General features: G+C 43.1%; 1 protein-coding gene and 1 pseudogene across 1 annotated transcript; one reads left to right on the top strand and one right to left on the bottom strand.

Moving 5' to 3' along the window:
- The first annotated feature begins 120,043 nt into the window (after positions 1–120,043).
- On the top strand, positions 120,044–245,745 carry LOC126336872 (enhancer of split mgamma protein-like). Its single transcript, XM_050000980.1, has 4 exons — positions 120,044–120,178; positions 172,981–173,070; positions 208,835–208,957; positions 241,478–245,745. Exons 1-4 carry the CDS (start codon positions 120,092–120,094, stop codon positions 241,922–241,924), a joined length of 747 nt encoding a protein of 248 aa, XP_049856937.1. The 5' UTR covers positions 120,044–120,091; the 3' UTR covers positions 241,925–245,745.
- Positions 200,254–200,371, bottom strand: LOC126337163 (5S ribosomal RNA; annotated as a pseudogene).
- Positions 245,746–288,358: the final 42,613 nt, after the last annotated feature.

The raw sequence follows: 288,358 nt of genomic DNA, 5'->3' as shown, positions 1-288,358 counted from the left end.
CTCCGTAGCTGAGTGGTGGCGGGACAGTACCTCAGCGTGATCAGTCAGGGGGCGCCGCGCGGGATAGCCGCTCTGTCCAAGAGACCTCTACACGGTTCGCGCGGCTCCTCCCGTCAGTTCTCCATCACATGGGCGTGTGTGTTGTCCTTAGTGTAAGTTAGTTTTATATTAAGTAATGTGTAAGCCTAGTGACCGATGATCTCAGCAGTTTGGTCCCATAGGAACTTACCACAAATTTCAAAATTTCGGTGAGGGGGATAATTTTTGATGATTGTATCGTCTTTGGCCTTTCTGCTAAGAAGAATGGCCAATTCATTCATAATTTGAGGCGATTTTTCGAAATATATATCATCATTGGCGTCTCCGTTGAGAAGAAGCATGAGTGTGATGCCTACACTACATCCATAGCTTTGTTGTTGTTGTTGTCCAATGTGCAGGCTATTTTCACTGCTGTCTATTATAACGGATCTTTTATGTTGGGATAAATTTACTTCATTTTTTTGTTAGATGCTTTCGTTAAATAACTGAATAAATTGTAATTAGGAATAATTTAACTAAGCAGAGTACAGAAGACAAAGTCAAAGAGATGTTCATTGGGCGGACATTGTCGTAATGTAACGTCATTGCGTTGTTCGGTTGTTAAAAACAAGTCGTTTGTGTTCCGTTCTGCTGTTCGGTCGTGCGCGTATCTGAAAGGCATTAATTCGGGGACTAGAATAAACTTCCACATAATAGTTACGATTCGATGTTCTGACAAAAGGGGTTAACGTCAGTGTTAATTTGAAGTGTGAGCAACAGGATTAGTTTTGACTGATACGTGAAAACGAACGTAACGAAAGTTGTTCGCATACCATCCTTGAACGTGACTTTTTGTTTAATTAACGATTGCGGGCTCATTAAAAGCTATTATCTCATGATTAGGACCAATCCCTCCTTCCTCCTAGATAGGGATCATTCATTAACATTTACGTCATAAGAAAAAGGATTATTAACAAAAGTGATGTTAAATGACTATTACGTGCTGTTCCGTTAGTGTGAAACAGACATAATGTCTCTGAAATGACATTGATATAAAATTTGTGTTAAATACTGAACTGAGATAGGAAGTAAATTGAAATTAGTGAACATTTGATACTGAGACTATAGAAACAGAAGCGCCTAAGGTTTCTCCTCTCTAAAATGACAAAATAGGTACGAACTTTAGCTCAATAGTCGACATTATGTATTTCAAAGACATTAGTATTTCATACTTACTTTGACGACGCGCTGTTAAACAAAGGAACGTTGAGTCTCTGTACGAGTAATAAAATTGAACCTAAAAACAATTAATAACGGCGAACTCCGCTTAAACAAACTGCGTGGCTACAGTGGAGTCCGCACAACACGACGTGGGCAGTTATACTAAGTGTGTCCACAATGAATGTCTCCCTTCCTGCACCCCTTCCTTCCCGCACCGTCCTCCAGATAAAATGCAGCTTGGCATTACCCCAGCTTTAACATGCCGCACATTGTCCAGAACAAATTATTATATTCTACAGGTTAGTGCTTGGTACATCGCTATAGATATCTTTCAAGAAAGTGCATTTCAGAGGAATTCATGATTTGAAATTTAATTTTATAATTTAAGAAATTCATTAGTCATTTAGATGGTGTATGAACCCTAATAGTTGACGTGCCAACCCTAAGAACAACAATCCTATGCAGTTCCGACGACCTGATAACTTTCACCCACATTGAATTAATGCGGTCCACCACAAGTTCCTCTTCCGTGCTAATTCAAATAAGTGCTTACACTCACCGTTCTCAATATTTGTTGCATATGTTCCAGTTTCTGTCTTCCTCAACAATTTTTACTTTCTGCAGATTCATGTTGCTACTCGTCCTCAGACACATATGAGTGAGGAGCTTGAGATCTGGAGAACAGATTTTTCAGGCCCGGCCAATTACACCTGAGCCCACGTCACATATCACTTTTGCAAGCGGCACCGATTTCTAAGAGATGTGTGTAATTTAGCTATGCAGTAATTTTGTCCAGAGTTTAAGAGTACAGAGGGTGAGTCATCTAACACTTCAACACTTTTGATTTTGTGAAGCGTTCGAGGTGTTAAAACAAAGGTAACGGCGTAAAGTAGTTCGCAGAGAGCAAAGTAATTTTGTTGCAAGTTCAATCCACTTGTTCAACCAACCGAAATACTGATATATTTTTGATGAAACGACAGATTTTTAACGGCATTCGGAAGCTCTTGACGAGACGACTACAATGATATATTGGTTCTTAATAATAAATCTAGAACTTAACAAAAAAATATCCGAGGAAAAGCCAAGGCGGCGGCAGTAGTTTATTCAGTTCTAAACACTGCTCTCGTGCCAATCTTCGTTGCTGTATCGAGTCTTTAGACTATTCAGTTACTTCACACAAAATCAGTTCACTTAGATGTGAGTACCTTCGTATAAATGATAGATCGCGGCGATCAGTCAACCATCGTCCATTTTTTTTTTTTTTTTGTTGGTTTTATTACGCAAATCCAGATTTCGGCTAGTGTCCAGACATTATCAATGCACTATTTTTTAATCTCGATGCATGTTAGTTCCCTGTTTTTCGGGCGTCTGTCACAGTTCTTTGAATACTTGTTCTTTGAATACTACTAGTAGAAAGGACGACTGATTGCTGCGCTCTATCATTTATAAATTACATAACAGTCGCTGAGTGCACCTGCTTTTCTAATGGAAGGTAACCAGAGCTATGTAACTGGTAGATCTGCTAGCGAAAGCAGTAACTTAAGTCAGATAGCGAGGTTGTTTCCTTCGAACAGGACACGGCTGATTTCCTTCCCCATCCTTCCACAAGCCCAGGTAACGACCTCATTATCGACGGAACGTTAAGCCCTAAACCTAATTTCTTCCTCCCCCAACGATAGTGATCCTCTTACCAGGGAAAAAAACCTTCTGTTTTTGGAACTGTAAAGAACGGACATAGAAGTCGAACAGTGAGATGTGTGAGGAAGTCACACAAAAGGATTAGGAAGCCGCATTATACACATCCTAATAGTCAAAACGTCTGGAACTAGATTAATAAAACACAGAGAAACAAATTGTTGATGGTTTATGGGAACCAGCCACAAACTATGTTTAGGTTACTTCATTTAAAAAGTACTGTTACAGGTTTCGAATTTTTCACAATTTATCATCAGAGGTTTCTTTCATGCTTTCGTCAAACAAATTATACATTGGTTTGCTGTGAGTTGCCCCAGGATAAACAATAAATCACAGTTATAAACGTGTAACCAAATAGAATGCAACTTACATGAAATGTCCATGAAATATATTAAATATATTTCGTATGATATAAGATTCTTTGTTTGGCCGCTTCCTGCATGAGCAGTTTTAAGCTCAATATTTTTTCAATAATGAATATGTCAATGTTTTTTCTAAGTACCAAAACTAGAAAACGTATAATAAGACTCTTAATTTGGCTTTTTTAGGTACTTGATGCTGTGATATGACGAGGTACCAATCATGCTCGATTAGGGGGTCCTCGAGAAAATTTTGTTGGGAATCCCTGCGCTAGACTCTTGCTAAGCCAGCCATTACTCGCGCATATTGGTGCCGGATTAGCGGCAGTGCCGAACTGTTGAGAGTGCCTAAAATTTAGAATAAACACATCGGGATTGTACTACACCAAATCAAAATATACATTCATTTTTACAGAAAACAAGCCATTGAGTGTGTACTTGCATATAAGTATCACTCACATTCACTATGACACATGTCCCAAAGCTTTAGTTGTCACCATGATGATACGCGACAGTAGTATGCTTTATCACACAATGGCTTTACAAGCATTTCATGGGCCCTGCCATGTTTCTGATTGTTGCATAATGTACTCCAGGATGACGTCTCCAGCTTCAGTAGTAGCAGTTTGAGTTATCCTGATCTTCTCTGCTCCTACGTTCTGTTCTTCATCAGTTCCATCTTAACTATCCTGTGAGCTTATGATTACCTCTTTTATGCTGAAGTTTGGTCATAACTTGCTGTTCGTCCAACACTGTTGCCAGCAACGATGATTTCCTGCGAAGGACCTCAGTTCAGTTTATATCTAATTGCGAGTGTCTGCTTGAGGTCTAGCATGACGTGTTTCCCTTTAGAAGCCATGATAATGATCCGTAAGGAAAGGGACAATTTCAAAGTGTATAGGAAAGCTGAACATTATAATTAACTAACAACATTGGTGCAGACAAAATTTCATTACTGTGAGTTTCATTTCAGGTTCAAGGACTAGAGGCGGGATGCGTGCCGGATTACTGAGAGGCCGGACTACTAGGGCCGTATTAGCGAGAGTTTAGTGCATCTATTCAAATTTCGCACCAGTCGCGTAAGAGTGAAGCTAATGGGGCCACTATGAGGATACAAACCACGTTTTGTTCAAATAAACGCTGTAACAGTCGTGGACGTTAGTTACCTTTGAGACTGGACGAGGTGAGTTTATAATGGTAAAGTAGGCCGTTTAGACTACAAAGAAGCCATTAACTCACTGAGTCTGAACGACGTCGTGTAATAGGTCTACGAGAAGCTGGATGTTCCTTCTGCGATTCTGCAGAAAGACTTGGCAGAACGTAGCTATGTGAATGCTGGCAGCAGTGGTCACAGAAATGTACAGTCACAAGAAGACCGGGCTCTGGACGATCCCATGGCACTACCGAGAGGGAAGGCCATCCTGTTCGCGTACGACTCTGGCGCACCGTACTGTATCTGCAACAGCAATTTGAGCAGCACTAGGCACAACCATGTAACAATGGCATGTTACAAATACACTCCCGCTCATGAATTAAGGATAATGCTAATTCATGGTGGAACAACGCTCTGGTGTGCTGTTTGCGGGTTTAAATCAGCTCGTGGTATGACCATGCAGTGCATTTGACCTGCGGTCGTCGAACGGTGGCGCTGGCAGCAGTCCAAATACGAAGAGGTGTGTTGGTGCATGTCAGAGTACGGTGCAGCGAGTAAGTGTGCAGACGTTTTCAGACGTGCTAATGGTGACTGTATGTTGAAAATGGCTCAATGTAGACATATTGATGACGTTTTGAGGGGTAGAATACTAGGGCGACTGTGGGCTGGTCAAACACAGCAGCTTGTAGCACGGGCCCTCCATGTGAGCCGGTACAGTACGGGACGTCCACAGTGTACAACACCACAAGAAGACCGATATGTCACCATCAGTGCTAGCAGACGGCCACGGAGTACTGCAAGTAGCCTTGCTCGGGACCTTACTGCAGTCTCTGAAACAGTTGTCTCCAAAAACACAGTCTACAGACGACTGAACAGACATGGTTTATTCGCCTCGAGATCTGCAAGGTGGATTCCACTACCCCTTGTCAAAGGAGAGCCCACAAAGCTTGGCGTCAAGAACACAGTACATGGTCGTTCGAACAATGGCCCTAGGTTATGTTCACGGACGAGTCTAGATATAATCTCGCCGGGTTTTCATCTGGCGTGAACATGGAATCAGATACCAACCCCTTAATTTCTTGATAGGGCCCTGTGTTAAGGTCGTGGTTTGGTGGTGTGGGGTGGAATTATGATTGGTGCACGTACACCCCTGCATGTCTTTGACAGAGTAACTGTCAGAGGTCAGGTGTATCTGGACGTCAATTTGGACCAGTATGTCCGCCTTTTCAATGATCTTCTTCCTGATGGGAGGCCCCACCGACCTGCCATCTTGTAGGGGTACTTTGAATCAGAAGATATCAGGCAAATGGAGTGGCTTGGCGGTTCTCCAGACCTAAATCCCATCGAGCACGTCTGGGATGCTCTCGGTCGACGTATCGCTGTGCTTCAAACCCCTACGGCACTTCAGGAGCTCCGACAGGCACTGGTGGAAGAATGAGAGGCTATACCCAGCAGCTGCTCTACCACCTGATCCAGAGTATGCCAAGCGTTGTGTACGTTTGAATGGTGATCATATCCCATACTGGTGTCAGGGTAGATGTGCAGGAAACTGTGGCGTTTTGTAGCACATGAGTTTCGGGACGGTTTTCTCAATGTATCACCAACACCGTGGACTTACAGAAATGTATCGTGTGTTTTCCGTATGTGCCTATGCTATTAGCGCCAGATTTGTGTAGTTCCACGTTGTGTGGTACCACATTCTGCAATTAACCGTAATTTAGGAGCATGAGTGTAGGTTACTTCAAGTACAGCTCCGAGTCAGATGGCCTGTAGCGTGCATTCTACTGACCCCGAACCACCGCCATTTCATAATTCAGTGGTGTCAAGCGAGAGCTCATTTGAGGGCAAGGTCGAGGCCTATTGTGGTTTCTGGTGAAAGCTGGTCAGTGATGGCAGTGTGATGGTTAGAAGGAGGCAGCCTGAGGACCTGCAACCAACTTGTCAGCGTTCTAGACTCACCTGGAGTTATGGTGTGGGGTGCGATTTCGTGTGACAGCAGGAGTGCTTTCGTGGTTATCCAACGAACCCTAACTGCAGAGCCGTACGTCAGTCCGATGATTCGACCTGTTGTGCTACCATTCATGAACAGAATTACAGGATGCATTTTCCAACGTGATAACACTCGCCCACATACCGCTGTTGTAATCCAACATGCTCTACAGACTGTCGAAATGTTTCCTTCAGAAACGAATATTAGATTAAATTGTTTAATACGAAATGATCCAAGAGCTAAAAAGCGGCAGTAGTCTTTCGTAGAAATGAAAAAATATACAAAGAGTAGATGTTCGAAATAGAGTAATGCAAAGTAGTGCAAAGGGAATCTAAAGAAGAAAAAAATGGTTCAAATGGCCCTGAGCACTATGGGACTTAATATCTGAGGTCAGCAGTCCCCTATAACTTAGAACTACTTAAACCTAACTAACCTAAGGACATCACACAAACCCATGCCCGAGGCCGTATGTGTGTGATGTCCTTAGGTTAGTTAGGTTTGAGTAGTTTTAGGTTCTAGGGGACTGATGACCTCAGATGTTCAGTCACATAGTGCTCAGAGCCATTTGAACAATTTTCATTAATTTAAGAACTGAAGTACGTCAATAAAACAGGATATATACCAGGCTTTTTCCGTGTTTTCTAAATCTCAAAAATCAGCTAGTGCTGAACATTCAAGGGTTATTGTGAAAAGCTTGTCAACCTGTTACAAACAGGTAGTAGGATTTCACGAAGGCATTTTGACTACGAAGGTAACTAAATAAAATTATTTGGGAAACAAAAATTAGAAAAAATAGACTTAACCCGGTTGCTATGTTACTCCCGATTAATAAATAAAATTACGGTCTTTTCATCCGTCGTGGTTGAAAGTGTATGAAATATCTCTGGAAATAAAAAAAAGACGAGTTCAGTTTTCAACTGCTAGTTCACGCAATTAGATTCACAACGTGATTCAAAGATGTTTCATTCCCGACCCACACGGCAGGGTATTGTTCTCAACTAGCCGGGACTATATATATACGAACTTGTGAGATCAGCTCCGCTGACGAAGGGGGAAACGTCGAAGCGATATTATTGCAGTTGCGACGGCGGTGGGTGAGCTGGAATATTGTGTTGCCTAGACAAACTATTTGCGAAATTTCGTTGCTCTAAATTAATTATTTTTTGCAGTTGTTATTTTTTCCGCCACTGTAAATACGTAATAATCTGAAGACCATACTCAGGAAGTCTATCAGGCCACTGAAATGATCAGGGAGCTGTCAGGGAAATGTTTTGTTATCTCCATAATCGTCATTCAGTATAAACTGCAGAGAATTAGGCAGAAGGTTTTTTTCGACAACTGGTTTTAATCTAAGCCCGTCCGAGAGGCAGAGCTCGTTCGTGGGCGTCTGCGAACGCGGATGTGACATCATGGCTGCATCCGGCTACTGTTTTATGGAAACAAGCTGGAGAACGCGATAGCAGGAAGTCCTCGTTTCGGCAGCGCCAGTTCCAGTTCTTTGTATACAGCTGCGTCGGGGATGCGGAAAATTGGGCTCCGGGAAGCGAATGACCAATGAACCTGCTGCGCACAGGGAGCATTGTAATGGATTAGCCTAAATGTAGTAAACGCAGATTTTGCCCGCTCCATTCAAATATGTTTTCTTGCCATTAATTTCTGCAAAACGATCAAAATGACGTCGCACTTATAAGCGGGCCTCCTACCAGTCTGCCGTTTCTCATGCACTATTAAAGTTTAGGCGTAATGTTAGCTCAACAAATAGTAAAGTCGCGCTTCACGGCTAAGTACCATGTCGAAGATGATACGACACGTGCACTGGCCTGCGAAATGTGACGTCAGTTCGCCTACAAATATCGTTCATGTTGAAACTTTCTGGCAGATTAAAACTGTGTGCCCGACCGAGACTCGAACTCGGGACCTTTGCCTTTCGCGGGCAAGTGATCTACCAACTGAGGTACCGAAGCACGAGTCACGCCCGGTACTCACAGCTTTACTTCTGCCAGTACCTCGTCTCCTACCTTCCAAACTTTACAGAAGCTCTCCTGCGAACCTTGCAGAACTAGCACTCCTGAAAGAAAGGCTAAGCCATGTCTCCGCAATATCCGTTCTACATCACTTCAGGCAAATTCCGGCATGGTTCCTTTCAAACGGCACGGCCGACTTCTTTCACCATACGATGGGATCAATGAGATCGCTGTTTCGTCTCCCCCCCCCCCCCCCCCCCCACAAACGAACAAACATATCTGTATGGCATGGCCATCAGAGACGTATGTGATTTCCCCCCCCCCCCCCCCCACAAACGAACCAGCCATCTCTGTATGGCATGGTCATCAGAGACGTACGTCATCTGCGAAAAGGTGCACTACTGGCCATTAAAATTGCTACACCAAGTAGAAATGAAGATGATAAATGGGTATTTATTGGACAAATATATTATACTAGAACAGACATGTGATTACATTTTCACGCAGTTTGGGTGCATAGATCGTGAGAAATCAGTACCCAGAACAACCACCTCTGGCCGTAATAACGGCCTTGATGCGCCTGGGCATTGAGTCAAGCAGAGCTTGGATGGCGTCTACAGGTACAGCTGTGCATGCAGCTTCAACACGATACCACAGTTCATCAAGAGTAGTGACTGGCCTATTGTGACGAGTCAGTTCCTTGGGCACCATTGACCAGACGTTTTCAGTTGGTGAGAGATATGGAGATTGTACTGGCCAGGGCAGCAGTCGTACATTTTCTGTATCCAGAAAGGCCCGTACAGTACCTGCAACATGCGATCGTGCATTATTCTTCCGAAATGTAGGGTTTCGCGGCGATCGAATGAAGGGTAGAGCCACGGGTCGTAACACATCTGAAATATAACACGTTCACTGTTCAAAGTTCCGTCAATACGAACAAGAGGTGACCGAGACGTGTAACCAATGGCACCCCATATCATCACGCTGGGTGATAGGCCTGTATGGCGATGACGAATACACGCTTCCAATGTGCGTTCACCGCTATGTCGCTTATTTTCCCTGTAAATTGTAGTTTATAAAACTACTTCACTTGTACGCCTAGTCCTAGTACTGGGTGAGTCAGAGAGGATCCCCCTTTTCAGTTCACTACAGTGACTGCAGTTGCCGCACAGGTAGTCGGTGACATGCTAGCAGCTTTGCAAGGGAGGGGGAAATTCAGTTACGATGGAGAAGTGGAATATGCGAGGACGTGTCCATGTGGCAGAGCTTTACATTGAAACGAAGTTAATAGTGGCGACCCAACTACACTACCGGCCATTAAAATTGCTACACCACGAAGATGACGTGCTACAGACGCGAAATTTAACCGACAAGAAGAAGATGCTGTGATATGCAAATGATTAGGTTTCCAGAGCATTCACACAAAGCTGGCGCTGGTGGCGACACCTTCAACGGGCTGACATGAGGAAAGTTTCCGACCGATTTCTCATACACAAACAGCAGTTGACCGGCGTTGCCTGGTGAAACTTTGTTGTGATGCCTCGTGTAATTAGGAGAAAGGCGTGCCATCACGTTTCCGACTTTGATAAAGATCGGATTGTAGCCTATCGCGATTGCGGTTTATCGTATCGCGACACTGGTGCTCGCGTTGGTTGAGATCCAATGACTGTTAGCAGAATATGGAATCGGTCGGTTCAGGAGGGCAATACGGAACATCGTGCTGGATCCCAACGGGTTCTATCACTAGGAGTCGAGATGACAGGCATCTTATCCGCATGGCTGTAACCGATCGTGCAGCCACGTCTCGATCTCTGAGTCAACTGATGGAGACGTTTGCAGCAGCATGGACTATCAGCTCTGAGACAATGGCTGCGGTTACCCTTGACGCTGCATCACAGACAGGAGCGCCTGCGATGGTGTGCTCAACGACGAAACTGGGTACACTAATGGCAAAACACCATTTTTGTGGGTGAATCCTGGTACCGTTTACAGCATCTTGATGGTCACATCCGTGTTTTGCGACATCAAGGTGAACGCACATTGGCAGCGTGTATTCGTCATCGCCATAGAGGCGTATCACCCGGCATGATGATATGGGGTGCCATTGGTTACACGTTCTGTCACCTCGGTCACCTCTTGTTCGCACTGACGGAACTTTGAACAGTGGACGTTACATTTCAGATTTGTTACGACCCATGGTTCTACCCTTCATTCGATCCCTGCGAAACCCTACAGTTCAGCAGGATAGTCCCCGACCGCATGTTCCAGGTCCTGTACGGGTCTTTCTGGATACAGGAAATGTTCGACTGCTGCCCTGGCCAGCACATTCTCCAGATCTCTCACCAATTGAAAACGTCTGGTCAAAGTTGGCCGAACAACTGGCTCGTCACAATACGCCAGTCTTTACTCTTGATGAACTGCGTTATCGTGTTGAAGCTGCATGGGCAACTGTACCTGTACACGCCATCCAAGCTCTGTTCGACTCAATGCCCAGGCGTATCAAGGCCGTTATTACGGCCAGAGGTGGTTGTTGTGGGTACTGATTTCTCAGGATCTTTGTAACCAAATTGCGTGAAAATGTAATCACATGTCAGTTCTAGTATAATACAATTGTCCAATGAATACCCATATATCACCTGCATTTCTTCTTGGTGTAGCAATTTTAATGGCCAGTAGTGTAGAAGTGTATACAAGTGTTAAGGGTAAAGTTCCGCAGTCACTGGTTCAGGGCATCAACACTTCCATGAAAACACTGCACCTTAAAGAACGCAAATGTACTGAGATATATTTCAATTTCAGAGATACCGATTCACCTTACATCGTTATCGTTCGAATTGCCCACAGTAAAACAGTTTTTTCCACTTGAGACCGGTGTGGATGTTAACTCTTTATACAGCAACACGCTATCTCTAAGCTGCAAACTCCTGCAGTTGTTGCGAGGTGGCAGCCAGGGCGCGGAAAGTTGGCAGCGTGCCTCGAGATGTCCCACCTGCAGCGTTCGTCGAGAAGACGAACGACCTTCACGGGCTACGACCCGCGTCCTCGCACCTGAACACCTGCCACCGGCCTGCAACAGGTTACCCCTGTTGCAGTCTCTAATTACAAACCGAAGCCAATCTGATTACAGTGCATTCGCTATCCTTTACGGCACAATTTTCTTCTTCTTATCACTGTTGTGAATTCTATTACACGTATTACAAGCTTTAATGGTGCCACTACATTTCTTACTGAGCAGTGTTCACCTTAATTGCTTCCCGTAGCATCTGCGGAGAAGATCAGGTGCATCTGCCACCGTGTATGACCAGTTTGTACCGCTGTTACGTATATGGATTTCCGATAACATCTGCGCAACTGAAAAATGTGTGTTCATACAGGGTGTTACAAAAAGGTACGGCCAAACCTTCAGGAAACATTCCTCACACACAAATAAAGAAAATATATTATGTGGACATGTGTCCGGAAACGCTTAATTTTCATGTTAGAGCTCATTTTAGTTTCGTCAGTATGTACTGTACTTCATCGATTAACCGCCATGATTTCATACGGGATACTCTACCTGTGCTGCTGGAACATGTGCCTTTACAAATACGACACATGTGGTTCATGCACGATGGAACTCCTGCACATTTCAGTCAAAGAGTTCGTACGCTTCTCAACAACAGATTCGATGACCGATGGATTAATAGAGGCGGACCAATTCCATGCCCTCCACGCTCTCCTGATCTCAACCCTCTCGACTTTCATTTATGGAGGCATTTGAAAGCTCTTGTCTACGCAACACCGGTACCAAATGTAGAGACTCTTCGTGCTCGTATTGTGGACGGCTGTGATACAATACGCCATTCTCCAGGGCTGCATCAGCGCATCAGGGATTCCGTGCGACGGAGGGTGGATGTATGTATCCTCGCTAACGGAGGACTTTTGAACATTTCCTGTAACAAAGTGTTTGAAGTCACGCTGGTACGTTCTGTTGCTGTGCGTTTCCATTCCATTATTAATATGACTTGAAGAGAAGTAATAAAATGAGCTCTAACATGGAAAGTAAGCGATTCCGAACACATGTCCACATAACATATTTTCTTTCTTTGTGTGTAAGGAATGTTTCCTGGAAGTTTGGCCGTACCTTTTTGTAACACCGTGTATATTTGTGCAGTATGCCCTTTACTTTCTTTATGCTTCCAGAAAATTCTATTACCTTTCGAGGTATCTTTCTTCGAAGCATCTTCCGTTACGCTTGTAATGTGGCTACATTTTTGTGTAAGTGAAGTAGTAGTGTAATTAGAAGCATCAAACTCTATTTTAATTGCTCTGTGCCGTCTTCTAAACAAATTCATAACACAAGTAATCAATTTAGTAATGAAGAGTAGATAAAGAAGGAGCCTACACTTAGATAAATCGTGCGAATAAATGTCAGGCGTAATCTGAATAGCTGAACAATAATGAATATGGAAGAATTATATCAAAACCACTAACGTACGATAGTGAACAGCTTACAGTCGATCACTGTGTGGCGAACACCACGTTAGTGAAAGAAATTTCGCGGGCCACGAACACCACACGAATGGCTTTATAGAACCTCGCTTATGAAACACCATTTACAATAACCACAATGAATCTAACTTTCTCACTAACACTGCAAACTGCCGCCGCCGTATCTAGCTTCAGTCGAGCAATGTAGCCATACCAGGTACCCACGAACAGCTGTGTGTTTCATAGCTATTCGCGAGCATGGTCTCCCAACCGTCTGCACGCTGGTTGATCAATCGCCAGGGAACTCGTGACTGAATGCTTCCGTCCACCATCTCAGAGGGACAAGTCGAATGTCTACACTCTATACAGGGTGATTCCACTATGGCTCTACAAAATTTGAGGTATAATGGAGAAAGCTAAATGCATCAATTTGAGGTAACGGATCTGGTCCGGAAAAGACTGAGTCGAAAGCTATATACGAAAATTGTTCTGATATCTCTGACGGCAGGAAGTAAGGAAGACTGAGTCTAACGTCCCTTCGATCGAAGTCTGTAGAGACGGAGCACAAGCTCGGATCGTGTCAGGGAACAATTCCGGTATTGGCCTGGAGTGATTTAGATCTCTGACAGTGAAATATATGTTACCAATACTGTTGTTGCTAGCATGGGGTAGAAAACATTCAGAAATGGTATATGGACCAAAACAAGAAATAATGTACACCAAATATGGGCTCTAAAATGCATTTCTTAAGAGGTATGATCACTTGTTTATCTTCGCTACGTGACACACGTCTCTTCTGATGAACAAGTTCTCATAGTTCTTATAATATGCATTTCAGAGCCCATATTTGATGGACATTCATTTCTTGGTTTGGTCCATGCTACATCCTACAAAAATATGGAAAACAAAGATATGCAACAGTGTAATGTTGTTGCCTTAATTTGCTATGAAAGCGGTGCTGATATTCATAACCACAAAGCTGTGAGCTGTTGGGGAATTTAACCTTGCATTACTGCGCAACTGTTTCACCAGGTATCCAGTCTAGCTTACCAAATTCTCAACTAGACTAACATTAATTATAATATTTTAATAGTCATAAGATAACCGGTGACATATATATATATATATATATATATATATATATATATATATATATATATATATATATATTTGGAAATTTATTTTAACATTGATCATTGAAATTTCAGCACATTAAACTTGATTCATAACTAAACTGGTGGCTTATTTACGATTGTGAAAATGTGAGATTGTAATCTTACGGAACACATCAAATATGGAGCCACAATTGGGAGACTGCATACAACACTGGATTTATAAAATAACACACGAAGAACGTTGAAACATATGCAAGAGGAAATTAACCACAACCAACCGATTCAATTTTCACCAAAAGAAGTTACGTTCGTAGCGCAATCCTGTCCGTCATGTAATTACCACACACTGGTATACTAAATTCATACTAACTCTCTGTGAAATCTTCCCGACAAGAATGGCTGACGGCTACTTTGATGATTACACCACATGATTCACGTGGTCAACTTGGCTTACACAAAGAGTGTAACTCCACAGTAATTCTTATAATTAAAATAAATTACACTAATGGAAATGGAAAAAAGAACACATTGACACCAGTGTGTCAGACCCACCATACTTGCTCAGGACACTGCGAGAGGGCTGTACAAGCAACAATCACACGCACGGCACAGCGGACACACCAGGAACCGCGGTGTTGGCCGTCGAATGGCGTTAGCTGCGCAGCATTTGTGCACCGCCGCCGTCAGTGTCAGCCAGTTTGCCGTGGCATACGGAGCTCCATCGCAGTCTTTAATACTGGTAGCACACCGCGACAGCGTGGACGTGAACCGTATGTGCAGTTGACGGACTTTGAGCGAGGGCGTATAGTGGGCATGCGGGAGGCCGGGTGGACGTACCGCCGAATTGCTCAACACGTGGGGCGTGAGGTCTCCATAGTACATCGATGCTGTCGCCAGTGGTCGGCGGAAGGTGCACGTGCCCGTCGACCTGGGACCGGACCGCAGCGACGCACGGATGCACGCCAAGACCGTAGGATCCTACGCAGTGCCGTAGGGGACCGCACCGCCACTTCCCAGCAAATTAGGGACACTGTTGCTCCTGGGGTATCGGCGAGGACCATTCGCAACCGTCTCCATGAAGCTGGGCTACGGTCGCCACACCGTTAGGCCGTCTTCCGCTCACGCCCAAACATCGTGCAGCCCGCCTCCAGTGGTGTCGCGACAGGCGTGAATGGAGGGACGAATGGAGACGTGTCGTCTTCAGCGATGAGAGTCGCTTCTGCCTTGGTGCCAATGATGGTCGTATGCGTGTTTGGTGCCGTGCAGATGAGCGCCACAATCAGGACTGCATACGACCAAGGCACACAGGGCCAACACCCGGCATCATGGTGTGGGGAGCGATCTCCTACACTGGCCGTACACCTCTGGTGATCGTCGAGGGGACACTGAATAGTGCACGGTACATCCAAACCGTCATCGAACCCATCGTTATACCATTCCTAGACCGGCAAGGGAACTTGCTGTTCCAATAGGACAATGCACGTCCGCATGTATCCCGTGCCACCCAACGTGCTCTAGAAGGTGTAAGTCAACTACTCTGGCCAGCAAGATCTCTGGATCTGTCCCCCATTGAGCATGTTTGGGACTGGATGAAACGTCGTCTCACGCGGTCTGCACGTCCAGCACGAACGCTGGTCCAACTGAGGCGCCAGGTGGAAATGGCATGGCAAGCCGTTCCACAGGACTACATCCAGCATCTGTACGATCGTCTCCATGGGAGAATAGCAGCCTGCATTGTTGCGAAAGGTGGATATACACTGTACTAGTGCCGACATTGTGCATGCTCTGTTGCCTGTGTCTATGTGCCTGTGGTTCTGTCAGTGTGATCATGTGATGTATCTGACCCCAGGAATGTGTCAATAAAGTTTCCCCTTCCTGGGAGTGTAGATCGAAAAGCAATTTACAAAAGAAAAACCTTGAACTGGTTACTATCGTCTTGCTATTAACCTGCTGGGTCAAACAATTGTATAAGCATGTGGTACTGCTATCACAAAGTACACCCCACGTGGGTTGAACATAAAGAAAAGTTGCTATATTGGAAAATATTGTCAAGACGAGACGTTATAATCTCACACACATTCGCATTTAAGATTGATGATCTTAGTTAGAGTTACTGATCAACACGTGGTTCCACTTTGCTCACAAAGTAGTGACAAATAAGCTACTGGAAAATATTCTGAAGTTCCCACTCGAAATACACTGCATTGCAGTTTAATATAACATTAGATATTTTAGAGCTAAACCTGCAAAAATGGAGATTAAATTTTTAGTTAGGCTGAACTTAAGAAATCCATTCTCCTGCGGACTTAGCAGACACGCGCTTAGCCGGAGATCTTACCACTTCAGACGCTCGCCGCGGACAGACTGACCTGCGCTCCTACCAAGACTGCTTCCGTATACAAAACGGAAGTGACCAGAGTAGCCTCTTCCTATACCAACATGACAAGGGTCGGACAGAACCATACTAAGGATAGAAACCTCTTTGCTTTTAGAAAGCGTAGCTACCTGTTCCGATGTTGGTCCTACTGTTCTCTAGTAGACAGGCTTGTCTGCTACCCTCAAGCATGCAATTAGAAATATATTTGCTCTTTTATTCTTTCATACACAAGGGGAGGGGGATGGCAGTATCTTAACATATACAGTATATAAAAGAAAGCGGATGTTGGTTCCGTATGAGAGTGTGTGACATGAATTACATATCAACTGTGTTTTAGAGTGTAGTAGTGTGACAGATCGTTCTTGTTTACGTGTAAAAGTAACACGTTCCACTGCTCAGTCTCCTCCCAGATAGAAACACCACAGTGAATTTAGAAGAGGAATTTACGCCGTAAATGGCAACAGATTTAGGAAATTAACATGAAAGGAATCCAACAGAGACCTTTCAACAGAAGAGATGTTTTTTACAGTACCGAACATAACAAGTGCTCATGTTCACTACAAGACATTTTTTTATTGTTATAGTCCATACTAGCACCTCTGAAAGTTGCCTCCCTTGCAATCTTAGCAACAAGAATACCGGTACATTTATTTCACAGTCAGAGGTATCAGAACTATTTTCACTTATAGCTTTCAACTCGTTTCCAGACCATGGAATCTTACCTCAAATTGGTACATTTTCTCCATCATCCCTTAATGTTTGTAACATCATCATGGAATCACACTGTCTATCGATGCAGTTTACGCAAACATCTTTGCAGAGTATCAGCAAAGACAATTTAGTGAGCTGAAAGTAAACTGTAAAATTGAAAGTGTCTGGCATATCTTTTGTGTTTCCAAAAGCGTTGTTAAACATCCATGAGCCTTAGACTGAGTATTGCTTTTCCTTTGTCCAGTGAAATAATTGCCTGTGGGATGCTATATCATTGCATACTCTAGGTTCCACCTGTGACGTATCTAGTGCCAAAGGTATCTCCATATAAGCCTATGGGCATATTTCAACTCCAAGTACGATGTACTCACTTCAACCCCACAAAGCTGGATCCCACACCATGCTGAGCTGTAGGCCGCCGTCTCTATCAACAGTTCCACTTGAAATGCTTTTTTATTCCAATCTCTGATCACAAATGAAGTCTATAGACGATGACCGGTTTCAGTCTGTAATGATCATCCTCAGATCTTTTTTACACCATGTCCTAAAGTGATACGGCCATAATGGCATCGTCAAAACATATAATATTTATATGTTTTGACGATGCCATTATGGCCGTATAATATTTATATGTTTTGACGATGCCATTATGGCCGTATCGCTTTAGGACACGGTGTAAAGAAGATCTGAGGATGGTCATTACAGACTGAAACTGGATATCGTCTAAAGAATTCATTTGTGATCAGAGACTGGATTAAAAAAGCATTTTACATTATTTGATCACTGTTTGTATACGCGATTATGTGCAGATGGTTAACCGCTAGACGTGTCTGAAAGTCGGAGAACATTTTATTTAATGTTAGCGCCACATTTCAGTGAAATCCTAGAGGGGTAGTTGCCGAAATGATCATTTGTAATGCAGTCTCTAAAATACAGACCGACGAGTTCGTTGGCTATTTCTCTGACACCAGAACTATAATAACAGTATAACAGGAATGTGCTTCCAGTCTACCATTTCCTATCTCTCAGTTTTCGCGGGAAACTCGTACAACATAACAACAGAGAACTATCGCCTACACGCATGTATTCGACAAGCACAATTAAGAAACTTTGATTGCTTACTGAACGACAGCACCTGCTCCAAATTGTGTACACAAACAACTAATAGTGAATGCTTTTATGGGATGTTCCCACACAGGAACACAGTTTAGCCCTTCCTTTGCCAGTAGATCGACTAGGATAGTGAGAGGTTGTTGGAGGGCGCTTATAAGGTTGTCAGTTGCTACGAAAAGCTGAGATCCCCGAGCATCATTATTTCATCATATTTTACATATAAATTTGTGAGATATTTGTGGATGAAGGAATCAGCATTTCTCAGCTAAATAACCCGCTTCACATATTCGGGAATGCCAGAGAAGGGCGCACCACTTCCTACTGTCGTATGTCTGACCTTCGTATCTGCAGTGAGTGAATGCAAACATAGCTTACTACTGAGTGCGCAAATGGAGAAAATCTCTGAACTGTCTTCTCAAGCCCAGGATGTCTAACAGACATTCTAAAAATGTATGACCCTGGCCCTGCAAGGCAGCAAATATCAGGTGCAGATCATAACAAAATCATTAGAAATGCTGCTGTCAAGTTCCTAGAATGCATGAATTAATAAAAGTGAAAGTTTGGGGTCTATTCTAGGAAGACAAAACAGCTTTTCCCGTTTTTATGCTGCATATAATTTATCAGCTGTTGCTTCCAGGGGTCAAGTGATAAACAACAATCATGTTCATTTACTTTTGGTAATCAATAAAAAATATCTAATTCTTGGACATATTGAAATGACGATTATTAAAATCGTTATCCCTACACATGAAAATATTTAACACAGGAAATAATGCATGCTAAAAATTCTCATCAGCTCATTCATTGTGGCCTATAGTTCGATGGTACTTAACCAAGCACCGAGCGAGGTGGCCCAGTGGCTAGCACACTGGGCTCACATTACGGAGGACAACGGTTCAATCCCGTGTCCGGCCATCCTGATTTAGGTTTTCCGTGATTTCCCTAAATCGCTCCAGGCGAATGCCAGGATGGTTCCTTTGAAAGGGCACAGCCGAACTCCTTCCCCATCCTTGCCTAATCCGATGAGACCGATGACCACGCTGTCTGATCTCCTCCCCCAAACAACCCAAACCAACTTAACCAAGCATAATCTGCAATGACGTTGTCTCCATCCCCACTCTGTCCTTGACTGAATTCACTCAGCTGTAGCTGGCCAATGCAGCGGGTTGGAGGAGAATAAATTATTTTTTTGAACCAATGAAAAAAACTCTCACGTACTCAATGTGAGGGTAGGTTAGTATCCTAGCTTCTGATGTTTAATGGCCAATGCATACGCAAGTTTGAGGGAGCAAAATCTAGACTCAACATTTACTGTGGGCTATTGCATGATGGTACTTTAGCAAGCGGCATCTGCAACGCCGTGGTCTCCGTGCTGGATCAGAAACGCTTCCCTACTCTGGCCTTGACTGAAGTCACTCAGTTGCAACTTACACGCATTCCACAGAATGTTAATCTTTCCCTATTCGAAACAATGGCTATTGCAAACTCGCTATTGGTAGAGCGACGTCCACAATTCCTTTGGCTGTAAAAAAATCCCGCAGGAATATTTAACTACTGCTTTGCTATCTGTCACCATGATACATTAAGCCTATCGTCCTCACGTCACAGACAACAAATTCTCAACGCCTTCGCTTATTTCCACACACTTGTGTGGTCCGCTGCGAGACGAGAGGGAGAGAGAGAGAGAGAGAGCCTTGATATTTGGACTCAAAATGCTTTTATATATTGGGGATCTCCCCACCGTGTCGCATCCCCATCGCCAAGTATGGCTTCAGCCAACCACCATCTCGCTAGAGGTGAATAAAGAATTTTATTTTTCTTTCTGGGTCGTGGTCTTATTAACACTGAAATGAATATAGTATTGTTCTGGCCTGATCCCTGCTGCGCTGAAAGGAAGTCATTAACGACTGGAGACAGTTTTCATAAAATTCTTCTGAGTTGTTTCCTTTCCAACATTTATTTTATTTTATTGGCGTCAGAGCGGAAGCTTTGGCGGTTTAAAAACACAATGTATGTATTGAAGTACATATCATTAGTTTACTGTTATCAAACTAAACATTAAAATTTGATGTACACACACACATACACATGGGTTACCTGAGTTATAATTACATTAAAAAGGAATATTCTGAAAAATTTTATTGGATTTGATCACGAAGCTGCTTTCGGCGGCTCAGGAGATCTTCTAGTGACAAGTGAATGCTGCAAACAGAGAGATAAGCATGTTGTGCCACACACACAGCTATTACTTATACAGAAGAAACAAAAATGACACAGTGTTTGCATAGGAAAACATTTAGGAAAATGTTATACTTTTGTCACATAGAAATAAATACCTAAAAAATAATACATAAAAAAGAGCGAAACTATATTTTTAGACTGTTTATAATGTTTATACATTTAACAACTGATGAGAAATTAGAGGAATTTGCAGCTTAAATCTGGTGTTTGTAAGTAAAACTTAATTTAACAAAGGGCAAATAGGAACTTGAGCCTGATCATTTAATACTAAGCTGACTCTGTGAGATGTGCTTGTTGATTTCCAGTATTTCCAGTAGGATTATCTTTCGGCTTTTCTTGACAGAATGTAAAACTTCTCATTCTACATTATACGAATGATTTTATGTTAAAAGATGATCGGTAAAGATTGAATCTTTCTTCCTTAATTTCCAGTTCGTTTCTTGTTCAGACAACCTAACTACCACATCTCTGCCTACTTAACCAATATATACTTTTTCACTTTGCTTGCATGTGATTTTGTACACATTATTCTGTGCCAAAGATTGCAATTTGTCTTCACCATTAAATAAAACTTTTCATATGCTATTGCTATTATTAACTGCACATTTTTAGCTAGTAGATTTTAACTTTTTTACGAGGTTGTCTGAAATGTTTCTAGTATATGGGATTGCGCCAGGCTTTGTCACTACCGGTTGATTGTTGTAGGCCAGCATACAGAAGAGGCGTAAATGTATGCATTTTCTCTTTTCGTACTTTTTGTCAAATGATGTTTTTGTTACAAATACTTGATTCAAATTGTAAATTCAGCTTACTTCTCGTCAGCTGCTAAATGTATCTCCATATAAAAACCTTTGCTCACCCATTTTTAATTTATGAAATTATTTTGGAAGACATCTATTACTAACATGGGGAAACCACGTGGGGAGGAAGCTATGTGGATTCCTGGCAGGAGAAGTTACATGAAAAAAATCTCTACAATGTGGGGAACTAAAAATGCTGGCAGGTTGAGTTAAATGAAAGGCTACTACGATTCTTGCAGGGTGAACTACATGAAGCCTAATCGTTACTAGTTTGAGAGAGAGGTACCATTTAATCGTCACACGAAAGCATTGTCATTCAAAGGGCTGATAGCCTAGGTTAATCTGTATTGAAATGACATTGTATGAACTAGTTACTGAAACGCTATACAGAGGTATTCGATTAATACGCGTTTATTACATTAATAGGGACAAACTGAACATGGTCAACGGTTCGTCCAAAAGTAACCTAACATATTATGATGTTTCAGAACGTTATTACAAGTACTGCAGATTATGTTGGCACTGGAGCACGCTGTGAATAAGAGACGTTACTTCCAAACATAGCAGCTGAATATATTTTACGTGATTTGGCAGAAATAATTTCTTTACTCAATGCATTAAGGTGAGGTTACATCCTCCACAACTAATACATGTACCGGACAAGTTAAAGAGCAAGTCAGTGATGACTTAAAATTTACTGTAACAAAAACTAAAGTCCCGAATCACGAAATAATTTAAATGAAATGTTAAAAATCATGACTTCATCTGTGAGACAACTCTAACTTGATCGCAGGTTTTCTGAAGTTCACATGATGTTGAACGCGACTAAATTCCCAGCACAACAGCGAGAACACTCACCATTTTTATCTGCCATTTCGCATCTTGAACTACCATCAATTGTCCTCCGTCTCTCTCTCTCTCTCTCTCTCTCTCTCTCTCTCTGTTTCCGGAGCAGCATCAACCTTTTTCAACCTCTCTCCAAAGTAGAAAAACCTCCTTACTGTTCCTCTTATTTTTAAAACAGAATGTCCTCCTTCCCGTCGCTTCTCCGGAACAAAATGTCCTCCTTAATGTACCACTCTCACTACCTCTTCTGCAAACCGAATGTTCTCTCGGCTCCCTCGTTTTCTTTAACTCTGGCGTCTGAGCAAGATAATTCTGCCAAAAATATTGGTAGTCAGCCAGGGCTCATAGAAAGAGAAAATCTCCCACAAGAGTTCCTCCCTCTCATGGGGATGAACACACATCACATTGGCGCCCAATAAGCCCTCTAATCTTGGCGTTAGCCTGTGAGCCAAGAGCAAATTCTTGTTTACGCGCGACCATCCTGAATAATGTTTCCCAAGGTTTTGCTTTATCTGTAGCGACAATACGTCTGCTGGGGGTGTGAATTCCTACTTAATTAGCAAGACGTTGATTTTCCCCTGGTAATAGCATGTCACGTGGGAGGCGTGAAACGGCCATCAGTTTCAGAGCTTCCTTTCAGGGCTCGAGTTAGAAAGTCTGCACTGGGCGTCTCTGCTATTAATCATGATGCACACCGCCTCGAACACGCCGTGACGATCTCCTGGTGAATATGAAAAGCGATGCGCGAATCAGCATTTCTGTGCAATGATTTGCTTGAAGCTCTGTTATCCACGATGGACCCACATAGCTACCTTGCCGTAAAGGCCGCAAGCCACACTTGCGAAATTTCGGACATCCGAACATTACCTCTTACGAACTAAAACTATTACTTCGGTCAGATCTGACTTGCTTGTCCCTTAACTTGTTGACAGAATTATTGAACTGTCTTACTAGATTTTATTAAAAGAATCAAATAATGGGGTTGGTTGCAATTCTTTCTGCGCTTTTCACTTTGGAAATCAATCTGAACAGACTTTTTGTCACGGAAAAGCAATCTTAACTAAATTGTAATCCCAGCAGTTGAGTGTCTCAGTAAAAGTACATTTACTGAGAAACACGCCAGGATCTTCCCACGTTCTTCATATAAAGTTACGTCGATGTCGCCTGCTGCCAGGGTGGACTTACATATTCGTCGCTTAAGGAGGAGTATAGACCCAGGTCATTACTTATTAAGCGTTACTAAACTTAAATAAAACATTGGCACACGTTTCTCACTGAGAGGTTGGTAAATGCAAATGCTCTGTGGCTAGGGCATCCCGTCGGGTAGACCGTTTGCCTGGTGCATGTCTTTCGAGTTGACGCCACTTCGGTGACTTGCGCGTCGATGGGGATGGAATGATGATGATAAGGAGAACACCGGAGAAAATCTCCGACCTAGCCGGGATCGAACCCGGGCCGTTAGGTATGACATTCTGTCTCGCTGATCACTCAGCGACCAGGGGCGGACGAGATGTTGATAATATCTGCAGACAATTAGCAAATGGCGAACGCTAATAAACTATTAGGAAAAAGCGAAGTATATGAGAGGTACCCTTCAGATCTCCCTCAGTTTCTATAGGCAAACAAATAATGTTGACCTATATTTTTGTATCTTCCTTGCCAATAATATCTGTATATATCGCACATCACATTTATCTGCGTTTGCGACATTCAGTTGTCACATTAAGATGGTGTGGGACACCGAAAGCCGGTTTTGCAGAACGTTAGTAAATATTCAGTTAATCAGTTATAATTTCTGGAAAATGCAAACCTGTATTCCGTTAACAATGTTTGCATGGAACCATAGTCGAAATAATCGTCTTGAGACATTCACCAATTATTTAGATAAGATAATTTTCATTTATTGTTCCGTCTCAGTTGCACATTTTTAATTAGATTAATTTTTCAACTACTCTGAATCATTTTCAGACCTAAAAAAAAGTAAAGCTAAATTTGTACCATCTGTTCTCTGTGGATATTATCAACTGCGACTGCGGAGAACCACAGACGATGGAGCATCTCATCTACTGGACTGTCAAATGGTTCAAATGCTTCTGAGCACTATGGGTCTCAACTGCTGTGGACATCAGTCCCCTAAAACTTAGAACTACTTAAACCTAACTAACCCAAGGACATCACACACATCCATTCCCGAGGCAGGATTCGAACCTGCGACCGTAGCAGTCGCGCAGAGACTTTAGTCATCAATAATATATTATCCCTTACAGTGCCAACTTTTCGCTTCCGCGACTGTAGAAATTACGTGATTTTGAAACGAAGAACTCGTCGAGCTATGTTCGCACCGTATTTTTATCCGGAAAGGAAGTTCTTTGAAGGTTGTTCGATGAAGAGAGGAAAGGCGAAAATCTGAGGGCGGAAGATCAGGTGAATACGGTCGGTGCGAAATGGCTTCCCAACCAAAAGCCTGTATAGGGATTTGTGTCAGTCTAGCAGAATGCAGGCGGACATTATCGTAGAGTAGCATCACTGCACGCGGCCTTCCTGGTAACTGTTCTTGTAATACATCTGTAAGACGTCTCAGTTGTTGACAAGCCGGCCGGGGTGGCCGAGGGGTTCTAGACGCTACAGTCTGGAACCGCGCGACCTCTACGGTCGCAGGTTCGAATCCTGCCTCGGGCATGGGCGTGTGTGGTGTCCTTAGGTTAGTTATGTTTAAGTAGTTTTAAGTTCTACGGGACCGATGACCTCAGAAGTTAAGTCCCGCAGTGCTCAGAGTTATTTTTCAGTTGTTGACAGTAAATGTCAACAGTGTTGGTTACACCTGCGGAAAGCATTTCGTTGTACGCCACACCGTCACCGTTCCCCCACATGCGTAACATCATTCTTTGTGGATCCGCGGAGATCTTTGTACAGGGAATTACTACTTTGTTTGGGTTCAAAGTTTCCTTTCTTTTCATTTCTCCTCACCAGTAACAATACAGAGCAGGAATGGTCGGTGTTGTTCAGAAGCCAACTCAAAAAATGTTTCAATGAGTGTGAAATCTTATGGGACTTAACTGCTAAGGTCATCAGTGCCTAAGATTACACACTACTTAACCTAAATTATCCTAAGGACAAACACACACACAACCATGCCCGAGGGAGGACTCGATCCTCCGCCGGGACCAGCCGAAGCCAACTGAGGACGACCAAGCAGAAGTGCACACATGGCCACCCGCAAATTTTTGTGATTTTGGGTTAGAGAACGCGGTGCACGTTCACCCGATTTTTGAACATTCTTGCATGCAAATGTTGCAGGGTGGTGCAATGATTACAGTTCACCACATTATCCAGTTGTGGAGTACACTGACGTGAATCATTGTGGATTAATTCGTTTAAGCGATCTTCACCAAGCCCTGAAGATCGCAGTAAACATGGAGACGCACTAATGTCAAAACAGTTCTCCTTAAAAGGAGACGAGCGGTTCTAAGCGCTGCAGTCTGGAACGCGAGACCGCTACGGTCGCAGGTTCGATTCCTGCCTCGGACATGGATGTGTGTGATGTCCTTATGTTAGTTAGGTTTAAATAGTTCTACGTTCTAGGGGAGTGATGACCTCAGAAGTTAAGTCCCATAGTACTCAGAGCCATTTGAACCATTTTTTAAAACGAGAAATCCATTTTCTACCGTTCCCTTGTAACTAACCTGTTTCTACGGGTTATTACGTTAAGAGTGGGAATGGAAATGCTTATTGATTGTGAAATTAACGTGAGAAGAATACGGTCGCCACTGACTCTAACCATACAATTAATCAAAGGTTTGGCCGAGTCGGAAAAGAAATTAATTTGATCACAGACCAAAAACTCATAAAAACACGTACGTCGTGATATCGCTCATAGGGGATGCGATGTAATTAATAGTATTTCCCGTGCACTGTCCACGAGAATCAACCATTTAAAATAAAATAGTACATGCATGAACACTGTGCAGAAGATCAGCTCCCAGCAACACATCTGAAAATAAGACTTAATCTAAAGCATTTGTTTTAAAATAAAATTGGAAACTAATCACTGGACCTGTGTGTAAGAAAATGCCTTGGATGTGCTAACAGGAAAGCTACGAGGTGAGTGGCGTAGGTGCAAAAACGTAACCTCGGAATGCAAGAGAAAATTGTGTATAAAATCGTTTATTCCTAAGATATGGATGTGAGGCATGTACACAATTCCTGATGACATTAATTCCTAAAACATTAAAGAAAAGCATCGAAACATACACCGTTATAATCTACACCTAAAATCATTGGTGTGAATCATTCATACAACTGCTGTTGCCTGATAACTGATCGCAATAACTCGTGAAACGGTGCACGTTTCGCAGTACACCTGCGTGCCCACGTGGTTCGTGGAGACGCAATTTCCAGGTATCGTGGCCAAGTTGCAACAACATCTCATCACACAATCATGAACAGTTAACGTTCTTTAAAACAAACATGTGACCGGACAGTTAGTGATGACGATTGCACACCAAACTTTAATGTTCAACCACGTGGTCGGCACCCCACGGACGAAAGATACATAAAGTAAGGCAAATTTACGAGAACTCAAAGCTATTAATATTTAGAAAAATGAAAGCTTATACAGGCACAGCTGAAGGCAAACAGACATTCATACAGAAGCGAGTGCTCACTTCTTATCGACACCTTTGTGTGGCGCTCTCCCGGTGGATCCAAGTCTGCTATAGAAATTTACTAAAAGAAGAAAAAAACCAAAGTTTTGCATTCCTTGCTGTGACAAGACAAAGCAATCTTTCAGAGTTGAAAAGCGAGATCAAAACCTAACAGCCCTCTTCTTGCCAAGCAACAACGCGCCACGTGGTCAGTCTAACTCACCCTCCTTCGACTGGAGCACAGCTGTGGAGGCTTCCCGTACCGGCGACAGACTGCCACCCTTTTTCATCTCCAACCTCAACCTTTTTCATCTCCATGCCCGGAAAACCCAAGGATGCCATTTCCGCCATCAACCTAACGCAGGTGGATTTCTCACCAGTAACGCAAACCTCTTTGCCTACTTGACCACTACGAGAGTTGGCTTTTCTGCACAATTGCTGCTGAATCTGTATCACTATCGCAGGCTTTCTGCAGCAGACTACGCCACCGTCTAGCAGCGCGACACACAACCACATTCATTCATTCACACCAGTATGGGAGTTATGAGGAAAGATAAACAAGGAAAAGAAAGAGAAATGCTAGTGAAAATGGGCTACCGGACTAATGAAAGGTGGCTACAGGACCCTATCACCCTGTCCAATATTGCCCCCATACACGGCGCAAATGTTTCTGGCTGTCTCCGCTGCTGTCATCCTTCAAAAAAAAAAAAAAAAAAAAAAAAAAAAAAAAAAAAAAAAAAAAAAAAAAAAAAAAAAACCAGTCACTAATTCCAAATGACTAAATGCCAATATGTCCAATATGTAGACTCAAATACCAAAAGTGAGCTACAAATAAAAATGACACTCGATAAATAAATCAATAGCAACCGTAATACGAACATGTAGCATAAATATAGCTACGAACTTATGCACCAGCCTATTAGAAATTAATAATACAATTCGTGAGAGGTTTGCGTGAGTACAGCACGAAATCAGAAAGAAATGGTGTTACGCAAGTGAGCGAAGTTCGACGAACTTCCGTTGATGCGCCGCGTGGCGCCGCCAGTCTGGAAACACGTGGCCACGCGTGTGGGCGTGCGCCGTGAGTCACGCGTGCAGCTCCAGCGTCCCCCGAGGGCAAGGTCGAGGCTGGGCTGTGTTTGGACGCGCGGGAGCACTGGCGCACTTGTTAGTGCTGAGCTGCGGCAAAAAACAGAGCGGGGCCAAGGTCGCAGCTCCACTGCGCTCCTTCTTATTACTCCAGCTGCCCGCCATTCTTCTCAACCTGCACTCCCTGAGCCATGCCACGGTCCAGCAGGTTCCTGCTCTCTGTACGTACATTGTATTCCACGTTGGTGTCCCAAAACAAGGTCCCGAGACGTAATATTAATGATGCACCCTTACACCCTCCCTTTGGTCGCCCTGGAGCACTGAACAGCAGAACTCGTACGGAGAGCACATGAGGCCTCGACCGCTGTCCTTAATCATGGTAGTGAAGTGCCATATAGACTGAAAAACCAAAACATTATGACAATTTCCCATCGCGAAATTAGATTCCACATGGTGGCTTTCCGGACACGTGACGCTGTTTGAAAAACACACTACTGGCTATTAAAATTGCTACACTAAGAAGAAATGCAGATGACAGACAGGTATTCATTGGACAAATATATTATTCTGGAACTGACATGTGATTACATTTTCACCCAATGTGGGTGCATAGATCCTGAGAAATCTGTACCCAGAACAACCACCTCTGGCCACAATAACGTCCTTCATACCCCTGGGCATTGAGTCAAACAGAGCTTGGATGTACACAAGTACAACTGCCCGTGCAGCTTCAACACGATACCACAGTTCATCAAGAGTAGTGACTGCCGTATTGTGACGAGGCATTTGCTCGGCCACTATTGACCAGACGTTTTCAATTGGTGAGAGATCTGGAGAATGTGCTGGCCAGGGCAGTAGTTGAACATTTTCTGTATACAGAAAGGCCCATACAGGACCTGCAACATTTGGTCGTGCATTATCCTGCTGAAATGTAGGGTTTCGCAGGGATCGAATGGGGGGGGGGGGGGGGAGCCACGGTTCGTAACACATCTGAAATGTAGCGTCCACTGTTCAAAGTGCCGTCAATGTGAACAATACGTGACCGAGACGTGTAACCAATGGCACCCCATACCACCACGCCAGGTGATACGCCAGTATGAAGATGACAAATAGACGCTTCCAATGAACGTTCACCGCGATGTCGCCAAACACGGAAGCGACCATCATGATGCTGTAAACAGAACCTGGATTCATCCGAAAAAATGACTTTATGTCATTCGTGCACCGAGGTTCGTCGTTGAGTACACCATCGCAGGCGCTCGTGTCTGTGATGCAGCGTCAAGGGTAACCGCAGCCACGGTCTGCGAGCTGATAGTCTGTGCTGCTGCAAACGTCGTCGAACTGTTCATGCAGATGGCTGTTGTCTTGCAAACGTCCCGATCTGTTGACTCAGGGATCGAGACGTGGCTGCACGATCCGTTACAGCCATGCGGTTCCGTATTACCCTCCTGAACCCACCGATTCCATATTCTGCTAACAGTCATTGGATGTGGACCAACGCAAGCAGCAATGTCGCGATACCATAAACCGCAATCGCGATAGGATTCTATCCGACCTTTATCAAAGTCTGAAACGTGATGGTAGGCATTTCTCCCCATTACACGAGGCATCACAACAACGTTTCACTAGGCAACGCCTGTGAACTACTGTTTGTGTATGAGAAATCGGTTGTAAACTTTCCTCATGTCAGCAAAATGTTCAAATGTGTTTGAAATCTTATGGGACTTAACGGCTGAGGTCATCAGTCCCTAAGCGAAGACACTACTTTGCCTAAATTATCCTAAGGACAAACACACACACACATGCCCGAGGGAGGACTGGAACCTCCGCCGGGACCAGCCGCACAGTCCATGACCGCTCGTCTAATCCCACGCGGCCTTGCCAGCACGTTGTAGGTGTCGCAACCGGCGCCAACCTTGTGTGAATGCTCTGAAAAGCTAATCATTTGCCCATCACAGCATCATCTTCCTGTCGGTTAAATTTCGCGTCTGTAGCAGGTCATCTTCGTGGTGTAGCAATTTTAATGGCCAGTAGTGTATGTAAGCGGAGCAGACACGGGCGGGGGATCATCCTAGAGAAGATATGGGCCCTAAATGGGGATAAGCGACTTTGACAAATATCATATTATTGTTACGCAGAGCCTATGAGCGAATATCTGGAAAACGGCGATGCTGGTAGGATGTTGAAGTGCTACTGTCGTGAGCAGCTACGCCGAAAGAGTTTGAAGGACAGTGAAACTGCCACTAGTCGCTAAATGGTTGGACGTTATCGACTCTTCACAGAACATGGGGCTCGCATGCTTGTCGACTCTGCAAAGTAAGATAGATTGCGATCTGTTGCATCTCTGCGGAAAGAGCACAATACTGGTGCACCCACAACTGTCTCGGAGCACGCTGTTCGCCGTACATTGTTGAACAAGGAGCACCGCAGCAGACCACATGATGACCCAACGACATCGTCAGTTACTACTGCACAGGTAAGGAACCATTGGGATTCGGCAGTCGATCGATGGAAACTTGTCGGCTGCTTGGATGAATCACATTTTTGCTGCTCTATATCAGTGGTTCTCTCCACAAACACCTTCATCGAGGTGAAGGGCGGCTCGAAACATTCACCGCGTCACGGACGCAGAATGGTGGGAGCAGTATTATGCCATGGAAGACATTGTCCCACGCTTGCATGGGATCTGTGGTAGTAACCGAAGGCAGGCTTGTAGCTGCGAACCACCTGCATCCCTTCACGATTAATGTCTCCTCCGACTGCGATGTCATCTTTCAGGAGTACAACTGTCCGTGTCTCGAAGCCAGAACAATGCCACTGTGGTTTGAGGAGCAGTGTAGTGAACTCGCGTTGATGTCTCGGCGACCAAATTCGCCTGTTGTGGATCCTATCGACTCCATCTGGGTCGACATCGGGTACTGTCCCTGCCTACACAAATAAGCGGCCCGTTATTTACACGGCCTGCGGGTAGATACCTAAAGCCACATACCTCCACAAACTTACCAAGAAACTATCTGCTTACTGTATTCATCTCTTGGTCTCCCCCTATAGTTTTACCCCCACATTTACCTCCCAAACGAAACTGGTGATTACTTGAGGTTTCAGAATGTGTCCTATTAACCGATATCTTCTTTTGGTTAAGTTGCTCCACAAATTTCTTGTCTGCTCATTTCTATTCAGTACCTCCTCATTAGTTACGTGGTCGACGCATCCAGTCTTTAGCATTCTCCTGCAGCACCACACTTCGAGAAGTTCTCGTCCATGTTTCACTTCCACACATCACTACATTCTAGACACTTAAATCTACACTCAACGTTAACAAATTTCTCCTCTTCAGGAATATTTTCCTTGCCACTGTCAGTTTACATTTTATATCCTCTCTACTTCGGCCATCATCAGTTATTTTGCTGCCCAAATTGCAAAACTCTTCTACTACTTAAAGTGCGTTGTTTCCTAATCTGATTCCCTTAGCATCACCTGATTTAATTTGTCTACATTCCATTATCCTTGCTTTACTTTTGTTGATGTTCATCGTATATTCTCCTTTCAAGACGCTGTCCATTCCATTCAACTGCACTCGGAAGCCATTTGCTAAGTCTGACAGAATTACAGCGTCATCGGCAAACCACAATGTTGTTGTTTCTTCCCCTTGAACTTTAATTCCTATTCCAAATCTTTCTTTGGTTTCCTTAACAGCTTGTTCAACGTTCATTGCCTTCGACTCTTATAAATGCCGTCTGGTTTCTGTTCAACTTGTAAATAGACTTCCGTTCCCTGTATTTTACCCCTGCCAACTTTAGAATTTCAAAGATGGTAATGCAGTTAATATTGTCAAACACTTTCTCTAAGACAACAAATGCGGCAAATGTAGGTTTATCTTTAATTAACCTATCTTCTAAAATAAGTCGTAAGGTCAGTTTTGCCTAGCGAGTTCCTATATGTCTCCGGAATCCAAACTGATCTTACCCAAGGTCTACTTCCACCAGTTTTTCCAACTGCATGTAAAGGATTTGTGTTAGTATTTTGCAGCAGTGATCTATTAAACTAATATTTTGGTAGTTTTCAACCTGCCAGTAACTGCTGTCTATCCAATTGGATACTACCTTCTTGTTGAAATCTGAAGGTATTTCGCCTGTCTCATACAAACCAGATGGAAGACTTTTGTCATGTCTGGCTCTCCTAAGGCTATCAGCAGTTCTGATGGAATATCGTCTACTCCCTGGGCCTTGTCCCCTCTCAGATCTTTCGGAACTTTGTCAAATTCTTCTCGCAGTATCATATCTCCCATTCCATCTTCATCTACGTGCAGTTCGCTTTCTACAGTGTTGCTTTCTAGTTCATATTCCTTGCGCAGATACTCCTTCCAACTTTCAGCGTTATCTTCTTTGTTTAGGACTGGTTTCCCATCGGAGCTCTTGATATTCGTACAAGTGCTTGTCTTTTCCCCAAAAGGCTTTTAATTTTCCTGTATGTAGTATCTATCTTTCCCCTTGTGAAATATGCTTGTAAATCCTTACATTTGCCTTTGGCCATTCGTGCTTAGGAATTTTGCGCTTCCTGTCAATCTCATTCTTTATACATTGTGTTCCCTTTCATTTGCTTCTTTTGCTGCATTTTTGACGGCCGGGGTGGCGGAGGAGTTCTAGGCGCTACAGTCTGGCATCGCGTAACCGCTACGGTCGCAGTTTCGAATCCTGCCTCGGGCATGGATGTGTGTGATGTCCTTAGGTTAGTTACGTTTAAGTAGTTCTAAGTTCTACGGTACTGATGACCTTGGAAGTTGAGTCCCATAGTACTCAGAGCCATCTGAACCATTTTTGCTGCATTTTTAAATTTTCTCGTTTCTGTATTAGACAAGGATTTGTTCTTATTCGGTAAAAAAAAAAAAAAAAAAAAAAAAAAAAAAAAAAAAAACTGGAAGAGTTGTCAAGATAGTTTCCCGTGCACAGACTGAACGGCCGAGCGATTCTCTGGTTTTTGTTGGTAAACGAGCGAGCATTTTCAGAGTGGGTACACATGTCAAGCATCCGGTCGGCCGCACTTTCAAATACGCACCCCGCCAGCCACGATTCCGCGTTTCCTACAGCCGCAGCGGCGGTATGAGGGCGCTGTTGCGGACGATTACGCTGCTGCCTGTGATACGCAAGCATCCCCTCTCCGAAGCGCCTGCGACGGGTCTACATAGATTCGAACATCGACGCACAGAGCCCTTTTTGTGTGTTTGCCATTTACAGACTTTCATGGCGGTATGGGCTCTTCTGCTACGGAACGGTCATCGTATTGAAGACTGATTGAATTGTAAGTCTTAGTATCTGTATACAGAGTGTTACAAAAAGGTACGGCCAAACTTTCAGGAAACATTCCTCACACACAAATAAAGAAAAGATGTTATGTGGACATGTGTCCGGAAACGCTTAGTTTCCATGTTCGAGCTCATTTTAGTTTCGTCCACCTACACTTAATGGAGCACGTTGTCATGATTTCATACGGGATACTGTGCTGCTAGAACATGTGCCTTTACAAGTACGACACAACACGTGGTTCATGCACGATAGAGCTCCTGCACATTTCAGTCGAAGTGTTCGTACGCTTCTCAACAACAGATTCGGTGACCGATGAATTGGTAGAGGCAGACCAATACCGTGGCCTCCACGCTCTCCTGACCTCAACCCTCTTGACTTTAATTTATGGGGGCATTTGAAAGCTCCTGTCTACGCAACCCCCGTACCAAATGTAGAGACTCTTCGTGCTCGTATTGTGGACGGCTGTGATACAATACGCCATTCTCAAGGGCTGCATCAGCGCATCAGGGATTCCATGCGACGGAGGGTGGATGCATGTATCCTCGCCAACGGAGGACATTTTGAACATTTCCTGTAACAAAGTGTTTGAAGTCACGCTGGTACGTTCTGTTGCTGTGTGTTTCCATTCCATGATTAATGTGATTTGAAGAGAAGTAATAAAATGAGCTCTAACATGGAAAGTAAGCGTTTCCGGACACATGTCCACATAAGATATTTTCTTTCTTTGTGTGTGAGGAATGTTTCCTGAAAGTTTGTCCGTACCTTTTTGTAACACCCTGTATACTAGTATTTCGACATTCAGATCTACTGTTAGCAGTTGACGTTACAACTACAACAAATGAAGTTATGTATTATTCGTAGTGTTTGATATTAGACACAGAATAAATTAATATCTGGATTCTCTGTATACGAACCGCATCCTTTTCTCGCTCCCGTGATCAAGTATTAAACCACAAAGTGTGCAAAGGAAGTTACAACAGAGGTACTTCTAGTGGAAAGTTAAAATATGGTAGTTTTATACGAATCATTATTATTTTTAACTTCACAGCGTGATCCTCTGTTGTTTATAGAGCACACGGAGCAATTGGTGGCAGTTTGTTTGTGCTGCTTATTTCCAGTTTAATGGTCGGGGTTGAAATTCTTTTGATAGTATTACGTCACAGGACATTGCTAACTGCTATATTATTGAAAATGTTAACCATGTCTGGCGAGTTAAAGTGAGGTTGGCTATTCCTATTTAGACACAATATGTAGTCGAAGTACAGAAAATGAATCCTGGTCCACAAGTGTACGGTTCCGAGAAAGTCTGCGGGGCAGTAAACCGCTTAATCTGTCTGGCGCTCCTGAAAACACAAAGAATACATGAATTCTTAGCGTGCCTATGATCCGCTAGGCTAGTTCCGAGGACGGACGAGAATAAACATTTCATTTTTTTTTTCATCTGAACTTTTGAAAACTTTTTCTGCTTTGATTCAAGGGGACTGCGGATAATAAAGGAATAAAAATTATGAAACAAGAAAAACTATAACGGACACAGCAGTTGTTGATGTGGAACTACCCAGAAAACACATCTTCGTTTGATAGGTGCTCCGAAGTCATCATTCGCGTGGTTTTCCGTTGACCGAAATGCCATCTTCTGTGCAAAACACCATCGTACGGACATCTGCTGGCAGTTTGTATGATTATATTAGACACAGGACGGGGAAATGGTGGTTTGTTGCTTTAATTTTGGACACCAGTGTATATACAGTTGTCAGCACTGCTGAACTGCAGTTCTAAGCTACAGAAAACATCACCACTATGCAATAATTCTAAAGAGAAACAAATAACATGATGTTTGTAAATGGTTTGAGTCACCTGTACGTAACTAACCGTGGTGTTGTTGTTTTGATCTGCCATCATATCAGACAAACTGATTTCCAACGAAGGCAAATTGTCGGTATAACAGAAAACAGAGGGCACAGCACCAATGAAACTTGTCTGATTGGAACAATGATTGGAATAAACCACTCCTGGTCCAGCTGATACTTGCAAGAATCTCTCGTAAACTGCACTGACTTTAAGTTGCGTCTTCAGTGGCACACTGAGCACAACATTCGCGCTACTGAACAACGGAAAGTGAAGTGTTGTCCAGCTCTTGCACACTATTGTCTAAACCGGAAGTATGTTACAGGTGGACCGTACTAGTGTAATTCCACAATCGATAATACCTATTCCCACCGGTAACGGAGGGTTTACTTTTAGTGTGGTTTATCACTGGCGCACAATCTAATGATGATAAATTGTGCCTAACTATTCTTTACTTGTTGCTTTCATTTTTTGACAAACATTTATACCATGTCAACAGTTCAAGCCGATTAACTCTGAATTTAGCTCTCTTCGAGCGTTTGAGCAACCTCTACCTTCCTGTATCTAACATAATTACATAAATTAATGATTTAAAGTAAACAAATAAGCTCTCAGAGAAACTGTATACTTTAAGAGAAAAATTCTCTCAACATTTGGCTCTGCGCACTATGAGACTTAACATCTGAGGTCATCAGTCGCCTAGAACGTAACTACTTAAACCTAACTAACATAAGGACATCACACACATCCATGCCCGAGGCAGGAATCGAACGTGCGACAGCAGCGTCTCTCAGCATTTGCAACACTATACGTCGTGTGTACACCCTCCAAACACTTGGAAAAAGAAAGAAACTGAAAACAAGACTCAACACCTATTATCTCATAATCTTACATTTTTCTACATACTTGGATCTAGTAACGTTTACTTCACGTTTGAACAGTGATTTTGGTGAGCAAAATGTTTAAAGTTCAGTTTTATTGTAATACTTCCAGTAATTAAACACATACGGAAAGACGTTCTCAAGAAACTTTTTAAGCAATTAGGTAATTTAACAAGAGTCTGAATATGCATAGGATTATACTGTACCACAATCAGTTGCTTTGGAAAACCTTCATTTTTGTTATCAGATTCGATTATCACAAGTTACTATTTAGGCACAAGACGTTTCTAAGCGTAGTATTTATGTGGATACATAAATGATGTTGTGCCATACCGTCTAAGAAGCAAACTGAACACCAGAATCTGATAAAGAAATTTTAGGTTGGTGCATAAGTTCTCAGCGGTTTTGTTTTGAATGGTATGTTCCGGTTCTTATGGCTCTATTTAATGATTTTCATTTTTATTTGTAATTCACTCTTTCTATTTGAGTTTATATATTCTCATTTTATCATTTTTAGATAGTCCGTTCCTGGTAGATAAGTGGTAAGCGCGACGGACTGTTATACCTAACGGCCCGGGTTCGATTCCCGGCTGTGTCGGTGATTTTTTCCGCTCAGGGACTGGGTGTTGTGTTGTCCTTATCATCATCATCTCATCCCCATCGGCACCCAAGTCGCTGAAGTGGCGTCAACTCTAAAGACTTGCACCAGGCGAACGGTTTACCCGACGGGAAGCCCTCGCCACACGGCATTTCCATTTCCATTTGAAGATATAGAGTGCAGCTGCCAACGCTAAGGATTGGAGTGTCAAGTGGAGAAATCGAAACATTTCCGACACAGTGTTCTACTTGAGTTCAGTGGAGGGGTAGCAGTCAGAAACATTTGTGCCCTGTATAGGTATAAAGTCATGGGCCAGAGCACGGAAAAAAATTATTGTCTCGTTTTAAGGAAGATCATTTAGGCATCAGCGACTCTCCACGTTCGGGAATACCTTCAGGTTTTGATGGGATGGAAGGTTCAAATACCGAGCATGCTCTAAGCGAAAATACCAAATATCAGCGGGTGGCCATATGTGCGTTTCTGCTTACTCGTCATCAATTGGCTCGAGGAAAACACCGACCATTGCTATAGTGTATCGTTACTGCTGACGAGGAATGGTGGCAAGGTAAAGAAAGGAATGACTGAGGCGAAACGAAGCATCGACTCTCCGTAGAAAGACCTGTGCGCGTCCACAAAAGATAATGTTATGCATCTGGTGGAACAGTGACAGAGTGGTGTACTGCGAATTGATTCCCCAAGGTACAACCAACACTGCCGACATTTGTTGTAACCAACTGAGAGATCTGCAAGACACCATTCATGATGAACGGCAGGAAGATTGCGTGAAGTGATTTTACTCTAGGATAATGCCTCGTGCATTCTGTTAGACTGATATAAAGCATATACAGGAGCTGGGTTGGGCAGTCATTCCGCGCCCGTCTTATTCAACAGATCTTGCGCCCTCAAAATTTCACTTTTTCCGCTCTCAAAAGAGGAAATTTTTTCCGGATGATACATGGCTCGATGAGTTCTTCGCCTGAAAACTATTTGATTTCTACAGGCACTCGGTCGAAGGGTTACTCCAGAGTTGGCAGAATGCTGTAAATAGTGAAGGAGAATACATTTCTGACGACTAAAAAATGGTTCAAATGGCTCTGAGCACTGTGGGACTCAACTGCTGTGGTCATTAGTCCCCTAGAACTTAGAACTACTTAAACCTAAATAAACCTAAGGACATCACACGCATCCATGCCCGAGGCAGGATTCGAACCTGCGACCGTAGCAGTCGCACGGTTCCGGACTGCGTGCCTAGAACCGCTAGACCACCGCGGCCGGCTCTGACGACTAAAGTCTCTGTTATATGTACCCTGTTATATGTACATATGTAATTGTTATATGTAACTTATGCGTCAGTATAATATAAAGACTTTCGAATGGTAGAGCAAAGCAATCAGTCGTCCTTTTCTTTCAGGTTTTATTAGGCAGATCTAGATTTCAGCTAGTGCCTAGCCATTATCAATCCTCTGCCCCATACTATCAATGTATGTCCTAGTACGTCAGTCCCCTGTTTTTCGTGATTCTGTCACAGTTCGTTCAAGACTACTGTATCACATATAGTAGTGTTGTAGACTACTGTATCATATATAGTAGTGTTGATCGAACTGTGGCAGAAGCGCGAAGAACAAGGGATTGACGTACTAGGACATGCATTGATACCATGAAACAGTGCATTGATAATGACTAGGCACTAGTCGAAACCTAGATTTGGCTAATAAAACCTGAAAGAAAAGGACGACTGATTGCTTTGCTCTATCATTTGAAAGCCATATCACAGTCGTTGAATGCACCCACGTTCCTAATGGAAGGTAACTTATAATATGAAGACCGTTCACAAGATTCAAAGCCATCAGTAATAAATCCAGTTACTGAACGTCACTATACATTCACTTCAGTCTGAAATCAGCAGATATAAAACAGCAGAAGCACTTATAAATACAACACTATGACAAAAAAACATTTAATTTTCACGATTTAATGTGATCCTAGTACAAAAGTAGGAGGTAGTGGTACACAATGTCTCTAACGAATTGAATGTTCTGATATATGACAGACACACGAACCGAATTAAATGTTTTGATCTATGATAGACACATGTTTAAATCATTTGTAATTTAAAACTACTTTCCTTCACAGAAAAATACTTGGTTAGACTTTGTCCCCAGTCAACAAGTTTGTGAAACCTTTCGTATGCATTTTCTATACAAATTAAATAAGTCATACTTGTCGCATATTCTTCCACAGCACAAAGACTACCTTAAAACTCCACATTTAGACGAACTCCACGTTTAAACAAACACTGTACCACTCGATCCCGTGACACAGACTGAATACTTTTAGAATTTTTAACTAACTGATTTTAAAATAAAATGTAAAAGTAACGTTCCATAGTGAAACAGAAAAACATGTGGAAGTGTGAAATTTTAAGTAAATATTTCCATACAATATACCGATCCCATAGACTTACCTCTTCTACTACAGACTTGCAAATTTGAGGTAGAACATCACTGAAAAACTAATGGGATGCAAATTTCGTCATACTGGTTTAGTATCGTAATCCACTATTGATCAAAGATCCTCGTAATCATAATTCCTTATAGTGCGTTACAACTGCAACATAAGGCAACTTTGATGAAACTATTAATTAAAACCATTTATGTGAAATAGTAAGCACATTTGCTTCACCTGAGCAAATTTTCGCCTGTATAAACGAATTGAACATTCCACACCTTAACAAGAATCACTTACGTGAATTTATTTATTCATTTTTTACGTTTTATTTCTTTTTTTTAGTGGTCATCAGTGACTGACTTGCTGCAGCTTCCCACGACATCGTCTCCTGTGCCACAGCTTTCATCTCAGAGTACCACATCCAGTTCCCTCGATAATTTGTTGGACATATTCCAGTTTGCGTTTTCCTCCACAGTTTCTTCCCTCTACGACTTCCTCTGATTCCATTGACGTTATTTCCAGATGTCTTAACACATGTTCTGTAATACAGTCCTTTCTTATAGATTCCTACTTATTCCTTGACTGCCTCTTCTGCAGAGAATATTTATTATCTTGCCAATCTGCTTAATTTCAGTATCTCACTGTATCACTGCAACCCAAACGCTTCGATTCTCTCTTCTTCCAGCTTCCTCATACTCCGTGATTCAGGTCCATACGAAACTGTGCTGCAGACAGTTCTTCCTTGAGTTACGACTTATGTGTGATAATAACACACTTCCTACAACCCTGTTTGTTTATTATATTGTACTTTTTATATCCTCCTTGCTTCGTTCGCCGTGCATTATTTTCCTTTCAGTCACCATGCATTTGTAAATGCAAAAGAGATTAATGCAGGTGGTAGGTCGTAACTGGAAGTAAGCACAACTGCAGAAGCTCGCACTATGTCGTTTAAGATGAGCGACGTTGTAACTGTTCTGTTTGGAGAGATGCGTGGCTGCACCCTGGTTATCATGTGATCGTGCGGATAAACAACTCTGGTCCTGGCAATAACGTGTCCCTACTAAATCTTGCAGATCTGTCTGTTTTTTTCTTTTAAGTCGTGTTTCATTCGTAGTGGGGAAGCAGAGTGCCTGTGGTTCAGGTGGGATAATAAATGGCAGATGGCAAATCTGAAATTGCACAGAGACAAATTGATTTAACTTGCTAACGTACCAAGTAATAAAGCAGCTTGTCCTTTTAAGCAAAATCCGCTGCGTGTTCGAGTTTTCACGCTTGCGTCGCCGGAATTTTAATATCTGTTCACCACGTCCGCGTCGTACCTCGTAGTAACGGTGGTGAACGTGCTTCATGCAGCCGTTGTGACGCACGAATATTTATGTTTGCCTTAGCGATCAAGAAGCGATAAAATTTGAATACTTCAGTATCGGTACCCTCGCCTCGTGACTCTTTAAGTCCACGTGTGTATGTGGAGCAGAGCCTCCAGCTGGGTTGTGGACCGTTAGGGACGAGAGTGTTGTACACCTCCCGTAATCGCTTATGTGAGTGTCGGCACGTCGTAAGCTCCCAGGCGATATCGGCCGTAATTTCTGTGCAGTGTAGTGGACACAGCCATTTAACGGTACATTATACCGTGTGCTCCAGTTTAGGTAAGTAGTGGACACAGAGCCACAGTCGAGTTCGATAATACTATATTCATCCATCCGTTCTGCGTTTATGTACATACGTTCAGCATTACTATTGTCTACTCCAGCTCAACACCGTACTTTATTGTCGTGTTTGAAATTATGAAAAGTAAGCTGTCACAGTCATTAGTTTTACAAGTACTGATGTTTTCCGTAATATTACTTTCATGTCGGGAGTATTTTTTGATAAACCCAACGTTTCCCCATGTTGGAGTTAGAAGTCCATTTTGCCTGCCGTTATTCCAGAGTTGTTAAAAACGTTTTATTTTAGATACAGAGAATAATATTGTAAGGAAATGTAAGGAGTCTCGACGAGAAACTTCTGCATGGAACTCACACTTTGTTCTGTTACGTGGCGCATTATCTTTGTATTCTGGAGGTGCAGCTGAAAGAAACTAAGTTATTTTCCTAAACACCTATATCAAGTTAAGCCGAAGATTCGATTCAACATAAAGCACACTACTCCGTGGAAAAAACTGCAATCAAAAAATCTATAATACAATCATTGTTCTTCACTCCTTTGTAGAGCAGCCTGCTCCACGCCAACGTCTCCTGTAGACATTAGTGGTCCAATGGATGATCCTACAAGAGATCGAAACCAGTCACCGAATGAAAAATAACTTACAAGACTGCTGTTATTGAGATAATTTTAAAAACAAGATTATTGACATTTTAAAGTACGGAACGACGAACATCTGTAAACGGCAACTGCTTCGAGAAGAACCTGATTATCTCGTTAGAGAGTTTTTCGAGTACGGGGGGGGGGGGGGAGGGGTGGTCTTCGTCGGACATAAGGATGTTACTATCGGCGCGGAGACGTCACAGCAGCCCAGAGCAGTCTGTGAAATCAAACTCTTCCTTTATCTTTTATTATAGATGCTATTGATCTACTGGATCTATCTTTGGAAAATCTCTTGTTATTTTAGCACACGACCCCACGAACAATGTAAAGTGATGTTTAAAAGTGGTCAAGGATGATCATCAGTTGAAAAAATTGTATACAGAATACCACATAGCTGTGGGCAAAAAATAGTGAAAAAAGGAAAAGATCTTAATTTTTTAATGGGAGAATGTAAGATCGTTCAAATGGCTCTAAGCACTATGGGACTTAACATCTGAGGTCATCAGTCCCCTAGACTTAGAACTATTTAAACCTAACTAACCTAAGGACATCACACACATCCATGCCCGAGGCAGGATTCGAACCTGTGACCGTAGCAGCAGCGCGGTTCCGGACTGAAGTGCCTAGAACCGCGACCGGTGGAGAATGTAAGATCGGCTTTATCGGAACAGTGTGTGCAATAAGGAAGCCATAAGCTTCGATTTGATAAGACTCATATCGTCGTAGACACAGAGACGTAATATACAGATGACCAAACACGACAGTTATTTCAACAGAAAAGCAGAAATAATCAACTGCGTTCGGATTTGAAAACATTTGACCTCAAGGTCAGTTGGAGATGTACCTCGCCATCAGGTTTCATTTCAATTAGCAACCAGCCAATATGTGCTGAGAATCTACGAATCCAAGCCACAGCACTTCGTTTCCTGATTTAGTACACGGAGCAGCAAATTCAGGCACCAATAATAATTCTAACCCAGACGAGCATCGAGTCGAACTTACACCTGGATGACAGATTCGGGTACGTCATTCCACACTGCTCCAGAATCTATGCCAGAATTTATCAGTGATAGTGGTTGGCAAGCGGTGCCATGAAACTCTCTCAGCAACGCACGATTAAATGCTTTGAATGGGTGAGAATTCTGGAGAACGCCCTGGTTAAGCTAAGAGGTTAGGTCAGAACCTCACGCGCAACATTACGGTCTTGCGTTATCATATTGAAAGATAAGATCACAGAGACCTTGAAGATAGGGCACAGCAATCGGACGTAATGCCTAAGAATGTACGTTGCTTGACAATTGCTAAGGAACAGATTGTTGTACAGGAATAATCACATGCATGATGGACGACATGAAATAGAGGTGTAGTGATACATTCGTAACAAAAATGGTACAGATTTAATCACACGGGAAAGTATGAAAACACATCAATTACACCGGCCGTGGTGGCCGAGCGGTTCTGGGCGCATCAGTCAAGAACCGCGCGGCCGCTACGGTCGCAGGTTCGAATCCTGCCTTGGGCATGGATGTGACTGATGTCCTTAAGTTAGTTAGGTTTAAGTAGTTCTAAGTTCTAGGGGACTGATGACCTCAGATGTTACGTCCCATAGTGCTCAGAGCCATTTGAACCACGTCAATTACGTTCATGTTTGACACAGGTCTGACACCAAACATGAAGGTCGACATCGGATTCTCAGTAAGGATTATGCTCTCCGCACACACTGAGGCACATTTTGCACTTATTACTCAAGCTGGCTGTCAGACTGGTGATGAGTCTTTGGGGGACATTGTCCCACTCCACACACAAGGAAGTTTTCAGTTCTAGCACTGTCCGGCGACAGGGCTTTCGTTGAGAAACATGCTCGCCAAGAGCATTCTACGTACGCTGTATGCAGGCCCGGGTAGTACCCCGCTGTTCCATACGTTCAGTATCTTCACATTCTATTGTGCCTGGCACCTCATCTATCCTGTGTGGGTGGGCATTCTCGTCTATAAACAGAGAATCAGGCTCTACCACACCGCTAAATAAATGAACATGAACGAGAATAATCTCCCTGCGATATCTCTGTGCTGTAGTAGCACCTCACGTAAAGATATGCAGCAATGTTCGACCGTTGTTCATAATGCCTGTACGCGACATAAAGCCTAAGCCGTAACGATAACATTCATGAACCTTCTGTGGTGTGTAACGTATCCACCTCTCTCTCACGGCACGGTAACTGGTGGCTAATTACTTGACACAGGGAAACATGATTTATAAGAGATCATCACTCTGGACCACTGTTGCTGATCCCAACCAACTTGCTCCTTACGCCAAAGAAGACTTTCTCAACAATGGCGTTGTTGAAGTGGGATGCATTTAATAGGCTTCCAAGCATAGAAACGAGAGCCTCATTTAGTCGTCGTGAAATAGTCCTGGCAGAGAACCTTGCCGGTAACGCTTGCTACGTGTGCAGCGATCTGCCTAGGATTGAGTTGTCTGTTCCTTTTCGCCGCTAGGGCTACTTGTCGATCCTTTTGCGGTGCTGTGGTCTATCTATGACCAGCGGCATGCTTTCGCATAGCATTTCCACCTTCAGTCGCCATTTTTAATCTCGATACACTACTGGCCATTAAAATTGTTACACCACGAAGATGACGTGCTACAGACGTGAAATTTAACCTACAGGAAGAAAATGCTGTGATATGCAAATGATTAGATTTTCAGAGCATTCACACAAGGGTTGGCGCCAGTGGCGACACCTACAACATCCTGACATGAGGATTCATACGATTTCTCATACACAAACAGCAGTTGATCGACGTTGCCTGGTGAAAAGTTGTTGTGATGCCTCGTGTAAGGAGGAGAAATGCGTAGCATCACGTTTCCGACTTTGATAAAGGTCGGATTACAGCCTATCGCGATTGCGGTTTATTGTATCACGACGTTGCTGCTCGCGTTGGTCGAGATCCAATGACTGTTCGCAGAATATGAAATCGGTGGATTCAGGAGGGTAATACGGAACGCCGTGCTGGATCCCAAGGGCCTCGTATCACTAGCAGTCGAGACGACAGGCATCTTATCCGCATGGATGTAACTGATCGTTCATCCACGTCTCGATCCCTGAGCCAACAGATGGGGACGTTTGCAAGACAACAACCATCTGTAAGAACGGTTCGACGACGTTTGCAGCAGCATGGACTACCAGCTCGGAGGCCATGGCTGCGGTTACCCTTGACGCTGCATCACAGACAGGAGCCCCTGCGATGGTGTACTCAACGACGAACATGGATGCACAAATGGCAAAACGTCATTCTTTCGGATGAATCCACGTTCTGTTTACAGCATCATGATGGTCACATCCGTGTTTGGCGACATCGCGGTGAACGCACATTGCGAGCGTGTATTCGTCATCGCCATACTGGCGCATCACCCGTCGTGGTGGTATGGGTGCCATTGGTTACACGTCTCGGTCACCTCTTGTTCGCATTGACGGCACTTTGAACAGTGGACGTTACATTTCAGATGTGTTACGACCCATGGCTATACCCCACATTCGATCCCTGCGAAACCCTACATTTCTGCAGGATAATGCACGACAGCATGTTGCAGAGCCTGTACGGGCCTTTCTGGATACGGAAAATGTTCGACTGCTGCCCTGGCCAGCACATTCTCCAGATCTCTCACCAATTGAAAACGTCTGCTCAATGGTGGCTGAGCAACTGGCTCGTCACAATGCGCCAGTCACTACTCTTGATAAACTGTGGCATCGTGTTGAAGCAGCATGTACATCTGTACCTGTACACGCCATCCAAGCTCTGTTTGACTCAATGCCCAGGCGTATCAAGGCAGTTATTGCGGACAGAGGTGATTGTTCTGGGTACTGATTTCTCAGGGTCTATGCACCCAAATTGCGTGAAAATGGAATCACATGTCAGCTCTAGTATAATATATTTTTCCAGTGGATACCCGTTTATCATCTGTATTTCTTCTTGGTGTAGCAATTTTAATGGCCAGTAGTGTATAATCCTTTTGGACACACCCATTACTGCGAGAACAGTAGTGGCAGTTTGAACGGCTTTCAGCCTTCCAACTGTTCGACCACAATCGTTAGAAATCAAATTACGTCTTGCAGACGTGTTACTGCACCACACGGAGTGCCGCACTAACATTGTATTGCAAGAACTGTCTATTGTGTGCGTCTGATCGCACAGGCTCCACTGCAGTCAACACGTTCCGCTGTCAACATTGCCTCTCTCCTTTTACCGTCGTTGTCTGGGTGTTCCGTAACAGTTTTCGGTTGTTCAGTAGCAATTCACAGTTGTTCCTTAGCAAGTATCAGTTGTTCCTTAGCATTGGCCAAATAGTGTAACAGCTGGTTTCAGAATTAAAGACTCTGTCTCGCCCTACCCGTAGACGACGTGGTGGCACTCCTGTGTTCAGTGTAGTCGCTTAGCGCACCACTGAGGGGCGACTGTCTGCTACACCGTCAAAGGAAGCCGCAGCTGCGGTCTGTGGTGCTCCAGACATCGTCGCACTGTCCTAGGGAACACATTTTCCTGCAAGGAAGTCCTTTTCCTGACTCAAGGTACGCGACGCAAGGTCGTCCAAAGCCGAGCGACCATTCCTTTTTCCTCTCGCGCGCTAGTCACGTGAGACCGTTGAGATCCTGTATAGCTTGAAGTAGCCCCCTCCTAAGTCTGTCGATTCCATATTCGCATGAGAGTCGTGGGAACACTACCAATGTGTCCAGAAACACGACCTTCGATAGGCCCTTATCCGGCCACTGTCGAATTACGAAACTTATGGTCAGATGTTGATCCTTCCGTCAAGAGATACAACCCGTTCTTCTTACAAACAACCAGCATTTCTGAATGAGACACCTGCAGTGTCACTGCCTCTTATGTTCGAAGACAACGTGCAATAACCACGCACAGACGATAGATGACAGCGCAGACAGTCTATGTACATAAAACGTGTCGGGGGGACTCGAAAATAGTGTCGTCGGGGGTTGTCGTAATGCAGAGATACTTATCTCACTTCGGAAAGGGGTTGATCGTTGGCTTTCGGGCGGAGGGTGGAAGCATTTCCGAAACGGCTACGTTTGTGAACTGTTCGCGTGCTTCCGTGCTTAGGTATACCACGGCAAAATGACCTGTATAAATGAAGCGCAGAGGCAACTGTGGTGATATGCGGGCCATATATTACAGAGGTGAACAACGGCTACAGAGACGTGTACGTGCGAATAAACGTGCAACTGTTGAGGAGATGATCGCCAGGACCAGCCAAGGGGTTCCAACAGCGTCTCCTGAACGACCATTCAGTGAACGCTAGTGTCCACGGGCCTCTGAAGCACGCACCTGGTTCATGCACCCATGCTGACTGCTATTCATCGACGACGAAGACTGAAATTTGCATACCAGTACCGTAATTGGTCGTCCACTGTGTGGTGATAAATGGCCTTTTCAGATGAAAGACATTTTATGATCCATTGCATACATGGCTATAGCCCTACAACAGTTGGCAGAAGGGTCTACGCAGAAGGAGGCAGCATCATGGTCTGGGGAATGTCTTCGTAGCATTCCGTGGGAGAGCTCCTCATTGTGGAAGGCACAATCAACACAAGTGTATTTACTCATGGGGACCATGTCCACCCCCCATGCAGTTTGTTTTTCGTCAGCGCGGTACCACCTACCAGCAGATAGTGCAATGTGTCACACAGCTCACAGTGTGCCTGTGTGGTCCAAAGAGCATCAGGATGAGTTTAGCGTTCTCTCTTGACCCTCTAACGTCCCGTATTTAAACACAAACGACAGTCCGTGGAACCACGTATGTCGGGCTGTTCGTGCCGTGGGTCCTCCGCCGAGAAACTTGAGAAGCTGGCTGTGGCGTACGAGTCGCCGTGGCTCCACATCCCTGTGCTACCTTCCAGAATCTCATTGCAGATGCTGCAAAACGCGAGTTGTTCAGGCTTCTGACAGGTAGTCACATTAATATAACTGGACAGTGTATATGCAGAACATAGGTGTCGTTATTTCTATTTAATTTGTGTGGGTTCGCTGATATGCTAATCATTTGCGTATCCAGGCATGTTAATTTGGCTTTCATGATGTTTCAGGACGCACTGTGGGCGGACGCAACGAACTAAATGACACTCAACAGTCTGAAAATAAACCGCATTGTAAGCAGGGAGAAATGGAGTGATTTTGGTGTGATATACTGATACATCCTTGAAATGTCATCTCAAGATGTTTCATTTGTTGACACTGCCGAAGATTCTGCAAGGAGCCAGAGGATACAGCACTGAATATTTACAGTCCAGTGGATGGATATCAGAGTCCTCAATACATTTTTGTACAATACGTTCTGCTGTTCAGTATTAAATGTAAAATTAAAAACACCTTCAGCCGTTATATTTTGGCGTTTCATTACGCCACCTTCAGGCCCTCTGTCCAACGTGTAGGAGGAACCAAACCTCACGTGCAGTAGAAATAGGGGCCAGAGATAAATATTGTCCACAGACTACTGATTTTAACAACGCGATTCCTTCGTTCATCTTCTGAAGACTAATTTGATGAATTAAGGGATCGCGTTTTTTAAAGCAGAAGTCTAAGCGTACCAGCTAAAAGCGGCTGCTGTTTCATCTGTGGTGAGGTTGGATAACTCAAATACGTTGGCAAGGGTGGGTCTGAAGAGAGTGTAGTAAGCGCCGAAACAGGTAGCATAAGTAAACTACATCCAAAATATGAGACCTGGAGGCGTTTTTAATTTTAAATTTTATTGTCTCGGAATTTGAAACGAAGCATTGAAACGATTAAAATTCACCATCTAGGCAGCAGAAATAATTTCTTAAGAATGGAAGGGAGCAGCTTCAAGAAGGGTGATGCTACCCAAGTATCCAACTACCCAGGAATTTCACTTCTTGAAATAGGATACAAAGTGTTTATAACTCTGCTGCTAAGCCTAGTGAAACCACTGACTGAAGGAATTGTAGGTTCATATCAATATTAGTTCGTCCACGGACGATCTACAATTGACCATATATAACTTTGAGGCAGCTGACAGAAAAATTCTATGAGTGCAGTCGGGAACTATACCTAATCTTGATCGATTTTCGGAAAGCTTATGACAGCGTTGACCACGTTACATAATGGGAAACGTTAAAGGAACTCTGCAACCCTTCGAAATACATCCGCCTAAGTGCAGCTTGCTACTCTCAGCCAACTTCTAAAGTACTGTTTGGCAACCAACTATCATCACCTTTCACTATCCATAATGCATTGAGACAAGGAGATCCACTGGCACCAGTATTATTCAACTTGGCCCTGGAAAAAGTAAGCCGTGACACCTGCCGGACCAGAGAAATGGAGATGGTGGGATCAGACTCAATTCTGTCATTTGATCACGATGTTGTGATCCTTGGCGACACTGCAGAGCAAATGTTTGCTGATACTTTCCGATTCCGCCAAAGGAGGTGAACTAGGACAAAACTAAGTATCTTGGAGTATCACGTCACCGAGTTCTCTTTCGTTCCAATGTTGCAGGCGGGCATACCTTCGAACGAGTCTAAGAGCTCAAGAACATGGGCTCAATATTAACCAACAAAAGTGAAGTGAAAAGAAGTACATCAATGCATAACAAGTTCTAAACATGTGTTCTGTAGTCTGAACAATCTTTTTAAATCTCGTCTGATATCTCAGAAGAACGAAGTCCGTCAGCAGACGACACTTTTATACAGATGTGAAACTTGGGCGACATCAGCAACAACAGAAGGTACAATATGTGCGTTTGAAAGGAAGGTACTTCAAAAGACCTATGGACCAGTCTACAATAACATGGAAGGTAAATGGGAAAGAAGAAAGAAAGAAGACCTGTACCAGAGGTTTGGAAAGCCACACATTGGACGAATATTGGGACAGAGGCGACTACAGTGGTTTGGCCACATCTTAGGAGCGGACGGATCCCTTCCTGAGAGAGTCCTCCACTCTCAACCCACGGAAAAAGACCTGAGAGGACGCCCAAGAACGCGCTGGAAGGATCGCGTGACGACGATCCTTCAAGAAGTGGAACCGGCGGCCTGGAGGATGATGCTAGAGACCGGAAAAGATGGAGTGTCATCTGCAGTAAATACCTCCTCTCTTGTGATTGACAGACATTCCTTTATTGGGGTTTCCGGGTTTGTAAGGTTTTTTTTTCCTATTCTTCTTCTGCTGTAGGCCTCAAAGGCCCGTTAATGCAATAAATGATGATGGTTTCGGAATTTGCTTAAGTGCAATCAGATTCTACAGGGCGTGATAAGTTGCGTCAGCGCTGTGAATTTTTAATCTTATCATTCTAGTAAAAGTGAGTCTGCGATAGTTATCGCGTACACAGTTTATGCGCATACGACGATTAACGTGTCTTTCGCCCACAGTGTGCAGTTATGTTCTGCAGCTGTGTCACTCCCAGACCAGGACAGCGTCGGCTGCAGTACAAACTTCCTTTCGTGACATAGCATCATTAATGAGGGGAAAAGTAGATTTGTCTATATAGCCTGCAAACAAATGGACTAAATTTCTCATCATTGTTTCGCATTTATAGGTCAAAGTCGCTGTTTAAATCACGAAGATAGCAAGCTTTCTGAGTTCAACAGATTTTAAGTATCTTGAATCTAATGCTCTCATACTTTTACGAATCTTGTGACTTGTCTTCTTGATGAAACTTTTACTCACCCATCAAGTTAAGCTTACTTCCACAGATAGCCGTAGTGGCCATAAACAACGCAAGAAAACTTGTCGAAATAGGCATTTATTATGTAAATAGTCTGATCAGGCTTGGCTACCTTCGATGAAGTAGCTAACGAGATTTCTAACAAGGGCTGAGAGTTAAGCCCATAGAATCTTGTCGTCATTTCCGACAAAACAAAGGTGCGCGAAATACATGCCTTCTTGCAGCTGTGGAAAGCGTCAAGCATGTGCGTCAAGTTGAATGGAAAATAGCTGCGTAATAGCGCAGCCTCTGTAAGCACTGCTTGCTTGTCACCTCTGCGCGCAGGTCATCCATGTTGAGAGGTGGCATGAGCCCCCTCTCATATTTCTTACTCTAATTCGATTTGGGGAAGTACAGCCGAGTATGACCATTACAAGGCCAGCATTCGGAACTCAGAAGATATGAATAGTTTCCTCTCTAATTGAATGTGGTGATAAGGTGCTATTCCTTTACACGCAGACTTCCCACGAGGCGGCTCTCGTCACCCACGTGGTCCGGTGACAGGCAGGTTTTGCTGATCTTGAAAGGGTTATCCTGATGGGTGTGAGGGAGTCGAGTGGATGCTGTCCACAGGGGCCTGAAGGAGTAGCTGGGGTTAGAGATTCCGTTACTTCGCAGAAACTTAATGAAAACACTTTCTGACGGGCTACCAGCGAGGCGTGGGAATGACTTGTGTTCCCAGGCAGTCTTGGCGGGCAACATCCCGCGTTCTCTGCAAAATCATAACTGTGATAGGCTTGCTTAGGGGATAGCTCCGTGACGAAGCAAAATCGGCGCGGAAATTGGCGCCAAGTATCTCCATTGGTCTTGTAACCTACACTGACAGCTTGGTAATGTATGTCCACAGCAATGGCAAATTAGGGAATTTAGCTATGTGGCACTCAGATCTCAGCAGCGCCCGTCTGTTCCCATCTTTTCTAACGTGGTTCTGTCTTGGTTGTTCATTGTCTGAGTTCTCACTACAGTAGCAACAATTAATGTTGGGTTGGCTGAGTGTTTCTCTTAAGATTTGACCTGTAAGAATTGGCGCCACGTACCACTTGGTCATAAATGTCACAATCTAGTTTATGGGCAACTTCACCTTCACAGCATTTATTTGAGTATTCAATTTGACGTATTGTAAATGTTTCATGTGTTTTGTCTATTATTTTGAGTTTAGTCATAATAAATGAAATTGTTGTTTTGGACAGAATCAATCTGTTGATCAGTAGAGCAACCTTTTCATTTCTTACTACGTTAATGAAACTTTCTTTTATCAAATTAATTTCTATCAAATTAAATTATTGCAGGTGCCAAACTCTTTTCTACTCCACTTGCAGGGTCGATTAGTCAGTTCGCATTTCTTCTTAATCCATTTTCAACACCAAAGTCGTAGTTAGAAAAGGGGGGGGGGGTTTAAAGCATCATTTCCATATGAAGATTCTAGAAGAATTTAGTGTTAAATACACTGCTAGCCCCGGCACCTCGCAATGTTTCAGAGTAGCGGCACCGCTACCACGGTAGTTACAGTCCCATTTCAGCTAGTTGGCATCTTATGTTTACCGTCCGACGTCCGTGGGTAGCAGCCACAGCACCTCCGCCGTCAGCAGTAAATCGCTTTCCAGTAGCATTAACGTGGCCACCTGTCAAAAACTTGAAAACCACCTTTTGCACCGCGGACCGCTGCGAGACTTGCAGGAAGCGAGTCGATGAGGTTCTGGAAGGTAGTGGAGTCATGCTGATTCCAGTGCCGTTGTCAGCTGTACTGGATTTTTAGGTTGAGATGATCCATGGCGCGAACAGTCTGATCGAGGTGGTCCCTCAAATTCTCGACAGGCTTTAAATTCAGGGAGTCTGGTGACATGCTGCTGCTCTTCGAACCATGTACGTACACCGCGAGCAGCGTGACACTTGGTATTGTCCTGCTGGTAGATGCCATTGTGCCGAGAAACAATAAATGGCGCGTAGGCGTGGACATGGTCCCCAAGGATAAATGCAAACTTGTATTGGAGCAATGTGCCTTCCAGAATGACGAGATCACACAGGGACTGCCACGAAGACATTTCCCAGATCATAACGCCGTACACGCCATATATATGAGAGAATGATCTTAGTCAGAAAAGGACGACAAAGTTTTTTTTAACAGTAATATCGTTGTGCAGTTAAAGTTCATGTATTGTCTGTGGTCATTTGTACTCTTGACGTGCCTATACGTATATCGCATTTGCACAGAGTCTGCTGTATCACAAATTTTGTGCTCCAGATTGTAATTTTTTATGCCTCTGTTTCACTTCTAAACCGTGGCTTGAATTTTTAAACGACAACATTACATCTGCTCGGCTTTACTAACATAACAGGCAGCTAACTGTACGTGTATGTACGCATAATACGTACATGTCAGAACATAGTTTCAGGTAACTCCACAACAACTATGACTGATGGCGGTACTTATCGATCCCCATGTGATTTCCTTCGTTACCGGTTGTCGTCCTTTCTTCCAGCTGTGTTCTGCAACATCTTTGACTGTCGCTCAAATATGTAGAGTCATTTCGTTTCCTTGGTTACCAGTTGGCCTCCTACCAACCACATTTACTACGCTTAGTTTTACCATAATCATTGGGGAGCGCAGCTTACGTTTATATGAGCCAATGCCACTGGATAATGATTTATTTTCTGCTTTTAAAGTTTTCATAATATGGTTCTTTTAAATAATATTTAAAACTTCCTTAGCTATTGATTCTATGACCAGACATCTAAAAATTATACATTTTTGTAAATGGATTCCGTATAATGTAGTCATATCTCATAACCTTAGTCTGTATTGACGTCATGTCGAAGGCGATGGGTACATATTGCGCTATTAAACTAATAGCGGCTGAGCCTCATTGAGTTGTGTTCTCCTCGCCTGTCCAGAGCCGCATCGTGCAGTCCACGGTCTCACCAAGTCTACATCAACCACAGTTTTATATTATTTCATTCTTGTTATTGTATTTAGGTCTGTTTACCTCTAAGAAAGCGCGTTACTCTTTTTCAAAGAGTAAAATAATCAGATGATAATTCTCTAAGAGATCGAAACAGGTCACGGAAGGAAATAAATATGTTATATGCAATCAAGAATATTTTTACTGAAATAATTTTGAAACGTTAAAAGTCTGGAATTATCCCGCAATGACAATTCACTTAACAAACTTGAAAATCTGACCAGTGTTGATGTCGGCCGGAGTGGCCGTGCTGTTCTAGGCGCTACAGTCTGGAGCCGAGCGACCGCTACGGTCGCAGGTTCGAATCCAGCATCGGCCATGGATGTGTGTGTTGTCCTTAGGTTAGTTAGGTTTAAGTAGTTCTAAGTTCTAGGCGACTGATGACCTCAGAAGTTAAGTCGCATAGTGCTCAGAGTCATTTTGAACCAGTGTTGATGTCTGGTTTGAGGGGCGCTCAACTGCGTGGTCATCAGCGCCGTACGAAGTCCCAATTTTTACACAGTCCAATTTTTTTACAATGCAATCTAACCACTGTCACGAATGGTGATGATGATGAAATGATGAGGACAACGCAAACACCCGGTCCCTACCCATTGGGAATGACACTTGTACTTTCATTTCATGTCGTTGCCTGTAGAAGCGCTCCCTTCCCTCCGAGGAATGCGAGGCAATACAAGTCTCCCTGAATGGTTGCCACCCCACGCATAAACCATAAACCGCATTCACGGCGGGTGAGCACCAGTAGTTCATGTTACATGTAAATAATCTTTCCGCTGCAACGAATATGATCCCGTGGAAACCCTCCAAGTGATGCAGGAAGCCTCGAAAAAGAGATTCGTGTAATCTCCGAGGTATGACCTTTGCTTCTTTCACATCTAGCGATACGGACGGCGCAAGCAAAACGACGTCGGCCACGTGGGACGAAAACAGGTCCCGCCCTGGAGAAAAAGTGCTGCTCGAAGCTTTTGGAATATAATCAGCAACAGAAAAAGCCTTTAAGGATGTTTCCTGTCCTTCGCTAATGGCCACACCATTGGATTACATTGCCGCTGTTTATGGTTGTAATAAAGTAAACATACGTCTTTCTTAAGGACAGGTACAAATTTAGCCGCGGACAAAAGAAGCGTGAACTTCTTTTCTCAGAAAGGCAGGAGAATCTGCCTTTAGCAGTTGAGTTTTTTCTGACATCGTTTTATCTGTTATTAAGTCCGAAAAAGTTGTGTTTCATTTGAGCTCTTTTAATACGAACCTGCTTTCTGATGTAACGTATAGAACGTAAATATGGCTCCGAACGACGCGTCGTCCTTAAGGAAACGAACATTCATTTTTATGTCATATGTTTTTGTCCGTTGTTGGATGGTTAATATGTTCTTCTGTTGAAGCAGCCTGTATTTTGTTCGGTCTACTTACACATGGACGCACGTCTCTACACTCTGGAATGTTACGTTACGACACCGGCTTTGCTATCCGGCCTACGCTGATGAGAACTTATGATAGCAGCTCGCACTGAAGAATGCTGCTTCCAGATTGCCCTTAACACTATTTATGGTATGCTTTGAAGCCGGAACTCTGGATACCAGTTACGTTGGTGCAGACAAGTATCCTAAATTGGGACTATAAGGTTACTTTTAGAAACAAGGGTAGACTTTGTTGCTTTTAACGTGAAGGAAAGTGTCACAATAGTCCTCTGCATTCAATTTCAAAGCATACTTCCGTGAACAGATTTTTCTGTGCGTGTGACTGTTGGGGGTCCTTTTAGGCACTCTTCCACACGTCTCGCATACTTACCAGGCACTAACGCGCTGTTTAAAATTTATAGTGTAACTGAAGCACTGGCCCATTATCGTGAAGCGCTTGGTAACTGGTATAACGTTTAGTTCGTAATCTAAGATCAATCTGCCTTTACATGGTTTCTATAAGTTACATCGTTTGGTGTCACAATATGTTACGTGTTATCCGACAAGGCAAACTGCTGTCCTCGCCAAAGTGTTTATTTGTGACGAAAGAATATGCTATGAATGCCAGGGTAACGTTTAAAAAATACAAGAATGGTGACGGGGGATTACTATTATAATGTTTGCCTACCTATCCGTTACACGGTGGGTTCCATAAAGGTCCCTACCAAACTTGCAAATATTCCATGTTTTATTGGTACTACAATTTATGAAGATGTAATTTTCTCACCTCGAGTCTTCCACAGTTGTTTCATTGATATTGTCCTGAATAGCTTCGACGCGCAAACTACAACTGTGCCGTATTGAAGTGGCAGAGTGGGAGAAAAATCCAGTGATACGAAAGAAAATTACCAAAACATAGGACGCTATTTTTTCGTTTTCATTAACGTTTAGTGGTAATCGAGAAATGCAAGTAAGATCCTGGTTATGTCCACTCATTAAACCAAATATCGTGGAAGCTGACTGTGTTCAGAGCACCGCAACCATACGCAAGCTAATGATTCATGTTATTACAAGATGTTCACAGCTTCACAGAACCTTACACCAAGGCACTGTTCAACACAAGAAATGATTTTCGTTAACTCGTTACACTAAATCGTTCGAAGCACGTGTCACATTTGTTAACGCCTGATGTAAAACTTCTAGTGAGTTGTTACAAACTTTGTCCGAGGCACTGCTAATTGCGACAAATAATTATCAGCATTGTATTCACATGCTGCGACATGGTCGCAAATTGAACAGTGATCCGAAAATAGAATAAATTTCTTTTACTTCATGTCTATGGTCACAAATTTTTATGTCATCAGACTACCGATTTCGGTCCGTAATGACCAACTTCAAAGCTCGCTCATAAAAACTTGTCATAACATACTGGAGCCATCTGACGATGCCACTATGGCTCCTGTACATTAGGACATACTTATATAAAACAGATCCGAAGATCATCATTACGGACCGAAATCGGTAGTCTGCTGACATAAATATTTGTGACATGAAGTAAAGGATATTTAGCATTGTATTTCATTTAAAGGACCCGACATCTTGCGTCGCTCGTACCCATTACAAGATTTGTAGTGAGTTACAGTAACAATTCGGAGTTTCCAGAATGAGATTTTTACTCTTCAGCGGAGTGTGCGCTGATATGAAACTTCCTGTCAGATTAAAACTGTGGGCCGGACCGAGACACGATCTCGGGACGTTTGCCTTTCGCGGGCAATTGCTCTACCATTTCTTTTAATTAATTAATTTTAGTTCGTTGTATCTGCTCGGGGCTGACATTGCAGGATGCACGTTTCAGTTCGTCGTCAGTTTTTTTTTATTACAGAGGGCAGCTAACCCTCCAACCGAACGCGCTGAGCTACCGAGCCGGCACTTTTTTTTTATGGAAATGAGCGTATGACATCGTTGGCTGGGAGGCCCCTTATCCGAGGAAGATCGGCCGCCAAGTGCAAGTCTTACGTCATTCGGCGCCACATTGGGCGACTTGCGCGCCGGTGATCACACCTTTACTTCCACCAGTACCTCGTCTCCTACTTTCCAAACATCACAGAAGCTCTCCTGCGAACCTTGCAAAACTAGCACTCCTGGAAGAAAGGATATTGCGGAGAGATGGCTTAGCCACAGCCTGGTGGATGTTTCCAGCGCTCCCACGCTCTGAAACCCTCTACCGCACAACTCAATACACAGTACTCTCTCCCCATCTTGCTCCTACCGAATGTTCTTGTCCGAGTGATAGCAAACAGAAGTAAAATAAAAGTGTAATATGGACGGAAAATATGGCAGAAACGCCACAACAGGTACGCTGTGGTGTTATTACCAGTGGGTGCTGAATGGAGATTTGCAAGATAGATGTGACTGCCATGTTGTTATAAGAAAATGAACACAAGTTCTTTCATTCTTAAATTGTCTAACGTAGAACAGAATATCAAACAAGATTTGGTGACTTATTGCCGGCCGTGGCGTTGTATCCCAGCGGATAGAGCACAGGACTCCGACTCTGGAGGCCCTGAGTTCAATCCTGGGTCGGCGCACGGATTTTTCCTTGCGGCCGGGGCGATGAATGTGCCACACGAACCCCTCCTAGCACTGCGGCGAAACGGAAGACTGCATTCTACAGTCAGTCAGGCTTATGGTCTGGTCACGCATATTTGCGTCACAGACCCTGACTTTTGTGAGCACTTCTTAATAGCAAAAATTCAGCATGTTGACCTTACGACCTTAACGGAGAGAGATTTTCTGGGCGTTAAACGAAGTTTGTAGTTTGAATGAAGACATGTTAGCCTGCCGCGGTGGTCTCGCGGTTCTAGGCGCGCAGTCCGGAACCGTGCGACTGCTACGGTCGCAGGTTCGAATCCTGCCTCGGGCATGAATGTGTGTGATGTCCTTAGGTTAGTTAGGTTTAAGTAGTTCTAAGTTCTAGGGGACTAATGACCACAGCAGTTGAGTCCCATAGTGCTCAGAGCCATTTGAACCATTTTTGAAGACATGTTAGCGGTTAGAATTCACCATTTATAAGGAGAAGTGTCAAAGTAACTTCTACCATAAAAAGGTATATTAGAGGGCAGTATTCTCTTTTTTTAAAAAAAAAAAGAAAAGAAAATGTTATCCGTCATGACCTGTAAAATTTTCATTTTATTTGCAATTGGCCAATTTGACTTTTTGTCATTACCATTCTACATTAGTTATCCTCATTACAATAGAACACAAGGGATGTAACATACAAATCAATCCATCAGTGTACATCCGTTGGGAATTGAGATACAGAGTGCTGTGTCGTTCTAAGAAGAGACAGCCAGGGCAAAAGCAACACAGGCGCAGACATGCGAACTGATACCAGTGCCAAAGGGACTCGAAACTTGGACGCTGTCCACCAGCACCACAGGCGGCTCTGAGAATGAAGATACCGACTTCGTTTCGGCCAGTTGCCGGCCAAGAACAATCCTCCAATGACCGGACGACAACGGACAGAAGCCTCTCGGAAGATAGAAGAGCAGCTATCGCCCACTTGGTTATAGATCATCGTCCAGGACTGACTTACACAGGAACGTCGTTTAGTGAACTCTTACAATTGGACAGATGTTGTAATTGCATTTGGTATGTTCAGAGCACTTAGCCATTGAGGGCCTTTTTTGTGTTATATTGCAATCGATGTTACAGACTTCAGTATTCAGCTAGTCACAAAAACCTGTAAACCTTTTAAATCATTTGTGTGACTTCGTTACCAATTTGTTGGAGTGTTGTAGAACCTTCGTTCTCCTATCCTGCTACCTGGCCCTGGGGCACAGCTGTGTAATGATAGCAAGGAGAAATTGTCTTAGCGCTGCACTTCACCAGAAGCCATTTCACGAATTCACTCATTCGGCCTCCCACAGCAGCAGCGGCGAGGTCTTTACAAAACTAGCGACGAGGTTCTGCAAAACAGAGAATAGTTGATTGTTGTACTATAACGATTAAGAAGTCGAAATAAATCGAGTATTGTACATCTCATAAAGGACAACGTTTTTTTTTTTCAAAAGTATATCAAGAATCTCTACCCACATGCAGACAAAATTACCGTAATGTTTATGCTACACACGGTGTGACGGGTGTAATTGCAGATATTTCTATTCGTGGCTGAAGGCGGTGAACTGAGCAGTATTACATCGGTTATTACTTCATTTCAGGGCTAATAATTGTGGCTGCTATGAGTCGTACGTTTTTAGGTTGTTTCGTACCTCCCGGTGCCAACGGTGTTGCCGCAGTGGTAACAATGCACTGTCGGGCTTGCCTAGTCGTTCAATGGATGACCGTCCTGGTCTGCCGAGTGCTGTTGGTATGTGCAGTGCACTCAGCCCTTAGGAGGCATACCGAGGAGCTACTTCACTGAGGTGTAGTAGCTCTGGTCTCGTAAACTGACAATGGCCGGGAATACAGTGTGCAGACCGCACGCCCCTCCACATCTATTTCCAGTGACGCCTATGACACGAGGATGACATGGCGGTCGGTCCGTGCCTTTTGGCCTTTCGAGGCGTGGTCTGACGGAGTTTAGCTTAGAAGGTCCAAGTGCATGTGGCAAGAGCAATGACACGATTAAGTGTTGTGTGGATACAACAATGCAAATGGTTCGTCTAAACTTACAGCAGTAGCCCAGTTTGTGGTGCAGTTACAACCATGAAGGAAACATCAGGTCGTAGAGTTTATTATGTGTTTGTGGGATGACAATTCAACGCAGAGAAAAGGCTACCAACACACAGATGGGTGCATATTAAAGTACCACATATAAAAAAGAGAACTTATACCCATTGCACCCTGTATATACGATCCTGGAAATTGAAATAAGAACACCGTGAATTCATTGTCCCAGGAAGGGGAAACTTTATTGACACATTCCTCGGATCAGATACATCACATGATCACACTGACAGAACCACAGGCACATAGACACAGGCAACAGAGCATGCACAATGTCGGCACTAGTACAGTGTATATCCACCTTTCGCAGCAATGCAGGCTGCTATTCTCCCATGGAGACGATCGTAGAGATGCTGGATGTAGTCCTGTGGAACGGCTTGCCATGCCATTTCAACCTGGCGCCTCATTTGGACCAGCGTTCGTGCTCGACGTGCAGACCGCGTGAGACGACGCTTCATCCAGTCCCAAACATGCTCAATGGGGGACAGATCCGGAGATCTTGCCGGCCAGGTTAGTTGACTTACACCTTCTAGAGCACGTTGGGTGGCACGGGATACATGCGGACGTGCATTGTCCTGTTGGAACAGCAAGTTCCCTTGCCGGTCTAGGAATGGTAGAACGATGGGTTCGATGACGGTTTGGATGTACCGTGCACTATTCAGTGTCCCCTCGACGATCACCAGAGGTGTACGGCCAGTGTAGGAGATCGCTCCCCACACCATGATGCCGGGTGTTGGCCCTGTGTGCCTCGGTCGTATGCAGTCCTGATTGTGGCGCTCACCTGCACGGCGCCAAACACGCATACGACCATCATTGGCACCAAGGCAGAAGCGACTCTCATCGCTGAAGACGACACGTCTCCATTCGTCCCTCCATTCACGCCTGTCGCGACACCACTGGAGGCGGGCTGCACGATGTTGGGGCGTGAGCGGAAGACGGCCTAACGGTGTGCGGGACCGTAGCCCAGCTTCATGGAGACGGTTGCGAATGGTCCTCGCCGGTACCCCAGGAGCAACAGTGTCCCTAATTTGGTGGGAAGTGGCGGTGCGGTCCCCTACGGCACTGCGTAGGATCCTACGGTCTTGGCGTGCATCTGTGCGTCGCTGCGGTCCGGTCCCAGGTCGACGGGCACGTGCACCTTCCGCCGACCACTGGCGACAACATCGATGTACTGTGGAGACCTCACGCCCCACGTGTTGAGCAATTCGGCGGTACGTCCACCCGGCCTCCCGCATGCCCACTATACGCCCTCGCTCAAAGTCCGTCAACTGCACATACGGTTCACGTCCACGCTGTCGCGGCGTGCTACCAGTGTTAAAGACTGCGATGGAGCTCCGTATGCCACGGCAAACTGGCTGACACTGACGGCGGCGGTGCCCAAATGCTGCGCAGCTAGCGCCATTCGACGGCCAACACCGCGGTTCCTGGTGTGTCCGCTGTGCCGTGCTTGTGATCATTGCTTGTACAGCCCTCTCGCAGTCTCCGGAGCAAGTATGGTGGGTCTGACACACCGGTGTCAATGTGTTCTTTTTTACATTTCCAGGAGTGTACAACGTTATGACCTCTGCTCAACGTGAGATTGAGTGCAATCTCGAGACCTAGTAAGAATGTGTCGTGGAAAGGGAAGTATATACACTATGTGATCAAAAGTATCCGGACACCTGGCTGAAAACGACTTACAAGTTCTGGCACCCTCCATCGGTAATGCTTGAAATCAGTATGGTGTTGGCCCACCCTTAGCCTTGATGACAGCTTTCACTGTCGCAGGCATATGTTCAGTCAGGTGCTGGAAGCTTTCGTGGGGAATGACAGCCCATTCTTCACGGAATGCTGCACTGAGGAAAAGTATCGATCTCTGTCGGTGAGGGCTGGCACGGAGTCGGCGTTTCAGAACATCCCAGACGTGTTCTGTAGGATTCAGGTCAGGACTCAGTGGAGGCCAGTCCATTCAAAGGATGTTATCGTCTGTAGCCACTGCGCCACAGGCCGTGCATTACGAACAGGCGTTCGATCGGGTTGAAAGATGCAATCGCCATCAACGAATTTCTCTCCAACAGTGGGAAGCAAGAAGGTTCTTAAAACATCAATGTAGGCCTGTGCTGTGACAGTGCTACGTAAAACAACAAGGAGTGCAAGCCCTATCCATGAAAAACACTACCACACCAAAACATCACCGCCTCCAAATTTTACTGTTGGCGTACACACGCTGGCAGATGACGTTCACCGGGCATTCGCCATACCCACACCCTGTCATCGGATCGCCACATTGTGTACCGTGATTCTTCACTCCACCCAACGTTTTCCCACTGTTCAATCGTCCAATGTTTACGCTCCTTACACCAAGCGAGGCGTCGTTTGGCGTTTACTGGCGTGATGTGTAGCTTACGAGCAGCCGCTCGACCACAAAATTCTAGTTTTCTCACCTACCGCCTAACTGTCATGGTACTTGCAGTGGATCCTGATGCAGTTTGGAATTCCTGTGTGAAATTCTGGATAGATGTCTGCCTATTACACATTACGACTCTTTTCAACAGTCGGCGGTCTCTGTCAGTTAACTGACGAGGTCGGCCTGTATGCTTTTGTGCTGTACGTGTCCCTTCACGTTTTCACTTCACTATCACATCCGAAACAGTGTAGCTAGGGATTTTTAGCAGTGTGGAAATCCTGCGTACATATGTATGACACAAGTAACTTCCAATCACCTGACCACGTTCGAAGTCCGTGAATTCTAGGGAGTGTCACATTCTACTCTCTCGCAATCCAAACAATTGCTGAGTCTCACAAAACGAGTATATAAAACATAGTGAGACTAATAACTTTGCAAAATGCAGGCTGTAGTGGACTGTCTCTTGGTAACTAGCATCTCGAAAACTGCGAAGCTGGTTTCCTCTTCGCAAGCTACTCTCGTGTGCTTCTGTGAAAAGTGGTTGAAAGCGGTGAAACAATGCGTTGGCGATAAAGTGTTGGACGTGAAGGCATCAACAAAGGACGTGGTTGGAGGCTTGCTAAGTAGGATAGGCGGCGATGTGTTCAGTGTTGGTGCAGGCGCTGAGTGTTTTGGAGCACACACTTCTGATGTCATTGATAGGGCTCTGCACCAGACGATGCCTTTGTGTTCCTATGTTGACACAACATCACCGTCAATTACGATTGTAGTTTTCATGGAATGATCGAAACTGGAGCGCGATCAACGGAAACGTGTTTTCTGGTAGAATGAATAACGTTTCTTGTTATACCTTTCGAACGCACCGATGGTTTGTTGGGGATAGACCTTATTGTCAGGTTCGCTCATTATTATCAGAGGGATGCGTCGTGCACCATAGCTTTAAAATCGATACATTAATTAATACAGAATCAATCCTTAACCGTTTTAAGTAAATGGACAAGCCGGCAAACAATGTATATAAATAAATGACTGGGTATGTCCCCTATGATCAATGATGTTGATAAAGCCAGGGAGATATAGTTTACACTAAACAAGCGTTTACAATAATTTTCACACGTTAGGAGCCGGCCTGGTGGCCGAGCGGATCTAGGCGCTACAGTCTGGAGCCGCTACGGTCGCAGGTTCGAATCCTGCCTCGGGCATGGATGTGTGTGGTGTCCTTAGGTTAGTTAGGTTTAAGTACTTCTAAGTTCTAGGGGACTGATGACCTCAGATGTTAAGTCCAATAGTGCTCAAAGCCATTTTTTCACACCTTAGTGAATGGAGTACTCACAAATATTGCATATTCGAAACGAATAAAAAACAATTAAATGATAATGTACGTAGTGTGAACAGAGCATCGCATACAGAAATACGTGCAAGCAAGTTACTTTTAACCTCGGATTAATTCACGAAAATCAAGAGCTGACTTTGAAAGTACAGAAGTGCAGTTTCTCATCTTGAATACACAAATGCATCAATTATTTATAGATCACCGCTGGCTCAAATTAAGTAAACAAAGTTAAAGTTCGTAAAATCGTGGAAAATCATCACCGAAACACAATCAAGTAATCTAAGAACAATAATAACGTAAAGTTTACAGCCGTTGTTGTTGTAGTTGTGGTCTTCAGTCCTAAGTCTATTTTGATGCAGCTCTCCACGCTACTCTTTCCTGTGGAAGCCTCTTCATCTCTGAATAACTAATGCTACTTACATCCTTCCGAATCTGTTTACTGTATTTGAAATGTGTATTCTTATAGGACGACTATCCAATGCGTTCCACACAATAATATCCAAACAGCAGACTCTGTACACAATTTATTAAATTGCCCATACTAAACACTTTTAAATAACAACAAATTCATATAGCTTACAAAACTTAACAAATGGTTAAAGAGTAAGCTTAAAAAACAATTACGGCGGCTTGCCACCATAAAATGAAGAACCTTTTACAATAGTGCTTTTGGAGTTTATCAAAAAGACAAAATTCAATAATAAGTTAACTTGGCATTACAATTTAAAATGATTTATATAAAAGAACTTTGAGAAAGATAATGGCGCTTGGCACCATAAAATGAAAGAAACGCAACACACAACCCATAAATATAATAACAAATTTGATACAACCAAAGGGCGAGGGCAACTCCCATCGCAATCACAGACGAGCGAGCTTTCAACACTTCGGAGACTTCCCACTAGAAACGGTCCCCGAAATAAACCGCTGAGAGCTCCCTGACATGCCTCCCACAACTGCCCATCACTTACGCACCTTGGTTATGTTCTGTAACACATGACAGATAATATCAACACAAGATAAAATTCAAAAATACAGTATAACATCCCGACAGCACATGATAACCACAGCGCCGTTAACTCGGGCGCTCTTAATAAGTGCCGGAAGCCAACACACACAAATCTCAAACAATTCTCTCTTCCTAAAACGAAACAATAATAGCCAAGCGCACATGAATAGTCAAACCACACTCTTAGAAGTGCCTTAACGATATCAAACGCGACTATTCCACCAAGTTAATAATAACACAGTAAAAAAAAAATACAGAAAATTCCACTAAATGCTGTTACACAACCAAATTGACTAGATCTTGTTGTTCAGGTCGCAGAAGACAGCATATACCAAGCAGCAGTAATTCACTATGTATATACTGTACAAAACCGCCCTTCTTAGGCAGACTTTACTTAACACATCGATTGCCAAATGTACCAAATATGAACACAACTCCGGGCATGACTCCAGTTGAGCAAATAAATTAGTACCAACAAATATCGTAACGGACCACACACACAGCAAAAGGTTCCAACAACACAGTCCCACATCAGAAAAGTTCAGAAACCGCTGCTGGAGCTTCCAGGGGAACATCTCAAGAGGCAACTGAGCCCACACCCTAACCTGGCAGACGACTCCAAAATTGAGCAACTCGTTGTCTCCGGGCCAGAGTGTGACAGGACCCCGCCGGACCTCCACATCAGACAGGCAGGAAGAACAAGTACGCCGACTCCAATTAATCACCACCGCATGGCCAGCACAGCGGCGAGTCGCCTCCGCCCCAGACCACTCAGCTCGTGTTGCGAGGCACAACAACCTTAGCGCTAGTCACTACCCGGTCAGGCAGAGCGAACTTCACGTTCCGTGCAATACCCGGAAACCGACTACCCTCTCGCTTTCCGCCGGCCACCGCAAACACACGCCAGCGACGTCATAGCAAACCGCCACCGTAGCGCCACCCGCACCAGGACAGCGAACTATAATCGATTACAGTGCGCCCTCTGAACAAGATCACAGGTTAGCGGCGCGCCTCATATCAGTATTCATCTGCTGGTCTCTCTCCACAATTTTTACCTCCTCCCCTCCCCTCCACACTTTCCTCCAATACTAAATTAATGATCCCTTGATGTCTGAGAAAACTATCGCTCACAAAATTACTTCACTTCCACTGAAAAGTTAAAGTATTTACCTCGATCTCCCAGAAATTATTACAAAAAAAGTTAGTTATGTAACTTATGCAGCTGCTCGGTCACTCAGCCACATCACAGTTTCACAATAAATGACCAATCAGTGCAAGTAGACCATGCATGTCCTAACACTTGTCCTTAAATACTTTCTGTGAGGTCGCACACACTACTGAATGCAGACTGGACCCATAAATTATGACAACCATTCAAATTAAAAGCTATTTGTATATACATATACGATATGAGCAAACAGAAAAAACTGTTGCGGTCAGTTTGCAATCTTTTGTTAAAATAAAAACACAGTAATTAACAAGTTATGAACAAAGTTCACAAAGACTGCTTGTGTCCGCTTTAACATATAACAGTGGATGTATAGTATTTATACTTTTGGATATCAACTTTTAATAAACTCATCTGTAATTCGTTATATACGTGTGTGGTCTGGGAACTAGCTGATTGTGGTGTTACTGACGTCAATAGCTTTCATTACATACTTCGTGCGATCACAGTGCTCCAGTTGCTTACTTGTTAAGTTTATAATCTATCATATTTAAAACAACTGTAGCTTTTCTTAATATTTATCCTAGAATCATCTTTGAAATTGCAATGAGCTTGTCCCTGGTGTACTTAGTCTCTCCGTATCATGTTTGTAGGGACTGCAATGTATTTTCGTTATTTCAGCCACCTTAGCTGCCCCTGTGCTGTCTCCCCCCTTCAGCCAAGTAGGCACGCTCCGGCCTTGTGAAAAAGCCTCCTGCATCCAGGTCTCAGCCACAACCCGCCAGCATTCCTCGCGCTGCCGCAAGCTACAAAAACACTCACCACCACACATCGCTCCGTGAGCCGATGTCTCATAATGTCACAACTTGATCGATGGCGTCTTTCATTAGAACTGCAGTAAGGCACCATGGCAGCTGTGGATTACGTGAACATTGTTGCAGAGCAACTGCTTCGCTTCACACTTGACGTCTTCCTCTACAGTGATGGCGCCTGCCAGTACGATAACTGTCCACCACAAGCCCAGAATCGTGCTGCAGTGGTTTGAGGAGCATGATACTGAACTCATGTTGATGGCCTGGCCACCAGATTCGCCTGATCTGAATCCAATGAAACATATTTGGGGTGCTATCGGTAGCCAGTTCCGCACCTACAAACTAACGGCCAGTAATTTATGGTAATGTTGTGGCTTTTGCGTAGACATCTGACACCACACACCAACAGAAATATGCCAAGCACTAGTCGAATCCACGTCACGCAGAATAGATACTGCACTGGGCTCGGTATGAGAACCGACACGTTATTATGCAGGAGCATAATGCTTTGGCTTATCACTTTCACGACGAAGTTCGCAGATGCTGTTAGACAAATCCAGCTGCTGTGGCCGTGCGGTTCTAGGCGCTTCAGTCTGGGACCGCGTGACAGTTACGGTCGCAGGTTCGAATCCTGCCTCGGGCATGGATGTGTGTGATGTCCTTAGGTTAGTTAGGTTTAAGTAGTTCTAAGTTCTAGGGGACTGATGAGCACAGATGTTAAGCCCCATAGTGCTCCCAGCCATTTGAACCATTTTTGTTAGACAAAAGGTAATCAAATGCTGGAAGAGAATAAGGTATTTGGTGCCAAGACTGGTAATCGACCCACAGCATAAACGAATGTGTTGCCTATAACAGTCGGAAAGACATTTTCGCTCGATTGTTCGATTGACCTTTCATCAGCAAGAACAGGCTTAACCCTCAAATACCAGAAAGTGAGCATCCAGAGAAAAAGACAGTGGAACGCCACATAAGGAAAGGCAGATGTCAGACTGACGTCACTTCAAAGAATTCTTATGATATCGCCCACGAAAGAGGAAACTAACAAAACCATCGGCTGCCCATTCAGTTGTTCTACTCACCAGTATGAACTATTAGCAGAGTTAAATATTTAAAGAAGAGTATAATCACGTTCCCACGCTGGTTCTTTCTCTATGGGCCACAGAGTCAAGTAGGTAATCAGTCTCAGTGGCAGACTATTCAAGAGAGGCCCTATGTATCACACACAGAATAGCAAGAACACAGGGTCCAAAAAGGGTCAGGAAAAATAAAGCTTTTCTGTAGTGGTTCGCCCGCATACCATTCGCGACTGAAGCAAAAGAGGAGGGAAAATAAGGTGCCTTTCAGACTATAGAAAGTACAAGCAGTTTTTTTCGGTTCTGGAAGAAAAAAAATGGATTGTCTTTAGCATATCAACTATTCTACTGGATCTCGGCCTGGCTGATATAGGAAAGATTTGAAACATTTTTCTTGTAAATTTTTTGTGTATTGTTTAAATAGAAGGTTCTTGGTGACTATGAATTAATTTGAAGAGCTAGTTCTTTGTGACAATCTCATATTAAATATAGGATTTGAGTCCACAGTTATAATATTCCCAACTGTGGGTCTTCCCATATAAAACAGGCAAGAACAACTCGAACTCAAAGACATGGGAGTCACATTGGTGTCATTCTTTATAATGCAGTGCCAACTTGCATATAGAGGTTGGACAAGAAAATTGCTTTTAGAGGAGTGTTAAAATCATTTCTTGTTGGGAAGTATTTCTACAATGTAAATGAATATGTTAGCTTACAGGAATACTAGGGCATCATTTATTGATGAGTTCTTTTATTCTCTTAACTGGCATGCCATCCTTGCAGTATTTGCCTTTGCAAAGGAATGTTTCTGTTGTTGATTTCCCGGTTCCTCTGTTTCAGACGTAATGCAATAAATCTCCTAAAAGCAGGGATCTACATTACTTCTGATAGGCACAGTGTCGGCAGGTTTTCCTGTGTTTCTGTGTTATACTTTTCAGCAGTGTTGTACAATGTTTTCATGTATCTTTTTTTACAGGAGTGTTTTATATCAAAATTTCGTGGTCTAATTATGTTACTGATTTAGTTCTTTTGTATGATGTACTGTTCAGCAGTGTTATGTAAGGCGTTCATGTTTACCATTGTTAGCCGGCCGTTGTGGCCGAGCGGTTATAGGCGCTTCAGTCCGGAACCGCGCTGCTGCTACGGTCGCAGGTTCGAATCCTGCCTCGGGCATGGATGTGTGTCCTTAAGTTAGTTAGGTTTAAGTAGTTCTAAGTCTAGGGGACTGATGACCTCCGATATTGAGTCCCATAGTGCTCAGAGCCATTGTTTCTGCATTATTTTCCATAAAAATTTTACGTTCTAGTTGATACACTGATTTACGTCTTGAGCATGTTGTAGTCTCAGTGTAGACTATGTATTTGGGATAACCCTCCAATTCTGTATCAAGCTACGTGGCTTCTAAATGTATCCACCATAAAATTAGATGTAAGTAGCGTATTACTTTACAGTGTCTTACTGGGGTCAGTCATTAGTCAACTCTGTTTAAAATCCAAGGTCTTGAATTCACTCTAGAGCTTCTAATTTTCATTCCTGCTTCATTTTCTCTTCACAAATTCAATAATATAGGGTCTTAAATCGAAAACTCATTTCAGGCATGTACTTTGATGTAAACAACGTAGTTATACATAGTGTTTCCATACTCTTCGTTCATTTTCATCAAAAGCTGTTGGAATAGATAAGATGACATCAGGAAATTTACTATTCGAGGTACCAATTCCATCAGGTATTCATACCTTCCTTTTTAGCACAAAGTGTTTCTTGATGCACGGAACAATGAACGCAGTACAAATCGTCTCCCGATCGTTATAATTTTCAGATCTTTCATCGTCAACTAAATCTTTAAATTCTTTCTGTTTGGTGCTCTAATGCCCCTTCATATTAAATCTGCGAGAACCATCCACTGTGCGACTACGTAACAGATACTGAGTGTTCTCATCATTCTCCTCTTTGGTACTCACTCGTTTATAAAGGATTGCGATGACAGAGTGCCAGACTGCGTCTGTGTACGAAAATAGCCACTGAACTGTGAGTTTCCTTTACTCCACGAACTAATAAAGTAAGTCAAACGCAAGTGCGCTCCTACGAAAGTTTGTAGGGGTAGGGGGGCAAGACTTGTGGTATGGAGTATTACAAACTTTTAAATCATTTTCTTAAAAGAAAAACACTTGAATACATTTAATTTTTCCCTTCCTTATCAGCTAGGGAGGGGAGGAGACGGGGATGGGCGTGCTCCCCCCTGCCCCTCCACCTTGTCCTCGGGTATGGGCACCCTTCAAAAACAGCACTTACACCATTGACCAATATAAGCTGCTTCAAATTCTGAAAGAAATTATCACATCGCACTGTTAAATAAAATGTCGCACTATACCGAGAAGGACCGACAAACCCGAGACATGCCGAGTAGTGCAGAGATGGCCTTGACCCTCAGCCTGCACGCATGCACCAGGTTGTGTACGCGTAAAGTTTTGCATGCCATGGCCGACCCTAGTGTAGATTATGGGGAAACACTGAACCTACCGATACCACGTGTCTGTCACTATGCCAGTAAAATGGCAAAAAAACCAACAATCCGAAAAGTGCGTGTAAAGTATGGGACCTAATACGAATCATAGTTATTATTGTGATAAAACAGTCGTTGGCTTTGACATCTCACAACCATACTAACACATTCCAGCGTAGTTTGCACCTCGGAGTGCGCTACTGACAACACATAGCCACAATCTACATTCCAAAAAATGGTACAGAAGCAAAATGAATAGAAGTTGATTTTACTACTTCCTATTACCGAAGACGACAATACATCCCAGGAGACAGTCTTAGAATCCTTCTTTTCATCTGCACGGGACAGTCCGATACTTGACTTTAAGAATTGTATATATCTGTAATGGAATGTGAGTGGCTTAAGTGTCACGAATTCCATCCACAATAGTGACACTGTAATAGGTACTGCAGCAGATGTTCGAAATACATCCACTATCGCATTCAGTCATGCTTCCGAAATTGTATAAATAATTCTTCATTATGTTTCCCCATGTTTCATATGATCACTCACTTTTCTGCTGGCCGTCACAAAGCATACGCACCACCATTTTAACAGATTTTCGTTAAACGTCTTCGTTGTTTATACGTCTAAGTGAAACCACTTGTCACTTTGAACATCACAGTGGCTTACCGTGTCAAGTTACCACATTTGGTTCCTGCTGCAGCAGCTGCGATCACGGTTGGCTGAATCTAGAAATACCTTTATTCAGTTACGTAAATGTATGTTGTAAGCAAGATCTTGCGACTTCCGTCCATCTCCTTTAGGTCTGAGAAGCTGTTTTCCTCCAAACGTATTATCAGATATTACGCTAAAGAAGATATGTAATTTAGGTGGGGGTAAAGCCCCGCAACTTTCAGTTTTTTTGGTGTTTTTGTCAATGAGGGGTAGAGTTACCCCAGACTTCAAATTGAAATCATAGGCTGGGCTGTTACGTATAACCAACGCAAATTCCAGCTCTGTCCGATTAATTATCTACTACGGAGAAATTTACAATTTAGGTAAAAGATTGAATGGTTTTAACCCGCTAACTGGGCTAAACCATGGGGTAAAGCACCACATTTCAGGTTTTTATTTTATTTATTTACAGGTCTGGTTCCGTAGGACCAAATTGAGGAGCAAATGTAGAAGGTCATGGAACATGTCAGTACATTAAATTACAACACAAAAGTAATAATAGGTGAAATAAAATGTTTATGAACCCAAAATAAGTCAACCATAAGCTTAAGTTAACGAAATCAACAATATAACTTACGTATCCACTTAATTTTTCAAGTAACTCCTCGACAGAATAGAAGGAGTGACCCGTGAGGAAACTCTTCAGTTTGGATTTGAAAGCGCGTGGATTACTGCTAAGATTTTTGAATTCTTGTGGTAGCTTATTGAAAATGTATGCAGCAGTATACGGCAGACCTTTCTGCATAAGAGTTAAGGAACTGCTATCCAAATGCAGATTGGAGCCTAGTATTAACCGAGTGAAAACTGCTAACTGTTGAGGATAAGCTGATATTGGTAACAAGAAACGACAGTAAAGAATACGTATATATATTGAGAGGCCAATATCAGGAAATGCAGGCTAGTGAACAGGGATCAACAAGAGGTTCGTGAACTTCCACCAATTATTGCCCGAACTGCCTGTTTCTGAGCCAAAAATATCCTCTGAGAATGGGAAGAGTTACCCCAAAATAAGACACCATATGACATAAAAGAGAGATAATAAGCAAAGTATACTAATTTTCGTGTCGAACGATCACGTCCTTCAGGTACCGTTCGAATAGTAAAAGTGGCGTATTTAAGTCTTTGAACAAGATCCTGAACGTGGGCCTTCCACGACAGTTTACTGTCTATCTGAGCACCTAGAAATTTTAACCATCCATTTTCACTGATCATTATACCCATTCTGTGAAATTAAAACGTCTGTTTTTGTTGAATTGTGTGTTAAATGGTTCAAATGGCTCTGAGCACTATGGGACTTAACATCTGAGGTCATCAGTCCCCTAGAACTTAGAACTACTTTAAACCTAACTAACCTGAGGACATCACACACATCCATGCCCGAGGCTGGATTCGAACCTGCGACCGTAGCGGACGCGGGGTTCCAGACTGTAGCGCCTAGAACCGCTCGGCAATATGAAGAATAGGGTTATTGTTCAGTCCATAATATCGTGATTTAGAGAAAGATGAGCTCATTATTAGCGAGAGAAGATGTCGACCACGAGGCTAACGCAAAGAGAACGAAATACACACATCAATAAATGTTTTGCATCACCCTGGTTCCCAGAACTCCTGAAGACAGACGTTGACTGTGGATATTGTATCACAGATGCAGTCCCTTTGACTGTTCAGAGATGTCACTAACCCCGCCGAAAGATGTAAAAAACCATGCATGAGCAGCGCCCATTACACGGAGGCGATCCGACAGCCGATCAGTTCCAGTCATTCCACTAGGAAGGAAGTACACGGCTCGTATTGTCTGCAGTTCAACCATGCCTAGACGGTCAATACCGCGATTCGAAGGGGCTCTCAACAAGGGAAGTGTCTAGGCGTCTCGGAGTGATTCAAAGCGATGTTGTTCGGACATGAAGGAGATACAGAGGGGCAGGAAATATCGATGACATGCCTCGCTCAGGCCGCCCAAGGGCTACTTCTACATTGGATGACCGCTACCTATGGATTATGGCTCGGAGGAACCCTGACAGCAAAGCCGCCATGTTGAATAATGCTTTTCGTGCAGCTACAGGACGGCGTGTTACACCTCAAACTGTGCGCAATAGGATGCATGATGCGCAACTTCACTCTCGACGTCCATGGCGAGGTCGATCTTTGCAACCACGACAGCATGTAGCGCGGTACAGATGGGCCCAACAACATTCCGAATGGACCGCTCAGGATTGGCATCACATTCTCTTCAACGATGAGTTTCGCATATGCCTTCAGCCACAAAATCGCCGGAGACGTGTTTGGAGGCAACCCGGTCAAGCTGAACACAGTAGACACACTGCCCAGAGAGTGCACCAAGGTGGAGGTTCCGGGCTGTTTTGGGGTGGAATATGTGGGGCCGAGGTACGCTGGTGGTCATTAGAGGAGCCCCTAACGGCTGACAATGCGTGAATGCCATCCTCCGACCAATAGTTCAACCATATCGGTAGCATATTGAGGAGGAATTCGACTTCATGGACGACAATTCCGGCCCCTATAATGAACATCTTGTGAGTGACTTCCTTCAGGATAACGAGATCACTCGATTAGAGTGGACAGCATGTTCTCCAGACGTGAACCCTATGGAACATGCCTGGAATAGATTGAAAGGGGCTGTTTATGGACGACGTGACCCAGCAACCACCCTGAGGGATCTACAACGAATCGCCGTTCAGAAGTGGGACAATCTGAATCAACAATGCCTTGATGAACTTGTGGATAGTATACTACGACGAACACAGGCATGCATCAGTGCAAGAGGACGTGCTACTGGGTATTAGAGACACCGGTGTATACAGCAGTCTGGACCACCACCTCTGAAGATCACGCTGTATGGTGGTACATGAGCAATAAAAAGTGCGGCAATGATGTTTATCTTGACCTTTATTCCAATTTTCTGTGCAGGTTCCGGACCTTTCGAAACCGAGGTAATGCAAAACTCCTTTTGTTGTGTGTATGTTATTGAGGATGGTCAGAAAAGATTCTAAATTGACAGCATCTACTTCGTCTGCGCAGTTAATGATGGATTCTGGAAGGAAATCACGCCAATGGAAGTCGCTGTATTTTAATTAGTACAGGCTATTGAACTAGGGTACTTAGATGAAAATTATACACAAGCAAGAAGAACGAGGAATTCAGACATAGATTTTCTCGAAAGCGTATAAGCAAGAACTCGAGTTTCTGGGACAAGGTACTGATTTGAGATCTAAATAATTTTAACATATTTGTAAATGTTGGCAGAATTTTGGTGCGCAGACGACCAGGTATGCAGCTGGATCCCAAACACTTTCAAGCACCAGTAAAGCACAGTGGTGTCGGAATTACGGTATAGGAACGTTTGGATGAGTCCGATGCTGGGCAACCATGACCCTAAGCATACAGTGGAAATTATTCGAACTGGTTGTTGTACCATACTCCTCATGCTCTCAGATTCCCAGCACAGAGTACAGAGGGCAAACCTTAATCCAATTGAACATCGTTGCAGTACGCTAGAAAGAATAGTGAGAAAACATGAAATACGAAGTAAGGCTGCTCTGAAACAGTGTCTTCAACAATAATGGTAAAATATTATCTCTATTCCAAAGAAGTTAACAGAAGTGATACGTAGAACAGGAATGCCTACCAAGTACTAACGTTTTTATTATACTACATTTATGTACGTTGTATGTTGTGCCTTGTATGTATGAATACATTTTTTATTTATTTAGTGTGTAAGCTTAGGGACTGATGACCTTAGCAGTTAAGTCCCGTAAGATTTCAGACACATTTGAACATTTGAACAACGCTGTATGAATACTTTTTTTCATGACTGTAGCTCCTTGTAAAGCGTATGGAACAAAATTTTTAAAAAGCTAATTGTTGGATTGTTAATTCTGAAATAGTACGTCGTTTACCAACAGTGGGGGACTTAACAACCTCTTTGTAGGGACAGACAATTACGCCGTAGTTGTGTTTTTTTTCGTATTTGTACCTCGTAGCTGGAAAATTCCTAACCTGCGTCGGAGGAAACGACCGCTGTGACCTTGTCGGGGTGCACCTGTTGGGCCTGACTGGGACCAGGGGGAGGCGCTGCAGTCGGCGCAGCCACTCACGTGCACGCCACGTGACCAGCCGGCTGGCACCACCTCCCTGTACCTGCCGCCACCATTAATCTCTCCACACGTCCTCCCGGCTGCGTTTTCAATAGCCGGACCCGGCGCTGAATACTGATACCTCGGTTCCCACGGCATCTGCTGGAGACGCATGGATCGCCACCCTCACACAAGAAGAACGTTCATGCCATCAGCGGTTCTCCAGCACTGTTTTGCACACTGATTTCGTAGAGAAAAGATGAATTTAAAGTTCTTCCGGAGGTTTTGCGATAATAAACTTGCAAAACAGAACATGACAATCGCCTGGGTCGACGTCTTTTTTAAGAGTAACGAAATGTTTTGAGTGGATACACACTTATCCTAATGCGAAAAATGCTTTAAGCGTGTTTCTGCTTGTTGCAGCCAGTCGTATACTTAACATCTGACTTCGACGTAAAGAACACAGCCTGATAAAAAAAGTGAAGATGCCAGAAGACTTGGTCGTATGTGACTGTAACTTCGTATAGAAAATATGATCGGATGTCCGTGTAACTTCGTACAGGTACACTCCATGGGCGGGAATGTAGATGATTAATATTCTGATATGCCGTTTCTTTATGACTGGACGGATTCCTTAGGCAAATGCATAAACCTGAAGGTGATCGCATGTCATAGAAACTACTCATCTTTGTATACTACTATATAAAGGCAAGTCGTTGCTTAACGTTGTTAGAAAAATCTCGCAAAGTTCTTGACCGATTTATTTAAGATTTTTACACGACACTCTAATGAACATTCGGATAGAGGTAGGCATATGTACAATCATGTTCTGAAAAAGCAGAACACCTTGAACGATTAGAGATAGGACGTTAATATTCACAGGACATGCACATTAGTATACAGGATGTTATAAAAAGGTACGGCCAAACTTTCAGGAAACATTGCTCACACGCAAATAAAGAAAAGATGTTATGTGGACATGTGTCCGGAAACGCTTAATTGCCATGTTAGAGCTCATTTTAGTTTCGTCAGTATGTACTGTACTTCCTCGATTCACCGCCAGTTGGCCCAATTGAAGGAAGGTAATGTTGACTTCGGTGCTTGTGTTGACATGCGACTCATTGCTCTACAGTACTAGCATCAAGCACATCAGTACCTAGCATCAACAGGTTAGTGTTCATAACGAACGTGTTTTGCAGTCAGTGAAACGTTCACAATGCGGAGTTGGCAGATGCCCATTTGATGTATGGATTAGCACGGGCAATAGCCGTGGCGCGGTACGTTTGTATCGAGACAGATTTCCAGAACGAAGGTGTCCCCACAGGAAGACGTTCGAACCAATTGGTGGGCGTCTTAGGGAGCACGGAACATTCCAGCCTATGACTCGCGACTGGGGAAGACCTAGAACGTCGAGGACATCTGCAATGGACGAGGCAATTCTTCGTGCAGTTGACGATATCCCTTATGTCAGCGTCAGAGAAGTTGCTGCTGTACAAGGTAACGTTGACCACGTCACTGTATGGCGAGTGCTACGGGGGAACCAGTTGTTTCCGTACCATGTAAAGCGTGTGCATGCACTATCAGCGACTGATTGGCCTCCACGGGTACACTTCCGCGAATGGTTCATCCAACAATGTGTCAATCCTCATTTCAGTACAAATGTTCTCTTTACGGATGAGGCTTCATTCCAACGTGATGAAATTGTAAATTTTCACAATCATCATGTGTGGGATGACGAGAATTTGCGCGCAATTGTGCAATCACGTCATAAACACAGATTTTCTGTGAACGTTTGGTCAGGCATTGTTGGTGATGTCTTGTTTGGGCCCCATGTTCTTCCACCTACGCTCAATGGGGCACGTTATCATGATTTCATACGGGATACTCTACCTGTGCTGCTAGAACATGTGCCTTTACAAGTACGACACAACATGTGGTTCATGCACGTTGGATCTCCTGCACATTTCAGTCGAAGTGTTCGTACGCTTCTCAACAACAGATTCGGTGACCGATGGAATGGTAGAGGCGGACCAATTCCATGGCCTCCACGCTCTCCTGACCTCAACCCCCTTTACTTTCATTTATGGAGGCATTTGAAAGCTCTTGTCTACGCAACCCGGGTACCATATATAGAGACTCTTCGTGCTCGTATTATGGACGGCTGTGATACAATACGCCATTCTCCAGGGCTACATCAGTGCATCAGGGATTCCATGCGACGGAGGGTGGATGCATGTATCCTCGCTAACGGAGGACGGTTGCAGCGCTGTGCCAACCACCGCATATGAACTTTGGAACCGGGTGAATGCAGCATGCATGGCTATGCAACAGGACGCCATTCGCGCCTTATAAGCGTTCATGCCATCACGCATGGAACAAGTTATCAGTGCCCATGGCGGACCCTGTGCCCGCTAGGAAACAAGATACACACTAAACCAAGGTGACTGAAATGTTTGTCAAATGGTTCAAATGGCTCTGAGCACTATCGGACTTAACATCTGAGGTCATCAGTCCCCTAAAACTTAGAACTACTTAAACCTAACTAACCTAAGGACATCACACACATCCATGCCCGAGGCAGGATTCGAACTTGCGACCGTAGCAGCAGCTCGGTCCCGTACTGAAGTGCCGGCACTTGACTGTTCAGAGATGTCACTAAACCCGTCCAAAGACGTAAACAACCATGCATGAGCACCGCCCATTAGAAGGAGGGGATCCGACAGCCGATCAGTTCCAGTCTTTTCGCCAGGTAGGAGGTACACGCCTCGTGTTGTCTGTAGTTCAACCATGCCTAGACGGTCAATACCGCGATTCGATAGACACCGCATTGTCAGACTCAGCGGCCGGCTACAAGGAGAAAGGTCAGGATTACAGGACTTCTGTTAAAACATCATGGAATGACTTCCATGGTACTAGAGGGAACTGTAGAGCACAAAAGCTGTAGAGGAAGAAAGAGAATGCAATACATCCAGAAAATAATTGAGGATGTTGGTTCCAAGTTATAATCTGAGATGAAGAGATTGACGCAGGACAGCAGTTTGTGACGGGCTGCACCAAACCACTCAGAGGACTGATCACTCAAAAAACAAAGTCTGGGAATCAGTTAGTCCTAGCATTTTTCTTCTTTTTTCGCGCCATTCCCGTCAATAATTTGTTAATATGAAAATCGTCAAGGTGGACTGTGATTTGGAACCCACATTAAAATGAATCACCGTGTTGATACCAGGCTAAGATTCGAGGACGACACCACATAGTGCTTCACTAAGACCATACCTAGTCAAGCATTTTGGTGTTCAAAACCACCTTCGGGGATGGTCGGCCTTCCACAAATGAGGTCAATTAATAGTCGAACATTATCTTCACTCTTGGTGATGTAATCTTGGAATGTTGAACTTAAACTCAGCTTTGAGGGGATGAATATACCAAGAGTTTTTTTTATGTTTTCATTGTTTCCTTGCTGTATTGTCATTAACTTTATCTAGAGACATTTAGACGTACCTCTTACAAAAAGTAGCTAAGTTTCATTCATTTCCAGAGTAATTTTACGGACGATAATATCTGCACCCATTTTGTCAGCATGAAACGTTTCTGTTCTCTTGTGGTTCAGTTGTCTGGAAACACAGTTTTTCGTAGAAATTAAACAGATAACGCGCTACTTAGAGGATCATTTACGGGAAGTACATGATACAAATATTTATAAAAGCGAAACGGACACCTGTGACTGCACGTACTGACTTCTGACATTAGATCGTCACTACACTTAACGTGGCAAGTGTCGTCTTTTTGTTTTACTTTTGAGAGTGTGTGAGAGCAGGGCAGAACGTTGGATCCGGGACAGGCACAGCAGCGTCTGACGTATCGAAAAACGGAGCCTCTGGCATCCACCCAGGGAGGCACCCTCAGGTGTTCCCTCCATGAAAGTCACATCTCTGGCTGGGCTCCAGGGGTCGCAGCTATTGTGCATTTATGAGCCGCCTCCACCCCTGCGGCTGGGCAAAGGCCAGGGAAGGAACTTTATCAGTGGACCTTTCCCGTGTTCTGAAGAGTACCTTCAGCGTATAACAATCTTAAGATTTCCTAAAGAAACATGGTTTGCAGAAAAATAAGGGGCTAGCCCTGGGTACACTTCTTTTACTGTCAAAGGACCTTAGACGTGAGGCTTGTCACTGGGTGTGAAAAAGCATTACTGGTAAAAATGTTTGTGATCTCACTAGGATGGAACAGAAGGAAGAGCGAATTGGAAAGTCATTGGCGTTTTAATGCAGCATGCTTGCTTGGAGCGATTTTTGTGCCGGAAAAATCACGCCGTTTGTTGGCTAAGTGTTGTTGTTCAGCAACAGGCGGGGATTCCGGTTTGGTCGGAAAAAAAGAGCAGGCTGCACAGTTGAGAACTGTTGTGGGATGGAGACACGGGCACGCGGAAGAGTTCGCCCGGAGATCTAATGATGTCTTAGCAGCGATCGGGGTTCATAATTCACGTTGGCAGAAACGCGACCCTCATCCACTAGCACAGGGACACACCCTCAATGGCATCTTCCTTGGCGTCTCATGCTGAATATTCAGTCAGAATTATTAGCGGCATTGGCATTGTGGGAGAACACTTGATCCGCGTTTGCTCAGATCATTGTGGTTATCTGCCTCAAGTCCTGTAGTAGATGCGTGCGTCCCTAAGACTGTCAGGAAGCCAATTACTGTATCCATTGGGATAAAAGCTTCTGAGTTTAGAATGTCGGTTGCATATACACTCCTGGAAATTGAAATAAGAACACCGTGAATTCATTGTCCCAGGAAGGGGAAACTTTATTGACACATTCCTGGGGTCAGATACATCACATGATCACACTGACAGAACCACAGGCACATAGACACAGGCAACAGAGCATGCACAATGTCGGCACTAGTACAGTGTATATCCACCTTTCGCAGCAATGCAGGCTGCTATTCTCCCATGGAGACGATCGTAGAGATGCTGGATGTAGTCCTGTGGAACGGCTTGCCATGCCATTTCCACCTGGCGCCTCAGTTGGACCAGCGTTCGTGCTGGATGTGCAGACCGCGTGAGACGACGCTTCATCCAGTCCCAAACATGCTCAAGGGGGGACAGATCCGGAGATCTTGTTGGCCAGGGTAGTTGACTTACACCTTCTAAAGCACATTGGGTGGCACGGGATACATGCGGACGTGCATTGTCCTGTTGGAACAGCAAGTTCCCTTGCCGGTCTAGGAATGGTAGAACGATGGGTTCGATGACGGTTTGGATGTACCGTGCACTATTCAGTGTCCCCTCGACGATCACCAGAGGTGTACGGCCAGTGTAGGAGATCGCTCCCCACACCATGATGCCGGGTGTTGGCCCTGTGTGCCTCGGTCGTATGCAGTGCTGATTGTGGCGCTCACCTGCACGGAGCCAAACACGCATACGACCATCATTGGCACCAAGGCAGAAGCGACTCTCATCGCTGAAGACGACACGTCTCCATTTGTCCCTCCATTCACACCTGTCGCGACACCACTGGAGGCGGGCTGCACGATGTTGGGGCGTGAGCGGAAGACGGCCTAACGGTGTGCGGGACCGTAGCACAGCTTCATGGAGACGGTTGCGAATGGTCCTCGCCGATACCCCAGGAGCAACAGTGTCCCTAATTTGCTGGGAAGTGGCGGTGCGGTCCCCTACGGCACTGCGTAGGATCCTACGGTCTTGGCGTGCATCCGTGCGTCGCTGCGGTCCGGTCCCAGGTCGACGGGCATGTGCACCTTCCGCCGACCACTGGCAACAACATCGATGTACTGTGGAGACATCACGCCCCACGTGTTGAGCAATTCGGCGGTACGTCCACCCGGCCTCCCGCATGCCCACTATACGCCCTCGCTCAAAGTCCGTCAACTGCACATACGGTTCACGTCCACGCTGTCGCGGCATGCTACCAGTGTTAAAGACTGCGATGGAGCTCCGTATGCCACGGCAAACTGGCTGACACTGACGGCGGCGGTGCACAAATGCTGTGCAGCTAGCGCCATTCGACGGCCAACACCGCGGTTCCTGGTGTGTCCGCTGTGCCGTGCGTGTGATCATTGCTTGTACAGCCCTCTCGCAGTGTCCGGAGCAAGTATGGTGGGTCTGACACACCGGTGTCAATGTGTTCTTTTTTCCATTTCCAGGAGTGTACATGTCATGTTCTCTTTTACCTTCAATACTGAAAGCCAGGAAGCTTACTTAGTACAATTAACCTAGGGCAATTTTTTATAGTAACTGAACTTCTTTTATAGTATTTAATTTAATAAATTAATACCTTCTTTTAAAATTTGTTTTTGTTAACACCTTCCACAGCTGCGGCCATAAAATCTTCCGTTGTATAGAATAATTTCATCTTGCGTCTTAAAGGCTTGTCCAGCTCTTGATTAATTTCTTTGGTTAGGTTAAACATTCTAAACACACACGGGATTTTGCATAGTAAACAGAGATAAAATCAAACAGTAAGCAAATACTAATGGAAATAGTTAAAAGTTATCTTAGCTATATTACCCAACGTAAAACGAAAAATACTTCGGCTTTTTAAAAAATTAACTGTTATGAATACGCTAAAAGGATACACAAGTTAGCTGTATTAATATTTTCGGCGATAATATATTGATTATTGTCAAACAAAAACCACTGAAAAGTAAGAACATTTATCGTTAGAGCACCTCCTCCGTCAGGAAATAATATCGCTAGAGCACCTCCTCCGTCAGGAAATAATGACACACTGCTCTATCTCTTAAGTTCTTAACTGTACCTATTCGTTAAGAACGAAGTGTTTTTGTAGAATACGAGGAACCCGTACTTATGCTAAGATTTCTTGAACAACACCAACGTTTTCTCTGTTACATTATGTTTCACTGAATTCTTCAATACGACTTGCGTCAAGTATGAAATGCTCATTTGAATGTGGCTTCAGTTTATAAGATGCTATCTGTATCCAACTAAATATACGTAAGCACGACAGAGATACGAAAGCGGTCATATAATTTCAACTGTCACCATGTAAAAACGAAGTTAGGTAATTAATTTTTTGTTTGCTTTCAGGTACGTGTCTGGTACAGCCCACTGATAAAGTCGTGCGTTAAATCGTTTTCTGCAGCAGTGGAAATGTTGCAGCTGCGTCACCCCAGATGAGATTATTTATCTAGTGGTGACACTTAAAACTTTATGACTACCCATCTGTAAACGTCACATATTTATTTCCCTGAAAATATTTCGCGAAGATTATCAAACCATTCATTGATAAAATGCGAATAGATTAATTTAACGATATGTTGCTGGTTGGCGTTTCCCTTACAGGTAATCCTAAGACAGTAGAAGGATATGGCAGCTGAAGATACTTTATAGCAATTTTCCAAGAATCGCGCCTCAGCGACTAAATTTTCCCGTTGTAAAAAGCTGAACATTGTGCTTTGTTCTAAAAATAATAATAATAATAATAATAATAGTTATTATTATTATAATTTTTCCTATCTGGACTACATTTTATGAAAATATTAAGTACGGACGCTGTTTTTCCATAATGATCTCAAAAATTATTAGATCTAAAAGCAGAATAAATCAAAAAGTAAGTGACTTCTTGACAAAAACATGATCATTACCTTATTTGCCTTTGTTAAGTGTCGCAAGTGATCAACAGTTCCTCCCGTTTCAGTTTGAAGATGGTGTGTCGGAAAACAAGTGTAGTAGCAGGAACAACTACTGTGTGTATTTGACACCTCTTTTGACTGAAACTGAACTATTATTCTACTGGACTCGCGAGTAACGTCAGACGTACCTGCCTTCGACGTTATTCTCTGACGTACTGTATTCAGGTATTCGGACTGCGCTGGAGCATGTAAAATAAATTTTAAGGCTGCCGTTCTAAATGCCAGACGTCTTGTCTCGCTGTAACGAAGTTGTCCTTGAATAAGTAGTGTCCTCAAATTCTGAATTCAGGTGTGCCCATTTCGTACTCAGTATCCTGAATGCAAGATAAGGGACATTTGGCTCTCGGTCGCAGATTCGTTCGGCGTGAATCATTAACTGGTGTCTGGCAGAGAGCAAGCGAACTCAATTACCTGTTTTTCTTCGACGTTGCACGCGGCAAACTTCTACAACTCAGAGTCTCCTTTCCTTTTTACTTCTCTCGATGGCCTCCCTTTCCTTTTCAGGGGAAGTGCCTTCTGTACTTATACGGTATTTCAACGCACAGGGACACACTAGGTACTGGGAGCGATTTTCTATATTACACAGTCTAAAAATTCATACGTTTGACTCTGTAAGTAATCGGCTGTTGTCATCTCTGAAATTTAACAAGAGTACTTTGTGACTAGAATTTTGGACTGCACGTACGTAATCTATAGGATGCAGGTCAGGACTCTGTCCAGGCCAGTTCATAACAGGGATGTTATTGTCGTGTAACCACTCCACCAAAATCCCTGAGTTATGTTCGATCGTGTTGAAAGATGCAATTGCCGTCCACGAATTTCTCTTCAACAGTGGGAAGGAAGAAGGTGCTTAAAACATCAAGGTAGGCGTGCCCTGTGATAGTGCCATGCAGAACAACAATGGGTGCAAGCCCCCTCCATGTAAGACACTACCACACCATAACACCACCGCTCCGAATTTTACTGGTGGCACTACACACGCTGGTAGATGACGTTCATTGGGCATTTGCCATACCCGCACCTTGCCATCAGATCATCACATTGTGTACCGAGATTTGTCACTCCACACAACATTTTTCCACAGTTCAGTCGTCCAATGCTTACGCTCCTTATACCAAGTTTGGCATCGTTCGGTATTTACCGGCGTGATGTCTGGCTTATGAGCAGCCGCTCGACCATGAAATCCAAGTTTTCTCACCTCCCGTCTAATTGTCGTAGTACTTGCAGTGGATCCTGATGCAGTTTGGAATTCCTGTGTGATGGTCTGGATGGATGTCTGTCTATTGCACATTACGACCCTCTTCAACTGTCGGCGATCTCTGTCAGTCAACAGACGAGGTCGGCCTGTACGCATTTGTTCTGTACGTATCCCTTCACGTTCCCATTTCAATCTCACATAGGAAACAGTGGACTTTGGGATGTTTAGATGTCTAATGACTACTGAGGTCGCTGCAATGGAGCACCTGGCAGTAGGTGCCAACCCAAAGCAACAAACAACAATTACATTCTTATCACCCACAACGAGTCCATACAAAGCTTGCGACTGACATTGCACCGTCGTCGCGTTGTGGCAAAGGCTGTTCCGACAATGGATTGATAGACCAGATTTCCTCCAAATCGAGCTGTTTATTGACGAGGGCTCGTTTGATCCTCACTGTGTTTCGAACAGCAGCAACAGCCATGTTAGGATGAGAAAAAACATCACGCATTAGTGGAGTAATACCAAGTACTTTCTGATTGAATATCTGGGCTGGTATTGTAGGCGACAATCTCATTGGGTCATATCATCTATCTGGCCTTCCTGATGGCCATCTGCACTTGGGGTTCTCGAGAACGTACCCTTGGCTGTTCGCGAGAGGATGTGGATACAACAAAACTGCTCACCGGCTCACTTAAGTGTGGATATCCGCTACCAGCCGGCCGCCGTGACCGAGCGGTTCTAGGCGCTTCAGTCCGGAACCGCGCTGCTGCTACGGTCGCAGGTTCGAATCCTGCCTCGGGCATGGATGTGTGTTATGTCCTTAGATTAGTTAGGTTTAAGTAGTTTCAAGCCTAGAGGACTGATGACCTGGAATGTTAAGTCCCATAGTGCTTAGAGCCAATTGAACCATTTTTACGCTACCATATCAGTGCTGTATTTCCTCGTCGCTGCATTGAAAGGGGAGGTCTCATTCCAGGGCCTGCAAGGAAACCTGACCTGCATCCCCTTGATTATTTTTTATGGGAATATCTAAAAGTATTTGTGTATGAAAGCCCAAAGAAGATAGAGATGGAATTAGTTGCCAGAATTGTAGCTGCATGTGGTGTGATTCGAAACACATCATGGATGTCTGTCAGGGTGAGTCAGAATATTGTTCGCCGATGTCATGCTTGCATTTAGGTTGATGGCCGTCAGTTTCAGCACTTTTTTTTTTTTAAATACAGCAAAACTGGTACGTTTATTATGTCAATGACTGTGTTTGACATAGTACAACTGGTACGTTGGCTGCGTTAATGATGATGCTTGCACTTAATTGTAACTAATATATATAGAAAGGTACTCAGAAATGTGATTTTCTTCATCTCCTTAAGCTGGCTTCTCCGGCCCCAGTTCCTTACTGTCCAGTGCAGCATCCTCTATGGCATGTTAAATTTTTGCACGTTCTTACGAAAACACCTCGTATACTTTCCGCTGCTAGGGCTGCCGCCTGCCTTCCGTCAGTGGTTCTTGCTCTTTGACGTCGAACCTTGGCGATGGTCACATTAATTTGACTGAACGGTGTACATCTGTACAGATCGCTACATGGTCGTGTATCAGTTCAGTTACGTTTATTTCGCAAATAAATATAGGCTCAGTAACCAGTTGGGTGGGGGCCACAAGGTTTCCTCATAACCGTAGCCTACTGAAGAGTTCAGCAGGAGAGCTTTTCTCGAGATGGGTGACAGTATGGGAAAGTTCCCAGAACCTGCTCGCCGTATTTTTAAGTTGCATCTCCTAGACATTAATCCATTACGCAGTGCTTCAAGGACGTCTTTGCCCTTAGGTGTCCACTTGAGATGTAGCTAGTATCTATCAACCACGAATTTCAGCAAGAATCCTGCCTTTTCGTGCCCTTGGAACGTGAGAAATTACGTTCCATCTCAATAGTATTTCCGTTCGTCCGATCGTGACTTTTTGCTTCTCTGCTAGACAATATATGTGCTGCAACTTGACGGTGTAGCAATGCGTAACCCATTACGTCCTGCGGCCCGGGACAAACCAAATAAAAACCATCTCTCTGGTATCGGTTTGTAGATGACACATTTGTGGTTTGGCCCCATGGTACAAAGGCTTTGGACGAATTCTTTGATCATCTAATTAAAATTAATCCACAAATCCAGATCACCATGGAAATGGAAAATGATAACAAAATATATTTCTTGGATGTTTTAGTTATGAGACGATCTGATGGAAGTTTGGAACATAAAGTTTTTTGGACAGTAATACATGCCGACTGATATTTGCATAAAAATTCCAATCACCATCCACAACAAAAGAGAGGTGTCATTAAAAGTCTTGACGATAGGGCCGAACGGATATTCACACCGGAACACCCCCCCGGGCGCTGAAATAAAACATTTGAAGCAAGCCTTCGAGAAAAATGGCTACTCAAGGAAAGAGGTAAAGAGAATTTTACGACCAAGGAACAGAAGACCGAAGGACAAGCATTTACCACAAAGACGAAAAAAAAAAAACAGTTTCTCTCCCCTTTATTAAAAAAGTAACGTATCAGGTCGGTAAGATTTTACAGAAACATGACATCAGACCAGTCTTTACACCAACTAAGAAAATAAGTCAAGTACTTCGATCTGTGAAACATAAACGCCCTCCTCTGTCGACATATGGTGTATAAAAAATTCCGTGCACATGCGCTACAGTTTGTATTGGAACTACCAAAAGGAGCGTAAATACACTGCTAAAAGAGCACAAAAGTCTTTGCCGACTAGGAAAAATAGAGAAAAATCAGCTGCACCAGAGTGTGCTCTTCATTCAGGAAACAACGAAGTGAAGTTTTCTGAAACAGAAATTTTATCTACAACTTCAAATTAATATCCACGACTATACAGAGAAGCCATTGAAATTTATAAGCATCAGGATAATTTTAACAGAAAAGAGGAGGCAATGGAAGTTAGCGAAATATGGACAGTAGCACTGCTGAATCGCTAGACAATTTTATCTTTGACAAGGCGACAATCTATAGTTAAGCTTTATCTTTGACAAGGGTTATTTCTGCTTATCATGTGTTAATTCGACCACGCCCCCTTTCCTACAGTATATACACTCCTGGAAATTGAAATAAGAACACAGTGAATTCATTGTCCCAGGAAGGGGAAACTTTATTGACACATTCCTGGGGTCAGATACATCACATGATCACACTGACAGAACCACAGGCACATAGACACAGGCAACAGAGTATGCACAATGTCGGCACTAGTACAGTGTATATCCACCTTTCGCAGCAATGCAGGCTGCTATTCTCCCATGGAGACGATCGTAGAGATGCTGGATGTAGTCCTGTGGAACGGCTTGCCATGCCATTTCCACCTGCCGCCTCAGTTGGACCAGCGTTCGTGCTGGACGTGCAGACCGCGTGAGACGACGCTTCATCCAGTCCCAAACATGCTCAATGGGGGACAGATCCGGAGATCTTGCTGGCCAGGGTAGTTGACTTACACCTTCTAGAGCACGTTGATTGGCACGGGATACATGCGGACGTGCATTGTCCTGTTGGAACAGCAAGTTCCCTTGCCGGTCTAGGAATGGTAGAACGATGGGTTCGATGACGTTTTGGATGTACCGCGCACTATTCAGTGTCCCCTCGACGATCACCAGAGGTGTACGGCCAGTGTAGGAGATCGCTCCCCACACCATGATGCCGGGTGTTGGCCCTGTGTGCCTCGGTCGTATGCAGTCCTGATTGTGGTGCTGACCTGCACGGCGCCAAACACGCATACGACCATCATTGGCACCAAGGCAGAAGCGACTCTCATCGCTGAAGACGACACGTCTCCATTCGTCCCTCCATTCACGCCTGCCGCGACACCACTGGTGGCGGGCTGCACGATGTTGGGGCGTGAGCGGAAGACGGCCTAACGGTGTGCGGGACCGTAGCCCAGCTTCATGGAGACGGTTGCGAATGGTCCTCGCCGATACCCCAGGAGCAACAGTGTCCCTAATTTGCTGGGAAGTGGCGGTGCGGTCCCCTACGGCACTGCGTAGGATCCTACGGTCTTGGCGTGCATCCGTGCGTCGCTGCGGTCCGGTCCCAGGTCGACGGGCACGTGCACCTTCCGCCGACCACTGGCGACAACATCGATGTACTGTGGAGACCTCACGCCCCACGTGTTGAGCAATTCGGCGGTACGTCCACCCGGCCTCCCGCGTGCCCACGATACGCCCTCGCTCAAAGTCCGTCAACTGCACATACGGTTCACGTCCACGCTGTCGCTTCTTGCTACCAGTGTTAAAGACTGCGATGGAGCTCCGTATGCCACGGCAAACTGGCTGACACTGACGGCGGCGGTGCACAAATGCTGCGCAGCTAGCGCCATTCGACGGCCAACACCGCGGTTCCTGGTGTGTCCGCTGTGCCGTGCGTGTGATCATTGCTTGTACAGCCCTCTCGCAGTGTCCGGAGCAAGTATGGTGTGTCTGACACACCGGTGTCAATGTGTTCTTTTTTCCATTTCCAGGAGTGTATGTCGCTCTCGAATGTCCGGCCAGTTAGTCGGCAAGACTCAGTGGAGGAACGCCTCTGATGATGTCCAGCGCAGTCCTGGACGAAACGTCAGGAACGGAAGAGTTTCTAGGACCACTGCCTCACATCCCGGCACGTTTACCAACAGCTGTGTCATCCGGTCGTGAAAGCCTTCATGCTAGTACCAGGCTCTTTCGTGAGCATTTCAGTGAAATATCCCAAAAGCAGAATAACTCAGTAGAACGTTTTCTACACAGAATTGGAAAATTAAATGTTCAGACTGATCAGTTAACGTTAAGTGCGAGGCCAGGCCGAGTTATTTTGCAGGACGCTGGGCATAAAAAATTGGATGTCTTATTTAGGAGCTGCCACACGACATGTCTAGGAGATGTTGAATAGGAAACCCAAAGGATTTGTCAGTCACCATCAGGGTAGAGATAGGTGTAGTCACACGAATGCAGGATAAACGCGGTGCTTTCTTTACAAATATGAAGTGTTATAGATGTGGGCTTGGGCCACATTCGGAAGCAATATCGCCAACCGCTATGCCATGAGTTCAGAGTCAGGGAACACCGCAGGTGGGATTGTAGGAGAAGAAAACAAAATGGACAAGGAAGTAGTAAATAGTTGTTAAACACCAACAGGAGTACCAAAACTGCCAGACGGCACTCCCAATAAAATTCAGTGCTACAAAGATGTATGCAGAAGCAGAGGTTTCCTTAGTCACCATGATATATGGCACAGATCATAAGTGTCTGCGGCGAGCGTGGTTTTTGCAAAAGGGATATTAGTGCCAAATTGGACGTCTGGATGAGAACTATATTGGCAGTTAAGTGTGGGCGTCTGCCATAAGCAAAGCATCAATACAGCTACAACGTAAAAGAAAGCTTAGCATTTGAAGGTGGAGAAAGTACTGATAAAGTTTGCGGTTTTGTGAAATCCTAGTGTATCATTGCCAGCAACACCCGTAACAGACGACAGACTCCCAGAAGTGTCCCACGTGTATAAAACTGTGTAGAATACGTCAGCATTTGCAACCAGTTATGGAGGATTTCATTAATCGTCGATTTCATGGTGGCGTTATTGAAGAGAATAATAGTTCCTGGGATAGCTGGTACTCTTGTACCCAAAAACTTTTCAGACAGCTTCTATTGCAGTCAAGTGCTAGAATGGTTATGGATGCATGTCCAACAACAAAAATATTTTTCTACAATAGATCAAAAAAGCGGTTATCAGCAGTTGGAAACTGGAAATTTGTGGTAAGTTCCTGTGGGGCCAAACAGCTGAGGTCATCGGTCTCTCGGCTTACACACTACTAATCAAACTATCTTACGCTCTGAGGACAACACACCAACGCACACCCAGCCAAGCCGGAGGGCCACGCTAACCGTGGCAAGGCGCCCAAGACCTCGCGGCTACTCCGCAAGGCTACCACGCGCGGCTGTCAGCAGTTGGAAAAAGTGCCAGAGGACCAGTTAAAGACCACATTTATCTTCCCCTTAGGGCATTACCAGTAACAAAGGATGCTGTTTCGTCTAAACGACTTAACAAAATAGCTTTAAAATGGTTATTAGAGCTGAGAGATACTTTGAGCAGATTGCCTCAGCGGGGAGATAATCCACAAGCTGGACGCAGAAAGAATGGTAATGCAGATGCACTAGGCAGAAAGACTGGTGTCATATGAGCACTTGATTGAAGGCTTGTAGAATGGGAGAAGCTGCAAAACGCTGATGCGGAATGTCGGATATTGAAACCCAACCACAGCTGATTGCATGGTTTCACAACGATATGTACTGATAAAATTTTCTTGGGCTTCGAGCGGAGTCAGATGGTTTAAAATCCATAAGCTTTCGCCCGAGGACTTCTTGGTCATTGTCGTGCGATGACTGCATTTTGGTTGCTGCCTCAACCATCTACACTGTATCGCTTTCCAAAGGTTCACAAGAAGAACACACCTCTACGTTCCACAGTGAGCATCATTCGATCACCAACTTACAGAATTGTGAAACATCCGTCCAGCTCCTTAGTCTGAACGTTGGTCACTGCATGCATCACGCCGAGAATGCAACTGCCTTCATGATTCGAATTAAATGCCTGCGTCTTGGAGAAGGAGATGTTATAGTCGCTCCCATTCAAGATTCTAGAGATCTGTTCTCCCACTTATTCGACATCAGTGTTGTAGATTTATTATTTAAGCACACTCTGACGTCATGATTCTTTTGTTTGATAGAGAATACTATAATCAGGCATACGGCGTTGCAATGTGCAGCCCATTAGCTTCAGCAATAGCCATCCTGTGTATGGAGATCTTTGAGGACATCACCCTGGACACGGCTCGTGCAGAGCCAATTTGCTTTCATCCTTACGTTGACGACATGGTGGAATCCGGTCTCATGGACGTGGAAAGCTGCGAGAATTCTTGTACTGCATCAACAGTATCTATGACAACATCAAGTTCACGATGGAGGTAGAAACCGATGATACCATGCCATTCCTTGACGTTCTCGTCCTCTGTAAAGTAAGTGGAGGTCTCAGCTGCAGACCGATGTCTGCACGCTAATAGCTACCACAACCCATCGCAGAAATGTTTAGTTCTCAGGACCTTGATGCATCGAGCAGAAGCCACCTTAGAAACTGAAAACTTACTAAACGAACTGAGACACTTACGGAACTTATTCAAGGAAAATGGCTACAACATACTCCAGGGTTTGCAAGCAATCTTTCTGAAAACACAGAAGAAGAAGGATTCTGAAGGGGACTCAAAGAAGCTCGTGTCTTTGCTGCTCTGTGGCTCAGCAACAGGAAAGATTAGCCAACTTCTAAAGAGGCATAAAATTGATTGGTTTTTAGGGCTCAAACAAAAATTCGTTAACTCATGAGGCCTATGAAAGACGATGTAGGTCTCAGAACACCAACAGTACATAAAATACCACATGGCTGTGAACAGTTTTAAGTCGGACAGACTGTGCATTCTACTGCTGTGCAGGACGCGAGAAATTAAGAAGTGATCAAGATAAAAAAAATTGTGACAACAGCCCCAATAAAGAAAGAGACCTGCAACTGAACACAGCCTGGGACCCGTTAACAGGAAGTTTGTAACTGGTGCGGCCTTCGTGCAACAAAAAAATTACTTTACATGGTGATGAAGCGAGCCCCAGTGTTGTCACAAGTCACGTTGGCTTTGTAGGGATGATAGCAGCAACCAAAAGACAGTCACCATTTGATAATGGCTGAAGGGTACTCAGCTGAAAGCCTATGGTTTTTAAATCGCTTGACAAGGTGGAAGCTTGAGAGAATTTTACACAGTTCAACACACATAATGGGTGCCATGTAGGACAAAAAAGCTTCATCCATGCTACTTTGTGCTTGATGTGCCACGGGAGAAAGTATCAAAATTAGTTCACACCCTCACATTATCAGGTATTGGAGGATGCAAAAAAGGGGTTCGTGGGGTAGTGGAAATATATTGGTGGTGAGTGTGGAGGCAGGACTTTGACAACTACGCTATAAATTCTGCACCATGTTCACAATTTGCAAATTTAAACCTTAGTGAAATGCCAGTGGGTAACTACTATGTAATCACTATTCGAAGGGTACAAGATATTCCATGATTTTACAAGTAATAATCCTTATGTATGTAATGAACTGGTGGGAAAATCACATATTGCAGACGCATGGAAATGAACAAGCGTGATGAATTTCGCGTTTGTGGGAGGGGGACAAAAACATTTTCTCTAGAATTACAGTTGTCCCTAGTTGGGATCATAGTTCTTTTAGACTGCTTTTGTTGTTGTCGTGAGTTATTCATATGGGGTATTTCTTCGGCCTTTGTGCGATGTTGAGTATGGTTGAGCCACACCTGACATCGGCCACAAGTGCAGCAAAGAGACGTCTGTGCCGAAGTGCTCCAAGGAATACCGATGACCCCAACGTCCGACGGACAAGAATGTAATGGCATTAAGGCTTCTTTGTATGTTCATGTTAAGACCTTGTCTGTAAAATATAATGAGAGTCAATGATTGTATGAAGAGCGAAGATTAAACAATGTTTGATCCATAAGCTACCGAGTTGCTCCTTCAATAGATTTACTAGTAATTACTGTAAAGAGTAATTAAGGAGAATCTGCTGGGAGTCTGTCAAATTTTAGTTCATCAGAAGAGTTTGACGGATGTTGAATCTCAAAGAGTATTTTTCGTATTATATCACGGTTACTGCAATTCCACAGAGTAGTGCAGGACAAGAAATGCTGAATAACTGGTTGTTGTTGTTGTGGTCTTCAGTCTTGAGACTGGTTTGATGCAGCTCTCCATGCTACTCTATCCTGTGCAAGCTTCTTCATCTCCTAGAACCCACTGCAACCTACATCCTTCTGAATCTGCTTAGTGTAGTCATCTCTTGGTCTCCCTCTACGATTTTTACCCTTTACGCTGCCCTCCAATACTAAATTGGTGATCCCTTGATGCCTCAGAACATGTCCTACCAACCGATCCCTTCTTCTGGTCAAGTTGTGCCACAAACTTCTCTTCTCCCCAATCCTATTCAATACTTCCTCATTAGTTATGTGATCTACCCATCTAATCTTCAGCATTCTTCTGTAGCACCACATTTTGAAAGCTTCTATTCTGTTCTTGTCCAAACTATTTATCTCCCATGTTTCACTTCCATACATGGCTACACTCCATACAAATACTTTCAGGAAAGACTTCCTGACACTTAAATCTAGACTCGATGTTAACAAATTTCTCTTCTTCAGAAACGCTTTCCTTGCCATTGCCAGTCTACATTTTATATCCTCTCTACTTCGACCATCATCAGTTATTTTGCTCCCCAAATAGCAAAACTCCTTTACCACTTTAAGTGTCTCATTTCCTAATCTAATTCCCTCAGCATCACCCGACTTCATTCGACTACATTCCATTAACCTCGTTTTGCTCTTGTTGATGTTCATCCTATATCCTACTTTCAAGACACTATCCATTCCGTTCAACTGCTCTTCCAAGTCCTTTGCTGTCTCTGACAGAATTACAATGTCATCGGCGAACCTCAAAGTTTTTATTTCTTCTCCATGGATTTTAATACCTACTCCAAACTTTTCTTTTGTTTCCTTTACTGCTTGCTCAATATACAGATTGAATAACATCGGGGAGAGACTACAACCCTGTCTCACTCCCTTCCCAACCACTGCTTCCCTTTCATGTCCCTCGACTCTTATAACTGCCATCTGGTTTCTGTACAAATTGCAAATAGCCTGTCGCTCGCTATATTTTACCCCTGCCACCTTCAGAATTTGAAAGAGAGTATTCCAGTCAACATTGTCAAAAGCTTTCTCTAAGTCTGCAAATGCTAGAAACGTAGGTTTGTCCTTCCTTAATCTAGCTTCTAAGATAAGTCGTAGGGTCAGTATTGCCTCACATGTTCCAACATTTCTACGAAATCCAAACTGATCTTCCCCGAGGTCGGCTTCTACTAGTTTTTCCATTCGTCTGTAAAGAATTCGCGTTAGTATTTTGCAGCTGTGACTTATTAAACTGATTGTTCAGTAATTTTCACATCTGTCAACACCTGCTTTCTTTGGGATTGGAATTATTATATTCTTCTTGAAGTCTGAGGGTATTTCGCCTGTCTCATACATCTTGCTCACCAGATGGTAGAGTTTTGTTAGGCATGGCTCTCCATGGCTGTCAGTAGTTCCAATGGAATGTTGACTACTCCGGGGGCCTTGTTTCGACTCAGGTCTTTCAGTGCTCTGTCAAACTCTTCACGCAGTATTGTATCTCCCATTTCATCTTCTTCTACATCCTCTTCCATTTCCATAATATTGTCCTCAAGTACATCGCCCTTGTATAGACCCTCTATATACTCCTTCCATCTTTTTGCTTTCCCTTCTTTGCTTAGAATTGGGTTTCCATCTGAGCTCTTGATATTCATACAAGTGGCTCTCTTTTCTCCAAAGGTCTCTTTTTAATTTTCCTGTAGGCAGTATCGATCTTACCCCTCGTGAGATAAGCCTCTACATCCTTACATTTGTCCTCTAGCCATCCCTGCTTAGCCATCTTGCACTTCCTGTCGATCTCATTTTTGAGACGTCTGTATTCCTTTTTGCCTGCTTCATTTAATGCATTTTTATATTTTCTTCTTTCATCAATTAAATTCAATATTTCTTCCGTTACCCAAGGATTTCTAGTAGCCCTCGTCTTTTTACCTACTTGATCCTCTGCTGCCTTCACTACTACATCCCTCAAAGCTACCCATTCTTCTTCTACTGTATTTCTTTTCCCCATTCCTGTCAATTGCTCCCATATGCTCTCCCTCAAACTCTGTACAATAACTGGTTATGGGGATATTATTACTGATCAGGGCACAACTTTTATGTAAGAAATAATGAAACACCAATGTCACCTGTTACAAAAGTGAAGTGGAAACGAAGAACTAGTTCATTCCAGTCAAAAGTTAATGGGAGAAGTGAATACATTCACCGAACCAGTGGTAGAATACTGATCTATTACATAAATAGTCATCACAACGACAGGGACATTTACCTACTCTTTGTTGTCACTACATACAATTCAAAGGTGCATGATGGCATTGAGCTCTGGCTGTATGAGGTGGTGTAAAGAAGTAAGATCCCATCACCTTATCCAGTTAGTGAACCTAAGGTGGAAAAAAATTCGGTTCTGAAACGAAATTTTGCAAAAAACAGAAGTGAGTGCAAAAGGCGAATGCTAAGGCACTCGAATAGCAAGAGGAAATAGATCAGCATGCTGTAAAGTTGCCAAACTATAGACTTGGCCAGTCGATAATGTTAACTAGCTTCTATACAATGAATAGTAAAATGAAGAAATTTATTACACTATATCAAGGCCAAACCAAATCACAGAAATGACAATGTCAATAAACACTAATCAGTACAATGGGAAACCAGCCAAAGTTGCAAATTTCACTTTTCTTATTCGCTCAGTGACTAGTTTCGGGCCGGGACACATTTGCAAATCATCGTAACAAATAATCAAAATAGGATTTCCGGAAATGCAAAAACCATGTCAGAAATGTGCAAACGAACAGTTACAGCACATGCAGAGCAATATGAAGTAATCTCTTGATTACAGGCCTTACAGTATATGTGAAAGCACAGCGACGCCAAACCAGTATTTGAACATGACACAGAACCAGATGAATCTATGCGATACCAGAGTCGCAGTAGCAAGACTCTTACAGTCCCTCTTGGAGAGCATAGGAGATGCTATAGTGGACGTAATAGCATTGCAGAAGCAGTGCACCGTGTGCTACATAGGCAATTGAGTCCTACGCTGCTGCTTCTGAGACAGCCTACGGAAGGCTCATTTACTAGTCAAATTTGCAGTAGTAAGCTTTGCTGCACATTACAGATATTTTACAGTCCACCTTCACTCACTAGAATGGATGTCTCTGGGAAAGTGTATCCAGGTAGGGACACAAGAAGTAATCCTGATCTACAAGGAGGGGTGAAGTTAGGCATTTGCGATGTGGAAGAGTTCCGTCAATGTCAGAGAGAAACAATTACTGTACGCCCTACGTGGGTGGTTCAGTCCGACACAAAGGGATGTAAGGTGCAGTTATTCCTAGTATAAGCAGATGCTATTGGATGCCAAATGGATATCCTAGCGTCGCATCTTTGCTTTCAAAGTGATGGCATGTATTGGACTATTTACAGCATGAAACAATACAAATAGTTATGAGCAGGTTCGACTCGAGGGAATGATGAGGCTGGAATTATGGTTGTGATTTATTAATTAATGGTAGAATCCGTGACATAGCACAAATCACTTCTCGCCTCCCACCTACTGTTACTTAAACCATTACAATGAATCTGAGACAGCCCTTATTGTGCTGAATAGAAAAAGCATTGGAGACAATACCAACCCAGAATCTCATTTACTTAAAAAAAAACACCTTGAAACACAACGTTCTTCACTGATGGGTGAAAATATAGGTGCATAGGAAGGACGCATCTCTGCTGAGCAGATGCTCCAGCATGTAATGGCAATACCGTGATGAGCAGCGCAATAAAATCGTCACAATAAATATCTCGGATTCTGGTACCATTGTGGTTCTGACTACACTTCGTGTAATCTGTATCTACTGTGACACCACAAACACATATTGCTGAGCGATATTTGTTTATTTTTCCGCTCATCTCTTGGATGTGCAAAGGTTGTTAACTCAGGAAGAAGGCTTCAAATTATCTCTTTAACGAAGTAATGCTCCCAGTTGTTCATCCCATGGTCTGCATTGGCCATAGGCTCTAGTGGAGTGAAGTGGATCCCCAGAGCACTACCGTTCATGGAAGCGGTTTCGGTAGCCCTCTGTTCGAAACTCCGACGGCAAAGCTGCCAACAAGCCATTGCAATTCCTTAGAGTATAACTGAGTGTGACAAATTCACTACATTGTACGCAGACATAAGAATGGGCCGCCAATGGCTCCGCTCATCCAAATCCGTTTCCATTCCCTCAAAATCTTGTTATCCAATCCGTGTTGTTTTAACATTCTGGGTGGTGTCTGTTCTATATCGTGTCTCCCTACCACTTTCGCGCAACGACGCTCTGAGCGTGTTTTTTAGGGAATTGACTAGTTTGAACCTGGGACCTGTTGCTGGTAAGGAGACGCCAGACCACACATGACATGTAGAATTCAGAAGAGTTCAGTGAGACTAGCGATGATATAACCAAATACTTAATGATTTCAGCGTCAGCTCCACTGCACGCCCTGTAAAAGAATCTTAATACTAACTTAATTTAGTGGAAGGGGTTCAAAGCTTTCCTATTTTTAGTTAGCTGGTAAAATAACGTCAAAAAAGCAGTTAAGTTTACCACTGGAAATTTTATTCTACTCACAAAACATCGTTTGTAATTGCACTACCGATAAAAAGAAATGTTTTAATACAGGATGGTAAAAACCAACTGCCTTCAACAAAAATGTGAACGAATATTCCCTGAATGGGTTTCCAAGTTCTACAATGGATCGAAGGATGACCTATGCCATCTATAATCTAGGTTTAAATTAAGTTTCAAAAAAGAGAGAACTATCAAAATGTTCTACAGTGACCCTCAATTATCTTTAATTACTTATCTAACTTGTCGTAAATTACAGTGGCTGATGTGGCTTCTCAATAACTATATAACAGAAAAATCATCGCGTTTCAGATTTTTACTTCAAGTGACAAATGTGAACACCATGAGCTTTAATTGACGATCGACACTAGTATTACGCAAAAAGGGGGTGTAACAGATGAGACTTCTGCAGTTCTGGGTGAAGCTTTATGCACTGTTATGCGGCATCGCGTGCGTTCATTACCTTGTCGGTGTTCGTCAGGGGGCGGCGGGCAGCACAGCTCCGCTCACCTCGCCATCTCGGAAGCAACTCTCTCCTAACTTCTCCTTACTACAATTTACCGAAGTTGGTTTAAAAAAACTATCTGGCTGTGTTTTTATCTGACCAATCAGGGTCTCAATATTACCCTTAAGCTCCGCCTACAAAAATTCTGTCTATCCAATGAGAAACGTTATACTTTTCGTGGTGGGGCAATGTTTTTAAAGTTTGCAACGTAACAGAGACGCGAAAAAGTCTCACGCTAAAACTTACAGCTGGTGTGATCCTTTTAGTGTTGTTGTAAGATCTATACTGTTCTTCTGGAGGGCTCTAGCTTTTAACATCGGATGGGGGGTGGTCCTAGCGGTTAGGTGGAGACGTGGGTGTCTGTCCCTTATCGTAGGGCCTTCCAGCTTAACACGGTTCTGCTCTCGGCTTCTGTTCTCGTTTCTCCCCTCGGAAGTGCGTCTGTCTCACGGTGGGAAGGTATGTCATGCATTTAGGCATTCTTGTGTTAGTCGGTGGTATTCCATTTGCTCACTCATTACTCTTATTACTTTGGTTAATTTAATGTCACAATTTATTCGGAGCTATGTGACATACTACTGGATTTGCTTGTCATGTCAGGGTTTTCATGGAAGGTGTTGAATTTGCCTGACACTTTACATTGTTAGCAAGTGCTCACCACCATGCTTGCGCGTGAAGCTTTTGACCAATAAATGGAATATGGCTAGCAGCCGATACTAACCTCTTGCCTGTTAAGATGCATCTTGTAAGCCAGAAACGGGAAATCTTTGTACATCCGTAGTTGAAATGGAGGACAGTGGGACGTCAGCTTGTATAAATTTATATTAAAAATGGTGAAATCCCTCCAGCTGTATTTGAGGTGTCGATTTTATTTTGGCAACCAGTTTCAACGTGCCAACAATTTCATCTTCAGGCCCATACAGTTGTTGACGTTAACTGCGTGCGACTTACACCAGAAGTCAGTGGTGAGATACGGTCATGCTCCGTGTGGAAGGTGGGCAGTAGCTACGTCGAAGGGCGTCCTGCACGAGGGTCATTTCAAATTCAATCCGGCCATGCCATGCATAGTCGTAGTACATCTCATTATAGCACATTTTTTTTCAAAATTGAAAAATTTATTTTAACAATTAAGGTGGTGAGCCTCAGATTTTTAAAATTCATGTATCAGACGCTTGTGTACTGATACACTTTCTTCAATTTACGATATCTATCCAACTGATACGCGGACAAGTAAACGATGTAGCTAACCACGATGACAAAAAGAAAAAGACAATAACCAAGCAGTCATCACTACGAAACATTTTACGGTGCCATCATCATCATTATCATCATCATCATTTAAGCCTGTTTATGCCTTTCAGCGTTCAGTCTGAAACATAATCCCCATTATAAAATTCCTCCATGATCCCCTGTTCAGTGCTAACATTGGTGCCTCTTCTGATGTTAAACCTATTACTTCAAAATCATTCTTAACCGAATCCAGGTACCTTCTCCTTGGTCTGCCCCGACTCCTCGTACCCTCTACTGCTGAACCCATGAGTCTCTTGGATAACCTTGCTTCTCCCATGAGTGTAACATTAGCCCACCATCTAAGCCTGTTCATCCTGACTGCTGCATCTATAGAGTTCATTCCCAGTTTTTCTTTGATTTCCTCATTGTGGACACCCTCCTGCCATTGTTCCCATCTACTAGTACCTGCAATCATCCTAGCTACTTTCGTATCCGTAACCTCAACCTTATTGATAAGGTAACCTGAATCCACCCAGCTTTCGCTCCCATACAACAAACTTGGTCGAAAGATTGAACGGTGCACAGATAACTTAGCCTAGGTACTGACTTCCTTCTTGCAGAAGACAGTAGATCGTAGCTGAGCACTCACTGCATTAGCTTTGCTACACCTCGCTTCCAATTCTTTCACTATTTTGCCATCCTGTGAGAATATGCATCCTAAGTACTTGAAACCGTCCACCTGTTCTAACTTTGTTCCTCCTATTTGGCACTCAATCAGTTTATATTTCTTTCCCACTGACATTACTTTCGTTTTGGAGATGCTTATCTTCATACCATAGTCCTTACATTTCTGATCTATCTCTGAAATATTACTTTGCAAACTTGCAATCTAGTCTGCCATCACAACTAATGTTTCTTAATTAAATGTTTTGCATTTTTTTACGTAATTTTTATTTCTTTGAAATAGTATTACGCATTATATTTCACAAAGAAGAAATTGTTTATTTATTTGCGAATTGTATTACAATGTAGCGTGTCACACTGAAAAAACTCGGTATATGGTACAATGGTTTCATTTTTGGACTGACATGTATTCTTTGCACCAATATCGAATTTCAACATGTTATATGTAGCGTGTCACACTGAAAAAACTCGGAATATGGTACAGTGGTTTACATTTTTGGACTGACATGTATTCTTTGCCACAATATCGAATTTCAACATGTGAAATGTGTAGGGTAATTCATTATGGAACTAAAGTCCAAATCAGTTTAGCTTTCTACGAAAAATCCAAACTTTATATGGATAGTTACATTCTAATGTTTAGTCGCCTTACTACCTCGAACCGCTGCTCCCGCTTTCGAGTCCAGTGATCAAATTGTTGAGCACATTACTCGACCGAGTGCTGGAGAACATGGTGAATGAATGTGTGCCTATTCAGTTTCGGAGAAAGGAGTTGGAGAAGTTAACAATAACATACTGCATGGGACACTGTCTGAATGTGCATAAAATACTTATAGAGGAAAACCTGAACGAACGATATGAAGTTCCAGTGAAGATATTCAGAACCTGCCAGAAACTTTCCATCATGTTTCGTCTCATTAAAGCAGCCTCTCTAACTGGACAGAGGAGGCAGTGAACTGTTATTGCATCCCCCTTTTATTTCTTCCAAAGAGGAACTTGTGCAGCGAGCAAGCCGCTAGGGGTTCTATCAGAGTATAACGCGCAAGCGGAAATCCCCGACAAGAAAATTGAATGGGCCGGTCGCAATCTGGTCTCCATGCCTGATTCTGGCTGGCGGCCAACCAGCCATTGTCATCAACCGAGGAGAATCGAGCGTCGACCTTGCGCACATTCCTCGCTTTACATACAATCCCAGCGACTGGAAGTCATCCGGAGTCGTTGACTCCTGTAGGAGCGTCCAGGAACTAATTCGTCAGAGCGGCAGGATCTAGAAGGGTCGTGGAGAACTGATACCCGACGGTATAAGTTGTTCACAAACGTTACCGTGAGAACCGACAAAGGGACAGCCTATAGTTTTAAAGTAACGATCGTTGTTCTGTCTCTGCGGTCTGGGCTATGTGAATCGTAAGGAAAATGAACAGTAGTACAGCCTAAAGGCTGGCCTGGCCGCTAATCAAAAAGAAAGACCTAATCAAAAATAAAAGACGCGAGGCCAGGCAACATTGGCAGCACTAGTTCAGTGGCATTCGCAGGAAGTAGAAATCAGCCGTGCTATTGCCGAAGATAGCATACCGACAAGAATCGCATGGGAAATGTGACAAAGGATGTCCCACCTGAGTAGTTGACTTTCGAGACAGATGTCTATGTCTCTATGAAATACAGACCACAAAGGGGTGTTAGAAACTCACAGCCGGCCGGTGTGGCCGTGCGGCTCTAGGCGCTTCAGTCTGGAACCGCGTGACCGCTAAGGTCGCAGTTTCGAATCCTGCCTCGCGCATGGATGTGTGTGATGTCCTTAGGTTAGTTAGGTTTAAGTAGATCTAAGTTCTAGGGGACTGATGACCACAGATGTTAAGTCCCACAGTGCTCAGAGCCATTTGAACCATTTGAAGAAACTCACAAGAGAAAGCTTACACAACACACTGAGCTACGAAGGCTACCGGTAAGCTTTGTAATGATAGGCTCCATTAGAACAACGATTGTTCATACACGCTTAGAGCGATCCACACATTCGCTGTAGTCAGGAGCAGAGGTTATCCTGTAACGTTTGTCATAGTTGTTCAAATGGCTCTAAGCACTATGGGACTTAATATCTGAGGTGATTAGTCTCCTAGACTTAGAACTACTTAAACCTAACTAACCTAAGGACATCACACACATCCATTCCCGAGGAAGGATACGAACCTGCGACCGTAGCCGCAGCTCGGTACCAGACTGAGGCACCTAGAACCGCACGGCCACAGCGGCCGACTCTCATAGTTGTTGTTCAATTACTAAAACAGTTGTTGATCACTTCAAAGCCGAAGATGGCTTTTGCTATCTTCTTTTATGTTTGCCTGGTAAGTTTTTTCTCGAAACTGGATATTTTTATGTTGAGGAATGGGAAGGAACGATCTGTTTTACTTGGTAAAAAGCTTTCAGTAGCCAAGTTCGCATAAATTCCACTTAATTTTTAAACGGTTTCTTAAGATGTAACTGTCATCTTTTGGTTTTAAAAAAATGTTTGTTACAGAACGTGTTCATTGTAAGAAACTCATCCTATGTTGTCATTATTGTGGATAAAACATCTGTAATTGAAAAACACCTTTTGCACTTGGCCATGTCCGCATACGTAGCGCTCATAGATGGTAGATTTTTAAGAATTAACAATCAGTCGTCACGAATACGTACATGGCCATGTGCGCGAGGTGCTTTATATAAGTAAATGTTCCGTTTGTGACGAAACCTTGGTATAATGTGCTTTATCTTATACACCATAATGAGAACCTGGCATGAGTTCCATACAATGAAAACGTTCGAAAGAAAAGTCTCGAAATATCTGCGATTTTTTCGCACCATTCGGACTAGAGTTATTCAAGATGATTTGTTTAATTTAATTAGATGGTCGTTCCTTCCTATGTAGGTGAGAGTCAGGAAAATGTGTTGGCTTTCAGAGGAGAAAACTACTTATTGAAATTTCGTGAAATGCTTCGTCGCACTGAAAAATGCCTTTGTTTTAATGATTGTTATCCTAACTAGCTTATCATATTCGTGATACTCTCAATTATATTTTGCAATAATATAAAGCGAGCTTTCCGTCTTTGTGTTTTTTCGATGTCCTCCGTCAATCCTATTTCGAAAGGAACTTCCTCCTATTTTCTCTCATCATCATCAATATTATTATCATCATCGTCATCATCATTCATCGTTATACTCGGCTACGTAAACACGACACTATATGTTATACGCACTCGTCACAGTGAACGTCACAACAATGTTACGCATCTAAGATCTCGGATATCCAAGTTGACGAACTAAATATTTGGATTATTCAATGAATCACACGAAACATACGTGCTCAATATTCCATTTAAGTCCAATAAGATATAAGATATATCACATAATGTATAACATAATTAGTCCAGGGAGAAACGGTTACTGGAACTGAACATAATAAGTAGTTAATGTCTGTTGTGCAGTCGAAGACGCGCTTACAATTAGAAGACAGTATCTTAACAAATCTTGGGAGAATCGCGAAACTGAAGTGAAACACAACAAAGAATTAAATACACTCCTGGAAATTGAAATAAGAACACCGTGAATTCATTGTCCCAGGAAGGGGAAACTTTATTGACACATTCCTGGGGTCAGATACATCACATGATCACACTGACAGAACCACAGGCACATAGACACAGGCAACAGAGCATGTACAATGTCGGCACTAGTACAGTGTATATCCACCTTTCGCAGCAATGCAGGCTGCTATTCTCACATGGAGACGATCGTAGAGATGCTGGATGTAGTCCTGTGGAACGGCTTGCCATGCCATTTCCACCTGGCGCTTCAGTTGGACCAGCGTTCGTGCTGGACGTGCAGACCGCGTGAGACGACGCTTCATCCAGTCCCAAACATGCTCAAGGGGGGACAGATCCGGAGATCTTGCTGGCCAGGGTAGTTGACTTACACCTTCTAGAGCACGTCGATTGGAACGGGATACATGCGGACGTGCATTGTCCTGTTGGAACAGCAAGTTCCCTTGCCGGTCTAGGAATGGTAGAACGATGGGTTCGATGACGGTTTGGATGTACCGTGCACTATTCAGTGTCCCCTCGACGATCACCAGGGGTGTACGGCCAGTGTAGGAGATCGCTCCCCACACCATGATGCCGGGTGTTGGCCCTGTGTGCCTCGGTCGTATGCAGTCCTGATTGTGGCGCTCACCTGCACGGCGCCAAACACGCATACGACCATCATTGGCACCAAGGCAGAAGCGACTCTCATCGCTGAAGACGACACGTCTCCATTCGTCCCTCCATTCACGCCTGTCGCGACACCACTGGAGGCGGGCTGCACGACGTTGGGGCGTGAGCGGAAGACGGCCTAACGGTGTGCGGGACCGTAGCCCAGCTTCATGGAGACGGTTGCGAATGGTCCTCGCCGATACCCCAGGAGCAACAGTGTCCCTAATTTGCTGGGAAGTGGCGGTGCGGTCTCCTACGGCAGTGCGTAGGATCCTACGGTCTTGGCGTGCATCCGTGCGTCGCTGCGGTCCGGTTCCAGCTCGACGGGCACGTGCACCTTCCGCCGACCACTGACGACAACATCGATGTACTGTGGAGACCTCACGCCCCACGTGTTGAGCAATTCGGCGGTACGTCCACCCGGCCTCCCGCATGCCCACTATACGCCCTCGCTCAAAGTCCGTCAACTGCACATACGGTTCACGTCCACGCTGTCGCGGCATGCTACCAGTGTTAAAGACTGCGATGGAGCTCCGTATGCCACGGCAAACTGGCTGACACTGACGGCGGCGGTGCACAAATGCTGCGCACCTAGCGCCATTCGACGGCCAACACCGCGGTTCCTGGTGTCTCCGCTGTGCCGTGCGTGTGATCATTGCTTGTACAGCCCTCTCGCAGTGTCCGGAGCAAGTATGGTGGGTCTGACACACCGGTGTCAATGTGTTGTTTTTTCCATTTCCAGGAGTGTAGGTTTTGAGTCTGATTAAATATGAACAGAAAGGTAGAAGCTTGGAAATGGTTTCCGCTAAGCAGGTATGGACACTAGATTAGTGGGAGCAAGCGACTGGGTTTTACTGACAGAGCGGTTACTGGCAACCGGAGAGCCCCGATGGACTACGGGTAGTTTGATCCTTAAGCATACGGCTGACTAACGACAGACCTGCTTTAACAACATGCAGGAGCATCAGATCAATCAACAGAGTGCAAGACATAAAAAAATGGTAGCATCAGATCAATCAACAGAGTGCAAGACATAAAAAATTGCTAAACGTATTTACAACTAAACCATTCACTCCATCACAAATGTTTATACTTACGGGGTGATAAATAATGTTATGATACAAAATAAAATTATAGCCGGTAAAGGCGTTGCACTGTAGCCATCATCGAGCCAAAGAACGGGTATAGCACTGTTGTTGACAATTATTTCATAATATTAAGTTTATATGTCTACGGGTGTCGAACCAGACCGTTCTCCACAAAATACAATGGTAAAATAAAGCAGTATGTAGTTATTAGTGAAATGATTTATTAGTTTATGGTCAGTGTTGATTACAAAATGAAAGAGGGTGCACCAGAAGCCCTATAGGTAAACGTTAATGAGACATGTAATTTAAAATGATAAGAATTGGTGTCAGCAGACACGTAATGACACAACCTGTCCAGTAGAATATGCATTTTAGCTACAGAATCGTTAGTGTGGGAATGGTGGTCCATTTGCATATATGTCAAAGTGTCGCACGAAGTGTGTAGTTCTGTGTGGAGCTGCTCGAGTTCTCATTGGTTGAAGTGTCATGACGTTGGTGGTTGTTGGTGATGGAAGAGATGCTCTTGGAAGTAGGAGAGACGAAGAGACGAGAGAACAGTTCGATCGAGAAAGAGAAACTAGTTTTCTGTCATCGGAGAGTGCGATGAGTTGTGAGACTAAATCTTAGAGACAGTTCGGATCACTTATCGGATCAAAGATACGGACGTCTAAGAATGCAGATGAAGAGACTTATGTATTGAGTATACGTCTTGAGTTGGTCTGGTCTTTCGTGTCGCACTAATTCAAGGGCTGTGATATATTTCAGTAATTAATTGTGTCTACGTCTAAAACTGCTTCTATGACCACCGTTCCGTAGGAGTTACGACCTTTCAGAATCAAACACATGTTCTTAAAAGGTAGAGTATTGTCTATGTTTATTACAAATGTTTATCTGTTCACTAATTTATGTTTGACATAACTTGTCTATGCTCAAATTACTCTACCGCAGGATCACATTTGAACAAAATATTTTGCTACTACAAGCAACAGGGCGTAAAGCAGACAGTGTACGGCTCTTTCCTAGGTCCATATACGAACCAAACTTTATCCAGAGCCGTACATTACCCCCCCCCCCCCCCCCCTCTGTCTCATTAAAAGCAGGGCAGTATCGTAAGCTCACTGGGCGAAATGTTAGTCACCCTGCTTAAAAGAACACGATGGTGTACATCTACATCTACATCTACATGGTTACTCTGCAATTCACACTTAAGTGTCTGGCAGAGGCTTCATCGAACCATTTTCATGCTACTTCTCTACGACTCCACTCTAGAATGGCGCGTGGGAAAAAGGAACACCTAGAACTATCCGTTCGAGCTCTGATTTCTCGTATTTTATTATGATGATCATTTCTCTCTACATAGGTGGGTGTCAACAAAATATTTTCGCATTCGGAAGATAAAGTTGGTGATTGAAATTTCGTAAATAGATCTCGCCGCAAAGAAAACCGCCTTTGTTTCAGCGACTGCCACCCCAACTCGCGTATCATATCAGTGACACTCTCATCCCTATTGCGCGATAACACGAAATAAGCTGCCCTTCTTCGCACTTTTTCGATGTTCTCCGTCAATCCTGCCTGGTAAGGATCCCATACCGCGCAGCAATATTCCAGCAGAGGACAGACAAGTGTAATGTAGGCTGTCTCTTTAGTGGGTTTGTCGCATCTTCTAAGTTTTGTGCCAACAAAGCGCAGTCTTTGTTTCGCCTTCCCCACAATATTATCTATGTCGTCTTTCCAATTTAAGTTGCTAGTAATTGTAATTCCCAGGTATTTAGTCGAATTGACAGCCCTTATATTTGTGCAATGTATCGTATACCCAAAATTTATCGGATTTCTTTTAGTACCCATGTGGATGATCTCGCACTTTTCTTTGTTTAGTGCCAATTGCCACTTTTCGCACCGTACAGAAATTCTCTCTAGATCATTTTGTAACTGGAATTGATCGTCTGATGAATTTACTAGACCGTAAATTACAGCGTCATCTGCAAACAATCTAAGGGGGCTGCTCAGATTATCACCTAGATCATTTATGTAAACCAGGAACAGCAGAGGGCCTATGAAACTACCTTGCGGAACGCCAGATATCACTTCTGTTCTACTCGATTATTTGCCGTCTATCACTCTTTGGAGTGGTGCAGAGGACGCAGAACTAGTACAAGACGGTCATGTCACTCTCCACGGCTGCTCTCCGGGCCCAGATTCTCCACTGCCACAACGAAATAAACCTTCCATTCCGTGCTTTCAATATCTACACCAACCGGTTGCTGACAATGGTACGCATCTCAGGAAAAGTAAAAACATAAAATTCAATAAGAATGTGATCACAGTACATTCAAGCAAGGATAAAGGTATCCTGCTGCTTACTAAGAGAGTAAGAGCTATCGCGAGCTGTCACGAGCCGGCGCGGGCTGAAGAGAGACATCTCTGCCCTTTTTTGCCAGTGAACAGCGCCCCGCCCACTGCTACTGGTATTTTATGCGCATCGCGGCCGGCAGCTCTACTGCTGTATAAAGTCTCGTCCGTCACAGCATCCTTTCCTGCTGAAACGAAATACTTTACCAGTTTTTGCTCTTGTCAAAGAAACTGGATAGCAAGAATGCTGAAGATGCAACGGTTCAGCGTTCCACCACTGGACAAATAAAATGCTACTAGTAATGGACCGCACGGGATATTTCTCTCTCTTCGTTGTCTCGAACATTTAAATATAGAATTAACTCAGCTCCTCTGGGTTTGCGGCGAAACCTGCACCGTACGTCCTCCAAAATTGCTAAAAGCGTTTATATTTTTACTTACGAGGTGTGTCCAAACAGTTTCGGGGATTTTCATTTTTTTAAATAATTTTTATTTATTAATTAAGTCGGGTGATGCTGAGGGAATTAGATTAGGAAATGAGACACTTAAAGTAGTAAAGGAATTTTGCTATTTGGGGAGCAAAATAACTGATGATGGTTGAAGTAGAGAAGATATAAAATGTCGATTGGCAATGGCAAAGAAAGCGTTTCTGAAGAAGAGAAATTTGTTAACAGCGAGTATAGATTGAAGTGTCAGGAATCCGTTTCTGAAAGTATTTGTATGGAGTGTAGCCATGTATGGAAGTGAAACATGGACGATAAATAGTTTGGACAAGAAGAGAATAGAAGCTTTCGAAATGTGGTGCTACAGAAGAATGCTGAAGATTAGATGGGTAGATCACATAACAAATGAGGAGGTATTGAATAGAATTGGGGAGAAGAGGAGCTTGTGGCACAACTTGACAAGAAGAAAGGACCGGTTGGTAGGACATGTACTCAGCCATCAAGGGATCACAAATTTAGCATTGGAGGGCAGCATGGAGGGTAAAAATTTTAAGGGGAGACCAAGAGATGAATACATTAAGCAGATTCAGAGGGATATAGGTTGCAGTAAGTACTGGGAGATGAAGAAGCTTGCACAGGGTAGAGTAGCATGCAGAGCTGCATCAAACCAGTCTCAGGACTGAAGTCCAAAAAAAAAAAAAAAACATATATATATCCTCTTTCAATGTAGTTCCCATTAAACTACCCTTTAAGGCTCTCATATCTGGCCACATCTGGCAAATATGGATGCTGGGGCTTCGCCGAAAATTCACGAACAAAGAGTGGAGTATGAACAGGTGCATTATCGTGTTGCAGAAGCCATGAAGTGTTTCACCACAAATCCGGTTTTTTTTTCGGATTACTTCGCGCATAAAGAGATGAACTCCTGGGTAGTACACCATATTGATCCTTTGACTATTTGGCTAGAATTCATTATCTATGCCGTTAAAATCGAAGAAACCAGTGAGCAGAACCTTCACATTCGATCGCACTTGCCGAGCTTTTTTCGGTCTTGTCTGTACAGAATCCCTCCACTGGGACGATTGAGCCTTAGTTTCATATCCATACACCCATATCTCGTCACCTCTTCAGCAGTTGTGAATCATTTTGACTTCGTTTAGCGACTCCTAGAGCAACTTGCATTAGCCATAGTTTCTGCTCTAAATTCAACACCAATGGCACAAATTTTTCTGTCACGTGTTTCATACCTAAAACATCCGAAAATATTTTGTGGCATGAGCCAATTGATATGCCAACACCATCAGCAACTTCTCTGACTGTGATTCGTTCAAAGTCATTCCTTTCATTTTTTTCCATATGATGTATGGAAGTGAAACATGGACGATAAATAGTTTGGACAAGAAGAGAATAGAAGCTTTCGAAATGTGGTGCTACAGAAGAATGCTGAAGATTAGATGGGTAGATCACATAACAAATGAGGAGGTATTGAATAGAATTGGGGAGAAGCTTGCACAGGGTAGAGTAGCATGCAGAGCTGCATCAAACCAGTCTCAGGACTGAAGTCCAAAAAAAAAAAAAAACGGCACGTACGGTGCAGAGGAGCTGAGTTAATTCTATATTTAAATGTTCGAGACAACGAAGAGAGAGAAATATCCCGTGCGGTCCATTTTCCAGAGTCCAGAACGTTCGCCATCTTTAACTTCTTACGGCCATCTTAGAAACGCTAATACAGCTCGTAAACACCTGTTCTACTCGTAGCAGCCTCACCAAAAGCAATGCTTAACATTTCTAAAATTTTGTTATATTTTATTCCTTATTTACAGGAAAATTTTATGCAAATTCCCTCATCCATTCTGAAAGCAAATTAAAAATGGCCTCTCGTAAGCGAGCAAACGAAACTTTCTTGGCAACTGACGACAGACTAAACGTCCAATATGGCTACCTGTGAACAAATATATTTCAGACATGGTTACCAACGCAGCAACGGAAAAGAGCGCGAATCAGACAAATACAACCTGCGAAATTGAAAAAGTTCCGATGCTTTTTGGACACACTTCGGATATTAATTCCAAAATTTTGCAGATAACTTTCTGAAAAAGAAAAATAACGTGAAAGATAAGAACCTCGGAAATGGTGAGACATTCCAAAAACCTGGGAGCTCCGTTTAACACGAGATTTCAGTTGCTTTAACCCATGTGATTTGTTGTCCGTCTGGCTGCACAAAACTTTCAGCTACAAAAAGGCGGTAATTCACATTTTTTTCTTACCTGCTATCAATTGTGAGATTGACATAGTTTATGACACAGAAATTGTACTGGTAAATGTCGGATGTTGGGTGAGACACAAGGGTGAAAACGCTCCACAAAGAAAAAAGATATTCCATGAAGTGTAGGGTTTGCAGCCGGATGATGTCGATGTCTTGCCACGATATTTCGGATGACAATCATTCAGCCATGTTCAGGTGAATGTTTCACACATCCCTAAACATCGCTGAATGAATGTCAGCCGAAATATCGTGACGAGATGTCGACGTCAGCCAGATGCAACCCCGACGTGTCATAGAATACGAGCGCCGGCTAAACTTCAAGAATCATAACGGGAAAGAAAACCAGAATGACTTGCTTTCTCGAACATCGGCGGAAACGACTGAAAGACGCGGCATTGCCATCATTTACATGGTCGCATAGCCATAGTGTGCAAACTTGTGGTCACATTCTTAGTGCTAAGTGAAATACTACTAATGCTGAATGCACAGTTTGAATTTATATCATATTACGAAGATTATTGACACTGCGTTATACGTAGTTTTTAGATCAAATGACCGGCACAGTTATTCCTCAATCTTTCGATAAATGCTGTTTTATTTCTTTGAACTACATTTTCTTGCATCTTATGCTGAAGCTATGTTCTAAGCATTGAAGTAAACAAATTAAAAGGATCCTTTCCGCTCAAATAGAGCTATCCATACTCCTGATTCCTCATCATATATTAGAGCAAATGAAACTATACGCTTCCAGAGACCACGTCTCAGACATCTATGATGCGTAAATGCAGACTGAAGCAATGAATGAAAATTTATACTGAGGCTGGGATTCGAAACCAGGTCTCTTGCTCACTATACAGATGCACTAGGCCACCATGGCACAGGGGCATTTGTACAAAGCCACCGAGACAGGATGGCAGTGTTTAGCATAGCTGCCTAGTGAGCAGGGAACCTGAATTTGAATCGCGGCCTTGGTACAAGTTTTCATTCATCACTTCACTCTGCGTATATGCATGATATATGTTCGAGATTTGAGGAGATCTCTGGAACCATACAGTTTCATTTGCTAAAGCTTGTGTTTCCCCGCTTTGTTCGATGCCGAGATGCTATTCCAACATAGTAGGAGAACCTTTGCAATGTTGTTCGAGTTCAAAAAATGGTTTAAATGGCTCTGAGCACTATGGGACTTAACATCTGTGGTCATCAGTCCCCTAGAACTTCGAACAACTTAAACCTAAATAATCTAAGGACATCACACACATCCATGCCCGAGGTAGGATTCGAACCTGCGACTGTAGCGGTCACGCGGTTCCAGACTGAAGCGCCTAGAACCGCACGGCCACACCGGCCGGCTGTTTGAATTCAGGGGGAACACTAAATGTGCTCAGGTGTCAATAGGAATTTGGATAGATGCGGGAGGCATGCTGAGGTAGTCCGTGCAGTTGTGCAAAGCCATTGTGTCAGGGCGGCGCAGTGGTTGATACATGTGCCTAGATAGAACGCGTGCAAAAAATCTGTCATCGGTCCGTAATTTCTCTTGTGCCCAGTGGTAGAACTATACACGACGTTCAAAGTCGTCGCCATTCAATTCCTGGTGCATAGTAATATGATACGGGTGCAATCGATGTTGATGTAGCATTCTCATCACTGACGTTTTTGAGATTCCCGATTCTCGCGCAATTTGTCTGCTACTGATGTGCGGATTAGCCGCGACAGCAGCTAAAACACCTCCTTGGACATCATCATATGTTGCAGGTCGTGGTTAACGTTTCACATGTCGCTGAACACTTCCTGTTCCCTTAAATAACGTAACTATCTGGCGAACGGTCAGGACACTTGGATGATGTCGTCCAGGATACCGAGCAGCATACAAAGCACATGCCCGTTGGGCGTTTTGATCACAATAGCCATACATCAACAGGATATCGACATTTTCCGCAATTGATAAACGGTCCATTTTAACACGGGTAACGTATCACGAAGCAAATACAGTCCGCACTGGCGGAATGTTACGTGATACCACGTGCTTATACGTTTGTGACTTTTACAGAGCCATCTATCACAAAGCGAAAAAAGTGGTCCAACTAGAACTTTCATATTTCTTTACCTACTACATGAATATGTAATAAATATTGGGGGTTACTATTTAAAAAAACTGCATTTGATATCCGTTTGACCTATGGCAGCGTTATCTAGCGGGCCAAACATAGCGCCATCTGGTTTCCCCCTCCAAGTTAGACAAGTTTCGTTCTTTGTAGTTTTTTCGTTTGATGCTTATTTCGTGAGATATTTGGCCCGGTCACTATCAATGGACCACCATGTATATTTACCACAGACGTAGTAAGCAGAATTCTCTTTCTATCAGTGATTTCATAGGTGGGGTTGGAATTAGCGGAATACGAATGGATGCAAACAAATGAATCGTATTCAGAGATACAGACGGTTATCAACAGCAAAGTTCTTCCGTCTCAGAGTACACGTTGTATCAAGAGACAGATGTCACCATAATGATTGCTTAAAAAATGGAGTTTTAAGTAAGGAATCATTACATTTAACAACAGCACGAGGTCACTGAAAGACATGAGTACTTAAGAAAGCGTTATGAGCTCCGAGTCTGACAACACTCTACGGGAAGAAATTACACAGTGTTCACATACCAACATGTACTGCTATTACAGGAGGGTTTCAAAGGGAGAAAAATCTAAATACAATATATTTGCTAAAGACTCGATAATTTATTATATACAGTATACAGAGGAAGTAATATACACAGCAACCATTATTTCTGATGTCCAAAATACTTTTAGGATTTCATGATCGCTTGGTTATGGCTGCTGCTCGGTAGGTGGCATTCAGACAGTTTGTAAGAAAAGTTTATAAATTATGTACAACCACTTCGTCGTCAGCCAGTCCACCTATTAGTGAATACCATATCAAAATGCCTACAACAGTTTCTGAGATTAGCCTGCACATACAAACGGACGCTAGGAGGCGACTTCAGTTAGCATATGGAGAGAATGGATGAATAGACCACGGGTATGGAAAGATAACCCAGCACGTTTGATTGAGAAAAAGCGTTGGAATGCTGGTTGTTTGTGAGAGGTTCCACGTAAGAATGAATAACGTCTACGAGCAGGAATAGGAATTTGACAGCGTCCTATCACACACACTTTCGCATGTGTGGAGGCTGTCCGGAGAACGAAATGTGCAAGATGGCGTTCGTCTTCATCATTCGTGGCCGCCACCTAGCGAGATAGTATTGGGTGTCATTGGATAAACTAAACGATCAACTCTGACAATCTGGACAGCAAGTTTTTTTTGTTTCTGACGTTTTGAAGCCGGTACTCGCTACTTATCTTTGAGGTCTCCGTGCCTTTATCATACAACAAGATGACGCAAGACTGCTTATTGATAGTGATGTACTTCCTGCCTCGGGGGGTTTTCGACTGCGGTCTTGACTACCAATTCACCAGATTCTCATCCACTGGTAACATCTGATCATGGATTCATCAGTGAGTAGTGTGAGTTGAGGTGCCTGCATCCGAGTTCGATTCCATTTCCTGTGAGGTTAGAGCCGTCGCTACCGCTTATGTGGCAGCTCTGTGTATTAAATTTTGCACTCTGGATACTCTAAAATAACCTACGAATTTAAACACGTGTTCTTCGTACTATGCGTTACACACAGAATAATTAAAATGTATTATTTATATGCTATCCTTCCCTTGTGCTGCAGTTTCAATAACCGGCATTGTAGATACAAAGCAGCGTGGAGAGATGCATCATACTAAAGACCGGACACAAGTTAGGTTGAATAAAAGGTAAACAGATGGAATTAAGTTAAACTGTCTTGCTTTTACAGGCAGTTTTGTAATACTTTTATTAAATTTGACAGACACAGCTATTCAGATAAATCTTCTGGAGGAAATAGCAAATAGAATGGCTCAAATGGCTCTGAGCACTATGGGATTTAACATCTGAGGTCATCAGTCCCCTGTAAACTACTTAAACCTAACTAACCTAAGGACATCACACACATCCGTGCCCGAGGCAGGATTCGAACCTGCGACCGTAGCGGTCACGCGGTTCCAGACTGAAGCGCCTAGAAGCGCTCTGCCACTCCGGCCGGCAAGCAAATTAAACTCGTCCCTAAATTTCAAGTGAACAAACAAAACTCATTCAAATATAAAAGATCCACAAAAATTCATAGAAACACAACAGAATGGAGTAGCAACATTTGGAGTAGAGGGTAGAGTTGAGAAAATGGAGAGATCATGTGCTTTGGCAAATTATATTTATAGGAAGACACACGTATCTAGAAAAACAAAATTAAAACACCGTACCACTGTGGGACGACCAGAATCTTTATATGCATGTGAATGCCTCACAGTGAACTAAAAGCTGGACAAATGGAGGTACCTAAAAGACAGATAGAAAAACAATGGATGCAATGGCTGGAAAATGAGAAGTAATGAAGAGATCTGCAAAAATATAGAGAAAATATCAGAAATAATGGTTAAAAGGAGATTAATCTTTTTTGTACACCTCTACCGAATGTATGAGAACAGGCTCGCGAAACAAATATTCCGATATTTCCGTAAGAAGAAATCGACACCAGTATTGATTACAGAAATAAGAATAAAAATGTCGTGTGACGAGGGCCTCCCGTCGGGTAGACCGTTCGCCTGGTGCAAGTCTTTCGATTTGACGCCACTTAGGTGACTTGACTGGGAAAACACAACACCCAGTCCCTGAGCGGAGAAAATCTCCGACCCAGCCGGAAATCGAACCCGGGCCCTTTCGATTGACAGTCTGTCGCGCTGACCACTTTTTTTCAAATAATATTGTAAATTTAATAAAAGTTCGTCCGATTACACGATTTCTTCCCATTATATCAATTGTAATATAAATAGTAAAGAAAATGACTGTGTTGAAAAAAAATCTGACGAACGGGACTCGATTCAGCAACCCAACGATTACGGGTCCTGAACGCTAACCACTTTTATTTATTTATTTATTTAGTGTTTCTACCCGGAATCGAACCGGGGACCTGCGTGTTCTTTTTTTCCACTGTCAGCCTTACAACCTTTGCTGATACACATTTTCTTGTACTACCCCATAAATAGTGTCTAGAATGTCCAAATGTTGAGAAATAGTGGCTAATTAGAAAATTAATTAAGTAAGCAAATGAATAAAACTGCAAATGTCCAAATGAAAGACATGAAGACATCGCGGATAGTACAAATACAAAAGAAACATGCCCCTGTAGCAATGAAATGAATTTCGTGTCGGGGGCGACACCTGCTCACGACCCGAAGGTCGTTAGAGCAAGAGAGCCATCTATCGACTCGTTCTCCAGACGTTGGTGTAAGACTGGGTCGTCTTCTCGAAATTAACTAAGGGTCGGTAAGTGTGATCGATGTCTATCTCGGCTTCTTCGTCTATCTCATCTCTCACCCGTCACACCCCATCTCGACGGCGGGTCGGTAAATGTAAGTCGCAAGTAATTAGCGAAGTCTTGCCTATATTTCTTATGCTGTTGCAGCTTCCTGTGTCCATCCAGGAGAAAATGCCAAAAATCAATTTCGTCCTTTTCCGTACTCCACCACCATTCCCCGTACCCATATCACAGCATTGATTTTTTGGACCGGAAAATAAGATTCTTGGGGGAAAAAAGTGTGTCTGATGAAATTGTGTGAGAGGCGGAGCGTAACAGGAACGCCAATATCTGTTGTGCCAAGTGCCGCACTGGAGCCGTCCCACTACATGCTAAACGATGTTCATCAGTGTCCACTGTTGCGCAGCCTAAACATAGTGGAGTGTCTGCCAAATGAATCGCTTGCCGCCGTTGATTCGTTGCGAACTTCCTATTTACCACCACATACCATGTTCAGCGTACCGACGTTGGGAGGTAAACGTTCCGTATAACAAGTCATATCTGTCGCCAGTTCTTGTCTGGGTACTTCATTTCCAGGGTATTCCTGGGGCACCGGCGCAGTAAGAGTTGGTATACATCTCGCGTCGTCGGCAGTCGTGTTGTTGGGAAGGAATCTCTCACATAGCTAAGCTAAAAATAAATAAATAAATAAATAAAAACTTGAAATGTGACAGCTTCGGTGAAATATGGCCCATACTGACTGGGGGCAGCATGGAAGTGGGCGCTAGTACATCGGCCAACGCACCCGAGATATTGCGAAATTGACCGCGCCACTGTCGGAAAATCGTACTGACGAATAACGCCCGTGCCTTTGCATATACATACACTAGACCAAGTCCACCCTCTCCAGGTGGTAGCGTACTCACAAGGGAACCTCCCCATCGCACCCCCGTCAGATTTAGTTATAAGTTGTCACAGTTGATAGTGTCGCGTCCCAAGCGTGGGTTTTGCGAGGGATTGAGCGACACGGTTCGTAAACGGGAATTAGCCGGTTGACCTAATTGAGAGGGAGACTTTTGATCTGGCTAAGTTGTTAAATTCCCTGGTGCGAAGGTACAAGGCTAGGATGTTGGTAGAAGTAAACTCGTATGGACGTTATAAAAGTTCTAATTTATTCATAAAGAATACAGATCACCCTAACTGCGTAGTGATTGTACCTACAGAATAGCCAAGCCCATTACAGAGACGGTGACTGACTTCCACCGTTCTGGCTGCCTGATAGAACTTTCCAGCACTTTGCTGCCCACACTAGCACCTTACGTCAGAGTCCCGCGGTCGCTGCCTAAACGCTCATCGGCGACTATCTCCAACTGTCTGCCTGCAGCCCGCCCTCAGCCCAAGTCGGCTGCTACTCACGCTGACTACCGTCGCTGCCTAAACCCGAGAGAGAGAGATCCCCGGAGCGGCGTGCCTCCGAGTTTTGTTATCTCTTCCCCTTCGACCCCGCCAGCGCTTGGCATGACGTAGCGTCGAGTGCAACTTTTCCTTATTAGGGATTGTTTTAGTATTAACTTCAGTATTTTTCTTCAGAAGCTGGGTGGAGGGGTAGAGGGGCCTCTCCCTATATGGTCACGCACTGCGTCCTGAGCCCTTCATTGGCTCCTCATGACGTAGTGCGGTCCCCACCTAGGGCCCTCTTTCTTTCTCTCTCCGCTCCCAGACTTCTCCCTCAAGCCAAGAGTGTTGATACTGTAAGTTATTGCTTATTAAGGGACCTGCCCAGAGCGCCCTGTTTATCTTAATAGCTGAGTCTGCTTCCTTGCTTATCACGCGCAGCTGCCTGGCCGCTTGGACCGCCGCCTCGGCTATCTGGCTGCGTCGTTATCTTTTGTGACCCCTCTGACACGCCTGGCGTCCCCTGTTAACTCTATCTCCCCGTATGATTTCTGGTGTATCGTCTGAGAACAACTGCATTTAGACTTGGCTTTTCTGCGGTTACAACAATAGGCCTTGAAAAACTGAACACAGATCAATTGAGAAAATAGGAAGTAGTTGTGTGGAACTGTGAAAAAATAAGCAAAAGATACAAACTGAGTAGTCCATGGGTCAGGTAAGCAACATCAAGTGCGCTGTTAGCTTAGGAGCGCCGTGGTCCCGTGGTGCCCTCGGTGGCTCAGATGGCTAGAGCGTCTGCCATGTAAGCAGGACATCCCGGGTTCGAGTCCCGATAGGGGCGCAAAATTTATAGTCTGGGTTTAGCTGTCGCAGCGGTCGCACGCTCATCAAGTCTGCTCCGTGAACGTTTAGTGTTTACACCAGTGTTTTCGTGTTTCGTGATCGTTTATTGACGTTTTTGCACGTGAATTAAGCGTCATCAATTGAGCATTTGGTCTTCGTTCGTGTCGTCTTTGGGATTTCGGCGTTGTCCTAAATTCTTCGCTGCAGAAAACCATGGCAAACTCTGTGAGAAAAAACACCGTGATTTTCACCTTCGACAAGTACACCCGTCGAGAACAGCACTCTGCACTTGAAATACACGACTGGATTACCGAGGTAACTGGCCTTCATTCTGAATCTGTTGATACCATGCAGCTAGACTCTGATGAATACTGCATTTTTGTAAAGTTTAACGTTTCCGTGAGTGTAGACTGCTTTCTGGCAAAATTTGGTTATGAAACGGAATTTATACACCGTGATGGTACTAAAAGTACTGTCAAACTCCGGGATTCCGAGTTTATATTTAGTAATGTTAGGGTTTTGAATATTCCCATGGAAGTAGACAACTCGAAAATTAAAGATGTCCTTTCAAAGTTTGGAGTTGTCAGGCAAATAGTCAACGAAAGGTGGGCTTCGCATTTCAAGCTGCAGTGCTTTAACGGCATTCGCTCCGTGGAGTTGGAAGTGAAGGCAAACATTCCCCCCCACATCTTTGTTGACGGGCACAAGGCGCATGTTATGTACTCAGGGCAAACCCCTGCATGTCATTTATGTAACGAGTCTGGTCACCTCCGTCAGGACTGCCCTCGCCGTGTTTTTGTGCTAACAAATAACCTTACGCAACGCCGGAAATTAACACTCAACGATTTGTTGCCAGCCAATAATACAACAGAGCCAGCGGCTGTCGTTGACCCTGTTACTACCTCTGAAAATGTTGCACTTAATGTTAATGACTTTCCGCCTCTAAGACCTGCATTAACTGCTGAAATTCCGTCCCGTGACAGCGAGATGCCCACTAAAAAGCGTCCTCTAGAGGACACTGAAAAAATTTTGATGAGGACTCTTCCTGTGAAACACCCGTTGCCAAGAGGCCGAAGACCAGTCCTGAAGATCTGTTGGAAGTGGAAAAAGGAGATGGAATGCAGGTCGATGTGGCTCCCACTTCCGCACAAGGACTTATATCGCCAGGAACAGATAGTGACTTAGCTGGTAGTGACCTTTGACGGAAATGTGGCCCTGAGCCTGAGGTCACGGCTGAAATAACCGCATCAAGTGCACAGCCCGTACAGTGCGAACAGCACGAGGAAGTACCAAGTAAACAACCTGCTGACTCCGAAGCGCAACGCCGCGCCGAAGGAGGAAATAAACAAGCTTCACCGCCTCGCCAGCAAGAAAACACAACAGACACCACGCCGGAACCAAATACTGACGACTCGTAAGCCACGGCCGTTGCCCAGACAGCCACCGCCGGCGGCTACGACCGAAACCGGGTCTTGCTGTCACGCGTCCTCAAGCGAAAGCCACTCCAGAGAAGAAAGACATCACGGAGGAAAAAAAAATGATGAGTGGTAACGTCAGCAGCTGCGGAACGAGAGGTCCTTGGTTCATATCTCCCATCAAGTGAAAAATTTAATTTTTTATTTTCAGTTTATGTGACAAACTCTTATGTTTTCGTCACTTTTTTGGGAGTGGTTATCACATCCACAAGAAAACCGAAATCGGGCAAGTTAGAAGAATCCTTTTACCCATTCGCCAAGTCTACCAGTTAGGTGGGTCGCCAACATATTTCTGTCATGTGACGCACCAGTGTCGTATAGAATATATCAGATGTGTTTTCCTGTGGAGGAATTGGTTGACCTATGACCTTGCGATGAAATGTTTTCGGTTCCCATTGAAGAGGCACGTCCTTTCGTCTACTAATCGCACGGTTTTACGATGCGGTCGCAAAACACAGACACTAAACTTATTACAGTGAACAGAGACGTCAATGAACGGACGGACAGATCATAACTATGCATAAATAAAAAAAGTAAACTCTTCACTCGAGGGAAGAATTGAACCAAGTACCTCTCGTTCCGCAGCTGCTCACGTTACCACGCGACCACGGCGCTCCTGAGCTAAACCGCGTCCTCGATTTTGCCTATCTTGCCCATGGATTACTGAGTTTGTATATTTTGCTTATTTTTTCACAATTCCACACAACTTCTTCCTGTTTTCTCAATTGATCTGTGTTCAGTTTTTCAAGGCCTATCCACTGTGAAGTGCAAGAAAGATAAACAGAGGCGGAGTTCGCTAAAAATGAATGTTAAATTTGTGCAGATATTTGTTTCCTTTTCAGAACTTATTCAGGAAGACTGAAGGCTCTTCCTTCTGTGAGAAATTATTGATTTTTCCATCTTAAATATGCGACCATCATAGAAATAGCCCAGTTTCGTGATTCTTGGATACGGATTTATTTTGTGAGCCAGCCTCTCCCAATATTTCGACTTATATACAAATTTTAAAAAATAGTTGCAAACTAGAGACCTTTTTGCTATTTAGTCTTACAAAACATTAATGAACAAAATATCTGGTTATTAAATAAGGAGCATGGAACATGTATTGAGAACCACTTAGCTCCACTTAAATACGTATGTGGTATGAAAACAAAAATAAGTTCGTCTTCCAAAGCTGGACCTTCATTAATAATTTTCCTCCTACATAAAATACACAAACACTTAAAATAGGTACATAAAATAAGATTAAATAAAAGTTGTAAAAAACTACCAGCACATTACCACATATTTGAGGGGGGGTGCGATGGGGAGGTTCCCTTGTCAGCTACCGGGGGCGGACTTTACAGAACTAAAGAAGGATCTAGAAAGAAAAGATCGGAAATACCGGACAGAAATCATTTTTAGGATAAAATATTAAATTTAGAAGGCGTTCAACGCAGAAGAAATAAGAAATCTGGAACCGTGTGGAGAGAAGGAAGGTAAAGACAACACGGGGAGAAGAGGAAGGAGTGCTGTAGAAATGGGAGACTGCAAGGAAGGAAGAGGAATTGCGGTTGTTATGTGATCCTAAAAATTAAAAATAAAGAAAATCGGTTCCAACGTAATGAGCGAGAGCGGAGGAGCTGCGTGCGAACCGTTGCCTTCAACGCAAAGCGGGACCATTGAGGCAGTCCGCCGAGTGCAGTAATTGATTACCTGCGGTGGCGCAGGCGGGCTAATTGCAGGTGGGGAGCGCGGCGCCCCTCCCTGCCCACGCGACCACCCCCACCCCCCACCCCCCTCTCCCCCACCCCTTCCGGCAGCGGCGTGCGCGCGCAGCAGCCCCGTGCGCGAGCGGCGCCTCAGAAGGCCAGCGGCCGCGCAGGTAGCGTGATGCTGGCGCCGCGCCACCACCAGACGCACGTCGCCGCCGCCGCCGCTGCGGCCGCCGCCGTCTCCAGGACGACGCAGTACAAGAAGGTACCGCTCGCCCGCCCTCACCTTCCGAGCTGTCGACGCGTGCCTCACCTCTCATGCCACACACATCACTATCAACACTGCGTCACAGTCACACTTTGCTAGCCTAATGTTGCCACCTACTATTTTTTTCAGTTGACAATATTTATTCACCACGATCACGAATCCTTGCTCTTATGACATTCTCAGGTGATAGCTCCATAAGAAGTGCGTCAATGCATATCATTCATGCCCTTGTGTCAACCGTGTTTACATATTCCACGTCCATAACAAGACAGGAGCCTTCGTCATTTATATAAAAAAATGTACCACTTCTTGTAATAATTACTATGTAACATATAGTGGACGCACAGTGTAAATTATGTACTCGTGGATTCGACGCTAATTATTATATGAACTGCTTCGCAGTTTTATGTAAGGCACGAAGTCCTCTGCCATATTCTGCATCCATGTGAATGTAAACATCGTTGACATTAGGACAGTGTCGTCTCGAAAGGAACAATACGCTTCGATGCACTTGATAGTTAGCGGAAACACTATTAGTCGACCACAACACTGTCGCATCGGTAGGTTAAAGTCATTTTTTATCGTGATAATCCACGAGGACACGCTAAACCACTTGTTACTGTATGCACAACTGTCCTGAAATCACCCACAGTGCGATACGTTTTCCTTACTCACCACCGTAATTGTTTACTGTGACGTCATTACGTGTTTCCGATGACGACCACGCCAGGCCAAGTGCAGTAATATCGTGGTTGAGTAGTACGTTTTTGGTATACGTGATGAAGACTCCTGTCTTTTTTGTATATGGAATATTCAAACATGGGTGTTGATAAACATGATTGTTGATAAACCTGGTTGTTGACACCAGGACACAGAGTCCTCTGAAAAGAAACAATATACATTGACGCACTTTACAGCGAGCTGTCACTTGACAATGGCATAATAGTCCGAAACCAAGACCCTGAATACGTGTCATAACAGTTCATACGGAATATGTTGTTGTCCCATCCAGGACTATGATCACAAGTCAACAGAAAATACTTTTATTTATGGACGGCACTAGGCATGAAGTGTTTACCTCTCATCGCAACAAAAATTTTACAGTTTTAACTTGGTTAAAGAAAATTAATCACCGATGAGTGACTGCAGTTAAAAACGTTTAACTTGAAACTTTAGGAGATGAAATATTTTTTCATGTTAAACGTTACATGTGACAAAAAAACTTTATTTTTGATCTTGTCAAAGTTTATTTCAAAGAGACAAATTTAATTTTCTCCTAAAATTTTCACTTTTACGTACGTACTGAAGATTCAGAGTGTAGTACTGTACATTATCGTTTTTTTTTTTTTTTTTGTGGGAAGAGATTGTGCTTCTGCAATGTCTTTTTCAGCATAAAGTCTTCAAGAAATAGTTCATAGTTTTCTACATTTCGTCAATCAAATGCGCATATTAACAGCTCCAGTAACTTTCATGGCGCTGTGCCTTACTGATGTAGTACCGACAGGCAGTACAATGTCGGAACTATTTTAGTCGTCGTCGCCTACGTCGAGCTACAAAATGTATATGTCTATCACAATCGCCACTGTATACACATTATCATCATCATCATCATCATCGCCTACAACAAATTCATCCTCTGATATGTAGGACAAATCAATAACGTAGAAGTTTTCACGATTTCCTTAGCATAGAATGTCAATAAATAAATAAATAAATTTACAGTATATGTATTTAAAAACAAAGTACGTGAAACGGTTTTAATGTACCCGAAAACTGACTGAAGATATTTGACACTTGGAATACCGAAAGACAAGCTGTAAAATAGCAGTCAACCTCTCCTTTGTCCGGTCTAACGAAAAAAAGATAGCCAAACTTATGTTTACCTTGACTTTTACTGATATGGAATGAAACAACAAGTGTACTGTTACCAGTCACTGTTTGTTTATTTCTGCAAAGCGTTTCGAATGTTCAAATCTCCACAATCAGGTGAATTTTCTCGGATTAATGTAGCATGTTACTGATGTCTCACGACTTTAGGGTGACCTGTGGCACTGTCTCCAGTGGTTACAGGATCTACTCTCTGTCGTGATACACCGCATTTATACCATCACACTTTGCGTTTATTTAGTGTGATGATTTATACATTTACATATGTACCATCAACTTCATGTTTACGAAGTGTGATGGTATACGTATCGTATATCACGACAGAGAAAGGAGCGTGTGACAACTGAAGACAGTCCCACAGATTACCCTGAAGTTCCAACACAACACGTACACGCCATAATAACCCATAAAAATTCGCCTGACGATAGAGCTTTAAACTTTCGGAACAAGTTATCAAAATAAACAGTGACAAATAACTCTAAACTTGTTGTTACATTCGAAAGATAAACCAATAAATCTTGACGACGTCGGGAGTCATTACAACTGAGAACTAATAAATTTATTCGACCGAAAGGTGAAGTTGTTATTTCAGGTAGAAGAAAAACACGAAATTACGTGGTGATCTGACGGGACTGCAGTATTACTTTGCGTTAAGGGTTTTAGTGTTAAAGGTTTTCCACTGTATGTTACTGTTTCGTTTATAATTGACCAATTTCCGAGGGCTGTCACCGATTACTACAGCATACATAACAGCAATGTTTTCCGCTCGTCGTACATTATTTACATCAACTACTTATTTCGAAGATGATGCCACCACTGACATGTGGACCTTCTTGTATTTTATATGTGGAGCGACGATTGTAGCCAGGAGAATTGTTTTCGTCGACAACCATCTGACGAGGAAATGTACATGCTCGAAGTTTACGCCCACTACGACTTTCGGTGGCTAACATCAGCATGGGGATTGCGTTATTTTTGCATTCATGGATCACATACGAAATGTGTTATTGGCAGTACTGTCGCAATGCGTAGTGTCAAAAATGTTTTTGATTGCCTTCTCACAGTAAAATCAGTATCTGTTCAATTTCAACATTCAGATTTAGTCCACGAATGAAGTTCCATAAGTAAAAAGCGATGCCCACACGATGATGACAGCATGATCGTCGAAACATCTACTCAATGAAAGTGAAGCGTGATGCAGAACAACGTGAAACTTGGGAACCCATGATAGTAACAATCAACAAACATGATCTACAGAATCATAAAATTATTTCTGCAAAGTAGCATAACTTTCTCATCTTATGATGATCAAATCTGGTCACATATAATATGTGGTAATGTGCTGGTAGTTTTTTACAACTTTTATTTAATCTTATTTTATGTACCTATTTTAAGTGTTTGTGTATTTTATGTAGGAGGAAAATTATTAATGAAGGTCCAGCTTTGGAAGACGAACTTATTTTTGTTTTCATACCACATACGTATTTAAGTGGAGCTAAGTGGTTCTCAATACATGTTCCATGCTCCTTATTTAATAACCAGATATTTTGTTCATTAATGTTTTGTAAGACTAAATAGCAAAAAGGTCTCTAGTTTGCAACTATTTTTTAAAATTTGTATATAAGTCGAAATATTGGGAGAGGCTGGCTCACAAAATAAATCCGTATCCAAGAATCACGAAACTGGGCTATTTCTATGATGGTCGCATATTTAAGATGGAAAAATCAATAATTTCTCACAGAAGGAGGAGCCTTCAGTCTTCCTGAATAAGTTCTGAAAAGGAAACAAATATCTGCACAAATTTAACATTCACTTTTAGCGAACTCCGCCTCTGTTTATCTTTCTTGCACTTCACTTTATTTAATAACCAGGTCTCATCCGCACAGTGATCCATGGAGACTCAAACAAGTCCAGCAGAATACTTATTCTATGATAAAAAACGAGACTGTCGAAGGTGATTTTCCTTTCCTGCTACTTATATTTATATAAGTGCTCTGTGGAGCTTCTGAAGATACTTTCTTAATATTCCTCGCAACTAACAGTACTTATCACCTACTATAGTTTTCTTTGTAAAACGAATAAGAAATTCATATGAAAGGAACCTGTACATTTTATTAATACTTGTTGAACGAAAGTAAATAATTTAAAATTTCCTTTTTCTGACCAACGTACAAGTTTCTGTCACTTTTAATTGTAAATTAGGGAGAGCACTAAGTAATTTCAGAAGCGTTTTATGGAGGTGGTGTTGTATAGCTTTAATTAATGTTAAGAACTGCATTATACAATACACAGCTGTAACGGTATATTATACTACAGACCATCGATTTCGGTATAGGGAAAGAACATCACTACCACAGAACAACGAAAACACTCTTGTCACAGCGTGAGAGGTAAAAGTATACAGCTGTTACTTGAAGCCACAGTAAATATATCACAACTTATATCACTGTAACAAAATACTTACAAGAGCATTTCAGCTAAGCATCTACGTAATTATAGTACCAGTTTTCAGATTACACTGTTCCATCATTATTGTTAGTTATATATGTACAGCAGTGTGTCCATTTGCCCTCATAGTCGATAATTGCTATTGATTGTTATTAATAATCGACCTTTCAAGTCGGTTCATCGTTCCTTTGCATTAAATGTTTCTTTGACCTACTCTGGTCAGAGTTTACCACACAGTTAACGCTGTTAGTGCAAATGGACACAATGTTATACTTATACAGCTAATAGTGATGATGGAACTGTGTACATCTGATTATTAGTAATTTAATTACACAGATATATAGCTGAGAAGCTTTTTTAAGTACTTTGCTAGAGTGATATAAGTTTTGATGTAGTTATTGTTGTTTCAAGTAACAGCTGTATACTTCTATTCACACACTTTGTCATACGTGTTTCTGTTCTTCTTTTTTAGAGTGGACCCGACAACGGTCTTATCCAAAACCGAAATCGATAACCTGTAATAAAAGATACCGTTATAGCTGCATATTAGGTAATGCAATTCTTAATATTAATTTCCAAAACTCAGTAGGAGTGCAAATTGTGAACTTTGGATGTTCGTCATAGGTTTCATCTGCAAGGTGAGTGCAGGAGGGTTCAAAATTTTTCAATTGGCTCTGAACACTATGGGACTTACCATCTGAGGTCATCAGTCCCCTAGAACTTAGAATTACTTAAACATAACTAACCTAAGGACATCACACACATCAGTGCCTGAGGCAGGATTCGAACCCGCGACCGTAGTGGTCGCGCGGTTCCAGACTGAAGCGCCGAGAACCGCTTTTTTCCTACCACTTTCTTTTTACAACTTTTTTTAGCATTTATTTATTGGTATTCTATTTGGATACAAAATTAGGCAGTTCACAAACACTAAATGAAATGCATCCTCTGGGAAAAAAAATCCTTGTAAAACAACCGCTCGGGCACTGTGGCCGGTTGTAAGAGGGAGTATTGATCGAGAAATTCTATTGTCCCACTGTAGATGCTATTATATAGTTCTCATTACGAAAAGCAGACGTTGTTTCCGCATCATTCTAAAAAGTAATGTGACTAAAGTAAATAGTCCTCTAGGAGGCACTGCTGAACACAGTTGACTGGAAGGTGAGCCTAGAAAAGTTGGTCTAGGTGCCACGCGGTGGGTTCGTATTTCCGTCCATTCCTTTAACGACCGGCTTGCTTATTTCTGGCTCTTCAGCAGCCTTAAGTTAAAGTTATGGTGTCGACAGTTTCAGCAAACGTACATTCATTGTTATTTAACATCAAACACCATAGTATGGGTTAAATGCCGTACAGAAGAGATAATACTGCTTAACAGTATTTCCGTCAAGATTCCGTGTACTGAATTTAAGTCAGATATTTTAGTCACTTTTTGTTTTGCTACTCTTATGATCATTTACTTTTCTCTTTATACCAAATAATTACTTTTCTCTTTATACCAAATAAATTAACAAACGTTGGAGCTGATCCTCCTTGGTACACAAAACGAGTTAGAACACTGTTGCAGAAACAACGAAACAAACAGGCCAAATTTAAACAGACGCAAAATCCCCAAGATTGGCTATCTTTTACACAAGCTCGAAATTTAGCGTCGACTTCATTGCGAGATGCTTATAACAGTTTCCACAATGAAACTTTTTCTCGAAACCTAGCAGAAAATCCAAAGAGATTCTTGTCGTATGTGGAGTACGTTAGCGGCAAGAAACAATGCCTTCTTTGCGCGATGGCAATGGAGGTACTGTCGAAGACAATGCTGTCAAAGCAGAGTTACTAAACACAGCCTTCCGAAATGCATTCACAAAAGAAGACGAAGTAAATATTCCAGAATTCGAATCGAGAACAGCTGCCAACATGAGTAACGTAGAAGTAAATATACTAGGAATAATAAATCAACTTAAATCAATGAAAGCAAGTCTTCTGGTCCAGACTGTATGCCAGTTAGGTTCCTTATGCTGATGCATTAGCTCCATACTTCACAATCATATACAACCGTTCGCTCGACGAAAGATGCGTACCCAAATACTGGAAAGTTGCACAGATCACACCAATATTCAAGAAAGGTAGTAGGAGTAATCTACTAAATTACAGGCCCATATCGTTACCATCGATAAGCAGCAGGATTTTGGAACATATATTGTGTTCAAACATAATGAATTACTTCGAAGAAAACTGTCTATTGACACACAGTCAACATGGGTTTAGAAAACATGGTTCCTGTGAGACACAACTAGCTCTTTATTCAGATTCAGTGTTGAGTGCTGTTGACAAGGGATTACAGATCGATTCCGTATTTCTTGATTTCCGGAAGGCTTATGACACCGTACCACGCAAGCGGCTTGTACTGAAATTGCGTGATTATGGAATATCGTCTCAGTTATGTGACCTCTATTTGTGATTTCATGTCAGGGAGGTCACAGTTCGTAGTAACTGACGGAAAGTCATCGAGTAAAACAGAAGTGATTTGTGGCGTTCCCCAAGGTAGTGTTATAGGCCCTTTGCTGTTCCTTATCTATGTAAAAGATTAGGGAGACAATCTGAGCAGCCCTCTTAGGTTGTTTGCAGATGACGCTGTCGTTTATCGACTAATAAACTCATCAGAAGATGAAAACAAATTGCAAAACGATTTTAAAAAAATATCTGAAAGGAGCGAAAAGTGGCAGTTGACCCTAAATAACGAAAAGTGAGAAGTCATCCAAATGAGTGCTAAAAGGAATTCGTTTAACTTCGGTTACACGATAAATCAGTCTAAACTAAAAGCCGTAAATTCAACAAAATACCTAGGTATTACAATAACGAACAACTTAAATTGGAAAGAACACACAGAAAATGTGGGGAAGTCTAATCAAAGACCGCGTTTATTCGCAAGACACTTAGAAAATGTAACAGATCTACTAAGGAGACTGCTTACACTACTCTTGTCCGTCCTGTTTTAGAATACTGCTGCGCGGTGTGGGATCCTTGCCAGGTAGGACTGACGGAGTCCATCGAAAAAGTTCAAACAAGGGCACCAAGTTTTGTATTATCGCGAAATATGGGACAGAGTGTCACGGAAATGATACAGGATTTGGTCTGGACATCATTAACAGAAAGGCGTTTTTCGTTGCGACGGAAACTTCTCACGAAATTTCAATCACCAACTTTCTCCTCGGAATGCGAAAATATTTTGTTGACACTGACTTACGTGGGAAAAACGATCACCTTGATAAAATAAGGGAAATCAGAGCTTGTACGGAAAGATATAAGTGTTCGTTCTTTCCGAGCGCTATATGAGATTGGGATAATAGAGAATTGTGAAGGTGGTTCGATGAACCCTCTGACAGACACTTAAATGTGATTTGCAGAGTATCCATATAGATGTAGATGTCCTTACACACCTTAAGGGTCTGACAAAATTCTCTGTCTGAGATTACATGACACAACTTTCATCACTGTTGTAGCTGAAAAATGAGTGTGAATTTTACGTCACGGGATGAAACAATGAATGCCTACTTTTTCAAAATGTTCTTATGAAATTTTGGATTTCTCGTTTTACTGTTATAGACCCATGTAAACGTATTTGAGCATTGAAAGTGCCCATTAAACAGCAGAACGTATACAATCGTTTGTTGCCTTGTTTTCCCTTAAGAGTCAGCATTGCTAGTTTCAAGTTTCACGTTAAGGTTCAGATTTCTTACGTACCAATCAACGAGTCGCTGGACATTACCCTTGCTCCACATATACGTCTCACTAAGTGCCCGAAGATCCGAAAGACGAAAACGTTTTTGTGCTCGTTGTCGTAACAAGGAAAAGGACCTATCATGATTTCGTTAATCACTGAACCTCGGCGATGTTCAGATGTTCTAGACTGTCGCTTGCTTAACTCTTGTTTCTGCGATTTTGCAAGAACGAGTAGGTGGCACTGTTGAAGATTCAGTCCCATCCACAACCTCCTCTCTGGATCCACTGCCAATAATTATTGTGGAATATTAGTTTCAATCATGCACAGTTTCAAAACGCCACGAACATAACTAACGGTCGGCCAAAGATCGAGTAGAAACATCCCCCCCCCCAAAAAAAAAACAAAAAAAAAAAACAAAGGCACTTCATATGTTTTGTTTTTAACGTTTTATTATCAGTTTATTGGTTTGATGCGCCCTCTACAGTGTCATGGTAGCACTTCTCCGTTGTTTGTTGGATGTATTACAGTCTCTGCCTCCCCTGCTGTTTTTATCCTCTACGGCTCCCTCTAGTACCAAGGAAGTTATTCCATGACAGCTTAACAGATGTCCTGTCATACTATTACTTCCTCTTACCAATGCTTTCCACGTGTTCCTCCCCTCGCCTATTTTGCGCAGAAACGTATTAGTCCATCTAATTTTCAACATTCTTCTATATTACCAAATCTTAAATGCTTGGATTATTTTCTTTTCAGATTTTTCCACTGCCCAGTGGTCCAACCGCTCATTCTCAGAAATTTCTGCCTCAAGTCAACGCCAATGTTTGATACTAGTAGACTTTTTTTGGCCGGGAATGCCTTCTTGCCTGTGCTGGTCTGCTTTTTATATCCTCCTTGTTTCATCGCGCCAGCGGCCTTGCCGCAGTGGTAACACCAGTTCCCGTCAGATCACCGAAGTTAAACGGTGTTGGGGTGGGCTAGCACTTGGATGGGTGACCATCCGGTCAGCCGAGTGCAGCCGGCACGGTAGCTCAGCGTGTTCGGTCAGAGGGCCAGCTGCCCTCTGTAATAATAATAAAAAAAACTGAGTTAATGGATCAACAACGAACTGAAACGGGTGTCTTTCGACGTCCGCCTAGAGTATATACAACGAACAAAATGAGATAAAAAAAAAAGCGCTGTTGGCAAGCAGTGTGCACTCAGCCCTTGTGAGGCAAACTGAGGAGCTACTTAATTATTGAGAAGTGGCGGCTCCGTTCACGTAAACTGACATACGGCCGGAATGGCGGTGTGCTGACCTCATGCCCCCCCCCCTCCCCCCAACACATATCCTCATCCAGTGATGCCTGTGGCTGAGGATGACACGGCGGCCGGTCGGTAATTTTGGACCTTCATGACCTGTTCGGGAGGAGTTTTGTTTCATCGCTCTTTGCTCTCAATGTAGCAGAATTTCTTCACTTCGTCTATTTTGTGGTCTCCAGTTTTGATGTTAGGTCCCTAGCTATTCTCATTTCTGCTGTTTCTCACTACTTTCGTCTTTTCTCGGTTGCCTCTCAATCCATATTGTTTGGATACTAGACTGTTCATTGCATTCAGCAAATCTTGCAGTTCTTCGTCACTTTCACTGAGGATAGCAACGTAATTAGAAAATCTTATCTTTGGTATTCTTTTATCATGAATTTTAACCCCACCTGTGAACATTTCTTTTGTTACGGTCATTGTTTCTTCGGTGTGTAGACTCAACAGCAGGAGCGAACATTCCCGTCTTACATTCCTTTTAATCCAGGCTTTTCGCTCTTGTTCTTCCATTCTTATTTTGTGTGATTCGTTTCTGGGTGTGATTCTCTAATTTCTCCGGGCATATTTTTTGACGAAATAACTCTCGGGTGCATCAGCGCACCTGATGATGGCAACGTGGTCGATTGCCGAAATACTGTGTCCTATGCACACTCATACCAGGCTGTTCACCCGAGATTTATTTCGTGTGGTTTTGGGTGTCATACACATTGTGTATTGCACCTTTTACCTATATCTTACACTGTTTTCGAATCTCATTTTTCTGAGAATTTTACATTTATATCTTGTAAAGTTGTGTCTCTAATGTATCCAGTTGTGGTTTAAAAATGCAGCCGGCAGCGGTGGTCTAGCGGTTCTAGGCGCTCCGCCCGGAGCCGCGCGACTGCTGTGGTCGCAAGTTCGAATCCTGCCTCGGTCATGGATGTCTGTGTTGTCCTTAGTTATGTTTAAGTAGTTCTAAGTTCTAGGGGACTGATGACCAGAGATGTTAAGTCCCATAGTCCTTAGGGAGACATTTACACTCACTCGTTGGCAGCAGGACGATTTGCACCGAATAAGGTCACCCACGACAGCCTGTGACTTCTATTAAGAGTCTCATGATTGCGTCACAGAATTCCGGGCCATAAGCCAAAACTATTATGAAAATTTGGAAAGAGACATGCGGGAAAACACAAAGCAACCAACGAGAATGAAAAGGAAACTCTCTTGAAAGCTAGTTGGATACCGTTCCAAATTCCCGCATTCTGCATAGGTGGCCGATTCTGCAAGCCTGTAAGTAGTCTTAAAATCATCACATAAAAACTTCAAAAAGTGAGGAAAACATTCACTTTTTCGGTTTATGCTGTTTGTGACATAAAATGTGGGAGGTGCTATGATACAGTCTCTGATGCGAAACTCTGCTGATTCATTCCCTATTGGAAAAAAAAAACAGTATGACAGATTTATTAGACATCACATCCAGTAATACTCTTCAGTCGACTGATATTCCTTATGAGAAAAAAAAGACATGTTTCATGAACAGGTTTTACTGTAGTTGCCGAGCTACCGTTCTTATATCATACGTTAATCAAGCGATAGCGCGTTTCACGCCTGAACGTGTACAAAAAGCATAGTCACTCGTATAGAAGTTTGTTACAGCGGTCAGGTTTGCCAATCCATTATGTGGGCTTTACAGTTGGCGTTAATATCTCGTACCAATTCGTTTCAGATTTTAAGCTGTGTGTGCGCACGATCGCCCACGAGCGCTTGCGTGTGTCCGTGTGTGAGTGTGTGTGTGTGTGTGTGTGTGAGAGAGAGAGAGAGAGAGAGAGAGAGAGGGAAAGAGAGGAAGATAAAGGATGGATGTCACAGAGAAAAAGAGAGAGAGAGAAAGAGTGGGGGGAGGGGGCAATTAGGGGGGGGGGGGGGGGCTCGAATCAGGCAGATGACTAAACGAGAGTTCCCTAATCTGCAGTAAATTTCTATCTGGAGTGAGAAACGCCCACAGCCTTCTTCCCAAAATATTTATTGCTTGTTCAGGATAAGAATATATAGTGTGCTCTAAAATACACTTCCCGAAGGCCGGTGCGGCATCCTGTTGCCTAGGCGAACAAAAAACTATCGCCGGAGAGGCACAGTTAACGAGTTGTGGGTCGCCGAAGTTCGGTGGCGAAGAAAAGCTTTCTCTGTCATGCGCTCACGGACCTGCAAGTGTGCTAGTAACTAGATATTTTAGACCACTGATATTATCAGAACCCACAGTTATTACGTGATTCTACATACAGGGTGGCAATTATTGAACTATAGGAAATAAAATCGCCATAACTTCAGAACGGTTGGCGTTAGGACGTTCAGACAGCACGAGTGGCATGAAGGGAATTAGTATGCGGGCGCGCACGCGCCTTGACGTTGGCCATTTGCACCTGAAATGTCACGCTACAGAGTGCCTGAGCGTGTAGAGTTGTAAAGTCTTACTATGCGACCAACAACAGCCCAACTCCGGCTCAAAGGAAGTTTGTGACCAAATTCAAGCCGAAGACAACGGGTCCAAGTGTGCTACAATGAAGAATTTTATACCGACCGGAGTGGCCGAGCGGTTCTAGGCGCTACAGTCTGGAACCGCGTGACCGCTACGGTCACAGGTTCGAATCCTGCTTCGGTCGTTGATGTGTGTGATGTCCTTAGGTTAGTTAGGTTTAATTAGTTCTTAGTTCTAGGCGACTGATGACCTGAGAAGTTAAGTCGCATAGTGCTCAGAGTCATTTGAACCATTTTTTAACGCACACACGCACGCACGCACACACACACACACACACACCCACACACACACACACACACACACACACACACACACACACACACACACACACACACACCAGCCCGAGGGAGGACTCGAACCTCCGGCGTCTCCAGCAGCCCGGCCACTCCGTACAGACGGAAAAATACAGCATGTGTTAATCAGAGAGAAGTTACAACGCACTCCGGTGCTATTATTCATTACAACGTTATTCTTCATTACAACGTGACCCGGAGACAACATTTGGACGTCTTCGCACGGGGAAGAATTGTCGAGACACTGGAAGAAGGTCAATGTGCGACGAATGTAGCCCAGGTACTTGGGTAACCTCGCAGCGTTGTTTCACGTGCATGGGGAGCATTCAGAAGCACCAGGAACTGCTGCCCAAAGGACGTGGGTAACCATGGTCGACTAAAGCTCACTTGACCACTACATTGTGTAACAGGCTAGAAGGGATGTACATCTAACAGAAGGTGCAATTGCAACCAGATTTAACAGGATTGCAAGACACCTAATCTCACCCTCCACAGTTGCACAATGACTACTTTGGGGTGATCTCTCTCCCCGACTACTAGTGCGTTGTGTTCCCTTGATACCCGCACATCGGCGGCACCGTTTTCGATGGTGCCAAGAACACAGGGACTGGACCAACAGGAATGGCAAGCCCTTCACGGATGAGGGCAGATTTATTCTGAGTATTGATTCTGGACGCAATGCATCCCCGAACAATGTGGAACTTGATTGTTTTGGTGGTCCAGGTTTTATGGTGTGGGGAATTACGATGTTGTATGGACGTAGAAATCTCCAAATCTCAAAGATCAACGTTATTTTACTCCTTCCCCATGTGTGTCTTTTCAGGGTTTCATTTGACCCTGTCTTCTTCATCAGGAATTACAATGCGCGACCGTCTCTAACTGTCCAGTTGGAGGAGCTCGTGGAACGAGAAGATATTCGGCGAACGGATTGGTCTGACAACTTAAATACCATCGGACACGGGTGCGATCCATTTGGGAAGCGTTTTGCGGCGCGTCCACCCGCCCCAACGACCATCCAGTAGGTGTGAACCCCGCTGATCGAGGCATGGAACACCCTACCACAACAACTCCGTACCAATCTTGTGGCCAGCGCGGGAGCACATTGCAGAGAGGGCACTGCTGTTTGTGGAGATCACACACTCTATTCCCTCCTTTTTTGTAATCTCCAGAGGACCGGCATAAATCACTGTCAGTTCAATGTAATTATTCGCTGAATAAAAGTGTCGTTTCCGTTCGCTCTCATTGCATATCTCTTTCAGTTGCCTTCTGGACTAGACTGTACTGTACTTACTGCAGAAGTACTTTCAATATATGGATCAAATTTTGTCCAGCTATGTTACTCGGTAGTGGCACATCACGCGAAAGCTACTTTCGTCCCTAAGTTATGCTCACCAGTGTATTAACCAACAATGTACGAGCAAGAACCTCTATCCCTTTCTCTTTTTTTTGCCAACGAGAGAACAGAACCGAATCAGAATTTAAGCAAAGATATCTGTCCCTATTTATAAGACGATCTGCGTTTTTAATCCCATCAGCGTACTAAATAACACTATACCAGTAAATGGACGTGCACGCCAGAATATCTGTGCTATTATAGCTGTAATCGTGCGTTCTTTACATCAGACCTAGATGGTACTGACAGTATGACCAATGTATGACAGGCCATAATTGTAGGGCATGTGGTAGACAACCACCCTACGCAAAAAAATCACCTTTTTCCCTACAAGGGTAACGCTAACTTCTGGTATCGTTGATGGTGAAGTCCCGTAGCCCTGACCACATAGGATTTACTTTACCATGCGCAATGATCCCTTATTTCATCAGTTCTTTGAAGCTGCGAGATGTTCATCTGTCAATGTCGACAGTTTCCGCCTCCTCTGACATTTCTTACTGTAGTTATTAGCTAGCTATGTTTTGATTCGTCTCTTAAACTACACAGAAACATACAGAACTATTTTAAGGCTATTTCAGGAGGCAGCGTAGTAATTACATAAGTACGGAACTAAATTCAAGTTTAATCCACCATTATTATGAGCTCTAGGGTTTATTTTCCTATTTGCAATTGGTGGATTAACTTCACACTACAGTGACGTATAGAACTTGGTGTCTACCGGTGTTTAATCCGACGTCAATTTACAAGATATTGTTTTTGACGAGAGTAACTGTTTCACACGAATGATCACTGTTGAACCCAAAGTGATTTCATTTTAGAAGAGAAATATTCTTGCTTTCACAACACTTTGCTTATCTCCATGTCGTATTATTTTATAGTATTTTTAGGGTTCAAAATGCTGAAAAACCTCAGCCATTACTTCGACACATTCGTGATGTTTAAGGAAAAAATTAATGTTCCTTCTTCACGGAGTGAGGCAATAGTCATTAAACTCCGTGCCACAAAAAAGACTTCGCACAGAAGTAGCGGCGTCACTGAAATCGAGGAAGAGTTAACTGTGACCAACCGGCAAGTAATTAACAAGAGACTGGTTTCAAACTGAGTAAGCAACGGACCTAATTGGCCTGCCAAGCTGCTTTATCTTGCCTCCGAATAGCTACGAATCAGGTAATAGTTATGCAATTTAATGGACTCTGATGTTAGATTAGGAGTTAACAGAGTGGCTGTGGGACGAACGGGAAGCCGCTACAAGATTTACGGTGCATGATCAACATGTAACACGAGATTTCTGAGGATGTTTATTAGAAACTTAAGCACAAATCAGGGCTATGATTATGTATCTCTTTTGTTTTATGCGCCACCAATTTCTCCTAAGCTTTCGTCTCATGATCCAGCCTTGGATCGCTCAATTTTGGTGATATTCATTCTCAAGACTAATCACGCTATCCTTTCTGTTCACATAATCTTGTAATCTGCGCTGTTTTCTTCGTCAGTTTTGAAATTTTTTTCTTATTTATGAAAAAGCTGTTGAGATACTTGCAGTCTCAGGTCCAGTCATTAATTTTATGTATTTCTGAGAAGACAATTATTCTGCTCTTAGCACAGTATTCAGAATTTTAATTAGACAGGTCGTTTCAAGGGAATATACGGGCTTTATAACTTTGTAGTATTCATTACTTTCAACTTACAATTATATATCATACATCAAATGAATGAGCACCTGAATAGATTTTCTTACAAGTGTTCAATGTGAGCACCATTCGTAACACATTGAATCACTAGGCGACTTCTATTCAAACCTGGATCAGTATGTTTGGAGTAATTGTTGCAACAGCGTTGTTGGTAAAGTCGGATGGATCAGATGCTAGCGGAGGCACATACACATGATTATTTATGAATCCACAAAGTTAAAAGTTGTATGGCGTCAGTATGACAACGTGGATGTCATGCAAAACAAGCTTGTCATCCAGCTCCTTGCGGCCAACCCAGCAGTCGCGTACAACACTATTTAACCAATCCCGTACTGAATTATGCCAGTGATCAGCGCACCATCTTGCTGTCACATAAAGACCTGTGGTCAACTTCCTCCAGTTGAGGAGAGCGCCGCAGTCCTAGCGCATCAACACTGGAAACATCAGTTATAGTTGTTTCGCCGAAGAAAGAAAAACTATAAACTTTCCGCCTGGCTATGGCACAAAAATATTCAATTTAGGGGAGTCCTGTTGCAACTGTACCATTTCGGTGGGGCGGGGGGTTATTTGCTGACCCCCCCCCCCACATGCATATATTATATTACTCTCACATTTCCACTTGAGTGAAATGTCGATTTATTACTGAAGATGACACGATCACTGAAAACGATAGGGTTGTAGCTGTCTTAAAAGTCTCCACACAGACATCATTGGAATTGCTAATTCACAGCATTTCTTGGAGCTACTCGTGCGACACGTTTTTAAATCATTCTTTGGGAGTAGCGTATTTTTCCGTTTGCACACAGTTATACAAACATAACAATTTTAGTTGCTCTTTCATTTAATGTATAATTTATGACTATAAGTTGAATGTAATAAATGTGACAAAGACATAAAAACCCGTTTATTCATTTCGAAACATCCTGTATATCTATTCTAACAACTGTAATTCCTGATAAAAATCAATAAATAGAATTTTGAATTGCACTTATCCTTCACACCACAGCATACATAATAACTTCAATTAAATAAGTTTGAAAAAGTTTTGCTTAACAATGAAGCGCCAAGGAACGTGGTACAGGCATGCGTAGTCAAATACAGAAATATACTGAAGTGCCAAAGGAACTGGTATAGGCATGCGTATTCAAATACAGAGATATGTAAGCAGGCAGAATAGGGCGCTCCTGCCGGCAACGCCTATATAAGACAACAAGTGTCTGGCGCAGTTGTTAGGTCGGTTACTGTTGCTACAATTGAAGATTATCAAGATTTTCAGTGAATCTGAAAGTGGTATTACAGTCGGCGCACGAGCGATGGGACATGGCATGTCAGAGATAGCGATGAAGTCGGGTTTTTTTTCCGTACGACCATTTCACAAGGGTACCGTGAATATCAGGAATCCGGTAAAAAATCAAATCTCCGACATCGCTGCGACCGTAAAAGGATCCTGCAAGAACGGGACCAATGGCGACTCAAGAGAATCGTTCAACGTGACAGAAGTGCAGCCCTTCCATAAACTGCTGCAGACTTCAATGCTGGGCCATCAACAAAAGTCAGCGTACGAACCATTCAACGAAGCATCATCGATATGGGCTTTCGGAGCCGAAGGCCTACTCGTGTACCATTGATGACTGCACGACACAAAGCTTTACACCTGGGCCTATCAAAATCTACATTGGATTGTTGATGACTGGAAACATGTTGCCTCGTTTCAAATTGTATCGAGCGGATGGACGTGGACAACCTCATGAATCCATGGGCCCCGCATGTCAGCAGCGGACTGTTCAAGATGATGGAGGCTGTAATGGTGTGGGGCGTGCGTCGTTGGAGTGATATGGGACCCCTGATACGTCCAGATAAGACTGTCAGGTGACACGTACAGGTGATCCTGTCTGATCACCCGTATCTATTCGTTTCCATTGTGCATTCCGACAGAGTTGGACAATTGCAGCAGGACAATGAGACACCCAAAACGTCGAGAATTGCTACAGAGTAGCTCCAGGAACTCTCTTCTGAGCTTAAAAAGTTCCGCTGGCGACCAAACTCCCCAGACATGAACATTATTGAGCATGTCTTGGATGCCTTGTAACGTGCTGTTCAGACGAGATCTCCATCCCTTCGTACTCTTACGGATCTGTGGACTGCTACGGTCGCAGGTTCGAATCCTGCCTCGGGCATGGATGTGTGTGATGTCCTTAGGTTAGTTAGGTTTAATTAGTTCTAAGTTCTAGGGGACTAATGACCACAGCAGTTGAGTCCCATAGTGCTCAGAACCATTTGAACCATTTTTGATCTGTGGACAGCCCTGCCGTATTCATTGTGTCGATTCCCTCCAGCACTAGCTCAGAACATTAGCCGAGTCCATGCCACGTTCTGTTGCGACACTTCTGCGTGCTCGCGGGGCCATACACGATATTATGCAGTTGTAGCAGTCTCTTTGGCTCTTCAGTGTATAACAGCACGAAACACGTAACACGGAGAAATGTAATGAATTGCAATTATTTTGCAGCCTTTTTCAGACCATTTTTCAGCTGTATAAACATCACCTTGGTGTATATATGTTCACATTAAGATTTAAATACTCGTCCATCTGTGTCGTTAGTTGACTACAATCGAATTTAAGGGTTTGTTCAAAAGAGGATTTGAGGAACTTTTGACATAGGCTGACCTTATGAACATGTTCAGAAATTTCAGTACAAACACCTGTATACAGTGGTGAAGTTTTTGTACCTGAGGATTGTTAGAGAGACCAAAAGTAAGTGAAAAATGGAAGCAGTTTATGTATCACCTGCTGCGTGTCTTCATAGAATGATGTACTCTTAATTATTTTTCATTGCTTGCGGTCGTGACATCTTTCTCTGCTTTCATTCTCGAATGTAACTGTAAGGCGCATGCGAAAGAAAATGAGCTGGAGACTATAAAATCAAAATCAATAAAAGGATCGTAAAGTCATTACGTGTGAGAGAATGTGCGATCTCTGTGAGGTTCCAAACTCATCACCAGAGAGAGACGTGCACGTCCAAATCAGGGCAAGCCAAGCACTGGCACTCGTCCACCGTTGACTGCACACTCGGTCATGCTGAAAACGGTGAATTGGGGTCTTCAGAAGAAGAGCAAAGGCTACTGTGCAGGAAAGGAAATTCGTCGAAGAACGGACAACTGCATGGAGACTACTCAATCCGACTTATCCAGCCAGTCTCCATCCTTCTGGCTGAAAGTTTTTGGGACTACAGCCAGTTGCTTATGTAACAGAATGAAACAATTGCGCCTTCCTTTCGATGTTGTTTATTATATAGCAAACAGTTTCTTTGACTCAGTACACTATCTTCAGATCTTAACTGGCGCTGCTACCACAACATCGCTGTTACAGTATTCTACGGAAATCAGTTCATAGATGTTGGCCACTGATACGGTTCGAGATCACCCAATCAGCATCAATTAAGGCGTGAAGAGGGTGTACTGTGCCACTTAAACTGGTTGCTGTGTAATACATAACGTCGAAAGCACGGGAGCAGGTGTTTCACTTCCTTACATTTCCGGCCAAAGGCTGCCACAATAAGTTACTAGTCTTCTACTTCTGCATCTATGTGATTACCCTGCTATTCACAGTTAAATGTCCAGCAGAGTTTTCAGTGAGCCACCTTAAAGCTGTCTCTCTACCATTCCACACTCGAGCTGCGCACGGGAAAAACGAGCACTTAGTTTTCTGTGAGAGCCCTAATTTCTCTTATTTTATCGTGATGATCATTTCTCCCTACATAGGTGGGTGCCAGCAGAATGTTTTCGCAATCCAAGTTTTCGCAATCGGAGCAGAAAACTGGTTATTTAAATTTCATGAGAAGATCACATCGCAACGAAAATCGCCTTTGCTTTAATGATTGTCACTCCAATTCATGCATCATGCCTGTGGCACTATCTACCTTATTTTGCGATAATACAAAACAAGCTGCCCTTCTTTGAGCCTTTTCTATGTCATCCGTCTGTCCTACCTGATGCGGATCTGACACAGCATAGCAGTACTCCGGAATAGGGAGGACAAGCGTGGTGTAAGACCTGTTGCACCTTCTAAATGTTTTGCCAATGAATCTCAGTCTTTGGTTTGCTCTACCCACAACATTATCTATGTACTCGTTCCAATTTAGGTTATTTTTAATTGTAATCAGAGTACACTCCTGGAAATGGAAAAAAGAACACATTGACACCGGTGTGTCAGACCCACCATACGTGCTCCGGACACTGCGAGAGGGCTGTACAAGCAATGATCACACGCACGGCACAGCGGACACACCAGGAACCGCGGTGTTGGCCGTCGAATGGCGCTAGCTGCGCAGCATTTGTGCACCGCCGCCGTCAGTGTCAGCCAGTTTGCCGTGGCATACGGAGCTCCATCGCAGTCTTTAACACTGGTAGCATGCCGCGACAGCGTGGACGTGAACCGTATGTGCAGTTGACGGATTTTGAGCGAGGGCGTATAGTGGGCATGCGGGAGGCCGGGTGGACGTACCTCCGAATTGCTCAACACGTGGGGCGTGAGGTCTCCACAGTACATCGATGTTGTCGCCAGTGGTCGGCGGAAGGTGCACCTGGGACCGGACCGCAGCGACGCACGGATGCACGCCAAGACCGTAGGATCCTACGCAGTGCCGTAGGGGACCGCACCGCCACTTCCCAGCAAATTAGGGACACTGTTGCTCCTGGGGTATCGGCGAGGACCATTCGCAACCGTCTCCATGAAGCTGGGCTACGGTCCCGCACACCGTTAGGCCGTCTTCCGCTCACGTCCCAACATCGTGCAGCCCGCCTCCAGTGGTGTCGCGACAGGCGTGAATGGAGGGACGAATGAAGACGTGTCGTCTTCAGCGATGAGAGTCGCTTCTGCCTTTGTGCCAATGATGGTCGTATGCGTGTTTGGCGCCGTGCAGGTGAGCGCCACAATCAGGACTGCATACGAGCGAGGCACACAGGGCTAACACCCGGCATCATGGTGTGGGGAGCGATCTCCTACACTGGCCGTACACCTCTGGTGATCGTCGAGGGGGCACTGAATAGTGCACGGTACATCCAAACCGTCATCGAACCCATCGTTCTACCATTCCTAGACAGGCAAGGGAACTTGCTGTTCCAACAGGACAATGCACGTCCGCATGTATCCCGTGCCACCCAACGTGCTCTAGAAGGTGTAAGTCAACTACCCTGGCCAGCAAGATCTCCGGATCTGTCCCCCATTGAGCATGTTTGGGACTGGATGAAGCGTCGTCTCACGCGGTCTGCACGTCCAGCACGAACGCTGGTCCAACTGAGGCGCCAGGTGGAAATGGCATGGCAAACCGTTCCACAGGACTACATCCAGCATCTCTACGATCGACTCCATGGGAGAATAGCAGCCTGCATTGCTGCGAAAGGTGGATATACACTGTACTAGTGCCGACATTGTACATGCTCTGTTGCCTGTGTCTATGTGCCTGTGGTTCTGTCAGTGTGATCATGTGATGTATCTGACCCCAGGAATGTGTCAATAAAGTTTCCCCTTCCTGGGACAATGAATTCACGGTGTTCTTATTTCAATTTCCAGGAGTGTATTTAGTCGAATTTACGGCCTTCCGATTTGTGTGACGTATCGCTTAATCGAAATTTAGCGGCTTTCTTTTAGTATTCATGTACACACTTTCCTTTATTTAGGGCTAACTGACACTTTTCGCACCATACAGATATCGTATTTAAATAATTTTGCAATTCGTTTTGGTTATATGATGTCTTTACTAGACGGTAAATAACAGCATCATGTGCAAACAGTCTAAGACGACTATTCAGATTGTCTCCTATGTCGTTAATATAGATCAGGAACAATAGAGGGCCTATAACACTTCCTTGGTGAACGCTGGATGTTACTTCTGTTTTACTCGATGGCTTCGCATCTATTTCTACGAACTAACGGTGTCGAAAGCCTTATGGAAATCCAAAAATATGGAATCAGTTTGACATTCCCTGTGAATGGCACTCGTTACTTCGCCCCGCGGGGTAGCCGTGCGGTCTAAGGGCGTCTTGTCATAGTTATCGCGGCTGCCCCATCGAAGGTTCGAGTCCTCCCTCGGGCATGGGTGTTTATGCTGTCCTTAGCGTAAGTTAATTTAAGTTAGATTAAGTAGAGCGTTAGCATAGGGACCGATGACCTCAGCAGTTTGGTCCCATAGTCCTTACCACAATTTTCCAAAAATTTCATTTCTTCATGAGTATAAAGAGCTAGTTGTTTTTCACATGAACAATATTTTCTGAATCCGTGCTTGAGTAATGAAAGCATCCACCCGCTGGACAATGTTATCGGTAACACGGTGTGGCGTTTCAGATCGTACGTCATCGTCCGACGTCAAAATCTGAAGCTTATTGGAGGGTCATCCCAAACGCTCCAAACGTTCTCAATTCTGAAAGATCCTGCGACGCTGCTGGCCAAGTTATGGTTTGGCACGCACGAAAACAAGCGGTAGAAACTCTCGCCATGTGGGGGCGATTATTATCTTGCTGAAATTTAGTCTCAGGATGGCTTGCCATTCAGGACAAATATTTGTACAGTGCAAGGAGAGGTTGCCATGAACGACATACTAGAAATCCTGGCTGGTGAGTGTTGAATCTGGGGGTGAGGGTGCGTTTGAAGGTCACTTTCGTACGATGTTCTTGAATAAGTCGAAAACTACGACCTGCATCGCAAACGTATCCCAGCACAAATTTTACCTACACTAAATTTTCTACTAAAAGATGTACGACTGATAGCTTGCCTGTAGCGAGTAAGAGAATATGAAAATCACTCATATGTTTTTTGAAGGCGTTGTGGGTTGTGTAAAACCCATCGGTAGGAGCAGCTGAATCACCCTGTATGTCTTACCAGGGCTGGTAACACCGATAAGCACGAATAACATTAACACTATCTAGTATTCGTTGTTCCTATACTACTGGCTATTAAAATTGCTACACCAAGAAGATGACGTGCTAAAGACGCGAAATGATTAGCTTTCCAGAACATTCACACATGGTTGGCGCCGGTGGCGACACCTACAACGTACTGACATGACGAAAGTTTCCAACCGATTTCTCATACACAAACAGCAGTTGACCGGCGTTGCCTGGTGAAACGTTGTTGTGATGCCTCGTGTAAGTAGGAGAAATGCGTATCATCACGTTTGCGACTTTGAAAAAGGTCGGATTGTAGCCTATGGCGATTGCGGTTTATCGTATCGCGACATTGTTGCTCGCGTTGATCGAGACCCAATGACTGTTATCAGAATATGGAATCGGTGTGTTCAGAAGGGTAATACGGAACGCCGTGCTGGATCCCAACGGCCTCGTATCCCTAGCAGTGGAGGTGACAGGTATCTTATCCGCATGGCTGTAACGGATCGTGCAGCCACGTCTCGATCCCTGAGTCAAGAAATGGGGACGTTTGCAAGACAACAACCATATGCACGAACAGTTCGACTACGTTTGCAGTAGCATGGACTATCAGCTCGGAGACCATGGCTGCGCTTACCCTTGACGCTGCATCATAGACAGGAGCGCCTGCGATGGTGCACTCAACGACGAACCTGGGTGCACGAATAGCAAAACGTCGTTTTTTCGGATGAATCCAGGTTTTGTATACAGCATCGTGATGGTCGCATCCGTGTTTGGCGACATCGCCTTGAACTCACATTGGAAGCGTGTATTCGTCATAGCCATACTGGCGTATCACAGGGCATGATGGTATGAGGTGCTATTGGTTACACGTCTCGGTCACCTCTTGTTCGCATTGACGGCACTTTGAACAGTGGTCGTTACATTTCAGACGTGTTACGACCCGTGGCTCTACCCTTCATTCGATTCCTGCGAAACCCTACATTTCAGCAGGATAATGCACGAAAGCATGTTGCAGGTCCAGTACGTGCCTTTCTGGATACAGAAAATGTTCGGCTGCTGCCCTGGCCAGCACATTCTCCAGATCGCTCACCAACTGAAAACGTGTGGTCAATGGTGACCGAGCAACTGGCTCGTCACAATACGCCAGTCACTACTCTTGATGAACTGTGGTATCGTGTTGAAGCAGCATGGGCAGCTGTACCTTTACACGTCATCCAAGCTCTGTTTGGCCCAATGCCCAGGCGTATCAAGGCCGTTATCACGGCCAGAGGTGGTTGTTCTGGGTACTGATTTCTCAGGATCTATACACCGAAACTGCGTGAAAATGTAATCACATGTCAGTTCTAGTATAATATATTTGTCCAATGAATACCCATTTATCATCTGGATTTCTTCTTGGCGTAGAATTTTAATGGCCAGTAGTGTGTTTTAGAGAATTGCGACTCCAATCCTCGACGTACCTGCCGAAGCTACATTTTGTGTTTTCTGGTTGCTGATTGTGAGGATTATTCACTCTGGGACTGATGCGTGCAACACTTTTAAAACCTGAAATCCGCCTCTTCAGGTCCCACGACTCCTATCGTCGAGTGCCTGTAGACTGACTCCCATTTTCGCGGGCCACCATACTGCTCAAATGGCTCTGAGCAACATCTTAGGCCATCAGTCCCCTAGAACTTAGAACTACTTAAACCTAACTAACCCAAGGACATCACACACATCCATGCCCGAGGCAGGATTCGAACCTGCGTCAGTAGCAGTCCCGCGGTTCCGAACTGAAGAGCTTAGAACCGCACGGCCACCGCGGCCGGCCCGTACCGCTCAAAGAAATTGCTTTAATGTAGACTTTTCCGCCAATCTGCATCCATAGCAAACGTTTCTTGCTTTTATTGCTTGGTGTAAGGTGTTGCTTCCAACCAAGCCTCGAAGAAGTTTTTATTCCAAAAGATGTTACGAAACCCCGGACATTCGATGGAAGTCACTCAGCTTTGAAAACAGACCACGCCACTTTACCCGTATGAAATAAAGTTCGACCTATTATCTCCAGGCTGGAGAACGGTCTCCGTCTCGTGGAAAATCGATGTTAGTGTTCGCTGTAGAGACCAGCACTAGAAGACGGGCTCGGCCAGGAAGCGATACGTTGCAATGGATGACACAGACGACGTCCACTAATGAGATATAAAGTACACTTTGTCGCTACTAGCTGCCGAGTAGAGTGTTATAGTGGCATCAAGAAGGACGCACGCGTACAGCATTTCCGAGTCTTCAAGAGCCGCACTAGACTGAAGCAAAAGCCGCTTGTGGCTCGCAGCCGGCGTTGTTGCCATCCCTGAAATACTGGCAGAGAAGAGTCGGCAGTAGGTACGTGACCCAACTATTCGATGCGCGCCGTTTCCCTCATAAACCATTACCAGTCTTGAGAAAATCCGGTTGTTAAACTCTAAGGCACGCGTGTGAGCGGAGTTCAGAGCAGGAACCGAGTCAAGGTACAACGACATTATAAATCGTAATAACCGACTATGATGAGAACTTGTTCGCCAAGGACACAGTGCGCTCTCATTAAGAGAGAGGAAGAACTCAAATACATGCGTGGTTCGCTGCAGGTGTAACACTGCGCTACATTCACAAGCCTCACTATTAAATTTAGTGCTGCCAGCATTTCAAAAATGCCCGCGTGATGTGGAGCGACACGACAGAGATGATGTCGGGCTGGGCGGCTTTTTGAGACGAAGCTCAACCTGTCTTGTGGAGGTTCCACTTTTTCAGTCGGTCGGCAGATAACTCAGTAATAACAGGCCTGATCTTTCCACTGGGGCTAATCGCGCATGCTAATGCAGCCAGCCGACTGTGAAAAATATTTTTCTTGCGAACGTGCGACAGTTGCATCACCCAGGCACACAGCTCTTTTTTTCTTTACTTCTTACATGTTGCTTTGACTATAATAAGAAACATTTTAGACTTTTCGAGTCAAATGAAAGCACTCTTCATAAGCAACATACCTGCATTTCACTACCGATGTAGCTGACTTTACCGGTAGCGAACCACAGTGCACCTGCATCACGCAATTGGCTTCCTCCGACCTGTAAACCCACTCCCTCAATCAGTTGTGGCTCTGAGAACTATGGGACTTAACATCTTAGGTCATCAGTCCCCTAGAACCCAACCAACCTAAGGACATCACACACATCCATGCTCGAAGCAGGATTCGAACCTGCGACCGTAGCAGTCCCGCGGTTCCGGACTGCAGCGCCTAGAACCGCACGACCACCGCGGCCTGCTCAACCAGTTGTGGTGAGATCTGCTATTTAAGCCGATATCCAGACGACGCCTCAAAGCTGTTTTTTCGGACGTAAGAATTGTCCGCAAAATAAAATGTGTGACTCATAAACTGGTGCAAGCTCTTTGATTTAAAACTACTTCGGAACGATGCATATCAGAGTCGTTAATTATGAATTCACACAGTCTGATCTGATTAGGCTGAGTGGACACGGTGTCAAGCCTCAGAAAAATCTTTGGTGGTCATGAAGAAATCTAACATGAGGATCACGCGATTGTAAGCCTCAGACAATAAGGACAGTGTCACGCGAAATACGCAGTACGTAGGATCAGCGAAGGTCTCAGCTCCGAAGATTTCAAACCCCCGGATAAACAGGTTTGTCGATTAATGTCAGAGTTTCATACAGTAACAGACGCGCAACGTATTCACTGGAAATTTACATCCTCAAACACGCATCGGTATCTGAACATGTTAACCCCCACAGTACCAACCCATTTTCAATAACGCTTATTACGAAAGGAGAGCTACTTTATGCCGAATCTAAAAATTTTTTACAAAAATGCTCAATACGTTAACTGTTATTGACTTATATTAACAACATAATACTTAAAAAGGGTTCGCAGTTCCTGGTCTTGCGGTAGCGTTCTCGCATCCCTTGCACAGAGTCTCGGGTTCGATTCCCGGCGGGTCAGGGATTTTTTCTGCCTCCAGATGACTGGATGTTGCTGTGTTGTCTTCATCATCGTAATTCATCCCCACCTCCACTGGGACCTTGCCTAGCACGGCGGTGCGGGTGTCCCCTATGCTCCACTAGATTAGATTAGATTAGCTTTTCGTTCCATAGATCTGTGCTGAGGATATACTTGTGGATGTGGAACTTGTAATTTTTTTAAAGCTGAAATAACAATACTAGTGATAAGAATGTGTACAATACATCGTTTGTTTCTATTAAAAAATTCATCAGTGGAGTAGAAGGAGTTGGCCACTAGTAAGTCTTTAGGGCTCCTTTTAAACTGGTCTTTATTTGTAACTAAATTTTTTATGTTTGCTGGCAAATTATTGAAGATGAGTGTTCCTGAGAAGTGGACCCCTTTTTGAACTAATGTTAGTGCTTTTAAGTCCTTGTGCAGATCATTTTTGTTCCTGGTATTGTATGTATGAACTGAGATGTTTGTTGGAAAATAGGTATATTATTTAGGACAAATTTCATTAAGGAGTAAATAAACTGAGAGGCATTAGTTAGTATACCCAGTTCTTTGAAGAGGTTTCTACAGGACGTCCGTGAATTTACTTCACAAATAATACGCATTACATGCTTTTGGACTCTGAAAACTCGCAGTATGGGACCTCATCATTATCTTGAAGAGGTGCTGATCTGAAAGTAGGGAGCAGAACCTGAAAATATACTTTAGCACCCTCTTAGCAATACCAACGTACTTTCAATGACTTGTACCACCAAGATAGTACTTTATAACCACCACAAAAAAATTAATAAATACTAACTTCGCTATTTCTTGTTGACTTTTACTCCCAACATACTTTTTAAAGAGGTTTGGGTATGTAAGAAGGGCCATGACATTCATTGTGAAAAGTTGAATCTACTTAAATCTTTGGGAATCTACTAGAAGACTTCATAAATAAATAAATATTACTTTCAAAATTTTAAGATATGAAGTACCTGACTACATTACAATACTTTTAAAAGGTCATCAATCTTGTCACTGGTTTGATGCGGCCCACCATGAATTCTTCTCCATTGCCGAACTCTTCATCTCAGATTAATCCTTGAGCACAACATCCTCAGTTGTTTGATAGATATATTCGAGATTTTATTTCCCCCTACAGTTTTTTACCCTCCCCAGCTTGCTCAAGTGTCATGGAAGTGATTACTTGATGTGTCCCACTTCTTGTAAAAGTTTGCCAAATGTTCCTCTCATAACTGATTCTGTGGAGAACCTTCACTTTTCTCGTCATTATACCAAATTTTCAACGCCACTTCGCAAACGCTTCGATTCTCATCTTTTACGTTTTTCCCACAGTCCATGATTTACCAACATACAATTCTGTGCTCCAAACCTACATCTACGGAAGTTCCTTCCCTATATTAAGACCGATTCTTGATACTAGTACGCTTCTTTGGGACACAAATGCTCTATTCGCTTGTATTAACCTGCTTTTCATTTCCACCTTGCTTCGCCCGTAATACGTTATTTTGCTTCCAAGGTAATATAATTTCTAGCTTAGCTTAGTTTGTGGTACCCACTTAAGTTGATCACTATGCTCACTTCTGTTACTCTTCATTACTTTTGTCTTTCTTTCGTTTATTCTCAATTTATTGGGTGTGGTCATTAAACTGTTCATTCCATTCAACTTGCTCCTTCCTCACTTTCACTTAAGATAGAAATGTCATTAGAGAATATTAATTTGCAATTATTTCACTCTGAATTTTATGCCCACTCTTCATCAGGGGCGATGGACTACAATCTGTCTTATAACGGTAACTTCTTTATCTTCCACTGCTATTGTTCCTTATTTATTCTTGTTAATATTTTACATTGTCCGTTTTTACCTATAGCTTCCCAATACATTTCTCAGAATTTAGAACATCTTCCACACATATTTTCCTGACAGTTCCGCACGATTTTACATTATCTAAGATTTTTGTAGGCGTATGTATCCTGTGAAGCTGTCTTAAATTTGTTTCCTCGTTTACCAAACGAAACGTTAGAATTCCCCCTGTCACGCGTTTACCTTTCCTAAAGCGAAACTGATCGTCATTTAACAGAACCTCAATTTTCTTTTCCATTCTTGCAAGGGATACGTGCACATAATTCATTCACTGTGATTAATGGGATCTTACACGAATATGTGAGAAGTAGCTGGTTCAGTAATTTGAGATATGCTGGAAGATTGTAACATTGTATTTCGAATACTGACAGCAAGTGACTTGTTCTCATGTTGCAAAATGTGTTACATTGTCATCGTACAACTTGACAGTAGTGACCTATGATGAATTTTATGTAATTGACGCTATATGTTTTATATCGCTGTGTACCATGTTTCGAACGTCTTAAGATACCTGACGATGGTGTGAGGAATGAAACTGATTCAAACTAAGACGTATTTGTACGCAGCTACTCGTGGTAATCTATGACACAAAAAAAAGTGCGACGTGTGAGGCACCAGCTTCAAATATGTTGACTTAATAATGTTCAAATTAGGCAAGTTGTAAGGCCAGTGAAGATGTGCTCGTGAAACACAAATTTTCAGCAGTCTGAAGGTTAGCTTGTGGTGTCCCAAAAGTGAGTGTTGCTAGCAATTAGGAGACCGGCTCCGGGGAGACAGGGAAATAGTTGGTTGGTCTAAGTGAGAGGAAGTCTCGACCTGACTATTTCGTCAAAATTCCTTTATTACAAAAGATAACGACTGGAATTAGTACTGAACGACGAAAATCTTTCTTCTTCTTCTTCTTATTATTATTATTGTTATTATTATTTTTTTTTTTTTTTGAGTCTTCAGTCTTCTGACTGGTTAGATGCGACCCGCCAGTAATTCCTCTCCTTTGCCATCCAACCTCTTCATCTCAGAGTAGCACTTGCAACCTATATGCTCAATTATTTGCTAGATTTATTCCAGTCTCTGCCTTCCTCCACTGTTTTTCCCTCTACAGATACCTTTAATACCACGAGAGGCATTCCTGATGTCTTAACAGATCACCTATCATCCTGTTCCTTCTCCTTCTCGGTGTTTCCCACGTATTCTATTTCTCCCTGATTCTGTGTAGAACCTCCTCATTCCTTTCGCTATCAGCCCACCTAATCTTAAACATTCATTTGCAGCACCACAACTCAACTCAAATGCTTCTATTCTCTACTGGATTTTTTCAGAGAGTCCCCTCAGCGTAAATATTTTGTATCCACGAAAGACCATCCCTTTACATGGAGACGGCGACTAACCGAAACCGCGCGGTCTGTTAAAAGGAACTGTCAGCGTTAACACCTCCTGCACCCACGACACGACACGCAGGAGACGTCAGCTACCCGGCTAGAAGTCCACCTACATTCCGAACTACTGCAGGTAACTCTGCTCATCCCTGATCGGCTAATAACTTTTGCTGTTTCTGTCAATTCTCTCCACTCCGACTAGGACCTGCCAGTCCTGTCAATACTCCTGTCAGCTCTAAATGCCGTGACACTCCTTTTAGGGTAGAGTTTCAATCAATTCCCCCTTCGATTTCGCTAGTCCCTGACTTGACGTAATGCTGAAGGGCCTTCGCCATCTCATTGGTTGTAATTATGCAATCAGAAGCTGAGCGGAGGGAGGCGTCTGTTGTAAATTTTGGACCTGCTGTAGGTTCTTCATGAACTATGTCTGCCGCTTCCATAGACTCTCTCCTTATCCCTCCCTTACCCCCGTTCTGAAATGATATTTATGGGTTACAAAGATATTTCTGTTTTCTTTAACGCGACCTCCGTCTCTACGGCGCTACAGGCTGTAAAGTTTTCCTTCTAGCAGCAACTTACATTTTCTGGAAGCCTGTTGTGATGTTCTGGTGCTCAATGCCGTCTGCGTGTCTCGTATCTTTCTCTTGTTATACTCGTGATGCTTTCCCATTTTGTTAGCTCTTCAGACTTGGCTGTCATTGCCTTGGCTACAAGACAATCTGTATCTTACAGGAAAATTTAATCTCTTCCTGGGATCTGCCCCATTGGATGATCACAGTTACGGATCAGCTAATCATAGATATTAACAGAGTGACTCTATGACAAATGGGTGTGAGTGCCATAAACCATTACAAAAATGGCTCTGAGCACTATGGGACTCAACTTCTGAGGTCATCAGTCCCCTAGAACTCAGAACTACTTAAAACTAACTAACCTAATGACGTCACACACATACATTCCTGAGGCAGGATTCGAACCTGCGACCGTAGCGGTCGCTCGGTTCCAGACTGAAGCGCCTAGAACCGCTCCGCCACCCCGGCCGGCTCATTACAAAACCTCCAGTACAGAAGGCGAAGACTGAGTGATATCTCTCATCTCTTCTTCGTCTCTGAATCTAAACAGTTACTACGCTGCGGACATTGTAAGACTGGTCTTGTTGGAGGACGATAAAAGTAGCCATCGGTTGATAGTCTAAGCTTGTGCGGGTACCATTTCTCAGTAGTTCGAAAGGTGAATCATCGAGAGTTCAGCTGTTGTGAAAGATCGTGCTGCTTGTAGACCATACGTTGCTTCCAGCATTCTCAGCCATGACAACAGTAGCTTCCTCAACAATCTGGAACACAACTGGAAGTCGACCTCTACCAGGAGCAAACCGGATCATCGGCCTATCGCTCCAAACTATGTAACCAACAAGATCATCGAACTGAACCCTCTCATGTGGAAACTAATATGTGTTTCTTCTGATTATTCATTCTTTATGTCTCTTCCGAATGTCCTTACAACTCTATTCACAAAGATTCGTTACCCTGCAATCACTCATTTTTCATGGAGATCCCTCTCAGGTGGCGAAAGTTTTTAACCATCCTATATAACAAAGATATAAGTTTCCAAGACTCTACATTCAGACAAAAAAGCTGGAAGTAACGCTGACAGAGATCAAAATTAGGGAAAAAGGAAACTGGAAGTATTGCAAACAAACAGCAGATGGAAGTCTGAACTTAAATGTACAGGTGAAGTACGAAATGGAGAAGCTGTAGAACAAGCGAAGTTGAAATCTGTCATTCGGAGGAGGCGTGAAATGGGTGAAGGTAATAAAAAAAGTAAAACGGCACCCAGTTCCAGTTTTAAGTTGCTTATCAAACGACTTCCTAGGGGAAAAAAATTATATTTCGTACAATTATTGACCGACTTTAAAAATTTATAATTCTGTCATAATCTACCGATTAAGAGGTATAATCTTACGTTACAGTTTTAACATAATAAGCCTAATATTAAAGTTAGAAGCTGAGGCAACGTAATTTAAGGCACACGAATTACCCAGGCTACAGAATCCAGCATTTGAGAGTGAGAGCACTTTGCGATTTACATACTTATTATCTCACCTGTGAAGAAATCAGACATTTAACGTTGTTTTATACACCGGAATTCGATTCTTTAAAGAAGGGACTGGGGTTGCTGGTTACTACAGCGTCAGCAGGCAGATAATATTACTGACAGTGGAGCAAGACATGGATTTTCAATACATGGGAGATTAGAATGTTTGACACGTCGTTTTATGGGTGGTGGGTGTCCAAGTCCACCGAGCTGATCACACCTGCACAAAACAGAATGAGAGAGATAGACGACGAGTTCAAACGAGGTGATATGCTATGCCATTTAAGAACAAAAAAGTACATAAATATAAGAGTGTCGAACGCCTTAATCAAATTTTAATTTCTTTATGCGTAGCTACCAGCAGTACGATGACAGAGCTCGGCGTTTCTAAATCACTTCGTTCTTATTTATCCCTTCACTTCCCCTTCTTCTGGCACAGTTAATCTCCTTATTTGGATGGCACTATTTGCATGCCTACAGGAACACACGTCATTTAGGAAAAAAGAAAGGCTTGGGAAAATTATGCGTGTCTAGTACCTTCTGTCTCTTTTTTCTTCTAGTCATCAGTTTTCTGACTAGTTTGAGACACACCACGAATGCCTCTCCAGTTCCATCTTTTTAATCGTAGGGCAGCAATTGCAAGGTACGTCCTCGATTACTTTCTAGATGTATTCCTATCTCTGTCTTTCTCTACAGTTTTCACCCTCTACAACTCCCTTTAGTGCCAAAGAAGTTATTGTGTGATGTATTAACATATGTCCTACGATCGTGTCCCTTCTTCTTGCCACTGTTTTCCATATATTCCTTCCCTCACTGATCCCTCAGAGAATAACCTCATTCCTTGCCTTACCAGTCCACCTAATTTTCGTCATTCTTCTGCAGCACCACACTTCAATTGTTTAGATTCTCTTCTTTTTCGGTTTTCCCGAAGTCCATGTTTCACTAACATACAATACTGTGCTCCTTAGTCATTTCTTTTTCAAGTTGAGTTCTGTTTGATGCCAGTATACTTCTCTCGACTGGAATGCCCTTTTCGCCAGTGCTAGTCTGCTTTTTATGTCGTCCTTGCCCCGTTCATGATGGATTATTTTGCTCCCTAGATGGCAGGACTCCGTAACTTCATCCACTTCGTCATCCCCAATTCTTATATTTGGCTTCACGTTGTTCTCATTTCTGTTACTTCTCATTACTTTCCACTTTCTTCGATTTATTCTCAATCCGTATTCTTATTAGAGTGTTCAGTCCAAACAATAGATCCTGTAATTCGTTTTCACTTTCTCTGAGAATAGGAGTGTCATCAGCGGATCTTATCCCTGTAATCCTTGCACACTGAATTTTAATGCTACTCTTGAACCGTCTTTTATTTGCGCCATTGCTATAGATTGAATAGTAGGAGCAAACGACTATGTCCCTGTCTTGCACCCTTCTTAATCCTAGCCCTTGGTCCTTGTTCTTCCATTCTTATCGTTCCCTGCTGGCTCTTGTACATATTGTATGAAACCCGCCTTTCCCTATACCTTATAGGTATTTTTCACATAATTTCGAACGTTATGCACCGTTTGATACTGTCTTACGCTTTTTCCTCTCTGGTGACTTTAGACTTTAGTTTTCCTAGAGCCAAATTGATCGTCACCTAATACATTCTCAATTTTCTTTTCCAGTATTCTGTATATTTTTCTGGTCAGTAACTTGGATCCATGAACTGTTAAGCTGATTAGGCGTTAATTCACGCACTCGTCGGCCCTTGCTGTCTTCGAAAATATGTAAAAGACGATGTCCCGAAAGTCTGATTGTATATTGTCAGTCTCACACATTCTACATTGTCGTTTGGCTGCTACTTCCCCCAATGATTTTACAAATTCCGATAGAATGTTATCTATCCTTTCTGTCTTATTTGCTCTTAAGTCGTCCAAAAATCTTTCCGATTCCAATTCTAATACTGGATCCTAATCTTTTCCCTATCGACTCTATTTTCTACTTCCATCACGATAGCAGAAAATTCCCTCTAACAGTGGAATTCCTATTGCACTGTTAATGTTACCGCCCCTGCTTTTAATTTCACTGGAGGTTGTATAGATTTTTTATTTTTGTGTATGCTGAGTCTGTCCTTCCGACCATTTTTTCCGTTTTCGATTTGTTCACATTTCCTTTATGATTATAGGACACACACACACACACACACACACACACACACACACACACACACACACACACACACACGCGATTATCAATACCAGTCATGTTCTACTATTAAGAGAAAGGAAGATCGGGTTTTACGCCTTGCCGCGTCTCGAGAGTGGGGAAGGAAACCGGCCATGCCCTTTGAAAGGAACCACACCAGCATTGGTATGGAGAGATTTAAGCAAATCATGGAAAACATAATTTTGGATGGCCAGTCGTTTGTTTGAACAGTCGTTTTCCCGAATACGAGTGCTGTGTGCTAATCACTGGGCCACCTCGCTCGGTGTTCATCTATTTTTTGATCTGCTATCTTCACGGATGCCAGGCGTGTCTCTGGCCCACAGTAGTTTTTATTCATTCCACCACCACTCTCCTTATTGGTCTCAAGTGTTTCTTAAGGAGAACAGATAGTGTGTGAGTCATACATATATAACGGACAATAACTGGTAGAACAATTTTGGTTGGGATGAAACCACGTATTCAATGGTCTATTAGTTTATCGACAATGGTGAGGTCGACAGCATCGGTCGTCATTTCATTTATCTTTTCTATTGCGCTGCAGATCTAGCTTTCAATTGACAGGGAACTATCATACAAAAAAGCTGAAAATACAAATAATACAGCCGCGCGGGATTAGCCGAGCGATCTACGGCGCTGCAGTCATGGACTGAGCGGCTGGTCCCCCTCGGACATGGGTGTGTGTTTGTTTGTCGTTAGAATAATTTAGGTTAAGTAGTGTATAAGCTTAGGGACTGAGGACCTTAGCAGTTAAGTCCCATAAGATTTCACGCTTTTACAAATAATACAAAAGTCACACGTAGAACAAGCATATTGATGAATCGCCATGTTACAATTGTACACGACTACAATATATCGTTGTAAGTAGTCATGTAAACTGAAAGTATTTATAATGACACATATTCCAGTGTAACGTAGGCATGTACAAGCATTAGTCCAACTGAGGCCGTTGTTGACAGATACCCACAGCTAACCTCGGTTTACTGCATGCTGAATAACTAACGCCTTCTATTTATTTGCCCCTATGTAAAAGAATGTTAAGCTAAAAAAATCATATATACATAAAATGCAGGTAATTCAAACAGTAGTTATAACAAAATATGGTTTTGTCTGGAGGCATATAAGTAAATAAATCATTATCGTAAGTGTTAAATTTCATCATACTAGACAGCCAACGTCCTCTGTTTTTGTTGCCCATATGTAAAAGAATGGATTAATGTAAAATTTTATAGTGTGTACTATTGCTGTAGTTCCGTACTATTTTCCCATATAGTGAAACATAAGAGTACTAAGTTCCAGTTACATTTCTGCAGAAATTCCACAGTTGCTTCCCTAACTACTACACGTAAGCGTGCTAGGAATGTCCTATCTTAGCTTCTTTCTGCGATAATAATTTATTGTGATTGATCTGTGTCAGTACAGTGATTGGTGGAAATAACTTCTCGCGCTTTTTGATATTATGCTTGTCTCGTCCTCACAGTACTTTTTCCTAATATTAATTTTCAGGTCTATGTACAGTAAGTTCTACTTGAATTACTTGAGGTGTTCAAGACTAAGGTGTAACAAACCATACGGTTTTGCACACACACACACACATACACACACACACACACACACACACACACACACACACACACACACACACACACACACACACACAAACAAACAAATACATATACATACACTGACTTTCCTACGTATATTATTAGGAACTACACGATTAGCTGTATTGTTCAAGACTGGAGCCTGTTTTCTACCATTTTCCCTCGTGTTTTTGTTATTTATGACGTCATCCGTTTCGTACGCAGTATCAGCTGTCCTCTTACTAAGATAGTGGTCACACTACCCTATCCAACTACTATTTCTAACGGTAACTGCCCTCCGATTAGCCCTACAACTCACGCCTTCTATTAATACCTTTCTTATCTCTTACCAAAACATAATAAGCTACTTACGGAGAATTTAAATGGTCGGCTGTCAGCTCTTAAAGCAAAGCTTGTGCTTTATCTTCCTCGAAATCTGCTAGCGTTTGGCCTCACAGCGGAAAAAAAAACTTTTTGATTGATTGCGCTGCAATCTGAATGCTACTAATGACCACCTCTCTTATTACCTTTTGGCAATTGCCTCCCGTCTCTGTTGTCGGAATACTAATGTCGACAAACATGGTCATGCTGCTGGAGGCGGTATAGAGTGAGCTATGTTTAAACCCAGACGAAAGTCATAATTCAGCCACAATTAGATGGGCTTAGTGCTCCCTGAAACGATAATTTGATTTTTGGAAGTCTCAATTACATATGAAGTCACTTTTGTTTTTTTTAGAGATTTCTCACTGTAAGTGTAGCAGATAACCAATTATGCAATTCCAAAGCATCTCCTCAAAGGTGGTCATTTGCAGACACAGAAGTGCGTAACCCTCAATTAGACTGTGCCAGTTGAAGAGCGTTTATCATCGAAAGAAATCCAGCTCCTGGTTTCGGATGCATAAAACAAATTGTGTTTAACTGAAAGGAACAGAGGCACGAGTGTAGGTCAAATATTGGAAGGAATCATTCAAAGCGATTCAGCTGCCCCCATCTATGTGTTTTATGCAACCGTAATGTTTTCAAAAAACACACTTCAGACGTTCATAGTCTCTCTCTCTATCTCTTGCTATATGTAAATTATTAGTTATACAAAAAGAAATGAAACCTATCTATTTGTAGGAAATTTAATATTATTAAATTTTGTACTGGGATATGCTTTCGCTGGAGGCCACTAGTTATTCAAGAAAAATATGTTTGAATGACTTTTTTTACGTTTTTTAGCATAATTCGAAAACTACAACCTCTAGTTCAAAAATGTTCAAATGTGTGTGAAATCTTATGGGACGTAACTGCTAAGGTCATCAGTCCCTAAGCTTACACACTACGTAACCTGAAGTATCCTAAGGACAAACACACACACCCATGCCCGAGGGAGGACTCGAACCTCCGCCGGGACCAGCCGCACAGTCGATGCATGACTGCAGCGCGTCAGACCGCTCGGCTAATCCCGCGCGGCTCTAGTGGAAAGTATCCCAGTTCAGGATTTAACTACGTTATAAGCTCTACAAAAATGTCCCATTCGTTTTTCTGAAGGTCTAATAGTGTGCATGTAGTGATGGAGAGAATATGAATATGTTGCTAGTGGTATCTGAATCCGTTGGAGCTTGCATAAAATCCATAGGTAGGTAGGGACAGCTGTATCACCATGTACCGAGCAAATGTTGAAGATGTTGTCACTAATCAACCAGTTATCGACAACACACTGTCTCTAAAACTGATCTTCGTCTTTCATATGGAATTCATGTGTATTTTCGTACTTCTTTTCATAGCAATTTATCAGCAACAGTCTCCACCCTGTACGAACCACAAATGCGTAATACAAAGTGCAGTATAAAGCTATTGAACTAACTTTTAAGCGGCTGTACTATTACAGAAGGAGCTACTAGTAAAATTCTGATGAGTCTGTGTGAATGAGATGGAAGAAATTTTATGGTGTAACGTCTCGTCGAAGGGATGGTTATTAGAGGCAGAGTACAAACCTGGATGGAAAACAAGGAAAGAAATAGGCCATATCGTTTCCTAATACCAGCATTTGCCTGATGCAGTCTGTCGCAAATACCAGTTCTCTAAATTTTGCCAATAGTGATTCGCGAAAAGAACGTCGTCTTCCATCCAGGAATTTAGGTGTGATCTTACGTAGAGTTTTCGTAATACTCGCGTGTTGATCAAACGTGCAGATAACAAATCTGGCAGCATACTTCTAAATTATTTTGAAGTCATCCTTTAATCCAACCTGATGAGGGTCCCAAACACCCTAACAGTATTCAAGTATGGGTCGCACAAGACTTCTGTAAGAGGTCTCCTTTGTCGATGAGCTAACTTTTCTATAATACTCCCAATCAACTGAACTCTATGATCCATCTTCCCTACAGCCGATCTTCTCGCTGCACACCAGTAACATTTCATAGAACCGTTTTTCTTTCTCATTCGCATTAATTTTCATTCTTTCCTCATTTAGAGCATGCTGCTAATCATAACACAATCGAGCCAAAAATAGGAAAACTAGAGGTAGGTGGTTCATGGTGTGAGTTCCTGTTGTCATGTCCTAGCTCATGAACCACAGGCAACGTATGAGTGGCCAAGTAAGTGGTCCCGAGAGTCGGGATACCAGTTACTTTGGAATAAGGCTGGGCATCTCGGACATATTCCGAGTCGTGGTCACCTTTGTCCTCATAAGGCAAAGACTACCAAATCCACCGGTTAGTCCCTCAACCGTTAGGGATAAAACTCAATGGGACCCGGGGCAAGTAAGGCTAGCAACCTGCTTCCCTAGTGCTTTAAATATTATGCTGGCAACAATCAGAGCAAAATGCCTCGGACCTTTGCAGCTGACGGAGTCCCACCTTTAACTGACAAACCAGGGACTCCTAATATACGACTTGACAAACAAATGGTAATGAGATGGGGAGCTATTTATATCAATGGGGGCTACTCTGGAAAGAAGGTAGAGCTGGCAGAGGCTGCAAGTAAGACGGGACTGGACGTTTTAGCTGTTAGTGACATTCGGGTACGGGGTGAGAAAGAAGAGGAAGTGGGAGAATACAAGGTCTACCTGTCAGGAATAGCACAATGGGTTGTAGGGCTTTACATCAGGAAAGAAATGGAGCCCAGCGTAGTTGCAATAAGGTATGTAAACGAACGACTGATGTGGATAGATTTGACAGTGTCTAGCAAGAAAATTAGGATTGTGTCAGTATATTCGCATTGCGGAAGGACAGATCAAGATAAGAATGATAGTTTTTATGATGCACTCAGTGATGTAGTTGTTAGGGTAAAGGACAAGGACAGTCTTCTGCTCATGGGTGATTTTAATGCCAGGTTTGGAAATCGAACAGAAGGGTATGAAAAGGTTATGAGTAAATTTGGAGAGGATACGGAGGCCAACAGGAATGGGAAACAACTCTTGGATTTCTGTGCCAGTATGGGCTTAGTAATCACAAACTCCTTTTTTTAAACATAAGAACATTCACCTGTATACTTGGGAAGGCAGGGGAACCAGATCTGTCATTGACTATATAATAACAGATCAGGAATTCAGGAAGGCTGTTAGGGAAACACGTGTATTCAAGGGATTCTTTGATGACACTGATCATTATTTAATCTGCAGTGAAATTGGTATTGTGAGGCCGAAAGTGCAGGAGGTCAGGTCCATATGTAGGAGGATAAGAGTAGAAAAACTTCAGGATAAGGAAATCAGGCACAAGTATATAACAGTGATCTTAGAAAGGTACCAGTTAGTTGAATGTAGTCAATTACAGTCATTGGAAAAGGAATGGACAAGGTACAGGGACACAGTACTAGAAGTGGCTAAAGAATGTCTTGGAACAGTAGTGTGTAAAGGTAGGACGAAGCAAACAGCTTGGTGGAATGACACAGTCCAGGCAGCCTGTAAACGGAAAAAGAAGCCGTATCAAAAATGGCTACATACTAGAACTCAGGTAGACAGAGAAAGTTCTGTTGAAGAAAGAAACAAAGCCAAACAGATAATTGCAGCATCCAAGAAGAAATCTTGGGAAGACTATGGAAACAGGTTGGAGACTTTAGGTCAAGCTGCTGGAAAACCATTCTGGAGTGTAATTAGCAGTCTTCGAAAGGGAGGTAAGAAGGAAATGACAAGTCTTTTGGACAGGTCAGGAAAACTGCTGGTGAATCCTGTGGATTCCTTGGGCAGATGGAGGGAATATTTTCGAGAGTTGCTCAATGTAGGTGAAAATACGATCAGTAATATTTCAGATTTAAATGTACAATGGGGTAGGAATGATGATGGAAATAAGATCACATTTGAGGAAGCGGAGAAAATGGTCAATAGATTACAGTGCAATAAAGCAGCTGGGGTGGATGAAATTAAGTCGGAACTCATCAAATACAGTGGAATGTCAGGTCTACGCAGGATGATTGAAATGGCCTGGGAGTCGGGACAGATTTTATCAGACTGGACAAAAGCAGTAATCACACCAATCTTTAAACATGGAAACAGAAAAGATTGTAACAACTACAGAGGTATGGGTAAAATCTTCTCAGGTATTGTTGAAAGGAAAGTGCGAGTATTAGTTGAGGATCAATTGGATGAAAATCAGTGTGGGTTTAGGCCTCTTAGAGGTTGTCAGGACCAGATCTATAGCTTACGGCAAATGATGGAGAAGTGTTATGAGTGGAACAGGGAATTGTATCTATGCTTTATAGATCTAGAAAAGGCATATGACCGGGTTCGTAGGAGGAAGTTATTGTCTGTTCTATGAGATTATGGAATAGGAGGCAAACTTTTGCAAACAATTAAAGGTCTTTACATGGATAGTCAGGCAGCAGTTAGAGTTGACGGTAAATTGAGTTCATGGTTTAGAGTAGTTTCAGGGGTGAGACAAGGCTGCAACATGTATTCACTGTTGTTCATATTATTTATGGATAATATGTTGAAAACAATAGACTGGCTGGGTGAGATTAAGATATGTGAACACAAAATAAGCAGTCTTGCCTATGCGGATGACTTAGTTGTGATGGCAGGTTCGATTGAAAGTTTGCAAAGTAATATTTCAGAGCTAGATCAGAAATGTAAGGACTATGATATGAAGATTAGCATCTCCAAAACAAAAGTAATGTCAGTGGGAAAGAGGTATAAAAGGACTGCGTTCCAAATAGGAGGAACAAAATTAGAACAGGTGGACAGTTTCAAGTACTTAGGATGCATATTCTCACAGGATGGCAACATAGTGAAAGAATTGGAAGCGAGGTGTAGCAAAGCTAATGCAGTGAGTGCTCAGCTACGATCTACTGTCTTCTGCAAGAAGGAAGTCAGTACATAGACTAAGTTATCTGTGCACCGTTCAATCTTTCGACCAAGTTTGTTGTATGGGAGCGAAAGCTGGGTGGATTCAGGTTACCTTATCAATAAGGTTGAGGTTACGGATAGGAAAGTAGCTAGGATGATTGCAGGTACTAGTAGATGGGAACAATATCAGGAGGGTGTCCACAATGAGGAAATCAAAGAAAAACTGGGAATGAACTCTATAGATGTAGCAGTCAGGATGAACAGGCTTAGATGGTGGAGTAATGTTACACGCATTGGAGAAGCAAGGTTACCCAAGAGACTCATGGGTGCAGCAGTTGAGGGTAGGAGGAGTCGGGGCAGACCAAGGAGAAGGTACCTGGATTCGGTTAAGAATGATTTTGAAGTAATAGCCTTAACATCAGAAGAGGCACCAATGTTAGCACTGAATAGGGGATCATGGAGGAATTTTATAAGGGGGCTATGCTCCAGACTGAACGCTGAAAGGCATAATCAGTCTTAAATGATGATGATGATGATGATGATGATGATGATGATGATAATGATGATGAGAGGTAGAACATCTCACCGTTGGTTCTTAAGGGGGGTAGGACGTCAAACGGGCCGACTTGGAGCAGGAGAGGCACCAGAGGACATTTTAATTTCCACTGTCTATACATTTACAATTAAATTCATAAAAATTTGTCTGCATGATCAGGAAGGAATCAGGATTCACACTCATAGCAGTGGAAGTTCAAGGACATAACAAAACAAATTTTTTGTACATGTGAAATTTTATCATTTTTTCACATACTCTTGGCTATATATATATATATATATATATATATATATATATATATATATATATATATATATATATATATATATATTTGCGATTTCATTATTTCCTCACTTACTGTTGGCTGCATTTGTTGCTATAGTTACACTTTTCTCCATAAGTAAGAGAGATTCTTTGATGAATTTTGCACATCATACAAACAATACAGGTGTTTGAGACTCAAAAATTTATTTAATTTATGAAAACATGAATGAGCTGCTACATTTTAAACTTTATGTTTGGAAAAAAACTGAAATTTTGTAGTTAATTATCTCAATTTTTACAACAGTTTTTAATAGATTTGTAAAATTTTAGAGTTGCATACATCTCTAAGTATGGTTTGTATGCTGTGGAAAATTCATCAAAGAATCTCTGTTACTTACGAAGAAAAGTGTACCTATAGCAACAAATGCAGCCAACAGTAAGTGAGGAAATAATGAAATCGCATATATATATATATATATATATATATATAATGTTATGTTTTTGAACTTCCACTGCTATGAATGTGAATCCTGAATCCTTTTTCGCCATGCTGACAAATTTTTATGAATTTATTTGTAAACGTATAGACAGTGGGAATTAAAATATCCTGTGGTGCCTCTCCTGCTCCATGACGGCCCGTTTGTCGTCCTACCCCCCCCCCCCCCCCCCCTTTAACTTTTTAATACAGCTTCAGAGACCTGATAGTTTGAGATTTGATGTAATTTGGAACTGGTAACTTTAAGGAGAAGAGTGTACAGAGAAAAAATTGTAGCCCTGTACCAAGTGGCCTAAGGAAACATTCGTAAGTTTAAATGGCATAGACTGAACAAAGGATTTGAATCACGCTCCTTTCCGGTAAGACAGCCGCGGTTTAATCACTGTGCTCTGTAGGGCTGCTAAATGTAGCAGTTACAAGGCGTGAATGTTGGCATCGGGTGTCAGGTGAGCTGTAGTGCCCGGCGCAGGTGTGGAGGGAGGCGTGTCGTATCTCGATGGGCAGGGCCGGCCCCGGGACACCTGTAGCTGCCACAGCACGGCCATCAGCCCGCGCAAGCAACACGCTCGGCCCATCTGCTGCCAATCGCCCGCGCGCACAAAACAAACGCGCGCCCTGGCAGTAGGCGTGCCAGCGTCCGGCCAACACCTGCTACTCCGGCGGCTGCCGTTAGCATTCCGGGCTGCGCGGCGCTCTATGCAAATGCAGGCGCTGGCCCGGAACCTCGCCACGTGCAGAGGTCGCCCCGGACGGAGGCCCCTCACCTAAACACCTGGCTGTTCTGCCCACCCAGCCCTTCGTGAGGCGTTTAACACCTCTTTATAATGCGTTCTACGGTTTACAGCCCTGTCACATTGGTCGAGACGCACTAACTTCCGGCAGAGAATACTTCCGTCATAAGTGGCTGAAGCTACGGTCACCGCATTACAAGACCGCACATTGAGAGGGCTGTCGATAAGCTTTGAATTATCACCCAGAAAAAGCTAAACATTAACATTAATATTTGTGGCTATGAAGGTATATCCATTGTAGATGACGAAATGCGTTTGTGATTTGATACGGCGGTTTATGTAGGTCGGATAAAGTGTCCGTTTCATATTTTTTGCTCTGAACAGCACGGCTTCCCACCGGTAAGTGGTCAAACTAGTTCTAATGTACAGGGTGTTTCAAAAAAAGACTTAACAACTTTGATAATTCATATAAATTAATTAATAGACCCTACAGAGACGATTGTAGTCTCAATTTGTAGGGAAATACATAAAGTTTTGTCTCGCGTAGTTTGCTAGTTCGCTAGTGCTAGTGGCAGTTGCGTTAAAGACGGCTGCCTTCAGTGGATCTGAGAGTGCTGAATCCGAAATAGTGTACCTGGATATTTAACAACAATTTTTGATACCACAGATCGATGACGATGATCAAGAACGAAGTGTTTACTTAATGCAAGATGGTGCACCATCCCTCTACCTGGCTGACGTCTGGGATTTTCTCAGTGACCGTTTCTTAGGTCAGTGGATTGGTCGTGATGGCTCTCACGTTCCCCAGACCTGACACCACTCGATTTTTTTTTTCAGAGGATTCCTGAATGATATCTTATTTGTACCTCCTCTACTAGCTTCTCTACCTGAACTTAGAACAAGAATTTACGCCGCCACTCAGCAAGTCACACCTGCTATGCTACAGCGAATTTGGGGAGAAATTGATCTTCCGATGGTATGTGCACAGGATAACCAACGGAAGCCACATACAACATCTATGTGTTTCCCTACAAAATAACACTAAACCCAGATCTATACCGTCTTTCAGTGAATTTATATGAATTTTTGAAATTGTATAGTCCTTTTTGAAACACCCTGTACACAGTCATTGGTGTCGGTGTCTGACAGAGGAAGCTTGTTCCGGCGTTTGACGTAAAATTTGTCACTTATATCATTATTGTCACCTCACATATAAACAGAGTAATGCTTTCTAGGATATCGGTGTTTAAACGAAGTCTTTTGGCTTGCAAACTTAATGTAGTTTCTTTATTGTTTCTTTCGGTATGATAGCTACATCTGTTACCCATTAATACTGACATGGCGTCCACTCGGGAAAAATTGCTCCCCCATTCGTCGCGAAAAGTGCCCAAGGGTGTACTTCCATATATCGCGCATAATACTACTGATCAGACTTTCACTTTTATATACAAGGCTATCATCTGTCATTCTGTCCTTTTGTGACGCTTCTGAATTAATTTATATTATTGAAACCGTCTCTTATTCTGTTACATTTCGCCTGATACAAAAATCCGATTACAATCTCTACGCTGCAGCCTCTTGGTATTGTTTCAGATACCAAGGCAGATGTGTAGAAAATATATCCAAAGACCAAAAAAGGAACGAACAATGGATCCTTTGAAAGGGCATGGCCGTTTCCTTGCCCATCCTTGACACAATCCGAGATTGTACTCCGTCTCTAATTACCTCGATGTCGACGGGCGTTAAACACAGTTTTCCTTACTTCCTTAAATTTTCTGTAATGGAAGTAAAATTTTACTGACCACAGAGGATCACCTTTTTTCTTTTTCTGAAACAGACTACGAAAACATCACCTCCGTTCCAGAGGAAAAATGACTACTACTTCCCCCGAGGACATATTGCCAGATGGTTTGATTTCCCCGGAATGTCCCAATTTTTAGGGGTGTCAGGACCCGTTACGCGTAAGACTTACGCTGAGTGCCAACTGTCCCTACTTTTGATTACTGTTAACAAGTCGAAATACAATGCATATTCTTGAAAAATTCTCGAGTACTTAGGTCGCTACGGTTGCAGGATCGAATCCTGCCTCGGGAATGGACGTGTGTGATGTCCTTAGGTTAGTTAGATTTAAGTAGCTCTAGGGGACAGATGACCTCATATGTTGAGTACCATTGTACTCAGAGCCATTTGTTTTGCTCTATACATGGTTTCTATCCTTGGAGACCATGTGAACCCCTACAGTGTGTAAACTTTTAGATGGCAGACCTCTCCCTAGTCTTGAATCGGTAGAAGTCGGTAAACGTCGGGAGGCTTCGATAGGAACGCAGTTTCGACTGCTGCCGACATTACGTAGCTGGCTGCGTTGTGCAAGGTAGCAATTGTCGTCTGCTTCGTTATTGTTTTGCGGTGTGCTGTTCTGCGTGTTTTTATTGTGCAGTTGTGCTAAACATTATCAAAATGAGTGAAGAGGCAGTTGCTGGCCCACCTCGGGAGTCGCCAACAACACCTACCGGTAGGCCTACGGTTAGAAGGAAACCAGTATTACGTAGCGATGCTCGCAAAATTGTATTGCGTGTGATTGAATGCCGCGAAAGGGAAAGGGAGCAGAAAAAATTGCTTCTCCCCATTTACAAATCTTCAGTGAGAGCTGCTACATACACAGAACAAAGCAAGCGTAGATTTGGAGGATTCAAACAGTTTTCCAAGAATCATCCTGGCGTATCACCACAAACGCCTGGCAAGAAAACGTGGGTTTCCATTTCAGATATATTGTTCGCGATCACTTTGAAGAAGCCCTTTATTTCGTCCGAATTACCTTATATTTCATTTTTCCTTGCTACCGTATTGCTTTGTATGGAAACACCACTGGTTACTGTATTATTTCGAAACACATTCATATTACAGTACATTTACAAATGGTTTGTGAGCGCATAGTAGAACACACACACACACACACACACACACACACACACACATATATATATATATATATATATATATATATATATATATATATATATATATATATATGACGATTTCAGTTTCGTTTACGAACAACGTTTAAAGCAAGTTTTACTTCCAAGCCTTTCGTCTGCTTTTGTGTAAGCATGACGCGCAAATTGTAGTGCCAGCACTGGTAGGCGTGCCTTGTCTCCCCCCCCCCCCAACCTTTAGTCACTCCTCGCCAGCCAATGCTTGCTTCCTCCTCTCCCTGCACTCCCCTCACAACTCAGCCGCCTTACAGTTAACACACTGTACATGCAGTTTGTTTCTCCTCGACGCTGTGGCATCTACCAACAGGACAATGCAACGTGTCGCACAGCTTGCAATGTACGTTTGTTGTGCAGACATCACCAGGATGAGTTTGCCATACTCTGCTGGCCACCAAACACCCCGAATTATACCCAACTGAGAATCTGTGGGACCATCTCGATAGGGTTGTTTGCACCATGGATCTCAACCGAGACACCTAGCGCAGCTGCCCAAGGCACTGGAGCCATCTTGACTCCACATCCCTGTGGTTACCTTCCACATCGTCACACTTCGTGCACGTCCACACTGCAGTAGATGGTTATTAAGGTTCCAGAATGAGATTTTCTCTCTGCAGCGGAGTGTGCGCTGATATGAAACTTCCTGCCAGATTAAAACTGTGTGCCGGGCCGAGACGCGAACTCGGGACCTTTGCCTTTCGCGGGCAAGTGCTCTACGAACTGAGTTACCCGAGCACGACTCACGCCCCGTCCTCACAGCTTTACATCTGCCAGTACCTCGTCTGCTACCTTCTAAACTTTACAGAAGCTCTCCTGCGAAACTTGCAGAACTAGGACCCCTGAAAGAAAGGATATGGCGGAGACATGGCTTAGCCACAGCCTGGGGGATGTTTCCAGAATGAGATTTTCTCTCTGAGGCGGAGTGTGCGCTGATATGAAACTTCCTGGCAGATTAAAACTGTGTGCCGGGCCGAGACTCGAACTTGGGACCTTTGCCTTTCGCGGGCAAGTGCTCTACCAACTGAGCTACCGAAGCACGACTCACGTCCGGTACTCACAGCTTTACTTCTGCCAGTATCCGTCTCCTACCTTCCAAACTTTACAGAAGCTCTTCTGCGAAAGGTAAAGGTCCCGAGTTCGAGTCTCGGCCCGGTTATTAAGGTTTTTGACAAGTGGTCACGTTAATGTTACTGAACCGCGAGTGGCCAGAAGGCAAGGTTCCAACAGCCATCGCCCCTTCCGCCCGTTGCTCCCTTCTTATCCGGCACTCAGCTTTCACAGATCTTCATCAGCGGGCCAGGAAATCGAGTACCGGCACAAGTGATGGTATCTTACCGATAAGCAAGTCGCAAGCCGCGGGGGACGGACGGGGAGAACCCGAACGTTCAGCTTGCACTCGGCACTCGCTCGTTCACGGAGCAAGCGGCTGAGTGCGATCTAATGCGGCCCGTAACTCAGCGGGTAATGAAAGGTGCGCCTCCCGACAGCTGTATTAATGGTTTCAATCGCAGCGGCGGAGCCGCTCGGCCATTACCGCGGGGCCTTCCAGCCGGTAGTCGGCCAGCGCGCCCGCTTTGTTGTTATTACCAGCGCCTTCCCGGCTGCGAGCACCTCCGTAATTTTCCGGTCACGCGATGAATAAATCTCTACTTTCCGGCGCACCTTAAGTGCGGCGCCGTCGTGCTTAAAAAGGAATAACGAGCGCTGGCTAAATACGTGCGTGCACTCTGGCGGCGGAAAGCGCAGCTTGCGCGAGTGCCATTCTTTATGTGCTCCCGCCCTTCACCAGTTCCGACAGGTTTCTTTGGCACTTTTGGAGAAATTTACAAGCTACAAGTTCAGGTATGTGGACTGTCGCATCTAAACGAATGCATCTAAATCAGTATCAAGTTCTCCAAGTCTTAATTCTACGTACACAACTTTACTTTATATGTGGAAAGAGCCTTATCACCACACACCTGCTCTATGGGTCCCTCCCGTTTCTCGTTGACGGTTACTATGTCTATATTTATACAGTGTCTCTTCGCAATGCAGTATCCTTCAAAAGTGCATACATGTATGAAGGAACAGATACTGTCACTGACGATTAAAGCTGGGCTAAACATTACGAAATTGTGATTCCATTGAGGTCAGCTGTTTGCGATACATGATATTTGTGCCGTACTGGGACCTGATCCCGGATTTAACGCTTATCACGATCGGTCACCTCATAAACCTCGACTATCTCAGCAAATTGTCAAGCCTCCGCATAAGGCTTTATTTATCGATTTATTCGTATGCGCCGGCCGGGGTGGCCGAACGGTGCTAGGAGCTACATTCTGGAACCGCGCTGCTGCTACGGTCGCAGATTCGAATCCTGCCTCGGGCATGGATGTGTGTGATGTCCTTAGGTTACTTATGTTTAAGTAGTTCTAATTTCTAGGGGACTGATGACCTTAGAATTTAAGTCCCACAGTACTCAGAACCATTTGAACCATATTCATATGCCTCACATGCACTGTAAACATACGTGTACAACATTAGTATATGTATATAAAATGATTACAGAAAGACAAAACAACATATAAAACTAACAAAATGTTAATATCTACTATCCTAATCCATATAAGAACTGTATCGTCAGCTTTCATGAAGCCGCTTCGGCTCCCCTGATAGGAGCGCAAGTGGCATTATTCTCTAATGAGCAGATTCAGAGCATCATAGTCACAATCTGTAGATTCTGTAGCACTCAATCTGTAAAGTGAGTCTGAGCGTCGACCATGTTCATTGGGAGCTCTGTTCAATTTGACCCACAGTTTCCTGTCGAGTTCCGTGCCAGCAGTACCAAATTATATTTTAGGAACTACTCACGCTCTTCAGGATTTTTAATAAGTTGGCAGTTTTGATCCTATGGGTCTCTAACCTCGATACTACTGGAAGGTAGCTGTTCTGCTAACCGTAACGGTGAGATTCTCGAACGGAATCTATTTTGTCGCACAGTAGGTATGTCTTCCTGTACGGGTAATTCCAGGCTCTACTACAGCTTGTGGTGTCCTCAAAGGAAGGCCTCGCTTCTGTGGATTGACGGTGGACATATATTGCTCCGCAGAGGAAGCCAATAAGTGGGTGTCGGTCAGATTGTCCCAATTACTAAACGCATAGTGTGGTTTAACTGGACGTCGATAAGGTTGCAGCTTTATAGCCATATAACGGCACAATAATGGCCTGCTGAGGAGACCGGCGCAATGGATGATGTGCGCAAGGTATCTGCTGAAACTCCTCATGTCATTCCATACAATTTTTGAATAGTATTGTTAAACGTTTTTGTCTCGGAAGCGGTATTTTCAAGAAGTTTTGTACACTCCTGGAAATGGAAAAAAGAACACATTGACACCGGTGTGTCAGACCCACCATACTTGCTCCGGACACTGCGAGAGGGCTGTACAAGCAATGATCACACGCACGGCACAGCGGACACACCAGGAACCGCGGTGTTGACCGTCGAATGGCGCTAGCTGCGCAGCATTTGTGCACAGCCGCCGTCAGTGTCAGCCAGTTTGCCGTGGCATACGGAGCTCCATCGCAGTCTCTAACACTGGTAGCATGCCGCGACAGCGTGGACGTGAACCGTATGTGCAGTTGACGGACTTTGAGCGAGGGCGTATAGTGGGCATGCGGGAGGCCGGGTGGACGTACCGCCGAATTGCTCAATACGTCGGGCGTGAGGTCTCCACAGTACATCGATGTTGTCGCCAGTGGTCGGCGGAAGGTGCACGTGCCCGTCGACCTGGGACCGGACCGCAGCGACGCACGGATGCACGCCAAGACCGTAGGATCCTACGCAGTGCCGTAGGGGACCGCACCGCCACTTCCCAGCAAATTAGGGACACTGTTGCTCCTGGGGTATCGGCGAGGACCATTCGCAACCGTCTCCATGAAGCTGGGCTACGGTCCCGCACACCGTTAGGCCGTCTTCAGCTCACGCCCCACCATCGTGCAGCCCGCCTCCAGTGGTGTCGCGACAGGTGTGAATGGAGGGACGAATGGAGACGTGTCGTCTTCAGCGATGAGAGTCGCTTCTGCCTTGGTGCCAATGATGGTCGTATGCGTGTTTGGCGCCGTGCAGGTGAGCGCCACAATCAGGACTGCATACGACCAAGGCACACAGGGCCAACACCTGGCATCATGGTGTGGGGAGCGATCTCCTACACTGGCCGTACACCTCTGGTGATCGTCGAGGGGGCACTGAATAGTGCACGGTACATCCAAACCGTCATCGAACCCATCGTTCTACCATTCCTAGACAGGCAAGGGAACTTGCTGTTCCAACAGGACAATGCACGTCCGCATGTATCCCGTGCCACCTAACGTGCTCTAGAAGGTGTAAGTCAACTACCCTGGCCAGCAAGATCTCCGGATCTGTCCCCCATTGAGCATGTTTGGGACTGGATGAAGCGTCGTCTCACGCGGTCTGCACATCCAGCACGAACGCTGGTCCAACTGAGGCGCCAGGTGGAAATGGCATGGCTAGCCGTTCCACAGGACTACATCCAGCATCTCTACGATCGTCTCCATGGGAGAATAGCAGCCTGCATTGCTGCGAAAGGTGGATATACACTGTAGTAGTGCCGACATTGTGCATGCTCTGTTGCCTGTGTCTATGTGCCTGTGGTTCCGTCAGTGTGATCATGTGATGTATCTGACCACAGGAATGTGTCAATAAAGTTTCCCCTTCCTGGGACAATGAATTCACGGTGTTCTTATTTCAGTTTCCAGGAGTGTATGTGAAAGGGTGCGGTCTGCGGTGACACCAAGGTACTTAGGATACTCGTTATGGCAAGTAGTGTTTCCGTTAAGTTTTACTCTGTTGCGCCGTCTTAGCTTGTTTGTTTTTGTTTGATGGAATATACGTACTTAAGTTTCGCTTGAACTGGGTTTAAGTCTCCACTTCCTAAAGTAGGAGCTCATAACTGCTAGAATTTCTAGAACTGACTCCGCTTGTCCCATTTTGTGGTACAAGCACAATTTAGTGGTCCTGGTATTGGGGAAATCGAAGAGATATAGGTTGAATAATAGGAGGGCTGGGGAGTCCTGTGGCAGATCATTACTTAATTTCCTCTCCTTGCTCACATTTTCTCCCAAAAAGACACGGAAAATACCTGTTGTTTATCATTTTGTTCATGAGAAATACAGTTTTTCGGCGTAGAACTTTGTATCTCCCTTCTGTAGTCGCAGCAACTTCTCTGTGGCCTGAAGCCTGCTTGCTCAACTGGGATACGTTCCAGAACGAAGGTGCTAATTCTGTTATAAATGAGCCACTCCAAGAGTTTATAAGTACAGCTCAAAAGGGAAACTGGTCTAATACTTCGAGGCCGGTCTGCTGGTTTACCGCCGGCCGCGGTGGTCTAGCGGTTCTAGGCGCGCAGTCCGGAACCGTGCGACTGCTACGGTCGCAGGTTCGAATCCTGCCTCGGGCATGGATGTGTGTGATGTCCTTAGGTTAGTTAGGTTTAAGTAGTTCTAAGGTCTAGGGGACTGATGACCACAGTAGTTAAATCCCATAGTGCTCAGAGCCATTTGAACCATTTGCTGGTTTACCTGGTTTCAAAACCGAGTGTGATTACGTGACGTATGGAAGTTTGCGTCGGACCTGGAGGCGTTCTCGGGTACTTGAAGTGTTTAAGGAGACCGGTCGTGAAAAGCGTGAACTCCGGTTTCGATTCCTGGCCCAGCACAAATTTTCATGTGTCATATGTAGCTGACGTTAATCTATAGCCACAATACGCGAATAAGTTTCGTAATGTTTTCCATTTATTTCTGTCGTGTGCACTGTTTGTCCACTTGGTGTTGATGTTCATCCAGGCTGTATCCTCCCGAAGTTATCTTGCCACTTGATTCTGGGGTTTCCTCTCCCTCTTGTTCCACCTGTTGTCCCTATTGTAATCTATTCCCTGTCATTCTTGCTACGTAGCCATTCCAGGTCAAACTTGTCTTCTTTGTCTCTTAGACGATGTTACGGTGTCTGTACAGCTTACGTAATTCTTCAGTTTTGCCGTTCCCTACCTCAACCGATAAAAACGGATCCTTATAGGATCACTTTTTTGTCCGTTGGCTAAGACCCTTTTTTCTGAACTCGGGTAGAGGTATCAAGTTGGAATTTACGAAAAACTACTAAAGTCTCACTTCGTGGAGTAAAAGTTTAAGCTTCGAAGTCAATGAATCAAAAAGTCGCTGCCATTTAATGCAACATATTTGACACTCGAAAACTCACTCATCAAATCTATAGATAATCTGCATATAGAATTAAATATCTTAGCGCCCGCTTCTTCTCTCACGTAGACAGTATGGCCTCCACAGATTTTTTTTGTTTTTATTTCTATATCATGGAGTTTATGTGTTGTTCTTAAATAGCAACACCAAAATTTTCTTGCTAATGAAGGCCATAGAAAAATGTTTTCCTAATGTACTTCGGATTAGAAGCGATTATGGTAGCTGCTGAGGTCCTGGGTTTTTCTTAATCATGCCTTTTGTGTACTTGATAATATTTTTAGAGAAACTTTCGTCCCATAAGACGTATTTCCTTATACCTAACAGGGAAGCGAACTATCAGTTTACATAGATTTAGTTTAACTTTTCTTTTAAATAGTGAAAGATTTTCTTAAAAACTCTCACCTCCTATTTCAACTCCCTTAGGGGCTGAACTTCCAAAAAACAATGAAAAAAAATATTACTTTGTTTCCAACCGAGAAGCCAAATTCAGATTTTCTTAAGTTTAGCTTTAAAAAGCCTTCTTAATGAGTTATTCCATAAAATTTTTCATCCCCTATTTCACGACCATAGCGGTTGAATTTCGAAAAACAGTGAAACACAGATGTTTTTATTTCTAACCGAGAAGCAAAATTCAAATTTTCTTAGATTTAACACTACAAATGTTTTCATAATGAGATATTTTAATAAAAATTTTCATTCACTAATTGACCACCTTATGAGTTAAGTTTCCAAAAACATGGGACCACATTTTTTTCCAACTGAGAAGACTTGTATGAACCTCTGACATTGCTTCAGTAGTACTTATAATGATTTATTTAAAAAAAACTTTCACACTGTTTTAACCCCTTAGTGATTGATTTTCAAAAATTCTGAAACCCATATTTCTGACCAAGAAACCAAATACCAATTTTCGTAATTTTGATCATTTTACAAACAACATTAAATGTGTAGTGATGCGACGTGATGTATGTATTTGGAAAAGTAATGCTGTGTGTTAGTTGCTCTTACACGATAGTAACGATCATTTTTGCAGGTGACGAAGCCATTGCTGGAACGTAAGAGAAGGGCTAGAATCAACAGGTGCCTGGACGAGTTGAAGGAGCTGATGATGGGTGCTTTGGAGGTAAGTGGCTTTCATGACACAGTACCTAGCTGTAGAATCACCATTCATTGCAAGTATGTCACACTGTGTGCTGTGTTGTTTTTTAAACTGATCCTTAGTTTTCCCCACCTGCTACTCCTTCTGTGCCTTTTCCATTTCTTCTCTTTCACTCCTTATCTTCCCTCCGTCTCTCAATAAACGTAGCGCCTCCAGGAAGCTTTGCTCACAGTTACCCATCTCCCCAAGAAAACTGATTTGATATATTATAAACTGTTCATTTGCTATGTAATAAACCATATGTGAATAATGAGGAGGAAGCCTCTGTAAAGATGCCGTCGTAACGACACTGGAGTAACAGTACCCGTAATTACTCTGAACGAAAAAACAAGTTAAGATTAGTAGCTAGTAATTAATTCCAAATATGCAATATTTGACTAAAATGTTGTAAGAAAATGATGTTTTTTATTTTTATTTTCAGTACAAGCTAACCTCATTCAAAAGCTTTTCTCTTTTACTCGTCAGGAGGTAACTGTCCGCGGCTGTCATTAAAGCTGATTGCTAGCTCTGTAACTAAATGAGCATCCTCTTCTCCTGAGAGATTTTGTCGTAGATGATTTAGAGGCTGTTAAAAAATTATAGAGTGCAAAGAATAGCAGAAGAGTGATATGAATATATAAAGAAGGCCATAGATGAATCAGCAAAAGATTCCCTCGGAGAGCTTGAAAAGAAGGAGAAACCTGTTTGGTGGGATTTTGCAATAACAGAGATAATTGAAAAGAAAAAAGAAATTTTATTTGAGTTCCTGAATGTCAACGAGAATCAAAATAGAGATAAGACCCTAAATAAAGAAGCCAAAATTGTTAAAAAAGGAAAACGAGGCATGGGCGAAAAGATGTGATTACGTACAGAGGGTGATTGGTGGGGCCTGGAGAGGTAAGGCATGGAGAACAATCAAATAAATGACACTGATCAGCTGATGACAAGTTAAATCATTGTAATATTAGGCATAGTCAATAGACAAAGTATTTTAAAGATTTATTCCAGGAAAATCGGCCTCAATGTGGACATCGATGTGAGGCCAGGATGCAACAGGAGAAGTTATGGCCGTTAGACATAAAACTTCTTTGAGAGGCTGTGAGGATCTGTAAGATGAAGAAGGCACAAGGATTTAGATTGATATATCCAAAAGGATGGGCCACCGAAATTGTTGGATATGCTAAGAAATCTGTTTCAAAGATTATTAAATGGATAAGATGTTTCATCGAATGAACAACATAACACCTGTGCATAAGAAAGGGTTGGGAGACTGTGCACGAAAGTACTTAAAAATCTGATGGAAAAAGAAACAAGACACAAGCGCCATAAAGAGGAAGTAGGATTCAGAGCAGAAAGGTCAGTAATGGGCAACATCTTCGTAATGAAATTAATATGTGAAAAATCCACGGAAGTTGGACTGGAGACGCATGCTCCATTGATTGACCGACAAAATGCTTATGATACTTTACCCTCCAACAAAATGTGCAAAAATATGAAAGAGATACCACTGGATCAAAGATATCTAAAGGTTGTTATGAAATTATATAAAAATGACACAGTAAGATCCCGACTGGGAATAGTTGGACAAAGTAATTCGAGGTGAATAAGGATTTGCCTCAGAGATGTAGGCTGTCACCGATCCTCTTTCTGGTGTACCTAGGTGCAATTCTGAAAATCTGGCACAGAAAATGCCATATAAGAACTCTTAAAGAGAAATACTCTATGGTCGCAGGCTCGAATCCTGCCTCGGGCATGGATGTGTGTGATGTCCTTTGGTTAGTTAGGTTTAAGTAGTTCTAAGTTCTAGGGGACTGATAACCTCAGATGGTAAGTCCCACAGTACTAAGAGCCGTTTGAACCATTTGAACCAACGATAAATAAATAAGACTGGCCTGAAGACCTCACTCAATAGTTATTTCTCTGCAAAAGCTCAAGAGTAGGAAGTGCAAAGAAATTATTAACAACATACGACACTACGGTATTCTTATGGAATTTATTAATAGGACAGCAGCAGTCGACAGGAGGCAAGATGTCGCTCTCACATTTTCGAGCGAATTTCCCGCATATATTTCGCAGTCTTTAAAACAAACATGAGAAAGTGTTATGCCACAGTACCTCTCTTTTCACAAATTAGCGAATGACGTTCCAAAAGAATGGTCGCCAGTTTGAAAAAAAATCGTCGTAGTCTCAACAACATGTTACATAAAAAACATACGCGTGTAAAACTTGGGTTTTTACAAATGTTTCATTACACTTCTCAGTGCCATTCGGTAGTTCTAAATCTAAACGTTACTATGCTTGGCAGAGGATACTTCGTATTAATATGAGACGTTTTCTGCCCTATTCTTATCGCGTACTAAGCGACGGAACAATGACTTCATGTTTCTGTTAGTCGGTTGATGAGTAACGTGTTCCATAGGTCATTTGAACGATTCTTTTCTCGAACTGTGTGGAGCGAATCAGTAATGAAAAGAATACTTTTTAGTCATGTTCTTGCAATTACAGTTTTCAGACAGAGAAATGATCTGGGGTTGGAGTTGGGTTTAAAACTTGCCTCGATATCTATCAGACAGTTTGCAGTATTGGGCAAATGTTCGAAAAACTTTTGTCGCTGCACACTGAATTCCTTCCTGAGCCCTGAGAAAATGACAACGTTAATAGTGGGTAATAAAGGTCATTTTTTTCTCTAGTGTGTTAGATATGCACATCATTATTCTTCTCAAATTATGATAGACTTTTTATTATGATTCTGTAAGACGGCTAAGGGTGAGCACCACATGTTCTTGCTGCTCGCTTTCGTGCATTCATTACTTTTTAAAAGACGAGTTACCCAAGAAATATATTTTTTTAAGACGTTACTGACTGGAAATATCCAAAATATGCCGGGAGATTTATTCGTTTGTTTCCAAGATTAGCAATTTTACGAAGAGCATAAGTAGCTGTACTTAATTATTTGACATTTTTAGCAATATTATTCTTTGAGTTCAAGTTTTCATGAGTACGTAAACGCAAAAATTTGGTGCATTCTACACTATTTAGGGACTCCTGTTAATGTGCTATATCAATTTTTTGTATGACTATTTGTTGTAAAAAAGTGAATAAAGTGTGTTTGCCTAAACGTTACGGAGAGACTGTTTACAGAGAACCACTCTATAAATCTTTATAAAACATCATTAATAATCTGTTGTTTTGGTTTCTCTCTAATGACATTTGTTATAACACTACTATCGTCTGTGAAAAGTACCAATTATGCTTGTTGAATGTTAAATGCAATATCATTCGCTATTGTAAGAAATAAGAGTGGACTCAAAATTGAATCATGTGGGCCTCCCTTTGCGATTTCTGCTCTGTCACTAAAATTTTCTATTCTTCCAACATTGTTAGGATCATTCTGAACACTTACTTGCATTCTGTCAAGTACGATATGAACCAGTTATGTGCACAGCTCTAATCACAATTATGATACCCTATAAGAGACGTTTGATACCGATAACAGAACAGTCGCATAGTCTTCTTACAATACACGTTCTCTAAATTTATGCAACTGTCATGATTCTAGCGGCATGTCTGTTATCATGTATACACTCCTGGAAATTGAAATAAGAACACCGTGAATTCATTGTCCCAGGAAGGGGAAACTTTATTGACACATTCCTGGGGTCAGATACATCACATGATCACACTGACAGAACCACAGGCACATAGACACAGGCAACAGAGCATGCACAATGTCGGCACTAGTACAGTGTATATCCACCTTTCGCAGCAATGCAGGCTGCTATTCTCCCATGGAGACGATCGTAGAGATGCTGGATGTAGTCCTGTGGAACGGCTTGCCATGCCATTTCCACCTGGCGCCTCAGTTGGACCAGCGTTCGTGCTGGACGTGCAGACCGCGTGAGACGACGCTTCATCCAGTCCAAACATGCTCAATGGGGGACAGATCCGGAGATCTTGCTGGCCAGGGTAGTTGACTTACACCTTCTAGAGCACGTTGGGTGGCACGGGATACATGCGGACGTGCATTGTCCTGTTGGAACAGCAAGTTCCCTTGCCGGTCTAGGAATGGTAGAACGATGGGTTCGATGACGGTTTGGATGTACCGTGCACCATTCAGTGTCCCCTCGACGATCACCAGAGGTGTACGGCCAGTGTAGGAGATCGCTCCCCACACCATGATGCCGGGTGTTGGCCCTGTGTGCCTCGGTCGTATGCAGTCCTGATTGTGGCGCTCACCTGCACGGCGCCAAACACGCATACGACCATCATTGGCACCAAGGCAGAAGCGACTCTCATCGCTGAAGACGACACGTCTCCATTCGTCCCTCCATTCACGCCTGTCGCGACACCACTGGAGGCGGGCTGCACGATGTTGGGGCGTGAGCGGAAGACGGCCTAACGGTGTGCGGGACCGTAGCCCAGCTTAATGGAGACGGTTGCGAATGGTCCTCGCCGATACCCCAGGAGCAACAGTGTCCCTAATTTGCTGGGAAGTGGCGGTGCGGTCCCCTACGGCACTGCGCAGGATCCTACGGTCTTGGCGTGCATCCGTGCGTCGCTGCGGTCCGGTCCCAGGTCGACGGGCACGTGCACCTTCCGCCGACCACTGGCGACAACATCGATGTACTGTGGAGACCTCACGCCCCACGTGTTGAGCAATTCGGCGGTACGTCAACCCGGCCGCTCGCATGCCCACTATACGCCCTCGCTCAAAGTCCGTCAACTGCACATACGGTTCACGTCCACGCTGTCGCGGCATGCTACCAGTGTTAAAGACTGCGATGGAGCTCCGTATGCCACGGCAAACTGGCTGACACTGACGGCGGCGGTGCACAAATGCTGCGCAGCTAGCGCCATTCGACGGCCAAAACCGCGGTTCCTGGTGTGTCCGCTGTGCCGTGCGTGTGATCATTGCTTGTACAGCCCTCTCGCAGTGTCCGGAGCAAGTATGGTGGGTCTGACACACCGGTGTCAATGTGTTCTTTTTTCCATTTCCAGGAGTGTATTGGATTAAGTGTCCAAGCACCGGAATAATACTCTAGAATTGGATGATTATCTTTACAAATGTACTGCAGCTTCCCAAGACCTCTCCAATAAGTGAATGTTTCCCATTCTCCTTCCCTAATAGTCATTTCACGTAATCCATCCATCTCATGCAGCTTCTTAGTATTACCTCGATGTACTTATTCAATGTTACATGCTCCATGTTTTCACCAATAACTGGACAGCACCGTTTTCGTCTATTGGTTATATACATTATGTTGATTTCCACATTTAGATAGGTCCGTCAGTCATTATATTAAGTGGAAACAATCTCTAAGTCTGTCTGCGTTTGCCCATGACCATCGAGCAATGATACTTTCCTGGGTGGACAACAACATCCTATATGACAAATCTTTTATGTACATTGAGAACATTAGAGATCTTATTAAGTTTCGTTCAGGAAGCCCATCGTTAGGAGTGGCTCTGAGCACTATGGGACTTCTAACACTCATCCACGCCCGAGACAGGATTCGAACCTGCGACCATAGCGGTCGCGTGGCTCCAGACTGTAATGCCTAGAACCGCTCGGCCACTCCGGCCGGCATCGTTAGGAGTGTTTGGTGCACTGTATGATCAGACAAACTTGTACCCTGCCCAGCATTAAAGTATGATGTTACTGTCGGTTCTGAAGAACATTCGTGCCCCATTATAACGTACTGTGCTCGATTACCCATTCGTCTTCAGTTGAAGTCGTTCGCAAGGTACTGTAAAACGAGTAATCATGTTTCGAGAGCTTAAGAGCTATGAGAACTTGCTCGTCTTAGATACTACGAAACGCATCTCTTCTAATGCACTCTCCCTGCTTTCATATTTTTGGAGAAGAAAGAACGCACCAAAAACAGGAAATATGTCCATTAGACGTGGGCTATAAAATTTACACCTTCACCACTGTTAAACACATCTCTTCAACTGAAGAAGTGTCCATAGCTATTGAAGTATGTGCTGTAGAGCTCATGTTTACTGGACGCTTTTTTCTTGATTTGGTCTTCATTTTTTTTCATCAGTCTACTGACTGGTTTGATGCGGCCCGCCACGAATTCCTTTCCTGTGCTAACCTCTTCATCTCAGAGTAGCACTTGCAACCTACGTCCTCAATTATTTGCTTAACGTATTCCAATCTCTGTCTTCCTCTACAGTTTTTGCCCTCTACAGCTCCCTCTAGTACCATGGAAGTCATTCCCTCATGTCTTAGCAGATGTCGTATCATCCTGTCCATTCTCCTTATCAGTGTTTTCCACATATTCCTTTCCTCTCCGATTCTGTGTAGAATCTCCTCATTCCTTACCTTATCAGTCCACCTAATTTTCAACATTCGTCTATAGCACCACATCTCAAATGCTTCGATTCTCTTCTGATTCGGTTTTCCCACAGTCCATGTTTCACTGCCACACAATGCTGTACTCCATACGTACATCCTCAGAAATTTCTTCCTCAAATTAAGGCCGGTATTTGATATTAGTAGACTTCTCTTGGCCAGAAATGCCTTTTTTGCCATAGCGAGTGTGCTTTTGATGTCCTCCTTGCTCCGTCCGTCATTGGTTATTTTACTGCCTAGGTAGCAGAATTCCTTAACTTCATTGACTTCGTGACCATCAATCCTGATGTTAAGTTTGTCGCTGTTCTCATTTCTACTACCTCTCATTACCTTTGTCTTTCTCCGATTTACTCTCAAACCACACTGTGTACTCATTAGACTGTTCATTCCGTTCAGCAGATCATTTAATTCTTTTTCACTTTCACTCAGGATAGCAATGTCATCAGCGAATCGTATCATTGATATCCTTTCACCTTGTATTTTAATTCCACTGCTGAACCTTTCTTTTATTTCCATCACTGCTTCCTCGATGTACAGATTGAAGAATAGGGGCGAAAGGCTACAGCCTTGTCTTACTCCCTTCTTAATACGAGCACTTCGTTCTTGATCGTCCACTCTTATTATTCCCTCTTGGTTGTTGTACGTATTGTATATGACCCGTCTCTCCCTACAGCTTACCCCTACTTTTTTCAGAATCTCGAACAGCTTGTACCATTTTATATTGTCGAACGCTTTTTCCAGGTCGACATATCCTATGAACGTGTCTTGATTTTTCCTTAGCCTTGCTTCCATTATTAGCCGGAACTTCAGAATTGCCTCTCTCGTGCCTTTACTTTTCCTAAAGCCAAACTGATCGTCACCTAGCGCATTCTCAATTTTCTTTTCCATTCTTCTGTATATTATTCTTGTAAGCAGCTTCGATGCATGAGCTGTTAAGCTGATTCCGCAGATAACTCTAGCACTTGTCAGCTCTTGCCGTCTTCGGAATTGTGTGGATGATGCTTTTCCGAAAGTCAGATGGTATGTCGCCAGAGTCATATATTCTACACACCAACGTGAATAGTCGTTTTGTTGCCACTTCCCCTAATGATTTTAGAAATTCTGATGGAATGTTATCTATCCCTTCTGCCTTATTTGACCGTAAGTCCTCCAAAGCTCTTTTAAATTCCGATTCTAATACTGGATCCCCTATCTCTTCTAAATCGACTCCTGTTTCTTCCTCTATCACATCAGACAAATCTTCACCCTCATAAAGGCTTTCAATGTATTTTTTCCACCTATCTGCTCTCTCCTCTGCATTTAACAGTGGAATTCCCGTTGCACTCTTAATCTTACCACCGTTGCTTTTAATGTCACCAAAGGTTGTTTTGACTTTCCTGTATGCTGAGTCTGTCCTTCCGACAATCATATCTTTTTCGATGTCTTCACATTTTTCCTGCAGCCATTTCGTCTTAGCTTCCCTGCACTTCGTATTTATTTCATTCCTCAGCGACTTGGATTTCTGTATTCCTGATTTTCCCGGAAAATGTTTGTACTTCCTCCTTCCATCAATCAACTGAAGTATTCTTCTGTTACCCATGGTTTCTTTGCAGCTACCTTCTTTGTACCTATGTTTTCCTTCCCAACTTCTGTGATGGCCCTTTTTAGAGATGTCCATTCCTCTTCAACTGTGCTGTCTACTGGGCTATTCCTTATTGCTGTATCTATAGCATTAGAGAACTTCAAACGTATCTCGTCATTCCTTAGAACTTTCGTATCCCACTTCTTTGCATATTGATTCTTCCTGACTAGTGTCTTGAACTTCAGCCTATTCTTCATCACTACTATATTGTGATCTGAGTCTATATCTGCTCGTGGGTACGCCTTACAATCCAGTATCTGATTTCGGAATCTCTGTCTGACCATGATGTAATCTAATAGAAATCTTCTCGTATCTCCCGGCCTTTTCCAAGTATACCTCCTCCTCTTGTGATTCTTGAACAGGGTATTCACTATTACTAGCTGAAACTTGTTAAAGAACTCAATTAGTCTTTCTCCTCTTTCATTCCTTGTCCCAAGCCCATATTCTCCTGTAACCTTTTCTTCTACTCCTTCCCCTACAACTTCATTCCAGTCGCCCATGACTATTAGATTTTCGTCCCCTTTACATACTGCATTACCCTTTCAATATCCTCATACACTTTCTCTATGTGTTCATCTTCAGCTTGCGACGTCGGCATGTATACCTGAACTATCGTTGTCGGTGGCTGTCTGCTGTCGATTCTGATTAGAATAACCCGGTCACTGAACTGTTCACAGTAACACACCGTCTGCCCTACCTTCCTATTCATAACGAATCCTACACCTGTTGTACCATTTTCTGCTGCTGTTGATATTACCCGATACTCATCTGACCAGAAATCCTTGTCTTCCTTCTTCCTCCACCCTCTTTGACAAGGCCGTTGGCAGAATGAGGCTGACTTCTTATGCCGGAAGTCTTCGGCCGCCAGTGCTGATTATTTATCAAAATTTAGGCAGTGGCGGGGATCGAACCCGTGACAGAAGACGTTTTGATTATGAATCAAAGACGCTACCCCTAGACCACGGCTCAACTCAAAATATCGCAAGTAAAGAGTTTTTAATCGGAGAGATGTGTCTCACAACAGCTAAGATGAACAAGTGCCCATAGCTCTTCAGTATTCATTTTAGAGCCCATATTTAATAGACTTTTTTCTTTTTTTGTTCCATACTACCACCTCTGAAAGTCTTTCGAAGGAATTCTCTATAAATTGTGAGTAGCAGTGGATTTGTAACAATCCCTGCTACGCCCGAAGTTTTCTATCAGACGATTTCGCCCCATTAATAAAAACGTGTTGTGATCTGGCGGAAAGTGTTTGTTACAATTGCAAATCTCGTCCGATGTATTGTAGGCTCGTATTTTGTTCCTTTGGTAACAACAGGGCCTCTGGTAACAACACGGCCTGTATAGCATGCCTTCAGAAGACATGCACCTCAAGCCGTTACTTACTGTTTTATGGATCTCATGGCCTTGGTCTCAGATCACCAGGTGAATCTACAAGCGTAAAGTTCCTCATCACACAGACGGATTGTCACTGAGGAAGCTACTACCACGAGTCAATGCCGAGTATTTTAGATTACACCACGTTCATCATGCAAAGCTTAGTGATCATGAACACTTCTTCACCCATTTAGACAAATAGTGGCAATCGAAATTTCTTCCAGCATCAGGGTTGGAAGTGTGTGTCTCTGGGTTGAACTAAACCGCACAGTCGTGATTGGTAACACCTTTTGTGGTCGCTGTAAACTGCTGGCCATCAAAATTACAACGCCAAGACGGTGGCATGCAAAAATGTCACGTTAAGTCATATTAACTGAAAGGTACTGTTGTGGCCCGCCCAGTGCCATGCATACCATACCCTGTTCTGTGGTGTCTGATATATGGTGCACGGAGAATACGTTGGCTTCAGGTAAGCAAAGAACAGAATTTATTGGTAATGATACAGTGGATATTTGAAGTGAGTTCCGAGACAGCTCTTGGCAAGTAACCACAATTCTTTAGTAGGCTTCAAGGAGAAGTAACATTTGGCAAGTAACCTTCCGCTAATCCGCAATCCCTGGTTGGCGTCCGAGCTGACGTGGAGCGGCTACCGTAAGCTGAGCGTGTGCTCTGTTGGATGGGCGGTTGGCGCGGCCGGTGCAAAACCCGGAGCTTACGCTGAGCGAATGCTGATCGAAGAGCGTGTGCTCCGACTGACGAGCCACTGGGAGCGGCCGGTGCTCGTAAACCGCGGAGCGTAAGCAAATGGTGCCTACTGGTTGTTGATGTTTGATGATGTTTGGTTTGTGGGGCGCTCAACTGCACGGTCATCAGCGCCCGTACAAAGTCCCAGTTTTTACACAGTCCAGTTTTTGACATAGTCCAGTCTAGCCACTGTCAGGAATGATAATGATGATGAAATGATGAAGGCAACTCAAACACCCAGTCCCGGGCAGAGAAAAATCCCCAACCCGGACGGGAATCGAAACCGGTAGCCCGTGATCCAGAGGCAGAAACGCTAGCGACTTTGCTTTTCTTTTTTTCTATTTTTCCTCATTTTTTTCGATATTGTTCGTTGCGTCTGGTCTGGGCGGACGCCACAAAACATCCTTTCAAGTTGATCGTTGATTCATTAACTCAGTTTTTTTGTTACAGAGGGCGAGCAGCCCTCTGATCGAACACGCTACCGTGCCGGTACCACTAGACCACGAGGTATGGACCTGCTGGTCGCTAAGCGGCGCCTTAATTAGACAGTGTGAAAGATTTCCCTGCGAACCACGCCACCTGACTGCAGAGCCATGTCGTATGAGGCCTGCCGGACTGGTGTGTCATGTGGCGGCTGCAAGAGATACTGAGAACAACACGCCAGCATCTTTTGGTCGTTCTCAGGAGTAAGTGGTGCCTCCACAGGCCGCTATCGACATGTCGGCACGTAGGCTAGTTCAGACTGGAGCCTGACAACCCGCCGGACGTCAATGTATGGTTTCTAACAATACCACCACTTGCAAAGTAGGTTAGAAACCAGATTAATAATTTTGCTCACGCAGCATATGTTCGCTTTATCGGGCAACAACAAAGTGATTGACTGTGGATGGTATCGTCAGAATGGAAATAATGAAGTCACTGTAAAAAAACGTCATTAATTTTGGCACTTATCTTGAATAGATTCCCAGGTAGATTTGGTCGAAGTTGTTAAGGCTCATCTTGTTGATTCTGGGGTGATTCCACTTTGACTGCTAGATGGTCCAGATCTGTATTTTAGCAATATTTGAAGACCTAACAAATGCGTTTTTCAGGAAATTCTTAATGATCAAACAATCCCAGATCAGAACAATGGTATGGTAGAAATAATGTTTGACTTGGGGTTCACGATCCACATTTTTATTAAACTTCTTGTAAATTCACATGCACTTCTTCTTAACTGCCACATCATCAAGAAAACAGTTTTGTACCAATCATCATATATTTAATTTCCACTTTAACCAAACACAAGACTTGACTGAACTTTTACTTCTGCATCGTGAAACAAAGACTGCTCTGTGCACATTCGCGCCAAAACGATTACAAGAAAGCCAATGATTATGACAGTCTCACAGAAATGAATACACACAAAAACCATATTACTGTAATATATCGATACATCGGAGTACCTATACATTAATAAAACCAAATGTGAATATTGTCACACTGTTACTTCGCCGAAAAGTAGTACGATATTACTGGTATCGAGAACTGGGGTTGGAGTGCCGTAATAGTCACGTAAATAAAGAACTATTACAGGTTGCTACCGACGTGGCGTCTACGAAGGGCGTTCAATAAGCAACGCAAGGCATTTTTTTCTCTCCACCAATTTCGGCTGAAAAAATACGAAATTTGTTGTGACACATTTCCCCTTCAGCCCCTATAGTTTCATAAAGTTCCGACAGGTGGCTGCGTTACATGTAGCCTTCAAATTGGCTATTGTAATGGAGGTATGTTCCAAGCGGAGAACTGATAGTGAGTTTCTTTTGGCGGAAAACGAGAGCTTAGCATAAATTAATCAGCACTTGCAGAGTGTCACTTGGCACTGAACACAAGGACGGGGAGTCGTTGGGCGAGGCGTCTGTCATCATCGTAACCAAGTCGCGCAAACCTGTCCGGTCTCCCGCGTGTCGACCGACTGCACACAACTGTGACCCCTGTAATGTTGGAGCGTGCTAACATTCTCATTCTATCTGATCGACGAATTAGAAACAAACACATCGCTGTTTAATTGGACGTCTCTGTTGGTATAGATGTGCCACTGGATTGGCTGCCGCTCTACAGAAGACCGTAAAGAGCAACGAAGCATTTGTGCGGAAACGGATGCGTGTTACGAAACCGATCGTGACAATTTTTTGCCGAACATCGTCACAGGCGATGAAACTCAGTTTCACCACTTCTAACCGGAAACAAAACGGCAGTCTATGGAGTGGCGCAACAGCACCACAGCACCTCTCCGAAGAAAAAAGTTCAAAACCGCAGCCTCAGACTGTAAAGCCATGGCAACGGTCTTCTGGGACTCTGAAGAGGTTATTCTGTTTGATGTCCTCCCCCACGGTGCAACGATCAAATTGAAAGTGTATTCTGCTACCGTTAGGAAATTCAAGAAACTACTTCATCGAGTTCTTCTTCTGCATTACAACGCAAGTACTCACAAAAGTATGCATACCTGAGTGGCGTTCATGTAACTTTGCAGTGTCGTTCTTCCTCATCCACCCTACAGACAGGATCTCGCACCTTCCATCTCTTGGACCTAATGAAGGATGAACTCCACAGGAAGCAGCTCGTGGATGATTGGGAGGTTACTGATGCAGCAAGACGTTGCGTCCGACGTCGATCAGTAGAGTGGTACCGTGCCGGCATACAGGCCCTCCCAGTAAGGGTGCCTAAAGCCAACGTGTTGAACAGAGGTTATGGTGAAGAATAGGGTTTCGTGGCCAGAATAGTGGGGAATAATATGTTGTATTGCAATCCGCAATAAAACCAACCAATTTTCAGAAAAGAACTATACTACACTCTCGGACATGCCAATGGTTAGCATTTGTGTGCAGCTGCACACAGTATGTCAGGAAGATTATGTAGAGGAGCTACATATTCAGAAATGGCTTCTAATGATGATTGTTTGTGAGATGATGGTGTAAGAAGAAGAAACTTCTACCTGGAATCCGACGGTGATAGGATCGAGCTCCGTTGTGACAGTGGTTAATCTTTCCGTGTCATTTCCGTTCACGTTATTCTAGATTCAACGACTCTAATGTGAAAATATAGATGGGTTCAGAAGTGACATTTTCATCGATATCCGACGTCACTAACACCCTAGGGACCAGACATGTTGTTAGGTCGGCCAAGGAGAATCGTAAAGCCAGGCCGTATATCCTGATGCAGGAACCTGGCTTTTCTTCCCCAGTGAAACACGAATCCATGTCTGCAGCCTGGAGCACCGTGGAGTGTCACCACAGCGACCGTTATTGTGACTTCCCTTGAAGTGAAAGCAGAGAGGGGCGCGCCGAGACCGGCTCGTATAACGACAATGCTAGACGCCACTTCGGACTTTCAGACAAACCTCGGTCTTCGTACAGCAGGAAGATGGACATGTCCCAGCGTGCAAGTTCCGAGGAGAACGATGGTCACTCAGTTGCATTCCTCGTTGTCATACAGGCCCAGAATCTGTACGTGATGGTATGGGGTACTCTACACGATCACAGACGGTAATTTGGACAGTAAGCGTTACATTTCTTACGCAGACTAATGACCGGGCCGTATCTTCAAGGTCTCCGTGGCGTTATCTTTCAACAAGACAACACTAGATCACAAATTTCCTTTGCTGTCCTGACCCACCTCGGTACAGAGGATGTTAAGACTGTTGTCTAGTCCAGCACGTTCCCAGGTCTCTTCAAACCTTTCTTTAGATGCTCCGGCGCTTCAATAGTACCTGGCAAAGCTACACTCGCGACTGCGGCCATAATCAACGTATTCTTCGCCATGTGCCGTAGGCGAGACAAATTAGGTGGCCTAGTTCTACGCAGATTTGACCGTAATCGTTTTTAGGTGACCCGGATTAATGCTTTCCACTGTTACACTATCAAGTAAGTCTAAATAAAGGTCACCGGCTTTGGCCTACGAGACGGGGTAATGGCGTTAAGAATTTCACTTCTGAACACATCCACTCCATTTTCAAATTGCAGTCGTTGAGTCCAGAATAACACGAAAGGGAATACCACGAAAAGGTTAACCACGGTCTCAATGGAGCACGATCCTACCAATTTTGGGTTCCAACACTTCCAGGCAGACGTTTCTCCTCCTGATACGATCTTGTCATACACAATCACCATTCAAATGCTTCTACGTAACCTTCTTTACCTACTGTGTGTGGTTGCACACTAATGCTAACCACTGGTATGTTCAAGAGTTTAGTACGAGGGGCTTTCAATAGCCACAATTTTTTTTTTCTGAAAGTAGGTTGGATTCATTGAGGAATCCAGATGGTTCAAATGGCTCTGAGCACTATGAGACTTAACATCTGAGGTCATCAGTCCCCTGGAACTTACAACTACTTAAACCTAACTAACCTAAGGACATAACACACATCCATGCCCGAGGCAGGATTCGAACCTGCGACGGAAGCGGTCGCGCGGTTCCGTACTGAAGCGCCTTTAACCGCTCGGCCAAACACGCCGGCCTGAGGAATCCAATACACCACATTATCCCCCCACAGGTTTGGCTACGAAACCTTATCCTTCAACAAAATCTCTGATCATAGTGTCAGCGTTGGGCTTACGCCACCTTACTGTATGGCCTACTCGAAATTTAATAATTAAAACCCCTGCTGCTACCTGAGTACCTTCACGTAAGATTCCTGGATTGGAATATGATCGCCACCGAAAGTGGAGTGCACTGCCTCCATCTGGTTTCTAGCAACCCCCGCCCATAATCACAACGAGAAAGCAGGAATACATAGGCAACAGAGAAAGAAGCACATAAAACATCACACTGAAACTTGCAGAGAAACAACGGGAATTTATTGCCACGAATTAACCCTAGCCAAGACCGTCACGTTTATTCAGTATTACCTCCAGTTAGCTACCGGCTCCACGCTTTGTTCCGATGCCTTTTTTGTTATTTTTTTTGTTTTTTACTGAACAAGTCTCCGCTCACTAATCCGCAACACCCGCCGAGAAGCACAGGGAAGTGCCTAAGCAGGATTCCACACTCTTGCCCTAGAATAAAATTCTCTTTGTCTTCTGTTTCACAGAAGTTACTTGGTTGATCACGAAGTATCACTTATTACCGACTAGAAAATCGTGACGAAAACACCACCTCCGTCCTAGACTCTACACGACTTTTCCATCCCACGTGTGCAGACGACCAAGTCCTCGATTTCGCGATCTCCAAAATCGCTCCACAAAACAGTTTAAAAAGTACGCTTTTGAACTATTCAGATTCAGGACCAGAATGTAGGTATTGCCATTGGTCATTTCCTCTTCCTATTGCGTTTCTCTTAGGTGCTGCCTCCTGGCAAGAGTTTAAGATCTGTCTCTGCATTGGATCGGAAAACACCGGTCGTCACAGGTATACCACTCCCTCTTAAGATGAATTTACTCGGCTTCGATCAGCATCATTTATCAGGCTTAGGGAAATCCCTCTTAAAATTAGCCTAATCGGCTTCGACTACCACCATTGTCAAGATTACGGAAAGCCCAGCCCATCATATTCAGTCCAATAGAAACGCATTTCGTTCTGCAAGTGGGTTCAAATGGCTCTGAGCACTATGGGACTTAACATCTATGGTCATCAGTCCCCTAGAACTTAGAACTATTTAAACCTAACTAACCTAAGGGCATCACACACATCCATGCCCGAGGCAGGATTCGAACCTGCGACCGTAGCAGTCGCGCGGTTCCGCGAGACCGCCGCGGCCGGCTCTGCAAGTGGGAACTGGTGGAGCAAGCACAATGCGAAACAGGGCTAGCAAACATGGGAGACCAGGAAATGATATTTTCGAGACATCTGGTCGTGAGTTACTGAGAATCTGGAACGTCGCCACTCACCAGACACTGCCATAGAGTTGAAGCATAATTTAATGACGTACCAGTATCCACTATCCACGCCCAGTAGGATTCAATGCCATAGGTAGTGTACCAAATTTTCACCCTTTATACAACCAAACTCAACTACAAATTTAATCACACATTCGTTTTACTGCACTGTACCACCCACTGTAAAATTTCGTTGTTTGCTATCCGCCCTTATATTTCTGTTTTGATAGCCAGAGGTGTACTGGGTGATCAAAATGTCAGTATAAATTTGAAAACTGAATAAATCACGGAATAATGTAGATAGAGAGGTGCAAATTGACACACATGCTTGGAATGACATGGGGTTTTATTAGAAACAAAAAAAGTTCAAAAAATGTCCGACAGTTGGCGCTTCATCTGATCAGAATAGCAATAATTAGCATAACAAAGTAAGACAAAGCAAAGATGATGTTCTTTACAGGAAATGCTCAATATAGCCACCATCATTCCTCAACAATAGCTGTAGTTGAGGAATAATGTTAACAACACTGTAAAGCATGTCCGGAGTTATGGTGAGGCACTGGCGTCGGATGTTGTCTTTCAGCATCCCTAGAGGTGTCGGTCGATCACGATACACTTGCGACTTCAGGTAACCCCAAAGCCAATAATCGCGCGGACTGAGGTCTGGGGACCTGGGAGGCCAAACATGACGAAAGTGGCGGCTGAGCACACCATCATCACCAAACGACGCGCGCAAGAGATCTTTCAGGCACCTAGCAATAAGGGGTGGAGCGCCGTCCTGCATAAACATCGTACGTTCCGGTAGGTGTTTATCAGCCAGGCTGTGGATGATGCGATTCTGTAACGTATCTGTGTACCTCTCACCCGTCACGGCAGCAGTTACAAAACCAGAATCACGCATTTCCTCGAAGAAAAAAGGCCCGATAACGGTAGATGTGGTAAATCCAACCCATACCGTGACTTTCTCATTGTGCAATGGAGCTTCCACGACAGTTTTAGGATTTTCGGTAGCCAAATTCTGCAGTTGTGAACGTTGACAGACCCTCGGAGCGTGAATTGAGCTTCGTCGGTCCACAACACGTTACTCAACCAATCGTCATCTTCCGCCATCTTTTGAAAGACCCACACCGTAAATGCCCTCCGCTTCACTAAATCGCCAGGTAACAGTTCATGATGACGATGGCTTTTTTACGGATAGAATCGGAGGGTACGCCTAAGTGCCAACCAAACAGTAGTGTATGGAATGCCGGTGCGACGTGTGACTGCACGAGGGCTGACTTCCGCGTGCATAGACGAACCCGCTACAGTCTCCATTTCTTCCTGGTCTCAGTAGCATTACGCCTTGTGCTCGGTCGGTCACTACGGGGTCTATCGTCTAAACAACCCGTGGCTTCGAACTTCGAAATCATTCTGCATTTGTCAACGGACCTTTACCCATTCGAACCCCCTTCCTATGGCGATAGGATCGTAACGCTGAACTAGCACATTCCCCATTCTGATGATACAGCTTGAAACGTCCCCTTGGAAAAATTTGTACATGACTGTGCTTAAACTGACACAGGATTTTTTTTTTTTTGCGCAACGCAATCTGACTTTCAGAACTCCCTACAAAAGGATGGCCCTGACTAACATTAACCTATACGTTTCACATATCACTTACCTCACAAAAATCTTGGTTACTCGAACTACTGCAATACAGCAAGCGCCACTACTGCCAGCTAAATAAAAGATTCAAACTACGGAAGGCACTAACTACTGATAGGCATAGTTAGCAAATGAAAGATTTTAATAGAGAACAAACAATGTATTTACCTTAATAGTCATAATATATATATCAGTTCATGACACCAATTCTTACAAATTTCAAAACTCCGCCATCTCTCTCCCCACGTCCACCACTGCTGGCGGCTCACCTCCAACTGCGCAACGCTACGCGCTGTTAGCATCCAGCTGCCGCTGCCCAACACTACAATGGCAGACAACAATGCAAACCAGCCACAGACTGCACACGGCACAGCCAGTGATTTTATACAGAGCGCTACGTGGCGGCGGCGTTACCAATAAAAAAACCTAAACAGTCTACTTACAAGCTTCACTAAAAGCGCCTTTTCAGGTAACGTCAACATGCTGCGACAGCTGGCACATCTAATTCTCTCTTTCTCATTACAGCTCCTTTTATACACGATTGTCATGCGCAGTCATTGACGTTTCGCTGTGCAGCGCCATCTGTCGGACATTTTGTGAACTTCTTTTGTTCTAATAAAACCCCATCTCATTCCAAGCATGTTGTCCATTTTTACCTCTCTATCTACATTATTCCGTGGTTAATCAAGTTTTCAAATTTATACTGACTTTTTGATCACCCGGTACTGTCCAACCGAATTTTTCTGTTACGCCGCACTTCCGTCACTGTGGTCGTCAACCGCGCAGAATTCTTTCGCACGATGCGTTTGTGCCGGGGCGCCAACAGTCTGCAGAGAGCCTTACCGCTAGACTGGCGGGCGTTTCGCGTCGAGTCGGCTCGCCGCCGTTGAGTGCGCCGCATTCCCTGCGCGGCCGAGCGTAGACGTGGGAGCCGAGTGCAGCGGCTCAAGTGGGGAGCGCGCTGCGGCCCAATGTCAACAGGCCGCATCCCGGAGGCCGAGTGGAGAAGCCGCGGGAAGGCAAGAAACGGCGAGTGCTGCGGGTAGCCGGGATTCCGGCGCGGCCGACGTTCCCACAGCGAGACGGAGGCGCGCCACTCCGTACTGAGTATACCGGGACGAGTAGAGCAGAGCGGCGAGTGTGCGATGCGGCCGAGCGGAACTGACCGCAGGCGCGTGCAAGGCAGAGCGCAGGTACCTGCAGGAGCTGCTCTGAGGCCGAGTGCGTCTGTTCTGCTGGACAACATGAACAGCATCACCGTCGGCATAGCACATCACTGCTGGATGCTCAACTATTCTGTCTTTCGTTTCTTACCAGCTCTTGAAATCCATATGGGTAACGAGTGTGGGTTGGGAAAATTGTTATTACTGCAATAATCGATACCAAAGTTTATGAAAGCTTATATCAGAGTGTAACGTTCCCTCTTTCTGTTTATTTAGGTTTGATTTGTTTGATTGTTATTCTTTATTTCTATTATTCGGAATCTTTTTTTTTATTAAATTGAGCCTGAAACTTACGTAATAAATACTTCGCGTGAAGTACGATTTGCAGCATAAACAAAAATTAATTTCGGAAATGTAATCCACTGAATATTAAAAGTAAAGCTTTTGAACAACGCGCGTGACTGACTAGATACATTCAGAGGGTACGTACATTCGCGTGCGAGTGGTTGCGGTCTGATGAGAAATTTTCATTGTGAAATAATTTCGTCGTAACACACTCGGAGATTGCGAACGTACATTCAGAGTAGAGGCACGTACGTTCTATCATTCCCCGTGGCCTGGGTAAAAGAATGGCAATTATTTAAATCTAAGAGTATTTCTTTTGCATCGCACTAGTATTTTTATAAGAAAAAGAAGATTGCAGGTTCTGAATGTCTCGGCAAAACGAATCGGAAGTAATTTTAGCGGCCACGAAAGGAAAGTATAAAGCACAATCACGTACCTCTATTGTTGAGGAGCGCCGTTTTGAAGATCTTCGGTTCCATCTAAAACTCGCCTTCTCTGCTTAACATAAATACTCCATATGCATGGGAATAAGGCTTGTTGTGCGATGAAAATAATATAAAACACATCTTGCGTCTTTTAACTCATTCATTTACCACACACACACATACTAGTAATTAGACAGTACGACATCCCACCAGCCCATCAGAACAAAAAGTAGTCGTTCATACAAGAAATAAAAAACGAAGGGCGAAATTGTTCCTATGTCTCTCAAAGACAAAAAGTTTACCAGATATTTCTCTGGTGTGTCACTGGAACAATTTTTCAGCACCTCTGTGATTAAATCACAATATTTTCAGTTCCTTTACAAGAGTTATGCGATACTTGCGATCACGTTTTACGATTTATTTCACTCATCACATAGTCTAATAAGCCGGCCGCGGTGGCCGTGCAGTTCTAGGCGCTGCAGTCCGGAACCTCGGGACTGCTAACGTCGCAGGTTCGAAACCTGCCTCGGGCATGGATGTGCGTGATGTCCTTAGGTTAGTTAGATTTAAGTAGTTCTAAGTTCTAGGGGACTGATGACCTAAGATGTTAACTCCCATAGTGCTCAGAGCCATTTTACTCTAATAAAAGCATTTATTTTGAGCTATGGAGAAGTACAACGCGTATGTTCAACTTATAGGGTGTAACTAAATTCCCCTTACAGACTTTAAGGACTTGCAGTGAGGAGCAAGAGAGTTAAGTTTAGCATAGGAACTCATGTCCGGAAACGTACGATTTTCTTGTTGCATTCAAAACACCACAAATTAGTTGCTCTCTGCCGCTTTTCGGGTGGGTCCACTTGCAAGCAGGGCTCAATGTGCCGACTTCAACACAGATACGGTACCTCCGTGCCATATTGCGGTAAACACGATCACTTACCTTGTTCCTCCAGTATCCGCCACAGCAATAACCCGCCGCAGTATATCTTCCTCGGATGCCTCAGGGGTCCCGTACATCAAGGATTTCATGTGATCCACATGTTGTAGTCTAGCTGGTTCAAATCACAAGAACGTGCAGGTCGAGCAATCAGGCACCACCTGTTACCCATAGCGTTGGTCCAAATGATGTCATACGGCACGAGGTTGTGTACCACCATGAAGGAACCACATGTTTTGACACACAAGAAGTGGCCACCTGTAGTGCAGTATGAGCCAAGATCACAAGCACAAAATCAGGTACAAACCTCTCTGGACATCCGGCCGCGATGGCCGAGCGGTTCTAGGCGCTTCAGTTCGCAACCGTGCGATTGCTACGGTCGCAGGTTCGAATCCTTAGGTTAGCTAGGTTTAAGTATTTCGAAGTTCTTGGGGACTGATGACCTCAGATGTTAAGTCCCACAGTGCTCAGGGCCACTTGAGCCTCTCTGGACAGGTCAGAAACTCAACTGATTGGGGTGTAACAAAACCTTGCAATGGGCGTGGGACATCAGACGATCATAATTCTGTACCCAGTGACGCTGAAAATGCGGGAGATTTGAACATGTGTTGGGGTATTTTGCATGCAGCGGGGAAACGGTTCGCTGCTGGACTTGAGTTCCTTTGCTAAACTCAACCATCCTCGACGCCACTATAAGTATTCATCGGCTGTAAAGGGAATATTCACTGATAAACCAAAACATTACAACCACTGTCCACCACGACGTTGGATGCTGCCTGGTGGGCGGGCACGTCACCCGGTAACGGAAATACGTAAGTGAGGTAGACATGGCTAGAGGATCATATGGGCTGCAAATGAAGGAGTCCTTTGAGATAAGCGACTCTGACAAAGAGCAAATTATTATTACGCAGAGGCTGTGAACGAGTATCTCTAAAACGGTGAATATGATCGAATGTTCACGTGCTATTGCCGTGAGCATCTACCGAAAGAGGTAGAAGGACAGTGAAACTACTAGTAGCTAAATAGTTAGACGTCCACGACTCTTCACAGAACGTGGGGTTCTGACGCTTGTCTGTTCGGTAAAGTAGGACAGATGGTGATCTGTGGCATCTCTGGCGAAAGAGCACAATGCTAGCGCCGGAACAAGTGTTTCGGGGCACACCGTTCATCGTACAGCGTTGAACATGGAGCTCCGCAGCAGACCAACTCGCCGTCTACACACGTTGACATGTCGTAGTAATTAAAGGCACACTGTCAGCAATGTAATTGTCCGTGTCTCGTAGTCAGAACCGTACTACAGTGGTTTGAGAAGAATTGTAGTGAACTCACGTTGATTTCTCGGCAACCAGATTCGAATGCTGTAAATCCTATGGAACGTATCTGGGTTGTTATCGGGAGCCATCAGAGCGCACCCAAATCAGAGACCCGTTATCTACGCGATTTATGTGACATGTGCGTAGACATCTAAAGCTACATACCTCCAAAAACCTACCAACAAACTGTCGGATCCGTGATACGCAGAATTAGTGATGAATTTCGTTCCAAAGACGGAAAAATATGCTATTAAGCAGGTGGTCTCAATGTTTCCTCTCATCAGTGTAGTTACATCCTGTATAGTCATAAAGCTTCGTCGTCACATCTATCTTAACGGACGTAACTAAAAATAAAATAAGGAACAAATAATTCAAGCAACATGTGCTCGCATTTCTTTTAAATTGTCCATTAAACAGTTAATATATAAACAGTATGTTCTAGAAATTTTTGAAATTTTATTAAAGGAGTTTCACATTAAACTTTTACTGTTTAGTTCTTATCAGTCTTCTGATGGTAACAGTACACTTGGTGTTACTAGAAACGTTTTATTTAAAGAAATATAATAAAATTATGAAACGTTCCAAGTATGCATTGCCTAAAATCTGCTGGCAGATGAAAGTTATTTTTATCACACTTGAAATATCTCAATTGGAACCTCCTTTTCGCCACTTTTTAAAGAACAGTTTTCTTCTTACAAAACTAATTTGTTTGAAATGTTGTTGGTTCATTTTTTCGCATTCTAACATATTATTTTCTAAAACTGAATAAGATTTGGGTAACCAGTAATGTGTTCCTGTAACCCCAAGTGTCAGGTTTATTTTCCAAAAACTAATGTGTTAATTAATTTTTTAAAAGGGGTTCCGTTTTTTAAAGAGGTTCCGTTTCGAGAAGAAAGTCTCAAGCTTATGTCCAACTGCTGAACATACATTCAGTCTTTATTCTATGCTCTTTAGACCGTTCGTTCCATTCAACAGATACTTTATTTTTCCTCACACTTATTGAGGAAATCACAGCACTGATATCCTTTCACCCTGAATTCAACCTCACTCCAATCATATCATCGATATCTTTATCATTAGTGGCATGTAGGAGTACTATCCCGGCCGCTGTGGTCGAGCGTTTCTAGGTGCTTCAGTCCAGAACCCTCGATTGCTACGGTCGCAGGTTCGAATCCTGCCTCGGGTATGGATGTGTGTGATGTCATTAGGTTAATTAGGTTTAAGTAGTTCTAAGTTCTAGGGAACTGATGACCTCAGATTTTAAGTCCCATAGTGCTCAGAGCCATTTGAACCATTTTTTTATGAGTAATGTAACTTTACGAGCAATTTTGACTTAAAAAACAACATCAAATTTCGTTATCATTTTTTAAGAAATGAGAATTTATATTTTATATTGATGGACAGATTTATGCAACAAAAGCCTTTGAGTATTTGTTGCCTATGTATGTGAAACTTCAGACATTTTGTCCTCACTTACCGCTAATGCATAACACTAGGGTACGTATTGCTACAACTTTGTTATTGCTACGTCACAGATCCATCAGGCAAGTTTCTCCTATCTAAAATAGATAAACTGCTGACATTAAAGTAGTTGCTATAGATTCAGCGATTACTTTTTTATAGACTCGTATGTTTATTTTCAAATCATTTCATTTATTGTTATATAGTCCACTTGCATGCGGTGCAATAATACTTCTGATGCAAGCCAATAGTCCTCTACTGTTTTACTACTGTCTCTCATAGCCAAGTCTACAGTGGAGCGGATGCTTTTCGCTGTGATATACCCACCGACAGCTCATACAGCTTGCTGCGATGATTCGTCTGTTGTTACGTAAGACGACCTCTCAACGTGCGCTTAAGTACGTAGATCATCGTCTTAGTTTAAATCGTAATCATATCGTACATACTTGATCGCTAGTCTAATTCTGGACCACACAATTATTGTCTACAGTAAATTCTTCGAAGACTAAGGACATTGAAGCGCCTGCGTTGCACGCTACCTGCCTAACAGATATGTTCTTTCGGCAGCCTTTACTGTCAGGCTCCTCTCTGCTTCTTGCGTGCGACTTAAGTGCGACATAATTAGCGTGGTTATTCATTGGCACAAGATAATTAAGCAGAGAGCCATGAAGTAGAAAAGATGGACTCTGTGCCTTTCACATGTATTGTATGATCAAACGTTGTGACTGTACTGTTTACTGCTTTAGAACAGTCAACTGCGGATGATTGTTCGAGATGTGCAGCTCAAAGATGTGATTATTACCTGAATGGTTCTTGGCGTAAGACAAGACTCTCTCGTGGGCACTACACAACATTTAAGCGAGTCATCTTCATATGCGATTAAATACGAGAAGTAGTCACCCGTGCCATTTTTTTGTTCATAAGAGTGTTTTTCCTTACAGATAGTTCGTAAGTTAGGGAAGTTTATATGCTGTAAATATTAGTGACTTAACTATTTTAACGTGTCACTTTTCTGCATTCTTCTCTATCCTTAGATGCACGTCTGCTTCCTGAAGCGAAATGGTAAACTCTGTTTTCTTAAGTAACAGTGACAGTTTTCCGAAACCATGTGATTTTTGAGGTTAGAATCCTGTCATGAACCTGCATGGTGAAGAACAGAATACGGTAGCATGTTCAGTGGATGTATTAAGGAATCAGAATGATATCAAATGACAGAACTAAATATACTTTCCTGAACAACGTTTTATGCTGGTTTCAAAACTGTTGCTATTTTTCTTGACATGTACAAGTTTTTCATAACAGAATAAAATTTGTTTCTGTTTATGGAACTTTTATTAGAAAAGCATGCTGGCCTTACGAAAATTCCTGTGCGGTAACCAGGAAAAAGAAAAGCACTACAGAATGATCAAATCGGTTTTTGTGCCTGGGACTAAAAACATCTTATGTAAACCGCTTGTAGACCACTATACATCAAATTAAGGTTGATGAATTTATAAGGCTTCTTCCGCAAGATGATTGCACCTTTATGTATTCAGTCTACAATAACTAAAAGCTGGAATTACTGTTAGTCCTCGAATTCGCAGATTGATGAGGGATCACGAATTTGAAAATGCAATGAATGTTAGAGACGAAGATGCGCGGACTGCCTTTTCAGAATCAGAGTTACATATTGAGTCTATACGAAATTACCAAACAAAAGTTTTAAAAATGCTATCTTGTGAAACCTTGGTAAATGTTTTGTGCTTTTCCGAGAAGACACTCATAACTTTTTGTGTCTGTCTCCTGTAACACAAAGCAGAACAATTACACCCTTGTAGCAGTTTGGTCCCCGCATTTTAAGCGTACTTTTTCTTATTACTTGTTCTCCAGCTTCAGTAATATCTATTACATTATCAGCAACATCGGTGGCCTTTGTTACTTAAAATAATAATCTCGCGGCGTGATCTTAATCTCTGTGATTTCCAGTAAGGTGACGTATATACTCTGTGTTCACAGTCTTGAGGATCGCCATAACACTTCTTTCCTGAGAAACATTTCTTTGGAATGTGGCTGTGATTAGGAACTCAGCTATTTACCTTTGTCAGTCACAATTGTTGCCATGCAGATTACAACATATCCTCGCCATGGTGTGGTGTTGACTGTTTGGACGCTAGGGACTCCAGTGTCAGGACCTGGCAACCCCAGGAAGGTGATTTTTAACTTTTGCTAACTCTGAGCTGATGCGCTGGTTCATTCCAGTCCCGTTCCAGTCCATCGAAAAGGGGTTGTTACATATTTTTTCCAGCACTTGTTTAAAATAAACTTGTAAGAATTCATGGCACGAAACAGAACTTTGCAGAGGGCTGCTATTAACTTGATCAGAAAGTCATAAATGGCTTTCCCTCAACTCCAGATGTTGACTGAATGAAAATCCAGCACTTTATGAGTTCGCCTGGAGATGGCAATTTTGAGGAGTCTGTTAGCAGTCATCCTGGTGCAGATGGCATGTCGGAGTGTAGTAGTTAGTGATCCTAAAGTATCAATGTAATTTTAGATTAGGGAAAGCCCACAAGAAGTACGTGGGTGACGAACTCGTATTAGGTATTTTCTAGTTTTCTAGGTAAGCGCCCAACAGACCGATGAGCTTACACATTCAACTCACACCACTTAGTGTTGACAATTTTGCCGGACGCAGCCTCAAGCCATTAACTTGTTCCCATCAGAAGATGAATATCTATACCTACAACTACACACATAATCCGCAAGCAACCGTATGGTACGTGGGGGAGGTTACCCTGTACCACTAAAAGTCATTTCCTTTCCTGTTCCACTCGCAAATGGAGCGAGGTTAAACCGACTGTCTATATGCTTCCGTACGAGGCCCAAGCTCTCTATCTTCTTGGTCCTTATGCGAAATATTTGTTGGCAGCTGTAGAATCGTTCTGAACTCATCTTCAAATAATGCTGGTTCTCTAATTTTCTCAATAATGCTCTTAAAAAAAAAATTTCGGCTTCTCTTCCTTTAATCCGACGGGTTGCGGATCACAAACACCCGATCGGTACTCAACAACTGTTGTTCTTCACTAGTAAAAATCTTAAATCGTTGAAATGGCTCTAAACACTATTGGACTTAACATCTGAGGTTCAAATGGCTCTGAGCACTATGGGACTTAACTGCTGATGTCATCAGTCCCCTAGACATAGAACTACTTAAACCTAACTAAACTAAGGACATTACACACATGCATGCCTGAGGCAGGATTCGAACCTGTGACCGTAGCAGCAGCGCGGTTCCGGACTGAAGCGCCTAGAACCGCTCGGCCACAGCGGCCGGCTGATTCTTAAACGCTCATTCCATTTTCTTGCAACGTTATGTCAAGATATTTAATCGGCGTGGTTGTGTCAAGCAGTGCATTACTAATGCTGTTTTCGAACATTACGGGTTTGTTTTTCCTGCTCATCTGCATTAACTTACATTTTTCTACATTTAGAGCTAGCTGCGATTCATCACATCAAAAAGAAATTTTGTCAAAGTCACCTTGTTTCCTCCTACAATCACCCAACGACGGCACCTTCCCGTACACCACAGCCCCATCAGCAATGAGTCGCAGACTGCTGCTTACCCTGTCCGCCACATCATTTATGTATACAAAAAATAACAATGGACCGATGACACTTGCCTGGGTTCCATCGAAAGACATTATGTGGTAAAAAAGGAAGCTGAGTTTTGCACGTGAAGGAGCAGCAGCAGCACTCCGTCTTCAGGCCAGAAGTGGCCCATCGGGACCATCCGACCGCCGTGTCATCCTCAGATGAGGATGCGGATAGGAGGGGCGTGTGGTCAGCACACCGCTCTCCTGGTCGTTATGATGGTTTTCTGTGACCGGATTCGCTACTGTTCGATCGAGTAGCTCCTCAATTGGCGTTACGAGGCTGACTGCACCCCGAAAAATGGCAACAGCGCATGGCGGCTGGGATGGTCACCCATCCAAGTGCCGGCCACGTCCGACAGCGCTTAACTTCGGTGATCTGACGGGAACCGGTGTAGCCACTGTGGCAAGGCCGTTACCTTCGCAAGTGACATTCTTTTTAAAACCATAGTGATGTGAGGACAGAAACTTTTTCTTCTCAAAGGAATTTGTTGTATTCAAACTGAATATATGTTTAAGGTTATCTGAAGGTGTTCGCTTCTGACGAAGAAAATATGAAACGGCCAGACGGGTGGAAGGAAATGAAGTGAAACTTGACAGGTTGTGCGAGTACACCATGTTATTTCATGGCTACAAAATTGAGTCATATTTATAAATAACTTTGCAGAAGGAGTCCAGTGGGATGTTGCACTTCCTCTTGGGATAGACTTGACCTGCCATCTCATCTCACACATGTTCTACCGGGAAAGAATCTGGATATCTTGCTGGCCACGAGCGTACCTAAATATCATGTGTCATGTGTGACATTGTCCTCGTGGAAAATGGTACCACGATACTGTCGCATGGCAAGTAATATGGGAGGATGCAATATGCCTCCGCCGTACCATCTTGCAATCAAATTCCCCCAGTCATTGTCAGTCGTTATCTGAAATACCCGATGCCTCCTCACCATGACCACAAGAGTAACATCGCTCTCTCGAAGACATTCGAAGAGCGGTCTCATTCTCTCACGTGGTCGCCGTCATACTCGGAGATGACTGTCATCCGGGGCAGCACGTCAGCCGTCCACGCTTCCCAGTCACAGCACCACTCCAGACGCAGCCGTTTGTGGAGCGGTATGAAGTGCGGCCTCCTCATAGGACGGTAATTCCCTGGTGCGGTTGCAGTTAGTCTCCGACCAATGCCCATTTATTGCTCTCCGACGGCAGGAGCAAAGTGAAGGTGTTACGATTTGCTTGGTGTACAACACGGTGATACTCCCTTGCGGTGGTCAGACGTGGAGTTCAGAAGTATGACTTCCCTCACGGCATCCTGCTGTTCAGTATCGAAACACTGCCGACATCCGAATGACTACACAAATCTGGATATTGCACGATTCGATCAGTTGATCAAATTGAGTCCTACAATAAGGTCCCTTTCAATAGTGCTGATAAAGCTGTCTCGCACAGTTGGCAGTGTAACGATGGATCCTGGCAGTCGTAGCGGGATGATATTTCACTTAAATCGTAATCACAGCTATCAGAAGTGTTCTTTGAAGAAACAAATATAATTGCTTTTCTTTTTTGCGCTATCGGCTAGGAAACACTATAAACTTTGTTTACCACTACTTGCTCGTCGCAACAACAATAACAATCATAATATTTACAAATTACTTAAGCTTTCCTAAGTAACAACTTCGAACGTTTGCACATTTTTTATGTCTCATCTATCATCTCCTTGTCTTTCACTGTAATCGTTCAACGATACTGTTCACGCCCCTTATATAGCCTACCAAGCCTGATAATGAGAATAAATGTCCTCTAGCGGCCGTTCTACTTGTCGACGGGTATTGCAACTCTAATCACTTACATATCCGACGGTGGTGTGTACGTCAACGTAGTTACACTGGCACCCGACCATGCCATTTGGGTGCTTCCCTTTTCTTTACCAAGCACTGTAGTAATAAAGTCAAACTACAAGCGACCCGTACATTAATTCCCAAAAGTCGCCTATGCGCCCTGCAGGTGATGACGGGTGATAACAGCGTTTACTTTTTTCAGCAGGATATGGAACAAATATGGCTAAAGTATGTATAACAGTATAGCGCTTCGAAGGAACAAGTGCTGTGATGTTCATGCAAGAAGCACGGCATGCATTCAGCCAGTCCCAAGAAAACTGAGTGCACATCAACGGTAACAAACTTCACCTCCACCACAACAAACCTTTCTATCTGCTTGCTCTGTTCTTCAGGTTCAAGTTGCTTGTTTTCCTGCAAGTTCGTTCCCTGTGCGCTGTGAGATTTTATTTTCACTTCTTATCGTTGCGGGAGTTACTATTTCATTTGTAGTGAGTTGTGTAATGCTGAAAAAATCTCAGAAGTAAGTTTGTTAACCTTCTGAGTACTAGAGGTCACTACCTTAAACTTTCTTTTTAAGTTGTAAGTTCCAGTGCCTTTCGCATGAAACAACCGATGCTATTGCTAGACACAGACACCTAGTGGTACACTGAGGTACTTCTAAGAATGAAATGCATTGTAGCAGTCACAACATTCAAAGTAACAGTCGGCATGGAGCTTGTGTGTGCTACATGATTATAGGTGATCGTGATATGTGTTGTTTTATGGTGATCATATTGAAGAGATCATTACCAGCAAAAATAAGTATATCTAAAGTTATTGCAACGTGAATTTGAGTTTGTACTACTGCTTTTATAAGTGTTGTCGAAATAAAATCATTGGAGCAATATTTATGTTTGATATAAATTTATTAAATTTTAGGCTTGTTATTTAGGACTGTAATTTTGTTTTAGGTGTTATGAGTGCATAGAACTTTCGTGATGTGGGATTTTGTCTAGGAAAAATGCGAAATTGCTTTCAAATCTATCTCATGAAATGATGGTTGGCTGAAAACTGTATGTTGCAGTGGCTGCAAAATGAAAACACAACCTTAAAACAATTGATTCTTTACTTTTTGGCGATTCTTCTGGTATTCGATGCTTACTATGATGATAAAGGGCACTTTTGTGAAAGACTTTAAAATAATTTTTTTTATATTATTGGGACTCAAAAGGTTAAAGGATATGATCAGACATGTCCGACGTTACTTTCTTGGTCAGGGCGTTACGTACGAGGTCGGTCGATAGAATGGGTTTGCGTATCACATTTCTACTACGAGAAAGATAAAAGTAACGAATGAAATTACAATGAAATCCAGAGCATTAGCCGCTTACAGGCGTTGATAAATACAAACGGGGCAGTTGAAAATGTGTGCCCCGACCGGGACTCGAACTAGGGATCACCTGCTTACAGAATTGTTTATAACTTATAACTACATTGCCCCAAAATGCAAAGTAAATAATAAAAATATGTGCATATTCCCGGCCACTGAAGATACCTTGCAGAGAATAAAGGCGAAACGCGTGTGGCTTGAAAATTGTGCTTCATTCAGTTGTAGGTAGACGGTCCAAAACACGAAACCGAGGAAGGCAGGAATAATCGAAGAATTTGAGATGTGGTGCTACAGACGAATGTTGAAGATTAAGTGGACTGTAATGAACTGGATGAGGAGGTTCTGCGCAGAATCGGAGAGGAAAGGAATATGTGGAAAACGCTGACAAGGAGAAGGGACAGGATGAGAGGACATCTGTTAAGACATAATGGAATGACTTACATGGTGCTGGAGGAAGCTGTAGAAGGCAGAAACTAAAGGGGAAGCAGAAGTTGGGATACATACAGCCAATAATTAATGACGTAGGTTGCAAGTGCTACTCTGAGATGAGGATGCTGGCACAGGTGAGGAATTCGTGGCGGGCCGCATAAAACCAGTCAGAAGACAGATGACTCAAAAAATGTACTCCTGATGAAATCTTCTCGGGCTTCCGTGCGTGAGGCTGCGTCAGAATCCGGCGACGTTTAGATGAATGTCATTCACATCATCTTCTGACGAAGATTCGAGATAGCGCGGGCATCCAACGTGCATCTTTGAGTGGAGGTCATCTCTCATCACTTTTTCCCTCGATTCGCTGGATGCCCCGCCTGGGTGAAGAGGTGGGCAGAGATGGTCGTGTGTGAGGTACGTGTATAAGACACCCGCGATAACTCGACACTTCACCAGAAGATGATGAGACTGACACTTACCGAAACATCGCGCAATTTGGACGCAGTCAGTCGGATAGGATAACGACAAGCATACTTGCCTTTCATACTGTTCAATTAACAGGGTGTAAATTTTAAGTTGACAAACCAGAATAACTCGAAACATAGGCTTCACACAAAAAAATGTGTAGAATCCAAAGTTGATTATTTTCGAGGAGGACATCTGCTGGTGGTAAAATTAGCCCGCCACCCCAGCCTCCCTGGGGTGGGGCGGAAGGCAACTTCAAAATATCACATGTGAATCTCCATTTTTTATAGCAGAATCAGATTTTACAAAAAAAAAACAACGTACATTTTGTCTTAAACATTTGTTTTGGTTCTTGATAGTTAGTTAGCGCTATAAATCTAGAAAATCCATATTCTCAGTTTTGCGTGGAAAGTGGATGCGGAGAGATAAAAAATACTTATTTACTTCGTAAATTTTGATTCGCTAAAACTAAAACTGTCCCTCTCTCCCCACAGGGTGGGGTTTGAGAGAGAGGAAGTAGAGTTTTACAAATGTTGACCCGAATCTGCGGAAAAACTTAATACAGTATTTGCTTAACATTTGTAAAACTCTAATTCCTCTCTCTCAAATGCACCCTAAGGGGAAAGAGGGAGAGTTTAAGTTTTAGTGAATCAAAATTTACGAGGTAAATAAGTATTTTTTAATTATTCTTAACTATTTTCCACCCAAAACTGAGAAAATGAATTTCATTGAATTACAGCGCTAACTATAAAGAATCAAAACAAATGTTTAAGACAAAATGTACGTGGTTTTTTTATATAGAATCTGATTCTGCAATAAAAAAATGGGGGTTCACATTTGAAATTTTAAAGTTGCCCCACCCCGTGGGGTCTGGGGTGGCGGGCTGATTTTAGCACCAGCAGATTTCCCCCTCGAAATTAATCAACTTTGGATACTATACATTTTTTTCTTGTGAAGCTTATTTTTCGAGTTATTCTGGTTTGTCAACTTAAAATTTACACCCTGTATACTGACGTAAGAAACCCTATACCAAGCAATCATTAACGTAGTGTAATGATATTACAGGAATACCTCTGTCTAGGCAATAAACTTTTTAACGTTACACAGCAGAGAACAGCCGTTGCAAATGTAAAATTTTGGTACATTAATGCCGCACGGGATTAGCATAGCGGTCTCAGGCGTTACAGTCATGGACTGTGCGGCCGGTCCCGGCGGAGGTTCGAGTCCTCCCTCGGGCATGGGTGTATGTGTTTGTCCTTAGGATAATTTAGGTTAAGTAGTGTGTAAGCTTAGGGACTGATGACCTTAGCAGTTAAGTCCCATAAGATTTCACACACATCTGAACATTTTTGGTACATTAATAACAGGAATAGCCGGCAGCATGTTGAATGCAAGCATGCAAACGAGCACGCATTTTGTTGTATAGGTGCCGTATGCCAGTTTGTGAGATGGAGTTCCATGTCTGCTGCACTTGATCTGTCAACACAGGTGTGTTTAACGCTGTCTGTGGATGACGCTGAACTTGTCGTACGATGGTGTGGCATTTCTGCTCGATTGGAGCCAGATCTGACAGTCGAGCAGGCCAAGGCAACGTGTCGATGCTCTGTAGTTGCCAACAGCGGCCTGTGGGCAAGCGTCATTTTGTCCTGCTTTCATACGAAATCACACGTCGGTACACAACTCCAGGTGAAGCTCCAATGTGTCTAGGTAGCAGACAGGTTGGTTACAGGCCCTCACCTGGCCTCCTTCTAAACAACACTGGCACCGAGGCAGAACCGGCTCTCGTCACAAAATGCGACAGACATCCACTCCGCCCTGCAAGGAGCTGTCGGGTGACACCACTGTAGTGATCAGTGGGGTCTGTGGAATGCACGCTACAGGGCGTCGGGCTAGGATACTCCTGGAAGTAACCGACAGGTAACAGTTCGTTGTGTCACTGCGGCGCCAACTGCTGCTCTAGTTTTTGCTGCAGATGCAGTACAACGCGCCGAACACGATGGTATTCCCTCTCCCGTAGGTCTTCCTGAAACCGGTCTTCTTGCGACTATATCTTCCCGTAACTACCGCGGCCATCAGATCATGTCCAGTGGCTACATTACCGCCGAGTCTTTCTCGAATACCGGGGAGGAAAATCCAGCACCTCGTAGCCCAGTAACACGACCTCGTTGAAACTTAAATTGGAAGGAACACACAGAAATCGTTGTGGGGTAGGCTAACCGAAGGACACTTAGAAAATATACCAAAGAAACTGCCTACACTACGCTTGTACGTCCTCTTTTAGAATACCGCTGCGCGTTGTGGGATTCTTACCAGATAGGAGCCGGCCGCGGTGACCAAGCGGTTCTAGGCGCTTCAGACCGGAACTGTGCGACTCGGTCGCAGGTTCCAATTCTGCCTCGGGCATGGATGTGTGTGATGTCCTTAGGTTAGTTAGGTTTAAGTTCTAGGGGACTGATGACCTCTGATGTTAAGTCCCATGGTGCTCACAGCCATTAGAACTATTTGACTCAAGGAGTGCATCGAAAAAGTTCAAAGAAGGGCAGCGTGTTTTGTATTATCGTGGAACAGGGGAGAGTGTGTCACTGAAATCATACAGGATTTTGGATGGACATCATGGAAACAAAGGCGCTTTTCGTTGCGGAGGAACCTCCTCACGAAATTCCAATCACCAACTTCTCCTCCGACTGCGAAAATGTTGTGATGACGCCGGCCTACTTAGGGGGAAACGATCACCGTGGTAAAATAAGGGAAATCAGAGCTCGCACGGAAAGGTATAGACGTTCGTTCTTTGCGCATGCTTTACGAGATTGGAATAATAGAAAATTATGAAGGTGGTTCGATGAACCCTCTCCCAGGAAATTAAATGTTATTTTCAGAGTATCCATGTAGATGTAGATGAGTTGTTGATAGTGGCGTCGTCTTCGTTTTAAATGCCTTCTCACTTGTAACAAACGTACACGATTGTTGCAGTACCTATTTGAAGTAAACCTGATTTGCATTGTAACAGTGCTCTACTGGCGCCACTCTTATGCGACTGGCGCGAAATTTGAACAAAGGTCTTCTTACAAATGTTGAAACCCAGTAACCACTCGCACAATTTATTCTTTAGCTGAGTTTTTTCCATCAGTGTTTTATGATTTTTTTAATATATAAAATTACACATCCAACAAATATTTAATTAAACATCTGTCTGTAAAGGGTGAAAAGAATTTAAGCCGACAAACTCTGGAAGGTTGTAAGGGACAAAACAAATATTTTTCCCTAATGTCATTTTTCCTATAAGGAATATTTAAACCGGTAGAGGAAGATTTCTCTGGTGGCAACTTAACTAAACAAACAAACACTTTTCCATTTTTTATGACCAAGAGGCAACACATTAACACAACCCAATTTCAATTACAGTGGATTTTCAAAAATGCCTCCGTTGACACGTAAACAAAGGTTAAACCGTCGGATCATGTTATGTCTGACACGGGCAAAATCTCTAGGAGTATCCTGAATTGTTCCTGCTGCTGCTATTATCCGGCCAACCAGATCCTCTTCTGATGCAACAGGAGTTGCATAAGTAAGGTTGTGCATCTCTCCCCACACAAAAAAGTCCAGGGGGCAAATATCTGGGGATCGAACAGGCCATGGTACAGGACCACCTCTGCCAATCCACGTTTCTGGGAACCTTCGGTCCAGGAATCGACGCACACGATGACTGAAATGTGCGACGCCCCGTCATGTTGGAACCACATACGTTGTCTTGTAGGGAGAGGGACGTCTTCCAGCAATTCTGGCAATGCTCTGGCGAGAAAATTGTAATAGTACCTGCCATTTCATACACGAGGTAGCAGATACGGGCCAATTACACAGTCCTTAACAACACCGACCCGCACATTAACGAAGAACCGCACTTTATGAGCGCTAGTAACTGTGACATATGGGTTATCCTCACTCCAAATATGCGAATTGTGCATGTTGAAGACTCCATCACGCCCGAACGTTGCTTCATCGGTAAATAACACAGAGGATGGAAATGTAGGATACATTTCACGCTCTTCCAGGTACCACCGCGAAAACTGTGCTCTGGGTGGATAATCAACTGGTTCCAGGTTTTGGACACGCTGTAAGTGAAATTGACGTATTAACTGCTCTCGAAGGATTGTTCTTACATTCGTCTGATTCGTCCACATGCAACATGCAATTGCACGAGTTGTGATTGAAGGATCCCGCTCCATATGCTGCAAGACAGCTTCCTCAAATTGCAGCGTTCTTACCGTGCGACGCCGTCCCTGTCCAGGTATTCTGCTAAATGATCCGGTCTCACGCAGATGTTGGTACACAGCAGCATAGGTCCTCAGATGCGGGATATGGCGATTAGGATATTGTTGTTGATAAACCCGCTGTGCCACTCGTCCGTTGTGATGCGCTACGTAGTATGCACCAACCATATCAGTGTACTTATTCCAGGTGTATCGCTCCATTAGTAAACACGGACAATCTACACTGCTGGACAGCAGTTGCCTACAACTGAAGAGCGTAATGCGCCCTCTAACAACAGAAGATCGTGATACGGCTTCTAACAACTGAAGAGCGTTATATTGCCTCCACCGGTTTAAATATTCCTCACAGGAAAAAATGACATTAGGGAAAAACATTTGTTTTGATGTCACCTACAACCTCCCAGTTTGTCGGTTTAAATACTTTTCACCCTGTATAATAGGAGTATGCAGTTTTGATGGAATTTATCACTCAGAAGTCTCGGTGTCTTAAGTCGGATGTGTGCCCCTTTGTGCAGGCGGAGGGCGAGAACGTGAGCAAGCTGGAGAAGGCGGATATCCTGGAGCTGACGGTGCGCCACTTGCAGCGGCTGTCGCAGTCGGAGGGCGGTGGCTCCTGCTGGCAGTCTCCTCGCTTCCAGGTGAGTCCGCCTGCTCTCTGCTCGCTACTCACATCACGGCAAAAGTCGAGCCGTGATGTGGCCACACAGACAACCGACCACTTCCGAGAGCTTTTCGACTTTCCTTAACAGCGTCAAAGCTCCTCAGCCAGAAATTTCTCCCTATACTGGGTGTAACGGTTATAAGTGGAGATATTTCTATTGGTGACTGAGGACAATGTACTGTAAAACATTACATCGTCACAGTTTATGTCACTTCCAGACTAATAATTCTAACTACTACAAGTTGCATGGTTTTAGGTTGGTTAGTTACCTTCCACTACATGTGGAAAAAGCAAACCAATAATGTAAGTCTGCAGGCTTTATGTAAGTCTGCAGGCTTTCGTGGCCGTTGTCATTAAAGTTAAAATCTTCTGGGGTGTTAGGCCGCGTCATATTTCCTCTAAAATAAACGACGTTTCGGTCCCTCTTTGCCGGCCGCTGTGACAGAGCGGTTCTAGGAGATTCAGTCCAGATCAGCGCTGCTGCTACAGTCGCAGGTTCGAATCCTGCCTCGGGCATGGGTGTGTGTGATGTCCTTAAGTTAGTTAAGTTTAAGTAGTTTTAAGTCTAGGGGACTGATGACCTCAGATGTTAAGTCCCATAGTGCTGAGAGCCATTTGAACCATTTTGATCCCTCTTTTCGGATCTTCTTCAGGATTTTCCGGTGTCCAGTATTGTTAGCAATAGATTGCTAGATACTGAAGAAGGTCCCAGAAGAGGAGTCGGAACGTCGATTATTTGGGAGGAAATACGACGCGGCCTAACACCCCAGAAGATTTTAACTTTAGCAAACCATTAATGTTTGGTTTCCCTGAGTAGCAGGTGAAGTGTTGAGCTGTGGACATGTGGACGCAAGACAGTTACTCTATACTGATAGGCCCAGTCCACTTAGTAGTGCTGTTACGGCCATGCAGAAAACGTCAGGTGTTAAAGTTTGTGACGTGTTTGTGGGAAGACTGTTAGACACAGAGAGAAAACAACCAGTACACTGATGTGTATTATTTAAGGCACCACATATAAAAATACCTGCACTTATACCGTCTCTTTATTGCCGATATTCTCTAAGGGAGTGGTTAATCATTTGCAGATTTGTCATCAGAGACACAGCGGGAAAATCCGACTGCTTCCAGATCCCTTATGGAAACAGTCAACATTGCCCTTCTAGTCTACAGCGTACACCACCTGATCAAAAGTTACGTGTACCTTCAGCTTTTCCCGGCTTACGACAAGTCGATGTAGTTCACGGGTCAGCTGCCGGGTCTAAGTGTCCAACAGGCACAATATTTCGCTATCATCTGGTGCGCTGATGAACAGTTGCACATTGACATCAGGCAGTTCACTCGTGAACTATTTTAATCAAAATTATCAGCTCACATCCATGTAATGCGAAATTGGCCACTAGATGCCACGAGAGACGCACCTGACAGTATACGTAACTGAGGTGGGAAGTATTGTCGGTAGAGAAGCAGTAACAGTGGAAAGGAACGTCCAGGAGAGCCCAAGTGACTTCGAACAATTACAAGGGAAACTCCCCATCGCAACCCCCTCAGTTTAACAGCCCGTCAAAAACTGAACACAGATCAAGCAGGAAAACAGGAAGAAGTTGTAATGAACTGTGAAAGAAGACGCAAAATAGAAATAGTGAACTGTCCAAGCTCAAGATGAGCAACATCAGGTTTGCTTGAAAAGCTACGTCATCGTTGTTATGCGATCACCGTTTTGGATGGCTTACATCTACATCCATACTCCGCAAGCCACCTGACGGTGTGTGGCGGAGGGTACCCTGAGTACCTCTATCGGTACCTCTTCTATTCCAGTCTCGTATTGTACGTGGAAAGAAGGATTGTCGGTATGCTTCTGTGTGGGCTCTAATCTCTCTGATTTTATCCTCATGGTCTCTTCGCGAGATATACGTAGGAGGGAGCAATATACTGCTTGACTCTTCGGTGAAGGTATGTTCTCGAAACTTTAACAAAAGCCCGTACCGAGCTACTGAGCGTCTCTCCTGCAGAGTCTTCCACTGGAGTTTATCTATCATCTCCGTAACGCTTTCGCAATTACTAAATGATCCTGTAACGAAGCGCGCTGCTCTCCGTTGGATCTTCTCTATCTCTTGTATCAACCCTACCTGGTGCGGATCCCACACTGCTGAGCAGTATTCAAGCATTGGGCGAACAAGCGTACTGTAACCTACTTCCTTTGTTGTCGGATTGCATTTCCTGCCGAAGATCCGTGGTCGACTCTCCTTCCTGACCGATTTCTTTTTTTTTTACTGACAAAAATATGAACTGTCCGTCCGATTACCATTGTGTCTATTCACTGTGTTCATATTTGTGTCTGTGCCGTGGTGTAACGTCCAGCAACGAGGTGTATGGAAGGTGTGGGGTAGCGGGTTGAATTATAATTCGAATAATAATTATGGGTGGAAATTGAAATAGTTGTAAATATTGTATCACCGCTTTTTACGAGAGCCTGGTAACTATTTCTGTGGTCAGCCAGAAGGTGATGGAGAACATACTGGCCATAGTTCCGAGTCTGCAAGTCCAAATTCTTGTCCAGCCCACTGAAAGAAATGTTTCTATTCTCTGTTTGTTCAGGGGAAACAGGACTATGATTATAAGTGAAGATTTTGAGTTCTAATTCATACATATATTTGATAAAGTTTGACACGCACAACATTGTAATATTCATTATGTTCTAACTGACAGGAAATCTCTCTGTCCTAAACAGCAGTATGAGCAGTTCAGAGGCGACCTCTAAGGTAAGTTCCTACTAAATTGTCGTTCGCCCTGACTACTGATAATCAAAATAAATGCTCGCCACAAAAATGGAAAATAATTTTCACCACTTGCCACACGGATTTGTTAACATTACGGGTGGCACACTAACAGTTCTGCGAAATCTAAGCGACCGAGGACGGTGTACAGTCCTCGCGAGTTCACTTTCTGTTAATACTGAAAATAAGCGTTTTGCAATAGCCTGTCTCTGACGTCATCCGAGGCAGCAGCACTCCGACGTTGACGTTTGACTGACGCAGATCTTAACGTTGGCTGGATGCGAAGCAAAGCCTAGTCTTGCCTTTCAGCTGTATTTATATATGTGGCGCAGCGGACGGCCAAGGGAACACCTGCTGTCATCCGCCCTGTGCCCACGGTAGAACCCTCTAAACGGCCACTTTTTCAAACACATAATATTTTATAACAGTGTCGTGAACCAATTTAGCTTCTTCATAACTTTTGCATGAATGTAGTTAAGTACGTTAAAATCACAGAAAAAGTTTTAGCTTGTCTGCCTTACAACTTTCCCTTCTAAAATTTTTAGAACGGAACTGACAGTAGAACATGACCCCTGAACTACAACTTTAAGAGACCTTATATCTGTTATTATTTACATCCAGGCCATGAAACTTGTTACAGCTCTAATATTTAATAGGTTTTATCACTTTTATCACGTGCTGTAACCGTAACTTTCTAGCCTGAATATAACAGATACTTAATCTACTACAAATAAGGACGTTTTTGTTACAAATTTAGTTTTAATTAAATTACTAGAAAACTATTAGAGGTAACTTAATGGGGTCACTTAGTTATTATTTTTATGTTGAACTGAAGCGTCATACAAATTTTCATACTTCTATGTCTAATATTTAGCATCTTCAATTTTTCTTAAAAACATGGATTCTGACCAAAATATTGATTTAATCTCGTTGAGACATGTACCAGTTAATTTTAACATAAATCTGCACTTTATCACCAATTTATGGCTTCCTAGCTTTATTATTTAGCGCCACTTATTTTTTTTCTTAAAACGATGTATTTAGGCAAATTATTGATCAAATCAGTATGATACTTGACAGTTTAAACATTATTACGCTAAAGCATATGTTGGCAAAGTTTGAAAGAGCTACTTAAACCTTTAATTTCATTTTTAATTCTGGTGCAATACTTTTGTGCTACGCACAGACGCCTTATGGTGACGTGGCGCTGCTAGTGGCGCATCTGTGAGGCAATGGTTCGAAATGGCTCTGAGCACTATTGGACCTAACATCTGAGGTCATCAGTCCTCTAGAACTTAGAACTACTTGACCTACCTAACATAAGGACATCACACACATCCACGCCCGAGGCAGGATTCGAACCTGCGACCGCAGCGGTCGCGCGGTTCCAGAATGCAGCGCCTAGAACCACTCGGCCATATCGGCCGGCTGTGAGGCGATGGTTTGTGCACAGTAACTGAAATTATCTGGCCTGCGCAGCGTCTCGACATGAGCTCAATAGAACACCTTTGACAAGAGTTTCGACTACGCACCGGGCCCCAGTGGCTGACATAACTACCTCCTCTGGTTTCGGCTCTTGAAGAATGGGTTGCGATTTCTCCACAGATAATGAAACACCTCAATGAAACTGTGCCCATCAGAGTTAAAGCTGTCGTAAAGGTCCACTAATAGCAGTGCCAAGATACTTCTCATCAGATAGTGTAGGTAACTTCTAACGGCTAAAGAGTTATCAACAGCAACAAGTAACCTGTAGCGTAATAGTACAACGCAACACTTCTATAGCACAGGTGATTTGCAGAGACTTCAATAAACTAAATGCTCATTAGAGTTCCTCGCCTACTCTGAAGCTTTCGTACATATACCTAATTAGGCAATTCTTTTAAACGACATATAATTATTATTTGCGTCAAAATGGCATTCCTTCCGCAACTGTTCCGTTTCTCTCTACTTTGAAAGACGTCAACATCGTCTTTGTCGCTTATGGCGAAGGGAAACCGGTTACGGAGAGGAAACGATAAAAACGGTCCGCACCTACTTGCCGCAGTTAGCGTGTTATGGGCGGGAGGGCATCCCCTTCGGGCCCGCTGGTAATTAACAGAAGATTGCTCCCAATCTGATCGGCCGTCGCCACTAATGCGCCTGTCAAGACCACTTTCCAGCTCCCAGAATTACGAATACATCCGGTCACCAGGTCCTGATCTTAATTGTACCACTCACTAAGACGGTGGGCACAGAACTCGTCTTTCTATTGGAAGAACGGAGAGGAAACGGTGAACACCTTAACAAGCCACTCTAAGAAAGTAACGATTTGGACTGCGTTGACGTTTCAGTTTTCACGTCTGGCCTCTGGGGACATTGCGAATGTTCTCAGACACATAGTGAGGTTTTAATTTTCGGGGACAGAACTCGCACTGAACTCGTGTAAGTTATTTTATCGATAAGTCCGAGACCTGAGGCTTGTTACCATTTCTGTCAGCAACGTTAGAACTTCCTTTCCCCAGAAAGGATGATAATCACACGCAGGGACTCCCAACCTCGAGAACCAGGGTTTTTTTCTTGGGGGTATCAGTCCCTAGGCCTTCACTACATCTCTCAGAGACCTGCCTTTCCTGAAAGTAGACAGTGAATAGGAAAATGAAAGACACCTCGGGCCTCGAAATCTAATACCGCTGGGGCAAAAAGGAAAGAAAACAGAAGAAGACTGACAAAGTAAGTGTAAGTAATACCAGACTTATCTAAGAGCCCATATGGTTGCTATCCACATACCGCTAGGAAAGGGGCCCTTTAGAGGACTAATCTTTCTCTGAAATCTCACCAACTGATGAGTCTGGCACGGTGGCCCTACCAGGAGCATATCTCCCACCAGCATAGCTCAGTGGATCATTGACACACACAAACTCCCCACCAGCTTCACAGTGGTAAACCTAAACACACGAACGATTTACAGATGAAATTATGCTGCATAAAGGAATTAGAGAAGGAGGTTCATTAAATCCACTCCTTCTCAACTAGTAATGCACCACGTCACTAATCAAGTAAGAAAGAAACTGGGCTATACAATGAGAAGTAAAGTAGTAAAGCAAATAATGAGGATAATCTACAAAGGTTAGCTCATCAATTTACTGAAACAGCTCAGCAATATAACATGGAAATCTCACATAAAAATAACTAAGAGTATGGTAATATCAGAAGCACCTGTTTGATGTAAATTAGAATTAGGTGGTCTGTCAACGGAACGAGTGATGAGTTTATTTATCTGAGAAATGTTATCACCAGTTATAAGGACTTAACCATGGACCTGAAAAGTCAAGTGACAAAGCCAGGCAGGATACCCGGACCCCTGCAAAATACTGTAGGAAGAAACCAATTTAGGGGAAAGTAAACATATGTAAAACAATGGTGCGTCCTGTTTTGACATACTCAGCAGAAACTTGAGCAGAAAGGAATAAGGTAAAACAAAAGTTAGCGGCAGTGGTGATGGAAGTACTAATACATATACAAGGAGTGACCATATGGAACGAAAGAACAAATGTGTCGACAAGAGAACGGTACGGAATGCAAAAAATGGATGAAGATTAGGAAAATAAATTGGAATGATCATGTGGAAAAGATGGACTCTCCAAGACTTGCTAAAATCTGTAAACACGAACAATTGCAAGGGAAACGATTACCCAGGCGACTACCCTGGAGATGAGAAAGGAATAGCTACACAAACGTCTCATTAAAATCTGTAACTGTTTCTCTCATATAATTTTGTACTCCAAGTAGAAAATTGGTCGCGTTGTCCTTAATCAGCATATCTGTATCATACTTAGTAGGTCTTACACCACTACTACAAGCACATTACAAGACTGTAGTATTCACACAAGGGAGAAGGGGTGTTGAAGAAGGCCTGACAAGGGAGCGCCCATAGAGAAGTCCAAAAATTGACAAAAAAAAGAAACCTCCCACCTACGAAGGTTATACATGTTCAACAATGGTTTTAACGCTGCTACCTGACTGCAGAATAATCTTGAAAGCCTGAAAGCGATTACTGAAGCAAACATCCTATTTCATTGTAGCTTCCGATTTCCGCCGACTGAAGACACAGCGATGGATAAAACAATTAAAAAAGGGAGGGGATATGTAATTTACTTCATCATCCAGCCAGTATTTTTGCTTCACCCAAGTTTCTGTTGATACTACATGCTTCCAATTAAACAAAAAAAATCAAGAATCGTGCTACAGTGTGTATAGAATAATATAATATTATGAGAGTAATAAAATATGTTACTTGTTATACTATGTGATCCAAAGTCGTTAACATTTGAAAATTGAATACTTCACGTAGTAATGTAGGTAGAGAGGTAAAAATCCAAAACAGGTCCTAAACTGAGCACCAGATGGCGCTTCATATGATACAAAAGTTAAGTTGTCTGCGGACCTGGGAGTCCAAGTGTGACGGACGTGGTGGCTCAACGCGCTATCCTCGTCGGTGTGCGCGAGGGATCCTTCTGAGATGGAACGCCACCGTGCATAAAAATCACAGCTACAGGCAGCCAGATTACGGATGATCTGACTACCCCTTCTTGGCGTAACTGACTTCTTTCTGTCCAGCGACTCCATTAACCGGTGTAGCACTCGTTTGTGGTTTCAATAAAACATCATGTTATTTCAGGCACGTGTGTCAACTTTTACATCTCTTCTTAAATTATTCCGTGAATTAGTTCTATAATAATACACAGGTTTTGTTTTAATTTCATTTTTTTAGAAAGCTTGTACAATTTTCGGTTTACTTACAACCGTGATCCATTCATGTTGTGTTTCATGGAAACAAAAATAATTTTTTAGTGTGATCTATTAAACTCTGCAAAGTCATAACTTCCATAAATGCTTCATTTTTATTACACCTAACTATAAAATTTGAAAATTTTGAAAATATGAGTAGAAAATAATGCAGAAACATAGTGCCAAGAGGGAAGGGAAGCGGGAACAGCTTTGGCAGTTATGTGAGAGCCCTGGATAGTCTCAGTACGATTCTTCCAAGCCATGGAGACGGAGAATAGCCACTGAGACACACAGAGAGAGAGAGAGAGAGACAGTCAGACAGAGAGACAGAAAGACAAGGTAAACCAGTATCCTCGAACGTCCGCTAACATCGGAGAGGCCGTGGAGTGGAACGAAGCCTGGGTTGCAGCCGTGGTCAGAATACACGCTCCCTTCCGCATGAGACCAGTTACGCCATACATTGCTCCAAATATTAATTAGCAACCGTTTATTGGCCTACCTAGTTGCTCCTCAGCAATGCTACACTTCACAAAACTGTTTAACAAGGATCCCCAGAAAAGCTTGGACCCGCAGGACAGGGTGAAAATTTCTGTTTCGGAAACACCAAAATCAAAGTCTCAAATGGTTCAAACGGCTCTGAGCACTATGGGACTTAACTGCTGTGCTCATGAGTCCCCTAGAACTTAGAACTACTTGAACCTAACTAACCTAAGGACATCACACACATCCATGCCCGAGGCAGGATTCGAATCTGCGTCCGTAGCGGTCGCGCGATTCCAGACTGTAGCTCCTAGAACCGCTCGGCCACTCCGGCCGGCCCTGTGCGGTATTTTAATTTATTCAGAGAGATTACGAGATTCGACCGCTGTACTAGAAAACGTACACTGCTAAGAGTTTACGGTGCCTCTACCTGGTCGATAGTAACTTCGCCCGATAATCTCCAGAAAGACGAACTAGGGTAATTGGTCGAAGGCCTACGTGAAAAGTCACAATAAAACAACAAACTACGAAGGTAAAAAAAATATTTAGTCTCTCTATTATACCTTGCAAAGTCATATTTTCCATAAAATACCGCTAACGACTTCACGACCTGATACAAACATCTCCTACTCGGCAAATGCGTGCCTATGTCACACACTTGAATGCAAAAATCGGAAAGACTATTCATCAGGACATATCCTAGCATCTGCAAATTCTTGTAAGTTTTCTTCACTAGAAGTAACACTGTTTGGATCAAGATAGGTCACTAACTTCCGAGCTTAGAAATAAGTAATTTTATCAAAACAGAATCTCTGCTCTAAAGAGCTTTCGACTGCAACTCCTAGAACTGCTGAACGACTCAATTTCGCGAGCTCCTGAAGACTGCCGAAAAATCGTTTAAGGATCTCCGCGATCAGGTTGAGGACCAGGATGCAAACATGGGTCTCTTACTTCTCTCACCATTAACATTCTAGTGGATGTATCGAATAAGCCTCTATTGTTGGATCTGACGATGGCTGCAGAGGCAAAACCGGCCCTGAATTTAAACACACTATGACACAGACATTGATTTGTATAGTTTAGCCCCTAAAAAATCATGAGTAATGGTATCTTATCCAATTTTCTATTTCGAGTGCAAATCTACACGATGGAAAGAAATCTCAACACCGAAAAGAAGTTGTGCGACATCTGAAACGTGATGTCTGTTTCAGTTTCGAGCCAGTTGCATAAGAGTGGTGCTAGCAGCGCCATTATGAGGATGCAAATCAGCTTTGTTTTAAATACACGCAGTAACGGTCGTGAGCGTTAGTTACCTTTAAGATTGGACGTGGTGAGCTGATGTTAGTCAAGAAGGCGACAACACCATTATCAACACCTCAGTGAGTGTGAACGACGTCGCGTAGTAGGACTACGAGAATCGGGATGTTCCTTCTGCGATACTGCTGAAAAACTTGGTAGGATTGTAGCCACTGTACATGACTGCTGACGTCTGTGTTCACCAGAATGTACGGTCCGAAGAGGGCCGGGCCCCGTACGGCCACGCGGCAGTACCAGGAGGAAAAGACCATCGTGTTCGGGGTATGGATCTGGCGCATTTTGCTAAAACTGTCGCAGCAGTACGAGCAGCACTGGGCACCACAGTGACACAAACAACTGTTGCAAATTCATTACTTCAAAGACAGCTCCGAGCTAGACGCCCTGTTGCGTGAATTCCACTGACCTCTTTTGCTTCAATGGTGTCAGTCGAGAGGTCACTCGAGAGCAGTTGTGTTTTCTGGTGCCAGTGACGGCCGTTTGTTGACTAGAAGCAGGCCAGTTGAGGACCCACAAACAGCCTTTCTGCGTGCTATACACATTGGATCTACACCTCGAGTTATGGTCTTGGGTGCAATTTTGTATAACAGCAGGAGCACTGAAATTGTTTTCCCCTGCACCGTGACTGTAAATCTGAACGTCAGCCTTGTGATTCGACCTGTTGTGCTGCCACTTGCGAACGGATGTTTTCCAACAGGATAACGCACACTCAAATATCGCTGTTGTGACCCAACAAGCTCTACAGTCAGCCGACATGTTGTCTTGGCCTACTTGAGCATCATATGCGTCTCCAGTCGGGCACATATTGGACATCATATGAAGATAATTCCAGCATCATCCACAAACAGCATTAACCGTCCCTGCATTAACAGGCATGGAACTCCATCCCACAAACTGACATCCGGCCTGTATAGCATAATCTATGCACGCTTGTACCATCGCATCCAACATTCTGGCGGATACGCCGTTTATTAACCTACCAGCATTTCACATTTACAGTGAATTATCTCGTGCTTACTTTACCCCGTGATCTTGAAGTGTTAATCACCTAGACGAATGTATTCCGTCAGCTTCATTACTTTAATTATTTTTTGGGGCTGAGATCTTCTGCGTCAGTGTAGGTAACAGTAACAATGCTGGAAGAAACAGTTTGGAAATTCGTGGTAAGTTCCTGTGGGACGAAACTGCTGAGGTCATCAGTCCGTAGGCTTACACACTACTTAACCTAGCTTAAATTAACTTACGATAAGGACAAGACACACTTCCATACCCGAGGGAGGACTCGAACCTCCAACAGGGGCAGCCGCGCGAACCGTGGCAAGGCGCCCTAGACCAAGCGGCTACCCCGCGTGGCTAACTAAAAAAATGTGCAATATAATTCTTCGTTTCCAGAATACGGACTAACTGATGTGGGCAGTATAAAGGTCACTGGTCTCTTCGGTGGATCCAGGCTGATTTATTTCGCCTCGATTCGCCTCTGCCACTGTCAGCATTCTTCGCAAGTTCATTTCCACGTTTTGTCATGGGACTGACTGGTCCTTAATAAAGCCCCAACGTGCTCACAAAGCATGTCAGACGGGTATGCGAGCAGAATGATACGATAAGTATTAAGACGCCAGGAAGTAACGTCCGTGACATTATAGAGAACCGTGGCTGGCAAAAAAGTGTTGAGGAAGAAAGAGCTTGGGACCAATCCAACAAATAATTGAGGACGTTACGTGTTCATCTGAGAACAAGAGGTTGTCACAGAATAGCAAATCTTGGAGAGCCGCATCAAACCTGTCAGACCTATGACTTCTCCCTCCCCTCTTCCCCCCTTCACCCCTCCACCCAATTGGAAAAAAAACAAGAAAATTAAAACCAACGATGCTTAAATGATATTTTCGCATTAGGTCATTAAAGTACAACAATTTTAGGCATAATTGTTTATCCGACACTGTTGTGCTTCAGAAGGGCTCAAGGCCGAAATCGTAATAGTAACATAAAATACAGAGCTTTTACAGTCAAATGATAGAAGTATCATTCAAATATTAATACATAATTGTGGCCCAAAAATATGAAAATATTACCAACTAACGTGTTTGACGAAGACCCATTCCACCTGATGCCGCATCTAAGAATGAGTCCACGGCTTTGCCGAGAATTACATATTTAAACCCAAGGAAACCTTTAGAGTTATGTAGCAGTCTTGTTACGCTATTCACAGCGTAAGTCAGTAATCTTCCTCATAACGCTGGAAGCTCTGTTGTGCTGTTTGTGGACTACCCTATTGTCTATAGGAGTGTTATTACGCCAGAAGATTCTAGCAGAGAACAGGAAGATTTTCGGACTATCGACGGTTGATCGAGTGGCTAGCAGTTTAGAACGTAAATAAACGTAAAGTTTTCCATAGAAACTGGCGAAGAGACTCACTACTATATAAGTCCGCGGGTTTGTTACTGAAGGTAAATAAAATCTAGATTGTTAGGCCACGTCATATTCTTCTTTAGTTTCATCTCACACAACCGACGTTTTGATACGAACTGTTCACCTAATGGGGAACACCAGAAGTTCCTGAACATATATCGCAGTAGAGTGGTTGGAAACGTCGAGCCCGTAAGAAGAAACAAAAGAGGAACGTGGCGACTCAAACTATGCAGAAGATTCTACGTTCATACCCGCTTCTGTTCGATTACAATATTGTCGACAAATCAGTGGAAGTAGTAAGTACTGCAAAATTCCTACTGTAACTATTTTCAATAACTGAAAGTGAAACGACCACATAAAACAAACTCTAAAAAAGCGGATGGCAGACTGAGATTGCTTGGAAGAATATTAATTTATGCTGTTCATGGAAGAAGTAGATTGAAAAACACTTGATCAAAGAATTTTCTTTTATGTTGCTCATTAGTCTGGACGGCTTACCATGTTTGATTAATAGAAAAGATAAGGGAGATACAATAAAGAGTAGTGCGTTTCAACACGGGATCGCATTGTTGACACGAGAGCATTACGGAGATGCTCAACGAACAGACTCTACGAGCCAGGAGTTGTGATAATCAACAACTGCATTAATATTTAATGGAATTCCCATTTATTTTTCAGTCTCTGTAGACCATATTTAATTAGATGACATGTTTCGACCACACATGGTCATCTTCAGACCTCAACAACGTAAAATTAAATATGTAGCATCTAATATTTTACAATCAGCAGAAAAAAAGGTTGTACGTAAATGTAGACTTTACCTGAATATTTGTATCAGGAACCCGTCTGGCCTACTCAGAACCGCATCAGAGAGCCGTATTTCGCGGCTGCAGTCAGTGTTGCAAAAGACGGTACTCTGATGCTTGGCTCTGAGTAGACAGGACTGACCGCAGACGCAACTGCCGAGGTAAATTCTACGTTCAAGTACAGGTTCTTTTTTTTTACTATGGTGAGATTAGATGGTACGTACTTAATTTTGCTACATTTTAGATCTGAAGATGATCCTAAGAGATCAAAATATGTAATCGAATTAAATATGTGCAACTGAGACTGAACAACAAATGAGAATTCCAATAAATATTGATACAGTTACTGATTATCACGACACGAATAAGTAGACTATAGTGAGAACCTCACTGTTGAAATTTCGAAGCCGTACATTCCAGGAAGAGTCGGCAAATATACAGCTTCCTCCCACATAAGTCACACGAAATGTCCAAGGCTAGAAAATTGAAAACGTTAGTGCTCACACGGAGGCCCTACTGACAATCATAGTCCAGAACTGCCCTCCACCACAACCCATAAGATGTAGATGTAGACGCAGGTTTTCAAACAGTTTGCCTAGACAGATACATTGAGATATCTTAGGGTAAGTTTCCCAAGAGAGATACACTTTAATGTACGTTTTACTTTGAACATACTCTCAGTTCGAATATAATAAACTTTCTTGAGACTGAGAAGCCTACGTCTACGAATCAGCTTGTGTTTAGAGGGCATCTCTCGTGCGGAACTCAGCTTGCCCTTTTCTCAAATGATATACTGCGAATTATGGGTGAAAGGCAACAGGCAATTCCATATTTCTAGACTTCCGCAAAGCATTTGACACGGTGCCCCATCACAGGCTGTTAACAAAGATACGAGCATATGGACTACGCTCACAGATATGTGAGTGGCTCGAAAACTTCTTAAGTAACAGAACTCAATATGTTGCCTCGACGGCGAGTGTTCGTCGGAGACAAGAGTGTCGTCAGGAGTGCCTTAGGGAAGCGTGATAGGACCGCTGTTGTTCTCTGTATACATAAATGATTTGGCGGACGGGGTGTGCAGCAATCTGAGGTTGTTCTCTGATGACGCCGTGGTGTACGGTAGAGTATCGTCGTTGAGTGACTGCAGGAAGGTACAAGACGACTTAGAAAAAACTTCCAGCTGGTGTGATGAGTTCAAAATGGTTCAAATGGCTCTGAGCACTATGGGACTTAACATCTGTGGTCGTCAGTCCCCTAGAACTCAGAACTACTTAAACCTAACTAACCTAAGGACATCACACACATCCATGCCCGAGGCAGGATTCGAACCTGCGACCGTAGCAGTCGCGCGGTTCCGGACTGCGCGCCTAGGGTGTGATGATTGGAAGCTAAAATTAAATGAGGAAAAATTTAAATTAATGCTGATGAGTAGGAAGAACAAACCTGTAATGTTTGGACTAGTGTCCTGCTCGACACAGTCAAATCATTTAAATGTCTAGACTTAACTTTAGAAAGCAATATGAGATGGAAGGAGCTTATAAAAAACTGTGGTAGGGATGGCGAATGGTCGATTTCGGTTTCTTGGGAGAATTTTATGAAAGAGTTGTTCATCTGTTCATATAGGACGCTAGTGTGATCTGTTATCGATCACTGCTCGAGTTAAATTTTTTTTTTTCATAATGCGGGGTCACAGTTATAATATATATCTTTAAAGTCACTACGGCCATTAGACTGTTGTTATTTACAGTGCTACATTAACACTTGCACAAACATGATATCGGCTTCAAAGTGGAATTATCAAGTGTTTTCTGAAAGCAGATTAGACAATAGCAGTGAAATACATAACAAGTGATATAACCATATAAGAATTCATTTTTGTAATGCTTACTTACAAGTGTTACACGTTGCGTAAGATGGCTTACTGTCGTATTAAAAAACTCTATTAGACACATTGACTAAGAGTCGATACTTCTGGTAGAGCCTACTGCTTTGTTTGGCAACGGCCTTGCCGCAGTGGATACCGGTTCCCGTCAGATCACCGAAGTTAAGCGCTGTCGGGCGTGGCCGGCACTTGGATGGGTGACCATCCTGGCCGCTATGTGCTGTTGCCATTTTTCGGTGTGCACTCAGCCTCTTGATTCCAATTGAGGAGCTACTCGACCGAATAGTAGCGGCTCCGGTCAAAGAAAACCATCATAACGACCGGGAGAGCGGTGTGCTGACCACGCGCCCCTCCTATCCGCATCCTCAACTGAGGATGACATGGCGGTCGGATGGTCCCGATGGGCCACTTGTGGCCTGATGACGGAGTGCTTCTGCTTTGCTTCATCACTGAGTATACCATCGTGACTGAATGACAGTTGGCTGTCAGAAATATCGACTCTTAGACAATGTGTCTAATAGTGTATTTTAATACGACAGCATGCCATCTTAGGCAATTTATAACACTTGTAAGTAAGGATTATAAATATAGATTCTTATATGGTTATATCACTTTTTACGTATTTCACTGTTATTGTCTAATCTGTCTTCAGAAATGACTTGATAATGGCATTTTGAAGCCGAAATCATGATTGCGTAAGTGTAAATGTAACGCTGTAAATAAACAACAGTCAATTGGCGGTACTGACTTTAAAGAAATACTGCTCGAGTGCTTGGGATCCTTTCCAGGTCGGATTGCAGGAACACATCGAAGCAATTTCAGACTCGGGCTGCTAGATTTGTTGCCGGCCGCGGTGGCTAAGCGGTTCCTTGCGCTGAAGTCCGGAACAGCGCTGCTGCTACGGTCGCAGGTTCGAATCCTGCCTCGGGGATGGATGTGGGTGATGTCCTTAGGTTTAAGTAGTTCTAAGTCTAGGGGACTGATGACCTCAGATGTTGAGTCCCATAGTGCTAACAGCCATTTGAACAATTTTTTTTGATAGATTTGTTGCCGTTAGGTTTGAACAACGTAAGATTGTTACGGAATGATTCGGGAACTCTAATGGCAATCCCTGTAAGGAAGGCGACGTTTTTTTTCGGAAAACACTGTTGAGAAAATTTAAATAACCGCCATGTTACGGTGACTGCCGAACGAATCTACTGCCAACAACATACTTTGCGTAAGGACAACGAGGATAAGATACGAGAAATTAGGGCTTATACGGAGGCATATAGATAGTCGTTTTTCCCTTGCTCTGTTCGCAGTGGAACAGGAGGGGAAGTAGCTATTGGTGGTGCAGTGTATCCTCCGCCATGCACCTTACTGTGGCTTGCGGAGTATCTATGTAGATGTAGATGTAGATGTAGACGTAGACGTCGATGTAACTGATCCCGATCAACACTGAGATGGATGACGCAAACCTCTCCCGGTCTGCTGACTTACCTTCTGTGTGACATGCAGACTTCAGACCGTTCACTTGTAGGAAACGAGTCCAGTCGTTTGGTATGTTGGGCACAGATAGCGAGGTATTCGCCCAGCAGGCGCTGCTGACATCAGTGGCGCGCTGATGCCGATAGAATGCCGTGCCCGCGTCGCGAGCAGTGTGGGAACGGAAGCCGGTCCCGTTCCGTCGAGAGGCAAGGACGCAGCTTTTTGCCGAATCTCGAGTCTGGACAGGGCGCGCTCAGAATCGGCGGTCAGTGCAGGAAGAGCCGGTCTGCGTCTACTCGCCATGCGCCGCACGTCCCGACGGCGGCACGACGCGCAGTCAGGGAGCACACGCACAGCGAATTGCTCTGGGGTGAGACGCGCCGCCATAAACGGCCGTGGTCAGTGATGCATGCTGCTGCTTACTCACGAAAATGCCGTACCGCTGAATCACGGACAGTATAAGGAATGGCATCTTTAGCTGTGCTAATCTCCACAGGACGTTATTCCCATATAAGCCGAAAGTAAGAATTCATTCTTACCTTTTCCACACGTTCTCAAATATAGCTGTAATACACTCTAAGACAAAAAAAAAAAAAAAAAAAAAAAAAAAACACACGAGGAGGGAAATATCCCAATGGGACGGAAATCGGTACATGTAATGTACATATATGGACAAACAAATCATTACAATTTCGGAAAAATTGGATGATTTATTAAAGTGAATGAGCTTCACAAATTGAGCAAGTCGACCCCTGGTCCATTTGCAAGCTTAGCATTGGCTGACACAGCTGTTGGATTTCCTCTTAACAGATACAGTGCCAAATTCTGTCCAATTGGCGCTTTAGAGCCTCAAAATCCCGAGCTGATTGAAGGTCACTGCTCAAACTTCAACTGGTAGAGATCCGACTACCTTGCTGGCCAAGGTAGGGTTTGGCAAGTTCGAAGACAAACAGTAGAAACTCTCGCCGTGAATAACGTCGGCGCTATGCTGCAAGGGTGACGCAGATGCCAACCAGGTGTTACGGCTATGAGACGAAATGGCACCCCAGAGCACCACTCCTGGTTGTCAGGCTGTATGACGGACGACAGACTGACATCCTGCCACTGTCCAGGTCATATCCAGATAAATATTCGACATGGAACCTCATTTCTGGAATAGAACTTTTTTCAGTGGTAAGTCCCGCTTCGAACTGAGCCCCGATGACTGACTGAGCCCTGATTACCAGCGAACACGTGTCTCGAGAGGCATCTGCCAGCGGTGGGATACCAACCTGACTGTCATCCTCCATATGATCCGCCAACCAGCTCGGTAGTTTGAGGATCTAACGTTCCAATTGGACGTTGGATAGCAATCTATCACCGAACTGTCACCGAGCAAACGGGCCTCCTGTCAGCTCGGGATTTCGAGGACCCAACAGGCCGAGAGAGTCTGGCGTGAACCGAATAACTGCTTGAGTAAGAGCCGGAGTTGGTCCAACGCGTTATTGAGTTGCTCAATTTTTGAAACTCTTTCACTTTAATAAATCATCCAATCTTTTGTGATATTTTAATGATTTGTGTGTTTGTAGATCTACATTACATCTACCGATTTCCAACCCATTCGGATAATTCGTTGTGGTGCGTTATTCCCCCCCCCCCCCCCCCTCCCCTTAGAGTGTATATCTTTTTTCTGAGACTGCAGAGACAATCATTCACTTCATGAAGTCAACAGACCCGGATTATATTATGAAAAGTGATTTTACGTTTACGTGTACTGGCGCGCAAAAATTAAGGACGGAAGTAAGTCCACATAATGTGTCACTGCCAAGTGACAAAGCTCGATGTAATCTTGACCATACATTGAAAGAACTGCAGCCTTATAGTACAGAAGATGAGTGAAACCAGTACACAATGAGATGAACAGAAATGACACTTTCATTCAAAGACAATAAGTACGCTAAGTCACTTCAATTGATCGACATTACAAGAGGCCGGACGTGAGGTGTGTGGTCACAAAGGGCGGTAATGCTCTGAGATATCCAGATAGTCGTGGATCGTACATCGGAAAGACAGATTAGAGACTATACGAGGAGGAATGTTCATTGCAGTTGACGAAAATATTGTTTTTATTGAGGTCGAATTTGAGTGTGATCATGCAGTCATCTGGTCGCGTACAACAGCTGTACGTGAAACCGATGTCTATGGACTCATTGTGGGGGAGTACAGACAGACAGTCATGCGAAATAATTTTGAAAACCTTTCTTGAAAATTGTCCTGAGCAGCTAGCTCGGCAGCCCACACCCAATGGAAATATCTTAGACATTGTAGCTACAAACAGGCCGGAATTTATCGACAAAGTCAGTATAAAAATGGGATTAGAGCTCATGATGTCATTATAGCAACTATGATTTTGGAAGTTAATAAATCAGTCAAGAAGGCTAGGAGAGTGTTTCTGTTAAACAGAGCAGATAAACAATAAGTAACATCTCAGACAGTGAATTGCTTCACTTAATTCCAGTAAGATGGATGTTAAAGAATTATGGGCAAAGTTAAAGCAGATTGTAAATTGTGATCTGGAGAGTTGCGTACCTAGTAACTGGATAAAGGATGGGAAAGACTCACCATGGTTTAATAACGAAATTCGTTGGATGCTGAGGAAGCAGAGGCTATTGCACTCTAGGTTCAAATGGGGACGCACAAATGACGACAAGCGAAGGTTAGTACAGACTCGTGCTTCTATGGAAAGATCTTTGCCCGAAGCATACAACAGCTACCACCGTCACACCTTAGCAAAAAAACTGGCAGGGAATCCGAGGAAATGCTGGTTGTATGTAAAATCTTTAATCTGGTCTAAGATTTCCATCCAGTCGCTTGTTGACCAGTCTTGTGTGGCAGTTGGACATAGCAAAACGAAAACCGAAGTTTTAAATTCACGTTCAAGAAATCGTTAACACAGGAGAACCGTACAAACATACCGTCATTTGACAGTCGAACAGACTCCCGTATGGGCGACATAGAAATAAGCATACCTGGCGTAGAGAAGCATCCTTTTACGGTTATTTATTTATTTATTTTTTTGGGTCATCAGTCTGACTTCTTTGATGTGACCCGCCACGAATTCCTCTCCTGTGCCAACCTCTTCATCTCAGAGTAGCACTTGCAACCAACGTGCTCAATTATTTCCTGGATGTATTCCAATCTCTGTCTTCCTCTACAGTTTTTGCCTTCTACACCTCCCTCTAGTACCATAGAAGTCATTTCTTCATGTCTCAACAGATGTCCTATCATCCTGTACTTCTCCTTATCAGTGTTTTCCACATATTATTTTCCTCTCCGATTCTGCACAGAACCTCCCCATTCCTTATCTTATCAGTCCACCCAATTTTCAACATTCGTCTGTTGCCCAACATCTCAAACTCTTCGATTCTCTTCTCTTCCGGTTTTCCCACAGTTCATGTTTCACTACCATACAATGCTACACTCCAGAAGTACATTCCCAGAATTTTTTTTAAAAATTAAGGCAGATATCTGATATTGGTAGACTTATCTTGGCCAGGAATGCCCTATTTGCCACTGCTAGTCTGCTTTTTATGTCCTCCTTGCTCCGTCCTTCACTCGTCATTTTACTGCCTAGGTAGCAGAATTCCTTAACTTCATCTACGTCGTGACCTTCGATCCTGATATTAAGTTTCTCACTGTTCTCATTTCTACTACTCCTCATTATCTTCGTCTTCCTTCGATTTGCTCTCAATCCATACTCTGTACTCATTAGACTGTTTATTCCGTTCGGCAGATCATGTAATTCTTATTGACTTTCACTCAGGATAGCAACGTCATCTTCGAATCTAATCAAATGGTTCTGATCACTATGGGACTTAACTTCTGAGGTCATCAGTCCCCTAGTCTTGGAACTACTTAAACCGTACTAACCAAAGGACACCACACACATCCATGCCTGAGGCAGGATTCGAATCTGCGACCGTAGGAGCAGCATGGTTCCGGACTGAAGTGCCCAGAGCAGCTCGGCCACAGCGGCCGGCCCGAAAGTCAGATGGTATGTCGCCAGGCTAATAAATTGTACATACCAACGTGAATAGTCGTTCTGTTGCCACTTCCCCAACGATTTTAGAAATTCTGATGGAATGTAATCAATCCCTTCTGCCTTATTTGATCTTAAGTCCCCCAAAGCTTTTTAAAATTCTCATTCTAATACTGGATCCTCTATCTCTTCTAAATCGACTCTTGTTTCTTCTTCTATGACATCAGACAAATCTTCCTCCTCATAGAGGCTTTCAATGTATTCTTTCCACCTATCCGCTCTCTCGTCTGCATTTAACAGTGGAATTCCCGTTGCACTCTTGCTGTTATGACCCTTGCTTTTAATGTCACCGAAAGTTGTCCAACTTTCCTGTATGATGGGTCAGTCCTACCAACAATAATTTTTTTCGATTTCTCCACATTTTTCATGCAGCCATTTCGTCTTAGCTTCCCTGCGCTCCCTATTTATTTCTGTCCTCAGCGCCCTGTATTTCTGTACTCCTGAGTCTCCTTGAACATTTTTGTACTTCCTTCTTTCATATATCAATTGAAGTATTTCTTCTGTTACGCATGATTTCTTTGCAGTTACCTTCTTTGTACACATGTTTTCCTTCCGAACTTCTGTTACCGCACTTTTTAAGGATGTCTATTCCTATTCAACTGTACTGTTTGCTGAAGTATTCCTTATTGCTGTATCTATAGCCTTTGAGAACTTCAAGAGTATCTCGTCATTCCTAGGTACTTCCGTATCCCACCTCTTTGTGTTTTGATTCCTCCTGACTAACGTCTTAAACTTCAGCCTATTGTTCATCACTACTATATTGTGATCTGAGTCTATACCTGCACCTTGAATGTGGAAAAATGTAAGTTAGTGCGGATGGCGGATGAGAAGGAAAAACAAACCTGTAATGTCGGATACAGTATTACTAATGGCCCGCTTGACAGAGTCAAGTCGTTTCAGTATCTGGGCGTAGCGTTGCAGAGCGACATGAGGTGGAACGAGCACGTGAAAACTGCGATAGGGAAGGCAAATGTTCGACTTCGGTTTATTGGGAGAATTTTAGGAAAGAGACCGCATATAGAAGGCTGGTGCGATCTACTCTTGAGTACTGCTCGAGTGTTTGGGATCCGCACCAGGTCAGATTAAAGGAAGCCATCGAAGTAATTCAGAGGTGGGCTGCTAGATTTGTTACCGCTGGTTTCGAACAACACGTTAATGTTACGGAGATGATTAGGGAACTCGAATGGAAATCCCTGGACGGAAGGTGACATTGTTTACGAGAAACACTGTTGAGAATGTTTGGAGAAGCGTCATTTAAGACTGACTGCTAGACGATTCTACTGCCGCCAACATACATCGCGCGTGTGGAGCACTGAGATAAAATACGATAAATTAGGGCTCGTCTGAAGTATACAGACAGTCGTGTTTCCCTCGCTATTTGCGGGTAGAACAAGAGGGAAAATGGCAAGAAGTGGTACAGGATACCCTCCGCCAGGTATCGTACAGTGGCTTGAACAGTGTCTATGTAGATGTAGATGTAGAGTCTACGACGTGTTCCCACGATGGCCACAAGGTTGGTAAAGGTTTCTTGTGGTAGGGCTCCACGTACCCTCCTAAGGCGACACGTGAGAAGACGTGATGCACCCAGGAACATTAGCTAATATGGTCGTTTTAGTGGGCCATATGTTATTAAATGGGAAGGAACAATGTTGCATGCGCGTACTGATCTCCAAATTGTTGAACATGATGCCCTCACCGTTCGGTGTTATTGTGATATTGTATCCTTCCCCATTTACCTCTTTTCAGGAGTCCATTCGGCCCTCACTTCATTTTTATGTACGAGAATGCGCTACCTCATCGAATAGCGCAGTTGGATGACCTCTTAGAACGAGATGATATTCTGCGAATACGGCGTACAGACGCAATTATGAGCCAAAGAGACATGACGACTGCCCACCTCGATACTGAATACTGCTTGCTGGCATTACGTCCAAGTGACATGGTAATGGATGCATACAAGCGGAGCAGAGACAAATGGGAAATTCTTCTAGCGACAGTATAGATTTAAATAAGACGCACATTTCACCAACACAAGCGTACTTCTAAATGGCCACGGGCCGAAACATGCCTGTAATATAACACATGATGCAATAATGTTCATCTGAATTAAAGAAAGAATAGTTTCAGTCTACGACATACACTTAAAATGGTTTTACTTAAGGAGATCCGCTTCAGCTGCACAAATTTTTTGTTCGAACCAACAAGTTTCGGGATTTTAAAATCACATCTTCTGGTGTATTTGGTCATGCACAAGACGCGGTTGGGTCAGTCAGTGCGTCAGATTTTAGAAATATCGAAACCGTTAGTGGTAAACAAATCATTAGTACTACTGAAGCTAATCTCTTTAAATTAATTAATCATGCCTCTCAGATGAGGATGTCTTACATGCCAGATCGTGTGCAAAATGCTTTTAGTATTCAGAAATTTTGTCAAGGCGTAGACCCGCACTTGAAGAAGCTAGTGCGTATGCGGAAATCCACCAACATAAGCGAGTTTGATAAAGATCTGCTGATTATGGTCCGGCGCCTGCGAAGAACGCCGGAAACGGCGAACCTCCAGAGCAACTGTTGTCAGCATCCATGGAAAGTCTTTGAATGACGGTGAAAGTGCAAATTGATGATCAGCTTTTTTATGTCCCCGTTCACTTATAAAATAAAAAGGAATAGTTTCGATGTTATTTATTATATAGCTACAAGTTTCGTGATTCAATACACCATCTTCAGGCATTAACTGACGCTGAAGAGATGGGCTCGTATACACGGAGCCATCAGTAGTCAGCATCTGTGAACTGGTATCCATACACTGTAATATCGGTGTTGAGTCTGCAACCATCAACAACCCACTGACTCTCATATACACGATGACATCAGTGTCCAACAACTATGGACTGGTTTCCTTAGATTGCTATTACACCACTGCTACAGTAGTCTACGGAAACCAGTTCATATTTCCCAGGATGAGATTTTCACTCTGCTGCGGAGTGTACGCTGATATGAAACCTCCTGGCAGGCGTGTCGAACCGAGACTCGAACTCGGGAGCTTTGCCTTTCGCGGGCAAGTGCTCTACCATCTGAGCTCCCCAAGGAGGGTCGCGAGTCGTGCTTGGGTAGCTAATATGGTAGAGCACTTACCCGCAAAAGGCAAAGGCCCCGAGTTCGCGTCTCCTGTGGCACACGGTTTTAATCTGCCAGGAACTTTCAGTCCATAGTAGTTGGCCACTGATGGGACCATGTATACGATTGGAGTTCACCGCCTCAGCGTCGCTTAAAGTCGGAAAATTCTGTGTTGATCGCCGCCCGTCGCAGCCGAGCGGTTCTAGGCGCTTCAGTCTGGAACCGCGTCACCACTACGGTCGCAGGTTCGAATCCTGCCTCGTGCATGGATATGTGTTATGTCCTTAGGTTAGTTAGGTTTAAATAGTTCTAAGTTCTAGCAGACTGATGACCTCGGATGTTATGTACCATAGTGCTCAGAGCCATTTGCTGTGTTGATCGCCGAAACAGGTAGCTATATAATAAATGACATCGAAAAGAGCGGCTGCAGGTGTTGCATTTTATTACAGAAACCCAAAAGGTAGGGCACCTCGTATGACTCTACCAGTTAGTTCACAAACTTTTTTATGCAGCTCCAACAACCTGAGAGTTCGGGATTTGAATTTTCTTCAGAACTGATAACTTTAGAAAGAAGAGTAACAGTTCAGGTGTGCAGAGATTCGGAAAAAAATTGTAGCACTGCTGGAGAGACTTACCCTGTATTTCAGTAAGGGGCCCTAGGGGAACAACCATACATTTAAATCGCAAAGACTGAAGAAAGCATTTGAAACCTGTCCTTTTTTAGTGAGACAGCTGCACCCTAACGATTGTGCCCGGTAGGGCTGCTAAGTGTAGCTGTTACAAGGCGTGAATGTTGGCATCAGGTGTCAGGTGAGCAGCAGCGTCCGGCGCAGGTGTGGAGGGAGGCGTGTCTTATCGCGATGGGCAGGGGCGCCCCGGGACACCTGAAGCTGGCACAGCACGGCCATCAGCCGGTTCACGCATCACGCATAGTCCATCTGCTGATAATCAGTCGCTCGCACAAAACGTACACACGTCGTAGCAGTAGGCGTGCCGCATCGCTTACAGGACAAGAGCTTCTCTGGGAGCTGTGATACCAATCGAAGGACCATCACAGCTGTGAACATCACTGCGGAACACCTACATCCATCACGCATTTCTTTCCCGAAGGCGACGTAATCTTCCAGCAGTATAAATATTAGTGCTACGAGGAACCTCATCTACTTTATGATCACCAAACCTAATGTTAAGTTTCTTGCTGTTCTCGTTTCTGTTATTTCTTATTGTTTACGCATGTCTTCGATTTTTCACAATTTGTATTCATCAGACTCATCAGACCATTCATCGGAGCCGTTAATTCTTCATGACTCTCACTGGGGATAGCAGTGTTATCAGCGAATATTGTCACTGACATCATTTCACCTTGAATTTTAATCCTACCCTTCGATGTATAGATTGTACAGTATGAGCGAAAGACTACATCCCTGTAGTATTTCGTTAATTCTGAACATCTTGCACCGTTTGACATTGTCGAACGCTTTTTCCAGGTCGACAACGTCAGACCTGCCTCTCTGGCGCCTTTACCTTTCTTAAAGCCAAACCAGTCGTCATGCAACAGGTCCTCATTTTTTCATTCGTGATGAATGTCCAATTCAAGGAGTGTGGGAAAAATTCGATAATATAAACATATTACTACTGATGGACCGAGTTTGTGCTCACCTGAAATTAATTATCACTTTTTTATTAAATCGTTAGTAATGATTTTGGGCTGTAGGAAAGTATTTGCTCAAATGGCTCTAAGCACTGTTTGGACTTGACATCAGAGGTCATCAGTCCCCTAGACTTACAACTACTTAAACCTAACTAACCTAAGGACACCACACACATCCATGCCTGAGGTAGGATTCGAACCTGAGACCGTAGCAGCAGCGCAATTCCGGACTGAAGCGCCTAGAACATCTCGGCCTCAGCGGTCGGCAAAGTATTTGCTAGGTGGGTCTTTTGACAGAGGAACACAAAAAACAACGGGTGGGGGCTGCTCTGACTTCACTCACCCGGTACAAGGATGAACCCCATCGTTACTTGTGACGAGACACAGACCTTGCCTGTAAGTCTAGCAACAAAGAGTCACTTAATAGAGTAGCATCAACTCTGCCCCCCCCCCCTCCCCCCGCAAAAAAGCTAGAGATTAAGGCCACATTGTTTTGGGGTTGAAAGGTCGTCTTACTCATCGAATTTATGCCTAGACGAGAGATACAAATGCAGTGACCTACTGTCAGACCATTAGCTGAACACGCCGAGCAGTTCGAAACAAAACGGTCGCCAGCGCACTACTGCGTTGATGAAGGATTTGCTTCAGTAGGTTCAGCGCTAGGTTTTTGACCTGCCCTACAGACGGACTTGGCACCGAGTGATTGCCATATTTTTCCCGACTTGAAGGACTTTCTGGCTAGTAAGCACCATACAAATAACAACGAACTGAAAGCAGACGTTAGTGACAGTTTCAGCCACTTGAGGCAACTGAAAGTGCAAGATTAGGCACAGAAAAGCTTGCTTACTGCGAAAAATGTTTAAAACTGTACGGCGACTACATGAGGGGGTGCGGCGAGTTAATGAAAACACATTGTAAAATAAGATGAGTTTCATTATCGTACTCATGGTAATTAATTGATGCATTAGGAAAAGGCGTCTTCTAAGTTCGTAGTTTTTTATGCCTTAACAACTCACTTTATATCGCGGGCAACCACATCTGTAAGAATGCATTCTTGTTAAACAAACCCGCAGCAGCAGTTGAACAATCATCTATTAGTAAAACCGGTTTCGCTACGTAAAGTACCTGATGGTTAAACGTTAGGTTGTGCAACAGTCAATAGTAATAAAGAATTATTCAAATACTTACTCAGAAGATTTCTCGAGGAGAACAGCGGTCTTTTAAAAAGTACACTAACAATTAATATAAACAGACTCGACTGCAGAAACATTTATTTTGCTGATAGCCGATTGCGGTCAGTTTTTGACCATCCTCAGACCCTGTTCCAAAGAATTATGTAATCATTGAGACAAATATTTTATTATAATGTTTAGTAATAAATACTGGGTTACTTTATGTTCTCAAGTGCATTCATATGTCACTAACAAACAAAATTATGATGTATCATTAGTTGAGACATAATTTTTCCATTATACATATTATGTTGTTTGTGTTCCATGCATATTAATACAGGGTGTCCCAAAAAGAATGACCGATTTCAAATACAATTATTTATTAGGAAGAAGGGCTTAACACAAACAAATTCCATACTACATTATTCAGAAGAGACAGAAGTGTATAAAAATCCATCATAAATGTTCAATATGTCCTCCATGGCTGCACAGACGATAGCTTGCCGATAGCCAAATTCATCCCAAACTGAGTATAAGGTAAGTTCTGTTACTGAAGCTACAGCAGCTGATAGTCTGGTTTTTAGTTCATCAGTGTCACGAGGTAAGGGAGGAACGTAAACGCATTGTTCAACATATCCCCACAGGAAGAAATCACGTGGCTTTAAGTCAGGGGACGTCGGAGACCAAGAGTGTAAAGCCTGGTCTCAGAGTCCTTTATGCCCTATCCAACATTGAGGTACGTTGGCATTGACGAAACTGCGCATGTTGTTCTGCCAGTGCGGTGGTGCTCCATCTTGCTGATAGATGAAATTGTCAGAGTCAAGTTGTGGAAATAACAGTTCTGTAGCAGTGCAAGATATGATTTGTTCCACTGTTTGTTCAGGAATGCATGGCTGGGCAGGACTTTTGCCTTTACACAGGCACCCTGTTTCTTCAAACTGTTTATACCACTGTCGAATGTTCTTCGGTGATGGTGGTTTAGCACGAAATCGAATATGAAATGCCCACTGAAGTGCGATCTCTGATTGAGTACGACTAAATTCAATAACACAATACGCCTTCTGTTGCGCGGACGCCATATTGCGAGACTGGCTGCACGCTCCAGGTCAGCGCTAGTAGCGACATCTAGCGGATTTTTCCTCACACTCTAGATCATGCCGATTACATCTAGCGCTCAATATTATCACAAGTTAAAGTCGGGTCTTTCTTTTTGGGACACCCTGTATAAATGATCTAACATTGTCGCAGCAACTTTATTCTGCTATTCCTTTTACTTTTTGTAGTATTGCGTTATTAGTGATAGTAGGCGGTGGCACTGAATGGAGTGGGCGTTGTAACTGCACTAATGTCAACCCGCTCCGATCACTGACAGCGACTACCGTCAAAAACTGACCGAAACTGGTTACCGTCAAAATAAATGTTTTTGTGGTCGAGACTGTGTGCATTTTTAAAGATTATCAGCTGCTGCTGTGGTTTTGTTTGACAAGAATGTTTATGCTTTGTCTGTCTCCTTTTGTCAAGCAAAATACGACTAATTACAGCACTGTTCCAGATTTACCCTACAAACTAATTCACTGTTACGATTAGCTAGTGTTAAAAGAAGTTATTCTTTGTTCTTAATGGTCGCTACATAGCGGAAGTGGCTCTAGATGATAGAAGTGCAACGCAGATATGGTTAGCTCCCACCACCCTCCTTGCTGCCACTCACCCCAAAAGCCTCACAACTCTTTTTGCCTCCACTTTATTCGCAACCCTTCCACGTGTTCGCAGCCAATGTGCAGAATTTATCGAAAATCAGTGATCGGTGGAGCAAATACCCACATGAAGCTAGAGAGCTCATGGCATTGTGACGGTTTTTTAGTGATGGGAAGGATGTACGGGAAGCAAGATAAAGAAAAGTAACTGCAGTACTTTCTCACTTAACTCTCCCAGGTAAGCTAGCATCTTTCATACAGCCGTAGCTGAAATAGAGTACAAAGGCGAGGCTGATACGTGCCGTTTACGTTATCTGCCAAATGGTGGAGAACTAACAGCTAAAGTCTAGGTTCCAATTCCCCTTCTGTACACGGCTAGTAAGCATCTAGACATCTAATCAGAGCAAGGGATTCTTCCTGGTTACATGGATATGCTCGTTGACATGCTGAAACAGTTTCCTGTGCAACTCAATGGACTGTGCAGTACGCTGCGTTATCCGAGGCTCTGTCGATGGTAGCCTCTAACGAGCCATGCACTAAAAACGGCGGACGGCGGCTCAACGTAATTAAAGACCAGCGGTGGATCGCGTACGCGGTCACGCTATTCGCTCACCGTGGTTGGCCGAGCTTATTAAGACATTCGTAAAGCGGCCACTGGGCACATCCTTTCGGCCGGAACGTTGAGCAGTCACCTGTAACGTTACAAACTGGCATGCTGTCTATTGGTAACCGCTGTAGGTTGTTGCATTTCTTAGGACAACCCAAAGCCACGAGCAAATCAGGGCAAAGAAAAGAAGTTGTCTATGACCATAAGGGCAACGTAGCGCAGTAGCGCGATTGGTAGAGATTTTTTTATTGTTTTGCTGAAAATGGACTACTAGATTGCAATTACTACAAATGAGTAATACATGAAATGCCCGCACGGCTCACCGGGCGGCTGTCCGTATTGGAAAGAAGCGTCTGGTCCCCACCACGAATCCGCCCGGCGGACTCTCCCACGCAAACATAGGTCTGATGTGACCTGTAACATACAATACAATAAACTACAATACATGAAATACACAGTATTTTAAATACGCTATCCGATCGAAAACATAGGGACACATCTTCGTAATGCGGAGTCACGTGAGCCTACCCGCCAGTATAAAAGGAGGCGAAGAGTATTGAAGTTGACAGCAGAGAAGAAGTTGACGGCCTACTGTTTGGCTCAGGAAAGGTCAGTGACTTCGACTGTGGACTAGTCACTTGTTGTCAGCTGAGTAACAATTTGGGTTCAAATGGCTCTGAGCACTATGGGACTTAACATCTGTGGTCATCAGTCCCCTAGAACTTAGAACTACTTAAACCTAACTAACCTAAGGACCTCACACACATCCACGCCCTAGGCAGGATTCTAACCTGCGACCGTAGCAGTCGCGCCGTTCCGGACTGAGCGCCTAGAACCGCTAGACCACCGCGGCCGGCGAGTAACAATTTGATCAGAGCTATTCCAACCCTTCTACAGCTTCTGAAATCGACTGTTGTTGACCAGGCAGACCTCATCTACCGACCGCAAGTATTACTCAGGGTGATTGCAAAAAAGCTCATGAAGTCAGTGGAAGGAATCATTCTTGAGTGCCAAAGTGTTGCTAGCAGTCTTAGCTACTTCAATGACAGTGTGTAGACAGTTAAAAAACTATAGTGTACAATGGTCGAGCAACTCCCCATATCACATTTCTGTAAGCAGTGCTAAAAGTCGCTTGGGGGTGATGTAAGGAGAGACGACACTGGACTGTGGACTGCTAGAAACAAGCGATGAATCATGCTATAACCAGTGGCAGTTCGAGGAAAGGGTTTGGATTTTTATCAGGGAAAATCGCCAAACAGCCGTATGTTTTGACACGTTATTTATTTAGACAATCAGTTTCGGCGACTCATTAATGCCTTCTTCGGGCATCTATACACTACATGTATACACAGTCAGATATATCGGTACTTGCATAAAGGAGCCATCAGTATCTCGATTCTGTGAATTAGTTTTTGGAGTGTTTACTTCAAAGGCATGAGAACAACTCTTGAAATGGTCCGGCCTGCCGCACCTGAACCCAACACAACACATTTTGTGTGGCGTTAAATCGGAAGCGATACGGTGGATTGGATGTCGTCAAGGTAGGAAAGTATGAGTGCAACCCTATCAACAAGTCTGATGTTATCTTGAGAGTGTCTACTGCATTCTCACATGAGGGTGTAGAAGAAAGGCCAATACTTGGTTGCCACGGTTCGCGCGGCTGCCCCCGTCGGAGGTTCGAGTCCTCCCTCCGGCATGGGTGTGTGTGTCGTCCTTAGCTTAAGTTAAAGTTAGATTAAGTAGTGTGTAAGCCTAGCAGTTTGGTCCCGTAGGAACTTACCTCAAATTTCCAAATTTCCAACACTTGGTCGCCGAGAATACTGGACCAAACTTCTTGATTGATATTCACACTGTTTTCGCTCACCTTTAAGCATAAATATTTATTTAGACCGATGTCACAAAAACTCCAATAGTGCTATAAATATTATAACAGCCTCCACGTTCTCTGTCCGGCTCAACAATAGTGTCCTGTTCGCTGTGTCGTCGTAGGACATGCTAGAGACGGATGACCCAGACTGTACTCATCGAGTATCTGAGAACGGGAGCGCTTAGCGACTTTCAGCAAACAATACTCATAACTTAAAATCTTCGTGACACTTGTCGCTGACACCCCCCCACAAAATTATCCAAATAAAAACGTTTATCGCTTACTACTTTATCGCTATTCGTGCAGTAAGACTGCTACATCAGGCATGGTCTTTCAGTTTATTACTTCTTTACTATTAACTCTTTTCACAACACATTTTGCAGATAGTATTCCACTGAAAGTAACTGTAAAAAGTTGTACGGTAAATAATTCGGGAGATATAATGTTTTTAAAGAATCTGCGTTTGTGGTTTGCTGGTATGTAATGTAATGTAATCGGTAGATCTTTGTGCACAGTTTTCAGCGGCTGCAAGGCTGCTCAACGCACAATAGACAAGAATCCAGAAAACGTAGCGAAAATTGCAAAAATCTCCTCTAGTATGGCAAAATGGGTCTGACGCTTCTGATAATGATTTTATATCAAAATTGAAAAATTCTAAATAGTGGGTTCAATATGGCGAAAACAATGTGGAAAAAATTATGAAATGCACAAGAATTGTTTTATAATTTGAATGGTAAACTTTATTACAAAATTCCCTCTATTACTGTCTTTATACGAGAAACGTATACTACTAACAAAAATTGAAAGTTTTATAGGTGTTCTTAATCATCTTTCTCCTGTGTTTGATGTTCTTCATCTTCATGCTTTTCGTCACCTTCTTCCTCACAGACATTTATATCCTCTTCAGCATCCTAATCTCCTTTCTCTTGTGTTTGTCATTCTTCATCTTCATGTCCGTCATCATCTTCTTTCTCACCGTCATTTGTATCCTCTTCATCAACCTCAGCATCTGATTACCGACGGCTTCCGACGGCAAAGTTTCCACTTTTCTTGGAGACTGTTTACCACTAAGAAGAAATATGTAATATAAAACATAATTTCACAGAATTAAATTTGTGAAGGAACAGCTTATGAGTATGAGACACTACAATTATTTTACAAAGAGTACGTCTCACATTTTTAATGCGTTTAAAATATATGTTCTTATATCGAGTGTGTATATTTTGATTTTATAATAGCTTATTAGCGAAGCTATAGAAATATTAAATGTATGGTTATGTGTGCATATATGTTTTATTTGAATTTTAGTAAAATTTTCAATTATGTTTTCTCATTGTAAACAACGCCATGTTACAGCTGTAGCGGTCGTTCAAAAAATGGCTCAAAGCCGTTGCGGCTAGCAGCTGGATTTGACGGCTGATTGGAAATTCGAAATTTGTAGTAAGGTCTTACGGGCTCCAAACTGCTAAGATCATCGGTCCCTCAGCTTAAGACTACTTAAGCTAGCTTAAACTAACTTACGCTAAGGACAATACACCGACAATAAACCGACGGGGGAAGCCGCACGGACCGTGACAGATGGCATACTTCATGACGGAATATAAAACTTATTTCTGTCGCTCGCGTTTTCAAGTATTTTAGCTTGCATTCCCGTAAGAAGTTAATTAACCACTACTAATGGTTAGTAAATGATTAAAGTATGAAGTAAGTACCAGTAATCAAGTACGTACCTTCTATAATAGCATCCTTTTAACCAAAATTTCTCTTCATTTCGCTCAGTAAAGAAAATCATCCTAAGAAATTCAACCTTCAGAAGAAACGGATGGCCGCTTCTAAGACCAGGACTCAATAATTCCAGCTTTACTCTAGCCACAACAATCTGCAGAGGGTGGACAGCGATACCCACAGTGACAGCGAAAATAGTGACAATGAGGAGGAACAGGGGGAGGAAGCTGAGACGTGACAGTAAATAAGCAAAACGTGCTGGCGATCTACCCAAGAAATCACTAAATGCTGTATATGGATGGGCACCTAAAGTAGTTAATACATGGGATTAGTAATGAATAGGATAAGCAATATTATTTCTCCACTAATACTCATTTGTGTACGTGCGTGCGTGTGCGTGTGTTTGTGTGTGTGACTGGCGTCCAATGGCTCGAAGAAACCATCCCGAGGTATTCACCGTCAGTCACATTCGGTGATGGTACTAACAAATCTCTCCTCGATCCTATCATCTTTTTATATTCTTCTTAAAAAATATTTATGTTCAGGTAACAGGTGTACAATTTGGCAATAAATAAATAAATTACTGTAGTCGACCTGTTAAGCGGAAACTGTGAACTATTTCTTTGTTTATGGTCTCTTCTCTGGGATTCTGGCCCTGTGCGTGACTCACAGCTGTCACGTTTGTCGGCAGGCGGGGTTCAGCCAGTGCGCGACGGAGGCGTGCCAGTTCCTGGTGTCGCTGCCCGGGCTGGACGCGCGGCTGTCGGCGCGGCTGGTGTCGCACCTGTCGCGTTGCGCGCCGCCCACCGCCGCCCCCGCCGCCCCCACCGCCCCCCTGAGCGTGCAGGTGCCGGCGCCGCCACGTTCCGGTGCCTTCTCGCCGCCCGTGTCGCCCTGCGCGCTCACCGCGCCCTCCTCCGCCACCGCCGCCCCCACCGCCGACCACCGACCCGCCGACCACTACGCGGCCGCCCCCGAGACTGCGTCGCCTCCGCCGCCTACCGCGGCTGCAGCCTCCCCCGCGTCGCTGTCCTCCACCCCCAGCGCCAGCGACTTGGCCAAGCCGGTGGCCGGACTGCTGATGACGGTGCCCGAGGCGGCGCACCAGCCGCCGGGAAGCATGTGGAGGCCCTGGTGAGCGACGCTGCCACTCTTGGACCTTCTCTGCCTCTCACCGGGAATGTGCCTTTGAGGCTTGTGAATATGTCGTCATTATTCCGAGTCACCTGGATGTACAAGCTAGGGTGAATTCCAACTGTTGAAGACGTTCTGGGCGAATTCGCCGAGACATAAATTCATGTATTGCAATGGGGACCTAGAAACGACGGAGAGGCTCCGTCCCCGCCGCAGCCGCAGCGGTTCACAGCTCCACGACGACTACCGCAGTCCACTTCACCCCTCCGCCGCCCCACACCGAACCCAGGGTTACTGTGCGGTTCGGCCCCCGGTGGACCCCCAGGGAACGTCTCACACCAAACTGGTGTAGCCCTGTGTGTGCGTGGTAATCGTGGTGTACGCGTACGTGGAGAATTTGTTTGGGCAGCAATCGCCCAAATAGTATAACTGAGGCAGAATAAGGGGAACCAGCCCGCATTCGCCGAGGCAGATGGAAAACCGCCTAAAAACCATCCACAGACTGGCCGGCTCACCGGACCTCGACACAAATTCACCGGACGGATTCGTGCCGGGGACCGGGCGCTCCTTCCCGCCCGGAAAGCCGTGCGTTAGACCGCATGGCCAACCGGGCGGTCTTAAATTCATGTACAAGCAAGTTCATCAGAATCTGGTAGCTTATCCTCTCGAAATCTCGTATATACACACACCTTGTCTTCCCCAGTAGCAGTGAACCTATATTCTACTGAACTGTCCACGGAACGTGGATGCAACTAGAGTCTCATAAACTGATTACCGAATGTGACATTACACGAAGTATCGGCTATTCTGACAATGACGCAAGTTTTTCAAATTTCTTGTTGTGCAACTGACATCTTATATAGAGTGATTCAAAAGTCCGTTAACATTTGGAAAATGAATATTACACGGAATAATTTGGTCAGAGACATAAAATCTACATCCACATCTACATATGCCATATACTCCGCTAGTCACCAAGCGGCGTGTGGCGGAGAGTACCATTCGCGCTTAAGTCATATCCCGCCCCCCCCCCCCCCACCCCCCCACCCTCCCGCCCGCCCGCGTTCCGCTCCCGGATCGCGCGAGGGAAAAAAGACTCTCTGAACGCCTCAGTACGAGCTCTAATTTCCCTTATCTTTGAATGGTGATCATTGCCCGATTTGAAAGTTGGTGGTAATAATATATGCTCTACACCCTCGGCGAAGATAGGATTCCGGAATTTAGTGAGCAGCCCCCATCTGCGTCGTCTATCTGCAAGTGTGTCCCACTTCAAAATTTCGGTGAGGTATGTAACGCTCTCGCGATGGCTAAATGTACCGGTCACGAATCATGCGGGTCTTCTTTGGACCTTCTCAATCTCTTGAATCAGACCCCACTGGTAAGGGCCCCATACAGACGAACAGTACTCTAAGACTGGACGAACTAACGTATTGTAAGCAATTCCCTTTGTTGACGGACTGCATCGCTTCAGGATTCCACCAATAAACCGCAATCTAGAGTTCGTCTTGCCGGTCACCACTTGCTTGAAATGACATGGGGTTTTATTGAAACCAAAAAAGTACACGAAGTGACCAACAGATGGCGCTTCACATGATACAAAAGCAAAAATTTATATAACGATTTTTAGAAAAGACGATGCTCATTATAACGAGTGGTCAGTTTGTCGGCCACACTCATCAACAATACTCGTAGTCGAGGGACAATATTGTCATAGCGCCGCACAGCATAGCAATAAGTACCGGGGGAAACTGCCATCGGATGTAGTCTTTCGGCATCGCTAACGAGGTCGGACGATTGCGCAGACTTGTGAGTTCAGGCAACCCGCAGTTACGCACATTAACGTCTGGCGACTTGGGTGGCCAAACATGAAGGAACTGGCGAGAAGCACGGCATCCTCACCAAACGATGTGCGCAAGAGATCTCTCACAATATGGGGTGAAGCGCCGTCTCACATAAAAGTCGTACCTTGCAGCAGGTGTTTATCTGCCAGGCCTACCAGGCTAGGAGTGATGCGATTCTGTAACATACCGGTGTACCTCGCACCTACCGCGTGTCACTGATGTTTGCTGTCCAGTGCCATCTATTGACCACTTTTGTACTCGTCTTTGGTTTCAATGAAACCCCATGTCATTTCAGGTATCTTTTCCAAGTTTTTCCTGTCTACCCACATTATTCCGTGAATTAGTGTATTTTCAAATGTTAACATACTTTTGGGTCACATTGTAATTTAACAAGGGTCAGTAACCTGTAACAAAGACTATTATGGTACAGAAAAACTCAGCGTTCCTAGTTAAACGTACCGAAAACAATGTCTGAAGCATGACACATCACATATATAGGGTGTTCTCCTTGGTACGACCACCATATAACTACCAATGCAGTTGTGATACATCTTACCAGCAACTGCGAAGTCCAACCGTCGGAGGTGGTATGAGCATCATGAAGATAGAGATTTATAAGTGTTCCCATCTTGAAACTTATTTTATACCCATAGGGTAAATTTACAAACATGGGTTCCTTATCAACATTTTATTTATCATTTCCCCTCTACAACCACTAGGCATAACATAACACCCTCCACAGCCCCTCTATTTAACCTTTACACCAAGTGAGGTGGCAAAGTGGATCAGTACTATTCGTCCATGGACAAAACGTAGTGTTCATTCATGGCAGCATGTGCATAACGATCTTAAAGTTTTTTTATTGTTTTCATGGCAGTGAATATTACTTAGATAGATTCACTAGAAATACAGAAGTCTCTACAAGACTATATACATACTTTTGTGGAGTACACACTATTATTTTTCTAGAGATCATCGATGGTGGTAATGACACTGACCATACTAAATACCACAAGAAAGATTTCATTTTCATTGATGTGACAGAATTCCTTACAAACTTCATGTGACTCTGAACATCTTGGAATAATGTAGAGTGAGTTCATAAGTGATTAGGTTTTGGTAATATCTTGCCCCAAGATTTTTGTTACAGTTTACTTGAAGTATCAGCTTCTGTATTAATAGTATAGGATGTGAGATAACTGCTCTTACTGTTGCACAAAGGAAAAATGCAGGCATGCACACTTGTATGCCTCTCTGAAACAAAACTTTCACTCTATCTAATTTGGATGTTATGATGACATCAAGGTAATAAAGCCATATTTTGTGATCCCTATTGTTAGATTGTGTCCCTAATTGAATTTTGTTACTATGTGGCAAATAAGACTCCAAAACTGCAGGAATATTCAAATGAAAAGTTATATAGTTAAGGTGTTAAAGTTATCTTGTTTTTAAAGTTAATATTTTCTACAGTTGTATATATCTATATAATAACAAAGCATTTTTAGGAAATAACATTAACTAGTAAAGATTTATTTTTATAAAATTTAATTGTAAATATGATATCTATGTTTTAGCTTAAAGATTATTAAACACTCAGCATTTTACATGATCTCATATAAACTATTGAAAAACCTGAGGATTTTTCTGAATTTTAATAGCGACAGCTGCTACAACTGTTACATTTTATTTATTTACATATGTTGAAAATCTCTATCTCTCAAAACAATTATTACATAGTTTTATTAACTGGTTGTTGTTAGAGAAAGATAAAGAGGGTAAATTATAGTTAAGTAATGTTCTAATGTTATTGTTATACAGAATTTGACTGATTGTAGGTTAAGTGTATTAAAATTTTCTATCAATAATAATTTTCTGATTTTAATTGCCATAGTCTTTCATATGAATAAAGAAACAATATTAATTTATCTTAAATTTTAAGTTTGTTATTTGTATTTCATAATAAAAATTTATATTAGTAATTATTAAAAACTTTTGGTTCTTCTGTAGATGACTTGAAAGTCACATCTGGAGAAGAATGCTGATTACTGTATGCAATCAGGATAAAGCAAAGAAATCGCCCACTGTGACACATAAAAATTCATCACTCACATTGTACACGAAATGGTCAAAACATATGAGCAGAATAACATTTTCAGGAGTCAGCTGCAGCTCACACACACAAGTCCATCGTACATCTGTAGTCATTTCTCCATAACACAAGAGGCAGCACACGTCTGGAGGAGATGAACATGTGTCACACATACTAAAACTATGACTGGGACAGGGTTGTGCAAGAGGATGCATACGACAAACACTAGTTAGCTCATAATGAGCACAATAACTACAGATATTTAACAAAAATAGCTGCAGAAGTGGGGAAGAATAAGTTGTTAACTGTCATCCGACATTTCATGTCTGGGGCCCAAATCAAGCACATCTTTCTCCTGGACAATGGACACTACTAGTTCATTATTTCAGAGGCCTGGCGTATTGTGGCCATTTCAAAGTATATATGAAGATCAATTCCAGTTCTTCTTTAAACTAATTTTTCAGTTGGATCTCACTTAAGTTCAGCTGTATTTATTTATAACATGTACATAATATATTCCACTCACCTGTCTTTATTCATGATGCTCATATTTACAATGTGTTATCGATTTCAGTGTTATATAACCTCACCTTCACATGTCCATATCCAGTTCTAGTCGCCCATACATGTTATAAAAGTGGATGTACGTATGTATGTACCTATGTATGTTCGTTCCACCTCTCCTCCTAAATCACTGGATCGATCTCAACCAAAATTAGTACACGTACCTACCCCCATGAACCATGGACCTTGCCGTTGGTGGGTTGGCTTGCGTGCCTCAGCGATACAGATGGCCGTACCGTAGGTGCAACCACAACGGAGGGGTATCTGTTGAGAGGCCAGACAAACGTGTGGTTCCTGAAGAGGGGCAGCAGCCTTTTCAGTTGTTCCAGGGGCAACAGTCTGGATGATTGACTGATCTGGCCTTGTAACACTAACCAAAACGGCCTTGCTGTGCTGGTACTGCGAATGGCTGAAAGCAAGGGGAAACTACAGCCGTAATTTTTCCCGAGGGCATGCAGCTTTATTGTATGGTTAAATGATGATGGCGTCCTCTTGGGTAAAATATTCCGGAGGTAAAATAGTACCCCATTCGGATCTCCGGGCAGGGACTACTCAAGAGGACGTCGTTATCAGGAGAGAAAAAAACTGGCGTTCTACGGATCGGAGCGTGGAATGTCAGATCCCTTAATCGGCCAGGTAGGTTACAAAATTTAAAAAGGTAAATGGATAGGTTGAAGTTAGATATAGTGGGAATTAGTGAAGTTCGGTGGCAGGAGGAACAAGACTTTTGGTCAGGTGAATACAGGGTTATAAATACAAAATCGAATAGGGGTAATACAGGAGTAGGTTTAATAATGAATAAAAAAAATAGGAATGCGGGTAAGCTACTACAAACAGCATAGTGAACGCATTATTGTGGCCAAGATAGACACGAAGCCCATGCCTACTACAGTGGTACAAGTTTATATGCCAACTAACTCTGCAGATGATGAAGAAATTGATGAAATGTATGATGAGATAAAAGAAATTATTCAGTTGGTCAAGGGAGACAAAAATTTAATAGTCATGGGTGACTGGAATTCGAGAGTAGGAAGAGGGAGAGAGGGAAACATAGTGGGTGAATACGGATTGGGGGAGAGAAATGAAAGAGGAAGACGTCTGGTAGAATATTGCACAGAGCACAACTTAATTATAGCTAACACTTGGTTCAAGAATCACAAAAGAAGGTTGTATACGTGGAAGAATCCTGGAGATACTAGAAGGTATCAAATAGATTATATAATGGTAAGACAGAGAGTTAGGAACCAGGTTTGAAATTGTAAGACATTTGCGGGGGCAGATATGGACTCTGACCACGATCTATTGGTTATGAACTGTAGATTAAAAATGAAGAAACTGCAGAAAGGTGGGAATTTAAGGAGATGGGACCTGGATAAACTGACTAAACCAGAGGTTGTACAGAGTTTCATGGAGAGCATAAGGGAACAACTGACAGGAATGGGGGAAAGAAATACAGTAGAGGAAGAATGGGTAGCTTTGAGGAATGAAATAGTGAAGGCAGCAGAGGATCAAGTAGGTAAAAAGACGAGGGCTACTAGAAATCCTTGGGAAACAGAAGAAATATTGAATTTAATTGATGAAAGGATAAAATATAAAAACGCAGTAAATGAAGCAGGCAAAAGGGAATACAAACGTCTCAAAAATGAGATCGACAGGAAGTGCAAAATGGCTAAGCAGGGATGGCTAGAGGACAAATGTAAGGATGTAGAGGCTTATCTCAAGAGGCGTAAGATAGATACTGCCTACAGGAAAATTAAAAAGAGACCTTTGGAGAAAAGAGAGCCACTTGTATGAATATCAAGAGCTCAGATGGAAACCCAATTCTAAGCAAAGAAGGGAAAGGAAAACGATGGAAGGAGTATATAGAGGGTCTATACAAGGGCGATGTACTTATTATATTATAGAAATGGAAGAGGATGTAGAAGAAGATGAAATGGGAGATACAGTACTGCGTGAAGAGTTTGACAGAGCACTGAAAGACCTGAGTCGAAACAAGGCCCCCAGAGTAGACAACATTCCATTGGAACTACTGACGACCTTGGGAGTGCCAGCCCTGACAAAACTCTACCATCTGGTGAGCAAGATGTATGAGACAGGCGAAATACCCTCAGACTTCAAGAAGAATATAATAATTCCAATCCCAAAGAAAGCAGGTGTTGACAGATGTGAAAATTACCGAACTATCAGTTTAATAAGTCACAGCTGCAAAATACTAACACGCATTCTTTACAGACTAATGGAAAAACTGGTAGAAGCCCATCTCGGCGAAGATCAGTTTGGATTCCGCTGAAATGTTGGATCACGTGAGGCAATACTGACACTACGACTTATCCTAGAAAATAGATTAAGGAAAGGCAAACCTACATTTCTAGCATTTGTAGACTTAGAGAAAGCTTTTGACAATGTTGACTGGAATACTCTCTTTCAAATTTTGAAGATGGCAGGGGTAAAATACAAGGAGCGAAAGGCTATTTACAATTTGTACAGAAACCAGATGGCAGTTATAAGAGTCGAGGGGCATGAAAGGGAAGCAGCGGTTGAGAAGGTGGTGAGACAGGGTTGCAGCCTGTCCCCGATGTTATTCAATCTGTATATTGAGCGAGCAGTAAAGGAAACAAAAGAAAAAATCTGAGTAGGTATTAAAGTCCATGGAGAAGAAATAAAAACTTTGAGGTTCGCCAATGAGATTGTAATTCTGTCAGAGACAGCAAAGGACTTGGAAGAACAGTTGAACGGAATGGACAGTGTCTTGAAAGAAGGATATAAGATGAACATTAACAAAAGCAAAACGAGAATAAGGGAATGTAGTCGAACTAAGTCGGGTGATGCTGAGGGAATTAGATTAGGAAATGAGACACTTAAAGTAGTAAAGGAGTTTTGCTATTTGGGAAGCAAAATAACTGATGATGGTCGAAGTAGAGATGATATAAAATGTAGACTGGCAATGGCAAGGAAAGCGTTTCTGAAGAAGAGAAATTTGTTAACATCGAGTATAGATTTAAGTGTGAGGAAGTCGTTTCTGAAAGTATTTGTATGGGGTGTAGCCATGTATGGAAGTGAAACATGGACGATAAATAGTTTGGACAAGAAGAGAATAGAAGCGTTTGAAATGTGGTGCTACAGAAGAATGCTGAAGATTGGATGGGTAGATCACGTAACTAATGAGGAGGTATTGAATAGAATTGGGGAGGAGTATGTGGCACAACTTGACAAGAAGAAGGGCCCGGTTGGTAGGCATCAAGGGAGACCAAGAGATAAATACACTATGTAGGTTGCAGTAAGTACTGGGAGATGAAGAAGCTTGCACAGGATAGAGTAGCATGGAGAGAACAACAACAACAATAATGCACTGTCAGGAAAGAACCACTATGTATGTAAGAACCACGTAAGTCCCAAAGAGTTGGGAGTGGGGCTGACAAAAGAAGCGTACCTCACGACACGCAGTTAGCCAGCCTATTTTATTCCAGTATTTGAAAACGAGAGCACTTAGTGACTTGCCCCAAGCTATACGACACTCCCCACTAAGTGATGAAAGGAAAAAAGTTTATCGCTTACTATGTTTTCGCTTTTCGTGCGTAAAACTGCTACATTAGGGATCTACTTTTAATTTATTATTTCCTTACTTGCAATACATTTTGCAGACATTATTGACATATACCCCAATGAACATACATGCAAAAGTGTATCATTCTATTACACAAATTTCATCTGATATGACGTCATAAACATTGAGATGCGTGAAAACAAAACTAGAGAGCTAGATATACAGATGAAGTATGTGTGCAGATATGTCCAAATACGTTAAATAAATGTGAAATATATGTGACTTATTTGTACATGGGTGAATCCATGGATAAGAATCTCATTGTAAACCCCTGGGTCGATTTCAACCAAATTTGATACACAAATTACTTGCTATCTGCAGAGAAATACTGTGGCAGTAAGAACCAGCAGCCTGCTTTTGCGGTGGGGTTGATAATGTGGAAAGAGAAGAGTAGAGGAAGAGATGGACAACTGAGAGGAAGAAGCACGTGGACACAGGGAGAGAAAGCAGAAGATGGACATAGAGAGGTAAGGGAGAAATGGACAAAAAGTGGAGGAGATGATGTGAGAGAGGGGAGAGGCGCAGATGGACAGAGATAGGAAACAGCAGAAGATGGACAGGGAAAGGGGGGGAGAGTAAATGACAGAGAGCGGGGGAGGAGAAATGTAAAAGATGAAGATGGTCACAGGGGAAGAAGGAGTTGTACAGAGAAAGGAAACGTGAAGAGATGGAGAGAAATAATAGGGAGGAGGAGATGGATCGAAACAGGTGGAGGAGGAGTTTGACAGAGAAGAGGTGGACAGAGAGAGAGGGGGGAGGGGGAGGAGCAGGTGGAAAGAGAGGGAGGGAGGAAGTGTTAAACAGAGCGCTAGGGAAGAAAGAGATGGACTGGTTTTTTATTTTAAATTATTTATTCTGAGTGATCGATCTTCTGACTAATTTGATGCGGCCTGCCACGAATTCCTCTTCTATGCCAATCTCTTCATCTCAGAGTAGCAACTGCAACATACGTCCTCAATTGTATGCTGGATGTATTCCAATCTATGCGTCCCTCTACATTTTGTACCCTCTACAGCTCCCTCTAGTACCATGGATTCCCTGATTCTTAACAGATGTCTTAACATACTGTCTCTTCTTGTCAGTGTTTTCCAAATATTGCTTTCAGATTCTGCGCAGGACCTCCTTATTCCTTACCTTATCTGTCCACCTAATTTTTAACACCCATCTGTAACATCATATCTCAAATGCTTCGTTTATCTTCTATTCCGCTTTTCCCAAAGTCCAAGTTCCTCTATAATACAATTCTGTTCTCGAAGCGTACATTCTCAGAAATTTCTTCGTCAAATGGAGGCCTCTGTTTGATACTAGTCGACTGCTATTAGTGCTAGTCTGTTTATGCCTTCCCCGCTCCGTCTGTCATGGATTATTTTAGTGCCCAGATATCGGAATGACTTAAGTTCATTTACTTTGTGAACATCAATCTTGATGTTAAGTTTCTCGATGTTCTCATGCTACTTCTCATTACTTACGTCTTTCTTCGATTTACTCTCAGTCCATATTACGTACTCCTTAGACTGTTCATCCCAATGAGCAGATCATGTAATTTTTTTAAGTTTCACTAAGGACAGCAATGTCATTAGCGAATTGGATCATTGATACCCATTCACCTCGAATTTTAATTTCACACCTGAACCTTTCTTTTATTTCCATCATTCCTTCTTCGGCGTACAGACCGAACAATATCAGCGAAAAGTACATCCCTGTGTTGCGCCATCTTCAATCCCAGCACTTATTTCTTGGTCTTGAAGTCTTATTATTCCCTCTTGGCTAATATACATGCTGTATATTACCAGACTCTCCCTTTAGTTTACCCCTATTTCTCTCAGAAACACCTCGCGCCGTTTTACATTGTCGAATGCTTTTTTCAGGTAGACAAATCCTATAAAAGTGTCTTGAGTTTTCTTTAGTCTTGGTTCCATTATCAGCCTCAACCACGAAATTGCTACCGTAGTGCCTTTGTCTTTCCTAAGTCAAACTGATTGTCATCTAACATAGTCTCAGTTTTGATTCCTATTCTTCTGTATACTTGGATGCATGAGCTGTTAATCTGAGTGAGCGCGATAATTCTCGTACTTGGCCGCTCTTGCAGTCTTCGAAATTGGGTGGATGTTTTTCCCGAAAGTCAGATGGTATACTGGCCGAGTCGTACATTCTGTACGTAAATAATCTTTTGTTGCCACTTCCCCAATGATTTTAGAAATTCGAATCGGGTATCTACCCCTTCTCCCTTATTTGATCTTAAGTCTTCAAAAGCTCTTTTAAACTCTGATTTTTCTATAATCGTCAATTGCTCTGAACATTTTTGTACTCTCTCCTTTCGTCGATCAACTGAAGTATTTCGTCTGGTGTCCTTAGTTTCTTCACAATTAACTTCATTGTACCTTTGTTTTTCTTTTCAGCTTTTGTGACAGCTCTTTTTAGAGATATTCATTCCTCTTCAATTGAACTACCTACTGTGCTATTCATCATCGCAATATCTCTTCATTCCTTAGTGTTTCCGTATCTCATTTCTCTGCGCATTGAGTCTTCCTGACTAGTCTAAAATTCACAATACTCTTCATCATTACTAAATTGTGATCTGAGTCTGTATCGGCTCCTGCCTTACAACCCAATACTGATCTCGGAATCTCTACCTGACCACGATGTAATCTACCGGAATCTTTCCGTATCTTCCGATATACCTGCTCCTCTTGTCAGTCTTGAACAGAACTATTGCTTAAACTAAACTAAACTAAACGAAACTCCTAATGAACAGGCCACGAAGGTCCAAAGTTAGCGACCGGCCGCCGTGTCATCCTCAGCCCACAGGCGTCACTAGATGCGGATATGGATGGGCATGTGGTCAGCACACCGCTCTCCCGGCCGTATGTCAGCCTCCTAAGACCGGAGCCGCTACTTCTCAATCAAGTATCTCCTCAGTTTACCTCACAAGAGCTGAGTGCACCCCGCTTGCTAACAGCGCTCGGCACGAGCGAGACCGGATGGTCACCCATCCAAGTGCTAGCGCAGCCCGACAGCGCCTAACTTCGGTGATCTGACGGGAACCGGTGTTATCACTGCGGCAAGGCCGTTGGCACAGAACTATTACCACCTGATACTTAATGCAGAACTCAATTAGTCGTTCACCTCTCTCATTTCTACGACCAAGCCCCTATTCTCCCTAACCCTCTCTTCCACTCACTCTCCAAGAACCGCATTCTATTTCCTCTCCATGTACGTACCGAATTAACTGTTCAGTGTCTTCACATATTTTATCTTTTCATCCTCTGCTAGCGACGTCGGGATCCATGCCTGACCTATCGTTGTCTGTGTTCGATTGCTGTCGATTCTCATGAGAACAATCCTATCACTGAACTGTTGACAGTAGCACACTGTCTGTCCTACCTTCCTATTCATAACGAATACTATTCCCATTATACCATTTTCTGCAGCTTTTGATGCTGATCCATACTCATCTGACCAGAAATCCTTGTCTTCTTTGCATTTCACTTTACTGAGCCCCACTGTTCCTAGATTTAGCTTTTGCACTTCTCTTTTCAGATTTTCTAACTTTCCTACCATGTTGAAGCTTCTGACATTCGATGCCCCGACTCGTATAACATTATCCATTCATTTTTTATTGGATCTTTTTCTCGTGGGCACCTTCCCCTTGGCAGACCCCTCTCGGAAATCCGAATGGGAGACTATTCCGAGAATTTTACCAATGTAGAGATCATCATGACTCTTTCTCAGTGAAAGTCCCCATGTCCTGTGGATATACGTTACGTGTCCTTAATGCAATGGTTTCCATTGCCTTCTGCATCCTCGTGAAGTTGATCGTCGCTGATTCTTCCTCACTTAGGGGCAGTTTCCCATTCCATGTGCACGAGAGTGCTCTACACCTTCGTCCGCTCTTCGGCCATCTTTGTCAGAATGAGGGTGACTTCCTATGCCTTAAGTCTTCAGCCACCAACTCCGATTTTTCTTTCAAAATTCAAGTGGTGTCGTGGTTCGAACACGGGACCGAGGACGTTTTCATTACTAATCAAAGACGCCAACTCTAACCACGGGTGTATTGACTAATGAAAGTTTGGTATAAATATATACCCGGCCAGTGCTGAGAACACAGCTAATATAAAGCACAATACATTAAAGAAAGAAGTAGAATTTTCATAGAAGATCCACGGCATACGCCAGATTTAGGTACAGCTCGGTAACATGATGTAAATATTGTCATAAATAAAGTCACCAGAGTGGAATATTCCAAAACATAACAATTGCAGCACATAAAGCATTAATTTGCTGCTGGCATCGACTTTCTCTGGAAGACATGGAACACTCTGAACCGATCGAGGACCTGCATGATGGATGGCAAGGAACACTTGAAGCGGGGGAAGATATGTAACTGGAGAGCCGCCCTCTGACTGTGGCAATACTGAATTTTATTAAGTTTAAGGTTATTAATTTATAAATTATAGTGTGATTTCACTTGAGTTCAGTATTTACAAATAATTATAGATTAAGGGACCTCGTATAGCAGCTGCAGGACTGTTACTCGATTATGATGCAAACGTTTATTTTGACAAACAGGTTGGATCATGGCTGTTACAAAACAGTGAATGTACACCACCGCAAGGCACAATAGGGGCTTAGCCATTTCGTTCCAGAAACTATACGAAGGTGAGAGCCAGAGGCCGAGAAAGTCGCCTCAGGACACCAGGCAAGCCTCTGTCACCTGTCCACTCCAGGACTGATTGGAAGTACATGCAGGGACGTTTGTTGAGCTAGAGCGATAAAAGACATTTGATGATGTAAAGGCTATTTTTGAAGATAAAAGACACATCAGCACATCGATGTCTTTATCAGAGAAAATACCTGCCAGAGAAAAAATTTCTAGGTGTACATTTGCGGTCTTTTTACAGTGGGAAATGAGGACAGTATGCAACAGTCGTGAAATAATTCGGTTATCGAGAGTAAGAACCTACACTCGCCAGCGGATACATGGATACACCTAAAGAAATCTTTCCAGAACTTTCGATAAAACAGTCCTAGGTCTCGCACCATTTATTTCACTATTGACGGTTTCGCTCGTCAGAAGCTAGCAGCTCCAGGTGATCTGGTGGCAACACGTTATTGAGTCAAAAACGCCGCTCGGTATCACACACACATACATCGTACTTGTTCACATAACTTACGAGAACGCAGCCGGTATTTCGACAGGTGACCAACGTGTCATTTTCAAAACGAAAACAGCAACAAGAAAGGTCTGCGCAAGGGGATTTGAAAACTCGGTTTGCAGAGTAATTCTGGAAACACACAGACAGAAACAGAAACACACACACACACACACACACACACACACACACACGCACACACACACACACACACTCACACACACACACACACAATAAACATTAGCTCCACCACACAAGCAAAAAATGACCGATGCTGGAAGTTATCGATAGTGAAAATTACTAAACAACGGGTAATGTACCATTAACTCTACCCCTCTGTTTTTCTTACAGCTGAGAGAAGAGGATTCCGCGAGGAATATAAGCAAAGACCTCCATCTGTATATACAATGTTACTCACTAATTTAATTTCAGTTGCTTCCTTCACAATACTATTCCAATAGCTGGAAGTGATTGCCAGAATCTCCGTGTTGTTATATTACGTTCTATGGTAGCCGACGTACTCTGCTGTTGTAAGCTTATATGACACTCATGCTGAGTATACCGCTCCTCCATGGTCCCGGTAGTCTGATCAGTATGTGACACGCCACAATACAAGGAATATGACAGATACCGGTCTTGCGAAAACCAACATAACCCTTAACAGAACCTAAAAGAACGAAAGGATCCTAATTTTAGATGGACGTCGGAAAACACGTTTCACATCATATTTCCGCAAAATGTTACCAATCGTGTTGTAAATGCTCCCTGTGTAAGGCAGAAAGGCCGTAGACTCTGGTGCCAAGACGGTATTATCACCACTCACCTGGTGCACGGTTCATCAATAGCGCAACACACACCTGATCAGTCTTTCACTATAGTCATTTCGACGAAAGGCAAACTCAAAATGGGTTATTCAGCTGACAAAGTCTCAAAGTCTGAAATGACGTAGTCTCTGCGAACCAAGGTACGATGTACCCCTTCACGCTGAGCCGGATGGTAACAACTGTCAGCCTGTAGCAACGAGTCAGTGTGAGTGGGCTTCCTATAAACAGCACGTCCCAACGTACCGGCAGTCTTCTTCGTGACCAACACCTCAAGGAAGGGAAGGCAGCCATCCTTTTCCACCTCCACCTCCGGTCGATCGAATTCAGGTGCTCTAAAAAGTCGTTCAAATTCTCATTGTCTTGAAGCCAAACAACAGAAGTATCGTCTACGTAGCTGGAAAAAATACTCTGGTTTCAATACCACCGATTGTAAGGCACGTTCCTCGAAGTATTCATTAACAAATTTGCAATAATAGGCGACAACTGGCTTCCTACTGCATTTCTATCTGTCTGCTCACAGTACCGTCCATTGAATGAAAAGTAAATCGAAGTCAACACATGTCGAAAAAAGGTTCGTTAATACAACCCCAGACGTAACCTCAGTTAACCGTAATGAATCAGCAGCCCTGAAAGACAGAAAAAAGTCCCCTTGAACCACTGTAGTTGCAGTAGAACTCTTAACAAGCAGGCACGTGACACAACACCACTGACTTGTAATAGTTGGGGAGGGGGGAGCGTCTACCAGTCTATTGTATGAAATCGACAGTGAAAGATGGATCGACGTGGGGACAGGGGAAATGGTAGAAGGTTCTATCGTGTTTGGTCATCCCCATGACCGTAAATGATCTTGTCCGATTTGTTCGTGTATCAATGTGGACTGTCAAGCGTGTCTACAAGGTATGGTGCACCACTCTGAGCCATGTCAAACTGCGTGACCCCCATGAAAGATCCTAATCGATAGAGTCCGGAGACGAGTGCCATGCCTTGTCAATGGCAGTCTTTCCAAATTCAGCAGCAATTGCTGCTGTCAGGGATCACACCGGCCGTAATGCTGCCCGTCCTTAAGTTGTCAAACAACATTGAAAGTGGAAAGCAAGCCACTATGGAGTGTAGCCTCTTTTTAAACAATGAGAGGCTTGGAGTGTAACCTCTTTTTAAACAATGAGAGGCTCCTAGTGTACTGACTGTCCAATGAGACGTTTAGCCTGCAGTATTTTGAAGGAGAATTCAGGGCAAAGTTTTTTCTGTGACATTTTGGGAGACTTTTTTCCTCCAATGGCATGGGCTTCCTCGTTCAGGATATTATGAACACGAACCATGGTATTTATTTAAGAAGTCTTGGTGCTCAAATATTGCCCTTTCTGACCTTCGTGACGAGTACACTGTGGACTCTCCCTTCTTCCAAGATTTACAGAGTTGCACATATACGTTCCTGGTTTGACAAACAATCAAGACTCTATCGCACATCGGCTGGCCAGCTAAATCACCCCGTATTAATCCCACAATGAACGTCTGGGACAATTTGGAGCGGCGGGTGAACCGTAGCAATAAACATGCCGTAGACTGGTTGTTCTACCCATCTAATCATCAACGAGTGGCTTTAGCAGAGTACGCGAAGAAATTAGTGGACTTGCTGAACTGAGTTGATTACTATGGCTAGCGGCAGTGTAAGTAGGCTGTTTAGGTTTTTTATTGGTAACGCCGCCGCCACGTAGCGCTCTGTATGAAAATTACTGGCTGTGCCGTGTGCAGTCTGTGGCTGCTTTGCATTGTTGTGTGCCATTATAGCGTTGGGCAGTTGGCTGTTAGCGGCGCGTAGCGTTGCGCAGTTGGAGGTGAGCCGCCATCAGTGGTGGACGTGGGGAGAGAGATGGCGGAGTTTTGAAATTTGTAGGAATTGGTGTCATGAACTGATATATATTATGACTATTAAGGTAAATACATTGTTTGTTTTCTATTAAAATCTTCCATTTGCTAACTGTACCTATCAGTAGTTCGTGACTTCCGTAGTTCGAATGCTTTAGTTAGCTGGCAGTAGTGGCGCTCGCGGTATTGCAGTAGCTTGAGTAACGAAGATTTTTGTGAGGTAAGTGATTTGTGAAACGTATAGGTTAATGTTAGTCGGGGCCATTCTTTTGTAGGGATTTTTGAAAGTCAGATTGCGTTGCGCTAAAAATATTGTGTGTCAGTTTAAGCACAGTCTTGTATAAATTTTTCTAAGGGGACGTTTCAGCAGTGTTACACGGTATTGGCACGGCTTCTTCTGGCAGTGACTAATTATTTATCGTATATTTTTAGTAACAGTAGTACTTCTAGAAAACTGGCACCTACACTGAAGTGACAAAAGTCACGGGATAGCGATATGCACCTATGTGGATGGTGGTAGTATAGCGTATACAAACAATAAAAAGCCAGTGCATTGGCGGGGTTGTCATTAGTACCCAGGTGGATCCACGAGAAAAGATTTCGGGCTTGACTGTGGGCACATGACGGGAATTAACAGTCTTTGAACGCAGAATGGTAGCTGAAAATAAACACTTGTGACATTCCATTTCGGAAATTGTAGGGGATTCAATATTATGAGATGCACAGGGATCAGAGTGTTTCGAGAATGCCAGATTTCAGGCATTATCTCCCACCATGGATTCCGCAGTGGCCGACAACATTCACTCAACGAGCGAGAGCAGCGGCTTACCACACAGTTGTCTGTGCTAACAGACAAGCAACAGTGCATGGAAATTAATAACAACAGAAATCAAAGTGGGACACACGATGGACAGTGTGGTGACTTTTGGAGTTGTGGGCTATGGCAGCAGACGACCTATGCGAGTGCCGTTGGTAACAGCAGGAGGTCGCCAGCAGCGCCACTTCTGGGCTCGGGACCATATCGGTTGGAACCTAGACGACTGGAAAGCCGTAGCCTGGCCAAATGAGTCCCGATTTCAGCTGGTAACAGCTGATGGTAGTACCCAAGTGCGGCGCAGACGCTATGACATCATAGTCCCAAGTTGTCAACAAGTCACTCTTCAAGCTGGTGGTGGCTTTGTAATGGCGTGGGCTATGTTTACATGAACCATTGACCTTGCCGTTAGTGGGGAGGCTTGCATGCCTCAATGATACAGATAGTCATACCGAAGGTGCAACCACAACGGAGGGGTATCTGGTGAGAGTCCAGACAAACTTACGGTTCCTGAAGTGGGGCAGCAGCTTTTTCAGTACTTGCAGGGGAAACAGTCTGGATGATTGACCGATATGGCCCTGTAACACTAATCAAAACGGCCTTGCTGTGCTGTTACTGCAAACGGCTGAAAGCAAGTGGAAAATACGGCAGCAACTTTTTACCTAGGGTATGTAGCTTTACTGTATGGTTAAATGATGATGGCGCCCTCTTGGGTAAAATATTCCGGAGGTAAAATAGTCCCCCATTCGGATCTCCTGGCGGGGACTATTCAGGAGGACGTTGTTATCAGGAGAAAGAAAACTGGCGTTCTACAGGTCGGAGCGTGGAATGTCAGATCCTTTAATCGGACAGGTAGGTTAGAAAATTTAAAAAGGGAAATGGATAGGTTAAAGATAGATATAGTGGGAATTAGTGAAGTTCGGTGGCAGAAGGAACAAGACTTCTGGTCAGGTGAATAGAGGGTTATAAATACAAAATAAAATAGGGGTAATGCAGGAGTAGGTTTAATAACGAATAAAAAAAATAGGAGTGCGGGTAAGCTACTACAAACAGCATAGTGAACGCATTATTGTGGCCAAGATAGACACAAAGGCCATGCCTACTACAGTAGTACAAGTTTATATGCCAACTAGCTCTGCAGATGATGATGAAATTGATGAAATGTATGATGAGATAAAAGAAATTATTCAGGTAGTGAAGGGAGACGAAAATTTGATAGTCATGGGTGACTGGAATTCGATAGCAGAAAAAGGAAAAGAAGGAAACGTAGTAGGTGAATATGGAATAGGGGCAAGGAATGAAAGAGGAAGCCGCCTGGTAGAATTTTGCACAGAGAAAAACTTCATCATAGCTAATACATGGTTCAAGAATCATAAAAGAAGGTTGTATACATGGAAGAAGCCTGGAGATACTGACAATTTTCAGATAGATTATATCATGGTAAGACAGTGATTTGGGAACCAGGTTTTAAATTGTAAGATATTTCCAGAGGCACATGTAGACTCTGACCACAGTCTATTGGTTATGAACTGTAGACTAAAACCAAAGAAACTGCAAAAAGGTGGGAATTTAAGGAGATGGGACCTGGATAAACTGACAGAATCAGAGGTTGTAGAGTTTCAGGGAGAGCATTAGGGAACGATTGACAAGAATGGGGGAAAGAAATACAGTAGAAGAGGAGAGATGAAATAGTGAAGGCAGCAGAGGATCTAGTAGGTAAAAATACGAGGGCTAATAAAAATCCTTGGGTAACAGAAGAGATACTGAATTTAATTGATGAAACGAGAAAATACAAAAATGCAGCAAATGAATCAGGCTAAAAGGAATACAAACGACTCAAAAATGAGATCGACAGAAAGTGCAAAATGGCTAAGCAGGGATGGCTAGAGTACAAATGTAACGATGTAGAGGCGTATATCACTAGGGGTAAAATAGATACTGCCTACAGGAAAATTAAAGAGACCTTTGGAGACCATCTATGAATATTAAGAGCTCAGATGGAAACTCAGTTCAAAGCAAAGAAGGGAAAGCAGAAAGGTGGAAGGAGTATATATAGGGTCTACACAAGGGCGATGTTCTTGAGGACAATATTATGGAAATGGAAGAGGATTTAGATGAAGATGAAATGGGAGATATAATACTGCGCGAAGAGTATGACAGGCACTGAAAGACCTGAGTCGAAACAAGGCCCTGGGAGGAGATTACATTCCATTAGGACTACCAACAGCCTTGGAAGAGCCAGTCCTGACAAAATTCTACCATCTGGTGAGCAAGATGTATGAGACAGGCGAAATACCCTCAGACTTCAAGACGAATATAATAATTATAATCCCAAAGAAAGCATGTGTTGACAGATGTGAAAATTACAGTATTATCAGTTTAATAAGCCACAGCTGCAAAATACTAACACGAATTCTTTACAGACGTATGGAATAACTGGTAGAAGCCGACCTCGTGGAAGGTCAATTTGGATTCCGTAGAAATGTTGGAACACGTGAGGCGATACTGACACTACGACTTATCTTAGAATAAAGATTAAGGAAAGGCAAACCTACGTTTCTAGCATTTGCAGACTTAGAGAAAGCTTTTGACAATGTTGGCTGGAATACTCTCTTTCAAATTCTGAAGGTGACAGAGGTAAAATACAGGGAGCGAAAGGCTATTTACAATTTGTACAGAAACCAGATGGCAGTTATAAGAGTCGAAGGCCATGAATGGGGACCAGTGGTTGGGAAGGGAGTGATACAGGTTTATAGCCTGTCCCCGATGTTATTCAATCGGTATATTGAGCAAGCAGTAAAGGAAACAAAACAAAAATTCGTAGTAGGAATTAAAATCCATGGAGAAGAACTAAAAACTTTGAGGTTCTCCGATGACCTTATAATGCTGTGAGAGACAGCAAAGGACCTGGAAGAGCAGCTGAAAAGAATAGACAGTGTCTTGAAAGGCAGATGTAAGATGGACATCAGCAAAAGCAAAACGAGGATAATGGACTGTAGTCGAATTAAATCGGGTGATGCTGAGGGAATTAGATCAGCAAATGAGAAGCAAAAAGTAGTAAAGGAGTTTTGCTATTAGGGAAGCAAAATAACTGAGGATGGTCGAAGTAGAGAAGAGATAAAATGTAGACCAGAAATGGCAAGGAAAGCGTTTCTGAAGAAGAAGAATTTGTTAACAACGAGCGTCGATTTAAGTGTCAGGAAGCCTTTTCTTAAAGTATTTGTATGTAGTGTAGCCACGTATGGATGTGAAACGTGGATGATAAATAGTTTTTGACAAAAAGAGAATAGAAGCTTTCGAAACGTGGTGCTACAGAAGAATGCTGAAGATTAGATGGGTAGATCACATAACTAATTAGGAGGTACTGAATACAGTTGGAAAGAAGAGAAATTTGTGGCACAACTTGACTAGAAGGGATCGGTTGGTAGGACATGTTCTGAGACACCGAAGGATCACCTGTTTAGTGGTGGAGGGCATCGCGGAAGGTAAAAATCGAAGAGGGAGACCAAGAGATGAATACAGTAAACAGATTCAGAAGGATGTAGGTTGCAGTAAGTATTGGGATCCCTACGTAATTCGGTGCTCTCCGATACACACAATTGAACAGCGGAGGAGTGGTACTCAAGCGTCAACTTTAGGTTACAATATCTCCGGTTGTAATTAACATTTTACAATGCAACAAAGGGCACTTATTTCTTATTTGTTTATATGTTCAGATGTGCTAATCAAACTAACGGAGTTCCATTTAAAGAAACGTATGTTTGTGTTAAAAAACATACTTCCGTGCATTTTTGTATGGTTTGTATTAAACAATTACACTAGCTCCTCTCCTCACGTTCGGTCTGTGGAATCGGTTCGTCAGTATTTGATGTGGTTTACGAAATATATCCAGCGGTAACGTTAGGTGACTCACCCTATATATATATATATATATATATATATATATATATATATATATATATATATCGTAAGTAGGCTGTTTAGGTTTTTTATTGGTAACGCCGCCGCCACGTAGCGCTCTGTATGAAAATTACTGGCTGTGCCGTGTGCAGTCTGTGGCTGCTTTGCATTGTTGTCTGCCATTGTAATGTTGGGCAGCGGCAGCTGGATGCAAACAGCGCGTAGCGTTGCGCAGTTGGAGGTGAGCCACCAGCAGTGGTGGACGTGTTGAGAGAGATGGCAGAGTTTTGAAATTTGTAAGAACTGATGTCATGAACTGATATATATTATGACTATTAAGGTAAATACATTGTTTGTTCTCTATTAAAATCTTTCATTTGCTAACTGTGCCTATCAGTAGTTAGTGACTTCCGTAGTTTGAATCTTTTATTTAGCTGGCAGTAGTGGTGCTCGCTGTATTGCAGTAGTTCGAGTAACGAAGATTTTTGGTGAGGTAAGTGATTTGTGAAAGGTATAGGTTAATGTTAGTCAGGGCCATTCTTTTGTAGGGATTATTGAAAGTCAGACTGCGTTGCGCTAAAAATATTGTGTGTCAGTTTAAGCACAGTCGTGTATAATTTTTCTAAGGGGACGTTTCAATATATGTATATATATATATGGATTCAAACTATTCTAACAAAATACAAACACCAACGAATAAAACAAGTTTGGCATGGACTACAAAACATCAGTGAACAAATTAAGTTTGGCAAACACTGAAGGTGTAAAACGCTGATGTAAAAAAACACAAAACACCAATGAATAACGCAAGGTTAATAAGTACTGAATACAAGTAGCTTACAGTTAACTTTAACAGTAAGTGAATTAAACACTATCCGAGTAAAATAGGAGACATGGCTGGCTAGCACTGAAAAAGAAAAAATTCCAGACAGGTGACTTAGAAAAAGGTTGCACAAAATGTGCGGCATTGTGAACACAGCAACCCAGCCGTGCTACTCAGGAACATGGTGAGCAGACAACAAAAATCGAATTACAATCTACATTCGCCACACAATCTGACAGAGAAATACAAACGATTGTCTTCGATCGCAGCACAAAAATCTGAGGAATAATGTTGTATCCATAAAGAAAAAGGGCCGAGTTTTGTGAAGAATAAGTAAGTAAGATTCAATGCAGTAGTGAGAATTGGCAGGGTGCGAGGAGCCACTTTCTGACGAGTACACAGCAGCAACAGCATGGCGGGTGTAGCGGTGGACACGTCAGGCTCTCCTTCCGAGTCGCCTCCTAGTGCACACAGCAGAGCCAGTGGCGGGTGGTAACATCTTCGTGTTGCTCAAGGCGGTGGGCCAATGCAATGTGGAGACTGGCAGCTTGGCCTCGCCCGTTGACCCTGGTCAGATGGGCGTTCCTTCAGCAGGGTCCAAGCAGGCACACTGGAGGAGGGATTTACTAGCTGTCAGGAGCTTCATCGTTACGTGTGTTATGGATCCCCTTAGGCAGATAGCGTTCAGGGCCTCATCCGTGCTGTGGAGGCGGTCTTTCCCGTGGCTATCGAGAGTGCAGGGTGCAGTCTTCTCCAAGTTGTGGCTCACGTCGGCACTAACACGCCAGTTGAATGGGTTCTGAGGCGATCCTCAGTTCGTACAGGCGGCTGGCGGATGTGGTAAAGACTGCTGGCCTCACCTGCGAGATGCAAGCAGAGCTCGGAGGTTGCAGCATCGTTCACAGCGTTGATCGGGGTCCTTTGATTTGGAGCCGAGTGGAGGGTCTCAACCAAAGGATTCGTCGACCCTGTGGCGGTCTTGGCTGCAAGTTTATGGACCAGCATTATCGAGTGGTGATTTGTAAGACTTCCCTCGACAGGTCAGGGATGCACTACACAAAGAAGCATCTACTTGGGTAGCAGAGTACTTGTGAAGTGCACATGAGGGTTTTTTAGGCTAGGCGGTAGTTTGAGGTGCTCTGATGAACACTCGCCAGTCAATTGACAGCAAGGCAAGCCAAACGGTGTTGAGAATAAAGACACTTCAACTGTAATAATTTTATCATTAAACTGTCGAAGTATTCATAGTAAAGTTCCCAAGTTTACTGCCCGCGAGAAATGCTCTCGCGCTGAAATTATTCTTGGGTATTATTCTGAGGTATTAAGCGAGTCGTGGTTCGTATATCGGGAGGACAGATTAGAGGCCATGAGAGGGGGAATTTTCATTGCAGTTGACAAAAACATGTCTCTATTGAGCTCGAAGTTTAGTGTAACAGTGAAGTCGGTCTGATAGCGTGTAAAAGGTGCAAGAGAAACTAAATTAATTGTTGAATGTTTTTATCGGCCACCCGAGTCGGCTGTGGCAGTTATACTGTGTGTTACATAAAGGTACGGCCAAACTTTCAGGAAACTATTCCTCACACACAAAGAAAGAAAATATGTTATGTGGACATGTGTCCGGAAACGCTTACTTTCCATGTTAGAGCTCATTTTATTACTTCTCTTCAAATCACATTACAATGGAAACACAGAGCAACAAAACGTACCAGCGTGACTTCAAACACTTTGTTACAGGAAATGTTCAAAATGTTCTCCGTTAGCGAGGATACATGCATCCACCCTCCGTCGCATGGAATTGCTGATGCGCTGATGCAGCCCTGGAGAATGGCTTATTGTATCAGAGCCGTCCATAATACGAGCACGAAGAGTCTCTACATTTGGTACCGGGGTTGCGTAGACAAGAGCTTCCAAATGCCTCCATAAATGAAAGTAAAGAGGGTTGAGGTCAGGTGAGCGTGGAGGCCGTAGAACTGGTCCGCCTCTACCAATCCATCGGTCACCGAATCTGTTGTTGAGAAGCGTACGAACACTTTGACTGAAATGTGCAGGAGCTCCATCGTGCATGAACCACATGTTGTGTCGTACTTGTAAAGGCACATGTTCTAGCAGCACAGGTAGAGTATCCCGTATGAAATCATTGATTGTAGATAGAAGAACATGGAGCCCAATCAAGACATCACCAACAATGCCTGCCCAAACGTTCACAGAAAATCTGTGTTGATGACTTGATTGCACGATTGCGTGCAGATTCTCGTCAGTCTACACATGTTGATTGTGAAAATTTACAATTTTATCACGTTGGAATGAAGCCTCATCCGCAAAGAGAACATTTGCAGTGAAATGAGGATTGATACATAGTTGGATGAACCATTCGCAGAAGTGTACCCGTTGAGGCCAATCAGCTGCTGATAGTGCCTGCACACGCTGTACATGGTACGGAAACAAGTGGTTCTCCCGTAGCACTCTCCATACAGTGACGTGGTTAACGTTACCTTCTACAGCAGCAACTTTTGTGACGCTGACATTAGGGTTATCGTCAACTGCACGAAGAATTGCCTCGTCGATTGCAGGTGTCCTCGTCGTTCTAGGCCTTCCCCAGTTGCGAGTCATAGGCTGGAATGTTCCGTGCTCCGTAAGACGTCGATCAAATGCTTCGAACGTCTTCCTATCGGGACACCTTCGTTCTGGAAATCTGTCTCTATACAAACGTACCGCGCCACGGCTATTGCCCCGTGCTAATCCATACATCAAATTTGCATCTGCCAACCCCGCATTTGTAAACATTGCACTGACTGCAAAATCACGTTCGTGATGAACACTAACCTGTTGATGCTACGTACTGATGTGCTTGATGCTAATACTGTAGAGCAATGAGTCGCTTGTCAACACAAGCACCGAAGTCAACATTACCTTCCTTCAATTGGGCCAACTGGCGGTGAATCGAGGAAGTACAGTACATACTGACGAAACTAAAATGAGCCCTATTATGGAAGTTAAGTGTTTCCGGACACATGTCCACATAACATCTTTTTTTTTTATTTGTGTGTGAGGAGTGTTTGCTGAAAGTTTGGCAGTACCTTTTTGTAACACCCTGTACAGACATTAAAGAAAGTGTACGGTCAATAATACTCACATCATTCAATACTAGCTTGAGGCGACCTTAACCTGCCTACGGATTCATTGTGTAGGGTAGAGACAATCATGCGAAATACTTTTGAAGACGTTTTCTGAAAATTGTCATGAGCAGCTAGCTCGGCAGCCCAGACCCCGTGGAAATATCTTCGACCTTGTAGCTACAAATAGGCCTGACCTAATCATACATGCATACATACATTAATACCTTGTTCCATATATCATGAATACGACATTTCGTGATTATGTGAAACGTGCCACTTTAACATAAGTTGGCTTTACACAAACTAATTAATTAATTTTTTACAGGTATTTCGTCATATCGAAGAATTCATCTATTGAGTAGAAAGAGTTGTCATTTAGAAATTCTTTTAATTTGCTTTTAAATGTTGGTTGGCTATCTGTCAGACTTTTAATACTACTTGGCAAATGATCAAAGATTTTTGGGTCAACATAATTCACCCCTTTCTATGCCAAAGTGAGATATAATACAGAATAGTGAATACGATTCATGCTGTAGCTTTGCACTTCGCCGTTATTTTTGAATGGGGATGGGTTATTAATGACAAATTTCATAAGTGAATATATGTATTGCGAAGGTACTGTGATTATTCCGAGTTCCTAAAATAAATGTCAATAAGGTGATCTTGGTTGGGCTCCAGCTGTTATTCTGATTACAGGCTTTTGTGCAATGAACACTTTCTCTCTGAATGACGAATTGTCTCAAAATATGAGTCCATATGAAAGCAGCAAATGAAAACAGGCATTGTAGGCTAATTTACTGATATCAACAATGTCAGTACAGAAACGATGATTAGCGAACATGATGTCATTATAACAACAATGATTACGAAAGTTACTAAATCAGTCAAAACGGCTAGGAGATTTTTTTCTGCCAGATAAGCAGTTACTAACATCTCACTAAGAAAGTGAACTGCCATTAGATAGTACCAGTAAGATGGATGTAGAGGAATTAAGGGCAAAGTTTAACCATATTGTAAATCGTGGTCTGGAGAGGTATGTGCCTAGTAAGTTGATAAAGGAAGGAAACGATCCATCATGGTTTCATAACGTAATCCGGAGGTTGTTGAGGAAGTAGTGGCTGTTACGCTCTAGCTTCAAAGGGGGACGTACAAACGACAACCGAAGGTTATTAGAGATTCATGCGACTGTGAAAAGATCTATGCTCGTAGCATACAAATACCACCGTCACACCTTAGCAGAAGATCTGGCAGAGAACCCGAGAAAATTTTGGTCGTATGTAAAATCGCTAGGTGGGTCTAAGTCTTCCACTCATTCTCTTGCTGACCAGTCTGGTGTGGCAGTTGAAGACAGCAAAACGAAAGTTGATGTTTTAAATTTCACGTTCAAGAAATCACTCACGCACAAGAATCGTACGAACATACCGTCATTTGACCATCCGATAGACACCCGTATGGATGACACAGAAATAAGCATACCTGGCGTATAAAAGCAGCTTAAAGATTCGAAACAAATAAATGACAAGGTCCGGATGGAATATAGATAGATTTTACTAAGAGTACTCTACCGCATTGGCCCCTTACCTAGCTTGCATTTATCGTGAATTTCTCGCCCACCACAAAGCCCCAAACAACTGCAGAAAAGCGCAGGTGGCTCTGGTATATAAGAAGGGTGAAAGAAAGGAGCCGCAAAACAGGCTAGTATCCCTAACTTATGTTTGCTCCAGAATCCTTGAACACATACTCAGTTCGAATGTAATAAACTTTCTTGAGGCTAGGCAGGAATCAGTATGGTTTTAGAAAGCATAGCTCGTGAGAAAGTCAGCTTGCCCTTTTCTCACAAGATATACTGAGAACTATGGATGAAAGGAAACGAGCAGATTTCTTATTTCTAGATTTCCGGAAAGCATTTGGCGCGGTACCCTACTGCAGGCTGTTATCGAAAGTACGAGCAAAGTTCACAGATACGAGTGTCTCGAAGACTTCTTAAAAATAGAATGCAGTATCTTGTCCTGTTCGGCTAGTGCTCATCAGAGACAAGTGTATCGTTCGGAGTGCCCCAGGGAAGTGTGATGGGACCGCTATTGTTATCTATATACATAAATGATTTGGTGGACAGGGTGTTTGTGGATGATGCCGTGGTGTACGGAGGTGTCGAAGTTGACTGACTGTAGGAATATACAAGACGATGAATGGCACCCACCATAAATGTGGAAAAATGCAAATTAATGCGGATGTGTAGGAAGAACATACCTTTAATAAAGTTAAACCTTGTGGGTTGTTAGGCAGCATTACTTTTCCTTCTAAAATAATCGACGTTTCGACGTCTCTGCTGGAATCTTCTTCAGGATGTTTGGGTGTCCACTGTTACTAGAACACTTGCAGACCTACATAAAACCTGTAATGTTCGTATACAGTATCACTAGTGTCCAGATTGAATAGTCAAATCGTTTAAATATTTGTTTTGTAAATTAAACTGCCTTTTGCTGCTGCTATTTAGTTTATTTCTCCCATACGCGTTTCGCCTCTTCTTGTTTTAAGGCATCATCTGTGGGATCTACAAAGATACATTTTTGTTTAGTTTTAGATTATTAAACAGTTCACGTCGCGATTTTTGTAAAAAAGTAGTTACTTACAATTTGCTGATCTGCGTTTTCTCACATCTGGTGTAGAGGTCGCACTACCACTTTTTTCACTGCCACATACTCATAACTTCGAGTTCTGGCCTTCCTTACACTGTTTCCCATGTTTCTCACACTTTTCGTGGTGAAATCTTGTGGTTTTGACACTCGACACAACTATTTCGTGTGACACTGCCTTTCACAAACGTAAATATTGCGACTCCATTTCGCGTTTCCCCCTCTTTGGAATGTTCACGTATTTGTTGCCAACCTATCAAAGTATGTGTTTGAAACTACCTTCTATTTGTGCTGTTTATACCGTGTTCGTGTGTGTATGAGAGAGAGCGAGAGAGAGAGAGAGAGAGAGAGAGAGAGAGTCAGTTCATGAGTGTAAATTTTTTTTTTTTGTGTGTGTGTGTGTGTGTGTGTGTGTGTGTGTGTGTACTAGCTTATTAGCGAGTGGTTGCAAACTTTGGTGACAGATATGTTTGATGTTTGGTGCTGTAATCCTTTTGGGTGTGTTATTCTATTATTTTATCTATTAGTGTAAATAATGAACTGTTTGCCATCTGTATTTGGTCATTCAACAGGATTTTCTTTTCTGCTTTGGTTTTCTGTATGTGATAATTTTCTTGCATGGTTAGGAGGTGTTTTTTATTGTTGAGTCTAATTATTTTCATGTCATCTTCTCTAGTGGTTGGTTTGTGGTCATTTTCTCTTAGGTGTTCTGCAAATGTGGAGTGGTTTTTCCCATATTTCCAGGCTCTCATGTGTTCTTTGTATCTGATATCAAATGTCCTGCCTGTTTGCCCTATGTATCTGCCATCACAAGTGTTACACTGTAATTGATATATACCTGCTTTCTGGTATATGTCTATGTTTTTTGTCAGTTTTGGAGTGTATTTTTGTATAGAATTGTCTGTTGTGTATGCTATATTTATTCCCTGTCTTTTGAAAATGTTGGTGATTTTATGGGTGAGTTTGTGTTTAAATGTCATTGTGTACCATCTTGTGTTTTCTTTCCTCTTTTTCTGATCATCCTGTGTAGTTGTTATGGGACTGTGTGTTTGTGTTTGGTTCTGTTGTGTTGTCTTTGTTTTGGTGCTTTCTGCTTTTATTTTACTTTTAATTTTGTTGTTTAGTTTTGTGACTGTATTATTATTGTAACCATTATTTTGTGCTATCTGTATTATTATGTCCAGTTCTTTTTGGTAGCTTCCTTTGGTGAGTGGTATTGTGTTGAGTCTATGGATCATATGTCGAAGTGCTGCTTGCTTTTGTGCATGTGGGTGGTTCGAGGATTGGGGAATGATAATGTCCGTAGCTGTGGGTTTACGGTAAATTTCAAATGTATGCTTATTGTTTTGTTTTTTGATTGTTATATCCAGAAAGTTTATTTGGTTGTTCTGTTCTTTTTCAATTGTGAATTTTATATTTTTATGTATCTTGTTGATGTCAGTATGTAGTTTCTCAATTTTTGTTTGTGGTTCATCTATTAAACAAAGGATGTCATCCATATACCTGAACCAATATAATATGTTGTATTCTTTTGCTGCTATTTTTGTGAAAATGATCTGTTCAATGTGGTTTACAAAAATATTTGCTAAGGCTCCTGAAACTGGGGACCCCATTGGTAATCCATCTTCTTGTAAATAAAATTCATTATTGAACTGGAAGTAGTTTTGTTCTGTTATGAGCTTTATTAATGTGTGTATTTCCTTAATCTGTTCATTGGGGAGTTGACTATAAGTTTTCAGGTTCTTATCTATGATTTTTATTGTTTCTGGTACTGGTATGTTGGAATACATGTTTTCTATATCAAATGAGAGGAGTGTTGCTGTGTCTGGAATTTCTATATCTTTTATTTGTTGTATTAGCTGTGTAGTGTTTTTAATGGTTCTGTCTTCTTGTATTTTGAAATTTTCAGACAGTAGTTTTACCATGTATCCTGCAAGCTTGTAAGTGGGGGATTTTCTGAAATCTAGTATTGGTCTCATAGGAAGATTCGGTTTGTGGATTTTTGGTTGGCTTCGGAGGGCAGAGAAAATGACCACAAACCAACCACTAGAGAAGATGACATGAAAATAATTAGACTCAACAATAAAAAACACCTCCTAACCATGCAAGAAAATTATCACATACAGAAAACCAAAGCAGAAAAGAAAATCCTGTTGAATGACCAAATACAGATGGCAAACAGTTCATTATTTACACTAATAGATAAAATAATAGAATAACACACCCAAAAGGATTACAATACCAAACATCAAACATATCTGTCACCAAAGTTTGCAACCACTCGCTAATAAGCTAGTACACACACACACACACACACACACAAAAATTTACACTCATGAACTGACTCTCTCTCTCTCTCTCTCTCTCTCTCTCTCTCTCTCTCTCGCTCTCTCTCATACACACACGAACACGGTATAAACAGCACAAATAGAAGGTAGTTTCAAACACATACTTTGATAGGTTGGCAACAAATACGTGAACATTCCAAAGAGTGGGAAACGCGAAATGGAGTCGCAATATTTACGTTTGTGAAAGGCAGTGTCACACGAAATAGTTGTGTCGAGTGTCAAAACCACAAGATTTCAGCACGAAAAGTGTGAGAAACATGGGAAACAGTGTAAGGAAGGCCAGAACTCGAAGTTATGAGTATGTGGCAGTAAAAAAAGTGGTAGTGCGACCTCTACACCAGATGTGAGAAAACGCAGATCAGCAAATTGTAAGTAACTACTTTTTTACAAAAATCGCGACGTGAACTGTTTAATAATCTAAAACTAAACAAAAATGTATCTTTGTAGATCCCACAGATGATGCCTTAAAACAAGAAAAGGCGAAACGCGTATGGGAGAAATAAACTAAATAGCAGCAGCAAAAGGCAGTTTAATTTACAAAACAAGTATTTATATGCTTGCTGCGGAAGATGGCCACGCAAACAAACTTGTTATTCACGCCATGCCAGGCATTTCCAGGTGGCCTATACCAAAAATTCAGAAGACTTCATCTGAACATCCATAAAACCGCACTACATATAAAATTCAACAACATATGCAAATGTAACGATCTTGTACCTAAATACATCAATGTAAAGATTAAAAACAGTTCACCCAGCGCTCAAAAAGCAATGCATGCTGCGCAGAAAGTATGGTTAAAATACGAAATCAAATCCCTATACTCTAAAAAACAAGAGCTAAATTACGAGTTGTATAAGACACATTTACAACTTGCACACACCATTGATAATATGACAGTTTTCTCACATCTGGTCAACAAGGTAGAAAAGCACACAAAAACTGCTGTACAAAGAATGGAATCAGTTCATAGAAGAAAGATCAATCAACTCAAAAAACTCCAGTCACAACATAATACCTCTACACACAGCCAAGAAAAACACACACATGTATTCTACCCAAGATTAGTGTACCTTACTGACACACAGTTAAACAGTAATGAAAGACAGCTGTTAGAGAAAGGATTAAAATACAATGTTAATTCAGAAATAGAGGAAGAGTACTTAGAAAATCTAATTATAGAAGCAGAATGTGTTTTGACAAGGGAAGATAAGAATGAAAACAGCAGTGTCAACATTGGACTAACTAGAGAACTAGTAAAAAAAGAAATCCAGAATATAATAACCAGTATGAAAACACAACAATACAAAAACAATAAAAACACAGAATTTACAACACTCAAAAACTTAGAAAAAAACTTCAAAATGAAAATGTAATCATTTCAAAAGCAGACAAGGGGAACACAGTAGTACTGATAGACAAAGAACAATACATTGAAAAAACACAAGAATTCATCTCACAAAATAACATTACAAAATTAAAATCAGACCCAACAAACAGATTCCAGACAAAAGTAAAAAACACTCTGAAAAATATTGACATTGTACTGGATAAAACAGAAAAAAGAAAGTTGACACAGATGAGTCCCACTGCACCTGCCCTCCGAAGCCAACCAAAAATCCACAAACCGAATCTTCCTATGAGACCAATACTAGATTTCAGAAAATCCCCCACTTACAAGCTTGCAGGATACATGGTAAAACTACTGTCTGAAAATTTCAAAATACAAGAAGACAGAACCATTAAAAACACTACACAGCTAATACAACAAATAAAAGATATAGAAATTCCAGACACAGCAACACTCCTCTCATTTGATATAGAAAACATGTATTCCAACATACCAGTACCAGAAACAATAAAAATCATAGATAAGAACCTGAAAACTTATAGTCAACTCCCCAATGAACAGATTAAGGAAATACACACATTAATAAAGCTCATAACAGAACAAAACTACTTCCAGTTCAATAATGAATTTTATTTACAAGAAGATGGATTACCAATGGGGTCCCCAGTTTCAGGAGCCTTAGCAAATATTTTTGTAAACCACATTGAACAGATCATTTTCACAAAAATAGCAGCAAAAGAATACAACATATTATATTGGTTCAGGTATATGGATGACATCCTTTGTTTAATAGATGAACCACAAACAAAAATTGAGAAACTACATACTGACATCAACAAGATACATAAAAATATAAAATTCACAATTGAAAAAGAACAGAACAACCAAATAAACTTTCTGGATATAACAATCAAAAAACAAAACAATAAGTATACATTTGAAATTTACCGTAAACCCACAGCTACGGACATTATCATTCCCCAATCCTCGAACCACCCACATGCACAAAAGCAAGCATCACTTCGACATATGATCCATAGACTCAACACAATACCACTCACCAAAGAAAGCTACCAAAAAGAACTGGACATAATAATGCAGATAGCACAAAATAATGGTTACAATAATAATACAGTCACAAAGCTAAACAACAAAATTAAAAGTAAAATAAAAGCAGAAAGCACCAAAACAAAGACAACACAACAGAACCAAACACAAACACACAGTCCCATAACAACTACACAGGATGATCAGAAAAAGAGGAAAGAAAACACAAGATGGTACACAATGACATTTAAACACAAACTCACCCATAAAATCACCAACATTTTCAAAAGACAGGGAATAAATATAGCATACACAACAGACAATTCTATACAAAAATACACTCCAAAACTGACAAAAAACATAGACATATACCAGAAAGCAGGTATATATCAATTACAGTGTAACACTTGTGATGGCAGATACATAGGGCAAACAGGCAGGACATTTGATATCAGATACAAAGAACACATGAGAGCCTGGAAATATGGGAAAAACCACTCCACATTTGCAGAACACCTAAGAGAAAATGACCACAAACCAACCACTAGAGAAGATGACATGAAAATAATTAGACTCAACAATAAAAAACACCTCCTAACCATGCAAGAAAATTATCACATACAGAAAACCAAAGCAGAAAAGAAAATCCTGTTGAATGACCAAATACAGATGGCAAACAGTTCATTATTTACACTAATAGATAAAATAATAGAATAACACACCCAAAAGGATTACAGCACCAAACATCAAACATATCTGTCACCAAAGTTTGCAACCACTCGCTAATAAGCTAGTACACACACACACACACACACACACACACACACACACACAAAAAAAAAAATTTACACTCATGAACTGACTCTCTCTCTCTCTCTCTCTCTCTCTCTCTCGCTCTCTCTCATACACACACGAACACGGTATAAACAGCACAAATAGAAGGTAGTTTCAAACACATACTTTGATAGGTTGGCAACAAATACGTGAACATTCCAAAGAGGGGGAAACGCGAAATGGAGTCGCAATATTTACGTTTGTGAAAGGCAGTGTCACACGAAATAGTTGTGTCGAGTGTCAAAACCACAAGATTTCACCACGAAAAGTGTGAGAAACATGGGAAACAGTGTAAGGAAGGCCAGAACTCGAAGTTATGAGTATGTGGCAATGAAAAAAGTGGTAGTGCGACCTCTACACCAGATGTGAGAAAACGCAGATCAGCAAATTGTAAGTAACTACTTTTTTACAAAAATCGCGACGTGAACTGTTTAATAATCTAAAACTAAACAAAAATGTATCTTTGTAGATCCCACTGATGATGCCTTAAAACAAGAAAAGGCGAAACGCGTATGGGAGAAATAAACTAAATAGCAGCAGCAAAAGGCAGTTTAATTTACAAAACAAGTATTTATATGCTTGCTGCGGAAGATGGCCACGCAAACAAACTCGTTTAAATATGTTGGCGTAATGCAAAGTGATACGAGGTGGGACGATCATATGAAAACTGTGGTAGGGAAGGCAAATGGTCGACTTCAGTTTATTGAGAAATATTTAGGAAAGAGTGGTTCACCTGTAACGGAGACCACATGTAGGATGCTGGTGCGACCTATTCTCGAGTACTGCTCGAGTGTTTGGGATCTGTGCCAGGTCAGAGTGTAGGAAGACATTGAAGCAAATTCAGAGGCGGGTTGCTAGATTTGTTACCTGTAGGTCTGAACAAAACTAAGTGTTATAGAGATGCTTCAGCAGCTCAAATGGGAATCCCTGGAGGGAAGGCAGCGTTCTTTTCTGAAAACACTACTGAGAAAATTTCGAGAACTGGTATTCGTAGCTGCCTGCCGAACGATTGCGCTGCCGCCAACATACATTGAATGTATGGAGCACAAAGACAAGATACAAGAATTTAGGGATCATACGGAGATGTACAGGCAGTCATTTTTCCCTCGCTTTTTTTGTGAGTGGAACAGGAGGGAAATGAGAAGTAGTGGTACAGGACATCCTCCGGGCACACACCTTACTGTGGCTTGCGGAGTATCCATGTAGATGTAGACCTCCAAATGGGATATGAAGACAGCAATATTACATTGCATCCTTGCCAAGTATATTCAGTACATAACTTCGTTAATAACAAGGGAACAGAATGTTTTCCGAAGTAACAATGAACACAGGGCTAGAAGAGGACAGAGAGAGAGGTGTTCTGGAAAGGGAACCTATATGTCATGCAGAGCCAATAATAGGCTAAAAACGTAGTATATGATCAGTCTCCTCCCACTCCCCCACACGCTTCTACCAAGCCTATGGAAAGGAAACATGCCTCTAGCATCATCTCATGTCAGTGACAGATAGGGATGAAGGGAACGTCTGAACAAAACTAGTGAGCATGGGGCTCCTCAAGAGAGTCTGAGAGAAATAGAGAATTAGTCAGAGAGATGGAACTGCTGGAAGCTCTCAAAGAGACTAGCATAGAGGTACTCGATCTGTCACAGTTTGGGCAGAATACCAGTTAACAGTATATTCAGCTTAGACGGAATGGTGTCATCAAACACCATCTATGTATAATGATTTGCTCTGATCTCTATGTGGCTATGAAGCCCAACTGGTAAGAGTAGCAGAAGAGAAGCCATTTTAGAAAATAAAGTAGAAATTGTAATCCACTTCCTATTGAAATTATTTTAAGCTGCCTTCCAGTCCTTATCCTATTTTGCAAAGAGGAATAGGTAGATCAAGACTCCCTCTCACACAGGCTAACCAGCTAATACACTCCTAGCACAGTATCATCAATGTTTGCACCGTGGCACACAGTGTTTCACAGCCAGGAATCAGACGGCGTTCAGCTCAAGGCCGATAGGCAGCAGCGCCACCGTCGTTTAACAGCGCAGGAAGCCTAAGCTGGTTCTCACTAGGGCTGCCGCGCGTCAAAACCGCGCGGCAGGGCCTTGGTTGCCATGGAAACGCCGTCATCGGCGCGGGATAGCCGGCTCTGCGTCGCGGTTTGCCCACGTCGAACGGCTGCCGCTCCCGCGTGCAGCACTGCGCGTCCACGCCGCCAATCAGAGAACGCGCTGAGCGTGACGTCAGGTACAGAACCCCGAGCTATACGAACTTTCGGCGAAGCGCTTGCGCCGACGCGGCGGCAGCTGTGAAATACTTATCATCGAATTTCAAGGAAACTACTGGGCGATAAAATTTCTTTCTTCTGAATCTTACAGCATGATATCTTCGCTCAATAAAGGATTGAATTTCTTTTAGATTTCGTCGTGGTTGCTTGCTGTATCAATTTTACGAAGCTCCAACTGTTCACACTTCTGCCATCAAATCACTTCCTTTCCTCGTTCCCGAGCACTCCACTGTATAGCTGACTGCTGCTGTTTACATGCCCTCTCGCAGTCCGGCGTCTTCTGATATCCCAGTAACGGATTAGACACATGCACAGGGCATATACAATAGATGCCTGGCCACCCAAACCAAACAAGAAAATCATTTGTTAGAAAGTGAATGCCTGCAGTCACAAAGTGCAAGGGATTCACTTGCAGCAAAATGTGTATACACATTACCGCCTTTAGGTGTTAGTAAAAATTCGTAAAAGTAAAAAAAAGTCTGCTTTATCTTCTTGATCGTTCACAAGCATTTTCAGCTGCTGGGAAGGGAGACATCTCAAGCATTAGGGTGAAGAAACAAAACTGTAATAAAATTAAGAGCAGTTAATGCGATATCTAGTAGGAAGTGCCAACCAGTTTATTGCAGTAATGCTCCAATAGTGTGACTGTACTTTTATTATTACCATTAGAAAAGGCACATTAAAGTGAATCCACATAACTGTAATTGCTGCAAATTAATTTCAAAGAATGGTACAAACAGAAAAAATCTCTTTCCTGGCAACATCTACACTGTAGCAAATGAAATGAGCGTTTGACGTTTTTGGCCAGGAGGCCCCTTATGTGGCAGGTCCAGCCGCCTTGGTGCAGGTCTTACTACATTCTATACCACGTTGGGCGACCTGCGCGGCGGATGGGGATGAAATGATGACGAAGACAACACAACACCCAGTCCCTGAGCAGAGAAAATCTCGACCCAGCCGGGAACCGAACCCAGGTCCATAGGACACCAATCCGTCGCGCTGACCACTGTGCAATCGGGGCGGACACTGTAACCAATAACAAAACATGACAGCGAATAGTACAGAGCGCACTGAACTTCTCACAGGTGTTTGCAACTAGTCACTATATAACAAAGTAACCTTCAACATAAGGAAACTCAACAAACGAGCATCTATATAAAGAAGAAAACAGGTGCTGTAATTTTTTACTTTAACGAGAACTCTGCACTTCGTGTAACAAGCGTGGTATCATTAAGAATTATATAAAACACCCAGAATTTCGATATGTAGCATACTTAAAAATAGTAATCACTGTTATTCCCAATAACTGGTTACAAAATATCGGACCCACTGTTGCCTCTGTTGTTTGCTATCAAAGCAGTTAAGTAATACATTATTGTTATAATTCTTCATTAGGAAGAAAAGCATGCGCTAGACTCTAGTACTGATTCGTACAAACAACGGATTAGATTGCTAGACCTAAACGTTGTATCAGAGGTACACAGCCCTTAAAGTTCACCATTCGCATGAGGAGGTTAAGTCTTGTCAACCACACCTCTAGACAAATCTGTGAGTTTCAGTCCAAGTCGTCACCTGTAAGGAATGTGACCCACTGGTTGGTAAAAGTCAAACTGATAATCAGCAAGAGAGAAAATGAAGTCCAGTTTGTAGATTAAACTAATATAATTATCATAAATCTGCTCATATAGGAAAATATTTCAATCTAAACCGACAGTATAGAAGGCCAAATTCCGACATTGAAATAAAGTGATGTAGGCGCTATAGAATATACCATGTAATATTACGAAACCAATTAAGAAGATGCGGCAGAAATGTTAGTAAATGGCCTTGGTGAAAATGTTAGTTAATGGGCTTTACGTGTTTAGTGAGAAACACAGAGAGCTGTTAAAAACACGTAATGGAAATGAGACTTTAAACTAAAGAGATGTATTTCTGGAAACTCTACAAGGCATTGAGGAAATAGATAGGCAGACGATAACGTCATGAAATATAACGTACAAGCAATAAGAGAAAGTAAGGAAAGTAAGAGCTAGGACAGGGGAGAACTTTCAGATGGTAAAAAGCGAGTTACAAGAGAAGTTGGAGATAATGATCAAAGAACACTTAATGAAGTAATTTTGTACATCAGAGACTATTGTAGGATCTGATATATCATACTTACATTGTTCCAAAATGCTTTTCAGTGTCTTCTTCCATTGTTGTTGTTGTGGTCTTCAGTCCTGAGACTGGTTTGATACAGCTCTCCATGCGACCCTATCCTGTGCAAGCTTCTTCATCTCCTACTTACTGCAAACTACATCCTTCTGAATTTGTTTAGTGTATTCATCTCTTGGTCTCCGTCTACGATTTTTATCCTCCACACTGCCTTCCAATGTTAAATTTGTGATCCCTTGATGCCTTAGAACATGTAATACCGACCGGTCCCTTCTTCTTGTCAAGTTGTGCCACAAACTCCTCTTCTCCCCAATTCTATTCAATACCTCCTTATTAGTTACGTGATCTACCCATTTAATCTTCAGCATTCTTCTGTAGCACTACATTTCAAAAGCTTCTATTCTCTTCTTGTCCAAACCATTTATCGTCCATGTTTCACTTCCATACATGGCTACACTCCATAAAAATACTTTCAGAAACGACTTCCTTACACTTAAATCTATACTCCATGTTAACAAATTTCTCTTCTTCGGAAACGCTTTCCTTGCCATTGCCAGTCTACATTTTATATCTTCTCTACTTCGACCATCATCAGTTATTTTGCTCCCCAAATAGCAAAACTCCTTTACTACCTTACGTGTTCTTTTCCCCAGCATCACCCAACTTAATTCGACTACATTCCATTATCCTCGTTTTGCTTTTGTTGATGTTCATCTTATATCCTCCTTTCAAGACACTGTCCATTCCGTTCAACTCCTCTTCCAAGTCCTTTGCTGTCTCTGACAGAATTACAATCTCACTGGCGAACCACAAAGTTTTTATTTCTTCTCCGTGGATTTTAATACCTACTCCGAATTTTTCTTTTGTTTCCTTTATTGCTTGCTCAATATACAGATTCAATAACATCGCCATTACGTCTTTGTATTCTGGAATCCAGCAGTAAGCTTGCTTGACCTTTCGATCACCCATTCGTACCCAGCCTACCTCCATTTAATTTTCATTGCCTTAGAGTGACGTCTTCTGCTCATTTGTCGGGACAGCTCTCAGATTTAGAACGGTTTGAGCATTAAAAATCTACGCCTCGCTGCCGTTCATCAGCACTGGTAATTTACATTTATTATATGGTTTCCATTTCAAACACTTCGTGTATTTAGCTTCGAAAATTCCACTAGTGTACTAAAAGCACAGCAGAAAACTTGTACCATTATGGTTGTTTCTTTTGCCGCCCATCTTCATTAACATGTCTACATGGCTGCTCTGCTAATCACACTTGAGTGCTTGACAGAGGGTTCATCGAAACACTTTCAGACTTTTTCCCTACCGTTCCACTCTCAAACAGGGCACGGGAGAAGACAACTCTTAAACCCTTCCAGAGAGCTTTAATATTTCTATTTCATTCCGATGATCATTTCTCTCCATGTAGGTATTTGTATCAACAAAATATTTTCGTATTCGGAGGAGGAAGCTAAAATTTCGTGAAAAGATCTGGAAGCAACGAAAATTACTTTTACTTTAATGACTGTTACCCCAGATAGCTTTCCATATCCGTGATACTCCCTCCGCTACTTTGTGACAATACAAAACTAGCTCACCTTTTTTGGACATTTTTTATGTCTTCATTCAATCGTATCTGGAACGGATCTCATATCACTCAGCAATACTCAGGAAGATCATGGACAGGCGTAGTGTAGGCAGTCTCATTAGTAGCCCTGTGGCATCTTCTAGGTCGCTCTATTCAGCCACTACAACTACTACAACATGTGAACTGGACGTGTGGCATGAATACTAAGTTGTATAATTTTCCATTTGATCTGTTGAGTAGAGAAGAAACTGTTGCGCTTTGGAACATTTTCCAGATTTTCATCTCTAACCAGCCTCGTAATAGAAGTTGTACATATTTTTATTGAAATGGTAGCATTCAGTTTTTTTTAGAAAGTTACTCCGAAAAGGTGGAAAAAACTGTTCCAAAGTGCAACATGGTCACGTACCTAGGAACAAATATTCTACTTAAATTCAGAATTGTTGCAACAGAGAAAATCTTGTCATTACTGTTTGTAATGGTCCATGTGGTTACATAATTACTCTACTACACACCAACAATCAGTCAGTGAAATGAAATTCAGGAGGACCACAGTGGAAACTGGCTGTAATAGCATTCAAAGGTCCTTGAAAATTATATTATTATAAACGAATCTCGTTGTAGCCGAGGTTCATATTTTCAGTTTTTTTTTGTACTCACAAAAGGGAAAAGAACAAATTTATTTACCCTTATTTCATTTTACAGGCGGGATTCACCTATTCATAGAATTTGTCGCCCTAGAAAAGGCATTCGACAATGTAAAATGCAGCAAGATGTTCGAAATTCAGTGAAAAACCGGGGTAAGCTGTAAGTAGAGACGGGTAATATACAGTAAGTAAAAGAGCAAAGAGGGAATAATAAGAGTGGACCACCAAGAAAGAAGTGCTGAGGTTTAAAAATAGTGTAAGACAGGAATGTAGTCTTTCGGCCCTACTCTTCAATATGTACATCGAACATGCGGTTATGGAAATAAAAGAAGGGTCCAAGAGTGGAATTAAAATTAAAGGTGAAAGAATGTCAGTGATACGATCCGCTTACGTCATTGCTGTCTTGAGTGAAAGTGAAGAAGAATTACATGATCTGCTGAATGGAATGGACACCCTAATGAATACAGAATATGGACTGAGAGAAAATCGAAGAAAGACGAAAGTAATGAGAAGGAGCTGAAATGAGAACAGCGGGAACTTAACATCAGGATTGATGGCCACGGAGTAGATGAAGTTAAGGAATTCTAATGCCTAAGCAGCAAAATAACCAACGACGGACGGAGCGAGGAGGACATCAAAAGCAGGGTAGCATTGGAAAAAACGGCATTGCTGGCTAAAAGAAGTCTATTAATATCAAACATAGGCCTTAATTTCAGGAAGACATTTCTGAGAATGTACGTCTGGAGTACAGCATTGGAACATGGACTGTGGAAAAACCGGAACAGAAGAGAATCGAAGCATGTAGTGCTACAGCCGAATGTTGAAAATTAGATGGACTGATAAGGTAGGGAATGAGGAGGTTCTGAGCAGAATCGGAGAGGAAAGGAATATGTGAAAAACACTGACGAGGAAAAGTTACAGGATGATAGGACGCCTATAAAGACACCAGGGAATGACTAGCTTAGAACTAGAGAAATCTGTATAGGGAAAAAACTGTAGAGGAGGACAGACAATGAAGTGCATCCAGCAAATAATTGAGAACGTAGGTTACAACTGCTACTCTGAATTCAAGAGATTATGGCACAGGAGAGGAATCCGAGATGAGCCGCATGAAACCAGTCAGAAGACTGACGACAATAAAAAAAAATCACTTTTAGACTCACATGAATACAGTATACCAATAGGGATAAGCATTTAATTTCTTTCTTCTTCTTCTTCGTCTTCTTCATCTCCCTCACTTACTTCACGGTCACGGTGGCCCTGATTCTTCACATGAGCTGCAATTTTGTCTTCAATTTGGCCTTCGGTTGTAACAAGATCACCATCTATTGCTGCCTACATTTCATAGTCGCACTGATTGAGAATGTCACAGTTGATTTCTTGCAGAAATGCAGAGAGCGGCAAATCGTCATTGTCATCGAATGTGTCATCTCTTTCGTTGGGGTTCACTCTTCAGTTGTAATTCCCGCATGATGGAAACAGTTTTTGATGGTTTGGGCTGTGACCCAGCTTCAACTTTTGGAAATGCTTCTGATCGCATCCATCAGTGTAATAGAATAATTCAGATTTTTCTCAATGCATTGTATCATTTTCAGCAATATTGTTAACGATAGTGACATTTCAGACTCCTAATTGCTTCTTGATCCATGGGCTGCAATAAGCTTCTCGCATTTGCATGAAGAAAAACAAGCTTAATATTATCCAGACCTGTTAGGGAAGGATGTGCAGGACAGCTGCCAACGAGAACCAGTATCTTCCTTTTAAGACTTTCAGCCTCCCGATCCCAACGCTTTATTTCAGATTCAAAGAATTCGGAGGTCATCCAGGACTTTTTATTAGCATTGTAAAGCACTGGCAGGTATTTCTACATGTTTAAAGCACCTAGCATTTTTTTATCTCCCTATTGTGACCAATTTTTTCTTCTATGTTCCATATGCGGTAGCACAAACGAGAACTATTACTCGTTCTTTAGATAATTTGCCACGAACACGTTTTTCACCCTCGAGTTTAAGAGTTTTTGCAGGTGTCAAATGCCAATCTCGTTTCATTAAAAGTCACAACCTACATATCCGCCTCGACTTGTAGACCACACGGTAGCGAGCCATTGTTAGATTGCTTCAGTATTCACGCTTCGGTGCTCACTTAACGAAAGTAATAGCGTGACGTTGCTTGAAACCATCAATCCAGCCGCTGCTGCAAACAAATTTCTAATCTTCTAATTTCTTCGCAAATTCTTCTGCTTTCGCATTGAGGAAAGGTCCACTAATGATTCCACTGATGCTTCTCTGTTGCTAAACCACTTCAGCAGCGCTTCAACGATGTCGCTCCGTTTAGCTTTTCCTAACAGCTTAATTCCAGACCCATTTCGTTCAAACGCAGTAACAATTTGGTTCTTGTTCTTCCAAATCGTTTGGACTGCGCTATTTTCGAGGTCATACAGACGATACACGTCGGTCTTATTAGCTCCATTCTCGATTGCGTGAATCACTTTCAGTTTTTCTTCCACCGTTAAAACCTTTTTTTTACTGGCCATGCTGTTCTAAAATGCGTCCACTTCGTAACAAATTTTTACGGAAACTGACACCGCGTGCACTGTTGACAAGTTCTGTGTTCGTCACCACTACTGTAGTATAAATGTGCTAAGGTAACAATGAGGTGAGGAGTCTATACTGCACCTGCTGTTGACGGAAGGGCAAGGAGAAGAGTATGCCAGGTTGCCATATTACAACAGATTTCCTTCCACAGTACATTGATTCTTGGAAACTCTTGTTGCTAATGAGGCTGAAAATGATGTTTCATACGAGGAACACGCTGATACAAATGTCGTATTAAGAAAAGATGAGAAGTACGTTCATCACGAGGAATATGGCCGTACTGCAGAAATCACGACGTTATAGCCGAGTTGTCGTTGTAACCGATGTCGTTATAAGAAAGTTTAACTGCATTATCAAAAACCAGTTACAAGTTAAAAGCATTCTGAAACCGAATTTGTTGGCAACTAACATAAACTTCCAGTTTAAAGACGGGAAAAATTGTTAGGACAATAAATAATCTCAGTCATTTGAAATATCACGTGTTCTATAGCAGAATATCTTCTCTTTCAAGTTGCAAAGTCGTGGATGACTGACAAAATACGGCTTAACCGTAACTACTGTAGTTTTCAAAATATACCTATGTTTATAAATTATTGACGTTTGTACTAGTATCTGAATATTTTTATGATCTGCTGGGAGATATGGCCGAAATTGCTATTAACCCATTGTGCAACATACACGATGAGGCCGGACTCCGCAAATAAAATACGACATTATACTCACAATAAAACTGTAACTAAAGCATTAACAATATCCTCCAAATAGCTTTAATATACTATACAGCACTTAAATATGTAGAACTCATAATATGTACAATCTCTGTACAAAACACAACCTCAACTCTCACTACAACGAAAACAGTAGAAAATGTCGAGAAGAGCATATGTCGGTCTTACTTCATTTGATTCTGAATTCAGTCATTAGATTGAAATACCGACCAGAAAAATCATGTGTTCCTAGGTACACTGTCCTCCAGGTGAAACACACTCCCACAGAATATTTCTGCCTTGTTATAACTGCCTTCCTGGATTAGTTGCTTACTTACTCCATACAGCTGCCCTGTTCGTCACTGAATTTTATCTACATTAGAGGCAAACAGTACATTACCAGAAACAACACCAACATGCATGTGGTCTGCTTTTCCTTAGTTCAAAGATGTCAAAATTTGCTCTAAGACTGCTGAGAATAATTGTCTAAGTATAAAGTATCATCGCCTGACTCTTCTTTCAATTTCAGTTTTCCATTACACTGATGAATTCCAATGGAATCTGTAGAATAACACATACATTATTCTGTATACTGAGTTAAGTTGAATCAGTGCCTTGTTTCTCGACTGATATTTGTTCAGATATTTTCGTAACTATATCACAACGTTCCTCAAAGTATTAGTGCCAGACAAAGTGGTAATTCATACTAATTATTCCTTCCTATAATTGGATTCAGTTCTTGCAATACCGATTTGTTGGGCACAGTTCACTTCTTTATTTAAAATCCATTGCTTAGTCTTTACAGGTGGTAATGGAGTTGATAGAAATCTTGAACGTTTCTGAAGAAGAAGCTGAAATATCTACAACTTTTATGTTTTCCTCGTTTCTTGTAAAGTTCGAAAATAATATCATTGTTTCAGTTTTAGAAAATTGCCTTCTTTCATATATTTACTCTAAATAATGTGGCAAGTAGTTTTGCATTACGTTCCCTTCAGTCACAACCATTTCCACTAAAATATTGGTTTCTTCATCACTCGAATGGCTTTATATCACTGATTTGGAGTTACATCTGGAATCTCATTTTGTCATTGTTAGCAGTCTTTATTCACGATTAATCTCTTGAACTGCATAAGCATTTAAAGAAACTTTTGAATAGTTGTGCAATTTTCTCCCTGTTATTAGCTAGCCGGCCGGGGTGGCCGAGCGGTTCTAGGCGCTTCAGTCCAGAACCGCGCGACTGCTACGGTCGCAGGTTCGAATCCTGCCTCGGGCATGGATGTGTATGATGTCCTTAGGTTAGGTTAGGTTTAAGTAGTTCTAAGTTCTAGGGGACTGATGACCCCAGAAGTTAAGTCCCATAGTCATAAGAGCCATTTTTTTTGTTCTTCGCTACCCGCTATTTTGTCATAACTAATAAAATGTGATGTCTATTCAACTTTAGTTCTGTTATCTTTTCTTCATACCACTACTGATTTCGATTGTTCTGCTAGCAAGTTTTCGTTGAAACATTTATCATGTTCTTAAGGATATTTCCGAATTGTTTTGTTCTCTTCAGCAAAAAGTGTAATGTTGTTCTTCTAGAAACTTTCAACTTCTCTGTAGTATTTACCTCGTTATGTTTAGTATGTCTTCATACGTGAAGTATCGCCTGCTATTCGACTTTCATAAATACTATCCATTTACCCTGTGTCTACATAATCTTCATTTTCTAAGAATGTAGAAAGAAAATCCATCGAAAAATGAGGCAAAATTCATATCTGAGTAAAGTTAATGTAGATAGCAAGTATCTGCGTATAGAAGAACTGTAAGCATTCTCGATTGTGGGACCAAGCATATTCGTCAACAACCGGCAGCAAAATATTCACTCATCATCTACTGCAGATTGCGAACCTTTTGAAACATTTTGTCCAAACATTTTGGTCAACGTGTTAGCCATTACTTTGATTAGATTGTGTACTTCCTTCACCCCTGCAGCTCTGCTGATTCTTCGTCATGGCCTACTTCATTTTGTTCCAATTTCTCGTTAGATAATGGTATCTGATAAACATGTCTATAGATAGGTTCATGCAGCATAGGTTTCATTTTATGTTCATAATTCTTTAAAAGACCTGGTTTGTCTGAAAACAATTCTGTAGATTCAACAAAAATATTGTGGAGATACTCCCATTGCACTCACGAAATAGTCGAAATTTGGTGCGCAATTTTGTTCCCAGAATAGCAAATTTTGTTCACGTTTCATGTTTCAAAACTCTGTCTAAGTACGCAGTGATATCTGTATTCAGTTCAGGCAATCTAAAAATTCGTGTTCTCAGGTGAAACATTTAACTGAATAACACAAGAAACCTTGTTTCTTGCTAGGTCTTCTATATGTTCCCGTAGCAGTGATTAATTTTGTGCCCACAGCAGGTAATCTGACAAAATCAGATTCTGTTTTTACGTGCTCATAAAATGGTTGGCTAGAACACTTCTTTGACTCCTACTGACTACCAAAATTTCAGTTTCTATTTCTATATTTCGATAGTAACAATGACTTACTAACACTGATCTGATTCATTATCATTACTTTCCCATAGTAAATCTTGGTCTACTTCTATGTCATTTCACACTGTAAGATTGAGCCAGGTCTCAGGCTGGGGAGTTTTTCAGCTTTGCCTTACCTCCGTCTGTGTTGCAGGATGTGCTTCACGAAATAAACAGCTCCTGCTCTTCGTGATGTCGGCGTGTTAATTTAAGTCAAAAAATGTTCAGTTGTGTGGGAAATCTTATGGGACTTAACTGCTAAGGTCCGTAAGTAGCATGTTTAGGTTTTTATGTTGGTAACGCCATGTAGCGCTCTATATGAAAATCACTGATTGTGGCTGGTTGGCATTGTTAGAATATTCGTTATTGTAGTGTCAGGCAGTTGGATGTGAACAGCGCGTAGTGTTGCGCAGTTGGGGGTGAGCCGCCAGCAGTGGTGGATGTGGGGAGAGAGAAGGCAGAATTTTGAGAGCGGCCGATATGGACGTGTGCCCATCAGAAAGAGTAAACTTGTAATATTGGGTATCATGAACTGATATATATATATATATATATATATATATATATATATATATATATATATTATGACTTTCGAACATTATTAACGTAAACACATTGTTTGTTCTCTATCAAAATCTTTCATTTGCTAACTATGCCTATCAGTAGTTAGTGCCTTCAGTAGTTAGAATCTTTTATTCAGCTGGCAGTATTGGCGCACGCTGTATTGCAGTAGTTTGAATAACGAAGATTTTTGTGAGGTAATTGATTCATGAAAGGTATAGGTTATTGTTAGTCAGGGCCATTCTTTTGTATAGATAATTGAAAGTTAGATTGTGTTGCGCTAAAAATATTGTGTCAGTTTAAGCACAGTCATTTATAATATTTCTAAGGGGACGTTTCAGGTTATCAGTCCCTAAGCTTACACACTACTTAACCTAAATTATCGTAAGGACAGACACACATACCCATGCCCGAGGGAGGACTCGAACCTCCGCCGGGACCAGCCGCACAGTCCATGACTGCAGCGCCTGAGACCGCTCGGCTAATCGTGCGCGGCTGTTAATTTAAGGAAAGGCTCCAATACGATGTTAACATCATTTGTCACTTGAATGCGTTGTAGGATTCGAAATTTAGAAACATTTTCCTCCA

The sequence above is a fragment of the Schistocerca gregaria genome, chromosome 2 (genome assembly GCF_023897955.1).
Source record: "Schistocerca gregaria isolate iqSchGreg1 chromosome 2, iqSchGreg1.2, whole genome shotgun sequence".
In the NCBI taxonomy this organism is placed as follows: domain Eukaryota; kingdom Metazoa; phylum Arthropoda; class Insecta; order Orthoptera; family Acrididae; genus Schistocerca; species Schistocerca gregaria.
This window is presented reverse-complemented; position numbering and strand designations above follow the sequence as displayed.

What these genes read in the sequence shown, in the direction of transcription:
- LOC126336872 (XM_050000980.1), top strand. Translation starts at nt 120,092, where the DNA reads ATGCTGGCGCCGCGCCACCACCAGACGCACGTCGCCGCCGCCGCCGCT. An exon ending in GGACGACGCAGTACAAGAAG is followed by an intron (nt 120,179 to 172,980) that starts GTACCGCTCGCC and finishes TCATTTTTGCAG; the next exon opens with GTGACGAAGCCATTGCTGGA. An exon ending in GGCAGTCTCCTCGCTTCCAG is followed by an intron (nt 208,958 to 241,477) that starts GTGAGTCCGCCT and finishes GTTTGTCGGCAG; the next exon opens with GCGGGGTTCAGCCAGTGCGC.